Source organism: Eublepharis macularius, chromosome 11 (genome assembly GCF_028583425.1).
Source record: "Eublepharis macularius isolate TG4126 chromosome 11, MPM_Emac_v1.0, whole genome shotgun sequence".
Classification (NCBI taxonomy): Eukaryota; Metazoa; Chordata; class Lepidosauria; order Squamata; family Eublepharidae; genus Eublepharis; species Eublepharis macularius.
The window spans coordinates 62,442,293-62,693,074 of record NC_072800.1 but is presented as its reverse complement, the minus strand read 5'-3'; the positions used below and the strand labels follow the sequence as shown (position 1 = coordinate 62,693,074).

General features: G+C 41.5%; 6 protein-coding genes across 12 annotated transcripts; 2 read left to right on the top strand and 4 right to left on the bottom strand.

Moving 5' to 3' along the window:
- Window positions 1–12,664: 12,664 nt before the first annotated feature.
- Window positions 12,665–19,889, bottom strand: LRRD1 (leucine rich repeats and death domain containing 1). The gene is made up of 5 exons (XM_054990949.1): window positions 17,874–19,889; window positions 14,433–14,631; window positions 13,434–13,595; window positions 12,991–13,111; window positions 12,665–12,845 (listed from the first exon to the last, which is right to left on the bottom strand). Exons 1-5 carry the CDS (start codon window positions 19,887–19,889, stop codon window positions 12,665–12,667), a joined length of 2,679 nt encoding a protein of 892 aa, XP_054846924.1.
- A 19,182-nt stretch (window positions 19,890–39,071) lies between these two features.
- On the bottom strand, window positions 39,072–81,172 carry KRIT1 (KRIT1 ankyrin repeat containing). Of its 3 annotated transcripts, XM_054992100.1 has the most exons (17): window positions 81,085–81,172; window positions 66,601–66,717; window positions 65,154–65,313; window positions 64,147–64,239; window positions 61,487–61,616; window positions 59,993–60,236; window positions 59,778–59,893; window positions 59,265–59,408; window positions 56,684–56,840; window positions 56,205–56,312; window positions 54,777–54,933; window positions 52,304–52,455; window positions 51,152–51,318; window positions 44,120–44,207; window positions 43,044–43,250; window positions 41,961–42,077; window positions 39,072–39,946 (listed from the first exon to the last, which is right to left on the bottom strand). In XM_054992100.1, exons 2-17 carry the CDS (start codon window positions 66,700–66,702, stop codon window positions 39,878–39,880), a joined length of 2,211 nt encoding a protein of 736 aa, XP_054848075.1. In that variant the 5' UTR covers window positions 66,703–66,717; window positions 81,085–81,172; the 3' UTR covers window positions 39,072–39,877. The 3 variants fall into 3 exon arrangements, with proteins under 3 accessions (XP_054848075.1, XP_054848076.1, XP_054848077.1); XM_054992101.1 differs by lacking the exon at window positions 41,961–42,077; XM_054992102.1 differs by lacking the exons at window positions 39,072–39,946; window positions 41,961–42,077; window positions 43,044–43,250 and adding an exon at window positions 49,099–49,215.
- Window positions 81,173–81,268: 96 nt separating this feature from the next.
- Window positions 81,269–175,940, top strand: ANKIB1 (ankyrin repeat and IBR domain containing 1). Of its 4 annotated transcripts, none has more exons than XM_054991501.1 (20): window positions 81,269–81,702; window positions 107,503–107,763; window positions 117,492–117,792; window positions 126,620–126,802; window positions 130,240–130,357; window positions 138,213–138,421; window positions 142,759–142,847; window positions 143,941–144,085; window positions 144,992–145,158; window positions 149,056–149,144; window positions 150,364–150,494; window positions 151,764–151,898; window positions 156,629–156,715; window positions 156,804–156,870; window positions 159,508–159,653; window positions 161,100–161,278; window positions 162,448–162,499; window positions 167,934–168,027; window positions 171,082–171,215; window positions 172,239–175,940. In XM_054991501.1, exons 2-20 carry the CDS (start codon window positions 107,576–107,578, stop codon window positions 172,989–172,991), a joined length of 3,267 nt encoding a protein of 1,088 aa, XP_054847476.1. In that variant the 5' UTR covers window positions 81,269–81,702; window positions 107,503–107,575; the 3' UTR covers window positions 172,992–175,940. The 4 variants fall into 4 exon arrangements, with proteins under 4 accessions (XP_054847476.1, XP_054847475.1, XP_054847474.1 ...); XM_054991500.1 differs by having other exon boundaries at window positions 171,079–171,215; XM_054991499.1 differs by having other exon boundaries at window positions 167,916–168,027.
- Window positions 175,941–177,851: 1,911 nt separating this feature from the next.
- Window positions 177,852–201,421, bottom strand: LOC129337343 (protein lifeguard 1-like). The gene is made up of 9 exons (XM_054990948.1): window positions 201,091–201,421; window positions 191,487–191,565; window positions 185,075–185,128; window positions 184,723–184,813; window positions 182,538–182,575; window positions 182,365–182,452; window positions 180,461–180,550; window positions 178,560–178,607; window positions 177,852–178,001 (listed from the first exon to the last, which is right to left on the bottom strand). The coding sequence occupies exons 1-9, from the start codon at window positions 201,419–201,421 to the stop codon at window positions 177,852–177,854; spliced, it is 969 nt and encodes a 322-aa protein (XP_054846923.1).
- Window positions 201,422–214,278: 12,857 nt separating this feature from the next.
- GATAD1 (GATA zinc finger domain containing 1) lies at window positions 214,279–221,277 on the top strand. 2 transcript variants are annotated; one of them, XM_054992016.1, is made up of 5 exons: window positions 214,279–214,618; window positions 216,452–216,577; window positions 217,562–217,621; window positions 218,356–218,539; window positions 219,230–221,277. In XM_054992016.1, the coding sequence occupies exons 1-5, from the start codon at window positions 214,412–214,414 to the stop codon at window positions 219,418–219,420; spliced, it is 768 nt and encodes a 255-aa protein (XP_054847991.1). In that variant the 5' UTR covers window positions 214,279–214,411; the 3' UTR covers window positions 219,421–221,277. The 2 variants fall into 2 exon arrangements, with proteins under 2 accessions (XP_054847991.1, XP_054847992.1); XM_054992017.1 differs by lacking the exon at window positions 217,562–217,621.
- Window positions 221,278–222,812: 1,535 nt separating this feature from the next.
- LOC129337553 (1-aminocyclopropane-1-carboxylate synthase-like protein 1) lies at window positions 222,813–244,003 on the bottom strand. The gene is made up of 14 exons (XM_054991348.1): window positions 243,727–244,003; window positions 241,884–241,943; window positions 241,259–241,329; window positions 239,329–239,398; window positions 238,443–238,509; window positions 236,885–236,982; window positions 236,625–236,702; window positions 232,627–232,727; window positions 231,137–231,223; window positions 228,644–228,689; window positions 227,247–227,388; window positions 226,221–226,363; window positions 225,644–225,797; window positions 222,813–224,804 (listed from the first exon to the last, which is right to left on the bottom strand). Exons 1-14 carry the CDS (start codon window positions 243,883–243,885, stop codon window positions 224,620–224,622), a joined length of 1,461 nt encoding a protein of 486 aa, XP_054847323.1. The 5' UTR covers window positions 243,886–244,003; the 3' UTR covers window positions 222,813–224,619.
- Between the last annotated feature and the right edge of the window lie 6,779 nt (window positions 244,004–250,782).

Sequence of the window (250,782 nt, the reverse complement as noted above, 5' to 3'; positions counted from 1 at the left end):
ATTTATTCATTTATAGTCTTTCTTACTGGAGGCTTAGACTGGCAAGGTTCCCCTCATGGCCAGTTGTGCACTCTCCGGTTCTGTGGGAAGAGAGGACCAGGCTGAAGTCCAAAAGCACACTTTCCTGAGAGGACACTGCGATAAATGGTGAACCTCTTTCCATATAGATGTGGTAGTTTTCTTGCCTTTGGGAGGTGGGCAGGCAGGTGGGAGACAAGAAGAATACATTGGAATTTGAGTCCAGGGGAACCTTACTGATGTACAAGATTTGTGGGGTATAAACTTTCAAGAGTCAAAGCTCTCTTCTCCAGATACAAAGAACTCATTGTGTCTCTTTCCCTGCTGTCTTAGTTTGTAAAACAAAACTAATGATAGCAATGATTTGATGGCTTTGAATCTGTTACAACTACATTTTTTAAAATTGCAGAAAGCTGGCAAATGAACATTCTCTGGAAAGCTATACCCTGCTGCCTAAATGATGGGAGGAGGGGAGGCTGCTGTCCTAATCATAATTACCTGGAACCAAGCCCCATTGAACGTAAGGCAACTTCTGAGTATATGGGAAACAGCAGCAAAAGTTGGACTTGAGACAAGTCTCTCAATTTAAATTTTATAATACGTTTTAATAGCTCTGGATCTTTTCATTAATCAGAAGTAACTCTCGATAAGAAACGGTTGGCGTTTCCTGATCTAAGTTTGACATTCCACAGTGTCCAGCCAGATGCTTCTGGGAAGCCCAGCAGCAGGAGATGAAGGCAGCAGTGTCCCCCACAGTTGTGTTGCTCCAGCAGCTTGCACTCATATAGCTGTATTGCCACTGAACATTGAGGTGTTATTTAGGCAGCACAACTGGATACCACCTATGGACCTCTATGCTTCCTTGAATCTGTCTAATATTTTAACATCATCTGAAGCAGTGACCATCACATAAAGTTCATAAAAGGTGACCCATATTTTTAGTAGTGAAGTAGAAAAACAATTCTCTTTATTTTCTCCATATTATGCATCAGTTTATAAGCGTCTATAAAATAAGTGTTCATCAATTTATCATTTATAAGCCTCTATAAAATATAATTTGATAAGCCTTCATCATGACTACACAAGTGGACTTTTCAGCCAATGCAGCTTTCTTCACTACTTCCAAACTAAGCAGCATCTGCCAAAATCTTTGATTTGTTAATGATCAGGAAAAACAGGTTTCCTACCTGTAACTGTTGTTCGTCGAGTATCTTCTGTGCAGACACACATTGGGACTGCGCAGGCGCAGGCCAGCTGCAGACAGATTATCCTAGCTTTTTGAATTGTCAAAGGGGACGCTCAGCTCCACCGCGCATGCGCAGTAGCGTTCCCGCCAAAAACGCAGCCGTTAGAGCGAGCGTCCCCGCCATTCCCTCAGTCCAACTGAGCCGCCAGAGAGCAACATATATAGAAAAACAGCACTCACAGCGGGGCAGGAGGGAGGGAATGTGTGTCTGCACAGAAGATACTCGATGAACAACAGTTACAGGTAAGAAACCTGTTTTTCATCGTCGTTCTTCTGTGCAGCCCCACATTGGGAGTATAGCGAGCTACTCACCAATGGGGGCGGGTGTGAGCAATCAGTGGAATAAAGAATGCAGGACTGCCGTGCCAACAGCTGATTCTCGTCTCGCATTCACATCCACAGAGTAGTGTTTGATGCAGATGTCTGGCGTAGACCAAGTTGCCGCCTGGAAGACGTCCTGTAGAGGGACCCCACAGAGAAAGGAGGCAGAAGCGGCTTGAGCCCAAGTGGAATGGGCAGTCAATGAAAAAGGGCACTGCACTCCAGCTTGGCGGTAACAAAGTTTAATTGTAGACACTATCCAACGTGAGATGGACTGGACAGAAGCAGCAAGTCCCTTCTGTAAACCAGAGTAACAAAGGAACAGTGAGGACGACTTTCTAAAACTCTTGGTCCCATGCAAGTAGTACAATAAAGCACGTTTCAAATCTAATGTGTGCAGTGCTTGTTCCCCCGGGGAAGAGGGCGTTGGGAAAAAGGAAGGAAGGAGCACCTTCTGTTGCAAGTGAAACTTAGACACCACCTTAGGTTGGAATTCAATACTGGTGTGGAGTACAACCTTCTCAGGGAAAAATTGCAAAAACTGGGGGTCAATGCGGAAGGCAGAGAGTTCCCCAACCCATCTAGAAGACGTGACCGCAACCAGAAAGGCCACCTTCTGTGTCAGCAAGGGCAAGGGGCAGATCGTCAGGGGCTCAAAGGGCTGGAGCATCAGCTGGGAAAGGACCAAGGGCAAGCTCCATTGAGGAACGGGTGGGGCCCTAGGCGGAAAAGACTTAAATAGACCCTTCAAAAACTGTTTTGAAAACCAGTGGGTGAAAACAGTTTTCCCCTCAATATGCTCGTGGAAAGCAGAGATCACAGCCATATGCACCTTTACGCTGCTAAAGGAAAGGCCTCCAGAATGCAGATCCAGGAGATAGTCCAAAACCAGGGGCAAGGGACAGACAAAGGGGGAAATCCCTTTAGGTGCTAACCAGTGGGAGAAATGAGACCACTTTCGATAGCAGGACACCCTGGTGGACAGCTTCCGGGCATTCAGAATGACCCGGAGGACCCCAGAAGACAAGGCTATTCCAGGGGGTGCAGGAGCCAGACAACCAGCTTCAGAACGTCCACATCGTGGTGCCAGATCCCGTCCCTGACTAATAGGTCCGGAACAGCTGGCAGCAGTAGGCACTGTCCCTGGGAGAGGGAAAGCAACAGGGGAAACCATTCCTGGCGGGGCCAGCATGGGGCCACCAGGATGCAGTGGGTCTTGAAGGTTCGGATCCTGCACAGAACTTTGTGCAGCAGAGGGGTAGGCGGGAAGGCGTAGAAGAACCCTGGGGTCCAGGGAATCTGGAATGCTTTCCCCAGGGAGCGAGGGTCTAACCCGGCCCGGGAACAAAACATCGGAGCTCTCCTGTTGGAGGCTGTTGCAAAGAGATCGACCTGCAGACACCCCCAAAGGTGGAAAATTGGTAGGAGGTAGGCAGGGTTGAGGGACCATTCGTGCTGGGGCAGGAACACCCTGCTGAGCGTATCCGCCGAGGTGTTGAACTCCCCCGCTATGTGTATGGCCCGCGGAAGGACATTGTTGGCTATGGCCCAGTTCCAGAGAGCCGTGGCTTCTGCGCAAAGCTTGAGCGAGACCATTCCTCCCTGCTTGTTCAGGTAGTAGCAGGCTGTCGTGTTGTCCGAAAGGACTTGAACCCGTCTGTTGCGAAGCACATCTGTAAAAGAAGCAAGGGAGTAACGGATCGCTCGAAGTTCTAACACGTTAATATGCATGTTAGCCTCAGCAGGTGACCAAGTGTCCTGGGCCGTCAAGGTGCCACAGCGCCCTCCCCAGCCTAAGGTAGAGGTGTCAGTAGAGACAGTGACATCATCCACAAAAGCACCAAAGGGACAACCCGCAGACAAATTCCGGGGGATTGACCACCAGTCCAGGGACCTAAGGACCAACCTGGGAATAGAGAACCTTTGATGCTGGCTCATCGTCAAAGGGTTGAACCTACGGACAAACCAATTTTGCAAAGGCCTCGTATGCAACCTCGCAAAAAACACCACAGCAGTAGTAGAAGCCATGAGACCAAGTAAGGTCTGGACCATAAGGGCTGTTTGATAGCGGTTAGAAAGAAAAAGGCGCACCAAGGCGACTAACCTGCGCAGCTTATCAGGGGTAAATACGCTTTCCCTGAGGGGGAGTCAAAGTGGACCCCAATGAACCGTATGGCCGTGACAGGAGAAAGATTAAAATTAACCAGGAGGCCCCATCTAGAGAGCACTGACATGGTGAGGGCAAGGTGATCCCTAAGGGAATCTGCAGACGGCCCCACCAGGAGCCAGTCATCCAGATAAGGGTAGATGACACAACCCATTGACCTCAGAAACGCCACCACAGCCGACATACATTTTGTAAACACATGGGGGCCGAAGCCAACCCAAAGGGCAAAACTGTATACTCAAACACCGCATCCCCGCAAAGAAAGCGGAGGTACTTCCTATGCCCCTCATGGATGGATACATGGAAATAGGCATCCTTCAAGTCGATAATGGCGAGCCAGATGCCCACTTCCAGGAGCTCTATCACCTTTGCCAAGGTCAGCATCCAGAACTTCTGGACCTTAATGTAGGCATTGAGACCCCTAAAGTCTAATATGGGCCAAGAGCCTCCATCTTTTTTGTCAACCAGAAAGTATCTGGAGTAGAACCCATAAGGAGACTCTGAGAGATTAACTTTACGAACAGCACCTTTGTTAAGTAACTCAACAACATTATTTTGCAGAACAACATCAGAACAGGGTTTAGATGAACGTGGAGGGAGAGAAAGAGGGGGTGTCTCAACAAACAACAACTTGTAACCATGGGCCACGATTGCAAGGACCCAAGAGTCATCAGTAATATACTGCCAAATGGGCAGAAAAGAACGAAGCCTGTCCAAGAACAGAGGAAGCTGAACAGTGTCCTGAGGAACCCACTGGGCAGCGTCCATGTCCAGTCAGAACAGCGACTTCCATCCCGAAGCTGGGGCCTTCGGCAAAGCAGGCTGATTCTGTTTCCCCCTAGATCGGGAAGACCTCTTAGACGCATGCCCTTGTGGGGCTGAGTAGGACCGCTGACCGTAGGGCTGATGGTAGGGAAATCACCCTTGACGTTGGTGGTATGGTTGGTAAGGAGGCTGGTAAGGCTGGAACCGAGTGGAACGGTACCTCGTGTTGTATTCCTGTATGAGTGGAACCGGCCTATTTTTCTGAGATCCTGGAATCCATTTTAAGTATGGAAAGCACCAAACTATTTTACTTGACATACAGCTATGCTCATTTGGACGAATTCCAATATGACATATTCTGAACGAGAAAGGACGAAGTGTTTGCTTTTGCTGTTTGCATTAGCCAGTGTACAGAAGCAAAAATCGATAGCAGGTCAGTATCTTGTCAGTCGGCCAGAACCTGATCACGCTCAGTGTCACAGAAACCTAGCAGAAAAGGAGGGGCTGACAGACCAAAAACTCAGAGGTTTGCTTTAAACGGATAACTTTTCTCTCTTTTAAGATTCAAAGACGTTAAAACACAGCAATTCATACATCTATTCTTATGTCCAAAGAAGGAAGACACTATGCACACACTAACAATCATGGGAACACAATAAAAGAAAGGAACATGAGGAAAATCCACAGCAAGAGAGATTTTTTTAAAGAGCTTTTGGTTTTAGGAAAAGAATCACTGACTGACCGATTTCAGACTCAGCTCAAATCATTCAGAGACACTTAGAGACACTGTCTTGGCTGTAACATCACGCTGACACTAATTGCATGATTGCATTACTGGAAAACATATACACATGCATGCATATATCCATATATTCACAGCTCAATCAATCTCACTATATCTCTACATGAAATAACTCAGCAATCACCATGCATATATCAATCACATAAGCCTCAATCATAAGGAACCAAAGATATACTGAACCAAACAAAATGGAGTCTAAATGAACTTTGAATGGAGACATGGCAATAAGCTAAGATCTAGAGGATTTTCGCTGATACATGATATTCATATGAGTAATGATAGCAAATACTAAGGGATCAGAGTAACCTGACCGTTTACAGATGTCACGATCTCAGCGCAAAATCTGCAAATGCTGCAATTTTTAGGTGATTTCCAATGCCAGGAATGACTCTGAGGAATCTCATTGGTGAATTTGAATGGGTTGATGTGAGCCAAAACAGTATAAAAATGAGCAAGAAAACCATGGAGTCTAAGAAGCTAGGAGGAGAGAAAGGAAGGAACACCTCCTTGCTGGCTCTCTCCTTTTCCTTGCAGGTCAGGTAAGGTGCTCACCCATTCTTTCCATCAACGAGAATCTCTGGGACATCTCCAGGATTGGTAAGATGATTCACTATGTCTTGTCCTTGCTGTATTGATGATCAAGCTATTGCAATGCTAAGACCATGCTGTATCATGATACTTAGAGTCTATGTAACCTATGCAGAATGATTCAAATAAAACTTACTGAAATTTATGTCCAGGTCTGTGTTGTATCCTTGCTCTCTTCTCATTTGGGAAACTCTGATTCGGTTGGAGACATGTTAAAGACCCCCCCCCCCTCTCGCATAGTAAACTGTTGGCTATAGGAGCAAAGCTAACAGAATTGGTGGAGAAAGCGTGCATGTCTTTGAACTGACGGAGAAACCCAGGGGAAAAGAGAGCAAACAATTGTGTAACGGTAGAAATTTAACCATTAGAGCAACATGGGGAATAAGACATCCGTTGAACCAGAGTCACAGAAAGCTAAAGTGTCTATCTGGAGAAGGAAGAAAGACAGAAATGTAAAAGATCCGCTGCAGAAATGGGTAGAGAGAAAAGGGAAAGTTGACATTCTGAAACCCGAAATGTTCCAGGGAGATAATCCTTTGGATGCTGCAAGCTTAACCTTTAAGGAACTGAAAAGCTTGACCAAAAGCAAAAAGCAGTTAGATAAATTTGGAGTATGGACACTGTGGTTAACTCTTCAAGAGCAAAACAATAAACTTCAAGAGTGTAAAGCTAAAATAAATGATCAAGAGAATCAAATTGAGGATTTGAAAGACAAACAGGATTTAAGCAAAGCCCAATATCTTGATAGAGTGGCTCAAAATTTACAGAACTCCGCAGCCTTAAGGCAAAAGGAGACAGACTGCCAAATCTGGAGGGAAGCGGCAGAACAAGCAGGAAAAAGAGTATCTGCCTTAACGAATAAAATAGCAGAAACTCAAGCGGCAATTCGTGTGATCACAGGATACAAGCCACCTATGGAAGGACAGGAGCATAAGAAATGTCGGGAACATATGCAGAAACTGAAAAACGCTTTAGCAGCAAAAAGGGGATTGATTTCTGCAGTTGTAGAAGGGTTTGATTCATTCCCTGAATGTGACCCGAATCGTGTAGATTGTGAGGAAGAAGTCTGGGAAGTAGTTCAAAGTATTTGTGATGAAAACACACAAGCAATGCTAGAAGAGATGGGAGAAGATTGTGATGCTGAAGTTCCATACCCAGTAGAGCCTGTAATCAGAAGATCAGTCCGCACACGGCGGAATGGTGGCCAAGCCACATTTGATCAAATAGACGAGGTAGCCCCAATGAAATTTAATGAATTACAAGCAGCAGCAAAGAAGTTTGGCCCTTTAAATGCTGAAACAGTTTTGCCATGGCTTTTTGAGGCCAATCGTCACCCAGAGTTTGCCCTAGAGGACATAAAACAAATTGCTAGACAGTCCTCAGACCCGGAGACTTGGGCAACTATTGATCTTCATGCAACTAATGGAGTTCAAAGTTTTGGAGGATTTCTTGCCAGCTGTGTAAAAGCATTAATGCCTGGCAGAAGCATTTCAAAGGCATATTACCAGGAGGAACAAAAACCAGATGAATCACCCGAGATATACATTCAACGTAAGGAAATTTTGGGAATTGCTAGCGACCTCGTCCGCTTACCCCAAGGTCAAGCTGACTTTAATACGGTCGAATTCAAACGGGAATTGGTAGATGGCTTGAATGTTCAAACAAAAATGATTTTAGGACCAATTGTTGTTGGACCCATGACTTATCCAGAGCTCCTGGAAAGAATCAAAAATGCAGGAAACTTGTTTAGGGAAAGCAGAAAGGCAGAAAACAAAAAGGGAAAAGACAAACATGGGGTCTTGCATAATGTAACTTTCTCTAACAATGGACCTTGGAACCGTGCACCAGACGCACAACAACGTAATTTCAGGACTAGTTCACCTCGAAACAATTACACAAATACATCAGGAAGTAACTTCAGACCTAACACCGCATGGGTTAGTCCTAGAGGGGGAAGAAATACACCACCTAGGAGATACCAAGAGGATTCAGGGGTGCAGAATTGGGAATGCCCTCCAAGACCACCTAGACGGGATTGGAATGAAGGAATTAGATCTGGGATATGGGAAAAATTGATGGAAGCTGGAGAACCGAGAGAGAAATGGGACAGGAAACCCACTACTGAATTGATTAAAGGTTTGGCTGAAATAATAAAACAGCAAGAGGATGCAGCTCGTGCATTGGCACAGAACCAGGCAGCACCGCAAGCATGTGCGAGAGTTCTGAAAGGTAAGAGTGCTCTTTCTTCTATGCCCAAGGATTCTATCCCTTCTACCTCTAAGCAGCAATAGGGGGGCCCTCTCCAGGAGTACCCCAAACGAATTGTAGATTTGACATATGATCGTTGGGGAAGACCCATTTTGGAGGCAAGACTGGGGAAGGGGGAGAAACAGCCTCTTTCTATCCTACTGGATACGGGAGCGTCGGTCAACATTTTAAGCCCTGAACATGTACCTGAAAGTTTGTCAGCAAAAGAAGTAAACCAAATACAGCTGACTGGATTTGCAGGACATGATTCTTCTGCTAAAATAATGAATCTTTGTCCCATTCAGATAGGATCTTTGCAAACTGAGATAGAATTTTGTGTGGCCAACAATCAGGAATGTGGAATCATTGGGAACCCATTTTTAAAAGAACACCAGTTGGTGGTAGATTTGTCCAATGATTGCCTGTGGCAGATGCCTGATGGGGGAGACGTCTCTCTTCCTGTTTATTCAGTACAGAAAACAAGTGCTTTAAAAGAACCTCAGGAAGTAAAACCTCAAGGGAAAGAGGAATGGATAAAAGAATTCCCTCAGCTGGGAATCAAAAACAGAAATGAGTGTGGGAAAATAGATGCAAAGGTGTTAATAGTGGGAAAGGACCGAAGCCACAGAGGCAATACCCTTTTCCCAAAGAGGCAGAGGAGCCAGTTGCAGAGATTATAGAATCTCTAGTAAATCAAGGAGTTCTAGTTCAAATGAAGAGCATTAACAATTCACCCATTTGGCCAGTAAAGAAAAAGGATGGAACTTACAGGCTAGTAGTAGATTTTCGTGCTCTGAACAATGTCACGCCAGCTACAGTTCCAGTAGTGGCCAATTACCCAGAGGTAATTGCAGCCATAACAGGAGGAGCAAAGCTAACACTCGGAATGTAAGGTTGCTGGGACGCAATCACTCCCAGGGACTTAGCAGTTTGATGATTTTTCCTCATCTGGGAAAGGGAGTCATCCGTTTTCTCAGAAAACAGGAGGGTACCTTCGAAGGGGAAGTCCTCGATTTTCGCTCGTTTATCAAGGGGTAGAGCAGTGGAACGCAACCAAGCGTGCCGTCTGAGAACCACGGAAGAGGCCATGGAACGGACAGAGCAATCAGCAGCATCCTTCCCAGCGGTCATCTGCTGCTTGGCCAGCTTAAAGGCTTCCGCTTGTAACACTTTGACCAGAGGGCGACAGTCCTTGGGCAAATCAGGAAGGTAGGAAGACAGCCGCTTCCATAGGAACAGATTATACAAGCCCATGATAGCTTGAAAATGAGCTATGCGGAAGTTAAGGGATGCCGAAGAGTAGACCTTGCGGCCGAAGGTATCAAGCTTGCAGCCTTCTCGATCGGCCGAAACTGACAGGGAACCGCCTCGGAACCGAGAGTGTACTTCCTCGGCCACCAGAGAGGAAGGCTTGGGGTGGCTGAAGAGGAAGGGACAGTCGTCTTGTTTGAGCCGGTAGTATCGGTCAACCTTCCGTGCAGTTGCCGGAACCGAAGACGGGGTTTGCCACAAGGAATGCACGTTATCCATCAAATCCTCCACTGGAGGAAACACCACCGAGGCTGGGGAGCTGGAATACAGGGCCTCCAAGATCTTACTCTTCAGCTTGTTAGTGGAAGTCGAGATGTTGATCTCCAAGGCATTCGCCATGCGGACCATCTGCTCCGCAAACATTCTATAGTCCTCATTAGGGGAAGAGGAGCGAGTTTCCCCCAAGGATTCCTCCAGGGACGGATCAGAGGCTAAATCAGAAGAAAAATCCGACAGAGATGCGAGACCTTCCTCGTCATCGGAACCGAAAACTCCAGAGGCGGAGGCAACGGATCCGAGGTAGGCGGCATGGTCAGAACCGATGAATAGGTCGGATGCGTGGCCGGGGGATGAGACAACCCCCGCGAGGTGGAAAGATACGGAGGCACCATCAAAGGGTAGGCAGGCATGGCCAGATGAGTCAGAACCAAAGAGCTCGGAGGAGTGCCGCGCTGAAGGAGGGCTGCTGACGACTGTACCCAAGAGATGAAGTCTTGCCATGTCGCCAGGTTCCCGACGCCAGGAACAGGTTGCCATGGCGGAAGAGGAGCGGGAGGCGCCTGCGAAGGCCACTGCATCGGTGCGGAACGGTGAGGATCCTTGGACGGAACCGAAGGCTGAGACGGAACAAGCAACTCAGGCGGAGCGGAAGCGGAAGGCAAGGAATGCTCAAAAGCCATGTACAGTTGCGAGAGGCTAGGCATGGCCACATACTCATCCATGCCGACAGGGGGTGGAGTGCGGGGAGGAGACGGAGTACAGAGGAATTCTTCAGCCTCCTCTTCAATGACAACAGGCGCGGGGGATGAACAACCCCGGCTAAGAGTGGCCGTAGAGGCAGCATGTTTCCGATGCTTCGACTTAGATTTGGCCTTTTTAGGCGGGGGCTCCAAAGCAGCCCTAGCAGCCTCCGATGGCTTCGCCAGAATCACAGGCTCACCCGATGCGGGCTCAGAACCCGAGGGATCTCTCGGAACGGAAAGGTCAGCCGGATTCGGCCGGACTGGATCCGAGGATTGCCGAACGGCCAGAGACGGGCTTGAAGGAACAACTGAGCGAGACTTCTTACTAGCCTGTCCCACCGACGGCTTGGGAGGGAGGAGATTCGACTCCCACAGGGAAGCCCTCAATCTGGCCTTTCTATCATTTCTCGCCTTCGGCATGAAGGATTGGCAGATGGCACAGCGCTCAACAACATGGCCTTCACCCAGACAGAACAGGCAAAGCTCATGACCGTCCGACTGGGTCATTTTCGTACCGCAGCGCTGGCATTTCTTAAAGAGCAATGATTGGGACATTGCGAGGCCAGATATAGTCTTTTAGATGTTAAGGAGAAAATATCCTGAGCAGTGAACGAACAATGAAAGTACTAGAATAACTAGGAGCAGAACCTCTCTCGACGGCGGCGAAAAAGGAACTGAGGGAATGGCGGGGACGCTCGCTCTAACGGCTGCGTTTTTGGCGGGAACACTACCGCGCATGCGCCGTGGAGCTGAACGTCCCCTTTGACAACTCTAAAAGCTAGGATAATCTCTCCACGGCTGGCCTGCACCTGCGCAGTCCCAATGTGGGGCTGCACAGAAGAACGACGACGAACCATCCCTGTTCTGTTGGTCAGCCTTTGAGGATCCTGTTTTCAATATATTGAATTATCAATGTGGACAAAACAGTGGGTACTTAAATCCAGAGACTGGAGCCATAGAAAGACAAGACAGCTCTTTCTACAAATCTGAAAAACCGCCAGACTTGCAGAAGAGTCTGAAATCTTTTTTTAAAAAAACCCACAGAATACTTTGGAGGAGAGGTTAAAAAACTCAAAATAATAGAAGCAGCAACTGTACCTTTAAGAAATAGTTGCCCTCTACAGTGGCCATTGCTAGGCAACCACATAGGGTTGCCAGCTCCAAGTTGGGAAATTCCTGGAGATCTAGGGGATGAAACCTGGAGAAAGTGGGGTTTAGGGAAGGAAAGGACCTTGGCATGGCATAATTCCATAGAGTCCACCCCCCAAAGTAGCCATTTTTTTCCAGGGGAACTGTTCTCTGTTGCCTGGAGACCAGTTGTAATTCCAGGAGATCTCCAGCCACTACCTGGAGGCTGGCAACCCAGAACCACACCAGTATTGCCAGTTGAAGCCTTGGTTCCTGTCAGTAAAAGGCAGAGAGAGGGGCAAGGCACTTTCCAGGGCTGTTTTGGCCTTTAAGGGAGGACTCATTAGGAGTTAGACCCAGCAGCAACCATCAGGCGAATTGATTGATACTACATGAGTTCTGACTTGGTACCACATGAGAAAGTAATTTCTTGTCAGTTCATGGCTCCAGTTTCCAGATTTTAAGTATCCACAGATCTGGCCACATTGAGATTAGATATATTGATACCTAACTAAAACTCTGACTTATTCCTGTTTATCTTGGCACAGAATTGTCCTTCCTGACGAGGGTTTGAAGAACCTGTGTAGGCCAACTGCTCAAGCAGGTTATCTATTTAATCTGTCTAGTTCAGTGTGTATGGCGATGCCTGTTGCCAATATAGATTTCTTTCCATAGCCACTCTCCAGCCAGGTCAAAATCGGCTTGAGACTGATTTACAACAGGAAGGAAAGAACTAAGAATTCACACAATTGATATTTCCCTTCAAACTGTATCTTCAGCAGCAACTGGACTCATAAATACACTTGAGAGCATAAGGGGTTTATCAAAAGACAACAAGGCTGTAAGCAATATCCTTCAGAATCCTCTTGCAATGTACACAAATAACCAGCTTTCCCACTGTAGTCATGTATTCTAATCAGGTAAAAACATTCCATGTACCATCATTCAGTCTCAAAATCAGAGACAAATTAACATTTTAAGAAACATTCAGATTTCAGTAGCTTTTATTGAAGGCAATAGCACTTCATTAAACTCAGAAAATTATGCATTCTTTTTCTCAATTTATGGAACAAATCCATTGAACTGAAAGTGCAAGTTTTATTCACTCTTCAGAACTTCACTAGTCTGGAACAAAGTTTTAAAGCTTTCACTTTGCTGGTCAGATAATACAAGCCTGTCATGGTTAGTACTCTGATTAGCTGGTCTGTCATGACAGTGGGGGGCAAAGCTTCATTTGCAGTTTTCCAGTGGTCCAGTGCCTGTGTGACTTTCTCTTCTATTGTAAGAGTCCTAATGGAAAAACAGAGAAAATATTTGACCAAAGCAATGGGTTTAGATTGATTTTGTTCCAAACTAAAGGCGGTATATCAAAGGAAACCACAAAATATTAAAAATGCAGCTAAATGAAAATTTCAAAATACCTTGTGTCACTAACCTGTTGTTTTCAATAGATTTGTATACAGCATTATTAAGTTGCAGTTTTTGGCAAAAAAATTCAAAATTTTCAAAGGCTATATTGCTAGCAATTGTCTTCAATACACTCTGTAGGATCTTCTCTAGAGGAAACACATTGCAAATGTTACAGGACAAGTAATTTTCAGTAACAAAATCTGTGAAGTGTTTTCAGCTTTAAACATAATTCTAAGCATTTGTAGCTCTTTAAAGCTTGGAGGAATATTAGTAACCTGGTAAGAGATGACTGATACATGGATTTGTGAGAATATGCTGATGTATCACAGAACAAGGTTAGATAGCTGAGGAAGTGCTGCCATGTCTAAGATTTTCCAGATCTCAGGTAGGACAAGCAGAAAATTATATATTAAAAATAGGAGTGTCAGAATAAATGAAAGTAGCAAATGAAATTTACTCTAAACTTACCATCTCTTTCGTCCACACTTTCTAAGTAGCGTGTAATAGTGAGCATTTGTTTTCCTTTACAGACTTCAAGTGGAGGTCTGACCAGAGCATTTCCATCAAAATTTATATCTTTCAGTGACAGAAGAAAGTGCAGATCACTTGGCAGAGATAGCATCTGATTGTCTGCCAAAATAAGTACAAATAATTGTATTACCATATCTCTTTGTTCACAAATAAGCAATTGAACCCTCCTGCAAAAGAAATATGCTGTATGGATAACCTCTTTGGTTGTTTTGCAATGTGCATTGCAACCTTCCTGATATCTAATAGCTAAGGGCTGGCTACCTCCAGATAGCATATGGTGTACGGAAAAGTAGGTTGGAGGGTAGGAAAGCAGAGGTGGAGCCATCAAGAGGGAGAAGGGAGCAGGAGAGAGGTAAGAAATGCAGAGCTCCAGTGGAATAGTATATTCCCTTCTAGTGAATCTTCCTCCTCTTTAAATATACTGATTGGTAGCCTACCTTAGATTGGAGGGAGTTGCTCCACCCTAAGAACTCTACTCCACTTTAAATGGCTGTTCTGTCGAAAGAAGTCTTCAAACTTTGCTCAGTGGGGTGGTAAGATATAGGCCAATATCTTTTAACTGTATCAGTGGAAAAAATGGATAGAACCACATGGCATTGCCCTGGTCTCATCAAATCTCGGAAGCTAAGCAGGGTTGGTACTTGGATGGAAGGCCATCAATGAAGACTCTGCAGAAACAGGCAATGGCAAACCACCACTGCATCTCACTTGGTTTGAAAGCCCTCTTGTTGGGGTCGCCACAAGTCAGTCGTGACTTGACAGCATATACATAAAAAGAGAGTTTAGTCCAGAAACAATTTTTCTTAATGTGTTTTTTTTACTGGAAAGTAACCCTATCTGTGTTTTCCATTAGTATATACTATCAATGCATTACTAACTATAGTATAGTAATATGTAATACATATTGACACAAGCATTGGACCTTTAAATCCTTACCTCTCAGATTCAGGTTCTGTAAATTATGGAGTGAAGAAAAACTCTTGGGAAGCTTTATTAAACGATTGTCATTTGCTATTAAAGTGACCAAAGTTTTAATCTCCCCTAATCCCTCTGGCAATTCCTGTAGTTCATTATGAGATACATCAAGTTCTTTCAGGGAACTCAGCTCAGATATATTTTCTGAAAGTTGGTTTAACTGAGGATAAAAAGTACAAAATTATTACAGTACTTATACAGATGTCTCTCAAGACTTAACCAGCAGTGGATCCTGAACCTACGGTATTTGTAACTGATCCAAGAAAGCATACATGTCTGCTGTTTCTGGATTGAAAGGGAAGGAAAAATGCTTTTTAATTACTTACTTCCTCTTTACAGAGGAATAATACTTTGTATTTCTTTGCCAACTGAAATTTTAAGTTAATCTTCTGCAACCCTTTTCTTGAAATATCATTGTCTGTTTCTGTTAGCAGTTGACCCAGACCCTCATGCTAACAGGGAAGCTTATGAATATGACTGGATCATAAGTAGAGATGGGCACAAACAGAAAAAAACAAACGAACATGATGTTTGTTGTTCATTGCCATCCACAAACATGGCCCTGTTCAAGAACATGTTTGTGGTTGGCTGTTTGTAGGGGCCAGCAGGCTCTCCTCCAGCCATCATCCAAGTTTAGTCAAGATCCCTACTGTACCACTCTCAGAAATCCTACCTGAGCAGGCAGCAGGAAAGGTACCAATAGTAAATAATCGCTTGGCCCCAGAGCCTGGCAACAACCCTGGAACCTGAAGGGGTAGATCCCTATCCCACCACACACAAAGAAAATTCAAGCTCCAATGCACTCTCCCTGTCTCTCTATCAAAATGCCAACAGCAGCTGTCTCTCCCTCTCTACTGTCTGCAAAAACTATCCAGAGCTGGGAGTCCCCCCTCCCTCATGGTCTTTGCTCTCTTGTAACAAATTTGGAGCTCCACACTTGGAATGAAGACCTGCCTATCAAGCTAAATTGGGCTTAGATTGGGGTTTCCAGGGCAACAGCAGGAGTTCAGACAATCCCTGCCTATGTTGCCAAGGGAATTAATTGCAGGTGCCAGACTCTCTGGCTTGACGAACAGCAACAAACCAAGCTTGCAACAACCACCTGTTCATTTAGAATGGGGCCTCACAAACAGCTTGTTCTCGAACAGCAGATTGGGCTGTTTGTGGCTTTTTTTTGTTCGTATTGCTGTTCGTGTCCATCTCTAATCATAAGCCGCTCTCCTCATGTGTTTTAAAACACACAGAAAAGCTGCCTGGTGAGACAGGAACCATTTGCCAACTCCCGGCTAGAAGTTGGAAAATTATTGGCATGTGAGTCATAGACAAGACTGACTATCAGCCCCACATCCCAGAGATGTGCAAAGATCTTAAGCCAAAAAGTTTTCCAGGAATTCCTAAATTATTCACATCCACTCTCCCAATCTGGGCTATTCAAGGATCTGATATGCCCCACCTGTCCAGCCATTGTGGGTCATCAATCCTTTTTCTCACCTTTAGTTCCTCCCAGGAAGGCGCTAGCCAGTCTTTCCCAATTTTATTGTTTCACCTCTGGACCAAGCATCAAGGTATTGTTTTGGGGCAGAGACACCCAGTTCTGCCTCAGGGTACATTACACGTTGGTCAGAACTGTGTGTGCATGTTCTTGGATCCTGCACCCACACTCAGACACGTGTCTGAACCTCACTCTTCCTGCTGCAAAGAGCTGGTCACTCAAGCTGCTATTTCATGGACATCCTCTATCTTCTAGACTGGTAAATATCACCTGACCCTGCACTCCTCTCCATTTTCCTCCCTGTGTTCTAGTTAGCTCTGTGTGTATGTTCTGTGTGATTTCCTGTGTGTTTGCTTTTGCTACCACTTCAATAAAAACCATTCTTGTTGAACATCCACCTGTTTTTATTAAGAGTTCTCTAGAGGAACGATCCTCATATACACTGGTGGAGAAATCTCACTTCGTTTTCCCCTCTCACTGCTTCTCCTTGTACACTAATTCCCCCAACTCACAATTTACCTATTTGGTAACAGATTTCATATGTTTTGCTCTGCCTTGACTTCCTTACAGAAGCACTGTTTTTGGAAGCATCCACATAACTTTGTCCTTTTAAAATCCTGTTTCTGTGTTTTCCCAGTGCCTGTTTTGGTATGATTTTTCTTGGAAGATCACAGTTTCAGACACTGTGTGAAGGAGATGGTGTGCATTTTTGCAGGCTGCACATTTGTAAATGTTTTAAATGTGTTTGTGTGGTTTGATTTATACCTGCTTTTCTAAGTCACCTTGACCTCTCATTTATTATTATTAATATTATTATTTATGTATAGACCACCTTTCTCAGTTAGACCCAAGGCAGATTACACAGTGTAAATAAAATAATATAAGCAACAGTTAAGATGTTCACTGAGGAGAATATAATAATGAACAACCATTAGGACATTCAGTGAGCAGATACAACAGGGAATGGTCGCAGAAAATTCGAAATAAGCATAAAGCCAAGGACAGAAATTGTATCTTTCTGAAACAAAGTGTAACTAGTTAACATGGCATGTTTAGCAATGTGGAAACTCTCTAGTAATAGCATATCTGCATCAGCAGACAGTACCCAATAGCATAGTCTATCATCCCTGTCCCTACCAAAGCATCTGAGTGATTTCTTACACTGCTTTATAATCTGGGTAAAAAGCCCTCCTAAATAATTCAGTTTTGCATAGTTTGCAGAAAGACAGGAGGGTGCGGCTTTCCTGACCTCCTCAGGCAGGCCAGTCGATAAGGCAGGGGCCACCACGGAGAAAGCACATGTGAGGGCAACTGTTGATTTTGCCCTACTGCAGGCTGGTATCTGAAGAATGCCCTGTTCAGATGAGTGAAGCTGCCACAGCAGAACATAGGGGGAGAAGCTGTTTCACATTTGACAATAGGAAAGGTATGGTAATGGCATTTTAACCACTTAAATTACTTTTCTGCTTTTTAAAATGCAAACTTGGTTATAAAGACAATTTTGTTTTGAACTAAAATATTTTTATAAACTAGCTTGATACCTGTGCTTTGCTACGGTATTTAACTACTTTAAATCCAGTTATAATACTTATGGGTATGTAACATTTTTTGGTTTGTGTTTTTATTTAGTGCCCAAGCTGGCAGTCAGTGGGGTGCAAGTAGGCAGTAGCCTGTCAGCCACATGCAGAAGCTGTATCCCTTTGGGAAAACACATTTTACCCCTTAGGGGGTAAATTTCTTAAAAACACTTCTTAGTGAGCTTCTACATCACAAAAGGAACATTCTCCCCAAATTTCATGTTTCTAGGTCCAGGGGTTTGGGCTGGGCATTGATGAGTCAGTCAGGATGTTTGTCTTTAGATGTGAAGGTATATGGAGGATAATTGTATAAATCTAAAAGTAGCATCTTACCTTTAATCCGTTGTTTTGGCACAATGTTAGCTTTTCTAATGATGGAAGTTGGCATATTTCAGTTGGAAATGATACAAGGTAATTGTTTGACAAGTTTAAATCTTTTAGTTCTTGCAGTTGACAAACTTCTGAAGGTATGGACTCTATTTTATTATCTGAAAGATCGAGAGTCTTAAGCCGGATAAGAGTACATAACTCGCTGGGAAACAAAACAAATTTGTTATGGTGTAAGAGCAGAACTCGAAGAGACTTCATATTTTTCACATTTGTTGGGATACTCCTTATTGCATTGTTACTTAGGTCTAAGTAGCTTAGGTTGGTAAGAGTACACAGGTGTATGGAGAATGAGGGCAATTTGTTCTTACTGATATTTAGATACTGCAGGATTTTAATGAACTTAATTTCAGTAGTTATTTCATAAATATAATTTCCACTCAGATTTAAATGTCTAAGAAGAGTCAATGCACACAGTCCAACTGGAAATAAAACTAGTTTGTTGTAACTCATGTCAACTTTAGTAATTTCTGTACAACTTTTTATTTCAACTGGAATGTACAGTAATGTATTTCCTGATACTTCTAATATTGAGAGAAATTTAAAGAATGCTATTTGTTCATCTAAATAGATAAGTTTATTTCTGCTTATGCAAATTTCCCGGAGATATCTTAGCTTATGCAAATCACTGGGTAGTTCTTTTAGCTGATTGTCATTAAGGATCAGACGTTCCATCTTGGCACAACTGCAAAGATTATCTGGAATACTTTGGAATAAATTTTTGGCAAGATTGAGATTGCAGAGGTTTTGTAAGTTCTCTACTTTATCTGAAAGACTTTCCAACTGGTTATCTTTTAAGCTCAGCTTTTCTAAATTTATCAGTTGAAAAAGCTGGACAGGCAAAAATATAAGCTTATTGTGCTTTAGTGAAAGTTCTTTTAATGTTTTAAGCTCCTTAATCTCCTTTGGTAAACTTTTGATCTGATTTTTTGACAAACTGAGTTTACTCAGATTTGGAAGATAACACAGAACCTTTGGGAATATTGAAATACAACTGGATTCCAAGCAAAGCACATTCAGATTTTTCATGCTAATAATATTGTCTGGCAAAGTTAATTTGTTCCCACTGATATCTAAGATTTCCAGTTCTACAAGTCTTCCCAATGAAGAAGGAAACTCTTCAATATTATTATGACTGATCAAAAGACACCTAAGATTTTTCAGCCTTGAAAATTCGTTGGGTAGACGTGATATCTGGTTATGACTGATGTTTAGTGTTCTTAAATCTTCAAGTAGGGAAATTTGAGGAGGTAATGATGTTAATTGATTTCCTTCCATAGATAGTATGTCAAGATTTGTCAACATACCTATAGCTTTTGGAATGATTTTTATTTCATTGTGGTTTAAATGCAAATATTTTAACCCTTTAATATCAAAAATTCCTTTAGGAATTTCCCTCAGTCCTTTAGCATTTAACTGAACTGTGAAGTCATCCAGCATCATTTCAGAAAGCATATCCATTGATATTTTTTCAGCTGATCTAGCATTCTCAATAGATTGTAGTAAGCTTTTCCTGGCTCTCCCTTCTAAAAAATCTGAAGGGATTTCACTTAATCCTTCAGCATACATATAAGCCATGAGATCAATATCCTTTGTTTCAGGCATAAAAATAACTGGAATCTTTTGTGACATTTCAGGTTTCTCTGGAGAGTGCAAAGTATCCTTTTCTGAATCTCTTTGAGAAACTTCATGAGTCACTTCCGATAGTTCTGGAAGATTCTTCAGGAATTCACCTGGCTTTTGTTCCTGCAATCTGCTGGTTAATGAAGTTTCTGCCATTCCAGAACTTGTATCTGATTGTAATATATCTGGTTTTGTATCCATCTCAAGAACTTCTGAGGCTTTCCCCATTTCGTTAGCATTAGAACCAGCTCCATGACTTGCAGTAATCCTGCGCGAGATTTCCTCCTCTCCCTTTGAATTTAAATTGGAGTTCAGTTCCTCTTCTTTTTCAATAGACATATTTTCCAAAATAATTTTTCAGTTATTAGGCTTACAGGTACTACTGTGCACTTTTCAGTATTTTCTCAAAAAATTTAAAACAAAAATCAAACAACAAAAATAGCATGAAATATGTATGTAGTGGATTTAGTTATTAATAAACTAAACTCAATATTAGTTATAGTAGTATAAACTACAACATTTACAACACAAGTTAATCACAACAGGTTTTTTAAACAACTGATATTTAAAAACCTAGTGTATTAGCATCTTTTTAAAATGTTGACTGAATTTCTTTGTAGTTATCAGTAAATTGATTCAGATGCCTGATTAAGGATCCCAAAGGGCAAAATATTTGTCTGAAAAGATTATATTCTGCCCTGCTTAAAGATCTTACTCCATTTTTACTTGTCTGCAACGTATTTCCATCACATCACTCTCATTTCTCAGAATTTCTAACTGCCACAGCATTTCAAGTGAAAGTTCCAGTGTGGTGCAATCCTGATTGGTTGATTAGATGTGAGTCACCATTTTTTCCCCTCTCCTGAAAAGTACCTTAGAGAGTTCTGCTTTGGTTAAATGTAGCAGCTTTTAGAGCATATTGTGAGCATATTTTTATCAGGTATTATGCTCAATATTTTCTCTGCTTTTCTAATGATTGACTGGTATGCATACAATGTACACATATAAATTAGTAGGCCCATCAACTTGTTGGTTATCCAAGTATTCTAAATGACTAAAATTTTATTTCTCATAAGAAAATGACAGCCTTACAAATTGTCTTCAGAGTGCACTACAGTCTTTCTGGGCCTGCAACAACCTTGTGATTATAAAGAACTGTTGTACTCATTGTTTTAAGATATGGGAAAAGCCTGGTGAAGGCTTCATGCTTAATAACAGCTAGTGCAAAGTTCAGGATTCCCCCCCTTCCCAACCTTGGCTAAGATCTTTACCATACAGTAAAACCATTATTTTGTTTGCTGAGCTAATCTTGGCCTCTTGAGGGCATTTATAGAGAGAATGCAACAAAAAGTTGGGCACAGAATAGTACAGAAATAGTCTTACCCAGGAGTTGTTTGGTACAGATACATCCTGAAGAATCAGGTTTGATTCCCCACTCCTCCACTTGAAGCCAGCTGGGTGACCTTGGGCCAGTCACAACTCTTTTAGAGCTCTCTCAACCCCAACCACCTTACAGGGTGATTGTTGTGGGGATAATAATATCATACTATTCAAAAAGGCTTTTTACTCAAATGAGAGGGCTGCATTGGGGTCTCAGGTGCTTCGTTAACAAGTTGGGGATCATAGACTTCATCACCATTTTTGCCTCATATATTATCTTCTTCACCATTATGCCTCATATACATAGGATGGTTGTATCCTATGTACAACCATCACTCCATGCTGTCTAATGTTAGTCCTAGAATTGATTGTTTTGCTTCAGTATCTCTATTATGTCTTAGATCCTTGCTAATGCTATGTCTTTAAACTTTTATATGTTTACTTTGTCCGGGGTCAGCAGCCCAGCCCCTGGACTTGCTGACAGCCAGTGGCAGGGGGCAGCCAGGAGACAGCAGTTCAACCGCTCTGTCTGGCAAACAGAGCCAGAACCTGCCTACTCCAGGGGGAAGGGGCGAAAGGCCAAAGCCTCAGAAGGCTGGAGGGATTAGTGGTAGGAGGGAAACACCTGAGAGAAGGCACAGCTGGGCCAAGTCAGGAGAGGGAACAAGCCTAGAAGGAGGGTGGGGTGGAGAAAGGAAGCCCTATATAAGGTGGCTAGGAAGAGCTCTGAGGTGGTTGGTGTGAGTAAGGAGTGATGGTGCGGAGTGAGAGCGGAGCGGTGCGAGAGTGGAGGCTTAGAGGAGAGTTCTGGGAGGAGGAGATGATGGAGGATGCAGAGGGTAAGCAGGCCAGGTTGAGCAGGCCAGCGAGTGGACTGAGAGGGAGTCTGGGTGATGTATACCGCCCCTCCTTCCACAGAGCAGGGTCCTGCAGTATCCCTGGCGCCCCTCTGACATCAGGGCCGGCCCAGCTGGGGCCCCGCCCAGCGGCGGCAGTGACAAGCCCTGACATACTTTATGGTATTGTATTGAAATGTACTTACTTGATACTGATTGTATTAACCTCATACTGTGTAATCTGCCTTGAGTCTCAGTGAGAAAGGTGGACTATAAATGGTGTAAATAAAAATAAATAAATATTATTTATTTATTTATTTAATTACATTTGTAGGCTGCCCTCCCCATCAGACGGGGATTACAAAGTATTAATACTTTGTAAACTGCTCTGAACATGGCATTAAGTTGTTCTGACGGGCAATATATAAATCGAATGTTATTATTAACCATGTTTAACACAAACTATGAGTGTCTAACCAGTTTCAAACCAGGTTTAGGTAGCATCTGAACAGAGCCATACTGTATGGATCCTCAAACACACAGATTAGGGCTATAAACAAACAAAACATATTTCTACAAATCTTAGAAAAGCCTCAGGTTTGCAGAAAAAATCTGAAATCTTAAAAAAAATTAAAGCCCCACAAAATAATAAAAGCCACACCTGTAGCTTTAAAAATGAATGCTGAGATCTCAGTGGCCATTTTTGGGGTTGCTAGGCAAGCACAACAATATTGCCAGTCTTCAAGCCTTGGTTTCTGTCAGTAAAGGTCAGGGAGAGGGGAGCAGGGCTCTTTGGGGGGCTGTTTGGCCTCTCAGCCCCTCCCATGCTTTCCTTCGTGGACCAAGCAAAGGGGTACACTCCTGGCAGTTCAAGGCATCCCATACTTGTCTCATTATCTCATAGAGAACCATTCTATTAGTACTTGTAGGATTCAGGACCCATGTCTGGGTTCAGGCAGGGGTGGAGCTATCAGTTACCTATATAAGCTTTGGCTAATCTCTAGCTTTTTCTTATCCAACAGCTGTCTAACCTACTTTTTGCTAGTCGCAGACAATTTCCTGCAGCAAGATTTCTGCTATCCAACTCCTACACCAAAAGTCTACTTCACCCTGGTCTGATTTTGGCTCTGTGTCCTTTTCTCTGATTGCATAATGGATCAAGCATGCACCTACTTCATACATGCTCATACGGAGTCTGTAGCACTACAGAGTTTCACAATTTTATACACAGGGCTTTTTTTCAGGGGGAACACAGTGGAATGGAGTTCCAGCACCTCTTGAAAATACTCGACAATAGTGCTTGAAAATAATATGTCAAAGAAACCCATGCTTTTCTTCCTCATTTCCCTCTTGAGAGTTCCGCCACCTCTTTTCCCAGAAAAAAACCCTGTTTATACATATAATAAAAACAAATAGTAGTTAACAAGAAGTGTTATTTTTGCTTCAGATAAAAGGGCAATACCATTCACAACCATTTGCAACTAGAAGAGCAATAAGAATAAAGTATATTTAAGTTAAATTTATCAGACTGCTTTTTGCTTTGTACCTCTACATCCTGACTCCAGCTGGCCCATCTTTGCAACACCTCTCCCATCTTCTGACCTGGATACAAGGACTTTCTATGTGTATCTGATGAAGTGAGCTTTGATGCAGGAAGGCATATACCCTGGAATTGACAATGGATCCCGCCCCTGCCCCCGCGGGCCGCTGAATACAAATGTTGTTATTTATAGCCCTCCTTTTCACTGAGATTCAAGTCAGATTACATTGTGAAAATCAACAGGATAAATAGCTGGGACATTCAAATAGATGATACAATAGGTTAAGGATAGAAGAAATTTAAATAGTAGAAAATCTGATACATAGAGTTCTTATTACAGACCAAGTTAAATAGTGAATTTTCTTTATACATTATACCATTGAACAATGAATGTTGATTATACGTTTTTGTTTATACCTTTAACTTAACTATAACAGCTATTGGGAGGGGCCATGACTAAGTCATAGAGCATCTGTTTGGCATGCAGAAAGTACCTGGTTCAATCCCTGCATCGCCAATTAAAGGAGAAGGTAGAAAGTAATGTCTAAGTACTAAGCCCCTGGAGATCCACTGCCAATCTAGTACAAGAAGTGCCAACTATTGAAGATTGGATTTACAAATTGCTGTATATGGCTGAAATGGATAAGATGACAAGAAAACAGAGAGATCTGGACTCAGGGCAGTTCAACACAGACTGGGAGAAGCTGAAACAACACCTGGAGAAGAAATGGGAGGTGGGAGGAAAACTGTGGCAGTTTGAGAACTACTGAAGCACTGAAGTAGAGGGGGGAGACTTTACCGGGGGGAGAAGAGATAAATGTGAATTAAAAAGCAGTCAGATTAATAGATCGATATATATATAGATATATATAGGTTAACAAACAGAACATAGATAGAAAATAATTAACTATAAGGATTAAATATAAGGATTGATTAACTAACAATATTTTCTTTCTTTTTGGTAAGTTTTATACCAAACTGAATGTCTGAAGATATAGATGAGTCAAATTGATTGACTACGTGATGAGAGATATATAGAATTATTATAAAAAGATAGAATGAGTAATATATAGAGAATAAGTCAAATTGTTTGATATAAATGAATGTATGATCTATATGGTTTATGATATATAGAAATATTTGAAATTGAAAAATGGGATAAATTGTTTATCCAAGATGGAAACAAAGACTTACAGTTTGGGCATACAATGTTAAAAATAGTTAAGGATGTACTGCTTAGAATAATGGAGAATATATATTTGTTTTAGATAGAGGAAGCTAATAAAAATAAGGGAAAGGGGACAAAGGGTTGGAAAGCTGTTGGAAGTCAACAAAAAGGGGGGGGAAGGGAGGGGGTTAGAGATGAAAAAATTGGGGAAAATTGAATGTAAATGTAAAAATAATGGATTCTAACCCAATAAAAAATTTTTCCAAAAAAAAAAAAAAAAGAGATCCACTGCCAATCTGAGTTGACAATACTGACCTTGACAGATTAATGATCTGATTCAGTATAAGGCAGTATCATGTTTTCATGTGTACTTCTCCAAACAACCTGCATGGAATAGTCAGATTTGCTTACATGGAATGTTTTAAAAGCAGTTTAGCAGCTACCCAGAAAAAGGGTGACTAAATCCAGCTTCTTACCTCATTTCCCAAACGCTAGCATTTTAACTTTTAAAAGACTTCACATGTACAGCCCAAATTTGAAGAGTGGATGGGGAGGGGATTGGAACCGTGCACACCAGACCTGCTTGCACACAGGGTTTATTTTCCAGTAATTATGCACTCAGCATGTTCAAATTTCCAGTAATTCTCAAATTATAATACATTGTAGTTGCTATTGTAGGGGAACTCTTCACAATTTCAGTACTGGTAGCAGTGGAGACCAGTGACTAACCTCATCTGGTTTCATTGAGCAGGATGGAAGAACTGATGGCTCGCAAATCAAGCAGTACAGTCTTCATGTCTGCTGTGAGCCATTGGTTGTCAGCAACCATGTCACACCTCAAACAGGATGTGGTCAATGTCATTTGACTGAAAGTTATTTGATGAAGCTGCCGAAGCATTTCCTCTAGTTCAGTGGCTGATCTAGGCAAGCTTGTCAGCCGCTCATCTCCACTTTGGCAACAAGCAAGGACTTGGGCTTTGAAGAATGAAGGGCTCCATTCAACCTCTAACACTGCATACAGTTTCCCTTCTCTGGAAACAAGTCACACTGCAAATGTTCTTGGAGGGACACCTTATGATGCTTAGGACTATAAACAGGGCTTTTTTCTGGGGACAGAGGGGAGGGAACTCTCACCCAGGGCAACTCCCAGGAGGAGGTGGCACCTGTCACTACATGCATGCACGCACAGCACGCACCCTCCCAGTACTGTGCGATGACACTTTTGGGAAGTGATGTTATCACGCAGGTCATGGCTGCCCCGAGAGCGCTCCTGTGCTCCACTGGGGGGTCCCAATTTGGACGGATCTGGCTGCTGTGGCATGGTGAGCACTCCCCTGCTCAGCAGCGGCCTGATCTGGGCCGTTTGGGGCCCAAATTGGGCTGCAATGCCCACTGCTGTGCAGGAGAGCACTCCCCTGCCTGGCAGTGGCCTGATCCTGGCTGTTTCAGGCCCAATCCTGGATGTTTAGGGCCCAAATTGGGCTGAAATGGGCTCTCAATGGCCAGGATCAGGCCGAGTGCTCCCCCGCCCAGCAGTGACCCGATCCTAGCCGTTTCAGGACCAAACTGGGCCAAAACAAGCCCAATTCAGCCTGGATCAGGCCGCTGCCAAGCGAGGGAGTGCTCCCTCGCTCAGCAGTAGCCCGTTACAGGCCGTTCCCCACCCTCCTTCCACTTCCCCCCACCCTCAGGAGCAGGCTTACCTTTGCACCAGGGGAACTGATCTCACTCTGAAGATCACGGGGCAGAGCCACCACACACAGAGCTGAACTACATAAGACGAGATACACTAGTCTCTGCAAGTGTCCAGAGTTCTGTCTGTCCTTACCTTCCCGTGTATCTTTCGGCCCCCAGCAAACTCGTGTTCTTGCCTCCACTTCTTGCATGGGTTTGCAAATAAGCGCCGCACGTGTAGTTGACCGAACTAGTGTCCACTGCTGAAACCATAGAGTCGTCATAGAGGAGAGGCGAATGCGCTGTGATTTTCCACTGACATCCGGTTGTTGATCCCGCTACCAGTAGAGGTCACTCTTGTCAGCGTTTAGCTTGAGCACGGTATCATGATGGACAATTGTCAATCAACTCTCTTCAGCACACCTATTGACCCTTCTTTTAGGAAGAAGTCTACCACAGCTGGTGATTTCAGCAAATCACCGCCACAGAGTTCACATGGTTTCCGCTTCCATAACTCCTTCAGGTTGCAACCGACGCGTTCGGCAGTTATCTTGGCGCGCTCTGATTCAAATTGGTAATGTGTTGCTGGGATGTTTCTGCACTGGGTGGGTGGGAGGTGCAACAATTACGGTGGGATACTTCGTGGTGTCATGTAGGCATCCAGGGTAGGGGGTAGGTCATTCTGAAAGCCCGGGTGGCAGAGAGGCACCGGAGTTGGGAATCCAAAATCTTCTGCTGCTTCAATCACGGTAACAATTCATGTCTTTTCAACGGTAGTTGGTTAACAAGTGTGATGGAGCGCATATCATTTTTTTCTGTCTTGGCTCTATTTCCCTAATGACTTGGAAGTGTTAAAATAGAAGATACAGTCACACCTTCTCCGACGATGGTTGCTTCGTGTGGGTGCTCAGGCTGATGGACCATCGTTAATTTCACCACTGTCTAAAGTGTGGGGCCGCAGTGGGTCCGTCAAATCCTGCGTCTGACTTACCAAACAAGGAATAGACTATTTCCTGGGTCACAACTTTTTAAAAATTTTTGGGACAGATGCCCTTTCAATGGCAAGGCCATTTCTCAGGGCAAAATTCAAGGTACATGTGTTAGATGCTCCATTCAAAGCAAATTTCAATCTGTGAACATGATGTGCCATGCCAGTAATAACACTTGGATGCAAAGAAAATGGAGGAAAAGGGGTGTGGCACCTCGGCCGCCGCTATGGCTAATTTTTTTGTGTACTAAACCGGCTCAGAGATTGCTGGGGGGAATTAGGATTGATGATTTTCATTGAACATGGTTTACCATACCATTATTTTCAGGCAACGGATCCATCCACGTTTAGCCACACCTTGGGAACAAGACAAATGACTGTCCCAAAGCAATTTCATTGGTGAGGGTGACCTTGTCGATGAAGCTGGTTATGATCTAGCAGAGGATTAATTGAGAAATCACTTGATGTTTTGTGCATGTTTTCCACCACCCACAGTTACACAAATCACTATGGCTACCACTGCAAGAGAGCCCCCCCCCCATGGCCAAGAAGGCACGAGGGATTGGTAAAACACCAATGGTTGGCCCTGCTGGTTGCCAGCCACAGCGTTGTGGAGGTGAGAATGATTCAGAAGACACTAGTGATATGGTGAGAAAAAAAATTAGGTCATCGTCTGAATGACTGCTCCATGGCAATATGCAATGCTGAAGTATGCATCCAGTAAAAAGAGTTTAAACTGGTGTTGGGGTTTCTATATTTTTGAAAGGTTGGAGCAAATCTTGCTAATGAGGATTGGAGGTTCAGTGCACCTAAATGTTGGGAGTTACACTCTTGAAAGTGTTATGACATTACTGATGTCTCGAAATGAAAGCACGACAACAGAACAAATATTCCTGCCTGTTGTTAGAAAGAGTCCAAAAAGAATGTAAATTACATATTTTTTTAATGTTACAGATGATGTGGCACAGGCAACTGAAAACCGAAAACCAGAAAAATATTGGGAGAATAGAAACATTTTTTATGACTGCATAGCTGACATAGAGGAACATAACATGAAAAAGGAAGAGGAACTTGGTCTTAGGGCCAAAGGTGAGTGGTGGCTGCAGGACTGTCAATGACGTGGCACTGTTGTGGATTGAAATTATACAGGAACTGCAGTGATTGCTGCAGAGAGCAAATCACCAACTTGCTCTAGAGATAACGCTGAAATACGTTGGCAAGACGGGGTTCATCCAAGGTTTTTGGGGACTTGAAGACAACAGCAGGACTGATTTTTTGATTGAGAGAGGATTCTTCCAGATTTCAATATTTTTTTTCTTTTAAAACGAAGTCACAGACGAGGAGAGAAAATCCCTGGCACGGGATAGAGTTGTGGGGTTTTGGACAAAACAAAGACGTGCCTGAGGTGAGTATTCAAAAAAATCTTGACTTGGGGGGTCTCAGATTTGAGGAATGCGTGTTCGAAGACCAAGCGGCAAACAGCATAAGTTCATTGCTGTTGCTGAATGGATAGAATTTGAATTATGCAGTGTGGAACACATCCGTTCCCTACTTTAAGGGATCGTTAAGCAAGTTCAAAAAGCAGATGGGTACGCCAACTCTGATTCCATGTACCTTTTTTTTTTTTAAAGCATTGACTTACATTGTGGACTTACTTTGCTTGCATGACTTTTTCTAGGGGAGACGGGGATGTGTGACTTTTTCTAGGGGAGACAGGCGGAGAAGGGGAATAAGACATCATAATTGCCAATTGCACGAGTAGAAATTCTCTGTTGTCACCATAGAAATAAACTGTAAAGTGCAGACTGTAATGTTCTTCTAAGGTTGAAATTTAAACATGACATTAAAAGGATCCCCAGCCAGTTGTCCAAGAAGGAAACACAATCTCAAATCATCACCTAGAAATCATATTTGTCTAGTGGATAGGCCTTTGTAGCTACAGGTTGCCAAGCTAAATGGCCTACTGCTTTTGTCTTTCAGAGGAAGAACTTTACTTGACCGGTACTTTGTCTGGGGTGATGGATTCCAGGACTGTGCAACGATAGGTGTTTAAATGAACGCAAAGTGGTTACACATTGTTGAGCCACCGTTCATGCATTGATTGTTCCCGCTGCACACTCCAATCTGAACAGTTGACGGAAGGTACAGTGTGTGCTACCTTTGCAACGATTTTGCATTGCTCTGTCTCCTATCCTGATCGTGGTTTTGCTTTCTACGGAATGGAACACAGTTTGGACAGCCCAGCAGTTCATCTTAAAAGGATGCTCCCTTGATTCCACCAATGCTTGCTCTGATGAAGGCTTCCAATTGGGAACTTTGAGAGAGGAGATGTCTGTTGTCTCACTTGGCATTTTTTTTAAAGAAAACAAGTTACTGTGGTGTGCTGTATAGGGATGATTTGAATTGGGAATCACAGGGTGATTTGTTTCTTTTCTGTTAATGTTTGAAAAATTAAAGTTTTTTTTGAAGATTCATTGTGTTGGTTATTCGAAGTATCATGTTACGGTCAGGGAATCTCCAGATAAAGATGTCTCCATAACATGTTTTTTTTGGTGACTTGGGGGGGGGGGAATCGCATTTTTTGCCAAAGTGCACAGTGAGTAACATGTGCTGTGGGGCGGGGGAGGGAATCACAGATGTGGGAAATCGGGACCATAGCAGAGGCTTGGGGGAACATTGCCCATGATGGGAACCACACATGCATTTTTTCTTGCATGGACTCCATTGAAATACATCACAGGACGGAGTCTTCCATTTCATGGAAAGAATGCTGTTGCTACTCTGGGGTACAGTTTTTCCATTTGGGTGCCTGTCATTTCAGTTCTACATAGATTATGATACTAGCAGGGGACAGTATTCCAAAGTGGGGGTTGACAATCAAAACCATCACTTATTTGTCTGGCCCCAGAGACAGTGTTTGGATTTGCATTACACAAATACTATGATAAAAATTAATTTGAGGGAATGATTTTCAATGGAAACAGTGCAAGTTAGTAAGCATTTGTTCATTCCATTAACACCCCTAACTCTTCCAGACACTTTTGGTCACTGTGGTGAGACCACAATAGGTACATCCACACAGTGGCACTCAACGGCGTCGCATTATCAGAGGGGCAATGGCCAAGGTTCTGCTTCCCTCCCATATTAGGTGGCATCCACAGCTGGAGAATGACATGGGGTTGAGTCATGGTTTGGTTGTTTGGTCAGTCATGTGAATGGTCTTTAGTGATAGCCGCAGAACAAACAGGGGTGTGCACTTCCCGCAATGACCAGAAACAAAAAGAAGGGGAAGGCGTTGTTGTGCTGCCGGACCGCTCCCATTGAGGCTGTGAATTTGTGTGTCTGTTTGGTTTAAGACTTCAATCTTTTTTTCCTGTGTGTGGCACCTGGTTACCGCCCTGAGGAAGCAATGACCTGTGAAACGGGAATATGAAATATGCAAGCATGAGCCCGTTGGCCCTTTCATAGGAGTTTTTGGTGTCTAGCTACTCAGTGTATTGCCCACATATGGACATTGTTTGTACACACGAACTGATTACCAACTCTTTTTCTTTATGAGTATATACTACATTTGTGGTCTGAACCAGCTTACTTTGACTTTACATTGAAATTGGTCCTGGCACTTTGTAAATTACTTCCATGTACTGACTGTATTGTGCTTTGCCATTAATTTGTCGGGATATATTCGGCTCTTGGTCTCTAACCCTTGAATTTTTGTATATATGACTCACTGAATTTTTGTATATATATGACTTGTATATATGACTCATATCTTTGATTTATTTTCACATATCCTGTTTATTCAATTGTATTGTCATTACTATAAGTATATATATCATATTTTCATAATTCTTTTGGTGCTGTGGTCTTCAGTGATGACAGTGTTTACGCACAGTTTGTGATCTGCCCGGAGTCCTGGCACAAAACATATAATGCTACCATCCCTCTCCATGAACAGCTGGGCTTGTCAGGACACTGTAAATTGTAGGAACAGTTCTGTGGAGTGCTGCTGTGATGTGTTCCCAACTGATTACCAACCTTTTCAGATGAACGTTGGGTACTGATGCCCATCATGACTGCGCAAGGCCACGTTATAGCCCGCCGATCAGTGACACCTAATGAGCCTAATTTTTTGATAACTCGTTCCGCTCCAACCTTGCAATTACAGGAATATCCTAGTTCCAGTTACCACAGTAAGACAAACATTCATTTTCACTCGGAAACAACATTGGCACTTCAGAAATGTCCCGTCTTAAAATTCACAGCTTAATGCTCATTTGTCAGGTGAATGTTTGAGTGCTTGGGGTGATGATTGCCATGAAACTTCAACAAACCCGGTCAGTGTGAGAATCCCATAGACAGTTTCAGTGCACTGCCCACACAGGCGCTTCCATTGCACACTCTCCTTCAACTGGCAGGACAGCAGGAGTTGGGGAGGGTTGCCCCCATGGGCCAGGCCTTCCCTCCCTGGCTGCAAACAGTTTGAGGACAGGAAGGGCATCACATCAGGCCAATTCTGCCCATCATCGGTGGCTGAGGATGCATGATGTAGAAGAATACTTCCCAAAACTAGCCTCCTGCCTGCTTCTGCCTTGGCAGGTGGGCATGCCACCCCCCCCTTGCACACTGTGTGGCGATGAGAGGGGAGGCAGCAACCTCTCCTGCAGCCAGCAGTGGTTTTGCAGGTGGGTGGACTTGCCCCTCCACACAGCGCCGATCCCGGTGCCGAGGGGAAGGGGAGGTTGATGCCTCTCCTGCTGCTTGGCCATCTGTACTGGGTAGAGACGCTGGAGAGGCCTGCCCCTCGTTAACCCAGCTGTTCAATGTGAGGAGGGGAAGGGAAGGAGGGAGGGGCTTCCCTCAGGTACCCAAATTATGCAGGCGCTATTCGGAAATGCACCAAGAGAATACAGTTGTGGGATAGTGATGTTATTATTTGAGGAGATACTTGAGATTACCGAGAGAAATGTGGCTACACAGCACAGCATCAGATGAGATAATATCAAGGGAGACTGCAACCGGCACCCACTCCCCCCGCTGCCTCCACTCACCCACAGTGACGTCCCTGACACCTGCGGCCGAGTGCAAGCAGCGGGGATCACAGGCTTCAGCCTGCAACTTTTCCCCCCTGGGTGCTCTCCCCGCCACCTCTATTCCACCGCATGTGTCAGGGACGTCCCTGACACCTGCGGGTGAGTGGAGGCGGTGGGGAGAGCAGGCTTCAGCCTGCAACCGCCCCCCTGCTCTCCTGGCTGCCTCCATTCGCCCGCAGGTGTCAGGGACGTCCCTGATACCTACAGGCAAGTGGAGGCAGCGGGGAGAGTGGGCTTCAGCCTGCAACTGCCCCCCGCTCTCCCCGCTGCCTCCATTCACCCGCGTCAGGGACATCCCTGACACATGTTGGTGAGTGGAGGCGCCGGGGATCACAGGCTTCAGCTTGCAACCGCCCCCCCCCCCCCGCTGCCTCTATTCGCCTGCAGGTCTCAGGGACGTCCCTGATACTTGTGGGTGAGTGGAGGCGGCAGGGATCGCAGACTTCAGCCCACATCTGCCTCCCCTCTCTGAGCACTCTCCATGCCACATCCTTTGCCTGCAGGGCTACTCCTCCCTGTTAGCGGTGGGAGAAGGAAGGCGGCTCCACAGTGGTGATCACAGTCTTCAGTCTGCACCTCAGGAGGAAATGCAGTGGCAGAGGGCTCCAGGCTGCCGCCCCTGCGGCAGCAAGCCCGCCGCCCAGCTGATGTCTCTCCCGATCTCCCTCCAACCAGGTAAGTGGGTGGTGGGGAGGTGTTGCCCCGGGGGGGGATGGTGGGGTACCTTGGTGGTGTGGGGAGGGGGTGATGGAATGTCCCATACTTCTGTATGCTCCAAATATTTACGGAGCGCACAGAAGAGAGTGAAATGGCATTAATGCAAAGCAGCTTGCCACTTCTGAATTTTTCTATTTCCCGAATATTTTCTGGCTGCACACCCTCAATACCAGTTCTACACTTGTTTTCATTCAGAAAAAAATGACATGTCTTAGTTATCAGTGTTCGCAGATTCCTCCTGCAGCAATATTCATGGCAGATTGGCATTGTGACAACGATGGAAGTACAATGAGCGCTCGTGGATGACATCGGCCATGATGTGCAGATCAAACAGATCAAAATCGGTTTTTGAAAGGACAAGCCATGTTGTGGAAACCCAATGCAGAGAGGACAATTCAGGCAGTGATAGTTTGGGGGCTGCATCCACAGAGGACGGTTAACCAACTCTGGACACACAGGACAAACAAGGACACCTTCTCTGTCCCCCCACCCCCAAAATTTATTTTATCACGAATTTAACATGTCGACCCACCCAACCAAACACTGCAAGGTTTTTTTTCAATCTCCTTCTTTAGCCAGAACTTTTAACTTTTCCTCTACGGGAAAACCGGCAACTGCATGATAATAAGGCACCAACAGGAATGTGTTGCATCAACATCCCGAGTTCACGTGCTGTCATTGACTTGGACAGACATGGGCAGAAGCGCTATCCAGTCTTCACCGGATCTGCATTTCTCATCATGCCATTTAGGTTGAGAAATATTGGCAGTACGCAGAACGTATTTTGAGGGCGCAAGCGGTCAAGATAGCATCAGAAAGGGGGATAAGGGGCCACTCCTCACCATGGTCCAACAGCGACACTGGGGGCAGGATTTCTGGAACGTGGTCACCTCGAGCAATGCAGATGTTACGGAAAATGCAGCAAGTTGTGATAACTGAAGTCATCAATCGCTCCCCCACTGGAAGTGCTCTTTGCAAATAAAGCCATCTGGCCTTCAGAATTCCAAATGCATGCTCCACACAAATCCTGGCACTACTCAGCCGGTGTTTGTAGTGTTCCTGTGCCATTGTCCGTGCGGCAGGATATGGCTTCATTAGCCATGGCCGAAGTGGGAAGGCAGGATCACCAATGACAGGGTCGAAAGTCTCCCCACAAATGGTGCCTGGAAGTCTCGGCAGTCTTGTCCCCTCCTCCATTCACTAAAACAATGGAGAGTTTCAAAGCACCCTAGCATCATGTAACTTTCCTGGAAATCCGATGAAGATGTCCAGAAACCTAGCTCTGCAATCCACAACCGCTTGAAGAATCATTGAACAGAATCCTTTTCGATTAATGTAACTCTCCCCCGAGAAGGGTGGAGCTCTAATTGCAATGTGGGTGCCGTCGACGGCACCCCAGGCATTCGGGAACCCGTTTTCTGCAAAACCCTGAAGGATGGCATCAATGTCATCCACCACAATCCATCTTTCAGTCAGTTTTGCAGCTATCAGCTTGCAAACCTTGTCAAATGCAGCACATATTGTTAAGGTTCCACGACCAAAGGCAGGGATGGAACCAGCATTGGAAACTCCCATCGACAATTTCCAAATTGTTATTGCAACAAGCTTCTCTGGCGGGATCGGTTCGCGCATTATTGTGCTCTGACGCACAAGGCTCTCTCGCAGCTCGCTAACTATGTATTCAAATGTTCCTCTGTGCATTCTGAACTGCTGAATCCACTGTGAGTTGTCATATTGATTTTGCAACCAACAAGGCCACCAATGTGGGGAGGGCCTGGATAGGATCCATGCCGTTCTTTTCTGGATTTCTACAGTATAAACCCAGTGTGCCATGTTCCCTATGGTGGACAGCGATGCAAGAGCACGTTGATATCTACGTTTCAGCCTGCCATCCAGAGGCCCCCTCTTTCCTGATCCATCCCTGCCTCCACACAGATCTTGCAGCAGAACACGGGACGCCACCATCATTTAGGCACAATGCACCAAATACCGCAACTGATTGCAGTCCGAGTGCAGCTGACATAGTTGAAGAATAAACAACCTCTCTGAAAGGCACAGTGAGTGCGCAAGCAAAGGCCAATCGCTGACATGGCTCATCCTCAGGCTACCAAGAATCGAGAAAACAATTGCAGTTTAAATGTGAAACGTTTACGAGCTAGAACCAGCATTGAGAAAAGTTGTCCACTGAAGGAGCAGTTGATGGTTAAGTCAATTTTCAGTTTTGCGCACATGCAAATGTTGCAGGAGAACACTGGGGAGGAATTCTTCGAGGAGCCCTCTGGAAATCAGCTGCCTGTATCTGCGGCCTCCACGATTTCACAAGGAGTGAAGTCGACAGATAACACTGGTGAGTAGATCGCAATGTTTTTTTCTGTTGGGGGCATATTGCGACAGACAGCTGTTAATCTCACCGCAGAACCATTTCTGAGTAAACCGCATGTCCTTCTGACCCCTCACTTATTTCCCAGAGTTGTGAACACCGCTCCTCCAAGAACACGTTGCTACAGTCCCACCGAACGCATGGCCAACCTTCGTCTACACTGCAGGGAATGGCAACGCAATGAGGCTTTGGTAACCCTTGATGGCACACGAGTTGCCATTGAAAAAATAGCCTCTGACATCGACAGAAGTAACGAACGCGAGGAGCATGTCTGGAGGGTGCAGGAGGCTCTAATGACGAGAGCAGTTGAAACAGCTGAGAGGCAGGAAAATTGCGCTGAATCCGAATTGCGGGGCATGGTTTGTACACTTTGAGAGTCTCAGGATCTCTTCGCTGGGCAGTTTGAGCGATACAACGCGCTGCTTGAGAGGTTGGTGTCATCTGTTGGGCCACCATCCATTCCTTTCCAAGCACCGGGAAGTTTGGTGCCACGTCCCCTGGGTCTGCCCACACAGTCCACCACCTCTGCTGAAAACCAACCTGCCCATTAAGGTCCCACCGGGGAAGTTTTATCCAAGCATTTTTGCACACGCTGTGCCCCTGAAAAGCTTCCACGCGATTTTCTGTTTCAAAAACGTCAGCGTTCTTTTCCCGCACATTACAGGCAATGATGAGAAGTAGAAAGGCATATCATCAACTTCCTTTTATTTTTACTTGAATTGTTGAAGATGGTTATATAGCTGTTAGTTTGTTAGTTCATCAGATCGGATGGTCTTTAGTGGAGCGTCTAATGCATCAGAACACTTTCTCTTCCAGAGTGTACTTTTTGAGAAAAAAACCCCAAAGTTAAAGTGCCCAATACCCCATTTATTGCTTGGTTGACAATTGATTTTTTGTGCTCAAAATCTTTGCTGTTGTATTCAGAAGACAAATTTCTGGACACCTTAATTTGCAAACGAGTAGTTACAGGGGGCATCGAGTGCTATCCTCAGTAGGGTACCTTTCACAGTTCCCCATTCTCCCTCAAACTTTTGCACGAGATCACCACAGTTTCAAGGCGTCTCTTAACGGAGTTGTCGTTTTCAATTTTCAAGAAAAATGTAATCCTGTTGATGAGACAGCTTTTCGAAAAGGAGTTCTAGGAGTTCAGTCCCCTTTGGCAGTTCTGTATAAGCAGCTCATGCCAATGAGATTTCCGTTGTCTGCTTTTTCAAATTAAAAGTTACAATAGGTATCCACATTGTGTGGCTTTATTTCATTATATGATCAACAAGCTTGCTCACCAGATTAAAAGTCAGGCTTGCAAGGTGGTATACCATGATTTTTTTTTTACTGGTTAACAAGGTTACCTCTGTCTAGGCATGTTGATATCCAGAAACAAGCAATCACATTCCCCATTTCTGGTAAGATAAACCATATCCAAACACCTTGAGCCAACGATTATCAGAAAGTCAAATGTACAGGAGGAGTCGTTCCTATTGCACAACAGAAACTAGCCCAAAAACTCGCACATACCATGGTTTCTCTGCAGTTGTTGAAGAGGCAAATTATTTTCCCTTTTCTCTCTATTTTTGCTCTCAAACACCAAGCGCATCTAGTATGCAAACGCCTTTTTAAGTTTTGGCGCTATGATGTAGAGGTGAAAGAATCAATTTGATTTTAATTGAAATATCGAAGCTGGGGTGACATTTTTCGCCCTCTATAGTTGAGCGTTCTGCGTTGCAGAAGCCAATTTTATATCAAAATGAGAGCAAAAATTTCATCAGGTCATACTATGCCAATTTTTATTCCTGCTCTCAACGTAATGGGAAGGAAAGAGTGCACATAACTGAGCAGCGCAAGAGAAGATTTGAGCTAAACATCAGGGGTATCACCCGACTCATTCTATTCCCGAGATATGAAGCCAAAATCGCTCCCCTGGATCATAAGTCATAATAATGCAGAGCTTAGGTCAGACACAGAGTCCCCGTTGTTCTCCCCTGCCTTCTTTAAGACAGACAGGCTATCGGCAAGAACATCAGTAAAGATTGTGTGACCTCATGACGGAAGTCATAGCAATTTTTTTGGGGTGCTGGTGGAAAGTTGGTTCCTCTCGATGGTGCCTTTTTTTCATCTCCGATACTGGAAAAAAAATTAAAAATCTTTCAGGTGGTGGCAAGTCCTTCAATGACGGAGTAATGGGAAGATTTCTCATCCTCCTCATCCGTGTGTCTTCCCAATGACACAGTAATGCATGCATGCATGACCTCCTGTTTTCAAATGTGCAGTCTTTGGCTCCCTGCAAATCAAAACGCTCTTGCAGTGGTTTTGTGCTCCATTTCTCCAGCTGTCTCATCACAGGCACAATGGTAGACTGATTCCCAAAGAGACAATGACCCAAAAATGGTCGCTTGCATAACACATATCTGGAAGATCATTCGCAACGATCCCTTTAAAAGCTTTGCCCGCATGCATGCTGGAGAACCATGTTGACATTATGACAAATGATGTGAATGCAATGCTGATCCATTCATGTCATGTTTGTAGTGAAGTACGGTGGTTTGCTTTGAAGTACGATTTGTGATATGCATCACAAACACTTTTCACTTTCTGAAAGGTAATGGAAGTAGCAAGTGCACGTTTGGCTGATTGTCACAAGAAAAGTAACTGACACCTCCAAATCACATGCAAGTTTGAAAAAGGACAATGACTGATGACTCGCATAATTAATTGTTACCGTCCCTGTTACCAGCGTGCGAACAGAGGTGGCGGGGAGAGCGCCCAGAGAGGGGGGGCAGTTGCAGGCTGAAGCCTGCGATTCCCATCTCCTCCACTCACCCGCAGATGTCAGGGACGTCCCTGACACCTGCAGGCGAATGGAGGCAGCGTGGAGAGCAGGGAGAGGTTGCAGGCTGAAGCCTCCTCACCTGTAGGTGTCAGGGACGTCCCTGACACCTGCAGGCGAATAAAGGCGGCGGGGAGAGCAGGGAGGGCAGTTGCAAGCTGAAGCCTGCTGCCATATAATGTTTTAGTATCGGGGGGAGGGGGGTTCAGGGTGCATATGCTCTGTAAGACAAGTGCTGCAAATTTATCGCTGAACCTTGCCCTCCACAAGAGTATTTGAGCTTTTATTTTTTTTAAAAAGGGAGGGGCTGCAACACCCTCATGAATGAAAATTGGAATGTTGGAAGTGTTTCTGTATTCCTCAAGGGGAAAGACTATTTTGTAAGGAATTGTTTAACAAGTCCTGTTAAAAAGGTACAAGTAAGTATGTGCATTCTAGATTCAACAATAAAGGTTTACTGAGTATGAAAGTTTTATTTTAAAAAATTGTTTAAAAAGTCATCGTAAGCACTTGCACAAATGAGGTATTCGAAAAAATACTAACACAAACAAAAATAAATTAGAACCAAAACGGTTTCATAAGTAAAAAAAATGCAATATGCCAAGTTAACTGAACATTAAACATGCAAGGCAACTTTTTCCATACAGTATTCCAAACGAATATATAACAAGACTTTTATTTTCAAACTGAGTTATAGAGCAAGAGATGACAAACCCTAATTAAAACATTATCTGGGATCCAACAAGCTGTATTTTAGGTCGCCAGCCTTTCCGGTGCTGTGAAAGACTACAGCAAGAAGAGGTTCCAGTATCTCCAAAAAGCCCCAATGCATGTCTGCTTCTAGCTAGTTTAACTGTGGCCAATAAATGGCACTTGCTCCTATGTCGCCTACTAAAAATTACACACTTTTTATAGACAGAGTCTATAAATAACTTGATTTTATTCCAGTTTTGTACGTTTGCGTACACACATACACAAACCCTTATTACACAAAATAATTGTGCTGGCTCTCTTTGAGTGTTGGGTGAGGCAGTGTCATCCAGTGTCGTTCAATCAAGAGTCAGGGTCTTAAAAGTCAGGCAAAGCAGGGCTGTTCAGTCCAAGTGGCTTAGCAGCTATCCTACAGGTTGCATCCACGCCTAATAGCCTCTCTTGGTTGGTTTTATAGCTGCATGCCTAAGGGCCATGCTTGCAGTCAGCTGCTGTGGAGGAACCGTGCAACTACTCATCTCCATCATCAGCAAGCAGCTGGCGTCAGGGCCAGGAGACTTTGCCGTCTTGCCTGCAGCTCTGTTCTCAGCCTCCACCTGAGGTGCTCTAAGGGTATAAGGGATACTGGAGGGCTGGGAATGGCCGATTGAGGTTCATCGGCTGAACTAGTGCTGGAAGCTCTCGGTGGCTCTGCACCAGCTGTTGGCTGTGAATCCTGACAAGCCTGAAGCTCATTTTCCAGCTGATCAGCTTCTGTTAACTCAGGGCTGGCTACACATGGCTCCTCTTCCGAGGAATCCTTCCTATTGCTGAGCCCTGGCAGGCTCATGACAATAATATTCTCAAATAAAACATCAAAAAAGGATTTAACAAGGTAACTGCTATTTACATGTTTAACAAACAATGCAACTTCTGAAGTTCAATAAACTTAACATATTACACTCTTTACAACTCATCTACACATAAGGCATTTATTTATAATACAGGTATTATTGATGACATAGCCATTCTTATATTCAGTCATTTCTTTCACCAGAAATCAACTGGCTGCTTAATTTCATCAGCAGTTTCACGACGAGGCCTGCCTAAACACAAAATACAATTAAAAAGTCAGGATTTTCCAAACCCAAATAGCTGCCTGATTTAAACCCAAAGTAAACATACAAACATTTATCTTTATTCCAAACATTTAAAGCTGCAATCCTGAAAACAGCTGTCAGAGCTATCAGGACAGGAGTTTTTGACTGCATAAAAATTTGTCTTTTACATATATTGGTAAGAATTATTGGCAACTTAATCTTAGTTATTATATAAGTTTAATGTTAAAATGATAAAAACACCTCAACACATAACATCTAATATAATCCTTTATCTCACATTGTCCACAAACAATGTGGGAACATCTCCAAATGGAGCTGATGGACTCTTAGATATGGGCTCAGAGGTAATGCCAAATCATGGCTTGCTCCAGCACCGTGGGTTGTGTTCCAGATGTACATTCAGATAATGGTTTATATATTTTGAATTCTTGCCTGCTACAAAGCATCACTACATGTGTAGGATGTATTAATTTCTATTGAAGCTGAGCCCAAAGACTTGCCTCTTTGGAGATCTTCAGATTACACTTCTGGCACATTCCATCTAAAGTCGTATTTTACAGAGTTCTCCCTGCCATCCCACACACGCTGTATCATCTTGATAACTACATCCACATAGCAAATGCTGGTGGATCCAGATAAAATTGACAATTTTCACTAATTCCCCTTTTCTGTTGCAGAGTTCTCCCTCATGTAATTTCTCAGGGTCTCTGATTCACCAGGAGTAGCATTTTGTGGACATCAGTGAGGAGAAGGAGGAAAGTTCTGTCTACGGATGGAAAATTTTACAGTGCAATCCTAAGCAGAGTAAGTGCACTGGAATCAATAAGTTAGACTGGAGTGACTCTGCTTAGGACTACACTGTTATTTTGGACCTAACCCTAATTGTTTGTACATGATAGACATATATACACGGGTGGAATACCAATCAGATCTCAAGACGGTAATTTTCTTTAACTTAGAAGTAACAGGAGGAAATAATGATGGCCAGAAATGAGACAAGACTGAAACCAGGCTGCAAGGGAGGGGGGCAGCAGTGCTAGGACCCACAAGAGTGCTTTCATTTTTCACTCACTCTAGATTCCTGATTTTGAGGTATGGAGTTGTCCAAGGCCAAGGCAGTGGCTGAACCATGGTTTATTAGTTAGGATAAAATGCTAAACCAGAATCTAACTATGGTTTCTAAACCGGCTCGAACCATGGCTTCAAACTGTAAAACCACTCACAAACAACAGGCTTGTAGGTTCAGAGGTTCTTAATTTTATTTTACTTCATTTACACTCTGCCTTTCTCCCAAAAGAGAACCCAAAGTGGCTTACATAATTCTCCTTTCCTTCAATTTTTCCTCAAAACAAACCCTGTGAGAGATAGGTTACACTGAAAAGATTTTGTGACTGGTCGGGTGACCAAGTGAGCTTCCATGGCAGAGTGGGGAATCAAACCAAAGTTGACTAGATCCTACTCCATCTCTCTAGCCACTGCGCTACACTGGCTTAACATCTTAAATGTGTGAGACATGGAATGCAGATTGGTGGCCTCACACTGGTTGTTAATAGATTATGCTTCAATAAATGCTTATATTTGTTTCTAAGTCTGCAGGACCAAGAAAACCATCCTGGAAATAAGTATTCAACATTAACACAACAAGTGCAACATTATTGCCTTATCTCTTTTCTGAAACCTAAACAGCAATTTCTATTTGCCTTAAAAGTGGTTGTACGTATGTAGCCCTAGTGGTGGTAGAGAGTGCCGTCAAGTCATGGCTGATTTATGGCGACCCTGGTGGGGGTTTTATGGCAAGAGACTAACAGAGGTGGTTTGCCATTGCCTGCCTCTGCAGCTCTGGTCTTTACTGGTGATCTCCCATCCAATTACTAACCAAAGCCAACCCTGCTTAGCTTCCAAGATCTGTCAAGACTGAGCTTGCCTGGGCTATCCAGGTCAGGACATACAGGCCCCAGTATTTTATTTATTTGAACACAACATCCAGTAGCTTGCTTACCTGCTTTGTATGCACTATAAAGCTCATTTTGTTTTCCAGGCTATGAATCTGAAAACAGGTATCTGCATCTCCCAACTGCCACATAAAACAACCATATTTTAAACTTATAAGCAAAGCCTGTAATACAAAAGAAACAAACTGAAAGACCAGAATAAACTTTAAGTTTTTCAGCAGACAGTCTCTCCTCAGTACAAATCTTCCTTCCCCTTAGTTTATCTAAAATGGATGTCTAACACACATTTCTTGTCCTGTAACTAAAATGAAAAAGACAGTTTGATAATTTGTAATGAGAAATTTTCATGATAAAAAGATACCTCCATGAATATCTCACTGACAAAAATAGCTCACTGACAGAAATGTGCTACAGATTCTATGCTACTTATATTATACCCACTTTTAACAAAGTACTCTCCACAGAAAATATTTCTTCTTTGTGGACTCCAGGTATCACACTAATGGGAATTCCAACCCAAACAAAGAATAATTTTAAAAAAAGAGCCCTATCCAGAGGTACACTTGCAGCTTAGTGAAGCTATAATGCAGCATTTCCCTGTCAACAACCGCACTGTATACTTTCCTCAGGTAAAGGATAAGGAACTGCAAGTTCAGGAACTTGACTCCAATATATGTCCACTGTTCTCATTTTCCAAGTCATTTTCTCTATCAATACTTTGTACTGTAAGAGCCCTGTGGTGCAGAGTGGTAAGCTGCAGTACTGCACCCGAGTTCGATCCTGGCAGAAACCAGGTTCAAATACCTGGCTCAAGGTTGACTCAGCCTTCCATCCTTCTGAGGTCAGTAAAGTGTAGATGACCGGGGAAGGCAATGGCAAACCACCTCGTAAAAAGTCTGCCAAGAAAACATTGTGATGCAACGTCTCCCCATGGGTCAGTAATGACTCAGTGCTTGCACAGGGGACTACCACTTTGTACTGTAACATAGGGAAACTAAAAAGCAATTTGGGATTTTCTGAAATCAGCCTTTTAAAATAGTTATGTGCAGCAAGCATATGTCTTTGTTTCATATTGCATCGTCACAGGCAGTGTTTGCTACTTAAAATAGATATAAGGCCAGTGAACATACCTTGGTTTCCATATTGAGAAGATGCAGTCCTCTGACATTTACGCCTACATACACTCTGATGACTTTATGATTACTTGAGCTTGCTTTTGTGAACACTTGTCCAGTGAAAAAGGCAGCTCCATAGGTAGGGATCTCCCAACAGTTCTGCAAAAACATGCGCTGCAGGTGATGCATTTCTTTACTCACACCCTCACTAGTACTGAGACTCTGAAAATACAAGGCAACATGTCCACAAAAAGACAAGGTTTTAACTTTCGGTTTGATTCAGTTTCTTTAAACAACATAAAATGAGAGAAGTACTTTTTTAAAGGAAGCTACAGTACTATGTGCTCACTAGGGCTACACGTAGCAACTGTAAGGAATTCAGAAGTGGAGTAATTGATCACAAAGCTAAATTTTATTAATCATAAATAATGGGCTAAAACTACATACAAAGCAAAAGAGCCGGAGGAGTTAGCCGTGTTAGTCTGTAGTAGCAAAATTGAAAAGAGTCCAGTAGCACCTTTAAGACTAACCAACTTTACTGTAGCATAAGCTTTCGAGAATCACAGTTCTCTTTGTCAGATGCATCAGAAAGCAAAAGAGGTTTAACATCTTAATTCATTTATAGTATTTAATTTCATTTAAAATAGATTGGATACTGGCACCAAAGACAATGGCTGGAACCAGAACAGCATCTCTGTGAGTGCCAGGACTTCTGCCCACAGAGCATGATTCCCCCTCCTCCACGGTAGCCCCAAAATTCTGTACCTGTGAGATCCCTACTCCCCCAGGAACCACATAGTAGAGGGCATTTCAGACTGTTGGAGGAGGGGGGAGGAAATCACATTCTGCAGGCAGAAGCCCTTGTGCCCCTGCAGATATGCTAATCTGGATCTGACCAGTGCTGTTTCAAGCCAAAATAAACTTACCATCTCACATCTTTAAAAAATAAAACAAGTCAACATCAATGGCTAAACAATCAGTACTGGGTGCTATTCTGTCTCTGTTATATTACTGTCAATGTAACATTTCCAGAAAATAACAGGACATTTTTAAGGACAGGGTTTCCACAAATAGTGGATGGGTGTTCTCACCTTGTACTCATGAAGTATTCTGTTTGTCCAGTGTGGTGCCTTACTTTTTAATTTTGTGACTGGTACTATAGATTTTAAGTTTTCTTCACTGGAAATAAAACCACAAATATTGAATTTTTTACAATACTTTGATAGTTAATAAAACAAAACATTTTTGCCCTGATAACAGATCCTGCTGTACAGCAGAAAACCGCACACCTATTCCTGCATGAGATTATCTATCATTTTGTGCAAGTAGCCCTTATATTCTTTAGATTGTGAAGGCCTATGGCCACATACAATAAATTCGCATCCTACTGAATCCCTTATATTCAGCGTTGATTGCTGGAGAATAAAAGAATGCCTAAAATCAGAGACAGCTCCAATAAACTATTTGGTTCATGCTGTTCCTCAACTGCTAAATTACATCGTTTCCTTCAATGAGACCCAGTTTGGTGTAGTGGTTAAGAGCATAGGACTCTAATCTGGAAAACTGGGATAGATTCCTCACTCCTCCACTTGAAGCCAGCTTCTAGGAGCTCTCTCAGCCCCACCCACCTTACAGGGCATTTTGTTGTGGGGATAATGATAGCATACTTTGTAAACTGCTCTGAGTGGGTGTTAAGTTGTCCTGAAGGGCGGTATATGAACTGAATGTTAATATTATTATAATGCAGCATCCTTATCTTATATGTACACCTACCTCATCTTTACCACAAAGCACAGCAAACATCCAAAATAAAACACTGCAATAAAAAACTTAATTACTGTTACAGCGGATTAAAACCAGCCAGCTTTGTACATACTGAGCTCAATACTGAAGCTGCCTGCGCTCTGCTGACCAGGGAGGCTACTCCATCGCGGGCTGAGCTTTTCCACCTGCTCAGCCTCGCCCCCTGAGTGCTCTGGCCTTAAAGGAGCTGCTGCCGGGGACTGCTGCTGCTGAAGCTGCCTGTGCTCTGCTGACCAGGGAGGCTACTCCATCGAGGGCTGAGCTTTTCCACCTGCTCAGCCCTGCCCCCTGAGTGCTCTGGCCTTAAAGGAGCTGCTGCCGGGGACTGCTGCTGCTGAAGAACTGGTGCTGTTTATTGCTGCTTAGGATGTTTGTATGCTGTGATAAGGGGATGGATATGAGGAAGGCATCTGAGATAGGGCCAGGGATACCAGTCCTCTGGGGATGGGGGAGGTATGGCGGTGGGGCCTGGTTTAAAGGGAGAAGGTCACGGAGATGTGGAAAGGCTCGGTGCCCTTCTAACCTACGCCCCATCCCGAGGCACGCCGGTGTTGGAGCTAGGAAAAATCCTCCTTTGACACTGATGTTGTGCAATGCCAGGTCCATAAATAATAAGACCAGTATGCTGCATGATACTTTTATGGCAGCTAATATGGACCTGGTATGCGTGACCGAGACTTGGGTGAGGGAAGGAGAAACAGTTGCTCTTGGTGAGCTGACCCCCCCAGGTTATGTGGTCCTTCATCAGTCACGAACTGAGGGTCGGGGGGAGGGGTGGCAATCCTTGTCCGGGAGGGTTTCTCCTTCAAGCTGCTTCCCGCCCCGAAGATCTCTGGCATTGATTGTGTGGGCCTAGTGTGGAATGCCGAGGAGAGTTTGGCTGTCTGCTTGGTGTACCGACTGCCCAGCGCACCAGCAGACGCCTTACCGCGCCTGCTAGAGGTGGTTGCTGGGTGGGCCTTGGAGTACCCCAGGTTGATGGTGCTGGGGGATTTCAATGCCCATGTAGATGATGCCACCTCGATACAGGCCACGGACCTGGTGTTAGCCATGGCAACACTGGGACTCTCCCAGTTTGTATCGGCACCCACACATGAAGCAGGCCACACGCTAGATCTGATCTTCGGGATGGGATTGGATGTGGTTCTGGATAAAGTAGAGTTGGTGCCATGGTCAGACCACGCGGTTGTGAAGGCCCGGCTGGGTGTGCCACCCCCCTCCTGCAAGGGCGGTGAGCAAATTTATGCTCGCCCGCGGAGACTTATGGACCCAATTGGGTTCCAGAATGCTCTGCGGGAACCAATGCTCCACGGTGGTTCATTAGATGAGCTAGTGGAGGGCTGGCAAGTCCGGCTCTCTGAGGCCATCGATGAAATCGCCCCCCGTCGTCCTCTTTGCTGCCGGAATCGCCGGGCTCCTTGGTATACAGAGGAGCTGCGGCAACAGAAACGGGAGCTAAGACGACTTGAACGCGTGTGGCGGCGATCTCGTGACGAGGAAGCAAGAACATCTTATAGGCTGTTTATGAAGTCCTATGAGATGGCAGTGAAAGCTGTGAAGAAAGAGTATTATGCAGCTTCCATCGCATCAGCTAGCTCTCGCCCAGCTAAATTATTTAATGTGGTCCGTTCATTGGTCTCCCAATCAGGTGGAGACCATCAAAAGTTGAATTTGGAGATAAGCTGTGAGGCTTTTGCGAGCTTTTTTACTGATAAGATCTTGCTTCTCCGCCGCGACTTACCAGCCACAGTTGATACAGTAAATGAACTAGAGGCCCCTTGGCCGTCTTCGGGACCCATATTAGATCATTTCAGCCCTCTTTTCGGGGAAGAGGTGGACAGGATTCTGCATGTGGTACGGCCTACCACGTGCCCCTTGGACCCGTGCCCGTCATGGCTGGTGAAAGCCAGTGTTGACGGGCTTCGGGATTCCTTGGAGGCAATTATAAACCTGTCCTTGAGCTCTGGGGGTTTTCCCAAGGCGCTGAAGGAAGCTGTGGTACGGCCTCTTCTGAAGAAATCATCATTAGATCCTGCTGACCTGCTCAATTACCGACCAGTTTCCAACCTTCCATTTTTGGGGAAGGTGATTGAGCGGGCGGCAGAGAAGCAACTGCAGAATTTCCTGAAGGAGACCTCAGCCCTAGACCCCTTCCAGTCTGGTTTCCGCCCGGGACATGGGGTCGAGACATTGTTGGTCGCCCTCACAGACGATCTCCGCAGACATCTGGATCAGGGCGGATCAGCACTGCTGATTTTGCTGGATCTGTCAGCAGCGTTTGATACAGTCGATCATGAGCTTTTGACCCACCGCCTTGCCGATGTGGGGATTCAGGGGACAGCACTGCAGTGGCTGGTCTCCTTTCTCCATGATCGGGGACAGAGGGTGGCGCTCGGGGAGAGGGTGTCATCTCGTAGGCCACTGGTTTGTGGTGTGCCACAGGGAGCGATACTCTCTCCATTATTATTTAATATCTATATGCGCCCCCTCGCCCAGCTGGTGCGGAGTTTCGGGCTTGGGTGTCACCAATATGTGGATGACACCCAACTTTATCTGTTGTTGGACGGGCAGCCTGGATCGGCCCCTGATGCCCTGGAGCGTGCTTTTGAGGCTGTGGCTGGTTGGTTGAGACAAAGTCGGCTGAAATTGAATCCCACGAAGACGGAGGTCCTGTATGTGGGTCGTGGGGAGATGGCTTTGGGACCTCGGTTTCCTACACTTGATGGGGCAGCACTTACACTGGCCCCGAGGGTTAGGAGCCTGGGGGTGATTCTGGATTCCTCCTTGAAGATGGAGGACCAGATCACTGCAGTTGCCAGGTCTTCCTTTTATTATCTTCGGCAGGCCAGGCAGCTTGCCCCTTATTTGTCTCCCCGTGACATGACTACAGTGGTCCAAGCAATGGTCACCTCTAGGTTGGATTACTGTAACGCGCTCTACGCTGGGCTTCCCATAGGCCTGATCCGGCGGTTACAGCTGGTACAGAATGCAGCAGCGCGGGTCATTGCTGGAGCACCGGTGTGGGAGCATATTACACCGGTGCTACGCCAGCTGCATTGGCTGCCAGTGGAGTACCGAATCAGGTTGAAGGTTTTGGTGTTAACCTACAAAGCCCTACGCGGACTGGGACCGACGTATCTGAGGGACCGTCTCTCACCATATGAGCCCCGGAGGACTCTCCGCTCTGGCGGAAAACATCTTTTAAGTGTCCCTGGCCCTAGGGAGGCCCGCCTGGCGTCGACCAGGGCCAGGGCCTTTTCAGTCCTGGCCCCGACCTGGTGGAATGCTCTGTCTTGCGAGACAAGGGCCCGGCAAGATTTGCTTGCATTTCGCCGGGCCTGTAAGACAGAGCTATTCCGCCAGGCATATGGCTAACGCCGGGCAGTGCCCGCCCCCCCCGTGAAGGGGGGGTTAAACCATCACCCCTATGCAAACACAGAGGCATGTATGAACCACTATGCAGCATGAATTGTTATATTTAATGTTTTTAAATGTTTTTAAATGTATTATTTAATGTTTTTAAATGTTTTTAAACATGTTTGTATTTGTTATCCGCCCTGAGCCTGCGAAAGCAGGGAGGGCGGAATATAAATATAATAAATTAAATTAAATTAAATTAAATTAGAAGGATGGCTGAAGCATAGACTTTTGCTACATGTAAACAACTGCTATTGTAAGATTTCATTCAAAACATTTATACTCCAACTTGCAGTTTTAAGAACCTTCAAGGCAGCAAACAAATATGAAATTACTAGACTCAAAATAACAGTAATAACATAACAATAAAACAGAACAACATAGTGACAAAGAAATCAGTTGGTAGAAGACCAGGAAAATAAGGTTGTCTTCACTTGGCACAGGAAGAACCACAAGTAAGTTCCAAACCTGCCTGTGCTAGAGGATATACTACAGCCATGGCACCACCCATGAAAAGTTCTTGTCCTTGTGTTGCCAGTCTAGTAAGGTCTAAAAAGAAGAGTTTTTGAAGATCATCTCGGTGACTGGGCAAATTCATATGGGAACAGAGAAACATTCAGATACTCTAGTTGCAAACTACAGTATATAGAACTTTCAAGATCAGAACCAGAGCTCTAATTATGCCCAGAAGCCAGAGAAGATCTTTAAATACTGACAAGACATGTTTTGATCAGAATAGTCAGCTAGATTTCCTGAAGTCTGAAGTACAGCGGACTACTGATGGAACAGAATAACTACTACAAAAATATAACATAGTACATATTACAGCTGCAATCTTAAAATCACTTACAATCAACAGGACTTGTTTCCATGTAAATGTATTCAGAAGTCCAGAGTTTTAAAAAAAGTTTTTCTGTTCCTAGCACCAAGTCCCTGCTTTTTATTCCCCTCCATCTGGGAAAGTGATCTACAAACAGACAAAACAAAGCGTGGCACGCACAGGAAGCACATCCAAACCAGCCAGCCAATAATCCCTATTTCCTAATGAGTAGCTGGTGACAAATACAGCATGTGAAAGATGAGTTAGAACTTTAATTTGTGGATAAAATTCTGCCTGTCTCTTGATAGAAATTAAACAAGGAAAACATATGGTGATAATGTAAGTTAACAGCACGACCTGTCAAGTAGTATCTAGACCTGTAATGATATGTTCAGTTAAATGCAAATTTTATTAAATGTCAGGTGAATGTCCCAATTGTTTTACTTTTGTTCATTACGCAGATGATCATTAAGTCCTTTGATAACAATTGTTACATGAACATTTTTTGCCTCCATCCAACAGCAAAAAATATAACCTAAAACAACTAAGGGCAAAGAAGAGCAGAAAGGATAAGGTACTACATAGTGAAACTTACAAAATAAATATTATTATTAAGTGAATGTCATTACAAGTGTGAAGACATATTTATCAATATACAAAAAATTACTTGATAGAAAACAGAAACAGGAAAAAACCAAACCTAAGTCTCCCTTCATTTTTTTCTAGTTTCCCACAGACTATATGTGTAAGTAAGTAATCTGTGTTCAAACGCTGGTTGTATGATTATGCTAGAGACGTGGTGTAGTAGTGGTGTATTATGCCTGGGGAGACCAGATTGGAAAGCCCTATTCAGCATGAAATTCACTGGGTGACCTTAAGCTATTTGCTCTCTCTCAGCCTAACTTTCCTCACAGGGTTGTTGTGAGGCTTAAATGGAAGATAAGAGAACTATGTATTGGATCCTGAACTCATTAGAGACAGGCTGGGATAAAAGTGCAACAAAGCAAACAAATACATACTTTTACGCATTTAATACATTTTTAGCCCACATTTTTCCTGTAAAGGACTCAAGGCAACCAGCATCACCGCCATCTTGACTGGGTTGATCTCCCTCAGCCCCTTGACCACAGCTGATGGAGACTGGCCTAAAAGTAGCAATGGATGCTTCTGGAGGCTTAGCTAAATGACACCTTACTCCAAAACTTTGAATGATCTCATGCAATGGTCTTGCGGTATTATAAAGCATGGATGATAAAACTAAATCCTATAGAAAACCACAGATTAAAATCCCTTGCCACTGATTGCGAATCTCTGATCACAACCTTCTGAACCTAGTCTCTTAAGAAAGATTTAAACTATTCAAGTACTTTCCTCTTGCTCTCCTCAGGCCAAGCTCTGTAATAAAACTGAGTGATCGACCATGTCAAAGGCAGCTGGGAGATTCAGCAAAATTAGTATCAATCTGCATGTGCAGTTTGTTCCAAAATAGGCTTCAAGTGGGACTAAAAAGGCTTAAGGAGAAAATAAAAATGTTCCTACTATGTGAATTCTCACAGTGCAATCCTAAGCAAAGTTACTCCAGTCTAAGCTCATTCATTTTAATAGGCGTAGACTGGAGGAGCTGTGCTTAGGATTGCACTATTAATTGCACCTGGCTCAAGGCCCTCTTCATTTCAATTAAATTATTTTCTTGAAGAGGTTCTTATTATAACAACAACCACAACATTTGATTTATGTACCGCCCTTCAGGACCACTTAACACCCACTCAGAGCGGTTTACAAAGTATGTTATTATTATCCCCATAACAAACACCCTGTGAGGGGGATGGGGCTGAGAGAGCTCCTAGAAGCTGTGACTGACCCAAGGTCACTCAGCTGGCTTCAAGTGGAGGAGTGGGGAATCAAACCCGGCTCTCCAGATTAGAGTCCCACGCTCTTATCCGCTACACCAAACTGGCTCGTGTGGGTCCTGAGTTACCAATTGAAGACAGACGTTCTAGAGTAAGCCATCTACTCATTTAGAATCTTTTCATTTCTCCTGAATAATTTAATTTTGAAAGAAAATAACAGAAAATTCACTCACTTGAGGAAACCTTGTTTGTGTTTTTTACTTTCATAATTTCCATAGACTATCTGCAGCAGCAGACTTGCAAGAGTTATCAGCTTGGCATCAGGGGAGGTGTAGAAGCCTTTGAGCAAATTGTACCTTGCCTCATCAAATAGGATAAGAATAGCCAGTGGATCCTCAATCTACAGCATAATAAACAAGCAAGCCAATCAACAAACAAATTTAGCAAATATAATTGCAGAATCACTAATTAAATAAGCATCAAAGCTGAATTTCTCATCTACTGAAGTTTACTTTGTTAAGCAAAACTAATGCATGTATGAAGTTATATTCCAAGCGCCAGTCAAAGGCTTTGGGTAGAAAACGACAATTCAGAACTAAATATGTCTAATTTTAATTAAAAATTTAAACAATATAAGTAATAAAATCCTGCCCTCCCCTAGTTCAATTATCTCATATTACAATGAATGTTAACCTTTCCAATTTATCCAAGGGCCATACATGACAACTGTTTTCAGTAAATATCCAAGGCTCATACTTCTGTTTAGTTTCTCATGGTGAAAAAAGTTTTATATTATCATTAAGGCTTTCATTGCTTAAATCAAACATTACAGTTTACCAAAACTGCATGGGTATATAAACTTGGTCCCTTTTGCATCAAATTTGATGGAAAAGATGCTTAAAGACTGGTTTCCTTTTCAGTTTACAAATCAACCAGAAAATTTGCTTTTCATTGTGTTACTAGTACTACTGTAACCTTCTTTTAGTAAGAGGAACTATAATTTGGTAATAATCAGGTAAAAAACAGTGTCAGTGCATCTTTTACATTTGGTTCTTGCATCACACCGAGTCCTAAAACTTGTATTTTTAAATCCAAAGTGGCTCTGGTATATTACTGTATTACAGAATAAATATTCTACATCTTATGTTATGGTAATTTAAAAGTATATCCCAAGTATTGGGAATGGCCATTCTTTGCCTGAGACTGGCCACTGCCAGTCAGAACCAATACCGAGCCAAAAGGACCAATGGTTCCATATGCTCATCATGTGTTCCTATAGCATTTCTGCTTTATAAGACAGTTGCTCTCTTTCTGGAAAGATCACTCGATTAGAAAGACGGTGGATTTGAACCTGTATTTGATATAGTAGAACATGTAATGACAACCTTCTTTTCAACCACCAGAGGAAGTCTCACATCCCTCCTCAAGAAAAGCTGTGGAGTTTCCCTTTGAGGATCCAAGTTTGTCAGTTCAGTGAGTATTTCAGGCCAGTCCCGGACATGCTGCAGAGGTTTGTGATATGGCTTCAACTGGAGACCTGTACAACAAACGCAAACAATGTAAGTACGTGTGAATACTGTACTTTAGAAAGTTTAACTTGAACGTTTTTTTAAAAAATTAAACATTTTATATATATGAACTTAATGACAATTAATTCAATCTCTATTGCATTTTCAACCATTCTGCCAGCATTCTCATGTACTATTGAATAGGATGACATCTTAATTGAAAATGCAGTCATTTTTACTGTATAAAATCACTGTCTTTAAACACACTCTTAACAGTCTATAAAATAATAGGATTCTTTTTAAAAAAGCAATGCAATGCTTATTAGGACCCTGATAACCTACGAAAGTTCTAAACTACTTCAGAAAAACCATTAATAATATAGTAAACAACAAACATCTTACGGTATTTTATAGTTTAACAAGTTTTTAATGTAGCATAAGCTTTCATGGAGCCTTCTTCGCCTGTTCACAGAAGCTAAAGCACAAATGTCTACCTCTGCTCCCCCTGGGTTGGAGTCTGGGGGTATTGCCCCCACCGGGGGCACTGCCTCCAGCCTCAGTGGGCCAAATGAGCCTCAGAATTGAGAGAAGGGGATTTTGGACCCACCCTGATCCCTCTCTCCCCTAGCAATAGGCCTCTGCCCTTCCTACCCAGTTCTGTCCCTCTTGGCTATTTGGCTCCACCAACCACCTCCTCCTTGGGGTGGACATCACCAATGGGGGCCAACTCCAACTCTTCCCTGTCCTGGGAGAGCCCTCTAGCATAACAGGGAAGGGCCCACAGTCCAGGTCCAAATGGCTTCCACAAGTTCTTGGCTCTGGCTAGCCCTATTGTTCTCGCCTGCAACTTCCCCAGGCCCTGACCACTCAAGGCTGAAACTGTCCCAGCCTTAGCTCTGAGAAGTGCTGGGCCAGCCCTGCCTGGCCATCACCATGTCTTAGAGTTCAGCAGCAGATAGGGCTTATGGATTGGCGTCAGCAATTTCCCCCCTCCTCTTGAAGCCAAGGGGGCTTCCTGCAGTGACCAGCGTCCAAGCTACTCCAAGACCTTTGCCTCTGTCATTGATTGCTGCCCCTGAGTGCTAGCTGTAGGGCCCGTCAATTTTCCCAGGGCTCACTCAGGGATGGGGTATTCCATGGAGCCACCACCCCTATCAGGCCAGCCTCTTGGTCTGCAGTCCTGTTTTGGGGCTAGCCATCCCACGGAGTTGCTGCTATTGGCGCCTCACTCATCATCAGGAAGGGTGTGCTCTGGCAGGGAAATAAGTACAGGGGTGGGAGTCTTGAGCCTATCCACAGAATAAAACTGGGTTTGAATATGTTCAAAAACTATTTAGAGCTAAATCATAAACACTTTGCTTTGGAGAAAGCGGCAGTGATTTCCAATACTTCTTTCTCCGCAGAAGTTGCTACTATCTACATTATAAAAAGGTGATTCCAGTTCAGGTTTTAGTAAGTGCATGAATCAACAAGCATTTACACCCACATCTTTTTCTTTTACCATTAACATATCAAGGCTTTTAGCACTGGCCAACTCACAAAAGAGGCTGTTAGAGTTTCTTAAATGTTACAGTTCCTCCTCTTGATGAAGTATTTACTTACTTATTTGGATATTTATACCTGACTTTTCTCCGCAATGGGACCTAATGTTCCCCCCTTCCTCCATTTTATCTTCACAACAACCTGTGAAGTAGGTGAGGCTGAGTGAGTGACTGGCCCAAGATCACCATGGCAAAGTGGAGATTCAAACCTCCTTTTCCCAGATCCTAGTCCAACACGATAACCACTACACCACACTGGCTCTCATAAACAAATGTGAATGCCAGAAATGCAGAAGTCTGCATTAAGTGCTTTCACCCATTCTAGCACTGCTCTGACATGTGTAATACTCAAGTGTGGTGTAGCAGGTAGAACGTTGGACTAGGCCCAAACAAACCCTGGTTCAAATCCCCATTCACCATGAAACTCACCAAGTGACTCTGGGCCAGCTGTTCTCTTTCAGCCTAACTTACCGTTAAAAGGATTGTTGCAAGAATAAAAACTATGGGTTGAACCCAGATGTTTTCCACTCATGCGAGGCACTTCTGTCAGAGAAACAGAATATTCTCGCCCTATCCCCACTGCAGCTCACTCTTCCCTCAATGCTGCTCCCGGGGGAACAGGGAATCTGGCACCCTGATGAACAGCAGAAGAGGCACGTTGGGAGTCTGGACTGGTAGAAATTTTATCCGACCTCTTCTATTAGCAGAAAATTTAGACTGGATGCAACCCATAGAGGAGATAATACTGCACATCACTTTGAACTTGGAAAAGAGGGGAGGATAAAAGTGTCATAAAAATTATTACTTACTAAGGTTTTCAGAACAGATCCAAATAGTGAAGTATTGCTGTGTTTCTTGAGAAAGATGCATTCCTTCCATTATCTGTTGCACAGTTGTGTTGTTTCCATGTTTCAGTTCAACAGAACGGTATGATCCATCCATTCGATAAATTCGTACCTTTTCATACTATAGGACATATTGAAAACAGAGGTGCACAAATTTTGGGTGGCTACAAAAACCAGCCAACTTTTATTTATTTATTTAAAAGATGTCTACCCTGCACTTCCCATAATTTGTCTGTGTTGGGCTAACAACATAAAATGAAATAATAAATAATGCAAGTTAAAGACAAGAGCCAATAACAGAGGTGACAAACAAGTTTCAAGGGAGAAGGGATTTCACAGGTACAGCACCACCATAACACTGCCCCCATCTCACATTAGTGGGGAGGGGCCAACGGTGCTTAACTCGAACACTAAACAGTATGGGAGGTGGTCCTTCAGGTACCCTAGTCCCAAGCCATTAGGGGCTTAAAGGAAGGTACTAGTACCCTGAATTGTGCCTAGTAACAGACAGTCAATACCAATCTTTTAGCACAGGGGTGACACAATCCCTGTATCCCATCTCTGACAGCAGCCTGTCCACCACACTTAAAACTAACTTAAGTTTCTGGACAGTCAAAGCAGCCTCCCACCTTTGGAGAGGCATAAGATCCTGCCTCTTACAACGCAATCCCATGAATACTTTCCTGAGAGAAAGACCCAAAGAATATACCCAAGCAGGATTCCCATTAGACCTGCTTAGGATGGCACTGTTAGATAGCCACGCTAAGCAGAATCTACTCAGATTCAATAAGGCTTGCTCTCAGGAAAGTGTTCTTATAATTGCACTGCTAGTGTCTTTAAAGAGCAGCACAATGTGAGGAATAATCCATACTCTCCTCCTGAAACAAGGCAAGAAAATTAGCTGTTGCGTGCATGATGACAAAATTGGTGGATTGCCAAAGGCAACATTTTAAAATTCTACCTTGGTTATACTTTCATGGGATTTTCATTCCAATTTAATGGTACCAGGATCTGAAGAAACTCTAACTAGAAAAGATGTTTTTCACCTATTGATGCCTCATGCATGAAAGGGTGGTTCAAGAAAGTCCCACATAAATAAACATAACACACTGAACTAGAATTTATATACAGTTTCCAAGTGTACTACCAGATATTAACTTAGTTACTCGTTACATAAAATAACTCTCGAGAGGCCAAATGAGTGTTTAAAATAGAAATGATAAAATCCTAACTAATGTTACTAAGACATTTATGTCTTAAGTTTTTCACTCACAGAACCAGGTACTTGAATTCTGGTCACCACACAAAAGACTAGCGCTTCTTTTTTGCTTTCCAATTTAAAAACCCCCTGTAAACAAATGATCAATAAATGTTTAAAAGATTAATGCATACTGGTTTATTTATGGCCTCTTTCAGCAAATTAGCTGTTTTTTCCCATTCATTTTGTTTGTGCTCTTCACAGACATTCAATGGTGTTCTTCCTTGTTGATCTGTAATATGCTATAAACAGAAATAGGAAGCATTACAAACACATCTTTCTGAAGACAGGAACTCCTAATAAGCATTGGAGAACCTACCACTCTTTCCCTGAAGTAGCAGCCTCCACGCACTGGCACAGTCCTGCTTGTGCTCTGTGCTTCCCAATTCCAACACGTAGAATTGATCAGCTCTGATATGTGCAAGTGTATCATGTGTAACCCACATGTTTAGAATGCTGACCAGATTCCAGATGTTGCTGGTCCAAAACAGCAACTGTAGGTCTCAGTCAGTGACCTATTGACTTACTGTTCCATGTCTTTTCACTGTTTTAAACTTTATAACTGGCAAAGCAGTGTTCAAAGGCAACACGAGGAATGAGAAATGAATCTTACTCTGTCAACTTCTGGATGATTGAGGAGTATCTGAACAATATCAGCATGCCCTCCCCCAGCAGCAAAGTGAAGAGGAGAGCTAAGCTGTCCATTCAGCAAGTTGGGGTTGCATTTCCCTCTCTCTAACAGCATCCGTGTGGCTTCAACTTTTCCATACCTACACAAAGAGTAAACAGAAACGGCATGAAAACTCAAAAATAAAGAGAAGGTTTCATATGTGATGCAAAGAACAGATATTCCTTGTAATTTTAATTCATGTGATGTGACACAGTTAAGTACCTGCCTAGAATAATTTCATGCACTTCACGGGCTTTGCAATTTAGTGAAGAGATTTTGTGGCTCACTGCTCTACAGATGAAGGGGGGAAAACAACCATTTATTAATTATTTATTTATTATTTCGATTTATAAACCGCCCATCCTCAGGGGCTCTGGGCGGTGAACAACAGTTAAAAATCAATAAAAACAAGAAAACAATAATTCTAAAATCAACATACAATAAACAATAATAAAATAAATTAACTAAATACATTAAGGTGCAATGGTGGGGAGAACCCCCCATCCCAAAGGTGGGAGGCCAACATGGCACCGCCCCCTTCAACCACCGAACGCCTGGCGGAACAGCTCTGTCTTACAGGCCCAGCGGAACGATAACATGTCCCACTGGGCCCAAGTCTCCATTGACAGAGCGTTCCACCAGGCTGGGGCCAGGACTGAAAAGGCCCTGGCCCTGGTTAAAGTGAGGCGGGCTTCCTTAGGGCCGGGGACCACCAGTAAACATTTATCTGCTGATCGAAGCGGTCTCCGAGGAACATACAGGGAGAAGCAGTCCCGAAGATATGCCGGTCCCAACCCGCTCAGGGCTTTAAAGGTAAGAACCAACACTTTGAACCTGATTCGGAATTCAACCGGAAGCCAGTGCAGCTGGCGCAGGACAGGTGTGATATGTGACTGGTAGGATATACCAGTCAGGACACGCGCCACCGCATTCTGAACCGGTTGTAGTTTCTGGATCAGGCCCAGGGGTAGCCCAGCGTAGAGTGAGTTACAGTAATCTAGCCTGGATCACTGTAGCCAGATCCTGGGGTGTCAGGTAAGGGGCAAGTTGCCTGATCTGACGGAGATGGAAAAATGCAGAATTGGCAACCGCCGTGACCTGGGCCTCCATCGACAGGGAGGCATCCAGGAGCAAGCCCAGACTCTTCACCACTGGCAAAGTGCAGGGAGCTGGATTCCAACATCTGGCAGCCCCCATCCCAGCTGCAGGACCTCCGTCTTCACCGGGTTCAGCCTGCTCTGTTTCAACCATGCCATCACAGCCTCCAGAGCTCTGGCCAGATTGTCTGGGGCCGTGTCTGGCCGTCCATCCATCAACAGAAAAAGCTGGGTGTCATCCGCGTACTGATGATAGCCCAGCCCAAACGTCCACACCAACTGGGCGAGGGGGCGCATGTAGATGTTAAATAACATTGGGGAGAGTATCGCCCCTTGTGGAACCCCGCACACCAAAGGGTGACGGGGCGATAGATCTCCCCCAAGCACCACCCTCTGTCCCCAACCCTGGAGAAAGGAGACCGGTCACTGTAAGGCTGTCCCCCTAATCCCCACGTCGGTGAGGCGGCTGGCAAACAAGTAATAGTCGACCGTGGCAAACGCTGCTGTGAGATCGAGTAACACACGCGGCACTGACCCGCCTCGATCCAGATGCCTGCGAAGGTCATCTGTGAGGGCAACCAAGGCCATCTCCGTCCCATGGCCAGGACGGAAGCCGGACTGGAATGGGCACAGGACTACAGCATCATTCTTATTCAATTCCTTTTTTCAATAGTTATGAACACCAGAGAATTTCCCCCCCAATACTTTCCACAAAACAGTCAACTATCACTTCCCAGGTTATTATCCGGAGAAGAAGTAATAGCTTTTATAACAGAAACCACCATTAGATCAGGCTACTTGTCACCACAATGTTTGTAAAGATTCCATAAACTCTGAATTTTGAGATGGGTTTCTGCTAGCAGAGCCCCCTTTCACAACTAAAATGTAGTAACAATTATAAATTACTGAAATGCCGTCATTATGATGCAGCATGTGCTCCTGTGCAGGAAGGATTTGTATCTTGTGCAGACCTCACCCCCTGACGCAGTTGTGATATATCACACTGGGGCCCTGTCAGTAGAGGCCGGGACACACATTGTCAGGAGAGGAGGATGCATTCTGCCCCCACTGCAAGATACTCCTCAGATTCAGCGTTTAATTATTTGACATAGAAGTAAATGGCAGCCATTTGTTTGTATGGAAAAAAGGAAAAAGTGGAAGCTAAGACTGCTTCAGGTAATACCAGTCCCTGAAAAGGACTTCTTGTTTACCTTCTTCCAACTATGCTCTGAAGTCTAACCAGTATACTTTGTCCTGTAAATCTTACTGGAATTAATCTGGCTGGAATTAAGCTAGCCGGCTACTGCAGAGCCACAATCCCTGATCTGCACATACTATTCCGATTCTTGACTGTGAATGTGATGGAGCCTTGAGAGCAGATAGATGTTATTACGTTTTTCATTTGGAAAGAGTATTCTGATTATTACCAGCATGCATAATGGATTGGTGCCCAATGATCATTGTCCAACTGGTTAACGGGAAGATTTTCATCTAGAAGTTGGCTCAACAACTCAGTGTCTCCTTCACAAGCACTACGGTGAAGAGGAAAGTCATCAACCCACTGCCGTTCCCTAGAAGAAAAAAATTGAAAAGATGTAGCCTGTTGGTCAATTATATGACTGTGATATTTGAAGCAACTGAAGGTGCTGCTCCACTAATGAGATTTTACTAACACACACAAGGTAGTAGTGGAGTCAGATTTCTTCCCATTAATGCACTTTAACAAATAGTATTTTAAGATGACATTGCACATCACAGACCTATTGGTAGGATATTTCACTTTAAGAACCAACACATATTGAGGGAGAACTTAAAAAAGAACTTGAACTATAATCACAGCCATTTTCCTCATCTAAAACAAATAAGAGAGCCCGGTCCTCAGAGACTAATTGGAACAAGGTCTTTTTATAAACACAAAGTGAATAAAAGTAAAACAGTACTTGTCCTCCATGACACTACTCATGCTGCGTTGCCACTTTTCACGCTTGGGAATCTGTATTTTTGAATAGTCTGGAGCCCCGAGTCCAAAGTAGGGATTTATAACGACTTTATCAACCTGGAAACACCATATAATAAAAAAAAATAGACACTAAGGAATATTCAAATTGAACAGGGATACAAAAACTTTCGTGAAGTTGTAATTCTGTAGTCCTACCCGATTGGTATACTGAAGATCTGACCCAAACAAAGGGTTGTAGATACACATGTCTGCTTTCTCAAGTGCCAGCATTTTACTCTTGATTTCTAATGCAGTATATCCCATGTGAAGTGAACTCTCTGTTTGCCCAGGTTCACCAGCATATGCAGGGTTTGTGACATTTGTTTTAATTCGCTCTAGGGGAGACGGTCTGAATAAAGCTGGAATAGAATGTGATTGTGAGTGCCGTTCCTCTAGCCATCTGCAAAACAGAATAGATACGCCCCGTTAGCAATGATTCATATGACTGTGGAATAATCTGCACTAATTATTTACTTGAGTAAATTGTATTATACTAATCTTTCAGAATGCTACATGCCCAAATGCTTAGCACTACAGTTCAATACACTCTGGCCCTGATCCGGACAGTTATCACTAAACCTACAATCCTACGAGTAACTTATTTGTGAATAAGACTGACTGACCTGAATGGCTTTGCTCACATTTGAGCCCCTCTTCATCTGTTGTGGAGTGAGTAGTGAGTAGCACTTCTCTGCTGCTAGATACTTTTTGGTTGATTGAAAGAGAGAAGCACCTGGCACCAGAGGATTGTGCCTTTACACCATAGATCCTGTTAGCATTGCTCAAGATCAATCCATACAAATTTGGCCAGACAGTGGTTTTGGCAATAGGTGTGCAGTTTAGCATCCAGGTTGAACAGAATGAGAGATTCTGGGTGCAATCTTAAGGAGATTTCAATGGGCTTAGACTCGAGTAACTGTTCTTAGGATTGCACTAGTTATCAGCTAAGTAACATGCAAAAATGGCTAATCTACTGGGAGACTCATGCCCAGGAGCTGTCAAACCAATCTAAACAGTTGTGCTGGATGCATTTTAACTGATGGAGAAAACAACAACAACAAAACAACCCTTTTTGGGACTCTCACAACCATCTCACAGTGCTATAAAATAGGTTCTGATTCGTGTTTTATGAATCAGCATACTGAGTCCATACTGGTGCTTTGGTTAATATTATCAGTGACTTATTTAAAATTTAAAAGTTCTCCAGAAAAATAACTTACAATATAATAATTTTGAGAGACAGGTATGGAATTTTTTTGGATGCCTGTAAATTCAGGAAAATAAAAAAAAACCCTGTAATAACAGAAAGCTTTCTAGCTCCACATAGATTAATGAATATATTGTGGCATAAGTTTCCATATGCAAGCGTGCACAGAAATGGGCTATCTGCCATAACAACTGTGCTAAGTCTTTAAGGTGCTACAGGATTGTTCATTGTTTTAGTAAACTTATGCAGAGTTACTCGACTTTAAGACCAGTGAAGTAAATGGGCTTAGACTGGAGTAACTTTGTTTAGGATTGTGCAGTAACAAAGAAAATTATAAATCACATGGAGTTATATTTTAACTTGAAAAAATAAAATATTATCTAATTATTTACTGTTAGCTCATGTTTTTCAAATGTAATAAGTTACACTAAAACATTTCTTACTTATCCAAGTAAATTAGCATTCTAGCTGTAAGTGTAGCAAAGTGAGTGCTTGATTCACTGCAGACTCTCATAATATCTTGTAAGCAGTAGAAAATTGGGCATCCAGGACTGTATGTGTATTTTGTGTTATCTATGAAGGAAACAAGAAATTAAAATGTGATTTTAATATCTATAAGCATCTTTTTACTACATGATAGAATATTAACCATATAATATTTCATTTTTATATTCTAGTCCTATCTCTTCTAAGTACATTTCCCCCAAAGTTTTCCTTTAAGGTTACCCATTGACTGTACAGATCTCTCCTTTTCCCACAATGCAACGCACAATACTTTGCACCTGGCAAATTTTCCTTCCAAAGGCTGTATTTATTGTAACTACAATGCTGCATGAAATACAGTTGTGCAAATGTATCAGATATAGCTTGCAATTTAATCCATGACAAGGGACCCAACTCTCCTTTAAGACATTGGCAAGTGTGCTATTATTTAAGCCATCTCCCCAAGTACATGGAGGTTGACTGGAGTTGGCTGCCCATCATCAGATACAACTGGGTGTCATCCGCATATTGATGACACCCAAGTCCAAAACTTTGCACCAACTGGGCAAGGGGGCGCATATAGATGTTAAACAATAACGGGGACAGTACTGCCCCCTGCGGGACACTGCACACCAAAGGGTGGCGGGATGACAATTTCTCCCCTAGCACCACCCTCTGTCCCCAACTGTGGAGAAAAGAGACAACCCACTGCAAGGCAGTCCCTCATAGGCCCACATTGGCGAGGCAGTGGGTCAAAAGATCATGATCGACTGTATAGAACGCTGCTGAAAGGTCATCAGCAGCGCCGAACCACCTCGATCCAGATGCCTATGAAGATCATCTATGATGGCAATCAGCAACATCTCCATCCCATGTCCCAGGCAGAACCTGGACTGGAAGAGATCTAGGGCTGAGGTACCCTCCAGGAAACCCTGCAGCTGTTCCACCACTGCCCACTAGGTCACTTTGCCCAGAAATGGGAGGTTCAAAACTGGGCAGTAACTGACTGGGTCAGTGGGGTCTAAAGATGGTTCCTTTAAGAGAGGCCTCACCACAGCTTCTTTTAATGCAAGAACTCCTTGCATATAGAAAAACTAGATGTTAGACTAGATGTGTTGGATCTCAGTGAGAAAGGAGGACTATAAATAATGTAAATAAATGAAGAAAATTAATTCTAGCCTAGTATTTACCTTGAAATGTTATGTTTTCTGTGTAATAAGAATCTTTTAGAGGAGGAGCATTTCATCACATGAACCTCCACTGCATTTTCAAAGAGTACAATCAAGGCGTAAGTTTACTGAGGTACCTTGGTACCCCTGAAAATGCCTTTCCGTTTTTAGAAAATGGAAGGGATAAGATGGAGGTTTTGCCCAGCAGGGCTTCTGATAAGCTGGGCAGATTTTTATAAAACATTGCTTTGGCAGAAGCTGCTGCCACAACAAAAAGATCTTCACTGTGTAACAGAAGGTAAGCTGTAGGTATACAAGAAAACATTTTCCAACTGTAGGTTCATTTTCAAAAGGCATCATGTTATATACAAAGCTTCTGCATGAAATGTCCAAAAGTTACTTTTAGAATTATGTATAACTTCACTCCCTGACATTTTGTGCTTTGCTCCACCTCCTGTGGTAGCCATTTTGTAGTTGCACCTACCGCTCTGTTATCAGAATTCCATAGGTGCCCTCAGGCTCAAAACATTTGGGGATCCCTACCCTAGACATTGCACCTTCAATCTCACCATGTTCAACCCTGCTCTACCATTGACCTTTTCATCTCACAGATCCCCAGCCCTTATTCTACATATCTGCTCTTCTTATTTTGTAGAAAGTGTAATGATTTTTCCATGTTCAGTATTTCAAGCTCGTGTTTCATGCTTCAGTATTTCAAGCTTCCTATCTTCCATGCGAAGGAACATTTAATCACATTATACATCAGTTCTACCAGTCCTTGGGACCCCTTCTCCATCTGTGATGCTTTACTGCAGGGGTAGCAACCCTTGGCGTGTGTGTCAGACACCAGCATGATAGGCCATTTTGCTCAGCATGCAGCGCCAGTTCTCCATACAAGAAACTAAGGTGAACCCTTAAGGCTCTGGCCACACTGCCAGGGCCAGTAGCACAGGAAAAGGCAATTGGAATGGTCTATGTAGGTTAACTCCTCCTGGGACCCCTGCAGCTGCCATCCAAATCCAAGGCAAGTCTAGAGTACTAGGAATGCCATTGGGGCTTGGTTGCTCCCATTGTGCCTGGCCAAGCAAATCTTTGTCTCTCTTCTCCACCCACTTTCATTTGCCAGCATACCAGCATCTTCACAGGCAGACATTGTGTTGTTTCAGCACTCAGGTCATAAATGTTGCTAACCCTTCTGCATCTTCATCTTTTTACTCAGGCTCTTCTCTATTTTTTCAATCAATCTTTTTTTTTCCATTGCAACTTAAATTTAAGCTGTCACACTGTTTTCATCCTTCTTCTCTCCACCTCTCGAGAGGCTTCATTTATAAAACCATGGCCCCCATAGAACTGCCTGGATGTGGAATCAGGACTGCAGGATTCATGCACGTTTTAAGGGAAACTATACCCACTTCTTCGAAATACATAAAGTGTCAACATTTTAATGTTACCTTTTACAACAGTTGGAACAACAAAAAGTGATGCATCTTTGCCTGTCTTGTCTCCATCAAGAGGAAACTTCTTCATTAACATAACTCTTTTTCCTGGATATAATAATAACCAAAAGTGTAAACAATTAAGTAGATGAAGCATCCCTCTTAAAATCTGTTTCTGTTGTGAACACATAACATACTGAAAACTGTGGATGCTAATGCTCAAGTTTTAAGTTTTCTGAGCATGAGTTGTTAGGTAAGCATGGAGCATCAAGAGGCGGACTTCTTGCCTGACACCTCCTACTACCACCACAGGGCACCTGCGGACCTATTCTTTGCATTTTTTGCCTTGAGCATTGGATCAGAGGAAGGAAACATGGCAGAAGCATCAGGTTCCATTTCCATTGCTCTGCTTCTGGTTTGGCCACAGAAGCAGCAACAGAGGAACTTAGTCAGCCAGTGGCCTGCCACACCAACACCCTCTTCACCTTCTGGAATCAAGCAAATATATTTCTGTTCTAGCAAGTAATTGGTGGGTCAGGGATTGTTTTACTCAGCAAGGTGTTTCATGTTGCTAGTGCTATGTAACTCTTATTTTAACTTCATTTATACTCCTCCTTGCTCCCCAGTAGGGACCCAAAGCGGCACATATTGTTCTCCTCTCCTCCGTTTTATCCTCACAACAAGTCTGTAAGGTAGGTGAGGCTGAGAGTGTGTGACTGGTCCAAAGGTCGCCCAGCAATGAATGGCAGAGTTTGAACCTGGGTCTCTCAGATCCTAAATCAGCATACTAACCACTGCACCAGACTGGCTCTCAGTAGTTTGTTATTTTAAATTGATACTATGTGCTTTACTGTGATAAAGCCTTAGTTACTGTGATAAAGCCTTAGATACTGTGATAAAGGCCTTAGTTACCCTAAGGCCATTGGCTAGGAAATGGGATATAAACATGGAAAATAAATAAATCATTTAACCTTGCTTCAGAAATGGGATTCTGCTTTACAAACAGGAAAAGCCATTATTACCTTTGATACCTTGATTTCCTGGTGAAATCGGTTTGGTGGTTTCTAGTATATAATCCAAGATGCTTTGTGTTACATCACTACCTCCCTGAAGTTTAGTTTCCAACAACATTTTTCTCCTTTTTTTCTTATGTCCTTCGATAGGAACTTCAAGCAACAAGATCTTGTAACAAGCAAATTGAATACTGGTTAAACATGACAGACTGGGTGTATGTTCAAAGAAGAATAACATTGCAGTCCTTACACTTGGAGCATGCACAAGTGTAAGGTACTTAGAGAGACCAGCATTATAAAACTTGACTTTAGTTTGCAAGCAATGTTACACTGGAGTCAAAGGAATTATTGTCAGTCAGCAACCTCACAATATGGTGGCAATATAAGGGTGGGGTCTGTGATGGTGGGGGAGGGAAAGGAATAGGAAACTGCTGCTCTCTCTTCCAAATACAAAGTGCCCTTAAGTAGTCGAACTGTGTGGCTGCATACAAGCCAGTTATTTTATACTTCAATTTTATATGGCTATAAAAGAAACTTTAAACGCATTTTTTCCTATGTTTATACCCTCCCTACTGGCAACATTGTGACTGCTATTCACACTATGATAGAGCTGCCAGCCTGTACGGCTCTATGAATGACATGTCCTCACTATGTTTTGATAAGCCTTTGTTGCTAACAACTTGCTTCTAAAGACCTGGGAGCACACAAAGATAAAGAAGAATCCTACCAATATTGCCTTCTCGTATATCCTGTTATAGGATGACTTTGAAGGGTGTTTTGTAAATGCATCTGTTTTCTGCTTGCTTAACTAAGAGCTTACTGTGTTGGCAATTATCAATGCAAGGCTCATTTTTAATGTTTTAAGTCTTGCCTGTGAGATAAGCAGCTCTGAGGTCCAGTAGCTTTACAACTCCTGAAAATTATTTAATAATAATTTGCTTGAAGGATTCAGAAGACAGAATGAAACCCTTGACAAGTAGGGGTAAGGCTCTTGAAGAACTAATTTGTCTACAGAAGTGGTATCTCTGTAGGGTACCTCCTGAGTTCCCATTCACACTTGGTTATACCGTGAGTGTATCTATGACCAGAATGCCAGTTTTCACTGAAGCTGCACCTCTGCTGCCTTCAGTTATAGTACAAAAAGGAGAGAATCATGGTAAAAGAACCACAAGTACAAAGAACACAACCATGATTAACTTACTGTGTATACAAAAATCCCATATATTCATAAATGTACTATAAGAGAGTCACTATGTATATAATTGCTCTTTATGAATATATGGGATTTTTGTATACATAGTGATTTATATAGGATATTGTGACACATTATTTATAGAAGATAAAAGTTCTGAAATGATTATTTTCACATGCAGTAAGTTTATCATGGTTATGTTCTTTGAGCTTGTGGTGCCTACAATTATAGACCATTACTCTACTTAATTCAATCTTGACCTACCTCATATGATTTAGCCCGATATTCACGAGAATTCAGACTTGCAGTATTTTTGGGGCGAATGACAGCCACATAAGCTTCAGTTGTAATCTCTGGGTTTCCCATGCTTTGCTGTTACTCCTTTGTTAAGGAAAAGAATAAAAATTAAATAAAAATTAAATTTTAATATTACTAATTATGTTTTCATTCTCTAAGAACTATAATTTTCTTTTCCTCTCTTTTTAAATTCCCTATATTTCGAAACCAAATTTGGTTTTTGAACATTCATTTTTTTAAAAAAAAAAGGAAGCATGATTATCCTTATATCAAGAAAAAAGATCAAAACAGCCTAAAAGATGTGATACTAATAATGTATGATACACTTTATCACTTGTCAGGAACTACATATATAAAAAGAGGCTGCCTGTGAGCTTCCTGAGGCTCAGCCTGTATTTATGTAGTTATGCTTGCTGTATACAATAGTTAACAGAAACTGATTGCATAGTGCTGTGATGATAAAACTATCAGCTTTGACAATGCAACAGCATAACTAGAGTTACTCTAGTTCAACCCACTGATTTCACATCATCTAAATGGGAAGAATGGTATTGAACCCACACCCTCTTTCTTGCCAGGATGTAGAGCTTGGATTCATTTAAACAAGTACTCTGTCACCAAAGCTTACAGCATTGATAATCTGATGGAAGGGAAAGCACAGGTAAACTGTGAATGCAGATCTCTAAACTAGGACCACTATACAGAAGGTATCTTTCATTGTCAAAGTTAAGATTTATATTCATATAATGCCTTTAGGATCAAGATTTATGTTTCTAAAATGAAAAATAACTATTGCCATGAAAAACAAATTAACTAACAAAATTAAAACATTTTAAGACAAGATACAGTATGGCACCATTAAATACTTTTACTGCATTAGACTTTATGCAATTGTAAAAGCTAGAATGGATATACTATTTAAACCATTCATATACCAAAAGATCACTCTCTTTCATTCCTAACAGTCATTTCTCATCAGCACTGCAGGTAAGAAATTGTAAAAATGAAACTGTTACAGACAGCTCAGCCCATACCAAACTTAACCTGAAACTATTAAAGTTAAGCAGAATTGAGTTTTAATCCTATATTAAATATATATATATATGTAGTGAAGAATCTACATCTTTCCAAGATGGGGCTGCAGTGTAAGGACAGTGGCTACATTACTGTATTAGAGGGAGGAGCCACAGCTCAGTGGAAGAACCTGTGCCGTGCATGCAGAAGGTCCCAGGTTCAATCCCACACATCTCCAGTAAAAAGGAACAAGTAATAGGAGATGTGAAAGACTTCTGCTGAGACCTTGGAGAACAGACAATACTGATGTTGATGGACCAACAGTCTGATTCCATCTAAGGCAGCGCATTCATGTGTGGCAAAAAGCATTACCTTAGACCACCCGACCACCCACTGCAATTTTAGAGGAGGGGGCTGTAGCTCAGTGGCAGAGCATTTGCTTCGCACGCAGAAGGTCCCAGGTTCAATCCCCAGCACCTCCAGTTAAAAAGACCAGGTAGTACATGATGTGAAAGATCTCTGAATGAAACCCTGGAGAGCTGCTGCCGGTCCGAGTAGACAATACCGACCTTGATAGACCAATGGTCTAATTCAGTATTAGGCAGCTTCATATCCATTCATATGTTTGTACATAGAAAAACCAAATGCAAATGATGCAGTTTATACATATATAAGAATCAAGATGACTTCCAAACTTGTACCAGTTTAAAGAAAAAAAAACTCATCTCCTTGCAGATACAAAACAGGGATGTACTAAAACGAATGACAGGATTGCCCATTGGAAATAATGGGAAAGGCTTGAATGCCCATTGGAAATAATGGGAAACTGGAATGCCCATTGACTTACATGGGCTCCATTGAAACACATTAGAGCAAAAAAAAGAGGTGCAACGAAAACATGGAATGGATTTTGAAGGAAACTGTCTGGGCCCAGATAGCCTGTTCTGGGACTGGATTGACAGGCCCCATGCTGGAATGACGTCCCCTGGGTGTGCCAGAAGGGCTCGGGGACTGGAATGACAGGCCCCTGACTGGAATGATGGGCCCTGGGTGTGCCAGAAGGGCTCAGGGACTGGAATGAGAGGCCCCATGATGGAATGACGGCCCCTGGGTGTGCCAGAAGGGCTTGGGGACTGGAATGACAGGCCCCATGCTGGAATGACGGCCCCTGGGTGTGCAAGAAGGGCTCAGGGACTGGAATGACAGGCCCCATGCTGAAATGACGGCCCCTGGGTGTGTCAGAAGGGCTTGGAGACTGGAATGACAGGCCCTTGACTGGAATGACGGCCCCTGGGTGGGACAGAAGGGCTCTGGGACTGGAATGACAGGCCCCATGCTGGAATGACGGCCCCTGGGTGTGCCAGAAGGGCTTGGGGACTAGAATGACAGGCCCTTGACTGGAATGACGGCCCCTGGGTGTGACATAAGGGGTCTGGGACTGGAATGACAGGCCCCTGAGTGGAATGACGGCCCCTGGGTGTGACAGAAGGGCTCTGGGACTGGAATGACAGGCCCCTGACTGGAATGATGGGCCCTGGGTGTGCCAGAAGGGCTCAGGGACTGGAATGACAGGCCCCATGCTGGAATGATGGCCCTGGGTGTGCAAGAAGGGCTCAGGGACTGGAATGACAGGCCCCATGCTGGAATGACGGCCCCTGGGTGTGTCAGAAGGGCTTGGAGACTGAAATGACAGGACCTTGACTGGAATGACGGCCCCTGGTTGTGACAGAAGGGCTCTGGGACTGGAATGACAGACCCCATGCTGGAATAACGGCCCCTGGGTATGCCAGAAGGGCTCAGGGACTGGAATGACAGGCCCCTGACTGGAATGACGGCCCCTGGGTGTGATAGAAGGGCTCTGGGACTGGAATGACAGGCCCCATGCTGGAGTGACGGCCCCTGGGTGTGCCAGAAGGGCTTGGGGACTGGAATGACAGGCCCTTGACTGGAATGACGGCCCCTGGGTGGGACAGAAAGGCTCTGGGACTGGAATGACAGGCCCCATGCTGGAATGAGGGCCCCTGGGTGTGCCAGAAGGGCTTGGGGACTGGAATGACAGGCCCTTGACTGGAATGACGGCCCCTGGGTGTGACAGAAGGGCTCTGGGACTGGAATGACAGGCCCCTGACTGGAATGATGGGCCCTGGGTGTGCCAGAAGGGCTCAGGGACTGGAATGACAGGCCCCATGCTGGAATGATGGCCCCTGGGTGTGCAAAAAGGGCTCAGGGACTGGAATGACAGGCGCCATGCTGGAATGATGGCCCTCGGTGTCCAAGAAGGGCTCAGGGACTGGAATGACAGGCCCCATGCTGGAATGACGGCCCCTGGGTGTGTCAGAAGGGCTTGGGGACTGGAATGACAGGCCCTTGACTGGAATGACGGCCCCTGGGTGGGACAGAAGGGCTCTGGGACTGGAATGACAGGCCCCATGCTGGAATGATGGCCCCTGGGTGTGCCAGAAGGGCTCAGGGACTGGAATGACAAGCCCATGACTGGAATGACGGCCCCTGGGTGTGATAGAAGGGCTCTGGGACTGGAATGACAGGCCCCATGCTGGAATGACGGCCCCTGGGTGTGCCAGAAGAGCTTGGGGACTGGAATGACAGGCCCTTGACTGGAATGACGGCCCCTGGGTGGGACAGAAGGGCTCTGGGACTGGAATGACAGGCCCCATGCTGGAATGAGGGCCCCTGGGTGGGACAGAAGGGCTTGGGGACTGGAATGACAGGCCCTTGACTGGAATGACGGCCCCTGGGTGGGACAGAAGGGCTCTGGGACTGGAATGACAGGCCCCATGCTGGAATGACGGCCCCTGGGTGGGACAGAAGGGCTCTGGGACTGGAATGACGGCCGCTGGGTGTGCCAGAAGGTCTCTGGGACTGGAATGACAGGCCCCTGACTGGAATGATGGGCCCTGGGTGTGCCAGAAGGGCTCAGGGACTGGAATGAAAGGCCCCATGATGGAATGACGGCCCCTGGGTGTGCCAGAAGGGCTTGGGGACTGGAATGGCAGGCCCCATGCTGGAATGACGGCCCCTGGGTGTGCAAGAAGGGCTCAGGGACTGGAATGACAGGCCCCATGCTGAAATGACGGCCCCTGGGTGTGTCAGAAGGGCTTGGGGACTGGAATGACAGGCCCTTGACTGGAATGACGGCCCCTGGGTGGGACAGAAGGGCTCTGGGACTGGAATGACAGGCCCCATGCTGGAGTGACGGCCCCTGGGTGTGCCAGAAGGGCTTGGGGATTAGAATGACAGGCCCTTGACTGGAATGACGGCCCCTGGGTGTGACATAAGGGCTCTGGGACTGGAATGACAGGCCCCTGACTGGAATGACGGCCCCTGGGTGTGACAGAAGGGCTCTGGGACTGGAATGACAGGCCCCTGACTGGAATGATGGGCCCTGGGTGTGCCAGAAGGGCCCAGGGACTGGAATGACAGGCCCCATGCTGGAATGATGGCCCTGGGTGTGCAAAAAGGGCTCAGGGACTGGAATGACAGGCCCCATGCTGGAATGACGGCCCCTGGGTGTGTCAGAAGGGCTTGGAGACTGGAATGACAGGACCTTGACTGGAATGACGGCCCCTGGTTGTGACAGAAGGGCTCTGGGACTGGAATGACAGACGCCATGCTGGAATGACGGCCCCTGGGTGTGCCAGAAGGGCTCAGGGACTGGAATGACAGGCCCCTGACTGGAATGACGGCCCCTGGGTGTGATAGAAGGGCTCTGGGACTGGAATGACAGGCCCCATGCTGGAATGACGGCCCCTGGGTGTGCCAGAAGGGCTTGGGGACTGGAATGACAGGCCCCATGCTGGAATGACGGCCCCTGGGTGTGCCAGAAGGGCTTGGGGACTGGAATGACAGGCCCTTGACTGGAATGACGGCCCCTGGGTGGGACAGAAGGGCTCTGGGACTGGAATGACAGGCCCCTGACTGGAATGATGGGCCCTGGGTGTGCCAGAAGGGCTCAGGGACTGGAATGACAGGCCCCATGCTGGAATGACGGCCCCTGGGTGTGCAAAAAGGGCTCAGGGACTGGAATGACAGGCCCCATGCTGGAATGACGGCCCCTGGGTGTGTCAGAAGGGCTTGGAGACTGGAATGACAGGACCTTGACTGGAATGACGGCCCCTGGTTGTGACAGAAGGGCTCTGGGACTGGAATGACAGACGCCATGCTGGAATGACGGCCCCTGGGTGTGCCAGAAGGGCTCAGGGACTGGAATGACAGGCCCCTGACTGGAATGACGGCCCCTGGGTGTGATAGAAGGGCTCTGGGACTGGAATGACAGGCCCCATGCTGGAATGACGGCCCCTGGGTGTGCCAGAAGGGCTTGGGGACTGGAATGACAGGCCCTTGACTGGAATGACGGCCCCTGGGTCTGACAGAAGGGCTCTGGGACTGGAATGACAGGCCCCTGACTGGAATGATGGGCCCTGGGTGTGCCAGAAGGGCTCAGGGACTGGAATGACAGGCCCCATGCTGGAATGACGGCCCCTGGGTGTGCAAAAAGGGCTCAGGGACTGGAATGACAGGCGCCATGCTGGAATGACGGCCCCTGGGTGTGCAAGAAGGGCTCTGGGACTGGAATGACAGGCCCCATGCTGGAATGACGGCCCCTGGGTGTGTCAGAAGGGCTTGGGGACTGGAATGACAGGCCCTTGACTGGAATGACGGCCCCTGGGTGGGACAGAAGGGCTCTGGGACTGGAATGACAGGCCCCATGCTGGAATGATGGCCCCTGGGTGTGCCAGAAGGGCTCTGGGACTGGAATGACAGGCCCCATGCTGGAATGACGGCCCCTGGGTGTGCCAGAAGGGCTTGGGGACTGGAATGACAGGCCCCATGCTGGAGTGAGGGCCCCTGGGTGTGCCAGAAGGGCTTGGGGACTGGAATGACAGGCCCTTGACTGGAATGACGGCCCCTGGGTGTGCCAGAAGGGCTCTGGGACTGGAATGACAGTCCCCATGCTGGAATGACGGCCCCTGGGTGGGACAGAAGGTCTCTGGGACTGGAATGACGGCCGCTGGGTGGGACAGAAGGTCTCTGGGACTGGAATGACAGGCCCCATGCTGGAATGACGGCCCCTGGGTGTGCCAGAAGGGCTCAGAGACTGGAATGACAGGCCCCATGCTGGAATGACGGCCCCTGGGTGTGTCAGAAGGGCTTGGGGACGGGAATGACAGGCCCTTGACTGGAATGACGGGCCCTTGGTGTGACAGAAGGGCTCTGGGACTGGAATGACAGGCCCCATGCTGGAATGACAGCCCCTGGGTGTGCCAGAAGGGCTTGGGGACTGGAATGACAGGCCCTTGACTGGAATGACGGCCCCTAGGTGTGCCAGAAGGGCTCTGGGACTGGAATTACAGGCCCCATGCTGGAATGACGGCTCCTGGGTGTGACAGAAGGATTCTGGGACTGGAAAGACAGGCCCCTGACTGGAATGATGGGCCCTGGGTGTGCCAGAAGGGCTCAGGGACTGGAATGACAGGCCCCATGCTGGAATGACGGCCCCTGGGTGTGCCAGAAGGTCTCAGGGACTGGAATGACAGGCCCCATGCTGGAATGACGGCCCCTGGGTGTGTCAGAAGGGCTTGGGGACTGGAATGACAGGCCCTTGACTGGAATGACGGCCCCTGGGTGGGACAGAAGGGCTCTGGGACTGGAATGACAGGCCCCATGCTGGAATGATGGCCCTTGGGTCTGCCAGAAGGGCTTGGGGACTGGAATGACGGCCCCTGGGTGTGACAGAAGGTCTCTGCGACTGGAATGACAGGCCCCATGCTGGAATTATGGCCCCTGGGTGTGCCAGAAGGGCTTGGGGACTGGAATGACAGGCCCTTGACTGGAATGACGGCCCCTGGGTGTGACAGAAGGGCTCTGGGACTGGAATGACAGGCCCCTGACTGGAATGACGGCCCCTGGGTGGGACAGAAGGGCTCTGGGACTGGACTGACAGGCCCCATGCTGGAATGACGGCCTCTGGGTGTGCCAGAAGGGCTTGGGGACTGGAATGACACGCCCTTGACTGGAATGACGGCCCCTGGGTGGGACAGAAAGGCTCTGGGACTGGAATGACAGGCCCCATGCTGGAATGAGGGCCCCTGGGTGTGCCAGAAGGGCTTGGGGACTGGAATGACAGGCCCTTGACTGGAATGACGGCTCCTGCGTGTGCCAGAAGGGCTCTGGGACTGGAATGACAGGCCCCATGCTGGAATGACGGCCCCTGGGTGTGACAGAGGGGCTCAGGGACTGAATTGACAAGCCCCATGCTTCAATGACGGCCTCTGGGTGTCCCCGAAGGGCTCAGCGACTGGAATGACAAGCCCCTGACTGGAATGACGGCTCCTGGATGTGCCAGAAGGGCTTGGGAACTGAAATGACAGGCCCTTGACTGGAATGATGGCCCCTGGGTGTGACAGAAGGGCTTGGGGACTGGATTGACCAGCCCCATGCTGGAATGACAGCCCCTGGGTGTGCCTGACTTGATCGACGGCCCCTGGGTGTGATAAACTATGTCTTGGCTCCTTGCTAATGCTATTTCTTTAATCTTGAAAATATTTGCCATATGGTACTCTATCGTATCCGTTCAAGCTTTACTGTATAAACTCAACATTACCTCCACTGACCTATCAAAATCTGCACAAAAAAGATAACTCATGCAGCCCCTACTCCTCATAAAGGAACTAATATTCCAGAAAGAAACAACTGAGCAACAAAATGGAAAGCATTCCAGAGTCACGAAATTGTTTTTTTCCCCATTTTCTTGCAAGCCATATAAGTGGGGAAGGGGGGAAACAATCCAAACTTTTTTAAAAAAACAGTTTAATATGTCACTAGCACTTTGTGCTACCCAGCAGTATTGAGGTTCGCGGGTGTGGGGGGGGGGGACATTTTCTCTTGCTCCCAATAAAGACAGGCCCTTGATTTTGCACTTTTGTTCAACAGGCCCAAATGAGGTCACTTTCCACAGGGTCTCTCAGAGGCTGTACATATATCATACTTTTTGATTTAGCATTTGGTATGAAAATTGCTTTCTTATTAATTTGAGTTCAATAGTTTTTGTGGGGTCCAAAGGGGAAGGGAATATAACATATTGTTATCAATATTATATTGCCTTTTCAATGGGTGGTGGGTATGGGGTGAAGTTTTGTTATTTTATACTAGAAACACAGCCCGTTGTGCAAATAAATACAATGGGCTCTAGAAAGCTGGGGCTGGGGAGGGCTGGTGGGAAGTTGTGGTTAGAAAGGGCTGGCAGGTGGGGGGGCAAGGTGAGTCTGGGGAGAGGTGAGAAGCAGGAGGGGTCTGGGGAGGGATGGCAGGTACGGAGGCAATGGGGTTTGGGGGAGGGCTGAGAGCCAGGTGGGGTGTGGAGAGGAAAGGCAGGTAGGGAGGCAATGAGGTTTTGGGGAGGGCTGAGAGCCAGGTGAGGTGTGGAAAGGAAAGGCAGGGAGGGAGGCAATGGGGGTTTGGATCAGAGAGCGGAGCACCGTGGCTCCAGAGGCCTTGCAGGGCGGCAGCACTCCGCTCACGCCGCCTTTCCCCAGGCCCAAGGAGAGTGGAGCACTGCTGCCCTGCGAGGCCCCAGGAGCCGTGTTCACTGCTCTCCTCGAACCTGGGGCAAGACGCCGCAAGAGGAGCACCACCGCCATGCAAGGCCCTGGGTCTTTGCAGAGTGGCGTGCCCGGCTCCGACAGGGCTGACATGGCAGCGGGTGCTTTGCCCTCGTCCCGTCCCTGCCGAAAGCAGCGTGGCGCAGTTCTGGCAGGCGTCAGAGGGCGGCAGGCTTCTCTTCTGCCGCGGCTCCCCTGAGGCTTTCTGACACGCCGCCCTTGCTGCCCTTCCCGCGCCACCGCGGGAAGGGCTGAGAGGGGCACCGCTGTGGTGCAAGGGCTGAGAGGAGCGCTGCTGCCGTGCAAAGCCCCGGATCTTTGCAGAGTGGCACGCCTGGCTCCAGGCAGGGCTGACGCGGCAGCGAGCACTTCGCCCTCGCCCTGTCACCCCATCCCTTCTGAAAGCAGCACGGCTTGGCTCCAGCATGGGTCAGAGGGTGGCGGGCTTCTCTCCCGCCACGGCTCCCCCAGTGCTTGCCAGCGCACCGCCCTTCCCGTGCCACTGCCACCACCCTCCAAACAGGCTGTGAAGCCTGCGGCATCGAGCGGCACCCTCCAGAAGCGGCCTGCCTGGTGCGCTTTTATGCTGGTGCACCCTGCGCAATCGCACCATCCTCAATGTGAGTCATCGGAAACCCGCTAAGGGAATTATAAAGTAGGACTAGCAACAAAGCCCGTTGTGGGGAAAAAAACCAACAGGCTCTAGAAAGGGCAGGGCAGGCGGGGCAGGCATTTCCGCTTCCATCGCAACATGATCTGGTCAAGGGGAGGGCAGGGCAGCCGGGCCTGGCATTGCCCCCTCTGCCGCACCCCAATATGGGCAGGGGGAAGACAGGGTGGCTGGGCCTGGTATTGCTCCCTCCCCAGTGCTGACCAATCATGTTGGGAAAGGGCTGGGAGGCGGGACCGTCCATGCTGCCACTTCCTCACCCCAACTGGGCTGCAAAGGGTTTGGTAGGTGGACCCTTCCCTCCACCAGCCAATCCCAGGCCTGATTTGGACACTGCAGAGCCAGGAGCATCGCTGGGGGGGCGGGGGTGAGAAGGGCCCTGGAGTGCTCCTGTGCACTGCAGCCACCCGATTCTGCCCAAAATTGGGCCACTGCGGAGACCAGGAGTGCTTCTGGGCAGGCAGAAAGGGCCCAGGAGCACTCCTGAGCCCTGCAGCTGGCTTATTTAGCCCTGATTCGAGCTGAATCAGGCAGCTGTGGAAACTGGGAGTTCTGTGTTGGGGGCAGAAATGGCCCTGGAGTACTCCGGTGCTCCACAGTGCATCGAATTGGGACTGCTTTGGTCTGAAATTGCCCTACTGTGGTGCATAGGAGCATGCAGAACCATCAGAGAGTGTGCCCAGGGAGCGGCATTCCCCGTGCTTCCCCCACCCCAATTGGCCTGGCCCTGCAAGTGTATGGCAGATAGACCTGAGCTGTATGGGTCTGGAGGGCAGGTCAACTCACTGTACAAAGCTATGGCAAGTAGACGTGGCCTTGAGACATGCAGGGTCCAAGTAGCCATGGCAAATAGATCCGGCCTTCGGAAGTCTGATCAGATCTACCCGCTTTGCAATGCCATGGCGAATAGACCTGTCCTTCAGACATGTAGAAGCCAGGTCTGCCCCCCCCCCCCGGGCTGTTCAATGCCATAGGAATTAGACCTGGCCTTCAGATGAGTAGAGGTCAGGTCTACCCACCAAACAAAGCCATGGTAAGTAGACCCAACCTTCGGATATGTGTGTTGGCCAGGTCTACCTCCCTGGCAAACCTGTAGCAGGTTGATCTGGCCTCTGTGGGCCAGAGGCCAGGTCCACTTACTATGCAATATCATAGCAAGTAGACCTTGGTTCTGCACATCTGGCATGCAAGCTGCATTACCAACTGCACACACAACCTCTCCATGCAGCAGATTGAGGCTTGGAGGTGGGAAATGGAGGTGGAGCTGTGGAGATAGAGGGCAAGCAACACTCTCCACACCTGTGCGCTCTTCCCCACAGCAGGCCGAGGCTTGGGCAGGATCCTTGGGAGGTGGAGCGCAGTCAAGCCAGGCATGCCCCAGGCCTCCTTGACCCAATCGTGTCTGGTGAGGGTGGAGCCGACAGCTCTGCAATGCCATGGAGAGGAGACGTGGCCTTCGGACATGCAGGGGCCAGGTGTTCTCCCCTTGTTATGCCATGGCAAGTAGACCTGACCATCAGAAGAGTGGAGGTCAGGTCTACTTACCAAAATCTTGATGAGTAGAGCTGGCCTTCAGAGGTGAACAAAGGCCAGGTCTATCTGCTCTGCAAAGCAAGAACAGGTAGATCTGCTCTGCCACTTTGGAGGCCAGGTCTACTCCATGTGCAAGGCCAAGGGAAGTAGACCTGGGCTCTCCATCATTCAATCCACATTACCTGCTGCCTTCTCCTCCACTGCTAGGGGGAACCTTGGGAGGAGGATCACAGGGAAGCGAGGCTTGCCCCATAACTTCCGGCCCATAACCGCACTGAGCAGATTTTGAAAAATATTCCTTGGGCATCAGCTGACAACTCATTACAGGGATCTTCACTGTGTGACCAAAGGAACACTGCACCCAGTCTTTGCTTGCTCACTCACCTGCTGCAGCAGTCATTTAGTGTCTGCACCCACCATGGTGTGTCAGAATCACAAACATGCCAGCAGGCTCCAAAGGGTCGCAAGTTTGGGGACCCATTTTTTTACTGTTGGATTTGTAATCTGTTATCACTGCAACCTGACCAAAAGTGGATTAGAACAAACTCAGTAAATAGATAAAACAGCAAAAGCATGCAGCAAAATAAGACCATGAGCTTGTCAACTGTTAAGCTAAGGTATGAAATGGGTTTTTTCACAGAGAGACTATGGAGGCGTTTCATCAAATTGCCAGTGGTCGACAGAATGAGCAAAATTGAGCAAGGAATTTGAGTGGGGTGTGACACTTGAGGGGGACATGGAAGTCTGGATGGCTGTAGAAAACGCTGTGGGAGCAGGAAGGGAGAGAACAGAAGGGTTTATTCCTGAAAATAGAAGAGGTGGCTGATATAGACTTCATGAAATTGTGATAAAACTGACCAGGCAAGAGGAAGGATAAAGATATAGGAGGATCTGAAACGATGATAGCTAAACAAATCCCTGGAATATAAATTGAAATGTTAAGTGTTTGATTCCGGTCTTGGTGACTTCAGTTGCAGACAACTATATCTATAAGAGACCATTGTTCCAGTCATGGGCATGTCATTCCAGACACAGAAAAATTCTACAATTTTTAGAGATTATTAGTCCATACAGGGATGACTCAATTAGCTCCCACAAAGCTTCCACCACACCAGGGGCTTTCAGAGCATTGATGGGACTGAAATTCAACTGCAAGACCACATCTCTCACACCCATAGACCACTATTCCAGTCGGGGTCTGTCATTCCAGTACCAGAGCCCTTCTGCCACACCCAGGGGCCGTCATTCCACTCATGGACCTGTCATTCCAGTCCCAGAGCCTTTCTGCCACACCCAGGGGCCACCATTCCAGCATGGGGCCTGTCATTCCAGTCCGCAAGCCCTTCTGGCACACCCTGGGGCCGTCATTCCAGCATAGGGCCTGTCAATCCAGTCCCGGGGCCCTTATGGCACACCCAGGGGCCATCATTCCAGTCAGGGTTCTGTCATTCCAGTCCCCAAGCCCTTCTGGCACATCTAGCGGCCGTCATTCCAGTCAGGGGCCTGTCATTCCAATCCAAGATCCCTTCTGGCACACCCAGGGGCCGTCATTCCAGCATGGGGCCTGTCATTCCAGTCCCAGAGCCCTTCTATCACACCCAGGGGCCGTCATTCCAGTCAAGGGCCTGTCATTCCAGTCCCCAAGCCCTTCTGGCACACCCAGGGCCCGTCATTCCAGCATGGGGCCTGTCATTCCAGTCCCTGAGCCCTTCTTGCACACGCAGGGGCCGTCATTCCAGCATGGCGCCTGTCATTCCAGTCCCCGAGCCCTTCTGACACACCCAGGGGCCGTCATTCCAGCATGGGGCCTGTCATTCCAGTCCCAGAGCCTTTCTGTCATACCCAGGGGCCGTCATTCCAGTCAAGGGCCTGTCATTCCAGTCCCCAAGCCCTTCTGGCACACCCAGGGGCCGTCATTCCAGCATGGGGCCTGTCATTCCAGTCCCAGAGCCCTTCTGTCACACCCAGGGGCCGTCATTCCAGTCAGGGGCCTGTCATTCCAGTCCCCAAGCCCTTCTGACACACCCAGGGGCCGTCATTCCAGCATGGGGCCTGTCATTCCAGTCCCTGAGCCCTTCTTGCACACGCAGGGGCCGTCATTCCAGCATGGCGCCTGTCATTCCAGTCCCTGAGCCCTTCTGTCCCACCCAGGGGCCGTCATTCCAGTCAAGGGCCTGTTATTCCAGTCCCCAAGCCCGCCTGGCACACCCAGGGCCCATCATTCCAGCATGGGGCCTGTCATTCCAGTCCCAGAGCCCTTCTGTCCCACCCAGGGGCTGTCCTTCCAGTCAAGGGCCTGTCATTCCAGTCCCCAAACCCTTCTGGCACACCCAGGGGCCGTCATTCCAGCATGGGGCCTGTCATTCCAGTCCCAGAGCCCTTCTGTCCCACCCAGGGGCCGTCATTCCAGTCTAGGGCCTGTCATTCCAGTCCCCAAGCCCTTCTGGCACACCCAGGGGCCGTCATTCCAGCATGGGGCCTGTCATTCCAGTCCCTGAGCCCTTCTGGCACACCCAGGGCCCATCATTCCAGTCAGGGGCCTGTCATTCCAGTCCCAGAGCCCTTCTGGCACACCCAGGGGCCGTCATTCCAGTCAAGGGCCTGTCATTCCAGTCCCTGAGCCCTTCTGGCACACCCAGGCCCCATCATTTCAGGCAGGGACATGTCATTCCAGTCCCCGAGCCCTTCTGGCACAACCAGGGGACGTCATTCCAGCATGGGGCCTGTCAATCCAGTCCCAGAACAGGCCATCTGGGCCCAGACACTTTCCTTCAAAATCCATTCCATGTTTTCATTGCACCTCTTTTTTTGCTCCAATGTGTTTCAATGGAGCCCATGCAAGTCAATGGGCATTCCAGTTTCCCATTATTTCCAATGGGCATTCAAGCCTCTCCCATTATTTCCAATGGGCAATCCTGTCATTCGTTTTAGTACATCCCTACAAAACAAGCGTGTCAGGGAGGATACAATCTAACCTCCTCTGACTACGGTGTTTTTACACACATTGAGGGATGTGTGTGTGTGGTGAAGGCATCCCACATATGCGACTGCAGTAAATATACAAAATGTTCTTTTTAAGACCAATTACATTAAATGAGATTTACTTACAAGGAAATTGTGCATTCGACTGCAGCTTGAGCCTATGCATGCTTACTCAGAAATAAACCCCCACTCACTGCGTTGAGTGGAGGCTCACTTCTAGGTTTATAGACCATCTGAATTCAGTGGGTGAGATCCAAGTCCAATAATACCTTAAAGACCAACTAGATTAACAAGGTATGAGCTTTTGAGAGTCCACCGTCTCTTCTCGAACACTCACACACCTTTGGGAATCCAGTTGGTCCTCAAGGTGCTATTAGACACGGATCTCTGGCTGCGGCCCAACGCGGCTACTCATCTGAAACTGAAATCAATGGTATTTACTCCCAAGGAAACTCTGCATACAACTAAGGTTGAGCCTATGCAAGTTTGCTCAAAAATAAGCCCCACTCGCTGTGTTGAACGGGGCTGGCGTCCAGGTCTGCGTGCTTAAATTGAAGCAAGTAAAATTAACACAGGCAGGCACATGAAGGGACAGGAGACGGACCCTCCTTCCCACCCTATCACGTTTCTTACCTGACAACCCCGAAGAACCTCTTTCCCTTCCGCCTCGGAGGGCTGCATGGTCTCTCCCCACCCGGGTTTCTCTTCTCGCGGCCGGCTCCGCCCCGCTCCTAGCCTCCCACCGCACCCCGGGCGAGCAGATCCGCTTCCCGTGCGGCTCCGGCGACGGATGAGTTTCCGGGTCGGAGGCCTGATGGCTTGTTGCCGCCGTTGTGTTGTTGGCGGCGGCGGGAGCAACGGCAGGTTCCTTTGCGAGATGCTGCCTCAGCTTCGCCCGAGGCCGTGACTTCGTCGCCCCTAAGGGGGAAAGGCGGGAAAGCAGAGAAGGAAGAGGCGCTGAGAGGAGGAGGAGGAGGAGGAGGAGAAGGAGCCGGCCAGGCCCGCGCGGAAAGAGCGCCTGGAAGCGCCGGGAGGCGAACAAAGGGGCAGCGAGCGGGGACAGCGGAGCCCGGCCGGAGCTCTTCGAACGCCTCTTTCCCGGCTAGGTTCGACCGGGCGCCTCCCCGCCTCTGTGAGGAAAGGCGGCAGCGATTCAGGCGAGGGGCAGCGCGCACCCCAGAGCGGCCGCTGGGTGGATGGATGGAGGCGCCGGCACCGGGAGAAGTCGGGGAGCGAGCCTGTGAGGGACCGGTGAGTGCTCCCGGCCCAGGCCGCCGAGTCGAGGTCTCGGTCTCGGGATAAGAAAGCAGCAGCTCGCCACCGTTCTGGGAGTCGCTCAGGCAGCCTCGCGGCTTCTCGCCTCTCCTCAGGTCTGGGCAGCAGGCAGGCGAGAAGTCCGTGGACTTCGAAGGGCGGGGAAACGGGGCCGGGGGCTCTTCCAGAGGTCGTGCCAAGGCTAGGCAAGGGATTGGCAGCCTCGTAGGTAAGAACATGTGTGCCTGACCTGGCACTCGGCTGCTCCAGTGCCACCCTGATGGGTGCAGCATCGTTGCTCCTGCACCTTGCCTTGGACTGAGATGGGGTGTCAGGGAAGGTGGTTTGGGGACAGCGCATCTTCCGCGGGCTGCCTGCCTGCTTGGAAGGTGGGCTGCTGTAGCAACTGTCTTGAAGGAAGCTTGGTGGCCGATTCAGAGGGTGGATGTGGCTTCTCCTATGGTGCTTCTGCAGCCCTCTTGGGTGGAAGAGGTGCGGAGGGAGTGCTCCACCTCCTGCCTCTCTGCTGGGTGTGACACAGGCTGAAGAAGCAGCAACTTTGAACCTGGATGGATGGCAGAGGGGAGGAAGTATGGTTCTCCTCCAGTATAGCTATAGAAGCAACTGTCTTGTATCCAGCAGGATGGCAAGGGAGGAGGCACCTACCCCCTGTGTCTGCTGTTCCTTTGGGTTGAAGGTGGCTGCTTCTGCAGCCTGCCTTGCATCTGGCCACAGGGCAGAGATGTGGGTATATGTGCCCATATGTGCCTGTTCCTGCCCCACCCCCAGGCTGTTATGTTGGCATAAGGGACTTTTCACTGGACATTATTGGCAGTGTAGAGTTCTATGACTGATAGGTGGGTACTTCTCCCTCACCCTGTTTTAGATTATGTAAATCTGTGGGTGAATTTTGGGTTTTCTGATGTGCATTGAGGATTTTCCATGAAGAAAAAAGTTAAGGCAGAAGGCAAGGGTGTGGTCATGAGTAGTAATGTAAACAAAATGACACTAAATTAATCTGGGTCAATTACCACCCTTGACTCCTAGTCAATATTCAGTAATTCCACAAATTATATAAATTGGTCATGTCTTTCCTATACTGTACCACTTAAGGTTGCAGGAACAGGCTTTATGTATAAATGTTCTCCCATGGAGAAAAATTCCTTGCACATAAAAATGTAGTGTGCTGGACTAAAGTATTCAGGTTAGCCCACTTTCTGATGAGTATTTTTTTCTCCTGCATATGCAGGTTGTTGGTCTTTGTGGAGATGTATTTGAACAAGTAACATTCCTAATCACAGTTCAAAGCAGTACAGGGCAGGAATTTCTGCTAATAGTATAAATCGGGCACAGTGCAGGTGGCAGTAAAGGTCACTTGAGAACAGAAGGCTCATTTTCACACTTGGTTTACTGAAATATTTTATCCTGTTTTTCACCCATTACCAAAAGAGTCAGAAGACAGTTTATAAATCGGCAAACCACCTAGGAAAGCAGTTAAAACAAAAATACAAAAAACCAGTATACAGATAATCACAAAACTAATTCCTGCTGCCGTTAATCAAGAACTTTTGTAAGTGTTGCCTTACAGGCTTTCCTAAAGGCAGGGAGAATAGTAATAATCCTGGCTTCCCAGGGGAAGCCTGTTCCACATATCTGAAGCAACTGTGGAAAAAGCCCATGAGCGGGCTGTGGTTATGCTCCCCACCCCGAGAGGCATACTACTTGATTGGCATATTGGTTCATACAGGGCAGTGACCCCCATTGTGGTGTCTGTAGGTATCATGGCATCTGTCAGTGTGTTTCCTGTGTGTTTCCACTTCTTCAATTAATTAAAATGGAAGATGCCTCACACTGTGCCCAAGAGGCATCATGTATGTGTCTGCAGGGTGAATCCATTTGGAAATAGTTGGCTCCATCATAGGCGGATGCTTGATTTGGAACCTCTCACTGCTTTGTGATTGGATGCATCCCGCATCACAGTCATATTGTGTGTGGGCCCACGCCAATGGCTGCCATTTTATTGTAATGCCTACATTCCTGTTTTCAAAATTTCAAAAGTGCCTATAAATTAAGTTCACAAAACCAGTTCTATAGACTATGGCAGCAGGAACTTTTAGGGGAAAGGGGCTCAATTAAAGATTTGAACTGTATATTGTTATGAGGCAGTTTATATTATAGTAAAACCTCCTAATTTCCAAAGTACACACCTTGATCTAAAAGGCAGCAGCATTGAGCTGAAATTATCTGCAGTATTTCAACTAAAGAAATCCCTGATCCTGTTCAGTGTACATAAAGGATTACAAGATAAGCTCTGGAATGTAGTGTTTACTAGTGTAAGGCATTATGTGAAAGCACAATTCTGGTTCAGAATAATTCAAGATGGAAAAAAGGAGGTACTAAATACTAGAGGTCAGAAAGGAATATGCTTATAATGCAAATTAGCACCATGATATATTTACAAACTTATAAAATCATCATACTTTAATGATATACAATGAGAAATTGACAAGCTACAAAGACATACACCAACAAAATTATTGCAATATAACATATACCATGAAGAATTGACAAGCTACAAAGGACATACAACAGAACTTCAAAAGATAAATGTCCTGGCTTCGATCATCATCGGTCATGAGCAACCTTATACTTGTAGGAAGCCAGATACTCAAAAAACAATTCATACTATGTGGTTTCAAGAACAACGATGTAGCTCATATCCAAAAGACAACTTGTGAATATTATATGCACAGAATAATTCAAGACTGGTAAAGTGAAGTACTAAGGAACAAAACTTTTTCCCCTTAAGAATTAAGTCAGTTGTAAATTTGTAATTGAAGTCTAACAGTATTGTCAGTGATAATGACTTCTGTTTAACTTTGGTAGTTTACTTACATTACAGCAAGTTTCGGGTTCTTGTAAGGACTTCTTCCTTTTCCCACTCCTTGTATCTGACAAAGGGAGCTCTGACTCTTGAAAGCACATACCCTGGAAATCTAGTTGGTCTTTAAGGTGTTACTGGACCAGAATCTTGCTCTTCTACTACAGCCCAACATGGCTACGCACCTGGAACTAGTTAAATTAAGTTGGGCTTGAGGGTTGGTACTCAGTCTTTCTGGAAAACATTAGCTGAAATAGCTATTAATGGAAACATGGTAATATTCCATGTCATATGTCAATAAGACTAGGTCACTATGTACGATCTATTCATTGCTGCTTAAGAATAAAAAGAACAGCATACAAACAAGATTCTTTTGGAATCCTAATCTAACCACCTACATGTTATAGGGTGTCACTGTGAGCAAACTAAATGAATTTTAGATATATTTTGAAACGTGTCAAATATTTTGCACTTAGCTGCAAACTGTAAATTAGTTAAAATACATAAAGTGAAAAGGTGATTCTAAATCACTTCTCAGTTGTTATGGTTTGTTCAAAGACACTAACAGTGTAACCCAAAGCACAGCTACCCTCTTCTAAGTCCATTGATGTCAATGGGCTTTAGAAGGGTGCAGCTCTGCTTATAGTTGCCCTATAAATGTTACAGGTGGGGAAGTGCACTTCAAGGTTCTAGACAGATGTAATACTATCTCCTAACTACATTTGGGAGATGGAGAGCAATCTGCAGCCTCTTCTTCCTTGTGCAGTCACTTTCCCCTATTTCCTATGGTAAAAGTTTAGTTAGAAGGTTAGTGTAGCAGAGAAGGAAGATGTAATTGCAGTTATAGCCATCAAAGACTTGCTTTAATAAAATAAAATAAAAATTTCAGAATGTTACCATTTGCCTTTACTTAAGAGAAAGTGAGGTCTCTCTCTCTCTCAGCCAAATATAGGAGTGATGAAAAATTGAAGGCAATTGCATGGAACTGCAGAGGTCTAAACAAGCCTGGCTCCTCTAAGGCTAGAGGGGTAGATATTGATTTCTAAAAATGTACCATTTCACCATCTAGACACCAAAGTGGATCTAAGAGGACGTTTTATCTTTGTTAGGGGCGAACTGGATGGTTCCCCCCTGACATTAGCTTCCTTGTATGCTCCAAATTCAGACCAACTCAATTTCATAAAAAATGCTCCTGAACAACTGATGGCATTTCAACAAGGGGATGTCCTTATAGGATGTGACTTAAATTATGTAATAAACTCGGCTCTGGACAAAACCCAAAAGAACCCCCTCCATTTTAAACGAAAAAGAGATAAACCCATCAAAATTACAGGAGATCTTGGATTCATTTGGTCTAGAGGATATCTGGCGATTTTATAACCAAGGATCCAGAGATTATACCTATTTTTCTTCAGTTCATACTGTACACACATTGATTTTTTATTAGCATCTAAGTCAATGCTATCACAAATTCAGTCTCCAGATATAGGTAACAGAATTATATCAGATCATGCTTGGGTGTCCTGTTTAATTACTAAGAGAATTACTGATAGAAAAGGTCGAAATTGGTGTCTAAACAAGTTACTTTTACTCAATGAAAACCCCTGTTCAGAGCTTTCTAAAGAAACCTAAACTTGATTTAAACTCACAGTGTGGTGTAAGTCAAGACAGTGTGTGGGATGTCTTCAAAGTGGTGCTACGAGGCAAAATTATATCTGTTCAGAGATTTCTGTTATATCTATTCAGAGATTTCCCTTAATATCAGGTTTACCTTAAGATCAGGTTTAACTATAAATCATTTAAAAACAGAAATTTATCCAATTTATCTTCAAGCAGAACCCCAAAAAACAATCAAAGAGGGTTTTCAGTTTAAATGGGTAACAACAAATACCTGGAGGCATCTGGGAGTAAATATCCCCATCGATCTAAAGGACCTATTTGATTATCATTATAAAACTCTTAGCAGAAAAATAAATACCACGTTAAATGATTGGGAAAAAATCAATCTGTCATGGATGGAAAAAATAGAGCTTATTAAATCTGTTATTTTCCCACAATTTTTATTTTTATTTCAAAGTCTTCCTGTATTGGTCCATCAAAGTAAACTAAAAATTTGGCAACCTAGAATTAATAACTTTGTTTGGGCCATTAAAAAAAACCAAGAATAAGTTTTCCACTGTTAACTCACCCCTCCAAGTTAGGAGGGGTAGGGCTTTCTAATTTAAACTCTTACTATGTTGCAGCCTAAATAAAAAATATATTGAATTATATGGCCCAAAACAGACAGGGCTTGGATTCAAATAGAACAAACCTATACCCTTTATTATTTACATGAATTAATTTGGGATAAACCAAAAGAAAGACCTCAGAAAGCTCTATCCAACCCCTTTTATTAACAGCATTACCAGGGCCAGGGCCTTTTCGGTCCTGGCTCCAACCTGGTGGAATGCTCTGTCTGAAGAGACTAGGGCCCAGCCGGTTATCCTTCCACCGGGCCTGCAAGATGGAGCTGTTCCGCCAGGCGTATGGTTAACGCTGGTTAGGCCTCCCCACTGGCTGACTAGAGGAAAACATGCCCCCCTACCCACCCAGCCTGTTAAATACTTTGGAAATGGTTGGGTGGTGCTGTATGTTTTAAATATTTATGTGGTTTTAAAGCTATATGTATTTTAAATTACTATACCGATTGTAATCTGCCCTGAGCCTGCTGATGCGGGGAGGGTGGAATATAAATTGAATTAAATAAATAAATAAATAAATAAATAAATAAAAATAAATTTATGGGACAAATATAGGAAAATTTTGGCACCTAATACCTCCCCAGTGTCAGCCTTCCTGGGACAAAGCTGGTTTGCACCTGGAAGGGAACTGAAATCTTTTAAGGAATGGAGGGAAAGGGGTCTTTAGACTGTGTGACATTAGTCAAAAAGGATAGATTTGGTCAAAAACACAATTAGAAACAAAATATAACTTTAAAATACCATGGCTCCCATGTCACCAACTACGCCATTTGTTTGTAAAAACAGGATTGGCCACATTATTGGATAGAGAGCTTACCCCATTTGAATCTCTGCTAAAAAATAATCCTTCTGGCACCAAAGGTAAAATCACTGTTCTTTATAAATTACTAAACAATAAACTGGTCACTAATGAAAACGCAACAGAAGGCATGGCAAAGGGACTGTGGCATAACAATAAATGAAAATCAATGAAATTCAATATGGTCCTCAAATCTCCATTCTTCTAAAGCTACAAGTTACAAGCGTTTAAATTGAATTCAAGAAGGGATTTAACTCCATTGAAATTATTTTATTACAAATCGAACAATGACCCTAAGTGTTGGAAGGGATGTGGGCTGGTGGGAACATTTGTACATTGTTGGTGGTCTTGTCAAAAAATCCAGATCTTTTGGGATAAGGTGCTTGATACAGTGGAAAAAATTACAGGATATCAAATCCCAAAATGCCCGGAAACTGTATTACTCAATTGGTGGAATAGTTCATCCATGCCAGCCATTAGGAGAGACCTTATCTCATTGTTGCTGGTTGCAGCCAAATTTATGTTAGCCCAATACTGGAAGACTGAAAAAATAGCCTCAATAAAACAATGGCTACATAAGGTTTGGGATTTAGTTGTAATGGATAAAATTTCATCACAAATAGCAATAATGGATAACCCAGCATACCAATCAAGCTATTTGGAAAAATTGTTTCCTTTTTTTTATTATACTTCAAATTATGCTTCAATGAAATATAGTGATTTTGTATTTTATTAATGATCATGTATTGTTTAGTACTCTTCACTAATGTTGTAAATAAGGTTACTGTTAGTGTTAACTGGCTTTATGATTATGTTATGTAAGGTTATTATATTGGAAAATTAAAATAAAGTTTTTTAAAAACCCAAAATAAAAAAGCAGCACCTGTAGCTTTAAGAAACAAATGCCCTCCATGGCCATTGCAGTCAACCACACAGAATCACCAACCTTCAAGTCTTGGTTTCTGACAGTAAAAGGCATAGAGAGGGGAACAGGGCCTTTTCCAGGGCTGTTTTGGCATTTGAGAGAGGACTCACTGGGACCAAGCCTGGCAGCTTGAAACCATACGAGTGGCATGACTCGCGTAAGCCTGGTTGCTTGCTGCTATTCAACAGCAGTCACTCCGTGAAAGCCAGTATGGTATAGTTTTAGACTAGGATCTTGAATCCCTATTCTGCTGTGGAAACGTACTGGGTGACCTTTGTCTAGTTACACATTCTCAGCTGAATCTACCTCACAGGGTTGTTGTGAGAATAAAATAAAGGAGAGGAAGAGGATGTATGCTGCTTTGGGTCCCCATTGTGAAGAAAGGAGGGATATAAACGAAATAATATAGCTGAAGATGGAGGGGACATAAAAAGTAGGTTGGTTGGCAGAGGTAACAGGAAAAGGGGAAGGGGCTTTCAGGGAAGGGCAAGAGGAAATAGCGAGGGTGGGAAATAAGATGTTCCTGCAAGTCCTTGTGGTCCACTGCTTGTACCTACATATATATGTACTGTGGCGAAAATGTGATTGGAATGTCTTCTGACTTTACATCTCACAATTTTTCATGTGTGGCACCAGCATCTCTTCTCTCCCCCTGCCCCCCACCATAGTATGTGACAAACTGGACACAATCAGACTTTCAAAACACTATTGATGTGAATTAATTTTATGTACAAGATGAAAAAATGAGTGTGAGCATCCTAGCAAAGCATTTAATAGAACATATGTGCACAAATTAAATGTAGCTTCAATCACATTTCTCACACATGTATCAGTTCTGAGTCCTGCAAAGCTTGCTCACTGTTTTGTTGTTAGCTTCCACTGTCCCTTCATTCTGTGTCCTTGATTACTGTGGTGCTTTGTCCCTTTTCTTTCCTATGCACAAGGAGCTCTGAGACAGGTAGTTCTTGAGAGAACATGTCATATAGGAAAGCACAAATCTGTGTCTTAAACTACAGGACCTAGTTTAATTGCGCAAGTGCGCACACATACTGTTCTAGGCCAGGGCCTGGATTGGGCCACAACACACTTCAGAATATTGCTTGTTTTATTCTAACACTGTTTCTCACTAGCGTCAGTAAATCTGACATGATCCAGACACCCCATATAAGTATGTGTAATAGACAGGGAAAGATATTGCCATTAATCTCCTCAACATGATATATTTTTCCTCATTGTAGTGGGGTTGCTGTGAGTTGGCCAGATTCCAGTAAAGTGTATCCTTTCCTTACCCTTACTCCCAATGCCTGGGCCCTGCTCAGGATAATGTACCAGTTGTTTGGCAGGTATTTGAATAACTATACATGAAGGCACTTAAGCATTCCTTCCCACATCACTCATACAGGTATGAAAACAGGTATTTGAAGAAGTGAGCTGTGGCTCATGAAAGCTCATACCCTACCACAAATTTTGTTAGTCTTATAGGTGCTACTGGCCTCTTGCTGTTTTCTACTGTTACAGACTAACATGGCCACCCATCTTGAGGTATAACAATCGTGTGTGTGCTTCTAACTTAAAATGTGGTACCCCTGTAACTAGAAAGACCATAATTCAGTATGAAAATGAGATACGTCACAACATGGATATGAAATTTACCTCTTAATAGAAGTTAGCGCTCCAAAACAGCATGCAGAGAGGGGGATAAACAGGGTGGTATAGGAATTATTTTGCCTCTTTGTCTACTCAAATAATGCTTTATGTTGTCTTTACATATTTGAATCAGAGTTAATTTTGAAGGATGGAACACTTCCAATAGCAACCAGCTATATGTATTGAAGCTTGCAGAACACATGCTTCATTTTATTTCTCTAACTCTATATAAAAGAAGCTTAGATTTCTGATTTGCTCAAAGCTGTATCAAAATTGGTAAGGTATTTTTCCTATCAGCAACAAATTTGATTCATGTCTGTTGATACCTCCAGGGCTACAGCTTTCTGAAAATGGGACAGTTTTACCTCTTGTTTACAGCATGAAGCCCAGCCAAACTTTTTGCCAGTCTCATGGTGGGCCCTAGCATACTCCAGCTATTAAAACTGATTTCCAGGCTACAGAGATCAGTTCCCCTAGATTTAATGGCAGCATTGGAAGACAGACTCTATGGTATACCTAGAAGCTAGGAGAAATGGAACTCCTAGAGAGGTTAAGAGTGCAGATGCTCCATGTCTTTTTTTCCTATGGTATATCGTAGGAAACTCTAAAGACTAAAGACCAGTTGGGAATTGAGATAGGAGTGGAACTGCTGTTGGCTGGCATCCTGTCTTCAGAATGGATTTTCCTCAACACTAATAACATGAAGAGAATTTTAAAGGGTTTTTATGATTAGTGGAACTGTACAGCAGTCAGTTATAACAGCACAAATCTTTAGGCTCCATGGATTAGTATGACACACAGAACACATGCATACAGAACCTACAAGTGATGTAAAATAGGAGAAAAGGGTGGTGGCAAGAGGTGAAATCAGGCAGAAAATGTATATTTAAATGCTGAATTTTGGTTGAAGGAAGTGTCCTCCCAGAAAAAAGAGAAGCTGGAGGAGCTGACCTTTCACTTGGACATGACATTATGGATGTGATGTCACAAAATGTGATATCACATCCCTGTTGAGCTCTCTTTCCAAGCACTGCCTCCAAATCTCCAGGAATTTCCCAAGCTGGGGTTGGCAACTGTAGACTACTGTGGGGTAGTTTGTGGGTTTTCCCTCATACATCGAACCAGTTTAGGAGTGGAGTAGGAAATCTTTGCAGGGTGTCAGCTGCAGTGGTTTAGCGTGGGGAGGGCAGAGGAGCAGTTGCCCTGGGCACATAATTTTTAGGGGGCACCGTGCGGAGGAGAGCCTGTGCTGCATCCACGGGAGGCCACCCTGGCCACCTGCTGTGCTGACAGGGTGGCTGGTTCTCTGGGTACCAAGCTGGCCCTCCTGCAGTGGCTGCTGGCTGAGGAGTGCACCAAGCTGGGCAGTGGCAGCACGAGCAGCTATGCCATAGGGCTGCCACGTAAGGGGCAGGGAGGCAAACGGGCCTGAATCGGGAGCGCTCCTGGAGGGCAGGGCATAATTATTAGGGGCAGGGTGCTGTGCTGAGGAGAGCCTGCGCGTTGTCTGTGGGAGGCCACCTGCGCCACCCTGGCCGCCTCCCGCACCAATAGGACGGGCGGCTCGCTGCACGCCAAACTGGCAATCCTGCAGCAGTTGCTGGCCAAGGAGCATGCCAAACTGGCGGCGGCAGCACGGGCAGCTGCGGCAGAAGGCTGCCAGGTAAGGGACAGGGAGGTGAGTGGCCTGAATCGTGGGAGCGCTCCTGGGGTGGCCACAGCCTGCATAATGACATCACTTCCTGGAAGCGACATCATCGCGCAGTTCCAGGAGCTCGCATGCCTGTGGAGCCAGGGGCCCAAATCCTGCCAGGAGTTGCCCCCGGTGCTGGCAACTCACTATGCCACTGTAATTACAAGTTAAGCACCTAATGTGTGTAATCTAATCAGTGAATGTCCAAAATATGGCCACTAGGGGAAATTCCTCATGCATCTGAAGAATGGCATCAGGGAGAAAGACCAATGAAAGAAGACAGGCACTTAAAGGTCACTGTCAGCATTCACTAGTGTAATGCCATAATCGCAATGTTGCCTGGATCTTTTACAGTTTCTCAGAATAATTTCTAATGAGTAGGAAACTCTTGATTTTGGACGCTTACTATATGTAATCATACTTGGAGCTCATTTACAGTGAAATCAATGGGTTTAGACTGGAGTAACTCTGTTTAGGATTAAAGGATTAAATCTTCATGAGGGTGCCAGAAAGCAAGCCAAAACACAGACACACACCTCAAACAAGATTTTGGAGAGTGGGATAAAATAAACCAAATGCAGTGGTGCATGTTCAAACTTGCACACTCAAAGCAGGTCTAGGGAGATGGACTTGCAGCAACAGTCAGAACATAACCTGCATGCACCAGAATCAAGACCAAGTTTTAGCTTCATAATTTTAGCAGTCTTAGGCTAGGTGTAGAGCCAGTTTGGTGTAGTGGCTAAGAGCAATGGGACTCTAATCTGGAGGGTTGGATTTGATTCCCCACTCCTCCTCTTGAAGCCAGCTGGGTGACCTTGGGTCAGTCCCAGCTCTTCCAGAGCTCTCTCAGCCCCACCCACCTCACAGGGTGATTGTTGTGGAGATAATAACAACATACATTGTAAACTTCTCTGAGTGGGTGTTGTCCTGAAAGGTATATATAAATTTAATATTATTATTATTAAGAATTTATTTATAATTATAGTAATGACAAATGTTGCCACTTTTATAGAGTAACACAGAGATTATACTACCAAAATTAACAACTAGGTTATGTTTTTGACTTCAGTTATGATACTGTCTACATTTTCATAAAAAGAAAGGGGAAAATTGATTATGTGTATCTGAGTAGAAGTTCCTTTCTTTTCAGTGAAGGAACATGATGCTTTGAAAGATGACTTCTTGGTAAACATTTATATGCTTCCTTCTTCAGCCTGAAGGCTCTTGCAGCAACAAACCAAACATCTGATTCAACGATACAATAAATAAAATGATGTAAATAAATGTCAACACTACCATTCCAAGCATAGAATCAACAATATTATCATAAGCAGCAAAAACCATTCTAAAGAGGCATTTGAAAAAGCAAACTAAAAGTGGTTATGACAAGATTTCAAACAAATCCATGAAAACTATATTTTAAAAAGCAGAGAAATAAAGCATATGAACCACTAGAGCAGCATTAAAACTCAAACATTAATCAAGTAAGCACTAGAACACAGCAGGGCAAAATAAAATACAATAGCCATTTATTTATTTAATTTAGACCCCACCTTTTTTCCCCAGTGGAAACCCAAGTTGGCTTAAGCAAAAAAAAATCAGTAGAAAGCCTGGTCAAACAAATACATCTTTAGTTGGAGACCCAAAGACCTAATATATTAAAAGTGGGGAGAGTGTTCCATCTGGGATGTTAAAACTGAAAAGGCCATTTTTCTCATTACAGTCCACCTCACTTCTGTTACAAATGGCAGAAGAAGCAGGGCCCGTAATAGAGCCCTAGCCATTTTGCTTCAACCTTGCTCTTATATTACAGACCAGCACGGGCTACCCACCTGCAACTAAGAATTCATGTTCCCTCAATTCCAGTAATACTGCTGTAATTTTAAAAAATTATTACCTATGTATTTTACATTTGTCTCATAGCCTTAAAATTTACTCAACAGTATTATTACAATTTTCAACTAATAATGGAATGATTATTTTTGTTTGTGTTTTACAGCTATAGCAATAAAATTTACTCCTAATAATACTATTTCAGTTTTACATCTTTAAAACTTACTACTGATGATAAATATAATAACAACATACCTATAAACATATAAATACCCTTCTTAGAAGAAGTGGGAAGCTTGTTTCTATCATGGTAGAACTGCAGCTACATTCTTTGATAGAGTGATGGCGTGCTGTAAGATAAAAAAAAGTTGAGAACTACTGGCTTATGTCATTCATTGGACAACACAGAGTATTTTATTAAAAGCAGCTGTTCTGATAGTAAAATACCAAAATCAATTGCTCTATGTCACCACTTTTCTTGAGTTCCCCAAAGACACTGCCTGGCAACTGCAGGAGATGCTACTTAATATTAATGCAAGCAGGAGAAATGTAGCTATCCTGTAGTTGCTTAATAGCACTAAAATGGTTTTCTACCTTTCCTGGGCTCAGCAGAATTGCTAGTAGTTAGTATTGGTTGTTTGAAAAAAAGATTTTGATATTTTCTAATTATCAGTTGACTTTAATTATTCTCTTTGTATGCTAATAGTTACAATTTGTATTACACAATGCAATAGTAATATATTTTGGCTGAAACAGAATATGTGCTGCCTCACAGATATAGAGTATGCATTCATCATTTTGCACTTGAATGTGATTATGGAAAATGTTCATTCACAATAATATTTGTATAGTTTATTTGTAGTACTAGCAAGTAATGTTGATGTGATTGCATTTATTAATTTTCTTAGATACTGATCTCTGTAAGAGCATGAATCCTAAGTGTGCTCAGATCATTTTACAACCACAGTTCCTTTGTTTCTTTTAATTATTAGACAGTTGGCACTTCCATTTGATGTGCCGAAGGCACAGCAAGGGTTTTACCTATTCAGTCTTTTATACTAAGCCCACACCTAGATACAATAAACCCATTTGGGGGCTTCCCCTTCAGGACAGCTTAATGGCCACTCAAAGCAGTTTACAAAGTGTGTTGTTATCCTCACAACTAGCACCCTGTGAGGTGAGTGGGGCTGAGAGAGCTTTGAGGGAGCTGTGACTGACCCAAGGTCACCCTGCTGGCTTCAATCTGAGGTGTGGGGAATCAAACCCAGTTCTCCAGATTAGGGTCCTGCCACTCTTAACCCCAACACCAAACTGGTTCTCCTGATGAATATTAACAGTGGCTATATAAAGTACTTAGGTATTAATATAGGTTCTGATAATGTTAAACTTGTTGAAACTAATTTTAAAGAAGTAATGATAGAAATTAGAAGTAAATTAAATTGTGGTTGTTGGGGGTTTTCCGGGCTGTATTGCCGTGGCCGTGGTAAATTAAATTCTTTGGAAATCTTTAAATTATCCCTGCTGGGCAGAGAAAATATAATCAAAATGATGGTAATCTCCAAATTAATTTGTTTTTTAATGAATATTCTGCAAATTATTGAGTTCAGTTTTTTAAAAATGACAAATCTTAATTAATCAAGTTATATGATATAAAAAGAAAGCAAGGGTTTAAGCTAATCTAACACAGTCTAAATGGAGAGCAGGTGGTTTTGGGACTTCAGATTTTTAACTAGTTATAACCAGGGTTAAATTAGGGTTAACGAGTATTTAAAATGGGTAGAAGGCTCAGTGGTAGAGCATCTGCTTTGCATTCAGAAGGTCCCATGTTAAATCCCTTGCATTTCCAGTGAAAAGGACCAAGAAATTTATGTGAAAGATTTCTGCCTCAGATCCTGGAGGGCTGGCGGTCACAGTTGACGATACTGACTTTGAAAGAATAAGGGTCTGACTTAGGCAGTCAAATTTTAGAGTGTGGTTACTCTTACTACACTTTTTAATAATGCATAGGTTCCATTATCATATATAGTTTTCCTCCAGAAATATTGTGATTGGCATAAGAGGATTTGACTGTAAAATAGTTGTTTTGAAAAGATCTATCAGTCACACTCCAGCTGCTTTGAGCAACTCTGAGGTGGAAAAGTGGCTAATAAATGTTTTAAATAAATAAATGTTTTATTTCACCCATCCATCCTTCAAACATCTTAGGGCAGCATAAAAGATTCTCTCCCACTTTATCCTCTTCACAAAGCTGTTGTGACAATAAAATGTTGATAATCTTTTGGAAAAGCTTTGTACCTGAACGCAAGGGCACGTCATGTTTGGGTTTAATCATGCTTTGCTTGCATACTAAAACATGTGGTTTTTAAATATAAGTATTTCAGCCTGGTATGGGGCATGTTGTGTATTGTATGGGGCTTAAAGGTATCATATATACAGAGAATGTTGTCGCTATTGAGCGACTGCCACTATGCACTTTGAAGATTGAGAAAAATGTTTTATTGCTTTATTTATTGAGATATTACATCCATCAGAACTGGTATTTTGGTAATTGCTTTGAGAAAGGGGAATCCGGAACGGGAACCTCTTGCTGGCGAACCCGTCAGCAGTTACACTAATAGTATTGGAAATATTCATTGGCATTGTAACAAGACAACATTCTCTGTACAAACATATGTTATGGACAAAATATGACTTACTATGAATGATATACCCGAGTGGTTGGACTAATAAATTTACATCCTTTATATTTATATTTATGATATAGCTTGGAGTAATAATATGCTTAATTGAATGGTCATTACAGTCTTTTCATTGATAATAATAGTCAATACAGCACATGTGCTGCATAGTTAGTTGGGCGCGGTTATATACTTTGTTTGGCCCATCAGATGTGTGCCTGATACCGAAAGGCTTAGAGATTTCATTAAAAGCAAGCAAGAATTCTCAAGATTGCAACAAGAGCCAGTGGAGCTTCAGAGGCTACATGATTCTCAGAGTTAACATAGTTATTTGGTAAGAGGTATATCTAATCTAAATAATTTCAGTTTTATAGTGGGATTAGCAAGTGGGTGGTATTGAATTCTAGTGCCAATTTCTTTATGAGGTATGACCATGTCAGCCTTCATCCTACCACCAGCTGTTTGTCCAACTGCGCTACCAGATCTTATCACATCTTCTCTAGGAGAGGCCCTCTTTTGCCAACCTCCCTGATCAGCATTGCCTATGATTCTTCTAATTGGTTACTTTTGATTCTGGTTGAAATATATACTTTCTGGTCTCACACAGGTCTTTGTCTGAGCCAACCGTCTTATCTAGTTGTGTATGCCCAGATTTTGTGGTCAGCTTGTTTCCTGAGACAGTGGCCAGCACCTATCTTCAGATATGTCAGCTACCTAATCTTCTATATATGGGAATGCACAGAGACTTGAGAGGAAGAAAAAAAGCACAGGTTGCTTGCCTGCAGTCAATGTTCTTTGAGTGATACAACCTCCTCTTCTTCGTGGCTGGACTTTCTCTTTCCACAGTTGGACAAGCTACCTACAGTGGTCTGAAGAAACTGAGTAGGCATGTACAGAGGCCCAACACATACATACATGCCCTGAGGGGATGCCTGAGGGCATGTATAGAGGCCTAAAACTCTCCCATGGAGGACAGGATTTGAATGTCAATTTCTGGGCTAGACCGCTAGAACTTTATAGAGTTCCTTCTGTGCTGGCGTCTGTGCAAATGCTTTCTTGGAGAACACCAGTTACAGGGAAGCAACTTGTTTTTTTAGGGGTTCTGAATTTTATCTGTAGTACAGATGACCCTGTGAAAATATGCAAAAATATGCGAGTCTTGGGCAGTCCCCTTTCTGGGAGCTTGTGTGCATAAACTGGAGTGTGAGAAGCCAATGCACCCACACTCCCACCCTTCATTTTGGCTAACAAGTGCCTAATGTGGATGTGCTGAAGGCATGAGGAATGTTTCCCTATTAGTTTTCCCAAGTTTCACAGAGTACTTCTGTTGTCAAGTTTCATCTACGAATCATGATTTATCTGGGCTGTCTCTAACGTGATTCTTAAGGAGGACCATAAACTTCTCTGGGGGATATCTGCTTTAGGGGCATCAACACTTTTTGGGAGAAGTGGACAGTATTTGGTATTTTAGGCAACCCTGTCTTCCCACTTGCAATAGCTTCTAACTGGGGGTGTGCCAAAAAAAAAATCGGATTTCCCACTTTAGGAAACCCGAAGCAGAAAAAGGAATCGGGAATTCCTTGTTTGACCCACTTCGGTTTGCTCCGTAAATATTCGGAGCACACTGACAAACTACCCCCCCCACTTATTTCACCTGATGGGAGGGGAAGGAAGGAACCCCCTCCTTCCCCTTCCATTGGGTGAAATAAGCCAGGGGGGAGTTCAAACCCCACTGAGCAGATCAGCTGCTTGGCGGGGTTTGCGGTCGGCCCTTTAAACCCCCCATGACCCAGGTGAAGTGCGGAAGCACCCTTTCCAGCTGGCTGGAGGAAGGGGGGGAGAGTTTGAAGGGAAGCGGTGCAGGGAACCTTCTTCCCTTCAAACTCTGCCCCTTTCCAGGTGGCTGGAGGAAGTGGGGGGCAGGGTTTGAAGGGAAGAAGGTTCCCTGTGCTGCTTGCAAGTGGCACGGGGAACCTTCTTCCCTTCAAGCTCTCCCCCTTTCCAGCTGGCTGGAGGAAGTGGGGGGCAGAGTTTGAAGGGAAAAAGGTTCCCTGTGCCACTTGCAAACGGCACAGGGAACCTCTTCCCTTCGAACTCTCCCCTTTTCCAGCTGGCTCGAGGAAGCGGGGAGGGTTTGAAGGAAAGAAGGTTCCCCGCGCTGCTTGCAAACGGCACAGGGAACCTTCTTCCCTTCAAACTCTCCCCCTTTCCAGCTGGCTGGAGGAATGAGGGGAGGGTTTGAAGGGAAGAAGGTTCCCTGCCCCTCCCCGGCAGGCTGCACTCAGCTGCTTATCATGAAACCCCCGACAGATGGGCGGTTTAAATATCCCTCTCCCTCCTGCTGTGCAGGGGCATGGAGAGGGACATTTCAGCCTCTTGACCCGAAGCTTCCCGAAGCTACACAAATAGCTTTGGGAATCTTTGATTCAGGGTTCCCAAAATGGTCCCAGTATGCTGGGGCCGTTTCGGAAATCCCAAATCTTTGTGAATCAGGTCCGATTTGGGTATTTTTCCCAAACTGGAAACCCGATACTCACACCCCTACTTCTAACAGTTGGCAGAAGAGATTTCCTTTAGACTGCTTATCCTACTCTAAGAATAAAATTTCAGATTGTAAATTTCTCCCCCTTAAAAAGTGGCATACATCAAAGAGGAATCAAACTTAACATTTAGGAGTTGGCTTACGGCCATTCGACACAACATCTTTTAAATTATGCCTGAGATGTGTGTGGAGTCTTTTTTTTGTCCCTTCCCTTTTTACCTGATCTGGCCCTGATCTGAGGATACAAATCCAGTGATTAGAGCCATGAATGGACAAGATAGATCTTCCTATCCACCTGAAAAATGCTTCAGGTTTGTAAAAAAATCTGAATTCTAAAAAAAAAATGGGGGCTAATCTCCCCCAATTTATAAAAGAAGCACCTGTAGCTTTAATCAGATGTCGTCAGTGGCAGTTACTAGGCAACCATAACAATTTAACCAATATTCCAGGTTTGGTTTTTGTCAGGGGCAGGGGGAGGGCCTTTTCCAAGGCTGTTTTGGCATTTGAGGGAGGTCTCATTGGGGATAGGTCCAGAAGCAACCACTAGATGACTTGATTCTATATGACATGACTTATCCAGGCCTGGCTACTTGCTATTGTTCAACAGCAGTTCCCTCCTCCAAGCCAGTGTAGTGGTTGGAGTTTCAGAGTAGAATGTAGGAGACCCAGGTTCAAATCACCACTCTCCTGTGGAAGCTCACTGGGTGACTTTGATTCAGTCATATGCTCTCAGCCTAACCTACCTATCAGGGTTGTTGTGAGGATAAAGTGGAGACAAGGAGAATGATGTAAACTGCTTTACAGAGAGAGGCAATATATAAATGAAGTAAACTAAGAGATATAGGTGAAGACAGGGGCAGACAAAAGATGTTTAGTGGTTTTGAAGGAGGGAAGGATATAGGGAAAGCTGAGCATATGGAGGCTGCCAGAAGGAGGGGAAAAAGAAATATTGTACAGAAGGAGATACAAAGGAAAGTGAAGTACCCCCCATAAGTTCTTTCAGGTTCCCGTCACGCAGCTGAGCCAAAGGGGTGAGGCCGCAGGGCAGGAGGGGGAAAGGTGGGGGGCAAACAAAGGTGGATGGGAAGGAGAGAAGGAAGCTGGAAAAGGAGGAGATGCTATGGGGGCAGGAAAAGCAAAGAGAACATGGTGGGGAACAGAAAAATGAGATGCTCCCCACAAGACTTTGTGGGGCCCCACTTGTAAATGTATATAAATAAAGTTGCCTTGTCTGGTGTGCTCTTTATATGTCCTGATTGTTTACTTAAAACTTGGGGGAAGGTATTTGATAATATTGTCTGCTTGGTTGGCAGTAAAGGTTAAGAACCACTGTTCTAATCCATACATAAATCCAGATGTTTAATATGCAGGAAACAGTATCCCTGAAACTTCATTCCATCGGTTGCATTTCCTTTAAGTTTCTGTGCTATTTCACAGTATTCAGTGTTTTGTAGGCTATCTTCTGAGTAAAATATGATTCTGCTTTAAGTACATAATTATTGTCTTGCTTCATGAATGAGGTACACTGTGCAACTGTGACATCTAAGGTATTTGAAATATTTTAACACGCCTACTCTGTAGTTAATTAAAGATAGTTCACACAGCATATAAAAGTTGCCAGTTTTCCTTTTAAAGTGGAAAAGTAATACATTGTATCTCAAGAATTTTAGTGTATGGGTGGGATATTACTATAATTGCCACAGTTTTTCAAGCCTGAGATGTCAATTTTTGCCATTATTGTTTGAATAATTCTTTAAAATCTTCTGAAAGTCACTGAGACTCCAGAAGTGTTTGGAAACAAAGTTTCAAACACTTACAATTGTTTTGTGTCATAAATCTGCCTTGTGTCAGTTCTAGGGATGGCAGCCAATGACAGATAGATCCCCAACCCCTCACAGCAAGTACTCCAGGGTCTTGGTTGAAAAGGTTTTGTTCTAGAGATCCAATGAGTTCACAGGTACTTCCAAAGATGACTAGGAATTGGCAGGAATGAGAATACAAGCTAACGCACTTTGATATAAGGATTAGGATGTCCCCTCCCCTGGGGCAGTTAGCATGAAAGTCCCAATTCTCATGAGAAACACAATAGCTTTGTCTGGCTAGAGAAAGAGCCAGAAGATTACAAGGAATTCAACTCCCTCTATCTCTTGCGGAGAGTTACATTTTAGTCTAAGGTCAGTAGCAGGCTGCAGAGATAACAGTCTCAACATTAGTACTTTCGTTTTTAGGCAAGCTCGAGATGGCATGAATGACTACAGTACATGAGCATATAGTTACACAGTATGATCAAACCAATACAGGGAACAGAGAACATATGAATGGCATGGATAAATGGTATGCAGACATGACACCTTTATTTTTATTTTATTTATTTATTTATTGGATTTTTAGCCCGCCCTCCCCACGAGCAGGCTCAGGGCGGGTCACAATCATAAATAAGATACAATAGGTAAAACCAATACAATAACATTTCATGGATATCCAGATTCCAAATGGGACACCTTTCCCCCTTTCCCTGCCCACCATACGCAAGGGAAGAAAAGGGTGGAGGGCAGGGAAAGGGGGAAGGGTGTCCTATTTGGAATGTGGATATCCATGATATGTTATTTTATTGGTTTTACTTATTGAATCTTATTTATGATTGTGACCCGTCCTGAGCCTGCTTGCAAGCTCACTCCAGATACACAAGGGTGGCTAAGGTTCAAACAATAGGGGGAAGAGGCAACCCTACATGCTCAGAAGTACTCTGGTAATTTCAGAACATAGAAAGAATGGTTTTAGAATTAAAAATTCAGAACTAGAGGAGTTATTAATTGGGGGATAATAGTAAAGCAATATCTAAAATGTATAAGTTGTTATTGAAGTGGTTTACAGAAGATGAAACAGTCAAGGTGCAAATGGTAAAGTGGGCCATAAATTGTAATAAGGAAATAGCGATGGAAGCATGGGAACAATTATGGAAAAATACCTTAAAAATATCAACTTGTACCAGCATTAAAGAGAACGGTTATAAAATGCTGTATAGATGGTACTTAACACTGAAAAAATTAGCCATAGCTAACAAACAGTCATCGAATAAATGTTGGAAATGTAAGGAGCATGAAGGTTCTCTATTTCATATGTGGTGGACTTGCCAAAAGGCTAGAGATTACTGATCTAGAACATGTGCTGAAATGTCTTTGATATTACAATATAATGTTGCTAAAAATCCAGAAATGTTATTGCTATCTTTACATTTAGAAGAGGTCAATAGAAATGATAACATATTGTTATATTATATGATAGTAGCAGCAAGAATTTTATATGCTCAATATTGGAAAAAAGAAGAAGTACCGAATATTGAAGAATGGACAAGGAAGCTGTTGTACATGGCAGAAATGGACAAATTAACTAGAAATATGAAAGAGCAAGATCCGGAAACTTTCTTGGAAGATTGGAAGAAGTTCAAGAAATATTTGGAAAAGAAATGCAATGTTAAAGGACAACTGTGGTATTTGGAGTGATTTTAAATTTTATTAAATAAGACTTTAACGAAGGGAATATATATTAAGACCTTTACCATGGTTAATATAATATAATTGCAATATAGTATAATAATAATCTCTATGACTAAACGGGGGGTTCGAGTGTTGTTGGAAGTCAACAGAGAATAGGGGGAGGGGAGGGGGTGGGTTCATATATTTAGAAAGGTTTAATTTGGATAAGATGTATGTATTAACCAACTATTTTATATCACCTCATCCAATAAAATCTATTTTTAAAAAAAAGTACTCTGGTAATTTAAAGAGTTTTATTATAGTTGTATATTGTTGATTGTGTGTGTTTGGGGTGTTGTTCAGGGTCTGCAGTAGTCATGTGGCTCTTTTATTTGATAGAAAGTGCTAGTGTGGCTCTCTGTAATCTGCGGAGTGTATACCACTGGTCTAACATCTCCCTGGCCTGTTGAAATGTGTGCTTTATATAATAAACAAGTGGGGGACCCACAAGGACTTGTAGGAGGTATTATGGCTGGAAAAGGGAGCTTTTGAGTCCCTCCCAGCCCTTTGGTTCCTTTGGTAGCTGCCACCACCCAAACTGTAACAAGTTTGACCCTTCACCAGCCATTTCGGATGCTGGTGAGCTTCTGTGGGTGTGCAGAGTTTTAGCAAATGGCTAAACAGTAGGCTCATGGGTGAAGCTTGGACACAGCTTGATTTAACCAAAGCAAGATCTTCACTGAGCTACAGCAGAATATAAAATACAGATAGCAGACACTGATATGTAGGAAGGAACAGTGAACAAGGCTTAACAGCTAATAAAAGAAAAAAGGAAGCAAAAAGTTTAGTATCTAACTATCTTTTGAGTGTTACCATATAGTACCTGAAATATCCCCTGCAGAGATGGGTAGGGGGCAGGGAATAGAGGCCAGCCTGCCCTCCTGTCTCCATCCCAATGAACCACACCACAAAAGGCATTGAAGCCTTTTTAAACCCTCTCTACTGGGGTGGAGAGATTTCCCTCAGTCCTAGGGAGTTAAAACCAGCCTCACCCAAACTCCATGGCCCAATTAGACCTTGTCAGATAGGCACACTTAGCTGGTTTTATGATGGCATCCAGAAGGTTAGAACAACATCCATTTATCCCTCACAGAATGTCAGTTTGTCAGAGCAAACAATGCAATGCCCTGCCATGTTTATTGCTGTCTCTTTCCTGAGAAAAGATGCCTTCCCAGACTGGAGAAGCACAGGTCAGTTTGATATCCAGACAGCCTGCAGATATATGTCCTCATTATGACACAGGGCATCTCATTTTCATCTCAGTTTTTGAGAAATGAGAAAATGAGATGTCTGCCACAAATTTTTGTGGGTCCCTCACTTGCTTATATACAGGAAGTTGTTTATTTGATACTAATAGATGATGAGTATTTTTGCAGACTGTCTAAACTGATAATAGTGAATTTGTCACAGCAACCATGTCTCAAGAAGCAAAGTTATAATTTTGAATCTCATGTTGGAGACTTAAGTATGAGTTGCCATGAGTAAATTATACAGGCTATTTGGAGCCAAATCAATTAAGACTTGGATGGAAGTAAAAACTTTGCACTTGGGAAAATGTCACCCATCTCCCATGCAAGATAAGAAGCATTACCCTCATTCTGATTTATCCATGATTTCAAGTTGTCATATAGCTTCTAATGCTGTGAGATTGTCAGGAACTAGGGTTGCCAGATCCCCCTATCCCTCCGGCAGGAGATGTGGGACCCAGCTCCTACCTTGTACTTCTTCCTTTTGCGTGTGCGCACAGCACACTTGTGCTCCCAGCTTGTGCAATGACGTCACTTCCGGGAAGTGACATCATTTTGTGGGTCATGGGCTGCCCTGGGAGTGCTTCCATGCTCCCCCGGGGGCTGAATTGGGCTGCTGCAGACTGGAGCAGAGCTCCCTCGCTGTGCAGTGACCTGATTTGGCCCGAATCCAGGCTGAATCAGGCCAAATAAGGCCCGAATTGGTCTGAATCCACCCACTGTGAAGCGCGGGAGTGCTCCTGTGCCTCACAGCAGCCCAAATCGGGCTGAATTTGGCTCAAATTGAGCCACTGCAGCTGCTGGAGTGCACCATGCCACCCGGGCGGCACACCCCAGGAGGTGCATTCCCCCCCCCACTGGCCAGGTAAGTGGGGGCGGGGGGTGGAGGGTGGGAGCGGGGGACTGGCATCCCTATCAAGAATTCTATAGAGAATTTTAGACTGAGGACAATACTTTTGGCCTTTAACTGTGGTTTGGTTTTATGTTGGCTGTAGAGAGCATTTTGAAGCTCACGAAAGCTTGGGCTGGAAATGTTTGATCATGAAAATTTGGCACAGCACAGTATATTACTTTTTCTGCAATGTCATGCTTCTATGAATGAAATAGAAATTACTGAAAACATTGTTTCTCAAGTGATTGCATGAAGGATCCCTCACTCTGGTTGAAATACATTATTTACATTAATTATGCAGCTGGAAGAGCAGCTGTATTAATGAAGCCAGCTGGTTTTTCTAGTGTCCTGTCATTATGCAGCCTGAGGATTCTATTGTTTATAATGCCAACATAGCCTATCAGCATCAGATTTGGCACAGAGGAGCTACCTGGTGAGGGGTATATTTGGATCATTTTTTTAAAGATGTGATGATAAATTATAGCAGTTTTAAAATGTTTCCTTTGAATCGCAAGTCATTGTTTACAGTGGTTGTTCTTTCCCTCATTTTCTCCTTTAGCTGATTTAGATTATAATCAGAATTTAGTGACATTGTAGTGTTCTATCTGTCTTTGGTTTGATGAAAGTCAGTTCTGTATATTTAAGATTATGAGGTTCAGAATTTCATTTTAAGTGGGAAACTATTGTATATTAAATTGTGCAACTGTTTTTGAAGTTAGAAATAGGAGGGGGTGTTTGACTGGCAGATTGAATTTTATAGGGTGGAGCTTTGTCCTAAAAGAAAGATGGCATGTCCAGACTGGGTATCCTTTCAGAAACTAATAGGTGAGGAAAGAGGGGAAGTAAATTATGTTTGAAGGGGAAAGGAAGGATGGATGAATGGATGTGAGGGTGCTGTTCTGGGAATATTTGAGAGAGGGAATGTTGCTGCCTGTGTCTGTGTGTTTGGGAAGGTTACTGTATGCAGTGAGAGAGAGAGAGAGGCCAACTCAAGGTGTTGCTATGTGAAAGAAACAGAAATCACATCCATCAAGTTATCTTTGCCTTTGTCTATCTGTAAACTATTTAAACATTTTACATGGTTAATTTTTGACTGTATATGGCATAGCACACTTTCTGAAGTGATCTCCTTCATGTCCATTTTGAGCTCTCCACTGCAATTCACTTGATTTGCATTCTGTGGCCACAGTGGACTGCATTCCAGGATTGCCATAACCTGTTCTCTAGCTTTAATCCTGTCCCCTGCTGTATGGACAAAATGGTGATACAAACAATGTACTACAGTGATTGGGGGGGGGGGGTCATTATATTTACATAAGCCATTTTGGGGAGGGCAGAAAATTAACTCCGTTGTGGCTCTTTTTTAAATTGTTAAAAGCTCAGTATTCTTTGCCTTAAGTCAATAAGTTAAATTGATAATGATCCTCAGGGTATTAGAGGATTTCCCTGACTGGTGTGGATCTTTGCCATGTTCTTCTCTCCCCAGTGCTCTCTTCTGAACTCAGAAAAGTTGATTCCCAAGGTTGTAATACCCACACTGACTAGTAATTATATGGGTCAGGGTGCTGCATAATTACTCCCCTTCTGTCAGCAGAGCTTTGCTTGCAGAAGAGGAATTAGGTGGTCGGTTGTATCTCATTCCTTTTCCATAGTGCAGTCTTGCAACTTGGAATCAACTTTCCTGAGTTGTAAAGGGACTGCTGACAGGGCGGGGGGGGGGGGGAGGAATATGGCAAAGATCTGTGCTTCTTCCACCAATGAATCACTGTGTCTACCCACAGGTACAACTGTATCTTCACAGAGATTCAGAAGTGTCCTCACTGTTGTTTATCTAAATGATAGTGCTCTGCAGCTTAAGACAAACTTCATAATAGGTTGCTTCTCTTATTAAAGATTGACATACCCTTGATCTCTGCCTCAGTATTGCCCCTACTCTGCAAAGAAGGTGGATATGGGCTGAAAACATGGAAGCTGTATTCAGAAACTAGGAGGTGAACATTTCAGTCTTTCAGGATCCTCAAAGTGACTATAATTCAACAGTTTTAACTCTCTGTGACTCCACACCCCACATGTGCGAACAGGTTCTAAATAGTGAATGGTTCTCTGTATTTTTTAATTAAATTTGAATTTGACATAATTGCATTTCACTCTGTGCTTCTTGTATTCTGTGATCTCTTGACCATGCTGTCTATCATTCCTCCCCCCACCCCAAAGAACTTCCTGCATAAAATGACTGAATAGTGGAGATTCACTCATAGCTCACTCATTAACTCACGAAGAAGTGGGTTCGAGTTCATGAAACTTATGCTGTAATAAAATTTTGTTTAATGTGCTGTTTATTTTGGAAAGCTAAATTGTAAGCGAGCACAGTATGTAAGATTGCAAAATGTATTTACTGCTTACTTAGTGTGGAAGTTAGGGGAGAGGTGTTTCAATTTATAATTTCAGTGGGGTTTGCTGCATGATTTAAATTGTTAAGCTTCTTTAGAATAGACAGTGTTGTGTCTTGTGTGAAAAATTGTGTGAACTATTCTTAGTCCTCTAATTATAGTTCCAGTGTTTCTGAACATTCTTTTGTTTTGCTGGATTTCAAATTTATTGTAAAAATTCCACAGGTTGAGTTTTGTCTACCATTCTTGTATGAGGAAGTATTTTATTTTTATGTTTTTTCAAATGGTTAGAGTCCAAAGTGTGTGTTTGGAAACATTTTTACTATGTGTATGTAAGAAAGATGTTATAGTTTAACAGAGCAAAAGTTAAACTTTGTAGAGCTAGCTAACTGCAGGAATTCCTTCCCGTTCCTAAATGGTTCACGGTAAAGCATTTTAAATTTTGGTTTGCCTAAAACATTCAGTATAGAATATGTTTGCATTTTTTTCCCCAGGACATAAAACATGTTGTTGAAATATACAGCAAGTAGTTAGAGACTGAAGAAACCTCAACTTATTGAAGACAACATGGGAAATACAACTACCAAATTTCGCAAAGCACTTATAAATGGAGATGAAAATTTAGCCTGTCAAATATATGAGAGTAATCCTCAACTAAAAGAATCTCTGGATCCTAATATTTCTTATGGAGAGCCCTATCAGCATAACACTCCATTACACTATGCTGCTAGGCATGGAATGAACCGAATTTTAGGGTGAGTATTGCCACTGTTATTCATAATGTTCTTAATTATGGCAGCAGTCTTAATGTTGAAGACCCTTTGCTGCATCAGTATTTATTTATTTATTTTGGATACACATTCCAATACTTCTACATTATGGCAGATATCTGAAGTACAGGGCAACTAGTTTATTTAACCAAGAGATTTGGGGGTAGTATTTCAAATAGCAGCTTTCTCTGTGCTACTGGAAAATCAGTTTTCAAACTAGGGGCATTTTAAAAATTAGTTTCTGATACAGAATGAGGATCTGCTGTTCAAAGTAAAAAGATGAAATCCTACAATTGAAATAGTACTATAAACTGTGCATTCTCTTCAACCTTGAATGTCGGTAAGGTGGGAAACAAATCCTAGGAAGTACCTTACGAAATTAACTCTGGGAGGAATAGTGTTCCTCTAGGATTCTGTCTTTGCCTTTTCTTTCACAACAACCATGAATTGTAGGTTGTATATTTTCATTTTTAAGAACAAATCTAACTAATTGCTCAAGGCCACAGAGTGAATTAATTCACATGCTCCCTAAAAAATAACCAACTCTTCATTGACTTATGGCATATGTTGCACAAAAGCTGTTTTCATTTTGGTATTCCTTGTATGCTGTATATTTTAGATATCCTAGTGAAATGCTTAGAAGCAGTTTTAGCCCAATTTTTATGTTTGGAATGTTGTAGCAATATTAAGAGATTTATACAAATTAAGAATGTAGTATATAAAAGTTTACAAAGACAGATGTTTGCAGGATTTCTACCGGAGGACTTCTTTTAGAAATTAGAATGCATTACAGTGATCAAATCTGGATGTGATTAGAGTGTAGGTCATCATGGCCAGGTCATGCTTTTTGAGGAATGGCAATAGCTGACATATCAGCCAAAGCTGATAAAAAGCTCTACATACCATGGATCCAAACATAGGCCAGGATCCAGTAGCATCCACAAGATATGAACCTGCTCCATCAGGGAGAGTGCAACCTCTTCTAGTACAAGCTGACTTGGTCCTGGAGCAGCTTTGTCAGTGGCTCTTCAGCTGGGTTGAACTTCAGTTTACTGTCCCTCATCCAGTTCATTACTTTCTCCAGGCAACTATTCAGCATTTGGTCAAACCCACGCAACTGAGCTGGCCAAGAAAACAGATTTTCACCTGCAGTGCTGCTCTTGCCTTTAATATTGCATATTGGCAGAACATCCAACTTTCGAGGAGCTTTGTTGACATTTCATTGTTGTAGTGGTATGTGTTGTATCATTTTAAATATAGTTTTATGGAAATACAGGAAAAGTGCTGCTTGCCGAACAGCCTCCAGCTGGATCTGAATACAGCTAGTATTTATCTGACTGGAACAAATAAATAGTCTATATATAAGAAATATATAACCAATAGTCTATATCATAATCTTCTCTCGCAACTGCAACATTTGAAAATTTGACTTTAGGGGTTAATAGAACGGACTGAACTAGTTTGGATGAAACCCTTTTTGGTTTGATAGGAAGTTGCAAGCAATACTGAAGGCTGAGTGGTACTTTTAAGATATTAGCTGAAGGGTCCGCTATTTGATTATCTGAAGTCGAATAGCTCTCTTTATGGCTCTCTTTATTACTTTTGTTTCCCCCAACCTCAACTGTTGTTTAGAAGTTGTTAGAAGTTATTAGTTGCTCATCCCTATTTATTTGATCCAGCTGTGATAATTTAGTTTTAAGTAACCCTAGTTTCAATATCAGGGAATATTGCTCCTCCTGTAAATGTACATTGGTAGATCCTATTGAGTCACCATCTATGTCAACTAAATCTAAGGTTGTGGATAATCCCGTAAGATTGGAACTATTAACTTATGGAAAATAGTAGAATCCAGTAGCACTTTTAAGACGAACCAACTTTACTGTAGCACAAGCTATCGAGAAACACAGTTCTCTTCATCAGATGCAGATTATCTTTTATCGAACATTGGACTGAACTTTCCTGCTGAGAGTGTTTTTCTGAAGCCCGTTTAGTTTAGGGATAATTCTAATCAAGAGGACTTTTTTGATTATCTTTAAAAACATGCCTAGGGAAAACTCCATACTTGGCAAGAAGCCCTTTAGCATCTAAGATTTGTCTAGGAAAACTGGCAGAATGAAAAGTAAGAATAATCCTTTCATGCTTTGGGGAGCCAGGCAAGGAATGAGTTGAAACAATCTCAATTAATCTTATTGATAGGCCTAATAAATAGCTTAGATGGTTCCTAACTCTCCACTTGCTTCTCCAAGAAAGATATTGATTATTGTATGGAAAAATATATACTAAAATTTTATTAGGTTCCAAGGAGAGATCCATTGTAGACTGGAAAAAAATTATAAATTTGCCAGTTTCTAAATTAGGTGTAGTTATTTTAAAACACAGTTTCATAGCTGTCCTTGGATATACTGATTGTAAAGCATTTAGGTTCTTACTCATTGTCTTTAATGTGCTAAAAATATTTTGAAGAGTTTTTGCTAACTTTGTATAGGAAGCTAATATATTATAATTAGCTGACACATAGTTTTCATTTAACCGAGATGTGTTATTTAAGCAAAGACTAGCTTGTGTTCCTTGGGATTTAGTATTAGAGCTCAAAGGAGAATTCCTTGCTAAGAACGTGGATGTATGAGTGTCAGGTAAGTCAGTTTGTGTTGCTTGTGGTTTAAACTTGGGGGTTCCTCCATTATATTTTCAGTATAATTAATAAAAACATCTAAGGTTTTCTTCCCTTGTTGTAGATCAAGATTTATCATTTCTTGATTAGAAGTTTCACTCATGGTTTCAATGACAGGGATATTGTCAGACAGGCCAGCCAGTCTGCCTGCCATCCCTGTGTATTTATATCTACTGGGGGGATGGGTAGTAGTTTCTTCCTTCACTGTATCTTGGCTATGCTTTGCTTAGGCTGAGTGGTGTTATCAGTGCAGCTGGAACGTCTGGGAACCAACCGTGGGAAACTATGCATCTCTTTCAGAATTTTCACTGACTTCAACTGACTCTTGTTTGAACTGGGGGGAGGGGACTGGAGGTATAACCTCTCAGGGAAGACTTTGTTATGGCATTCCAGGCAATTACTATGTACAGGTACACTTCTAGGGAACAATACCTATTAAAGACCTTTAACTCATACAACTGTGTTTGATGAAATGGTGAGTCTGAGGGAATCCCCTAGCCAGGCATGACAGATATCAGAATTCAATATATTGAATTTATTAGAGTGGGGAGGAAACACAGGTTCAAGTCTTCTTTGCTTTGGTGTTACTATCTCAGTTGGAGGCTTCCTGCTTGGTCTTTTACAGACCATTCTAGCTTATTTCAAGTTAAAATTTAATGAATTGCCACCAACCTAAAATACCAATTATGGATTATATACAGGGCTTTTTTTCAGGGAGAATGCAGTGGAACAGACTTCCAGCACCTCTTGAAAATACTCTGCAATAGTGCTTGAAAATAATATTATTTCAAAGAATCCCATGTGTTTCTTCCTCATTTCCCTCTTGAGAGTTCGCCACCTCTTTTCCCATAAAAAATCTTATATGTATATATATAAGATTAAGATTAGTATAAAAGCTCAACCAGCTATATTCACTCTCCACCAGGGAGGACAATAAAACTCAATAAGATGATAAAAAATAAAACTTACTGCTCAAAGAGCTTTTAAGCTTAACTCCTAAAGTTCTTCTGGTGTCAAATACAGAGGCTCTGTTTTTCCTCCCTCCTGCAGAGACTAACACCCTTTCTGCATATTTATTTTATTTGTCACTTATAGTTCACCTTTCTCACCGATGTTGTTAAGCTCTGAGATTGTTAATTAAAGCTGTGACCACACAACTACAAAAAGATGTAACAAAAATAAATTTGTATTAGGATGGTCCATATTTTACCTACAACTAACTTAGAACTTAAAGGGAAATATCGGAGGATCAATCAGATGGATATATTCCCACCAGCTAGTTTTATCAGCCTCATTGTTGAGACAAAGATAGTAGATTGCCAAGCTAAAGGAGTATCCTCATTAGAGGGTTTAAATAAAACTTCAACTGGAATACTTTCTTGCTATCTCCTCATTAACTCTTTTCTAGTAAAAATACTAAAACCAATAAAAAAGAAAACAAAATTAACACTGCAGAGCAAACCATAGCCTCTATGCCTCACCCAGTCAACTGGAACCCAAATACTCTATATAAGAATGATAGTAATGAACTAGGCATTTTTTCTGGGAAAAGAGGTGGTGGAACTCAGTGGGTTGCCCTCAGAGAAAATGGTCACATGGTTGGTGGCCCCACCCCCTGATCTCCAGACAGAGGGGAGTTTAGCGCGGAGGGCAATCTAAACTCCCCTCTGTCTGGAAATCAGGGGCGGGGCTACCAGCCATGTGACCATTTTCAAGAGGTTCCGGAACTCCGTTCCACCGCGTTCCAGCTGAAAAAAAGCCCTGGTAATGAAATAACAATTAAAATAAAATTTAGTGTGGTTTGACTTAAGACCTTTGGCCAAATGAGTCTACCATTAAAGGAAAGAAAAAAATATTATATAAGGAATGTAAAATACTCCAATAACTTAGATATAATAAACATTACATTAATCCTGAAATTTTAATGAGTAATTTATGTTACATGTTGATTTCTTATAAAACAGCCAATAACATTGACATTTGAACAGGTTCATATTAATATTTCATAACTAAGATGATGTGTGAGGATAGCTTGCTTTGATGTTCAGTTTCAACACAGTCCATAAAAAGTAGACCATGTGCTCATAATAACCAGTTTTTGATTGCATTTTCTTCATGCCATCCTGGTCTCTGAGGCATGAAATAACCAAAAGCTTTGTTTCTAAGCTTTAAAAATAATTTCATGTACCATAAATAGCCTTAAAATGGAAGCATCTTTTCTGCTAATATCATACTCCTAGCAAAGCTAAAGCAAATTTACTTTTAAAAGGAAATGAGATAAAAATGTGCCAATATGATATTGCCCAAACATATAATCTATCATCACATATCTATTTATGATTTTGACTGTCCAATACTTGTCAATAATTAGTAGATTTTAGTTAGCTTGTGGAACCTGTACATTTACTGAATTTACATTCCCTATTGTACTGCATTTGTAGATTAATTTAAATTCTGATTTATAATTTAGTTGTGCTGTGCCTGTTATATTTTCTGAATATATCCTATTAGCTCTAATTAAATTAAAATGTAGTGATGTGTTTTGGAAAAAAAATGAAGCCAAATAGAAATAATAAAAATGCATAAAAAGGAATTAGGTTCAGAATAAAAAGAATGGTGTGAATTCAAAGTAATAAATATTTTCTACTTAAACTTTAAATTGCAGCATGGGGCATACTTTTGATTTTGTTGACACGCTTATTTTTTCCCTCTTTCTCCATTCTTTTTGTTTTATTCCACCTATTTTACCTTCCATCTTTCTTTTTTTCTAAATTTAAAAAAAGTTTGTACATCACTAATTGAAGACCAAGGCATAACTGTAAAGAGGTTAGTAATCAATATTAAAGCATCCCAATAAAAAGAGGCAAGAAATGGGATATTTGAGTTAAAGGAATTGAAAGTGTTATCTTACCTTTCAGCTTTTCAGTTTGATCAGTATTATCTAACTTTTACATAATAACTGAGAATATAGATCAATTAGCTATTTATTTGTGTTTAGCAAAATGAAAGCCCAATCCTGCTACTGTGGTGGAGGCAGCTAACTGCCTGCACAAATGCCATTGGAGCATTCCCTAAGGGGGAAAGCACATAGGCTGGGGACTGGGCAAATGCCCTCACAGCAAGACTGCATAGGTCGCACCCTCACTGGTGTCTCCAGCCACTGTGCTGTTGCACTCACAAGATATCATAGGGGCATTCTGGTGCAGATGTGACAGACGGGGAAAACGCTGACAACAGGAGGCTGATCCTGGGGACACATGGGGAGAGAAGTGTGGCAGTGAGCCGTTCCACTGGTGTATTTTATTTTTGCCCTCACTCCCATGTCATGCAATATGAAAATGAATTGTGGCTGTTTTAAGAACTGAATGGATATTTTTAAATGTCTGTATATTTAATAAAATATTTGATTTCTATAGGAATAGTACTTTGATAATGTGAATATATTTTTAGCCAGCTGAAATGTCCCCTTTAGCACTTGCATAACAAGTATAGCAAAATGTGCACATCTGGAATATTTTAAGAGCTTGAATAATTAGCTCTGCTTTTCATATGTAAGAGTTCTGTGAGCATTTAGAGAAGCTATAGTATCAGGTATAGATTGAACCTTCTAGAAAAACTGAAACTCTCATTAAGTTGAGGGGGAAAAGATCTAGCAATTCTTGCTAAAATTTCAAAGGACAAAGGAGATGTTGAGTAAGATTTCAAGTGAGTGAGAAGCAGGCATTCAGTCCCTACGTAGCTCCTTGCCCCACCCCATGACTAGCAGAAACAAGCAATTATGTCAGATTTTAAAGTTCCTTTGTTATAAGCCATATTCTATTTTGCTTTAATGTTGTCTGTTGCACACAATTTCTATTTATTTCAATTTGCTACCAGGATATACCAAACTATTAATATTATCTCAGGTATTTTATGAATAAACTTCATATACTTATAACTATTGGTACACATCATAGTCTAAAGCAAAAGTTCAATTCAACCTGATTTAATGAGTTATAAACTACAATTAGATTGGTGGTTGTGGGGGTGGTAGTGGTGTTAGAGGAGGAGATTGCCATCAAGTCATAGCTGACTTATGGCAACCCCTGGTGGGGTTTTCATGGCAAGAGACTAATACAGGTGGTTTGACATTGCCTGCCTCTGCAACCCTGGGCTTCGTTGGACTATTACTAACCAATTACTAACCAAAGTCGAGCCTGCTTAGTATCTTATGTGATATATTATCAAATAATTAATAAAAGACTGCAGTCCAGCAAATGTAATGTGCTTTAATATCATAAAGTAGAGACTACATTGACCAGGATTTCTCTTAACACTTTATCAGATAGGCTGCATGGAAGCAATAAGAATTTTCTGGCAACAAAACTCTTTGTTCATTAATGAAAGTTGCAGTATTTGGAATTTGATTTATTGCAAGCTTTAACATACATTATGGATATATAAACATACACAAAAAGGTGTGAAAATGTGCTTCCTGATAGAACCTGAGGAATTTTTGTGCTTTGACATAATTTAACACAGTGTTCTTCAAATTTCTGTTTAGTGTGTGATGGACTGCACTTTTTAAAAGCTTAGAAATGCTGTACAAACAACTGAAGGACTGTGAACAGTTAATTCTTCACAGAAACAAAGAGCCTTGAATGACAGGCTACTTCAAGGGATCTGACTGGGCAGCATAAGCTAAACAGAGAAAGACTTCTGAACTGAATGCTGGGGAAAGGGGAGTCTGACTTCAGCCCTAGCTGAGAGGAGTCCAAGTACTGGTAGTTTTTGAGATTCAGCCCTGACTGGGAGCAGTTTAACACAGACAGGAGAACTGGGGGGAAATTGGCAAGGAAGTTTGAGAAATAGGCAAAGACTCCCATTTGGGTGAAGGGAAGGGTTAGAACTTATAGTGAGAAGAAAATTTCCCTACCCAGTTAAAGAGAGGGAGTTATCTCTTAAGAGTAGAGATGAGCACGAACTGAAATATGAATCAAAATTTGTCACGAACCTGGCCAGTTCATGGTTCACAAACCAGCAGTTCGTCGGAGCCTGTTTCTGACAAACCGGGACGAACTTTAGGCTGGTTTGTTTGGTTCGTTTTTGGTTTGTCACTGCAGACAGCGTGGCGCCAATCAGTCAGTTTCCTAGGCAACCGGAGGTGAGCTTTCTGCAGTAGAGGTGTGCACCCAGCCTTTTCAGCTGATAGGAGGGGGATTCCCCCATGAGGTGAAAAAAGCGCTGCCTTTGAAAGGAGCAACAGTTCTCTTGCATGCAAGAAAAGTGTTGCTGCTTTCAAATGTCAGCTAGAACTTTAAAGTGTTTCAGTATCTGTTCTGCTTCCCATGTTTGCAGAAGTTTGTTTATTCCCTGCTGGCTTTAAAAGCCAGGAAAGGGCTAAATGGCTGGTTTTCCCTTCCTCCTTTGGGGTATGCACATACACTCTCTTTTTTTCCCCTCAAAGGCAAGAAAGTGTAGCGACGTTGTAACATTGTTGCATTGCACATTGTAACATTACTGCACTTACCTCCTGGCTTTAAAAACCAGGGAAGGATTAAATAACGGCTTTTCCCTCCCTCCAAGGCATGTTTCAGGCTTTGCAAATAGAAAAATAACCAAGTGTTTTGCACAGTCCTTTGGAAACAAAGTGGCAGGGAAGCAGCAGCAGATTGTGAAACTGTACGAACCTCAAACCTCCTGGTTTGGTTTTTTTTTGGTTCGTGCCCATGTCTACTTAAGAGTGCATGTACTGATTTTACCTCAAAGTTATCTATATGGAGTTAGCTCAGAACTTTTCAACCCTTGATTTTACCTGACCTTTCCCCTCTATGTTAAATAAAATATTTTGTTATTTTTGAATTTAAAAACATCTCTAGTGCCATTTATGTTAAGTCGAAAGAGGGGGGGCATACAGTTTTTTGCTTGCTTGTGTAAATACTTTGCAGAGTCACATCAAAGGATACATTTTATCAAAAGCAATTTTTGTTCTAGAAAGCATCATAGTTCTGTTCAGGTATTTCTGAAAATGGTTAATATTAAAGGTTATTTAAATACAAAGGTGTGTGCTGAGCTGTGATTTTGAGATGGTACAATCATGATGATCATTCATAAGTAGAAGCATATGGAAGTCCTTTTTTTAATGTGGCCCTGTTTGGTTTATTTTATTTTCACTTGTGCTATTCCAAGAAATCAGATCACATATCCATGCTATATGAAAAGATTTTTTTTCCCTTGCATGTGAGGAATGTCACATTCTAATTAAACTAAAGCAATTATACAAGGAAATTTCTACCCTCCTACAAATCCAGTCATTTGTATAAATCCATAATCTCTCACACCATGTAAACTCATAAGAGATTATGGACTAACACAAATGACTAGATTTGTAGTTGCATTCGTTCCATAGCATATCCTAAGAACATAAGAAGAGGAATGATGGATAAGACCCGAAGTTCTTCTCTAGCATGCTATTTTTGCTGTGCCCTGCAGGAAATCCCCGGGTATTACAAGAAGGTAATAACTTTCCCACTGTCACCCGCACCTCAAGCAACTGGGACATACTTGAATCTGCATGCTGAAGCTGAGCTCAGTTGCATTGTGCCTGCCTGAGCTAAATCTTCTCTGGCTAGTGGTCTCTTCAGCATGTTTGTAGGATGTTTGTTTCCTTTCTTTCCTTTTTGATATTTACAGGGCAGTTTCCATTTTTTAAAAGATCACTAGTCTTTGCCTTTTTCAGAGCTGGGATGCACCTTTAGCTCCAACCTGCAATACGAAGATCACTTTCAAATCTGGTTCTTGAGGAGAAGCTTCTTTTTATCTTGCTTTTCTGAGACAAATCACAATACTCGGGAACCTTTCAAGTATTTCCAGAGGAATTCATGTAGAAAAGTCTAAGAGCTTTCTTTAATGTGATGTTTTAAGAGAACTTACATCACTCTTTACATATTGTGCCACCACTTTCAACAAGTAATGGCATATAGACAAATATAATCAACATTAGTTTATATTTCATATATTAAATTGCTATGTATTATTTACTGCTTATACTTTTTCCATATAGGACATTTCTTTTTGTTAGAGATGGAAACCCAAATAAACGGAATGTGCACAATGAGACATCTATGCACTTGCTTTGTATGGGACCTCAAATTATGATCTCTGATGGAGCTCTTCAACCCCGCTTGACTCGGCCCTTTGAGGATGATTTCAGAAGAGCAGATTGTTTGCAGATGATCTTGAAATGGAAAGGAGCAAAGCTTGACCAAGGAGAATATGAAAGAGCAGCTATTGATGCTGTTGATAACAAAAAAAATACACCTTTGCACTATGCTGCTGCCTCAGGGATGAAGACCTGTGTAGAGGTAAAAAGATAATAAAAATGTGTATAGAACTAACTACAGAATATCTGTCTTAAAAAATGACAGATATGGTGGTAAAGAAGACCCATTCCAGCTGATAATGTTACTAATAGAAAGGCATTTAATATTGTATTTGAGAAGCCGAAGATGGAACAAGCAGCCACCATGTTATGTTTATACATGTGCAAATATCCACACATCAGAGACTGTTGAAGGGGGCTGTATGTATTTTACTGCCTTTAAAATTTATAAAGTAAAAACTGTTAAATCTGAGAGTTCCTGGTAAAGAAAATGGTAGTGTTTTTGAAATTTATTGTATGGTATCTTCCAGTTAATCTAGTCTTCCTAATGGGGAAAGCCACAAAAATAATCCCAAAATGTTTTATTAAATACCAATAGAGTTTTTTTCTGTTTGACTATTCTGCTATAACTCTGCCCTGAAAGGTACCTACCTCCTTTTGAGCACTGTGAACACATGGTTCTTGACAGCTTAACCGCTGATTTGCATGCTGAAACTAGGTTAATGAACAGGTGCATTCAGGAAGCTATCTTATCTGCAGTTCAATCAACTTATTTATTTATTTATTTATTTTTAAAATTTTTATTGGATGGGTTCACAAACATACACAGAAATCATTAACATTATCTACCCCATATCAATTTCCCCATCCTTCCCCCCCTTCTAGTGACTCCCAGCAGTTTTCCATACCCAACTTAATCTAAAAAGTATATCATATAGATTCTTAAAGTCTATACTGTATATCTGTATTATGCATACTAATCAAATCTCTTTACTCATCTTAACTATCTACACTTACTATATTGCTTATCTTAATTAAAAATATAAAAGTTATATAAGTATATAATAAGTACTACTAAATATACTAACTAAAAAAAGATACATATATATGTGTAACATACTATTCCTTAAATACCTATTACTATAACTCTATAACTCCATACTAATCCAATAAAATACAATAAAATATACCCCTTTTTGATCTTAAGTAAATTTCTATCTCCCCTTTAATTCTCCAAAGACCACAGTTTCCCTTTCATGTCCCACTTTTTCTCCACATATTTCTTGAATTTTTCCCAGCTTAATGTATATTCCAATTCTTCTTGTTCTTTCAATTTCCTTGTTAATTTGTCCATTTCTGCCATATTCAAAACTTTCAAAATCCAATCTTCCATAGATGGTATCTCCTGAGTCTTCCACAACTGTGCATAACACATTCTGGCTGCCGTGATCATATAAAACACCATAACTCTGTCCATTTTATCAAAATCTTCTAGGTTCATACATAATAACAGCAATTCCGGGGTTTTATTTATATTCCTTTGTAAAATATCTGACATAACTTTTACTATATCCCCCCAGAACTGCTTAGCCTTATCACAAGTCCACCACATATGATAGAATGAACCTTCATGCTGCTTACATTTCCAACATTTATCAGACATCTAGCTATTACCATTGGCTAACTTCTTCAATGTTAAATACCATCTATACAACATTTTATATACATTTTCCTGCACAGTGGTACACGCTGAAATTTTAACTACATTTTTCCACACCTTTTCCCAAGCTTCCATTGAAATTTCCCTATTACAATTTATTGCCCATTTGACCATCTGAACTTTAACAACCTCCTCCTCCGTAAACCATTTCAGTAATATCTTATATATTTTAGAAATTATTTTCTTCCCCCCCCTGAAGCAAGCAGTTCTCAATCTCAGAATTTTGTAATCTAAAACCATTTTTCCTTTTGTCTTTCTCATATAAGTCTTTTATCTGCATATATTGAAACCATCCATATTGGAATGGCAATTCATCATTACCTTTAAGCAAATAATTGTTCTGCTTTATCTCAAGAATCTCTTTATATGTCAACCAGTCTTCCCCTGCATATTCTGTTCTTGGATTTACTACTTCTGCAGGGATAATCCACATTGGTATAGACTCTTCCATATATTTCTTATATTTGTTCCCATATATTTCTTATATTTGTTCCATACAGCAAACAAACTTCTTCTTACGTAATGATGTAAAAACATAGAGTCTGCTTTTACTTTGTCATACCATAGATATGCATGCCATCCGAATAATTTATTGTATCCTTTCAGTGCTAATAATTTCAAATGCTTCCATGACAACCATTCCCTTAACCAGTCCAAACATACCGCATCATGATATAATTTAAAATTTGGTAATTGTAGACCTCCTCTTTCTTTTGCATCATAAAGTACTTTAATTTTAACTCTGGGTTTTTTCCAGCCCAAACAAAATTTAAAATCATTCTCTGCCACTTTTCAAATTGTTTACTATCCTTAACAACAGGTATTGTCTGTAATAAAAACATCATTCTTGGAAGAACATTCATCTTAATTACTGCAATGCAACCTAACCATGACAAGTTCATTTTGTTCCATCTGGTTATATCTTTATCTATTTGTTGCCATAACTTGTCATAATTATTCTTATACAAATCAATATTTTTCACAGTAACTTCCACTCCCAAGTATTTGACTTTGTTCACTACTTCACATTCCACCTTATCCATCAACTCCTTTTGTTGTTGTTTAGTCATATTTTTACACAGTATTTTGGACTTCACCTTATTTATTACAAATCCCGCTAGATCTCCAAAGTCTTTCATTTTCTTCATCAATTTTGGCATGCACTCTATTGGATCCTCCACTATCACCATTATATCATCAGCAAAAGCTCTCACTTTATATTCAAATCCTTTTGTCCTCAGTCCTCTTATTGAATTATCCTCTCTTATTTGCCTAAGTAAGATCTCCAATACCATTACAAACAGAAGTGGGGAAAGCGGACACCCTTGTCTTGTTCCTTTCCTTATTTCCAACTTTTTCGTCACATCTGAGTTGACCACTATATTTGCAGATTGGTTTTTATATATTGCCTTTTTTGCTTGTATAAACTTCTCTCCCATCTGCATCTTTTCCATTGTTGCAAACATAAAATCCCAGTTCAAATTGTCAAACGCTTTCTCCGCATCCACAAAGAAAAAACCAACCTGCTTCCCTGGATTTTTATCATAATACTCAATGGCATTCAGCAACACTCGTAGGTTATTTTTTATTTGCCTTTCCGGTAAAAAAACAGCTTGGTCTTCATCTATGAATTCCACTAACCAAGCCTTAAGTCTTTCCGCTAATATCTTTGCAAATATTTTATAGTCATTATTGGTTAAAGATATTGGTCTGTAATTCTTAACGTTACTTAAGTCTAATGTCTCCTTCAGTATCAATGTAATATTAGCCTCATTCCATGTATCTGGCATCTCAACCCCTTCCAATATCTCATTCATTACTTTTTGCATCATTTGTTTCAGATCCTCCGCCATCACTTTATAAAATTTTGCTGTAATTCCATCTGGTCCTGGAGCTTTGCCAACTGTAGTAGCTTGTATTGCTTGTAGCACTTCCATTATTGTTATCTCAGCACTAAGCTTCTCTTTCAGCTTCTCCGGCACCTTTGGTAAATCAAACATATCAAAGTAGTCTCTTATCTTTTCATAATCCACTATTTTTTTCTGATATAGCTTGGCATAGTATTTATAGAATGCTCTCTCAATCAACCCTTGATCATATAATTCCTTCCCCTCTTTTATAATTCTGCTTATTGTTCTTTTCTCTCTCTTTTTCTTTAATTGCCACGCCAAATATCTCCCTGGTTTATTAGATCCTTCAAATGATTTTTGCTTCATTTTCTTCAACTCCCACTCCACTTCTTTATTTTCCATAGCCCTAATTTGTTCTTGCAGTAACTTTATTTCATACAACAATTTCTTTTTACCTGGCCTCTTTTTCAGTTGTTGTTCTACTTGAATAATTTTTTCCTGAATCTCTTTTAATTTCTCTTCTTTTTTCCTCTTCTCTCTACCATTTAAGTCCATCAACACACCTCTAATTACAGCTTTATAAGTGTCCCAGACCATGTGCATTGACACCCCTTTATCCACATTACACTGAATAAAAAACTTTGTTTCTTTTCTAAGCACCTCAACACATTCTGGGTCACTCAAAAGATCCTCATTAATTCTCCATCTCCGTTTCTTATGTCTCATTCCAAATCTCCACATCACAGGATTATGATCCGAGCTAACTTTCGGTAATATATCAGTCTCTTTTGTAAACACTACCAGTTCTTTAGACACCCAGATCATATCTATTCTGGAAAAAGATTGATGACTAGTTGAAAAAAACGTATACTGCTTCGCTTTAGGATTATATTTTCTCCAAATATCTTCTAAATTTTCTTGTTCCTGAATTTCAAAAAAGGACTTTGGTAATTTCCCCGTCCTTACTTTACTTGTTGATGAACTTTTATCCAATTGCAAATCTGACACTCCATTAAAATCTCCAGCTATAATTACCTGATCATAAGTCCATTGCTCCATTTGTTCTCATAAATCTTTAAAGAATATATCCTTGGAGCCATTTGGCGCATATAGTCCAAGTACCAAAGTTTTTTTTGCATTACATGAAAATTCCACAGCCAGATATCTTCCATTTTTATCCGACACTATTAATTTAGGTTGCAATTCTTCTTTTATATGTATAACAATTCCCCTCTTTTTTTGCTTTGTTGCCGAAACAAATTGCTTTCCTAACTTTTTGTTAATTAAATATTTAACATCTTGATCCCTGATATGAGTCTCTTGTAAACAAATCAAATTCTTTCTTTAGATAACCAATGTAACACAGCTTTTCGTTTAGAGGGTGAATTAAGTCCATTAACATTGCATGAAATTAATTTGTACTCCATAATTATAATCTGGATGAGCTAGGAAAGTCTTTTCCATTCGCCATCAGAAATACATCCATTGCATATTTCGATTTAATCACTTGTCTCCCTGATTGGAATTCAAAAGTCACTCCTTCTGGCAGCTCCCATCTATATCTAATTTCAGCTGCCCTCAGCTTCTGTGTCAAATCTCTATACTTTTTCCGATCCTGGAGCACTTTATGTGGTACTTCTTTCATTATTCGAATCCGAGTCCCGGCTATTTCCAGTGGAGTTTCAAAGTGTCTTCTAATAATTTCCTCCTTCATTCTCCTAGTGGTCAATTGGACAATAATATCTCTTGGTAGGTTCTTTTGTTCTGCATATTTTGAGTTGACTCTATACACGATATCCAAATGAGTCATCATTTCCTCCTCTGTTTGTCCCAAAAATTTTGCCAATATTTCAGCTACTTGTTTAAGGGCAGATCCATCCATTTTTTCCGGGACCGCCCTCATACGAATTTGTCTGTCCATTGTTTTGCGTTCCATCATCACCATTCTTTCGCCCATAGCCACAGTATCTGTCTGTATAGCCTCTGTTTTTTTCTCCCCATCCTGCACCATCTGTTGCATTTCTTGCACCTTTTGTTGGGTACTCTGTAAATCTGTTTTTATTGCCTCCATCTCTTTTTTAACTTCCGTGATCTCCGACTTAATCGCTTCTTTCATTTCCGTCATTAAGTTTTGCTGTAATTGTTGTATCATCTCCCAAATCTCTTTATTTCCCTCTGTTATTTTCTTATCCAAATTCTCAATGGCAACCTGCCAGTCCTTTTCTTTTTTGGAGGCCATCGGACTTGCCTTGGGTCCCCACGAATCAGCTCGCTTTCTTAACTCCGTCTTCTTTTTAATTCAAGTCTCTATTTTTATATATCAAAATTTTTAAACTTTTGCCCTCAGTTAAAATGGCGATTGAGGCTTCCTTTACCCTTAAAATGTCGGGCGATGTTTCTCTATGATATAAAATGTCAGGCGATCTTTCTCTATGGTAATACTGTCACATCGATGGTTTTCCCTTACTTTCAATGGTGAATCCTTTGCTTCCGTTTCCTTTCCCTTACTTCCAATGGTGGGTACTTCACTTCCTCTTCCAACTTTATTTTTCTTCCGGTTTTTCCTGGTCTTCCTGACCTCCCTCGCCGCGCTCTCTCTATCTCCTCTCCTCTACTTCCTGTCTCGTGTCCTGCCTTCCGATTCCCACGATCCGCCCACCGCGCCGCTATCTCCCCAACCACAGGTATGCAAAACAATATTCTTCTTAGCTCTTTTTAACTTTTTCTCACTGTCACAACTCAAATTAAACTGCTCAGTCTTTTAGTATACTTCTTCAGCTTGGTAACTCAGTCTTTCGTTCTTTTAAAAATTCGGTCTTTATTCAGTAAAACAGTTCGTTGGGGGAGATAGTAATCTTAACTTAGCATAAACTTCTTGGGATGTACTCACTGCTTCAAACGTCCAATTCTTTCCAATTCCGTTCCCGAGGCTTGGGGAACAACGAGCCTATGTCAATTTAATGACTCCCAAAGCTGCTGCAGAGATTTTGGCCGCCCTTCTCCGAGGAGGATCTCAAGGCTTGGGAGGAAAGCCCTTAATTCAGAGCCTCCCACCCACCGAGACCCTTCACTCTCAGGGCTACAAGCGTTCCTGCCGGATTTCTAGCTGAAATCCGGAGGCTGTGGGCGATCTGGGTGCCCCACCAGCCCGAAAAACAGTACCTCGGTTGATCCGGAGTTCCGAATCACGTCGGTCTCGCCATTACCCCAACTGAAAGTCCTCAATCGACTTAATTAAATATTTGATCCGAAATGTTCTGTTACGTTCCTTTCAAGTGGCAACGCCATTCTATTAGCCATGTTTTAATTTTACTGGAAAATTACAAATTGATAGGCTCAGTTTTATATAGCTGAATAGCTGTTGCAATACCATCAGCTGCCTCTGATTCTTGCAGTGCAAATTCTCTCTTACCTTCTTGCTAGATCTTAATTGCAGGAAAGGATATGCAGGGAGCCTGATTTCTTTATTTGTAGCAATGCAAAGGAAGGGGTACTCACTGGCAGAAGCTGTTGTACTGGTGCTAACTTGATATAACACTTGATTCATCATACCATGATTTGAAGGATGAGGAATGTACTGCTGACTGATATGCTCCCTCTTTCCCCCTTCTCTTTCTCCTTGATGGAATTCCCTCCCTTGTTTTTTCAGTAGTTGGCTGCCACATGTGAACTGAGCAAACTAGTTTGCCTTTGTGTGTAAAGGCAAATTATGGCTTGCTAAGAAAGAGAAAATGCAGCTTGAGTATGGCTATGGTTATGCCATGAAGTATGCACTACATCCATAAGGTTTGGGATTGGTGCAGCTTAATAGCATCTCTTTGAGCCAAAACACACGTTAAGAAATACCTAGGTTCAGCACGTGTTCTCTTACCTCAAGGTTTGCCGGGATCTGTAGGCGTCCTGGAAGCTTAAAGTAGGCGTCCTGGAAGCTTAAAGATCTGTAGGCGTCCTGGAAGCTTAAAGTCCTGGAAGCTTAAAGGATCTGTAGGCGTCCTGGAAGCTTAAATGCGTCCTGGAAGCTTAAAGCTTAAAATACAGGCGCCTGTATTTCCCTTCCCCTTTTTGCTGCTCTGTAAATGCTAAACTTTAAGCTTCCAGGACGCCTACAGATCCCGGCAAACCTTGAGGTAAGAGAACACGTGCTGAACCTAGGTATTTCTTAACGTGTGTTTTGGCTCTTTGATCCAAGAAGTACCGATGCCAGAATAGCAGTGCATGGGGAAAGGCTGTTGATTAAATTGGTTTAAACCAGGCTTTTACGTCCTAGTTAAATCTTTAACCATTCTTAATGGATCACTGTTTACATTGGTCCACCAATTGAATGTGCCTATTTTATTGGATTTCTGAGAGACATTTGAATCAGATAGCTTTGACTTACTTCAGTGGAAAGATTTTGCAACCCTAGAATTAGTTCTTTGTGTATGTATGTGTATCTATGCACTTAAACCAGAACTTTCAAAGATAACATTTTTCTTTCTTGTTTTCCTTGCTGTTGTCTTGATTTTTAACCATGATAGCCACGGTGGTTCACATTTTAAAGATGGGATCAAATCAATGTTACTGTTTTTCAGAACAAAGAAATGTTTGAAATGGCCTCCTCTAAAACTGAAGAGTCACCAGTGTGGTGCTTGCTGTTGTGTTTCCTGGTGTACACTTGCTTCTTGAATCTTAAGGGAAAAGCATTTAAAGGAACTTGAATGAAATGGGGAAAGGGGAGCATTGGGTCCCTTCCTGCTAGCTGACTCATAAAATGCTGAGGTTATCCACAACAAGTGCATCACATATACTTTCAGCTTGGGCACAGTCACAGACTTCCTGATGTCTCTTACTTTGGCAAACTTGGAGGGAACTAGTCCATCCCTTAAAAGCTGCAAAATTGCAGTAAAACTGAAAAGCAAAGAGTTGACCCTGTTCCTCATGGCAGCTGTTTTGTGCAGTGCCAAATACTTTCTCTCAAAATGTCACAATTTTGAGGACCCCTGTCTTAGAGGCTCTCAGTGCCATCTTAAGCAGAGTTAAGCCCTTTTAGGTCCCTTAAAGTTAATGAGCTTAGAAGGGTGTAACACTGTTTAGGATGGCACTGTTAGTTACCTAATTCTAAACTTCAGTGTTGCGTGTAAGAATTGTCTCTCAGATGTTTTCATGCTTAAGCCCAAGGTCATTATTTGTTATTTCAACAACTTTTCTCTGTGAATGATGCAGAAACAAACTTTTCGTTGGATTTTTGGTATTACTTGTTTATCTTTTCCAGTGTTTAATCAATCTCTGAGTGAGACCAATTTGTTCAAGTATCTTCATTTTCTTCCTTGCACGTTTGAGTAATCTTCCTCAGGTCTCTGAATGGCTTCCATCTTGGTTAGCATTCTTGTAGTTAGTGACAGATGTGGATTAAAGCTGGATTTCCAAGGATGTATGTAGATAATTCCAGTATGTAAAATATCTTTCTCTTTAATATCCAGCTTCTAGTGAAACATGGTGGAGACTTGTTTGCTGAAAATGAAAATAAAGATACTCCCTGTGATTGTGCAGAGAAGCAGCACCACAAAGAACTGGCACTCAATCTAGAATCCCAGATGGTGTTCTCACGAGATCCTGAAGCTGAAAGCATTGAAGCAGAATATGCTGCTTTAGACAAAAGAGAGGTGAAATACAAGTTGTATCAAACTCCTCTGAATTGAGTTATGCCTACCTAGTCTGTTTGCCACAAAGAGTGTACTATGAATGTGTTTACACTTAAGCTCTTGGTCCGTATCTGTTGCAGAGGAAGAGCATTGTCAGATATCTTTAAGATTTCAAACACCTCTAGAATGCACACTTAATTGATAACAGGAACTAAATTTTCATGTAGACCTAGTGTTATTACATCCAGTGACTTCGGAAATAATAAATTGCAGAAAGTAGCAGCTCATAAATCTCGCTGCTTTAACTGTTTCAATTCCAGATAAGCCACTGATTTTGCACTATGAGTTTTGGAACTATGAAATGATGGGTTCAATAATCTGTAGAAAATGACATGATGCTGTAAGTAATATTTTACCTAACATTACAAGTATATAAAAGTTCTTTCAGAGAACTTAATTTTATGTAAAAAAACAAAATGTGACAAATCTTGCCCTTATTATGAACCTCCCTTTTGTTATGTTTAAATTCATGAACATATTAAAATATATTAATATTTTATAGCACTCTAGGCAGAATGAGATTTAACATTCTGTCCTTTGATCCAGGCTGTCTATTGCAGTCATTAAAATGGTCTGGGGTTAAATTATGCCTGGCTATAAATCCAATGGCAGGATCCAGGCAGGATGGAGGGGGTGCTTAGCTGTTTCTTGGCCTCCTTATAACAGCTTGAGCAGAGGCAGTGGTAAACTTGAGGAAGGTGGACACTCACCTGGAGTTCGGACCAAGCGTGATGCAGAATTTCTCAGCTGCCTCCTGCCCTCCCTTCGGTGGCTTTGAGTTAATTTGTGAAAGCGAGTTCATGGAGAAAAAGAGCACATCATTGCACAAAGCCTCCTCCTAATCCTTAAATGTGTTTAACACAAGCCCAGTCTTGCTCCTGTACCAATTCTGGGTAGTAATTAGCAGGTCAGTGCTCTCAGCTGTGCATCTTGTAATAGCTGCTAAGACTGAGCTATTTAACAGATCTTTTTTATAGAGTTAGATGTGTGTATAGCAGTTATATATAGTTAAGAAAATGTATAGCAGTTATATATAGTTAAGAAAATGACTGAAAAATGTTTTAGCTGTTGTGATAACATTAGAAAAGCCTATATTTCTGATTCCAGAAAAAGGTTATTTTTTCCACTGCAGCTTCTAAACTAAGGCTTCAAGGGCAGGGGTGGGTGGGGGAATCAGCTATCAAGTGACATCTTGCTATAATCATATTTCCAGGTTTTCTACATCCATGATATGCTGTTTCCCAAACTGTTTCACTCCAATCTTTCTGGAAATAACACAGTCCAAGCATCTTAACACTCTGTCTAGAAGGAATGGTGTCCACTTTCCTGCCTTGCAAATGTCCTGTCCACATTGGCATCATTTTCTCATGGTCAGCATTAAGTTCCTGCCACACCACTGGAGGGCTTTCTGGGTTTTTTTTTTACACTGGTAACTGCTAGAGTCCTATAACAATCACATCTTTTCTATTTCAAATTTTCATATCACTGATATAGTTCTATAGTGCATGCATGAAGAAAAGTGGGGGGGGAGTCTCCACAGCAGTCATTATGACCTTGTCCCTCATAACCAGTGTGGAGTTGCTGCAGAGCCCATGTGAATAGAATAGGGCAGGGGTGGGCAATTGTTTTGGCTCAGGGGCCACTTTGTGGGAGCGGAGGTTAGTGGAGGGCCGCACCTTTTAAAATGATTGCATTCATTAGTTTACTTTGCATTTCAGAAAAGGTATAAATTGTATCATAAAAATCTATAAATATAAATTAAACAAAATAGTGGTAGTTTTATTCAATTTATTTATTGTGCTAATTTCATATCATCTATAGCTGCAAGCACATTTAATTTTAGAATCAGTTTAATGAGACAAATGTACCCTATCACACTTTTCTACTGTCTTGGCGGGCCACAAAAAACTCTGTAGCGGGCCGAATGAAAGGGAAGTGTATAGATGGCTCCTGCTTGTGGAAGTTCTGTCACCAATATGCAGGCTTCTGCATTTGTGGCAGTGATGAAACAGAAGATCTTCATTGTGTAGAAGCAGCTTATAACAAGCATGACTTGATCCCCTGACAGCCCAGTGAATCTACCCTTAACAGGGAACAGTTCAGCAGTCTAAAGTCTGGCTCCAAAGTTCTGTCTGTGATACAATAAAGTGTTAAAAACAAATTTTAATTTGGAACAGTGTTATTCTAACTAAATTAATGAAAGACAAAGAAAGCTAACTGTAACCTAATTAATATAAAATTCAATTATATCAAGCTACTGTATTTTGTTCTATATTTGATAATTTCACCTTCGTTGCTGGTTTTCTGGTTCACTACTTTGGTCCTTAAATAGAAAATACTAATCTATTGAAATAAAAGGCACCTTCTTGGGACTATTTTTTAGAATATTGATTTATTCTTGAGACTATTTTTGGACTATTGATCTGAATAACCTAAAAGTTTCAAAATGTTACAAAATATTACATTATCAAGACAGAGAAACCACTGAAATAAGAAAAAATTGCCTTTAGGGTGGAGAATATTAAGCGATCATTATTGCTGCAAATTGTGTTCTATGATTAAAAGGTACTTTGATTTAACTGTTGTACCACTACAAGGTGATTTTAAATACAGTGCACATTACATATATGCCGAGATCCAGGGGAGTTAGACGGGTTAGTCTGTAGTGGAAAAATAGTGAAGAGTCCAGTAGCACCTTAAAGACTAACCAACTTTATTGTAGCATAAGAGAACTGATTCTCAAAAGCTTATGCTACAATAAAGTTGGTTAGTCTTTAAGGTGCTACTGGACTCTATTATTTTACATATATGCAGCACAGACATGAAACTGAAGCTTCTTTCACACATGTTGGATAATGCACTTTCCTTGTGCACTTTCAGTGCACTTTAGCAATCGTTTGCAACTGGATTTTCCGGTGCGAGTGAGTTTTCATATGATCACATTAGCAGCAGCTCCACAAATGTTCTCTTCAGGATTTGTTCTCTCCCCCTTTTAATTAACTTCTTTATGTTATATTTAGTTTTAACTTTGTTCTTATTTTATTTCATATGGGTATTGTTTTCCTCCCCCCCCCCCCGCCAATACAGATATGGTACAGAGGTCCATTTTTAAACTGCCATACTTGCGGGAGCAAGCTCACCATTTCTGACAGTCATTTTGTGTCTCGTTTTTCAAGAGATATAGCCAGTCTTGTTATCTTAAAATTTAGCAAGTAGGCTCACTGAAATTCGATTTTTCACATTCAGACTTTCCTGTAAAACAGGATGTGGCGCTCTTCATCTGATGTCAGTAAAATCAGTGGCCCACAGTTATCGGAAAGAAGTCTACCACTTTCTAAATGAGAGATATTTCTAGTATATGTTACCTAGTTAATTTGACTTATTGTTTCCTTTTGTAGCCATATGAAGGGCTAAGACCTCAGGACCTGCGGAGGCTCAAAGATATGCTGATTGTTGAATCTGCAGACATGCTTCAAGCCCCGCTGTTTACTGCCGAAGCTTTGCTCCGAGCACATGGTAATTGGGATCTATGTAGCATTCAAATGATTTTAGTAACAAACATTAACAAAATATGTGGCATTAATAGATTTTTCTAACTGTACCTTCCTAAAACAGAAATAACAATTTATTGTAAATGTAAATTGTTAAACTATAATATTTTGTCTTACATTTACTGTTATTTCACATAGTCCTTATATTGAAAAGAATGGTATCCTTTGCCATTCTAATGATCTGCATGAAAGGATAAGAAAATTCAGCTTAGAATCTCAGCCCTGAAAATTAGTCAGAAGGAATTTCCCACAAGTTATAGTTGGCCTCTTGCTTATACTATCTGGATGATCTAGCTATATACTATTCCTTGGATTTTAGAAGTAACTACTACTATGGGAAGCCTTAATGTGGGAGTGAAGGCATGGAGTAAATATAAGGTGGTGTATTGAAGAGCTTCATGAGGCATGAAAATGAACGATCAGCTTAGGGGGCCTATCAGAGTATGAGTCCTCTCCTAATTGCATTCCTGATATACTCCATATAATTTTTTACCATCTTCAGAGCTAGTGAGTAATGCCCTTAGTAGAACAAAAGGGCTGACCTAATAATGGCTGCTACTGTCTTCTATTTTTGTGGGGAGAGTCGTTAAGTGGAATATGTGAGAGGCAGAGACTTAAAGTGAGGCAATGGGATCAGTGTCTCTGGTGCAATAGTATCACTTCCACCACAACCCAGAAGTGATGTCATTGCCCCAAGGTATGATGATGTCACTTCTGGGTTGTGCAGGGACTGATGTTATCACACCAAGGACACTGATTGCATATGCTCCATTTCACCTGTCATTTTCCGCCCACCACCCAGCTAAGCAGCAGCAGGTAAAGGCAACAGTTCTCCTGCCACCAGCAGGCAGCTAGCAACCCTAATAGTGGAATTTACATTTATAAATGTCAAGGCTTGCCCCAGCACATCCTGCACCTGGGAAGAAAACTTCTCAGAAGACAAGGAGCTCCCTATGCTCCCTGCTGTGCCAGAGGCTTCATGCAGTCCAGAAGTTCCAGGTGTAGACCAACTTCCTCCTGTCCATCAGCAGGCTTTCATTCAAGGTGCCTTGGAACCAGCAGACTAGGAAAGCCCTGGATGGACCTGTCTACCTTCTGCACCTCAAGAGACTCCCTCAGAAACAGAGAAGAGAAAAGACCAAAGCTGAAGCCTATGGAAAAGGTGGAAGAGTACACACTTGGTAGTTCAAAGCATTCCCAACTCCAGTCTTTCTCAGGAAGAATATACAACTCTGTAGGTCTTGGCAGGATCAAGGCCCTAGCACTAGCTCTTTTAGGATCAGGACCCTAGCCCTGCCTGCAGGAGAGGGTGGGGCTCTCGGTTCTCTATATAGTCCTACTGTTGCATCCCAACCATTGCTGTTTCAAAACCTCTATTCAGCCACTTTGTGCAGGATAGTAGCTTATTACAAAGGAAGTTCCAGCTCTCTAGGCCCAGCCTGTCTCCTGGGGAGCCTTCAGCTCCTGTCGACCACTGGATCCTTCCCTTTCTTACCTGCTTGACTGCCTACCTGTTTTCTTGCAGCACTTGAACCTTGCTGCCCAGCATGCCAGGTACAGAAAAAGATTCAGATACAAAGGAGAAATTTGTATAATATGTGGTTGTGGCCTTTATTCAGAAATGAACACCAGTGATTTTTCTTGCTGAAGAATTATGAGTCTGGTCCTTTTGCCTCTATACCTGGGGACCGCCCCCCTCCCAATTTACATTCAGTACCCTGAACTAGATGATCTTTTGATCATGTGATATATCATTTTAAAGAATTAATTTAATAACTTTTAAAAACGTATTATTAGCCTAAAAAGTAAATTCAGTTCATTAATCTTGTATATGCCACCTTCTCTGGGTAGTGATTAAACAAAGTGAATCAGTAAAAAGAGTTGTACAGTTGGAACTCGCCTTATAGCCAATTCCGTTCTACACACGCACGGATGTACAAAATATAGGAAACCCAAAGCTAGAGTGTCCTGAGAAACTGCTGTTCAGCTTCTGCTTAATAAACTGCAGTATTAAAGAATCTCTGTTCCCCCTCATGATAATTGGTTCTAGCGTCAAACTGCCCTTACCACTCGGATTTCTATTAAATCTGCCTTCCTGTAACTTAAACCTATTAGGGCTAGTCTTGTCCTGGATTAGCAGCAAAGAACAATTCTTTGCCTTCTTTTATGTGATGACCTTTCAGGTATCTAACAAGTGCTACCATATGCCCTCTCAGTCTCATTCAAGCTAAACATACCCTGTTCCTTCAACCTTTTTTCATAGGACTTGTTTTTCAGGCACCTGGCCATCTTGGTTGCTTTCCTCTGAACCAGTTCCAGTTTGTCTATGTTCTTATTAATGTGTGGTGGCCACAGTATTCAAGATGTGGTTTGATTAGTGCAGATTAGAGTGGAACAAAGTTTGTATTGCGTTCTCATGAATAACTGCAAATTTGAATTCCATGCCCACACATTGTAACTAGACATGGGCACGAACGGGGGAAAAAACCCAAACAAGCTGTTCGTTGTTCGTTGCCATCCATGAACAATGAACAGTAACAAACATGATCCTGTTCACAAACATGTTCGTTGTTCGTGGCCCCTTAAAGATCCCTTTAAACTATCAGCTGGCAGGGGAAATAGCCTCCTGCTGCCTGCCAGCTGATAATTTAAAGAGCCCTTTCCTGCCAAGTGCAAGGGGCAAGGCCCTTTAAACACCCCACAAATTGACCTTCCCAATGTCCAATGCCCACCAAATTTGCAGGGGACATAGTCCTCACTGTCCTCTGAAGACCGCCCAAGTTTCAGAGAGATTGCTCCCTGGAAAGGGTATGATCCATGTGTCTCCCCCCCACCTTGGCTGTCATTTTCTCTTCACAGTGGCAAAAACAAGACTGCCTGTTGAAAGGCAGCTACTTTGAAGGGTTACAAACTGACCTTCCCAGTGTCCAATACACAACATATTTGCAGGGGACATAGTCCTTACTGTCCTCCAAAGACCTCCCCAAGTTTCAGAGAGATTGCACCCTGGGAAAGGCATGATCCATGGGTCCTTCCCTTTGTTGTCATTTTCTGTTCACAGTGGCAAAAACGGAACTCTCTGAGCCAAGCTACAAGTGACAAATTACACTTGCCTGGCAAGTGAACAGACTCATGTGTATTCATCCCTGTTCACTTGCCCTCCACTTGATCAAGTGGAGCGCAAGTGGAGGGCAAGTGAACAGGGAGGAATACATGTGAGTCCGTTCACTTGCCAGGCAAGTGTAATTCGTCACTTGTAGCTTGGCTCTCTGCTGAAAGTACTTTGAAGGGTTAAAGCCAGAAGGAAAGCCAGAAGGAGTTCAGACAGTGTTCTCGAGGCTTGCAACGACCACTTGTTTGTTTAGAATGGAGCCTCGTGAACGGCTTGTTCGCGAACAGATGAACGGGCTGTTCATGGTTTTTTTCCATTTGTAATGCTGTTCGTGCCCATGTCTACTTGTGACCGGTAACTGAGACTTGAACTAGTCTGAGGCTTGACACCAGTGAATACTGCCAAGACAGGGTGGGGAGGTCGCATGCACACAACTTGTAAAACATGAGAGAGTAGATGGTTTCTACCTTTCCATGTGTTCTCTTAAAAGGTTAATTATATAGCTACGCAAAGTTGGAACTGTATGTGATCTAATTTGGTTGCACCTGTACAGTTTATTTTTAGAGAATTAGCTTAGCTGAAGCTGCCCCATTTGCTACAGACGAGAACAGTGGAATCCAGTAAGCAGGAAATCTTGTATGTATATAAAGAACGTAATTTTCTTCAGAACTTCCAGCAATCTCTCTGTGTTAACAGGTTTCAATGATTATTGACTAGAACATGACATAAGCCTGGATTCTACAGGTAGAATAGTGCTCATAGAGGGAAACTTTGCAACTTCTGTCATGTTGCCTGCCCCCTCCCTGAAATTTAGAATTCAGTGACCCAACCCAGGAATAGGATATGTGTCTACAGTGCAATGGGGGAGAGTGCAACAATCGCACACATCCTTTTCATAAAGGTAGTTAGGATCTTAGCTGTGGAATACTGGGCTGGGAATAAGATTAAGAAGTGTTTCTTGTTCTCATCCTACTTAATAAAATGATTATGAATAGCTTCAGTGATGAAACTCTTGAATTTTACTTATTTTCCTTTGAGAAAACTACACACGTTGCTGTGACGCAGACAAAAAGGTTGTGGTTAGAGATGGACCTCAAGGTCAGAACTAAAGGTTCTGGGATGCAAACTTTTCTAGTTCAAAAATACTGATGCTTAGTATGAGCTCAGCCCAACAACTCCAGAAGTTCAGACTTGATTCATAATTAACTCAGCACTCTTTTCCTCAAACACTCACCAAGGGCATTGGAAATATAAAGGCCTGCTCCTGCAGCCTTCATTAAGTTATATTGTGGTTACTTAGAGATCCTCTTACTTAGAGATTACTTAGAGAGCCAGTTCGGTGTAGTGGTTAGGACGGCGGGACTCTAATCTGGAGAACCGAGTTTGATTCCCCGTTCCTCTGCTTGAAGCCAGCTGTATTACCTTAGGTCAGTCACAGCTTCTAGGAACTGTCTCAGCCCCACCCACTTCACAGGGTGTTTGTTGTAAAGATAATAATGACATACATTGTAAACCACTCTGAGTGGTCGTTAAGTTGTCCTGAAGGACAGCATATAAATCGAATGTTGTTGTTGTCCTAGTATTGTAGTTTCCCAGGCTTCTCCATCTGCAGTACAATAGTTTCTGTTAATTCTGGGGCTGCTACTTCAGCAGCATTCCAGGGCCTAATCAAGATTGCACCAGCAACTCTTTTTGCTGCTGCTGCAAGGCAAGTTGTGGGCAGAAAATGGTAGTGGGTTGAGGGGGAGGGCTTGAATGGAGATTAGGGGAGGGAAGGTCTTCAGGCCTCATTGTGTTCCTGATCAGGATTGAGATAATCAAGAATGGCCTAAAACTACTTTGGGCTTGATTTAGTCATTTATTATTACAGCAAAAGCCAGTAAAACAAAACAAATCTGCGATAAAAATAAGTTATTACATCAGGGCATAGCAATAAGATCAGAGCATTAGTGCTGGTAGAATTGATGAAATAAAAACAATGAAGATAAAAGAGAATTAAGAAAAAATGGCAAAAGCAATTATACCACTTTTTCAGCTAAAAGGAGTCTGCGTTTCCTAATGGCTAAAGAACAGAATCTGGCCATAGCATAAGTCACTGATCTCTGAGTGTCTTCTAAAAGGAAGTTGTGCAAGATTTCTGGTCTAAAGTCGAGATAGGACTGCAAGGGGTTAAATTTAGACAAGAGAGGCAATATAAGACAATGGGCTTGATTTAGATGAAGCCCAAATTAATTCATTTTATGTGAACCAGCTCTGAATCAATCTTGGGGAAGCTGGCCCATTATAAATAGTGGTAGCGAAAGTGGGCAAGCAGTTTTGATGGGCTATATGTTGTCCATCAAAATATACTGGAAATATATCTTTCACAGTTTATACTTCCTGTTAACCCAGAATGCACATTTCCACATTTAAATATCCTTCCCGCTTCTCCCAAATAGTAAAATTGTAATTACTTTAAAATCCAATTCATATTAGCAGAGTTGTGAGATCTGGGCCCAAATAAGTCAAAACATTAAGGTTCACATGTCCATAGGGTTACCAGTCCCCTGGTGGGAGTGGGGGATCCCACCCCCTCTTACAACTTCACCCCCTGCCACCACTTACCTGGCTGGCAGAGGGGAAAGGCATGGGAACGGGCCTCCCGGGTGCAGTCCTGGAGCGGCACAATAACATCACTTCCCGGGAGTGATATCATCACATTGCCCATATTGCGCTTCTGCATTTCACAGCAGACTAATTTGGGCCCCAAACAGCAATTAGGCAATGACATCACCTGGAAGTGATATCATTACACAGGGAGAGCATGCATGAGGGACACAGAAAATAAGTGCAGGATATCCACCCTCCCGCTGGTAATTCTACATGCCAGACAAGGTATAAATATTAGGATATCCCAGAAAACATTATTAAAAGGCAGTAGGTACCATGCCTATTAATTAAGTACAGTCAAAAATGTTGTTTGATCATTATTGAGACAATTCCTTTTTATATGAAGTCTGTTCTGTAGTACAGGTTACAGAGTTAAGTTGCTTCTCTGCATCTCTTATGGCAGATACAGACACAATTTGGCAGCATTCCCATGACAAGACATAAATATGAGACTGGATTTATACCAAAGCAAGAAATACATATGTTGCCACAAGTGCAGGTTAGCATATAGCATATCCCTTCACACAAACAGATTGCCACAAATGGATGCTGCTTATCCCAGATTCATTTGTACTGATCCCATATAAGGCTATGTAGGCAAAGCATTTTTAGGATTTGTGGAATCTGCTGAAATACATGAGCAGAGTTCAGCATATTTCCTAATTTGTGGAATTGAGGACTGATAGACTTATTTTTGTCCTATACTTCATGTATACATTTAAAGAAGAAAGTAATCTTTTGAGATGCATTATTTTCTGTCTGAACTCCAACTGGAAAACGAAAAGGGTTTAATCTCTGTCCACTGTTTCCCTTTTATGCAAATAAAATGGAGTTCCAAAAGAAAGCTCTTTTGATGTATTGTCGAAGGCTTTCACGGCCGGAGAACGATGGTTGTTGGGGGTTTTCCGGGCTGTATTGCCGTGGTCTTGGCATTGTAGTTCCTGACGTTTCGCCAGCAGCTGTGGCTGGCATCTTCAGAGGTGTAGCACCAAAAGACAGAGATCTCTCAGTGAGAGATCTCTGTCTTTTGGTGCTACACCTCTGAAGATGCCAGCCACAGCTGCTGGCGAAACGTCAGGAACTACAATGCCAAGACCACGGCAATACAGCCCGGAAAACCCCCAACAACCAAAAGCTCTTTTGATTTAGAAATAATAGTCTAGCATCATTAGGACAGGTGTTACTGCATCTACATGCACCAAGAAAAACAACAACCCTGTTATACTGAATTTTGTGTGGAAATAAGGAGCATGTGACACATCAGATGATAATTAAAACTGTAATTAGCCTAATATGTACATTTATCCCATTCAGAAGATATTTCTAAAATGCATTGCATATTAACAGGACTGTTAGAAGGAATCATACATATATTTAATAAAGCAATGTTTCCCAACCAGGGCTCCATAGGACATCATCAGGTGTTCCATGAAAAATCATGAAATGAATAAATAAATTAAAATTTTGAAAAACAATGAAAAATTCCAAATACCATAAGAAATATCATGGTTATTCAGGTTATAACAACAACAACATTTAATTTATATACCACCCTTCAGAACAACTTAATGCCCACTTAAAGCAGTTTACAAAGTATATTATTATCCCCACAACAATCACCCTGTGAAGTGGGTGGGGCTGAGAGAGCTCCAAAGAGCTGTGACTGACCCAAGGTCACCCAGCTGCCTTCAAGCAGAGGAGTGGGGAATCAAACCCAGTTCTCCAGATTAGAGTCCTGCCACTCTTAACCACTACACCATATCATGATATATCATATCATGTCTGTCTGTTTATCTATATCAGGTCTTTACAAATAATTTTTTAACAATAATTTAGCAGTAATTGATTTCGTGCTCCCTATTATCAACTTTTCCAGGCCTGTAAACATTTTCATAGGTGGGAGTTTCTCAGGGTTTAAAAACTTAATTTAGGGATTCCACCATGGAAAAAAGGCTGAGAAGCACTGCTGTAGAGTATAAATACATGTTTATGATAACTGCAAATTGCAAATCTCCATCTCCTTTCCTACGCTTTTAACTATTTTCTAATTTTATTTGAGACTGGGACAGAGAGAAGTTACTTGAAGCATGGATGTCTAATCCAGAGAATTGCTGCCAACGTTCAGGTGTTCAAATGCCAACTCCACCTCCAAGTGGATATAATGCTTGGGACACACTTCCTTCACCAAGAACTCCTCGGACCACTCGCTCTTCTATCACCTCACCAGATGAAATCAGCCTATCACCAGGAGACATTGAGACAACTATGGTATGCTTAATCCTCATGATGGTTTCATACCTATGACAAAAGTCCACATAAGTGTAACTAAGAAGGTATTGTGTTTCAGGGTTGCAAAAAACATCTTATTGAATGTTGTCTCTCTGATTTTTGCCATTCTGTTTTCCTGCACGTGCTGGACAAACAAATGGTGTAACACTGTTTCTGTAAATAATCAGAGAATCAAGAACTGATTATGCTTGATGCACTACCTCACTTGTTTTTATTAATTTAGATTTCTGCTACAAGGAGAGAAGAAAGTTTTTACCTGCTGATCCACATTCTTCAAATAGTCAGGATGGAGGGCATTCTGTCCATTATGCAGCAACGTGGCACTCCGTTCTATGGCAGGAGATTCCATGCTTCTTTGCCTGTAATGAAAGTGCAACTGTCAGCCTGCAGATTCTCCATGTGTTCGATGTATTGTCGAAGGCTTTCACGGCCGGAGAACGATGGTTGTTGGGGGTTTTCCGGGCTGTATTGCCGTGGTCTTGGCATTGTAGTTCCTGACGTTTCGCCAGCAGCTGTGGCTGGCATCTTCAGAGGTGTAGCACCAAAAGACAGAGATCTCTCAGTGTCACAGTGTGGAAAAGATGTAGGTCATTTGTATCTACTCAGGAGGGGTGGGGTTGAGCTGAGTCATTCTGTAAGAGTTTCCCAGGGTGTGGAATGCTAATGGCGGGAGGCTTCACTGTAACCTGAGGAGGTTCTTTTGCATATGGATTGGTGCTTGATGTGCTAATCTTCTCTGCAGGGCTATTGTCGGGTGTGGAGTGTTTTGTTGGCCTGGTGTTTTTCAGAACTGGAGCCCATGCTCTGTTCATTCTTAAGGTTTCTTCTTTCCTGTTGAAGTTTTGCTTATGCTTGTGAATTTCAATGGCTTCCCTGTGCAATCTGACAAAGTAGTTGGAAGTGTTGTCCAGTATTTTGGTGTCCTGGAATAAGATACTGTGCCCTGTTTGAGTTAGGCTATGTTCAGCCACTGCTGATTTTTCAGGCTGTCCAAGTCTGCAGTGTCTTTCATGTTCTTTTATTCTTGTCTGGATGCTACGCTTTGTGGTCCCGATGTAAACTTGTCCACAGCTGCAGGGTATACGGTATACTCCTGCAGAGGTGAGGGGGTCTCTGCTGTCTTTTGCTGATCGTAGCATCTGTTGTATTTTTCGGGTGGGTCTGAATACTGCTTGAAGGTTATGCTTTTCCATAAGCTTTCCCATCTGATCAGTAATTCCTTTGATATATGGCAAAAACACTTTTCCTGTAGGTGACTGTTTTTCCTTGGTTGTTTGATTCATCCTGGGTTTGATTGCTCTTCGGATTTCATTTCTGGAGTAGCCATTTGCCTGAAGTGCGTGGTTTAGATGATTAATTTCCTCATTGAGAAAGCGCGGCTCACATATCCGTCTTGCACGATCCACTAATGTTTTCATTATGCCTCTTTTCTGTCGGGGGTGGTGATTGGAGTTTTTGTGTAAGTACCGATCAGTGTGAGTTGGTTTCCTGTAGACCTTGTGACCTAACTGAAAGTTTGCTTTGCGGATGACCAAGGTATCCAGGAATGAGAGTTTTCCCTCACTTTCTTTCTCCATTGTGAATTGTATGTTCAGGTGGATGTTGTTGAGATGATTCAAAAACTCCCTCAATTCTTCCTCCCCATGGCTCCAAATGATGAATGTATCATCCACAAACCGGAACCATATACTGGGTTTGTGGGGTGCTGATTCTAGAGCTGTTTTTTCAAAATGTTCCATGTAGAAGTTTGCTATAACTGGGCTGAGTGGGCTCCCCATGGCCACCCCATCCATCTGTTCATAGAATTCGTTGTCCCATTGGAAGTAACTGGTTGTCAGACAATGATGGAATAAGGCTGTTACATCCTCTGGGAAAATCTGATTAATCAGTGCAATAGTGTCTTTTACTGTCTGTTTTACTGTTTACTTCTTTTCCACACTGTGACACTGAGAGATCTCTGTCTTTTGGTGCTACACCTCTGAAGATGCCAGCCACAGCTGCTGGCGAAACGTCAGGAACTACAATGCCAAGACCACGGCAATACAGCCCGGAAAACCCCCAACAACCATCTCCATGTGTTGGTTGCCTTTTTAGCATTTATGATATTCCCTCATCCATAAACCACAGAAATGGCACCAGAGGCATTTTTAAAATTCCAAAAATAACTAAGTTTATTTACATTAGAGGGGAAGGGTCAGGTGAAGTCAGGGGTTGAAAATTTCTGAGGTAAAATTGAAAACTTGCACAGACTTCCATTCTTACGCTGTTCACTGTTACTTAAGGCTTATGTTTTGAGGCTTTGGTTCCCTTCTTTTTCCCCAAGCAAGTATATTTTCAGTATTCTCTTTCTCTCCTGGTGTTAGGAAGGCTGGTACCCACTTTCTAGTACCCCAAGCGCCCTTTCTTCACACACCAGTGCTTTCCTTCCATACCTGACCAGGGATCTCTCCACATTCTAGAGCGACCTCCCTGTTGACTGGATAGGGAAAATCTCCTCTCCTTAAACGATCTACCCCTTTCTTTGGCCCGTTTGGGAATCTGCACCTGCTTCTGGGATTCCACAAACTATGCAAAACTGAATTATTCAGAAGGGCATTCTTACACAGGTAATAAGGCTATACTATAATACAATGATTCAGGAACATGCTTTGAACAAAGGACTGTGGACTACACCACTGTGTTATGTACTATCTGCTGCTATGTGTATTAATGCTGCTGTGTAATTTGTTCACCATTTACGATGGCATGTTAATACTCATTCTTTGCTTCATCTTTGTCTCAGATTTCTGCTTAGTCTTAGATTTCTGCAATCCTAATCCTATTATATTGCTTACTAGATGTCTCATCTTGCAGATTGTATTGCTTTACACTGTAATCCACCTTGAATCTCAATGAGAAAAGTGGACTGTACATTATATTATAAATAAACAGGCACAGAAATTATGTACTATATTCGCAGATTTAAAGCAGATTTATTAGCTGATATTTACTTTTCCTGTATCTGTTTCCTTAATCATATTTACGTTATCTTTACTGTCTAATTTCTCCCTATTTAGGAAACGATATTTTCTTTGTCTAAGTTTTAAAGGTCAATCCACTAATGTTCCAATAAATTACAAGGAATTTAACTATGTGGAATATTTTGCACCAGTCCATAAGATCAGCATAACATTCAAATGGGGGAAAAAATCTTTTTACTGCTAGTAAAACTCTTACAAAAACAATTTCTATTTAATAAATTGCTTCTATAACATTATAGGATTTGATGAGTGGCAAAAGCATTTATTTGAAAATACAGAGTTTGTAACAGTTTCCTTGTGATTTGCTTTGTTGTCCAAGTGAAATCCATTTTTCCCCTCTGATTTTAAATTGGTAATAAAAATAACAGATCCCAAGTATTTTATCATTTTTTTTAGTGTTTTATTTTATGACATGCTTGTATTACTAATATTAATGTATGCCACAGTATTAGTAATAGCCAGTTGAAAAAAATCAGCAGTGGTAGTGAATAATACCTTTCATACAGACCTGGCCTGACCGGTGTGTAAAAGAATGGTTCCTGTGTATTGCTGCACCATTCTGACACATGAGTACTAGTTAAATGATTTCTGACCAGTGTTTAATATGAGAACTAGTCAGCTACAGTGAAGGGAATGGGCAATGGAATGGTTTACTAGAAACTTTTTCTAAGAGCAGAACCACAAGTGACAAAAGGCACAGATTGGACACTTGTCTGCTTCCCTCAAGTTTTGATGGGAAATGTAGGCAGCTTGGCGGAATGTTGGACAAGTGACAGTTAAAAAGTCCATTGGACAGCAGTCAGAGAGCGAAGCTGCGAGACCAGGATGCCTACATTTCCCATCAAAACTTGAGGGAAGCAGACAAGTGTCCAATCTGTGCCTTTTGTCACTTGTGGTTCTGCTCTCAGATAATGCATTCTCATAAGAGTTCAGTCTCTCTTCTTCAAGAGCATTGCAGTACATGCTGGTATTGAGGCAGTCTACTGCACTTCTCTATTTGTTGAACTTTCTCCAGACCTATCCATTTTCTCTCTCACTCTCTTAATAGGGTAAGAGAAGCCATTTGTATGTAAGATAATATGTGTATTTGTGGAAATACACATGGAACCTGTTAGAAATAAGAACATGCCACATGGAGTCTTTTGGAATCTATTAGAAATAAGAAAAGTTTGACTCAAGAATACAACATGGTAGAAACTGCCTATCTCATGTGTCAAAGGAGAATTAGTTGTACCTCAGGAATTCCTTTCATTTCATGAGATTATTAATTTTTCTTACATATTTTCTTTCCCACAGTGTGAAATCTGTTTGTGTAATATTTCTATATTTGAAGACCCAGTGGATATGCCTTGTGGACATGAATTTTGTAGAGCATGTTGGGAAGCGTAAGTATACATTTAAAAGGCTTTTAAACAAACAAATCCCATTATGAGAAAGTGATCCTAGTCAATCAGTTATTAATTATTTAGATTGATTTGTTGGCTTGTTCCTGGAGAGACTTAAGAGTCTATTATAAAGGCAATCTTATTTCCATTTTAACAAGAGCCATCCTAAGCAGTGTTACACCCTTGTAAGCCCACTGATTTAAATGGAGTTGGAAGGTGTAATTCTGCTTAGGATCTCAGTGTACATGTTGTCCTCACAGAAGTCCCAAAATGGAAAAACAAAATTTTATCCTGTTCTCCTATGAACTACTAAAGGGGCAAAATTAGACAATGGTTTACAGTATTAGCTGAGTTCATAGGGTGAGTAGAGAATATAGGAAACAGTATTTGTTCTCCTATGGTTCTGCTTCAGTAACAAGAGAGTGGTCAGGAGCCCACTGCATCTTATAAAAGCCAAGGAGAAAATACAGAAATCTTGCTCCTACTACGAGATAGTCGCTAAGCATTGTCTGGTTTCTGGCTTTGCCCACACTGGCACGGTTGTGTCATCTGGATAGGCAGGATTCCTGTCAAAGAGATGGAACTTCTGCAGTGAACTGCTTCCACAGCCATCCTTTTTCTGCAGAAACACCACCTGCATGGGCACAGCTTCAGCTATCATCTTACGGTCTCTGCTATAGTATTATTATCTTGCCAGCTCACCCTGCAGTGCTAAAATGTAGTTGCTACCACAACTGTCCACAAGTGAACCACACTGTGTAAAGGTACCAAGGTGCTTAAACAAACCGTTAAAAATGTTCCATTTATTCTCTGGATAGATTAAAGATGGTTCATAGAAATGCTTGATGATCAAACACGTGCCCACATACTTGGTAATTGGCTGTCTTCAAGCCTGGTGGGATGTTGTGTAGAGATACATGCTGAGAGCATTGCCCTTCTTGTGGACACTCTGTGCTTTAAAGTTTTGCGGCGCGTTGTAAGGTACCTATAATTTCGCCAACTTGTGGGGTTCATACAGTAATATGTTAATTTGTTTCTCCATAATTTTATGGAGTTAATGTTTCCCTTTCCACCACCAATGCACATTTAACAGGTTTTTGAATATGAAAATTCAAGAAGGTGAAGCCCACAATATTTTTTGTCCAGCATATGATTGCTTCCAGCTTGTTCCAGTGGAGATCATAGAAAGTGTGGTTTCCAAGGAGATGGATAAACGGTACCTACAATTTGACATTAAGGTAAACTGTCAGATTGTCAGCATGTAGCTCAAGCATCTGTGTGTTGATTATTTGAACTCTTGTAAAGGCCCTTTTAAAAAGACTGACATCTGTCTGTCTGAATTCAATTAATAGTGGCTACTGTACTAGAAGACCAATAGTACTTTATCATGGCCATCGTTTAATACTGAATTGTATTGTTAACCAAATGTACCTGTCATTAAATCAGTCCCCCAAGCCTTATTATTAACTCTGTTTCTTGTTGTAGTTATTTTTTTATCCTGATCTAAAGGTTCCATTCCATGCAGGAAAAATCCAGTGCTTTCATAGGGCTAGTTCAAGCCCATTATGTGAGCTAAAGCAGCAATTTGAATTGTTGTGTATTCTCAGATTCCATATAGAGATTCATTTGTGGTGTCTTCAGCTCCACCTCCTTCAATGACATTCTGTTTTAACATTATATATAGTTATAAATCTAATTACCTGATCAGTATTTCACTCCAGTTGAGGACTAGTTGTATTAATCTTTATATCTTCCTTAATTTACCAATCATCCTTTGTTGTAATTTTCCTTGGGGGAATTAGACTGTAGCAGTGAACCAGTGCTGCCTTCAAATAAACCTTAACAAACGTCAATAGAGAGCCAGAAGCATTTGAGTTTCTCACCTTTGTAACCTTTGTATAAAATAGCATGTATATTCCAAATATTTTATGTATGATTTAGTTTCAAACAGTCCTGTGTCTGAGTGTTACACATTGCTATAGCAAATAAATAAATACAGTTGATGTGAAAATAACTAAACTGTTATTTTAGGTCCCCACATGCTTTATGCTACCAAGTTTACATCTTCACATTAAACTTCATGTTGAAGAAAGGGGTCTTATCCAAAATAGCAACTAATTTACAATTTCCTTTCCTCCCATAAGGCTTTTGTTGAAAATAATCCTTCTATTAAATGGTGTCCTACACCAGCCTGTGAAAGAGCCGTCAGGCTAACAAGACAAGGGTCAACTACAACAGGTTCAGAAGCACTTAGTTTCCCCTTGCTAAGAGCTCCTGCTGTGGATTGTGGAAAAGGGCATCTCTTCTGCTGGTAAGTACACCTTATTTCTACTTACCTTTTAGAAAATTGCTCGTCTTTGAAAACCCTCATAATTAATATACTGGACACACTGGTACAAGTATTAACAGTATTTATTTTTGTGTGAACTGACTTGGTAAAAAATTTAATGTTTGGTTTATGTATAAATTCTTATCTGAGAGTATGAAATCTTATTATGAATTCTGAATTTCTTTATTCATATTTTGCCAGCTGTTCAAATGCTTGATATTGCATTCCTTGAGGCAGATTGCAAAACCTGAGGAATAATGATGGCCCAATTGCTGTTATTTGTTTCAGTACTTCCTAGGTTTGATTATTTTATGCAATCATAAAAAGTGCAACAAATCATATACCATATACAGAATTTTCTAAAACGTTTGACATTCTAGCTATAAACTTCATTGCAATATGACAATGGTTTTGGAACAGAACATACAAATTAATTTTGCATCTGATACTATTTAATATTTTCATTATAAGTTGCTATAATTTTCCTCCCAAAAGGAGGCAGACTTGAATTCAGGAAATCTGGCATATTTAGTAATGATAGGAAAGAAACTAGTGTCAATTTTTGAATAAGCATTTCTTGCCTGTGATGTCATTGTATTGGATATCTACTAGATTGGACTCTGGGTATATGTAGGGTTCTGTATCTTCTGAAACAATCTTCTTTCTGTTCATGTTTGTTACAGTATCTGGGTTGAATTCAAAAGTGCCATTCCACTGGCATAAAAGCAGTTACACCAGCAAAATGGTGCTTCCATTGGCAGAGGAGGGAAGGCTGATTTTTTCCAATTCCTCATCCAACTACAGACTTCCATTCCATGTTGTTCCTAAAAGTCCCTTGACACACACCCTAGCGGAATTGGGGGGGGGGCTCAATGGGCTTCTGATGGAGAGAGTATGCAGGGAAGTTGTATTCTGCAAGCACGGCTTAGAACCCAACCCTTTATAGTCATAAACTTTGAGGACATACATGTGAAACTGACGTGAGGGAGGGGCTGTGGCTGAGTGGCAGATCATCTACCATTTAGAAGGTCCCTGGTCCCATCTCCAGTGAAGGGCCAAATAGTAGGTGATATGAAAAACCTCTATCTGAGACCCTGGAGAGCTGCTACCGGTCTGAGTAAAAATACTGACCTTTATAGACCAAGGGTCTGATTCAATATGAGACAACTTCATGTGTGTTCATGTGGCTTTCAAACTAACGCAAATTCAGAATGAGCAAGGAGCATTCTATACCCGCCCTCCATGCTCGCTGTATTAAAATGTTATAGTTTGCTTTTATATTTTCCTATGTTTTTTTTAATGTGAAGAAGATAAAACTGTTGTTTTATGTTATAGAAAAAAACCCTATCATTTGATCCAGAGACAGTACCTTGCATTCCTGCTTAATACCACAGGTTCTTACATGAACTTAAATTGCTGAAATGGTTCTAATTTTAGTTGTTTTGCTTTTGATACGTTGGATGTGTGGCAGATGTCTAAGGCTATTCTGCTGTATTTCCCGTAAAAAGAGTGAGTCGTGACCAATCTGGAAATTATATTGACACATCTACACCCAGGCACCATCTGGATACAGCGGATTGTCTGTTCCAGGAATTATATTGCTTCTCTATGTGAACAACTTTCAAGTTTTTCCAAGCAAATTTATTTTGAATCCTGATAAGGGTATATTATTCAGTTAAAAACAAAAGGGAATACTCTGAATGATTACCTGCAATTGTTCAGTTGCATCCATCAAAAGAATGTTTTCTAAGTGGAATTTACTATAGCTATTAAAAGTAAGAACAGATGTTTTCTATTTTTTATAAGGCACTTAGGAACTGGGGCTTTAGAATGTTAGAGTAGTATGAATGGCAAAGTCCTTTCAAATACTGTATTTGATTGCCTATCCTGAAAATTGACAGCTAGTGTGATGTAGTTGTTAGTATCAGACTAGGATTGAGGAAACAGATTTAAGTCTCTGCTCAGTCATGAACCTCACTGGATGACCTTGGTCCAGTTGCTCTGTTAGCCTGATGTACTTCACAGAGTTGTGAGAAGAAGCATGCATTCTGCAAACTACTTGGAGAAAGAGTAAGATAAAAGTGTAATAGCCACACCTCTCCATTCTCAGATTGGCTCTTCAACTATAATTTCTACAATCATTTTTGAAGATCCTTATAGGGCTTCTTTGGTTGAGTCCTTGTTGCTGTTCATGTTTGTCCTCCTGTGCCAGAACACACCATGTGAGATAATGACTCTTCTCCTAAAAGTAATATTGACCAGAGGAGGAGTGATATGGCAGTGAATCTGGAGCTTTCTCATACAGGATCTTACGCAACTGGATCAATTACTTTCTCAGAACTTTCTGGAAAAGATAAACATAGATAATAATGTCTAGTCTTACCATGTGTGATCAGAACACACATGCCTTAGGCATATGCCTGTGTGCATAGGCTTGTTTTCTTGTTTAGTTCTCACCTACCTGGTTCGTTCTAAAAGCAACATGCCTAATTGGGGCAAAGGTAAATGCAAGCAGCTGTTAAAGGATGTTTGGCAAAATGACAAAGCTCCTTATGCAGGTTTGGAAGAAGTGCTGAGACCTTACACATCATGACTTTGGAGATAGTTTACTAAGGAGAATAATTAGCACACTCAACTTGTGCCAGTAATAAATATTAGGCATGTAACAGTAGTAGCAAATAGTACAATGCTCATGTTAAGGTGTACATAGTCCAAACACCTACACTCATATTATGCAATGTGTATCACTCAAGAAAGAAATGGCAAGAATCCCAAAGAGGTAGAGCAGAGAGGTGAAGCAGGGGCTTATAGCTACCCATGTATACAGATCTGAAGCTGGGATCCAAATCCTCAAGCAAGGGTCTCAAACATCTGGAAAAGCCATTAATCCAAAAGATAAATTTAGGAAGAAAGAGCAGTGGAAAAAAGAAGGCATCTATTTTGTGTCAGAATCCAGGAAGCATTTATAGCTGTACTTGGGTGAAACCAGCAGTGTGATACCCTCTGGTGAAGATTCTGGCCTCAGTGGGGCTTAAATGAAATGAAAACAAAGTATTTTTCTCCCTTGGCTTGGAGAAAGGGGAGGGTGGTCCCAGTGAGCTAATAAGTATGCTCTGTGATTGTTCAGTAGTTAAAAGGAGATCATTCTTAAGTTCTGTGGATGTTTCAGAATAAGGAGGGAGGTCATGGACAAGGTGTTTGAGTGGCAATCCTTGTTGTGTCATAGAGCTTGGATTTTTGGAGGAAAATCAACTATTGAGTCAGCAAGAACCTTTTAGCTGAGAATGTCAATGTAAGCTTCGGTTTTTGAAAATTATCTCTGGCACTGCATTAACGCAGCAGGATCCTTTGTGTTGAAACATACCTTGATTAACATACCTGTCGGGTCCTTGATTAATGATTTAGGAACTTGGAGAGAAAGAAATTTCTCCATTTACTGGGGCTAACCTTGTTTCCAACGAGTATGGTGAGATTGTGCAGAATAATGCCTGATCCTCTTTCTTCTCCTGGCTCTCAGCCTCTATATTGTAGATGGCTCTGAGTCTTGTGGTGGAGAAGAGCTGATCTCAGTGGCCAAGATGCAAGACAGAAGTTCCAGCAAAATGGAAACTTTATTTCAGTAATCTGTGATATGGGAACTGTAGTTGCATTGACTAAGACTTGAGAATCCTGACATGTTAGTTGATTTGCATTTTTTTTTTGCATTATGCATGTTCATAAAGTAAGTTTCATTTTTTAAAAGTTCAGTTATATTTATAGAATTTTATCTTCCTGGCCTAATTAAAATGTATAGTCTCTCTGAGGTGGAAGAGACAGAATTCAGTTGTCATCTTTTTCAAATCCTCATAATCAATTTATTAACCTAGCTTAATTTTTTAGGGAATGCCTTGGTGACGCACATGAACCTTGTGACTGTGAAACATGGAAGAACTGGCTGCAGAAGATAACAGAAATGAAACCTGAAGAGCGTAAGAATGGCTAGTGTGGTCTCTTTGGGTTTTAGTTTATAGAATGTGCAGTATGATATTCTATGATGGAATTACTGTAGACGAGTTAGTAGGAATGCCTGAGGCATGTTTCCCAGAATAGAGAGTTTGATCTCCTAAGGGAGTGTGGACAAATAGAGAGATGTGTGCAGAAAGAAGAAACTGCAGTGTCTCAAAACTGTAGATGAAGTAGTATTAATAATGTACAGGTAAGAGGTAGAGAGTTTAAACTGAAACTGGCTGGTTGGGACCAGTTCTCTGCAATGAGTGGTTGTGGTTGTCTGTTGGTGAAGCTGAAACTCTGAATGGAGTGCTTGCGACAAAATCTGTGTTGATATTGCAATCCTATGCTGACTCACACCCTTCTAAGCCCCTTGACTTCAATGGTTGTAGAAGTCTGTAATTCTGTTTAGAATTGCACTGCCACTAATTTGGGAAGCCTAGTAAGTATCACTTAAGTTAAAAACCCATTATAATTTTTTGATGACAAAATGAGCAGGCAAAAATTGTTTAGGTTAGAATGAAAAGCCAAAATTTAATGCTTTAAAAATATGAATAGGATAACCATGAGAACAATTCTAAGCAGTTCTGTTCAGAAGAAAATCCCACTTTTTTCAGTGGAAGATATTCCCAGAACAAAGTGTTCTTTGGTTTGCTGACAAAGTATTTTAGTTAATTTGAAGAACAAGTTACATCAGAAAAAAAATATGGGGAGTTTAAAATGCAGTTTTGCTTTTCTGTCTGCATGTTAACTGCTCCATTGATTCATACAGAATATTGTTTTTTATGGGAGTTTGTAGAAGCTGAACATGAGCAGCAATTTGGTGGAATCATTTATGGACGTAAATAGCCAGTTTAAATAGCTATATATAAACTGATATATTGCAAGTTCAGGCAAAGATATATTGCAAGTTCAGGCAAATGGGATTGGCTGTGCACCTGACCTTTGGACAATGTGTTCTCTTATAATTCATATCCTTCTGTTTGTTTTTTGCTTTGTTGTTGATTTTTGTAGTATTTGTCACATACTAGCTTATGAAAATTTTTAAATCCTCTCTTACCTAAAAGAAGGGCACAGAATGAGTTAAAACATATTTTTTAAAAGCCTTTTTGGAAGAATTTAGGAAATGTGGTAATGACTTTTGCTTTTAACAGACTGTTTTACACAAAGCTTTTAACTTTCTTATTTTCTCCTTCAAAGTTGTGGGAGTTAGTGAAGCTTATGAAGATGCTGCCAACTGCTTATGGTTACTCACCAATTCTAAACCATGCGCCAATTGCAAATCTCCAATTCAGAAGAATGAAGGCTGCAACCATATGCAGTGTGCAAAGGTAACAACAACCACTGAGAAAAATCTTACAGCTTTTATAAAGTACATGCAGGGAATGAACAAGGACTCACCACTGAGAGATCTCATCCTTCCCTGGCTGAACCTTCTTCCCACATTATCTCTACTTTCACTCTTTCCCTCCAACATACAGCGTCTGCAGCTTCTCCCCTTACCCTGTTTCTTTACTTCTCTACCTGTTCGCTCACTCCTGCCATTTTATCTCCACCAGTCCTTCCTTACCTCTCCTTTGCAGCTTCTTCCCTTTCCATGCTTCCATCCTCCTTTTGCTTAATTTTTATTTCCTCTCTCCCTTCACTTGAGCTTTGGTCTCCTCCCTTCCTAGTATTCCTTCTTGTTTTTCCTGTATGCTCAATCCTCTCCTGAATTCACCTGAAGTGTCAAAAGTGCAACAATCATTTTTTATTACCTTGGCAATCACAGACTTCAGTGGTAATATTGTCTGCTCTTTTCTAAGCACATCAGAATGGCTGCCAAGATTTTGAGAGTTAATCTTGTGAGAACTTGACGTTTTAAAATTTGTTTTATTTATTATTTATTTATTTTTTAATGTAAGATTTTTGTGGAAACCTAACAATTCCCCCATCTGCCCTTTCTGTACATAACACCAGTGTGATTTTTAATCTGCATTCTTGAGCCAGATTCAGAATTATAGATACATAGATATTTTAAAAGTTTGCTTTGCGTATTTTAAAATAAAGGTTTAATATTACTCACTGTGGAATCACTCTTTGATTGCTGATCAGCATGAGAATCTGCTTTTTACTTGCATTGTTTCTGTGCTTAATATGTAACATCCAAAGCATTCCCATTCTGTATTAATGAGAAGTATGTTAGTCTGTCTCCCTGTAATTCTAAGCATAAAATGTTTCTTAGGTAAGATACCAGAAAATGTTTTGCTTAAATGAAGTCACCATGTAGCTCTTAAATGAAGGACTACACAAGTTGAAATTATACTTTGATAGATACATCACTGAACAAATTGTGTGGATAAACTGTTTCAACAAGGTATTTTTATGTGTATGGATTTAGAAGAAACACTACTTATCTCATTCTGTAGTTGCTAAATTTTCTTTTATAACTAAGTTTCAAACCATTGTTTAATATAGATGTTAAAATAATTCATAACAGTGATACTGAAAGGCTGTGGATTTTGGTTAGGTTGTGAAGATAGTGCATTGTATTTCTCTTCTGTTAATATGCTAAATCTTTTATTGCAACGGATTATGAATCTCTGTTATATCTTTTCAAGTGTAAATATGACTTCTGTTGGATTTGCTTGGAAGAATGGAAGAAACACAGTTCTTCCACTGGAGGTTATTACAGATGCACACGCTACGAAGTCATTCAGCATGTAGAGGAACAGTCCAAGGAAATGACAGCAGAGGTAAGAGGCTGAATTATACTGAGAAGATACATGAAGGTACTTCTAGCTACCTTTCTTTAATCTATCAGCAATATAGAAATAGGCTCTTACCTCAGGTTTTACTCTGTACTTTAGAAGAATTTTGAATGCTTCAAAAGTGCAGCATGGTAAGACACATACCTAGTATCCCTTCCCTATATTCTCTATGTCACCAGTAGAATTTGGGAGGGACAAAGAGGATGAGTGGCTACAAATATGAATCCTGAATGTGCTTAGAAAGCACATGATACATCAGCTTGGTCTGGTCAGTGCCTTGCCTGGTTGAGAGATTGATTGGTACAACACTGTCTTGAGTTACATTTATTTTTTTAATGCAGGAGGACCTGCAAGGTGACATAATAATTTGGAATATTTCCTTGGGAAAACTTCAGAAAGCAGCATTTTCTGCTTAGTTACCAAGCAGCTGACTGTAACCAACTTGTATCCAAGTGTGAGAGTGGACCCTGAGGTATTGTCACAGACAATTCCCACAGGAGTTGAATTGACTGATTTATGAAGTGTCCTGGCTGACTGTGGGTCAAGGCAAATCATTTCCAATTCCACTTCCTCTTGTTTGATTTTTATTAATTTTGCTAACAGTGAAACTGGGTAGGAGGCCACATAAAGTTAGTCCTAGAGGCCACATATTTCTCTTCTGCAGTGAAAGTGGGAAACGAACCTCTTCAGTTTGCTGTTCTCCAGAGATATGAAAAGATCTAGAAGATGTCCAGAGCTAAGGGACAGAGTCTGAAATAGTTATGGAATGAGTGACTGCTCTTCTTGGTCCATTCTGCTCTAACTGAAACATTTAGTGTATGTTCAAAGAGCCACGGATGTGTTCTCTCAGAAAGGAGAGGTGTTTTTCTGTCCCAATGAACATGGTTGCAGACTCCCATTGTATTGTTTTGGACCTAGTTCCTCCTTGCCTGTTCACATATGATTTGGCTGATATTATCTGTTCTGATGCAGATGTCTAGGTGATGAATGTTGTTTTGGAAATGTTCAAGAGCCAGGCAGGTGGCTCTGAGCTCTTGTATGTGCCATACAGAACAGTGTGTTCCCCAAATGGAGAGGGTGGTATCTGTGGTGATCTAGAGTTGGTGCCACTTAAAATGATGATCTACTGTCAACCAATTCAGATTTTGACTCTGGAGCTGACTCACCTGTACATTCAGAAGTTTCTTAAGGGCAATGGGCTTCTGATAGGGCAGGAGGGCCCATTGCAGGGTCCACTAGTGGGCTTTCACCCAGAGAACCATATCTGTTGCAGAAATCATTGAACATGTAGACCAGCCAGGAACATTGGAGCCACTGTCTTGCATGAATGGACCAATCTTACTGCCTCAATTACCTTTTTTCTTCTCCCAGCGGGAGAAAATATGTTCTGCTGTTGGAATCTATGATTGCCCCCAAGTGCGGGATGGATTGTGCAGGACTGAATTGCTTCTTTTGGATGGTGATATGTGAGCCCTAGGTCTGGTAAGAGACCTGGTATGGAGATTGGCAAAGTGGAGGTGTAGAGGAATGCCCCCGACTTGAAGAGCTGCTACTCTGGCAACAGTCAGCTTGTTGAAGAAGTGTAGAGCTGAAACCAAGCCTAGAATTGCAAGTTTTGAATCTCAGAGATGAATCTGAACAAGTGTCTGTGAGGTGGGAAAAAATGGCACATGAAGGTAGACTTCCATCAGGTTTATGAATGACCTGTCTGAAGGGCTCCCATAGTAGTCTTCAGAGTCCTCATTTTGAACTTTCTTTGTCTTGTGAACCTTCTGAGAACTTGAGGACTAGGACAGCCTTCTAGTGATGGCAGAGGCTCTATCATATCAACGTCCAAAAAGTGGCTTATGGCTTCCACTGTCTCTTGATGGGGCATTGTGAAATGGAAGACATCAGGAATCTGTTGCATGGATGGTAAAGAACTCTATGATATATATCTTATTGAGATGTATCTTACCCATAAATCAGAGGCAGTCTTCAGCTGTGCCTGTTGGAAATTCTGGTGACATAAATTCTGCCTAGCATAAGATGCCTTGTTAATGTTATTTGCCATTCTCAGTGACTTTCCTAAGGGGACTTACCTGAGGTACTGTAGTTGGACCTGTAGTTAATTCTGGATCTTGCACAGGAGGATTTCATATGATTTCCTTGGAATCTTGGGAGGTTATACTCAGTACAAAAGGACTGGAAACTATAGCCTTTCTGACATACTTGTTGTCCCATCTGTTAGAGAAAGAGATTGATTACCTTTCTTTTATTTTTGTGTCAATCAGAATATTGTGCTTTTCTCTGAACATTTTTCTCCCTAAGGAAGGGCCAAGAATCCAGGGTGGGTTTGAACAACAATTCCCCTGTCTCTTGAACCAAAGATTCTGGCACACAACCCCAGCTGTTGCTATTGCCCTCATGGGCAGATGGCATCGCAACACTTCTTCTGTTGTTGGCATCCTTTAATTATCCTTCCCCCTTTTTGGTAAGAGCCACCTTGGGAGGCAGTACTCTGACTGGAGCATCTACAGGAAACTTGAGCCAAGTTGGTAGCTTTGGGGAATTCAGCTCCCCTCCCGCCATGGCCATCATGGAAGTGCTGACTAATGGGATCCAACTACTCTTCCTTTATATCTTCAACAAAGAAATCTTGGAAGGGGAACACTGAGTCCAGATCTTTATATCTGGAAAATATTTCAGTGGACTCTTTCTTATCTTCTTGCAGTTCCTGGGGCTGCTCTGCTTTAGTAGCAGAATGTTATAAAATCTTTACTGCTCTATAAAGTCTTCAAAAAAAAGGTAATGAAATTGCTGGTCCTGCTGGGTTAGGTCACTCTTTGAAACCTCCCCTCCTTCCTTATCTAATACCATATCAGAATCCTCCAACTCAATTATGAAGGTCTCTTCATTAGACCTGTGTGCAGAGAAACCATTATATCTGCTTGATGAGGTAGAATGCTGGGTCAGGAAGAGCACTGGGGGATCAGATCCCAAGTGTATGAGTGCCTGAGAAGCTCTTCGCACCATCTGACATTTAACTGAAGGATGGGCACAGTTTGGGCAGGCTGGCTCTACCTCTTCCTAGTTTGCTGGGTACCCTGCTCTTTTTTTGTCCATTTCCTTGGCCACAAAATGTTCCAGCCAGGCCTGCAAGCCAGGTAGTACAAAGATTGTCTCTTCCCCCAGCCACTGAACCGTTATATCACTCACCTGTCTGCAAGCATTGTGGAGGTCTTTTCTTGCCATCCATGGATTCACTGGCACACACCAAGTTTTTGGCACTAATATATGACTGCTTTGCTTGATCCTCAGAGCCAGAGATGATGTAGCTTTCATTCCCCCCGGAGGTCTGCTGCCTTAGTGGGGCATGTAGTTAGGTAGGACTCTCCTGCTTCACAGCTGGGGACTCACCACACTGAGTTCTTTTTCCAGGGCTGCAGTAGTATTAGATGCCTCTGCTATAATTTGGCTATAGACATCACCATGACTGAGGCAAGTGGCAGGGTGGGGGGAAGATAACAATGGAGAGAGAAAAAGTGCAAGAGGAGACTGAAGGATTCACATGATGAAGTAGTAAGAAGAAATAATAGCAACCTCTGAGATAAAGATCCATGATCTGTGATGTCACAGAGGAGGCATGAACAAAACTGAAGGGGGGGGGACGTTCCCTCCCCATCAGATAACAGGAAAGTAGAGATGGACACGAACTGAAATACGAACCAAAGTTCATGACAAACCAGAGCCCATTTCTGATGAACCACCATGAACTTTAGGCTGGTTCGTCTGGTTCGGTTTTTTTGGTTCGTCACTGCAGACAGCTTGGTGCCCATCAATCAGTTTCCTAGGCAACAGGGGGTGGACTTCCTGCAGACCTTCTGCTGACCTGGAAATGACCTTCAGCTGACCCGAGAGTGACAATTTGCTGACCTGGATGTGATGTTTTCAAGAACCAAACGAACCGGTTCGTGAACTGGGGCAGGTTCGTGAAAGTTCATGGTTGGTGAAATGTGACAAACCACAAACCGCATGGTTCATTTTTTTTCTGGTTCGTGCCCATCTCTACAGGAAAGTCTATTTTCTGCTTCCAAGGATCACAGGAAAGGGACTTACCCAACTATGACAGAATGTCTTCCTCTCCTCAAATGATAATGTTATGATGGAGTGCCTGTGATCCACAAAGGCCTATGGGCAATATTATGGTTAACAGCAAGGGGAAGGAGATGCTCATGGAGAGGCAACAGAAAATGACTTTGTGAAAAGAATCCCCCCCCCCTCCTTCCAGGAATAGAAAATAGATCTGAAAACTGGGATTATGTGTTTGCTGTAAACCACCTGTTTGAATTTGGACAGTTTCATTGTTTTGGTCCTTCAGTGTTAGTGACTGTATTGATTATTCTAGTTTCTCATCACAACTGATCAGTTGTTCTGGTTTCTCACTGCAGTTGAACAGAGATTTACTGTCCTCTTGTGCGTTCCTCTGGTTCATAGTTGCTATAAATGCACTATCAAGACCCTATCTTTAACTTTGGAATTGTAGAAGCTATATTTTGGGCTAGCTGGGTTCTTTATACAGTGTTTGTCACCCTGCTCTTTTTAAATAAAATTCTATTATCAGTTAAAATGATTACCTGCATATTTGCTTGTTTATAAGCATTAAATTAAAATGAACCCAGCAAGTTATTAATGGTTTCTCCCCCTCCCCCCCACTTATGTCTTGTAATTCCCAGGCTGAAAAGAAACACAAAAGATTTCAAGAACTTGATAGATTTATGCACTATTATACAAGGTTTAAGAACCATGAGCTCAGCTATCAGGTACTTTTACAGCAATTGTATAAAATTATGTTACAGTTTCATTAGTTCAGAAATTCACATTGTCTTTGTCTTTTCCTGTTGTTTTTAGTTAGAACAACGTCTTCTAAAAACAGCCAAAGAAAAGATGGAGCAGCTGAGTAGAGCCCTCAGTGGAAGTAGGAGTTTCAGTATTTTCTGTGACATATTACTAGTGCTCACTGTTATATACTTGTTTCAGAGCTTTTCACAAATCAGTTATTTCTGGTATCTGTTTTTGTAAATACAAGACTGGATATTTTGATGACCTGGTTTGAATCTCTTTGCTTAACTTGAATTCATACAGCATTATGTTGCAAATATGTCTTTGGCTTTGTATTTTCTATTGTTTAAGAGAGAGTGATATTTTGTACAAATATACTAAACCAGCTAAAATCTTCCCATACTCCATATGTCATAAATTCCCCTCTGACATCCCAGATAAGCTATTGTCAAATTGCTCCTTATTTTCCCTCATCTTTCCTTGAGGTTGTACTCCATAGGCCCAAGAAAATTTAGCTCAGGGATGGACTAAGAGGCCAAGATTGCCCTGGAAAAGGGCCATGCCCACTCCTGTGGCCATGCCTTCCTCAATTGCACCACACCTGGGCCAGCACAGGGAGAAGCTGGGCACTGCTATGCTTGTGCTCCTCCCTGCATGCCAAAGCCAGGTGCCACTGCGCTTGTGCTCTTCTTCACTAGCTGAACTCACCCAGGCCAGCGAGTGCCACTGTGCCCATGCTTCTCCTCACTGGCTTGGGCACAGTGGGGCTATCAAGAAAATATATGGGTCCTGCTAGCAGAGGAGGAACCTGGGTGCTGCTGTGCCCTAACTTCTTTTTGATGGTCTGGGCACAGTGGGGCTGGTGAGGAGTATAGATACTGTTGCCATCTGGGCACAACTGGACCTATGCTCCTCGCTGGCCTGGCCATTGGTCTGAACAAGAACACAGTGGGGAAGGGGTGGGCTTAGGGCAATGTCCTACCAAGATTTTCTTCAGTAAAATAAATGGCTAGTCTGCTCCTGCTTTAGTTGCACACAAGGCACCACTTCCATCCTCTGGCAGCTCTTGTACAGTTTACTCCTGCTTTGCTTTTCAGGTCTTTTCCATCACTCAGTCTATTATTAGTTCAGGTGCTAAGTTATATGATACCACATTCTCCAACAATTATCCACTTTCTGGTGCAAAAACTGCTACAGCTCCATAGAACATGAGCACCATCCAGGAAGTTAGATGGCATCCTAGTCCTACTTCAGCACAAACAATTTTGGATCAGCTGCTCCCCTTTCGGCCTCTAAATGTAATGCGGATTTCTCTGAGGGCACCATCATGAGGGTGAACTTCAGAGGAACAACATTGCCTAGAGAATTTGGACATATGCCGCATTTCCTTATCTTTACTAAATAGTAGCTTCACCAGTACTACATAGCGTACTGCTTTTAGTTTAATTTCAGCATCTTGAAAATGGCACAAGGAGTACATTACCAAAAAGCAAAATTTACCTATTCTTGTTGAGTAGGCCATAAATGCTATCTGACTGAAACTCTTCATTAAACTCAAATGCAAGTGATCTTCCTTCTTTATACACTTCTGGGTGCTTTTTTAGCATCCAGGAAAGTCTTTTTGTATAATATGTTTATGTATATGCCAAGTAGTTAAAAGAATAAAGGATACAAGCATATGGCCAAAATTGCCCTGGAAAAGGGGCATGCCTTTTGGGGGTGGAGAACTCCAATCACCCTACTGATAGTCATTTCTTCTGTGCCCTGACGCCTCCCTGCTATGCTGCTGCTGCCATCTCTTTTTTCCACTCTGCCTTCTCCATCTCTTACTGCTCTTCTCTAATCATTTTGCTCTTGCCTCTTCATCATCCTTACTCCACTTGCCTCTCTGTTGCTGTCACCTCCCACTACTGCTGCTTCCTTTTTTATCCCACTGCTGTCTTGCTAACCACCACCACCACCCGCCGCCGCCGCACACAACCCTCCAGACATTGCCAGGTCTTTCTCCTTCCTCCAACCCTCCTGCCACCACTTCTTTCCTCCCCTCAGCAGATGCTTTTAAAAAATACACATTGTAATGAAGCTGTTGTAATGAAGGCTATGAACTTGCATGATCTCAATTAGCATGTTTTCATTTGAGTTGTGGTGTCTGTACACTCACAGACAGTTGAGGTCTATTTAAAAATACCGAGTTTTAATTTTTCTGAAGTTTTCCAGATTTGTAGACCTCCACCACATCTCTCTCTCTCTCTCTCTCTCTCTCTCTCTCTCTCTCTCTCTCTCTCTCTCTCTCTCTCTCTCTCTCTCTGTGTGTGTGTGTGTGTGTGTGTGTGTGTTTGATCTGCACTCTGGCACCATGTTCAGAATTGACTGTAAAGATATTATTAACTCACTAAAATATGGAATCATTGTTTATGCACAGTAATCCAATTACAAATTGTCATCTATGCATGAAACTGTACAAACACTTTTTAAAAGGCAATCTCTTCCACAAGGAAGTGGTCAAGAAAGGCATGTTTAATTTCTGCCTTTGTTGGAAGAACAAATTCAGATTGTCTGTAGCAGTGTGACTTTGAAATGTGAATTCAATATAACAATGGAACTATTTAAAGAGCTTTTTCCCTATTTGAAGTCTAAATTGCAGTTTATTTGAGAGGACTAATTTTACACACGCACGCAATACTCTGTATTTAGTATCATCTGTTGATGAAGCAGTCATCACATCAGCAGGTGGGAAAGAACTCTATTTGTAATGCCTAGACTTCTCTTGTAGCTGAAGGACGTTGTCCAGATACCACATTCATTGAAGATGCAGTACAAGAACTCCTGAAAACCCGGCGCATCCTGAAGTGTTCTTACCCATATGGATTCTTTCTAGAACCTAAAAGCACAAAAAAGGAAATATTTGAACTTATGCAGGTAAAGGATACGTGTGTGGCTGCTTTTTCTGCTTATTTTTTTAACCATAATAATTTTATGTATTGAATTGAATGATCCCTTTTCTATGAACTGTGCTTCTCAAAAACTGCCTTTAGACTTGTATTTGTAGGACACAGTTCAGCCATTTAAATCCCATTATCTTTCGTGAAATGATGCCTTACCTCACAGATAACTCCTGTAAAAGTTCTAGCTTTAGAAGAATAATGTTTAATTTCCACTCTACTAATACCAAAAGGCCAAAGGCTGTAATTCATGTTTTTCTAATTCTTTCTCAGTCTGGTTAGGAAGATGCTAGTTGATATGTTAATGGAGAGTAACCAGTGGAACAAAGCACCAGGAGCGTCATTAAGCACTGGGCTCATAGGAGTCTCCTACAGCCAAGAGAATAATAACTTTCCACCATAGGAGGGGAGAGACCTGATGGTGTGTAAAGGAAAGAACTCTGTTAGAAACTTGGCCTGTAAATGTCTGGAGAGCATCCTTGGAGATTCTGAGGGCGGCAGGGAGGGCTTATTTTTGGTGCTGCTAAGGCAGCTAATAGACTAATGGCCTCACTGGTGGGAGGGGTGTGTGTGGAGGCAAAAATGTGACAGAAAGAGAACCTGACAGAAAGAGAACCACCACAAGAAAATAGAAACTGAATTCTAGTAACTTTAAGATTATTCTGTCATTATAGAGAGTTGAATCTACTATACAGAGATGCTGTTGTATTTCTGAAGATCAGTGCAGAGATAATGTAAGGGGTTATAGGTCAGGGCATGGATCTCCAATAGCTCAGTTCAGAGCACACTTGGATTTTTGTTAACGGTGGTAAAATGTTGGGAATGTGTATTACGGAATCCTTCCCCTACCTACCACTCCACTGAGGAAAGTTTGAAGCCTTCCTCCAACTTCTGTTGTAGGAAACCTCCTTAGGTGGGAGGATGGCTCCTTGGAGGATGGTCAGATCCGATCCAATACGGATGAAAATTTGAGATGATGGTAGAGGGGCAAGGAGCATGTGATATTATGGCTGCCTCCCTGTTCCTTAATTGTAGTACAGGAGCAGTATTATGTTATGGCTACACTGACCCTGTGAATCCGTGGAAAGTCCTTTGAGCACATTCACTATATATGATAAGGATGATTAAATGAAACATGTTAAAATGTTCCTAAAATAACTTAATTTTTATCATAGCCACCCAATGGATATCTGATAAACATGTGTTGTATTTCTTTTCAAAAACTCTTAGGTGTTAGTTTGTCATGCCAGAGCAAGGCAATACAAAGCTGGCTAGAACTTATGAAGCAGTCGTGCGTCTCTGTCTGCATTCATCATTGCTATCTGACAGAAGGCTACGTTTGGTGGACCGTGTTGGCAGGTGGCAGAAATTGTTCTTGTTTTGCCTATAAGGATTTGACACAGGCTTTTTTTAAAAATTATAGACAGACCTTGAAATGGTCACAGAGGATCTTGCTCAGAAAGTAAACAGGCCTTACCTCCGTACTCCTCGTCATAAAATTATTCGGGCAGCCTGCCTTGTACAGCAGAAGAGACAAGAGTTCTTGGCATCTGTGGCCCGTGGCGTTGCTCCTGCAGATTCTCCTGAAGCTCCAAGGCGCAGGTAACCTAATCATAATACAAATGCATATGCCCAAAGAAGCTCACTTCATAGCTACAACTTTGGTAAACCTCCCTTATAAATTCTCATTAGCTAGAGCAGGTAGACATCTAATAGCTTTGCACTGCAGAGCTCTAAAATTTTAGACATAATTTAGTATTTGTTGAACTACTTCAGGAATGCAAATGCTTCAGCAATTCATTTTACTTTCTTAAAACAACACTTTTTTGTATCCTGTTAAAATTATACTAAAATATGTGAGGTCACTGATCATAAACCTAGATGTCCTCTAAAAACTATAATAGAATATAAGGCCAATTGAAATGAATTGCCTGTCTTTTTGTGGAGCTCAGGCAGAATAGCTCAAGTGAACTCGTGACCTTCTGTTGGTGCTATTTCTTGCTGCCAGTCTTTTGGTCCAGTATACAGCATAATACATTTTTATCCAGCACGTGAATATCCAAAATGCTCAGTTAATGAACATTGCCCAGGGCCAAGCTCCTACCTGCCCCCCCCATCATACCCCTGCATCTCTGGGCACATGTGTGTCCTCTCCTGCCTTGCCATCCAACCAGCTTGATGCCTCTGGCTCTTATTGGGCTACTGACAGCCAATGTTGCCAGCTCATGGCCTCCCAAGTGCCTCTTTTCTCCTCGGCCTGCCTTAAGCAGTCAGGGGCCAGCTCCGTTGGAGGACTCCCAGACAACTAGCACACTTGTCTGCCAGGTGTGTAGAATGACGCTGTGGCTCAAGGTGAAGGGTCATGCCAGTCACCATGATGTTTCCCAGTGGGATGGAGATTGGTGAATGCGAGATCCTCTGTGTAGTGGGTGGGGCAGAGCAATAGCCAGCATACTTTAGTACCCAGCAGCCCCCGTTTCCTGGGAGTCCTTGTTAACAAAGCATTTACTGTACTATGTAATGGATTAGTATAATCAGCATTAATTTGATCTATCAGACTGTCAGTTGTACTGATAATTTTGATATATCAATGAAGTGTTCATGAAAAGTTAGTAATTCTGGAATTTTGATTAATTTTGTAGTTCCCTTTGTGCTTAAGTAGTAAGATTATCAAATTAATAACTAACATTTAAGTGTCTAATTGTTCTCATTTTATTGGCTGGTATTCTTTTTATTCTATTCTTCAGTATCAAAATCTGTTTAATTTATAGCTTTGCTGGCGGAACATGGGATTGGGAATATTTAGGATTTGCATCCCCTGAGGTAATTTTTTGTAAATTTTAATTATATAAATTTGTGTATGATGGAAATTTATGTGTTTTAACTTCGCATGAATAGCTTCCTAGTGTTGTTGCATACTACTAAGAATTGTCAAGTCTGGATGAGCTTTGCATTTTTGCTGCTTAACAATAGAAGGAAATATATTTTATTTTATACTCTATTATACTCTGTCTCTAGTTTTGGGGGGGGGGGCGGTGGTAAGAGATGGATCTCTGCCTCCAGTGGGCTCAGACTCTGTCATTCTTGTCCTTCAGCTTGCTTTATCTGTGGTTGGACAAACACTGTCACAGCTAAAGCAGCATTTTGGGTGTCAAAAGTGGGGGAGAAATGTTCCATCTCTTCAAAAAGAAGCTCCCTGCCTTGCTGCTTGTTATCAAGGAAGGAAAACTGCTCACAGGGTGTCATAGGCGTGGGATCCTTGCCAGCCCTTAAGCTGTTGTTGCTGCTCCTCCTCTTGACCTAGCTTCTGGATCAAAGCCCACAATCAGCTGTGAGCTTTTACATTGATGTGATGTAGGGACTATATTCTTGCTTCTTTCCTTGTTACGTCTCTTTTAGCTATACTTTCTCCCCCATTTGTATGTGTCTTACATTTCAATGAAATGCAAATGTAACTGCTTGTGGGAATATACTTGTAGCAATGTATTAGTCATGATCCACAGCAGCATCTCGCAGATTTATTCCTGCCTAGTGTGATTTTCTATTGGCTGTATGACATGCAGTGGAGAACTCAGTGTAGCAGCTAGTCAGACATACTGTGCCATCGTGAAGAAACTATAACCAGATGGCAAAGGTTGATTTTGTATGTCTTCCCCTACCCCCCCTTCTTTGTGTTTCTAATTTTATAGACTTTGACTGACATGAGACAGTTTTCCACAACTGGTTTGTGATTTTGAAATTTTGTTTTTTTTTTGCCTTGAACTTGCTATTGGGAACTGATGTTTATTGTTGTGTCTTCTGTGTAGTCCCACATAGAAACTGGCACATGTGCAAGCCAGCCTTAGGCTCCTCACAGTGCAAGGCATTCTTTCACCCTTTTCACACATTTTCCTACGCAATATGCTTATGAAAGGGAGGGAAGTGCCTCCCTCAGTTCTTTTTTTATTGTCGCTGAAGAAAAATGCCTTTCTCTTTGCTTGTCAGTTCCTGATTTAATTATGAAGAAGATTTTGTGGCTCTTCACCTCCGTAAACCCACCTCGCACTCCAGTGGGCTATTCTCTGCACCTCATGGCTTCAAGGCCTTATTTAAGAAGTTTTCCTGTTGTGGAACCAAGATGTCCTAGTCAGACTTGCATGACTTGCCTCATTTGCCTTGGTGTTTATGCCAAAGGCTAATTATGAGAGGGCATCTCAACTTAACATCACTTTATGAGAAACTGCACTGAAAGGCACAGCTCTGTCCACAACCCCAGCTGAAAAGAAGGGATTTGAAGGGCTCAAGCAATATAGACAAAAGTCTATATTGGCCCAACCTAAATCCTTCCTCAAAGGATTAGCTAGCCTTTATCCACCCTCTATTCACCCAACTCCGCAATGGAGCCTTTTGTTAGACCTCTCACAGCTAATGTCCAAATCATTTGATAGCTGATGGCCACCTCTTCTCTGTAACTTCTTTCAGCAAAAATGGGTCTTCATAGTGGGTATCTCCTCAGCCAAGGGTAAGCGAGACTCAGTCAAACTCTCTTTTTCATGAATTTCATAACAAGAATCCCGTACTTCATCCCAGGTTCCTTTCCTTCATCCTTCCACCTCAACCAAGACATGTACTCTAGGTATTTTTCCCCACATCAGAAGTTAATACAAAAACGGTGTTACACACTCTGGACATAAAATGTGCTCTTTCCTTTTTATTTGCATAGGATGTGCCAGTTTAGAAAGGACAAGAACCAATTCATAGCTTTTGAGGGACCCGATAAGGATTATAATATCTCATCTCAATTTTAAGATGGATTGCATTACTTACTTGTGAGTGCTTCAGAGAAGCCGGCATTTCCCACCCCTCCAGGTCACAGCTAACTCTACTAGATCTCAATCCTCTTTGTCTCCCTTCAGATGCAGAATCCCTCTTGTAGACATTTGTAAATCCTCCACTTGGTCCACTCTCTTGATCTTTCTTGAGCAATACACAATCAACATGGACTCCAGAGGTGATTTAGCAGTAGGCAAAACAGTCCTGGATTGTCTTTTCCATTAAGAGCTTTGCAAAGAGCACCTCCTTGGCTAAGTTAGCTCACTAATCTCTCATGTAGGGCTGCACAGAAGACATGATGATGAAAACATGGTTGCATTTGTCTTTAACTGTTGTTCATTGAGTGCTCTTCTGTACAGACACACATCCCTCCCTCCTTCCCTGATGTGAGCTCTCTGGTCTTGTTTTAGTTGTGCATTCTCCTGTGGGGGGCTCTGTGAACTGAGGGAGGCGCTCTCCTCCCTTTTATGGGCATACTGGCCAGGAAACACACAAAAGGGCAGGAGAGCACCTTATCAGAAGCTTCAGAACATCTCTGGCTGTCCTGCGCAGTTCCTATGTGAGCCTGTACAGAAGAACACTCGATAAACAACAGTTATAGTAAGTGCAACTATGTTTTATTTAATGGCTGCCATTTATAGGCAGGGGTTGACTGCACTGTTCCAGGATAACATAGCATTCTAGAGATAAGGGTTAAATAAAGGCTAGGAAACTTGAGAGGCAAGCTCCACTCATTATCTGGGACAATCTAGTTACCCATCCTAAGGAAAAAGACAAAAAGAAAGCAAATGCACAATTGACATACTAAACCATGGCCACACAATATAAAACAAGGATTTCTTCAAGTATATAAATGGGATTAGGAGCCTTGTGGTATGATAAGAAAGGGGCCTTGTGGTTTGATAAGAAAGACAGATACTACTTCAGTTTTTCTTCCTGGAGTTTATTTTTATGTTAATTAAACATACTGAATTATTCCCCATACTTTGAAATTTGCTTTGCTGTATATTTCCTTTTCTATTGTTGCTGGGTAGTGCTATGCTTTCAGGAATATAGTTTGCATCTTACAGGCAAATTGGCTTGCTTGCTTTTGCCCAGTTCTCCTTACAGTGCCTTGTTCCTGATAATTGAATGTTTTATTATAAACATTTTAATTATTGTAAAGGGATGAGCAACATATGCTTATATGCAAATAATGGGAGGGTTGTGTTGCTATGTTTGTTCTTTAGGAGGTAAGCCATTTTGATTTGGTTCTTTTCCCATTTTGAATGTTATATAGTATTAGTATTAGATATAGTATTAGATAATGACATGACTGCCTTGTGCAACGTGGGTCAGACTCTGCTATTGAGACAGTCCTATTCAGTATCATCGACTAGGTTGAGAGGTTTAGGGGCAAAGTATGAAGTGTTAATTTTAGCTGGATTTTTGGTGCCTTCTCCATTACCCTTGTAGAAATGTGGCAGCCATATATTCAAAGATTGGATTGAATCCTAAAACCTGTAAGCCCTATTCAGAAAAGGTATCTATCTGGCATCTCCTCCTCACACACATATACAGGCCCAAAAAACTTCTCTTGAAAACTGGGGGACCTTTGGAAATAGTGTAGGCTATATTGCTAGTTGGGATAAATCTGCAGCTATTTTGGACCCACTACCTCTTTTGTGGATAGAACTGCCTTAGGATTTAGTTGTTCTATTTGCAGTCTCTCTTCCTTAATAAATTCAAAAATAAAACATGGCATTTCCACAGAAGCAACGCTCTGAACTGATATTTTCAGTGAGCTTCTATAGCAACCATATGATTTATTTTGTTCCAGTCAGTTACATGTGGAGGAGGGGGTTCCTTTGGTCTGGTACATATCACACTATCTATTGACAGCTGCCCAGCTGGAAGATATGGTACACCTTTTCACTGGGACTGTGAACCCAACCTCTTGTAACCAAAACAAGAATTGTGTCCAAATGAGAATTCATTCAACTGCTGTTACATCCTGCAGATTTTGAATGGGGTGCTCTCAGTCCAATTTAGTCCACTTAAATGACCAAACTAAAGATATTGTGCACATTACAAGATAGATAAGCTGAAAGTACAGACAGTTTATCAGTGTAATCACTGTCAAGACAGTGATTACACTATGTGAGTTAACTGAGACTTAAAATGTGGTACTTGCCAGATACTTTGCAAATACTTTGAACAAAACTATCAATATTTGCATAGAAAAATGTCAGTTTTTGAATTGGGGTAGTATTATTTGTTGCATATTTTAAAGACACGTACCAGGCAGTTTTGTTTCACACTATTTTTACAGTGTAAAGGTTCCTGAGTACCAGATGACATTATTGAGTGAAAAAATGATCCAAACAAAATAGAATTGGAGGGGGTGGTATTTTTAAAAAGGTAATATGTTTCAGTCAATATGCAAAACATTTATATTGGTGTTAAAACTATAGCTAGATAAAAGAGCTTTTCAGTGGTGCAGATACAGAGAAGATCCAAGTACAAGAGGCCAAAATTGCCATTATGATGAAATTAAAGCCCTTTTTCTTTATGTATGTTGTTTTTCAAATAATGTGTTGTGTACTCTTCAAAAGGCTAGTAATTATGTGAGAACATGGATCTGATAAGCCCTAATGCTGCATTATACAGACATGTGGTCTTTTTAAAATAATTGTTTCAGATAGAACAGTGGCTTTAATGTCACGTTTGAGTACTGCTGCTCTGAACTTCTGAGAAACCAAATTACTTTTTCTTATTATTATAAGTTTTATTGCAAGTATTTAGATTCATTTTCTGCAAGAATACAGAACATTGTCAGATCAAATGAAAACTTATTTTTGTGATGTTATGCAATCCGATACATCAAAAGATTAAATGATACAATCATACATAATTTTTCTACTATAGAGGAACACTTTATATCACTGAATGCATCCGTTACCTTTTTAAACAATGCCAAGACCAAATACATGATGTATCTGTGTTTTTGCCTTGAGGACCTTCAAGGTGTCTTAGAATATTTCCACTAAGACAAATGTAAAAACAATAAGTTATCAGTATAGTGTCTGAGCGATATTTTTTCCAGTATTCATAACAACATGTTCTAAATACGGTAAGTGGGCATTGACATTATAGTAATAAAATAGATTGCAAAAAGTCAAAGAACAGTAGCTTTGTAGAAAGCCTTGTTAAGTTCGCTAAGCAGTTAATTTAGTAATTTTGTGTGGTTGGAGCTATCTTGTACATTTATGGGGTTTTTAAATGCTTGCATGGTGTAGACTGCTGTTTATTTTTTGTTAATGAAAATAGGTGATTTTATAATGCATAAAATCACAAGCAATCTTATTTTTTCTTTAAATGTGCTGTTGTGATGCCCAGAATTACTACTGCATGCTCCCCTGTATTTTGTAACCTTTGGTTTATGCAGGAATATGCTGAATTTCAGTATCGGAGGAGGCACAGACAACGCCGACGTGGAGATATGCATAGTCTGCTTAGCAATGCTCCGGACCCAGATGACCCTAGTGAGAGCACATTAGGTAAAATCTTGCACAGGTCTTTCCCCTCCTTAAAGTGGCTAGCAATATTTCTTGATGCATAATCAGTCAAGACAGAAGCTTCTACTAGCAAATGATTCCTTAATATTTGATTAGCAAGGGGGAAACTCCATGAAGTTGCAAATGGCCAAGTGTAATCAAATAGATTGGCAGTGTAATCCTAAGAAGTTACACTCTTCTAGGTCCATTTAAATCAATGGATGTAAAAGGATATAACCCTTCTGAGGATTGCGCTGTCAGAGATGAAAATAAATTACTTCTGGAATAATTTCTTTCAGAAGTTGACTATGGAACTCAGAAGAATAACTGAGTTTACCCAACAGTCAGCCACGCTACCAGCCTGCCCTTTCTTTCTTACCAATAAAAGTTAGGTTTAGTTAGGCTGTGACCATAATGGGAGAAGTTCCATTCCTCTTCCTGTATGGAAGAGGTATATTTACCTCCTTAGAGGTTTCTCCCGGTGGTTGGTCAAACAGAGCTGAAAGCAAAAGGTGATGAAAGTGCCTGGATTCATGAAATCTATGTGAAGTAACAGCCATGCAGGTTAGTTTTAGAATCCAAGTTTTCAGGGGACAAATTAACTCCTGCTAACTTATCTAACATATCTGCATATCTAACATATCAGCTTCTAACTGGGATTAACCATGAGGGAGTGGGTATGACGCAAAGTATGGAGCAAAGTGTGTATGTGAGTCTGGCAACAAGCAAGGTTTGTATACATCCCAGTTACAAGTGACGTCTGAATGCCGCCTAGCCTGTTGCGAAACTCCATAGCAATATTTAGAATAATAGAACAATAAAGTAAGTCAACATAAGAATAACAAAATAATTATTAAGACAAAGTCTGTCAACTGCCAACTAGTTTAAAAGTTCCTTTTTCAGAACACGCAGTGCTGCTCTGTCTCAAAGGCCTAGTGCACACAGAACCACCTTAATAAGGGAATCTGAAAAAACGTATTTTGTATGGTATCAGTTTGGCATAGTGGTTAAGAGCGCACGATTCTAATCTGGAGAACTGGGTTCGATTCCCCACTCCGCTTGAAGCCAGCTGGGTGACCTTGGGTGAGTCACAGCTTCTAGAAGCTCTCTTAGCCCCACTCACCTCAAAGGGTGTTTGTTTGTTGTGGAGATAATAATAACATACTTTGTAAACTGCTCTAAGTGGGTGTTAAGTTGTCCTGAAGGGAGGTATATAAATCGAATGTTGTTATTATTATATATCACCTTAGAACACATAATCATTATATTTCTTATGCTACTTACAAATATGTGTTCCCCTCAAGAATCGGTCTGTAATGTTTGTTCTATAATTTCAATGCCAAAATGTTTGTGAGAATTCACATTTTGGACTACAGTAGGTGTAGGTGACACCATTACACACAATCCAGTAAGTGTGAAAGTTACCAAGAATTATGTACTACCATGAAATTCATCCTTAAATTAATTTTAATGTATTACACTGTAGACAAATATATATTTACATTCAGACTAATCACAACAAGCATGCATACTGTTATGGATCGGGGTGGGGGGGTCCTTCTTCCTGATCTTTGGTACTTTGGTAATGTGCCACTACCCCTGTTAGAAACCAGGCTTTTCTCTTCCAGCCACTGGGGAGAGCTGGTTAGCCTCTGAGCGTATACCATTATTCTGAACTTGTGAATAAACTCAAGTTCAACAAACTCATGTTGTAATCTGCCCTCGAAGCTTCTTTGTTTGAGGACAGCCACTTTTAGGTCTGCAATGGGATGTCTTGGAAAATTAAAATGATCTCCCACTAGTTTTTGAGCGTTGTGATTCTTAATGTTAGATTTATGTCCGTTTATACTTTTGTGTAGCGACTGACCTGTTTGTCCAATGTAGAGTAAAAGGGCATTGCTGACACTTGATAGCATATATACCATTGGAAGATGAACAAGTGAATGAACTTGAGAAGGCATAACTGATGTTGTTAAGTCCAGTGATTGTGTTATTGGAGTAAATATGGGGGCAGAGTTGGTATCTTGGTTTATTGCAGGCCCTGGTCCCAGAGTCCATATCTGTGTTAGGAAGTACGTTGTTGTGAATCAGAAATTGTTTAAGGTTGGGGGACTGTGTTTCAGTAAGAAAAGGTTTGCCTCCCAATGCTTGTGAGAGAATAGTATCATTGTCCAGCATAGGTTGCAAGTCATTAATGATGTGTTGAACATTTGAGCTAAGAGCTGTATGTGACCACCAGTAGTGTTCTGTTGTAGTTTTGTTTAGGCCTATCTTGTAGCAGGTTATCCCTTGATATCATTCTGGTTTGTCCACCGGTTTACTTATATCAAGTGAATATTGTAATTCCAAAAATATCTGTTGTAGATTCTACAGGTGAGAATCTCTGTCAGAGGGATTGGAACAGATGAGGCTGTAACATAAAGTTTGGCTTTATGTAGACAAAGAATTGTTTGGCGTGTTTAAAATGGTGACTGGAGGCATATAGATACGTTTGCCAATCAATAGGTTTCCTGTATAATGTGGTTCTTAAGCTTCTATCATGTATTTATACGGTGGTGTCTAGAAAATGTACTTCCTCTGTGGATTGATTCATGGTCAGGTTGATGGTGGGATGAAACTGCTGAAAGCGGCAATAGGACATCCCGGCTTGCCAGGCTTGCGTATTTGGGGCAGAGGATAGAAAGTGCCTGATTGAGGTTCCTGTGATGTGTCCATATAGATTTGTTTCTGTATCTGTGTGGGTAATTCCTTTAGAATCCGGTTTAGTTCTCTTTGGTATTCCTGAGTGAAGTCTGAGCCTAGCTGTTTGTAGAAAGTAGTACAGTTGTCTTTCGGCCTCTGGAACATAGTCAGATTTGTCTATGATAACAACTGCTCATCCTTGGTCAGTCTGAAGTCTTCCTCCTGCCAAAAAAGCCTTACTCCAACATAAATGGTTCTTTTTCCAGCCAAAGAATCACTTAAATTGAAAGAGGAAGACTTCAAACTTTGCTGAGCGGAGTGGTAAGATACTATGGACTGAACAGTGTGAAAACAATCTTTTTCTTCCTTAAGCAGATACACAGGAAGCTGGCAGTAACAGAAGACATGGTAATTCCATGGTGAGTTCCGCTTCCATGAGTATCCTTCACAGCTCATCACTTCATGACTATACTCCTGTCAGTCGCTCTGAGAACCAAGATTCCCTGCAGGTATATTCCTCTACCCTGTGCCATTTCTTTATAGTATGTATCTCTGCCTTCTGTTTATGCCATCCACTTTAATAAGCTGGTTGTCGTAAACAGATATTTTGATGGACAGGACTGGCTCTAGCTCCACCTCTCCTGAGACACAGCCAGTGGAAGCGGGTGGAATACTGCGCCAATCCAAGTTAGAGTCCGTTGGAGGGAAAAGAAGGCTGTTGAAAGACTAAGAGGGGAGAGGGGCTTGAGACGCTGCTCAAAGAGGCAGCAGAAAAATAGTTAGCTGTTAATCTGTTCTTTTACTTTAAAAACTTTCCTGTTTGACCTCAGTATGTTATTAGTTTAAAATCCATTCATGCCTATGTTCCTTCTTATAAATAAAGTTTATTGTTGTTTGGTTTAACCCTGGCTGGCCTGAAGCTGTTAGCTGAGAGGGAAATTAGACAGACACACACAAATGCTCTGGTCACGTGAAAAGGGCCTATTGTATTAAATGTTGGAAGTGTGTATTGAAGGAAAGTAACCTATGAGCTCCCTTTTTCACAGTAGCCCTGGGCTGGGTGAGGGGAGGCACACAGTGAACTGGCTTCCTGTCTGGTGGAGCCTCTGGAAGAGGAAAGAAGGGATCCTGTGTGGATTTGGGTCAGGGCTTTCTGCCTGCTGTAGTGGAAGCAGGAGAGGTGGCTTGTGGCGGGGGGGGGGGGGACTCCTTGCCTGGGAAGCCCCAAACCTAGGAAGGGAGGGTTGGGGTGGGTGGCAAGGAGGGTGAAAGGTTTGTGAGAGGTAGTCACCATACATGTAAAATCTCATTTATTTTTGGGGACGTTTTACAAGTTAGCATGCTTTGGATATCACCACCAATAGAGTATAAGCCAAAAGTAAGCAATGTAAATGAAGTGTTTTCCTGACTTAATACATTTAATATGAACTTGGATTAAAAATGAATTTTAGAAATAATCTGAGTAAAATTGCTATAATATTTACATGAACATTCTTAATTTTGAAAGTTTGTTTTTTTTAAATCTTTCTTAGGCTTTGAGTTCCTTGGATGAAGATGACCCCAATATCCTGCTCGCTATTCAGTTATCATTGCAAGAATCTGGATTGGTTATTGATGAGGAGACTAGAGACTTTCTGACTAATGAAGCTTCTTTAGGAGCAATAGGTACTTCTTTGCCTTCAAGGTTAGACTCTGGTCCCATAAATATAGATAGCCCAAGGGCTGCTTTAAGTAGCTCAGAATTGTTAGAACTTGGTGACAGTCTGATGAAACTAAGCACAGACAGTGATCCTTTTTCGGCCGACCACCTTAGTTCTCATACCTTCAGCGATGCAAGAAGTGGATTATATTCAACCTCCAGTGAAGCTGATTCAAGTACCCAAGACCCCAATATAAATGAAAACCTCCTTGGAAACATTATGGCCTGGTTCCATGACATGAATCCTCAGAGTATTGCACTCATTCCTTCAGCAAGTACAGAAACAGATGATGATTCACAGCAACCTAGTACTGAAGAAGGGTTAGTAGAGCAGCCACATGTTCCCAGTGTAAGACAGGACCCGGTGGAAGAGCATGCACTTTTTGAGGATGCACTCAAAAATGAAGGCAGATGCACCCAAACAGAAGAGAGCACTGCTTCTGGGGATGTTCTTCCAGCTGAAGCAGTACCACAAAGTGGGGACTGTACGGGGAAGCCTGCTGGCCAAGTTGATGCTTCAGGAGATGCTTCAGATCAGACATCCCAAACCTCAACTGAGTGGTCTGAGCATGTACATTTGGTGTGACCACATTAAAAAAAAAGGTTTAAAAACGTAGAAATTGATTATGGAGCCAAAAAGGCTAGGCAGTTGCCAGAAGTACACAGTGTGGAGTTAGCATTCTGGACACTGGCCCACGTAAGCATAGGTCGGTTGTTTACTGGTAATGTAGAGGTGGAATACATAGGAGTTCCCTTTAAGTTCTTTATGAAGATTATATAAATCTTTCAGGGAATTTCCATTGCATTTAACAGCAAGTATCTTGTTTGCTTTGAAGAGAGAGGAATAAATAGTTTGTACTCTACATTCCTAATACAATGCAGCATCTATTTAGCCTTAGGTGGGTGATCCTTAACTTGAAAGTATGGCTTTCTAAAAAGTAAAGGCTTACTAAAATTCATTTGGGTTACTGATCCTAAGAAACATTTTTCTCCTTCTCCCTCCTTTATTCTAATTGTCTTTTAACAAAACAGTGTTTAGCGGTATATTTTTCTTTAGACCTTGCTTTTTACATAACCTTTGCCCAAGTAATCTTTAACTAGCAGTGTAAACCGAGGTGTATGATACCTCTCTTTAATGCTGCTTTACAAACCGAGAAGTGGGATTTTTTTCTAATTAAAATCAAAGATTTTTCATGTCTATTTACAGTACAGATGTGCCAAACTGTGAATAGCAAATCAATTTCAACAGAAAGTATGCAGTATTTCTCTCTTAAAGCTGACCCATAATGCTTAGTGATGGAAAAACCACTGGAAAGCATTGCTTTTCCAAATTTAACTGGCATTTATTGCCATAATGACTGCATTAATATATCCTGTACCTTAAGTTAATTAAGCCTAATTCTGCTGTTGAGAACAGTTATTCTAAACATTGAAATACAGTTGATTAGCAGCAGTTATGCTGTGTTGAAAGACACTTTAATGGAAGTGCAATCATAGTTCATTGTTTCCCATAATTAACAATGCATTCTATGCACTATTGGTGCAGTTGCATTTAATGGTAACATTTTATAAAATATGAAGTTTCCTTAAGTTAGAAGCAGCCCCATAATAAAGGTTTAATAATACATATTACATGCAACATATTACTGTGCCTTTGCCTAATCCAAATAGATATTTGCCACAGTTAAAGGAGTAATTAAGTTCAGTTATGTCTTTTGGAGTTACTATGCTAAGAATGGCAAAGACCTCCATTAAAAATACAATAAACCACTCATGGCCTTGCCTTTTCAGTAAATTTTTACATAGGGTATGATCCTCCGCTCTGTAGGCGCGGCAAGGAGGGAATACCCTGTAGGACTCACAAACCCTATTTTCCCCCTCTTTCATCCCTTGACATGTATGCTAGAGCAGTCGAAGTAATGGAAAGTCTATGCATGCCTCCCATAACTTCATCCAATCCTCCATTCCACTGATAGTGAATTCTTAAGCATAGTTATACCTTTCTAAAGTCAGTAGGCTTAGAAAGGTATGAATCTGTTCAGGAGTGCCCTGTCCATGAAACTCCTAACTTGTGTAACTTGTTTGAGTGGAGTGGGAGGAGTGGATGGAGGAGTCCAACATACGGCGCCCATTCCTACTACTGCTGGCATGCTGCCTGTGCATCTGCACCACTGAGTGGGTCAAAACAGGGCTTTTTTGAAGGATCCCTCCATGTGCCTGCACAGAGTAGCTTATACTCTAAGTGTTCAAAATTTTTATATAAATAACAAACACTACTGTGTATTCTTTCAGTTGCACAATATTTGTTTGGTGTGTGGTTGCTGTTTAATGTAAAAGGAAGAGAAAAAAAAGACCTTCCCTAGTGGTGTCCTACTGTGAAGAAAATTCTTGTTAAATTGGCTTAAAAGCATCAAAACCTCATTGTAAGTTACAGTGATATAGTTTGTAATTTTAACTAGAATAAATTGTTTAAATTACTGTTTTGCTTGCATATAATTAAAGCCTAGGACGACACAAGCAAAATAAGTGAAATGCTCCATTTTTATGTTTGAATTGATATGAGAGATCTGCTGATGTCTGATATAAAGGTTTCTTGTTACTGAGTGTGTATAGTAAAGTATTATGACAGCAAATAAGGTTGTGTGTATATTGATTACTGTGAGTTACAAGAAAAAGTGTTTTAACTCTTTTTCATTTAAAGATTACTGTTGGAATCTTGCACTCCCTGTAACTCATAATACTAAATAACTACATATTAATTATTTACTCCAAAATTCAAAAACAAATCTGTTTCTTCTGGAAGTTGATTTAGAAGGAATAGTCTGCTGCTCTGTTACTGTATTCCGTAGATCCATTACATTTTCTGGCTTCGCTTCTAACTGCCCTATCCTGAAAGTATTGATGTTGAACCCCTTTCCAACACTGGAAAATTATCTATTTAAACAGTTATCTGGTATAAAATCCTGATCCTAAAATAGATCTTCACAATTCTGTCCTCATGAATTGGTCTTATACTTACATTAATTTTGAGATGCGCATACAGCTTCTTTAAGTTATAATTCCCAAATAGGATGGTCCTCACACAGATTTTGTGTATTGCATTAAGGTGTCCTGCAAAGCTAAGATATGTATGAGTGCTCTCTGTGACGATAGTGAAGTTTGTAGGTTCTGGTTTTTCTGTAACTTGGTTTAGATTGTGCAGTATATTCCATTGTTTCTGTGTTAACTTTATTCCAAGCATGAAATTTAGCATATTAAATTTGTATTTTCTTGGTACTTATTTAAAACTTAAGACCACCCCAGTAATTGACTTTAGAATTCAGAAAGAAAGTTTGGCGAGCCTATTTTGTAAACCAATTAATTTTATAATGTAAAAAATACTCTAATCTTGAAAATGCTATTTGCACTTTCATAGTCTATACTTGATACATTCCCACTTTATATACAGTAGGATATTACAACCATGTAGATGTTTGGCCAAATGAATGCTGTTAATAATATGTAAAATTCTTTGATTAAACATTTATTACTTAAACTAATTTTATTCTGACTCATTATTTTTATGTCTTTTTAGCAAACACTAGATTGGATCTAAAACACTGAGCAGAAGGAAATAAATAATTAGTGCTGTTATGCAAATGTCTACCAAAGCTCTTGCAGAAGAACTTTTTTAAAGATTTAGTTTCTCTTTTCTTATGCACTATGATAGTGCTTGCTATAAAATTGCCCTATCAACCCAAAATACCTGCCACATCCAGGAAGGGTACAACCCACTATTACGTATCTAAAACATCCTGCAACATTCTGAGTACACAGATATTGCAAAAGTAATTGATGACAGTATTTATCATAATAGCTGAACTATGACAAAAAGTCATATTTTTAACTATTTTTGGATCTCCATTTAAACCCCAATAATTTGAATGGATGGATTGAAGAACAAAGTAGATAAGAGAAAGGCCAGGGATCCCATTTAATCTGTGGAGTTTATTCCTACCCTCACAACACTGCTCCAACCATTTCAATCCTATTTTTATGATGAATTAGGCAAGTTCACAATCCATAGTCATTACCTGATGACATGATGCATGTGTAAAATAATTATCATAGAGTAATACTGAAGACAAAAAAACCCTGTCTGTCGAACACCACACTTTGCAATTTATACGTTGAATTACTGATTGATGAGACGTCTGTCTGATCTCCTTAGAAGCCAAGAGATGAATTAGGACTGTGTGTTTTAGTTAGGCTCTTAGAATATTGTCCATCCGTTGTTCAGAATGGGGAACAAGAGAGTGGATTTAGTCCATGCTATTCCTGCTTCAAACAGCTGATCAGGAATACTTGTGCAAATCCTTGTGACAAGAGAATATGCACACATATGTGAAATTTGTTTCTATGTGTCAGCTACCCATGCACTTGCTCATATTTACCATACTTAATGAAGAACCGACAGCTGCACTCATGGGTGCACGAAAGTGCGTGGAACCAGGTGAGGCACTTGCTCAGCAGACCTGATTGGCCACTGAAGATTTGATTGGCTGTGAAGATTAAAATGTTGTTTTAATGGCAGGTGCCCCCCACAGTGTTGGCTGTATTCTCTCTCATACCACTTTCCTAGTGTCTTTTTTCATTTATCCCTTTTCTCCACTGCAACTGGACTGTCTCTGTGTATGGCTCCATCCCCTGCAGAAGCCACTTTTTTTTGTTGGATCTGCCAGCCATTTTGTAATTGTGCCCACCATCCTCTGACAGAATTCCACAGATGCCCAAAGGCTCAAAGAGGTTGGGGACCTCTATATCTGAACTGTGGTTACATCCAGCTGTACGTGAGCTATAATTGAATCCTATCTGCAGCTTCCACCAGTATTGGCAAGAAGTGCCCAAGCAGAATTTCACCTGAGGCCCCCTATTCCTCCAGCTTTCAACAGCTATTGATGGGGAATAAGGCAGCTTGGAGGAAGATAATTTTCTAAAGACTGGATCTGGTTCACCTGAACAACATTTTTATTATTTTTTAATTGTCAGTTCTGACAAAAATAAGATAAAAATAAGTGGTCTTCAAGGACCAAAGAGCTGTTCTATGCCACCAAATAATCTGCTTAAAATCACTGAAAAAGTACATTTGAAACTGAACAGTTTATTCACTAAAATTTTGAAGCTATCGACAGAACATTTATTCAAATCACACTGGATTTTTATCTTCCAAACACTACTACATAAACTAATATATTCCAATTCAAAGTGTACATGTAAGACATTTAATAGAATCACATTACAAACATGCTTAAGTTAGTGCTATCTAAATCTTACATAGCTACACTGGACTGACCATATTTGTTCCTGCAAGGTATTTCATGATGCTTCCAGACTTTTTCTATCAATCTTCTTTGGGCTTACTCTTGGGCTGCTGCTGCAAAATGTCAACCTACATGAATCACTCTTCTTACTTCATAAAGCCAACAAATTGCAGTATGAACAAACACATATTGATGATGTCAATGTAGACATTCAGTACTGCAAAAATATACTCATCAGGATTCAGTCTGTAGTGGTGTGTCCTTCCCAGCATTAGTTGTGTATCCACCACTAGATACTTTAAAAAGAACCACAAAACAAAACACAAGTTTTAGAGTATGCTACCAGTTTTATAAATTTCTACTCGTGAATGTTACTTTGTGTTTTTAAAAAGCCACTTTTTATTTTAACAGTTACAGTTTGTCACAATATATGGGAAATGGAGAGTTTATGAATGCTCAAAAATAGTCTGGTAAAAACAACAGCACCGGGATCTACCCAGAAATGCTTCAGATTTTCTTTTTTAAAAAACACCTCTGGGCACTGGGCTTTGAACTGAATAACATACTGGCACAAGAGGAACTGACTTCATTCTACAAACCCAGCATATTCCTTTTTGGTCATAAATGTTTAAGATTTGTCCAATTCAGTAAATACTGTTAAATGTTTTATATACTCAGTTTTTCCATGGCCCTCCTCAGAATTCAGAGGAAAATAACCATAATCGCTAATTTAGTTACTGCTTTTTCTTTCTACCTAATGCTCTGTATGCAAATCAATTTATAGATATATCAAATATTCCAATAAATTCAGTCTTCTATTTTTTTAAGGTTAACAAAACAAAGAAAAGACTTACTATGGCAAAAAGGAGCGTTCCAACTGCAGCATATACTACTGTTATCAACTGCAAAGGCAGAGTACAATTAATGAGGAGCAAATATGTGCGGGGGCGGGGGGAGAACGGTTTATGCATTTTAGGATCCACACAGTCCTCAAACAACAGGAAGATGTTAATAATCTGTTATTAAGACAAAGGACTTTCATTAACCCCATATTCGATAGTATCAAAGCCTTTTTTGGTCACCAATAGTTGCACGCTTTCAAAGTCACTAGTAGCACAAAGAAACCCTTTTCAAAACACTATAAATATGTTCTCAATAACCACAGTGTGCCAGATACTATACCTAAAAGTACCAGTTTCCCCATAGGTTAAAAGAAACACTGTTTGCTTGCTTGCTTGCTTGCTGTCATTTATAGTCCGCCTTTCTCATTGAGATTCAAGGCAGATTACATAGTGTGAGATTAGTACAATCAGTAGCAAGGACAAGGGCAAGCATTTCCATACAGTGTCAAGAGCATTTCCATAAACAATGTCATAGGATAAATGAATACAAGTTTACAAAAACATAGCATTAGCAAGGATCCAATATGGGGTTGAAGAATTGCTGAAACAGAACATAATCAATTCTAGGACTGACATTAAACATGTATGTTATTTATAGTCTACCTTTTTCACTGAAACTCAAGGTAGATTATACAGTGATGGTTGATATGATCAATGGCTGGGACATTCAATAAACAATGCAATAGGGTATGGGTTGCAGAAATTTGAAAACAAGCTTTACTCATCCTGCCATTCTACTACCATCTAATTTCCCTGCTAAGCTTCATCTGGAGCATATTGCTGTCTGTGCTTTCTTACTTGCAACTCCACGGCTGAATTATAATCTGTCTTCTACCCGTTGTGCAATACTTGCCATCACCAAAATCACTTAAAATATTTTCATTATCGTAATGAAAGTCCAAAAGTCTGCTTTCATTGTCATCTTCAGTTTATATTTGATGTGTATCTCTACCTTTGATATACCTAGATCAAGATGGGCAGCCATGTTAGTCTGTTTGTAGCAGCAGAAAAGAGCAAGAATCCAGTAGCACCTATACAGCTGATGACCCTTGACTTCCTTCATGATATAGGCCTTGGTCTTCAGCAGGCTTTCTTCCTACCTGTCTAATTTTTCATTTAACATTTCCACAGGGAGAATCATAGAATCATAGAGTTGGAAGGGGCCTTACAGATCATCTAGTCCAACCCGCTGCCCAATGGAGGAACAGCCTAAAGCATTCCTGACAAGTATTCATCTAGCCGCTCCTTGAATACTGCCAAAGAGGGGGACCCACCACGTCCCTAGGCAGCCAATTCCACCTCTGGATTACTCATAACATAAAGAAGTTTTTCCTAATGTCCAGCAGGTACCTTCTCTCCTGTTTCAGTTCTCATAAGATGAACCTTGCTGAATCAGACCAAAGGCACACCTGGTCTAGTATCCTGTTTCCTACTACTGCCAGTGCCCCAAGAACTTTTACAAGTAGCGCACAAAGTTCAAAGTCAGCCCCTCTTACCCATCCCCCACAGCAGCTGGTATTTCTTAACATGGAGACTTCATGTAGCCATCTGGGCTAACAGATATTGATAGCCCTATCCTCCTTTAAAAGCCATTCAAAGCCATCTAAGTTAATAATCATCACTATATCTTGTGAGTTCCATGGGTTAATTATGCATTGTGTGTCCTAGGGGTTTTTTTCCTCTGTGTTGAAACTACTGCTTATCAGCCTCAATTACTACTCACAATTACCAGTATTATGGGAGAGGAAGAAAGGACTGTGTCTGGAAAGACCAGGATAAAACAAAGTTGGAAGGGATGAAGGTCATAAAATGCAGAGGGGGGAATCCATCACAAATAAAAGTGCTTTACTTGCCATTGATTTCAGGCTGACAGAAAGTATTCCAAAAGCAAGGAACACAAAAATCAAAGCCAGCAGAACTCCTGATGTGATGGTGAGGTCCCACTAAAGACAGAAACAAGATAGGAATTAATAGTTCTTACCAAACATATTATAAGATGTCTATGGACCTCTACACTGTGAACCTCTGGAAGGTAAAATCCTCCATCTTTCTTAAAAAGTAAGTCCCTAAAATATTTTCATTCTTTGTACACTCCATAGCGGGGGAGAGACACAGAAAAGTCCCTTGCATTGAGGAAAAGCTCCAGAGGAAAGTGCCGCTGCCACTACAACAGATCCATGGCATCCAATGCAATCAGGTATTCCTGCCAAAGTAATTGCATATATTAATAAATTTTTCTTTTCCCACCTTTACAACATACACTCCAAAGAGGAACTCTACAAGGAACTCTAATGTTTGTGGATCATAGCATCTTTTAAAACTCCTTCAGTATCCAAAATCCACTGTACCCTAAAGACAGGGCCTAACTTCAAAATTTCAATTTACCACATATGGAAAATCTTGCAAGAAAGCAGTTCTTACGGCACACGCAAGTAGGATAAAAATGGTTACTAAAATAGACTCCAGAACTGATATCAGCAAGCTGCTTCAAGAGTTGTTAACATACAAATTAACCTTGCCCGCTGTGGACTAGTGAACACATACATTTCTACAATCCAGCAATATACAGCACTATCAAATGGATCATCTTTGATTTCATGCACTTCTGGCTTAGATGTCCATAGAGATATGTGAACTATAGCTAGGCTTTTAGTTAAGACTTTAACAATGCAATCCTAAGCAGAGTTACACCCTTCTAAAAGTGGCTAGAGTAAGGCATACAAACACTAGGGCAATAGCATTAAGTTGCTGTCACAACTGAAATTCCAGCACAATTACTTCAAGCTGAGGACTCAGAAATATGTTTCAGTGAACTATATATGACACACATTGGATACTAATTGTTAGTATATACTGATGATCTTTCCTAGTGCCTTCTTTGGTTCAGTTCAGTTTCAGGTTAGACTACTGTAATACACTTACATAGGTCTCCCCCCAAAGTCAACTTAGGAGACTCCAGTTGGTGCAGAACACTGTCGCTCAGTTGTTATTAGGAGCTAGGCAGAGCACACATATTATTCCCATTCTGCAGTCACTCCATTGGCTGCCCATCAGTTACTGAGCTCAGTTCAAGGTATTGGCTATCACAAATAAAACCTTTCATGGTCTTGGTCCTTCATATCTGCAGGACTGCTTTGGTCTTTATGCTCCGCCATTACAGCTTTGCTCATCTGAGCAAGGCCTTCTGCAGGAGCCACCCTACAAATACGCAAAATCAGCAACTGCCAATACATGTGTATATTCTGTTATGCCCCCACCTTATGGAATGGGCCTCCTGATGAGTTAGGATGGCTCCCATTTTCCTGCCTTTCTGCAATCTATACAAAATGCAGTTATTCAGGAAGGCTTTTTCATACAAGTAATAGGGCTGTTCTGTAACTTAATTGTTTAGAAAGATGCTTTGGTAAAGGAATAGGGACTGTGAACTATACTACTATGTAAAGTATGTACTGTCTGTTGATGTAACTATGCTCCTACTATGTAATATCTGCATAGTTTAACATGTCATGTTTAAATGCTTATGATTGCTTCAGACTTGTTTTCAGATTTCTGCAATTCATATCTTACTGCATTATTGGATATTCCATCCACTTGATCATATTGACTTACATGGTGTAATCTATCTTGAATATTAGCAGGAAAGGCAGATTATAAATAATGTAAATAAATATAACAGAATTGTGCCTAATCTTTTAATTGTCCCAATGGTACATTTTTCAAATGCTAGTGTAGCACCCTTATATCAGTACATACTTACCTTCGTCTGAAGAGCAAAGAGAGAAAGTCCCAATGTCACAAATGCTGTACCAGCAACAGCCCACATTATCCCATCAGCGTCAAAGAAGCTAAAAGCCAAGAACACGTAGCATGTTTCTGTGAAATGCATAATCACATCCGTATAATCACTTCAAATTTTGTTCGCCAACTTACCTTGCAATTGATCCAAGTAACATACCCTCAAGTATTGTCTATAAAATAATATAGAAATAATTACATATAAATGGAAATTCATAGTATGGGAACAGGTTTTTGCTGAGTAATGGCATCTCTCATTCACCTTTCTGCATGCACATGAACACAACAAATCATTCCACTGTTTCACATGTACCAATCATTTTGATTACTCCTCTTTGGAAACACCAGGATGAAGAAGCCATTATGAGGCTTAAATTTTGGAACACATTATGTTGTTTATCTTCTATGCTACTACTAATTTTCTAATAGTTTTAATTGAGATTTTATGGCTATTTTACTGTTGTTAGTTGTCGTAAATAGTTTTGAAGGTGTTTGTCGTAGAAGAATTTGGCAAATAAGAAGTGCTACATGTTTCAACCCAGAAAGCATTTTCAAGTGTTCAGAGCACATACACATTAGCATGTAAATCTGTTGCTCCATTAATAATTGTCCTCGCCTCCATATTACCGGGGAAAGGGGGGTTGAGAGAAAGATGCTTGTCATCTGCCACTTAGCAAGCTTATAGCCAGTTTGAGTCTTTATCCAGAGGCTTGCTGATTCAAAGACATTATGGTAAAGTAGTTCTGTAGTCCTCTGACAACCTGCAAAGCTTCCTTGCCCTCCCATCTCCAAAACAGAAAAGCCTATAGGCTCAAAGGGAGAGCACTGGGTATGGATCTGAAGTCAGAACTGTCATAATATTTGCTGCAACAAATTGTATAAAATAATGTTATAGAAGATGAATCAGTGGTGCAAAGAAACCATGTGCAATTCTTGTTCACAGAGTGGCTGCTGTTTTAATTCTCTGCACAGAGTAAACCTACCCACACACTACTCTGTTACTTCCAGAATCAGTATTGGATAATTGTACTCCAGTCCTGTGCTACCATCAACTTCAGCAAACCCTGGAAGAAAGATGGACTATTCACAATTGTTATGAGCCTGAGCCTAGTGAGGTTAGGGCAGCCAGCCTCCAGATGGTGGCTGGAGATCACCTGGAATTACAACTTATCTCCAGCCAACAGAGATCAGTTCCCCTGGAGAAAATGTCTGCTCTGGAGGGTGGACTGTATGGCATTATACCCTGTTGAGGCTCCTCCCCTCACCAAACTCTGCCTTCTCCACGCTCCATCCCCAAAATCTCCAGGAATTTCCCAACCTGGAGCTGGCAACCCTAAGTGAGGCTTAGTGGCTCTGGGGAAGCCTGCACTAAAGTGACTGCAGAGTACATTTCCCAGGTTCCCTTTGACCCCTGTGATTGGGTAAGAAGGGATTCTGAGGGGAAATTGCACCAATAGGGAAGTAGGGGGATGGTATCTGCGAGAAGGGATAAAAGGCCTCACAACAGTGGGAGGGTGTTCACTCCTAGAGAGCAGAGCTGAGGACAGGCTGCTGCAGACGGAGTGTTCCCTTATCCAGAAGTAGGGTTGCCAGCCTCCAGGTAGTGGCTGGAGATCTCCCGGAATTACAGCTGGTCTCCAGGCCGCAGAGATCAGTTCACCTGGAGAAAATGGCTGCTTTGGGTGGTCAAGTCTATGGAATTATGCCATGCCAAGGTCCTTTCCCTCCCCAAACCCCACTTTCTCCAGGTTTCTCTAAGTTTCACCCCCCAGATCTCCAGGAATTTCCCAACTTGGAGCTCGCAACCCTATCCAGAAGGGGTGAGACAGCTGGAAGCCAGTTAATAACAGTCTAGTTAGACAAGTTAGGGTGTTATAGTTTTCTTTGTTCACCAACCTTTACTATTCTCTTTACTTTACAAAGTTTTGAACACCAGTTGCTAATAAATCTTTTTAATAAAGTTCTTTATTATTCTGCCTGGGTCCTCACACCTCATTCAGTCACATAACAAATCAATCCTACTGGGAAAAAGTGAACAGAAGGGGTCGGTTGGGCCCTTCCGAGGAAGCTTGTACCAGAGTGGTGGCAGCCTACAGATAGCTTTCCTAGGCCTCAGCCTGCTTGTAACAACAACAAATGCGGCACAGCTGTTCATTAGGTAAGAGATGGGGTACACAGTCCATTTGTGCTCCCCTTCAATCTGAAGTAGGCAATACTGCACATTGGAGTCACTTCCCAGCCGACTTCCTGTCACATATAATAAACCCACTTCAACTAATTTAGTGTCCTATATGGAAAATAAACTTCAAAAAATACTTACAAAGATTAACAGCAAAATATAATTCAGTGGGACTTTTCTGCGGGCATGATCACAGCAGGCAAGGGTAATAGCCAGAATCAAAATTGCAGGTCTAAAAAGACAAAGAACTTTGCAAATTTGCTGGGTGAAATGCCAGATAAAGTTTCAGTGAATTTTACATCTGTACTCCAAACCACATCTACTTAAAAGTATATTGAAGTACCTCAAAATATATTGGTGGTGATAGTACACAGATATTTAATAATAAACATTAAATAATATTGTATTAACGTTAATAAAATTCATAAGATTCAGTAAGGTAACTGTAATTCAGTAATGTAATTTAATCAGCACCTATATATGGTATACTTACAAGAGGGCATAACAAAACCATGGACGCCTTCGTACCCAAATTTTAAGAAATCTCCTGGCCAAAAACAAGAACAACCAGATTCAGAAAGAGAATATTCCCTCAGCATAGAGAACAGGTCATTTTATTTTATCTATTTATTTTATGTCTATCTTTTCTCTGTTGCAGAGAATGAATTAGGAAAACATTTAAAATAAAAAGAACAACAGAAGAGAATAAAAACAAAACCAATCAGTGGAAGCACTATTCAATGGCATTATAATTTAAAAACCCTTCTGAAAATATTAATCCTCCTGCTAGAGATATCCTGTTATGCTTTCCTTAATTCTACACTGCATCTAAAAAACTGGGATCTGGCTCACAAAAACATATGCCGTGGAAATTTGCAAAGAAACCATATAAAATGCTGTGTAAAGTTTAGCAACTATGTATGAAATGTGTGAATATATCTAATTATCAATGTGGGCAAACTTGTGGATATTTAAATCCGGAAATAAGCAGTGAACAGACAAGATAAACCAGAAAACCCCCCAAGGAGACTTCTGGAAGCAAAAGCAAACAAAACACAGCTAAATCCCCATCTGTGAAAGCTTTCTTCCCTCCTGGTGAGTCTAACATTAAGTAGGGCCCTGGGAAACAAAGGGAAGACAAACTGGCGGCCGGGCAGACAGAAAGCTCTGATCAGCACTCAGCCTTAACAAAACAAGATCTAGCTAAGTTTATGACTAATCTAGAAATAAAAATAACTCATAAACCTGCTCAACTAACCGAGCCACTATCTCAGCAGCTAAAAGAAATAAGAGAGGCGTTAACAGAACTTACTAAAGCGGTGGACACTGTACAGGAATTGGCAATTACTATGCAGGAAGAAATTTTAAAAACCTGCAAGCCTCAGAAGAAATCATGCAGAGTAAAATAATAGATCTTGAATTAAAATTAAGGCAAAATAACTTGAAATTTCGAGGGATTGAAGAATCCGGGGAAGGAAACAGATCTCTTGACATTTATTTCTATGTGGCTAGCGACAGTCCTTGACCTGGAAGAAGGAGTGGCATCAGTAATAATAAGATCTTTTCGTCAGGGCCCCCCATCAAAATCCACGAGCAAACTTAAATTTCCACAAGACATAAATGTTCGATTTCTTTATTCAACAACAAAGGACAAAATCTTCAACACAGCACAATGCAAAGGTGGGCTTGAAATGTATCAGAAAAAAAATAGATGTCATTCAAGATCTTCCACCAGAGATCCTGCAAAAATGTAGAAAATTAAAAACAATCATCAAAGCATTGACTGAGGCAAACATAAGATATAAGAGCCACACCACCAAGCTAATAGTTCATCACAATGGAATCCTTCACCAAGCCAACGATGAAGAATCGGGAAAAAATCTACTAAAACAGCTGAACATACAAACCACCAGTGAAATGAGAAACATGCTCCTTCCATTGCCACTTTCAACACAAGGACTGCGTTCTTTCAAACAAATATCATCCTCAACTCACCGAGCAAGAACTTGAACTTTAAATCTGACACTGAAAATTCAGACAAGTCTAATAACATTAACAACTCAAACTCAATATGTTAAAAGTTCTGTAATGGAAATGGGTGTGGAAGTGGGGGAATATACGCTCTTTTCCCCTCCTATAAGACAATTACTCTGCGGACAGAGACAAGGCTTTTGCCTAAGAGCCAAGCTACAAGTGACGCCTTACACAGGTTGGACACTTGTCAGCTTCCCTCAAGTTTTGATGGGAAATGTAGGCATCCTGGTTTTACAGCTTGGCTCTCCATTACAGCTGCAAGACCAGGATGCCTACATTTCCCATCAAAATTTGAGGGATGCTGACAAGTGTCCAACCTGTGTCAGGCGTCACTTGTAGCTTGGCTCTAAGTCTCGCTGAACTACTGTTCAGACCTCTGCACTACAGCAACACCTCCATAAGAGGTATAGTTATATAGTTTTTGTTGGTTGGGAGGAGACGGGATTTCTTTTTTGTTTTATTAGTATTTTAGAGTTTGTATTTAAGATGTTGATTCCAAACACAAATTATTTACCATTATATCATACTCTGAATCTATCAAAATTATACAGGTATGAAAGCAATACAGTACAAAATTTTAGATGACCTCAATTAAATGCATGACTTGGAATTGCAGGGGTTTAATCTTTCCCACTAATCTAAGGAGAATTTCAAATTTACCTTCAAAAGAACTCCCTAATTTTTTATTTTTGCAAGAGACCCATTATTGAATGGCAGTAACGCAGGTATTAAAATCCAATTGGTTTACCCAACACTTTCCAGCCCCCGGCACATCAAAAGCCAGGGGTGTTGCAATTTTAGTTTCTAAAAACAGCCCCTGCCAGAGACTGGAAACTCAAATTGATCCAAAAGGGTGTTTTATTTTTGTTTCAGGGGAATTAGATGGTTCTCCCTTAACACTTCCTTCTATATATGCCCCAAATTCGAATCAATTGTCTTTTATAGATGAAACATTATCAAAGCTAGCCCCTTTTCAGAAGGGTGAAGTAGTTATAGAATGCAATTTGAATTATATTGTTAACCCACACATGGATAAAACATAAAAACCCCACAAAGATACAAACCTCAAACAAGCCAAACTTAAGCAAGATCAATATAATCTCACTGATGTATGGCAAGTTCTCAACCCGGGAGTAAAAGAATACACATACTATTCCAATGTGCATGATGACATATATACTTGAATAGATTTTATTTTGGCCTCTAAAACACTGATCACACAAATACAAAACTTGGAAGTTGGCAATAGAATTATTTTAGATCACTCATGGATAACGTGTTACTTGGAAAACAGAATTTTAGACGGTAAAGGCCCAAACTGGAATCTCAATAAATTATTATTGTTAAATGATAGCATATGTCAAGAAATATCTACAGAAATTGATTGCTATTTTGAATTCAATGCAAACTATAGAGTAACATTTGATGTCATTTGGGATGCTTTCAAGGGAAAACTAATTTCCGCTGCTACTGCATATAAGAAATCTAAACAAAAAACGATCTTGGAATTAAAACAAAAATTAGCCTATTAGAAACAAACACATGAAATATAGAGGCAAAAGACCCTCATTAAATTGAACCTAGAACACAAAAAAATGGATATGCTTGAATCTTCTAAAATACAAAAATGTTTAGCTTATGTAAAATAGAATTCTTATTAAAAAATCCTAAAAGTCTACGATGGTTTAATTGTAGGATCTCAAGAAAAAAAATTGTCTTATTTAATATATTTATTGAAAACTTCTCAGGCCAAATCATTAATTAAACCAAAGACATAGTTCAATCATTTTGTGATTTCTACCAAAAATTGTATACTTCAGAAAACCCCTCAAAATCTCAAATTCTTGATTATTTAAGTCCCATTAAATTTAATACTAAGATTACTCCTGAACACGAAAAATATATGGACAAACCCATAACTCCATTAAAGCTTTTTTATTGTAAAGTAAGCAACAATTTTAGATGCTGGAAGCTCTGTGGACAAACAGGCACATTTTTACAGTGTTAGTGGACATGCTCTAAGATTCAAACATATTGGGAAAAGGTTATTATTACCACCGTTATAGAAAAAATAATAGGTCACACAATACAATGCAAACCAGAAAAAATACTGTTGAATTTATGGTATGGAACTAAGGTACCCACTTATAGAACAGATCTTGTCTCATTAATGATAACAGCTGCCAAGATAACCATAGCTCAAAAATGGAAAAGCAATAGTATACCTTAGATTATGGATGTTGTCTAAGGTCTGGGATCTTTTAATTTCTGACAAAATAACAGACCAAAAAGCCTCATCAGAGAACCCCTGTTACCAATAGTTTTTTATGGAGATATGGCTTCCTTTTCTAAACTCTATCACTGAACACCCTATTAAGGATTATACTGTACCTAACAAATATGTTGACGTATGTCTTTACTAATTATTAGTGAACTGTAAATATGTTTATTATCTAATCTGTATATAAGGTTTTCTTGTTTGGAATCTTGTTATTGTTGTAGTACCATTGTTTTATTATTGTTAAAAAAATAGAAATAAAAAGTTATAAAAAAACAGGATTGCAAAAAAATCTGAAATCTAAATCAATGGGAGAGTTAACTCCTCTATAGTTTATTAAACAAATGATTGCCCTCAGTGGCTGTTGCTAGGCAACTACACAGCCTTTTAGCCTTGATTTCTGTCAGTGAAAGGCAGAGGGACCGAGACAGTGCCCTTTCTAGGTCTGGTTTGGCTTTTGAGGGAAGACTCATTGGGGCCAGTTTTGCAGTAATACAGATTAAAGCACATTATACAAAGCAATATAAAGCAATACCTATGTATTTTAAGTGAACTTCTGCACTTTGCATGAACTGTCTTGTATTTTTTTCTCACATGTTGTATAGCCAACCCAGGTGTACTTTTATCTTTGAAAGTACACAAACAAGAAGAGCACTGCGTAGTACCAGCAACAGCAAGAGAAAAACCTACTGCGGTAAGGTCAATATCAAAGGTACCAAAAAACACTGTGGCAGTTATGATACAAAATCTTTATAACTCTCCAACATGTTAAATCAAATTAGTATCCTGAGAATAATTAAAACACCCTTGACTGACTTTGAACTTCCACTAGGTACTAAAACTCTTAAATGAAAGGGCTTGATCTCAAGAATATATAACATTTTAATAGCTCCATTACAAACCAAAACTCTAAAATGCCAAACAAATTGGTATTTAGATTGCAAATCAGAATTCACAATAGAACAATGGAGGGAATTAACGAATAATCACATCTAAAATTCAATCATATAAAATATTACACAGGTGGCACTTAACACCGAAAAAACTTTCAATGACTACTTCTGCAAATTCACCACTGTGTTGGAAGGGCTGTGGTAATATAGGGACATTTGCACATTGCTGGTGGGAATGCCCTCGAATTGAAACTTTTTGGTTAGATGTTTTGAAACATAAAAAAGAAATAACAGGCTACAAAATTCCCTTTGATCCAGAAATTTTATTTTTAGACAAATGGAATACAATTGAGATTCTCCAAATTAGAAGGGATTTGATTAATACCTTATTGGTAGCTGCTAAAAGCCTAATTGCTACAAATTGGAAAACACAAAAAATACCTTCAATTGATAATTGGTTGGGAAAAATTTGGGACTACTGTATACAAGCAAAAATATATGATAGGATATATCAAGCAGAACATTTTCTGAAAGAAACTGATTTCATAGCAAAATGGTATCCATTTTTTGAATATATAATCGAAAAGAACCAACTACCCCCCAAAAATGTATAATTTATTACTGGACCAATGAAGTCTGAAACAATCTTGTTATAAGAAATAGAGTTAATTGCAATTGGATATGTCGACTACAATATGACTTGGTTGTGTAAAAAGAATAAGTATGGAATTCACAAACTTTAACTGTATATTTTTTGTTATCTGTTAATTATGTATAATAATTTTGAAACCAATAAATTTTTTTTTAAGAAAAAGAAATGGGGCAGTCTTCCTGACTTCATTAGGTAGACCATTCCACAAGGTGGGAGCCACAGGGATGCTCTGGGACGAGCAGCTGTTGTTCTTAATCAGCTACAGGGTGACACCTTTAGAAGGTTTTGCTCAGATGGGTACAGGGCATACTGGGAGAGGTGGTCCTTTAGATATGTGGGTTCTAGGACATGGGGTAGACCCATGTAGAGTGCATTACAACAGTCTAGACTTTATATTATGATGGCATAGATCCATATGATAGATAGATAGATAGATAGATAGATAGATAGATAGATAGATAGATAGATAGATAGATAGATAGATAGATAGATAGATAGATAGATAGTTTATTTTTCATGGTCAATGACCAGGAATTAACAAAGACACCAATAGAAGGATAGATCCATAAGGCCAATCAAGTGCAAAAACCACTTTATGTGGCTATATGTTTGCTGGTGCTACATCAGTGTCTCACAGCAGTTTCTCACAGTCAGTGTATAAAACTTGAATGGCAACACATATTCCTAAATATTTTGTGACATGATCCTGGGTTCCCTGACTGGTGCAGCTCCCCAGGAAATGTCTAAGTGTTTAGCTTTTATATAATAATTGAAGAAAAAAATGTGGTACAACACAGGGGCAAGTGTAACAAACCCAACTGCTGTGCATGTAAACCAGTTCTCTATGAAGCAACTTTATCAACCTTTTTCATACTAAGATCTACAATCAGAAATAAATCATAGTAAGCAGGTCTTTGATTACTGATAGCCTAATTACACACATGATTCACTGCATCATTGGAAACAGGACATTTTATGAATAAAATACATAATATAAAATGTAATGTTCCAATTGGAATAACTTAAAACTGTGGTAATTTATACGTACCAGTAGACGAACAAGCAAATTATACCAACAGTGAATCCCAGCTGAATTGTCAGTATGAGATATATTTTCCTGATGAAAGCTAGGGAAATAGTACAGGATTCAAATTACACATTACTACAAAACCTAAATTAATCAAACTGTTTTGCATTTAAAACTACTGACAGAACTATATAGGAACCAGCCTCATGGCTCTATGAGTTAACCCTTTATCTAACCATCTGGGCCTGGGGCCTGTGTGGATGGGCAAATCTGTAAAAGTCAGCCAGATTCAAGTATAATTTATGGTTTTGAAAACCTACAAGAACCCTCAGAAAAAAGACTTTGGGGGGTCATGTGGGTGTAACCACCTGCCCCCCCCCCAAGTTGACAGCCATGGTGCAGTTGTAGCAATCCAACATAACATAGAAACAAATATTGGCAGGAAAAAGTGGCAGGAAATGACAAGAGGGGAGTTGATACTGTGGTGGCAGGAAACAGAAGAACCCATGCAGGAAGGAAGTGGGAAGGAGATCCTGTGGGGAGGCAGGGAAGGAAAAGAAGAGCCCATGGGGGAGAACAAAACATGAGATAGTGGGTGAAAGGAGAGTCTGTGGAGGAAAGGAAGGCAAAGGAAGGAGGATAACATGTAGCTGTAGGAAGCCAGACCCAGCGGCAAGAGGGAAAATGGAAGTTTCCCATCCCCAAGAGTTCCCATGTGTTCACCAATGGTTAGCTATTCATTACACCTAATTCTCAATGTGTATGTCTTTTATTGACACACATGCACTACCCAAGCACACATATATAAAATAACTATTAATATTAAATATGTAATGATTATCTTTTTTCCGTCAGCCAAGTACCTCTGAACATGTTCTAAATACCTCTGAACATGTAGGGTAATCTCTCCCCCCACCAGCATTTGGCAACCTTTGTGCATCTGGAGTAATGGGGAGGACTTCCCCCTCTTCCTTCTCTCCTCAGCATGGGTCACAGAAGCTCTAGCAAGAAAGTGAAATTGCCAAGGTACACAGAGGAGTGCAAGTTGGTTGTGGAGAAAGGGAGTAAAATTGCTACCACTCACTCTAGCCAGCTTGCTCTTTTTCTGGATGGCTGCCAAGATACTGGTAGCTTTACTCTCTCTTCTCTGTGGCCAACATGCTTTCCTCACAACCACCTCCTGGGTGCTGGGATGAGAATGCAGAGGCTGTAGAGAAGGGTACAGGGTTATCGGAAAAGTTGGGCCCTTTACATCCATCCCTGGCCCACAGCTCAGGGAGGCTTACAGCTCCAGTCTCCCTGAAAACAGCTGTTTCAAGGTGCAAATCACCTGCCCACCACAAACTCTACTGCACAATGGCCTTGCACACATTCCTGGAACAAGTGGCAGGCGCCACATTGGGGAATGGTGCTCAGAGAGACACAAGTGGCATGTCCTGAGCCACTGAGTGAGATTCACCAGATCATCATAACTAAAGATGGGCCCTTGGGCAGAAGAAGGAGTGGCGCAAAGCAGATTAGGATGACTCAGTTCTCAGTGGCTCGCTCTATATTCAATATAAGACAACTTGACAGGATATAAATACATCTAATTCTTAGTGTGGCCAAATGTGTGGTTCACGAACCAGCAATTCGTCAGAGCCTGTTTCTGATGAACCACCACGAAATTTTTAGTCAGTTCATTTGGTTGGTTTTTTTGTTTGTCACTGCAGACAGCCTGGTGACTTTCTGCAGACCCGGAAGTGACCTTCTACTACCCAAATGAACTGGTTCGCAAACTGGGGCAAGCTTGTAAAAGCATGGTTCATGGTTTGTGAAATGCGATGAAACATGAACCGCACAGTTCATTTTGAACTACTCTGACCGTGAAAAAGTTTTTCCTAATATCCAGTCGGTACCTTTGTGCATGTAGTTTAAGCCCATTGCTTTGCGTCCTACCCTCTGCTGCCAACTGGAACAGCTCCCTGCCCTCCTCCAAATGACAGCCTTTCAAATATTTAAAGAGAGCAATCATGTCCCCCCTCAACCTCCTCTTCTCCAAACTAAACATTCCCAAGGCCCTCAGCCTTTCCTCGTAGGGCTCAGTCTCCAGACCCCTGATCATCCTCATCGCTCTCCTCTGCACCCTCTCGATTTTGTCCACATCCTTTTTGAAGTGAGGCCTCCAGAACTGCACACAATACTCCAGGTGTGGCCTGACCAAGGCAGTATAGAGAGGGGCTATGACCTCCTGCGATTTCGACGCTATGGCCCCTTTGATACAACCCAGGATTGAATTAGCCTTTTTTGCCACCGCATCACACTGACTGCTCATATTCAGTTTACAGTCCACTCTTACCCCAAGATCCCTTTCACATATACTACTGCCCAGAAGTGTATCCCCCATCCAGTATTTGTGCTTCTCATTTTTGTGGCCTAGATGTAATACTGTGCACTTGTCTTTGTTGAATTGCATCCTATTCACAGCTGCCCACTTCAGCTGTATTCAGGTCTTGTTGAATTTTAATTCTATCTTCTTGGGTGTTTGCTACCCCTCCCAATTTGGTATCATCAGCAAATTTAATGAGTAGCCCTTCCACTCCTTCATCCAGATCATTGATAAAAATATTGAAAAGTACCGGGCCCAAAACCTGGTACTGCCTAGGGAGGTGGTGAGCTCCCCCTCACTGGCAGTTTTCAAGAAGAGGCTGGATGAATACTTGTCAGAGATGCTTTAGGCTGATCCTGCACTGGGCAGGGGGTTGGACTAGATGGTCTGTATGGCCCCTTCCATGATTCTATGATTCTATGATTCTATTATTTTTTCCCTGGTTTGTGCCCATCTCTAGTGTGGACACTTAAGTCTGAAGACTGGACCCATGGACAAACAGGTCTGATTTTTCTACAAACCTGAAAAACTGTAGGTTCACAGAAAAATCTGCAGTTATACCCCTTCCTGTACAGGCTTATTAACTTTCAGGTTGCCCAGAATCACTTCTGATTGGCCCAGGAACTGCACTGCCAAGTCCTCTGGGGTTACAGGAAGTGGCATGCCACAGTTTACCCATCTGAGGTCAGAGATGGATTTAATAATGAAGGGAGAAAACAGCAAGACACCTTCATTTTCATGTACTCAATGACCTCATAAAGTTCTCTGTCGCTCCTACTCATCATAATCCAGAACTCTTGAGTTTCTTTTGACAGCTGGGCTCAACCAGTCTCATCACTGGGCAGGATCTGGAGCTTGTGCTGATAATACTGTGAATCCCAGTTGGTAAGCCTGTTAATTTTTAATTATCATGTGGGGGATCTGAAATGGGAGATTGAGATCTGGAATGAGCCTCCTTAAACCACTCATTTTGGCAGCAAGCTGACAGATAAAACATCAGGGAGGCTTTGCTCTCTTGGTTCCACTGCTGGTCAGTAGAGATCCCAGGAAGGCACCTGAACATATCTCAGAAGTTTCCAGCAAAAGCTTTTTCATATAGATCAGTTTTAAATTTTGCTTGTGTGGATCTTTTAAATCCTTTCTTCTTAGTTGCTTTGAGAATCACTTATTAAAAAGGGAACGATCAATAAATAGATCAGCACACTGGAAACCAATACAAAAGGTCAGATGTGCAATTTTAAAAGGCAGAGAAGAAGCGAATGTTGATGACCGATTCTTGGAGATGGCAAGAAAGGGGGAAAAGGAAAGGTCTGAAGGGGTTATTGTTCGAATATTTTCTGCATTCCATATTCTGAGTGTTGTTTCCTTCCCTTTTCGGTATGAGATCTCTCAACAGAAAATATATAAAGAAGAGATCAAAGATACCAATTCTATAAAACACGAGCCACCCGGTTGCAGCTAATCATACCCCAAGGGAGCTCACCAAGTGGTAGCTCAGCATCTTTCACAGTCTCCAAGGGAGCTCACTTGGTGGCAGGTAAGTTTCTCACTCCCACTGAAAGGAAGTCCACCTGGTGACAGGTAGGTTTCTGTCTCTCCCTCCCCCAAAAGGGAGCCTGCCCAGTGGCAACTCAGTTTTGCTCTTTCCCCTTCAAATAGAGCTATCTTGGTGGCAGGTTGGTTTCTCTCCCCCTTCCAAAGGGAGCTCACCTAGTGACAGGTAGGTTTGTCCCTTGATCTCCCTCTCAAAAAGGGAGCTTGCCTGTTGGCAGCTCTTTCCCCCTCAAAAGGAGCTCACCTGGTAGCAGGTAGGTTTTTTTTCCCCTCCCAAAGGGAGCTAACCTGGTGGCAGATAGGTTTCTCTCTCGTTCTCCTCCACCAAAAGGGAGCTTGCCCAGTGGCAGCTCAGTTTCTTCCCCCAACCCCAAGGGAGGTTGCCTGGAGGTGTCCATGCTCTCTATTTTCCCACCATGCAGGTTAACTGGACTCTTCTAGCTTAATCTCTCTTGTTCATTGCAAGGTTTTCCATACTTAGTAGTTTTTCTTTTCCAGGTTAGAGAAGGGAATGAACAACTGCTCTGAGCAAATGCTGGTTGCTGATTGACAGGACTAGGAAGGAATTTTATTTAACATGGTTAAATAAAAATTATTTGCCTTCCACTCTATATGTGGTGGTGGAGAGTGCCCTCAAGTCATAGCTGAGTTATGGCAACCCCTGGAGGGGTTTTCATGGCAAGATACTAATGGAGGTGGTTTGCCATTGCCTGCCTCTGCAACCCTGATCTTTGTTGGAGTCTCCTATCCAATTAATAACCAAGGCCAACTCTGCTTAGCTTCTGATAGCTGATGAGATCAGGCTAACCTGGGCTATCCAGGGCAGAGCTTTATTCCATATATATGTGACTTATTTCAATGACAATAGAATATTGGTATTGGAGGGGGGCATTTTAAATTGCTTTTTTGTGAACTTGGAAGAAGAAAAGCTATAGATGTGGGGGAGGTAGGGTGGCTGGTAGGTGGGAAGAAGAGAAAAAAACAGGAAAAGAGGAGAATCTATAGGGCCTTTAGAGAAGGGAAAAGGAACTAGCAAGGGAAGGGAAAATAAGATGCCCCTCACAAGTCCTTGCAGGTCCTTGGCTTGTCAATATATCTAATACTCAACAATGACCTATCTGTGTAAACACTCACACAGAGAGAGCCTGTGGCCATGGATAGCCACGATGGATCTTTCTAGAAACTGGAAAAAGTCCAAGTTTGCAGAAAAACTTCTAAAATGATAGAAGCAGCACCTTTAAGAAACTAATGCCCTTAGCAGCCATTGCTAAGCAACCACAGTGATATTGCCAGTCTTCAAGCCTTGGTCTTGATCAGTAAATGTGCAGGGAAGGGAGTTTGGCATTCCAGGACTATTTTGGCCTTTGAGGTAGGACTTATCAGGGCCAAAGCCAGAAGCAACAACAGGGCAACTTATTACACTACGACCTGCATGATTCACTGAGGTCCAGCTACTTGCTACTGTTCAACAGCAGCCACCTCACAATAGTCAGTGTGGTGTAGTACTTTCAGATTAGGATTCTGGCGATCCAGATTTGAATTCCAACACTGTGGTGGAAGCTCACTGGGTAACTTTGGGCCAGTCAAACACTATCTGCTTAACCTACCTCTTATTGTGAAGATAAAATAGAGAAGTGAATGATGTAAGCTCCTTTGGGTCCCCATTGCAGAGAAAGGTAAGTAAATAAATAATAATAAATATAGCTGATGAAGAGAGCACATAAAAGGAATGTGGGTGGGTGGGTGGAAGAAGAGAAGGGAGCAGGGAACATTCAAGATATGGGGGATGCCGGGAGGAAGGAAAGAGCAAATAATGTGGGGAGGGGGATACAGGGAAAAGTGAAGTGCCCCCACAAATTCTTGCAGGTCCCCCCCCCACACACACACCATGGCCCAGTTCAGCCACCACCATGCAATTGGGCTTAACCCAATTAAGAGTTTTCCCAGGGTCAGGATGCCAAGGGGATTGAATGAGGAAAAGATGAAGGGGGGCAGATAAAGGTAGGTTGGCTGGTGAGTGGAAAGGAGAGCAGAGAACAGGAAAAAGAGAGAGGCTATGGGGGCTATCAGGAAAAGTAAAGAAGAAATATTGAGAGAGGGTAAAATGAGATGCCCCTTACAAATCCTTACAGATCTCCTCCCCCTCTTGTAAAACCTATTTCATAGATAAATAATTAGTATCACCAGGATGGACAGACTTAGATTCTCTCCTCAGGGTCTCTGAATAACTCTTAACTTCGTCAAGTGCAAGTGAATGGATGCCAGCTATCCCCATGGGTGAAGATTAAAGTGCTGTAGGTGAGTACAACATTGTGGTGGGGGGGAAATCTGTTAATCATCCCTGACAATATATTATCTAGCCACAACTGCCCCTTAGAAGCTGGGCAGGATAAAAAGTGAATGTGCATTTGAAGAAATGCTTACTGCATGGCTCTGGTGGAAGGGGAAGGGTCCTGCCATGCGCTGGGCTGTCACCATGCCAGGTGAAATTTGTTTGCGCTGGGTAGCAGCAAGGCTGTGCTGGCAAGACTAGTTAACGAAGCTTTTCCTGTATATTGTAAAAGCAGTGGACTTGCAAGGACTCCCAGGAAAGGGGAAATCCCATCTCCCCCATCCCCACCCATGATCTCCTGTTCCCCACTTCCCTCTCCTTGCCGGCTTCCACTTTTCCCACTCTTCTTCCTGCTTCCAATTTGATCCAGCTGTTGCTGTTGTCCCCATTTTCTAGGCCCTGCTTTCCCTCTCCTAATGGCCTCTGTTTTTGCTTCCTTCCCTTCCAGCCTTTCTGGCTTCTACTCCATTTCCTCCATATGTCTCTACTGTCTGTCTCCTCAACTCCTCTTCACCTCAAAAGGGGATTATATGAAACAGTCACAAAAGACAGTCACAAACTACCTCACTAGCAGTGTAATTGTAAACAGAATTATATCCTTCTCTATCAATTTAAATCAACTGACATAGAAGTGAGGCCACCTTCCCCCCAGTTTTTAAAAATCTCTTCACCATGTAGGGAAGTGTGTACCTTCTATCATTCTTCTTTTGCCTCAGCAGCAGATGGAAGTGATAAATAAATCGTTATGTAGGCCCCAGAAATCTAATTAAAGGATTCCATGTTTGGGCCATTAGCAGAGTCTATCGTGTGGCATAGAAAGTGTGATTATAGGTGGTTGTGTGAGCTCGTTCTGCTGGCTGGTGTGTGTGCAGGAGAGAAAATAATAAAAGCATACACTTGGTTCATATTTAGAAAAGAAATATGAGTTCTTTATTGCAGGAATTCCATAGTCTGATAGGAAAGGAGGAGAGACAGATCCTAACTACCTCTCTAGACTAAGGATGGGTATGGATTGCAGGGCAAGGCCTGCATCCATGCTGCTAAGATGGAGGGAGGAGGAGAGAAGTGTTGCCTGGAACAATGCCAGGAAGAGAAGGAGCGAGAGGGAGGAAGTCAGGAGGAGGAAATCCTGAGAATAGCAATCTGCATATTAAAGGCAGTCAGAGCAGTAAACAATAGTAAATGTTAAACAGAGTGCCCTGACCTCGCTATTTTTCTAACTCTCTGGTTTGTCCCCCTCTGAAACCTGAGGAGAGGGACAGCGCTGGATCCTCCTCTTCCAACAGGAAGGAGCAGTGTATGTGTGACTGCGTTCAGTGACTGGTAGGTGCAACCTCATTTTCATCATCATGTCCTCTGTGCAGTACCACATTGAGAGATAAGCAAGCTGATTTAGTGGGGATGGTGGGTATGAAGCTCTCAGCTGAATAAACTGATTTTCCAACATCAGCATCCCTTTAACATACACAAAGTTGCATGCGATGAATGCTGAAGCAGGCAGCTATGTTTATTTTTCATCCTAAAATGATGCCTGTTTGGTTAACAACCCAAGTAAAGGAAGCCATAAAAGTAAAAATGCTTCATTTCAAAAGTGAGTGGTTTGCCCAAATGGTGTGAACAGAAAGGAGTACGAGTTCTGACAGAACAAATATAAGTTGAAAAATAAAGCAAGCAGAAAGAGAATTTGAGGAGCATATTGCTAGTAAGACAAACAAGTATTTCTTCAAATACACTAGGAGCAGGAAATCACCCAGGGAAATGGTTGGACTGTTGGATACAAATGAAACGAAAGAATTGCTTAAGGAAAATATAGAAACAGAATGACTTGTTTTCATCTGTTTTCACAGTAGAAAATGTGAAGCATGTACCCAAATCACAGCTGCTGTTTTTGATGAGCCATCAAACCTCAAAAATGCACTTTTTCCAAAAGGTTTCCACAATTTTGACCACTAGTGTACAGTAGAGTTGAAGAAATGCTGAAACAGAAGCAATTTTAGGGCTGACCTAGGAGGACATATTTAAAGCAACAGATAGTACGTAAGGCAACACAGCAGTACGTAAGGCAACATAGTGGTGAAATCTATGGGTGAAGTCTATGGTCCTTAATTAATCAAAAAAGCCTTTTTGAATAATTCAGTTTTACATTGTTTGTGGAAAGCTAGGAAAGTGGGGTCTCTCCTGGCCCCCTCAGGCAGGCTGTTCCACAGGGCCCGACTGTTATCAGGAGTGAGCAGAAGCATGAACATCATCCCCATTCTGCAGTCACTCCATTGGCTACCTATCAGTTACTGTGCTCAGTTCAAGGTATTGGTTATCACATACAAAGCTCTTCACTGCCTTGGCCTGGCATATCTACAGGACTGCCTCCCTCCATATGTTCCTCCACGGCAACTTTGCTCATCTGAACAGGGTCTCCTACAGATGCCACCCTGCACATAGACGAAATCAACAACAGCCGGTACACGGGCTTTCTTTGTGATATCTGGACTACCCCTCCACTATAGTTGTGCGCACGCTCTCAGATCCAGCATCCACCCTAAGACCTCCATCTGAGCTCTTCTGCATTGACACGCTGGTTGCTCAATGCTGTCTCTCCTGGACGCCCTGGATGGTAACTGTCACTCAATCCTTCAAACTCTATCCAGTTTTCACTACTGCTTTCTAGTTAGTTCTGTGTGTGCGCGCGCTATGTGTTTTTTTGTGCAACTCAGCTTTGATGTTTTTCAATAAAAACTCCTTTGGGTTGAACATCTGTCTGTTTATGGACAGTTACCATCCAGGGCGTCCAGGAGAGACAGCATTGAGCAACCAGCGTATCAATGCAGAAGAGCTCAGATGGAGGTCTTAGGGTGGATGCTGGATCTGAGAGCATGCACACAAGATCTTGCTAAGTTACACACCCCTTGTTGCCTCTCCTTGCATGCTAATTCCCCCAACTCACAAGGAGACCTCCTCATTGAGTAACAATCTCTCTGTATTGGGTGAGTGGGTAACATTGTGGCAAATGAAGATAGGTAAGTGTAAGAAGATACACACTGAGGGTGAGCACTCTGTGTTTGTAAAGACTCAAGAAACTCCCTGAAGCTAACCTGGGCTTATGCACTTTCCAGTATGGGGCTGGATAGAGGACACAACAATGAACCACAGTTAAAACTGTGTTTTTTAAAAAACCCTCAAACCATGGCTTCTAATCCTGGTTTGACTATACCTAACCATAGTTGATGGTATGACCCTCATTCAGAAAATCTTGCTAATCATAGTAAGTTTAATTAAACTATGGACTCACATGACATCTGAACCAATCCAAACTTCCAGATCTTCCCTGGACACTTTCACCACATACTTCTTGAAAAAAAATTGTTACCACTTACCTCTGCGGACATTTTTTTCTGAAAAGGGTCCTTCATCTTCACCAAGAGTTGCTAACTGTTCGGTTCTTTTACGTGACCATCTTCCCGGGTGCCTAGTCCGTGAACGTTTTACTTTTAGCTCATTTTCTGAATGCTCTCTGTGGACCTGGGGAGGCTGTTCTTCAGTATTTTCCTGATTATTTCTAGGTAAGACATCTTCTTGTGGATGTTTCTTCTCTGAATTCTCAGCTGGTAGGGAATCTGACAGAGAATCTCCACCAGGGTGTTGGTATTTGATGTACAGCACTGGCCCTATACTTCCATGAAATCTTGGTAGTAGATCACTTTCCATCTTGGAGAAGTATATCCTAGTTACACCTTCACAATAATAACAAGAGACCATTAGATGGTCACTGACACTGTCATCCTGAGGAGAGTTACACCCTTCTAAGCAAACTCCACCAAAATTGCACAGAACCTAGTCCTTTCTAAAGACCCTCCAAGTTTCAAGAAGATTGGATACATGAGTTTAATAGTATAGGCCACTAAACAAGATGCCTCCAGCCACTCTCCATTCTTTCCTATTGGGGAAAAGTTCAAAGACCTTGTTGAGAACTTCGGCATGGAGCAAAGACTTGTGGTAGCTGGCCCTGCAGCCCTCCATCTGACCCTGCCTGACACTGGTCATCTCACCCCTACAGAAGGTCGTTGAGCAGTCAGTGAGCGGTACACATGCTGTGACTGTGGGCAGGTCCAGATGTCCAATGTGAAGTGCACACCTCCCCATCCCAACAGTGCAGCCTCAGGGATAAACTGTGACTTTTTTTTTAGGCGGGTCCAGTCAGACAACAGCTGCTAGAAAGCCTGCAGACAGTCCCTAAAGGAGGCAAATGATACTCACTGGAGCCATTTAGGGCAGGAAAACAGTGGGGGAGAAGGCTGAAGCCCATTCTTCTCATGTGCCATGGCTCCCAAGATTCTTGGGAAAGCTGACTCGTCTCGTTCCTCTGTTCTCAGGGGAACCCAGACCGGACTCAGGGAGGGGGAACACATCTTGTCTGGCCCTCAACTTCTGATGCACAGTGCTCCAGGTCAGCATTCTCTACCCACTCTTTACATGCTGTTTAAGTATACTTCCTTCCAAGGTGAATCCACACACCCACAATTATACCTTCTTCCCAGTGTGACAGTACTTACCCATTTTTTCCCTTAGACCATAAGCCCCATGTATAATGGGCATGTTATCGCTTTCCATTAATAGATCTTCATCTGAAGTTTTCAGATTCATGTAAACAAAGAGAATAAAAATTTACCGGACTAAAAATATGTTCCCTCTTGTAACTAAATGCAACAACTACATGCTACACCGTTATGGTTTCAAATAAAATGTTCTGGAATTTTCTGGCCATACTAGAAACATTAATTCATACTGTGAGGCCTAGCCCAGCAGCCATCCCTCCACTTTACCCCCATTGCCAGGCTGACTTACTTGACAGCTGCACAGCCCAAGGAAAAAGAAACGGCTGGAGAAGGTGTAGCTGAGTTGGCTAAGAGAGGGACTGGTATAGGCACCTTTGCCCTTGCTAGCTCAGATTCAGCCCAGGCCACAAGGCAGGCCACAAGCCAGACCATACCCACCTCCCAGCTGGACAGTGAGTCTAAGCAGTGGCACCTGAGCACCCAACATTATGACATCATAATGGGTGCCTCCACAGAGACCAGAGAGGGTAGGGCTAGGAGGACCAGCTCTTGCACCATAATTGGCATGGCCATGGCTGTTAGGGAGAAGGACAGAGAAGACAGTATGGGAGGAGCAAGAGGTTGGGGCTCAAAGACAGGGCCAGCCTGTCCAGGGTTTGGAGGGAGTGCCTCTCCTGGGACACAGACAAGAGACTGTGAGAGAGAGAGAGAGAGAGAGAGATCGAGGGGGGGGACACATAACAGGAGGCAGGAAATCCGGAGCGGCTTTTTACAAGAGAGAGAATTCCTCCCACCACTCTCCCCCCCCCAGGAGCATCACATTACAGATTCTCTCTCTCTCTTGCAAAAAAAGTCCTGGATTTCCTGCCTCCTGTTACGTCTCCCCCACAAGCTCTTGAAGGAAAACCCAAGCTGAGGCTTTTTGCAAGAGAGAGAGATTCCCCAACAGAGAACTGCATCAAGTGGCTGTTCTTTGTAAGACTACACTACCCAGGGAACCTTGTGGGACCCAACACACACCTAGGCGTCTCGTGTATTTTCCCTCTTAGAGAAGAACCCTAAGGCAATTTTATTCAGAATCCTAATTAAACCTATTCAAATGAGGCTTACTCCCATTCTTTTCTTAGAATGATACTGTAGTATACCTAAATCTGGGAGTAATTTTTATAACCACAACTGATTCTGTTCAGTGTTATCCAGCAAAGATTTCCCAAGTAATAAGGATCTACTCCATTCTTGCCCACAGGAAGCTATAGGGGAAATCTCAACGGCTTGCTGTGACTTATTTGCTAAGCATTTTGCAGATAAAATCACTAACATCCAATTCAATTTAGATGGCACATTTAATACAGCCAGTTTGCCAGAGGTCACTAAAGAGATGGCATTTACCATTTTGATGGACACGTTTCATTGAAAAGTTTGTGAAACTTGGGGATGCGAAAAAAAAATCCTTGGAGAGGAGAGGCTGACAGCCAGCATGCTCAACCCATCAGGACACTGTGTCAGAGAGTACACAGATGTTTTATTGTTTTAACAATAGGGTAGGAGATATATCACAAATATGTATACTCTTCCAAATAAATAATCAAGTTATGAATTTGCCAGATTGGCTGTTAAAGTCAAATCAAAACCAGCACTAAAATGTCTATTTCACTTCAAAGACAAATAAAAATAAAACTGATTAATATTTGTTTCACTTTCAGCAAACACAAAGAACAATGTCTAATTTCTTTTCTGGAGCTGAATTGAAGTCTTTTAGACTCAATCAAGACAAAAAGAGAACTAGCTTAACAAATGTTCACACTGCCAAGCTTCTTTCTATTTCTGGAGAATCAGTCACCATAATTAGTAGAGTACATGGAATATAATAAGTTGCCCTTGTCCCTACACTTATTGGTAAAATAATACTTTAATGAAAGAATTGAAAGAAGAGGGTTTTTTTTAACTGGGCAATTGGGCTGTGCTGTAAGGAAGTGGTTTAGAGAAAGACTTTGGTAAAGGGACTGTTATGCCAATATAGATTAAGATCATATGCCAATAATCAATACTGAACAATACTAGGCCTAGCTTCTATACTCTCTAGATGAACTTTTAAACTTTGCATGAATTTTCAGTGTATTTTTTCTATGTATAAGGTAATTCAGCCGGTGTGCTTTCATCCTTTGACAATTAATTAAAATAGTGGACTCTACCGAGATTGATGTTCCTCTATCAGAGATTCAACCAATGGTTTTTTTTTGAAAAATTTTTTATTGGGTTAGAACATTTTTATTTTTACATTACAATCAATTTTCCCCTAATTTTTCGTTTCTAACCCCCTCCCTTTCCCCCCCTTTTGTTGACTTCCAACAGCTTTCCCACCCTCTATCCCTTTTCCCTTACTTCTATTAAATTCCTCTGTCTAAAACAGATATACATTCTCCATTATATTAAGCAGTGCATCATTAACTCCTTTAATTATTATACACCCAAACTATACGTCTTTAGATAAACAATTTATCCCATTTTCCAGTTTTGAATAATTCTATATAAACCTATAAAAATATATAAACCATAAAAATTTCCCACATTTAAATCAAACAATTTGATTTATTCTCTATATATTACTCATTTCAACTTTTTATGGTAATTCTATATAACTCCTCAGATACTCAATCAATTTAACTCTTCTATACATTCAGTTTGGTGCATATAAATCTTGTCAAAGAAAGAAAATACTGTTAGTTAGTCAATCCTCATGTTTAAACCTTATCATTAATTATTCTCTATCAGTTGACCTATACATATCTATATATATCTCAATCAATTAATCTAACTGCTTATAAATTCACATTTCTCTTCCTCCCCCGGTAAAGTCACCCCTCTCTTTTATACTTTTATTATATTTCAGTAGTTCTCAAACTGCCACAGTTTTCCTCCCACCTCCCATTTCTTCTCCAGGTATTGTTTCAGCTTCTCCCAGTCTGTGTTGAACTGCCCTGAGTCCAGATCTCTCAGTTTTCTTGTCATCTTGTCCATTTCAGCCATATACAGCAATTTGTAGATCCAATCTTCAATAGTTGGTACTTCTTGTACTTTCCATTTCTGCGCATACAAAAGTCTAGCTGCTGCAGTCATATAAAAAATCAACGTCCTATGATGGGCTGGAATTCCCTCCATTCCCAAGTTTAGCAGCAGGAGTTCTGGGTTCTTATTTATTTGAAACTGTAAAATTTCACTCATTTCTCTTATTATTTCCCCCCAGAACTGCCTAGCTACCTCACACGACCACCACATATGATAGAGGGAGCCCTCATGTTTCTTACATTTCCAGCATTTATTAGAAGTATTCAAATTCCCTAGCGCAATCTTCTTTGGTGTCATGTACCAACGATAGATCATTTTGAAAATGTTCTCTTTAATATTGATACATGTCATTGTCTTCATTGTAGTTTTCCACAAGTATTCCCATGCCTCCATTGTTATTTCTTTATTGAAATTTATAGCCCATTTCACCATCTGTGTTTTAACTATCTCATCCTCAGTATACCATTTCAGCAATACTTGGTATACCTTGGATATTCTTTTCTTGTCTTCTTTAAGAAGGGTCTGCTCTAGTTCCGAGTTCTCTGTTCGTATGCCCCCTTTTGCAAAGTCTGAGTTATATAAGTCTCTAATCTGTCTATACTGAAACCAATCATAGTTAGGTGATAGTTCCTCTTGTGTCTTTATTCTAAGTTTAGATACTTCAATCTTAGTTATTTCTTTGTACGTTAAACATTGTTGTTCATTATCCACAGCTCTCGGATCTATCACCTCATATGGAACCACCCACAAGGGGGTTCCTTCTTGTAGGTAAGTTCTATACTTCTTCCAGATTGTAAATAGACTTCTCCTTACAAAATGATGCAGGAACATCGAGTTGACCTTTACTTTGTCATGCCATAGGTATGCGTGCCATCCAAAAATTTTTTTATATCCCTCTAGGGCTAATAGTTTCTTATTCTTTAATGTCATCCACTCTTTTAGCCAAACTAGGCAGATTGCATCATGGTAAAGTCTCAGATTGGGCAGTTGCATTCCGCCTCTCTCCTTTGCATCTTGTAAAACTTTTACTTTCACTCGAGGCTTAGAGATTCAACCAATGGTGATCGTCCAACTTAACTTTTCCTGACACTTGTTAGAGATTTGTAGTTTTGTTGTGCAGTTCAGATTATGACATAATTTTTTAACTAATTGGAAGGCTGTACTATGAAATTATGAATATTCAGTGAAGTGTCAAACCAATCAATATTTGTTTGTGCTATCATGTGAATAGACCCTAAATATTTACATATGATTAGGTATATCATTGCAAACACAGAAAGAATAAGCAGGGTACTGATGGAAGACATCTCGGGAGAATCTAGGTGAGAAACTATTTCTACCTATGTATTTCATGGAAACTTTGAGCAATGTTGAACTTAGGATTTATTGAGAAATGTTAGTGAACTTATTTCTTATTGCCTTTCTATGTTCTGTTGTTATAGGATTCATATTAATAGCCATTTATATTTTGATTGCTTGCTTCATTAAAAACTAGGGTGTATTTTCAATAAAGTGAAATAAACTCTAGATTGGTGTCTGTGTGTTTGATAAGGAGTTGCAAAGCAATATTGAACCCTATATAAATAAATGTACTGATAAACAGCTGGTTCAAAGAACTTATCTGTTTGACAGGTCTAAAGACTAACTGCTTTCTGCTTCCCCGGAGAGAGATCCATCTTTCTCTTGGCAAGTTGAAACTTGGTTTTAGACACGGGATCTGACTCGTTACAGGACAGGGACTATAGTCTATACTACTGCGTACTGTCTGTTGATGTATGCTCTTACTGGGTAGTTTCTGTTGTTTAATATGTCATACTTATTTCTTTTCAACAATGTTTCATCTCTGCATTTCTGTATTCAAATGTATGCTTCTTTTCTAATTTCTGCAATGCATACTCTATTGTATTGTTTAGTGAATATTCCAGCTGGTGATCATATTGACACGTCTCGGTGAGAAAGGTGGAATATAAATAAACAAATAATAAGTAGTTCTGAATTAGATTTGTCTCAATCTGATATAATGGAACTAGCAAGTAATGCAAGTGATATTACAAAGAGAGACAGTGGAATGAAGGTGCTCCAGTGACCTCTGTGGAGGAGATTTAAATTCTGTTAACACAGATGAGTGGCACTTTCTCTTCCCGCACCACCATTAAAAGTATAGATACCGATTACCTACCCGCGATGTAAACTGTTACCCTGTGTTGACCTTCAACAAGGACACTATGGCAACATGATGCACAGAAGCTTCAAGTTGCAGAATTCTAAAAATGACAGTTGGTAAAAGGAACCAGAGAAGAGATGGGAGAAAAAGGTACTGTCAAGTAAAAAGGATTGCTACTAATCGCTACATACCATGATCATGACCCTATAATTAATTCAGAATACTAGCGTACCAATCATATTTCCATACTAATATCTCTCTCTCTCTCTCTCTCTCTCTCACACACACACACACACACACTCACTCACTCACTCACTCACTCACTCACTCACTCACTCACTCACTCACTCACTCACATACACATTTTGGTTACACCAAACTAGGCCTGCACAACCTGTCAAGCCAACAGCAATCTACCAGCAGTATACAATGGCCTAATGTTTTGCTCCCTGCTCAGGACTTCAGCAACAGACAGCTCACTACCAACACATGGCTGATGGACCAGTGAGTCATGATTTGTGCAAAACTGTGCCATACAGAAGCCAGAAACTGTCTTATGAAAGTGACAATGTAACTGTGCTTGCAGAGAACATGTTACCCACATGTTACTCATACAACATCTCTCACTACACCTTGGGTCCTTGATATTTGCAATGGAAGATGGGGGTAGGGGAAGTAGAAGAGAGAGGCAGCCAACTACTTCTAGAAGAACAACATTCAAGTGGGACTTGGAGAACTCACTCAGTTTTCCCTGACCTAATGGTGGCAGCAGCTGGATCATACACCAATAGTTGGTCATACATAAGAGTGCATGAATGTATCGAAAGGACAGTAAACGTATACATCTGGACCTATATATGACAGAGTAATTAAGGAAGGTTGACTAATCTATACTTACTGATCTTGAACATGTGTGCTTCAAGACTAGCTGACAGACAGGGATAAGGGGAAAGAGGTTAAGAGATTTGAAAAAAAATGTTGGTGAAACAGAATTTAAAGTTAAGATATAGCTTCTTACCTCCCTAGAAAACATTATTTATTTATATTCCTCCTTTCTTCCACAAATCTGGCATACATGGACCCCCTATCACCTTTTGTATGCATATAATATTCTCCAGTCCAAAATTCCAATTGCTTAAAAGCTGTAATTTCAAAGCCGTAGTCAATCAATTTCCATAGAAAAGATGACATGACTTTGAGTCACTGAGGGAACTGTGGATATATATGTAAGTTAAAACAGAAATTATATGGCGTTCATCTGCAGCAAGAATGCTCTACTACTGCTATTCGGAGGAAAAGTATAGAGAAGTCAACTGCTAGTTTTCCTAGTGGAATCACATAACAAGGGTACATATTTTTACTACTGAATTGAAAAGTCTTTGAAGTCAGAAAACATACATATCCTAAACAGAATTACACTCTTGTAAGCCCACTGACTTCAACAGGCTTGACATAGAAGGGTATAGCACTGCTTAGGATTGCGCTGTCAATCTTTTATGTATCCATGCATGCTGTATACCTCAGCTACACAGGGAAGGTTTTTAATCTAAACATGCTGTTAAAGTTGATGAATATAGTATTTCCATCACATCCTTTCCAATAATTCTGCACCTATTCTAGTCCACAAATATGGTTACCAGATGGCCAACAGAGACTGTAAATCTTTCAAGCGATCACTTTCACACAGAAGCCCAGCACAATGTGAGAGACCCCTTCCCCAACTTCTCAAGTTCTTTGAGGTGTGCAGAGAATTCATGGGAAGAGGTTGTTTTACTTTGCAAAGGTGGCCTTTGGAGACTCTCAGAAGCAGCCAGAATTTCCCTTGTAGCTTCTGAATATCTCCCAAACCAGGCACAAAGTGAAAAAAAAGTCCCAGTTTCCCCCTCCCCCTGAACCATCTGCATTTGCCTGGAGACATAGGGGACAGGTGGGATCAGTGGTAAACTGAACTTAGCCCAAATAGCTAAAACGGTTTAATGGTATAAAAATGCAGCTGTAAACTGGAGGGTCACTGTTATGATCTTCACTTTCTTTGGGGTAGATTTTTCTTTTAATCTTCCCCTTACACCCTCTGGGTAGTTTGCTGCCACCAGGAATGTATTATTCCAAAATATTTTATTCAAATTTCCCTTTTGGTAACGTGTTTATGCGTCAGGCTCCTTCGTGGTTCTATGTGGCCCTGAGGATAGGAATGGGAGATAACAATGACTGCTACTCTGGGATATAACAAAAAAAATAAAAGTTTATTTTTTAAGAAGCGTATTGGTTACATAAAAGTAGTTCTTAGTTCTTCTAGTTGCTTCATCCAAACTCATTCACACAGATTTCTTGTAAGGCTTCACACACAGTTTGCCTGCTTCAAATAGAATGAATATATAGTCTCACAGACACACTCAGTTCAAGCTTCCACTCAGGTTGCCTTTCCCTCACGAATACATGAACACCCTCAGGCTGCACACAGCTCGCCTCTCTTGCCCTAACGGAATCTTTTTCTCTCCCTCAGTAACTGAAAACTGCCTTTACTCCGCCCACTCTCTGTCATCAACCAATCATACCACTCACTCATCTCTCTCTTTCACCCCCCACTCTTCACCTATCTCACCAAACATTTAAAGACACATGCACCCATTTACTTGGAATCATTACAGTCACACTATAGATTTGCTTTGAAACCATTCCAAATTTTAGCAGATCAGCCTTTTTCTGCAACTGTGCATATCACATGCTTATCACCTTACGGCATCAAAGGCCATTTTTTTGTATGAGACTATATTAATTTGATGTCTTGCCTCATAGCAAGCAAAATGGAGCTCTTCATAGGAAGGTAAACTAAAAAAGGAGAAAGCCATTTCTGTGGCTTGAAATAGCTCTATTGGTATTCCATCTATTCCAGGTACTTTGTTTCTCTCAATTGCTTTGAGTGCAGCTTTTACTTCACTTTCTAGGATTTCTGGTTCTTCATCAAAAGATTCTTCGTCAAAAATATCTGTCATTCTTCCGTCTCTTTTGTATAGTTCTTCAGTGTACTGTTTCCATCTTTCCTTTATTTTGTCCTGATCAGATACTGTATTTCCATGTTGATCTCTCAGGATCCCAAGCCGTGGCTTGAATTTCCCTTTGATTTCTCTGATCTTTTGGAACAAGTCTCTTGTTCTTCCTTTTTTGTTGTTCTCTTCTATTTCTTTGCACTGGTTATTATAATAGATTTCTTTGTCTCTGTGTGCAAGTTGCTGAAAAGCTGCATTTAGAGTTTTGATCCTGTTCTGTGGCCTTTTGCTTTTGCTTCTCATCTATCTTTAGCTATTTTAAGAGTTTCCTCAGTCATCCATATAGGCTTTTCCTTTCTTTTGGCTACAGGAATAGTCTTTGCACATTCTTCCTTGATAATATCTCTGGTTTCAGCCCGAAATTCTTCTGGCTCATGACGATCAATTAAACAGTATTGCAAATCTGTTCCTTACCTGGTCTTTAAATTCTTCCGGAATATTATTTAGATTGTATTTTGGCACTGATTCTTTTAGTGTTTCTCTTCAGCTTCTCCATCTTCTGCTACCAATTATGTAATCTATTTGGTTCCTGTATTGGTCACCCAGTGATTTCCATGTATGCAATCATCTTTTGGGTTGCCTGAAGCATGTATTAGCACTTAACAGGTTGTTGGCTTCACAAAATTCTATGAGCCGCTCTCCTGCTTCATTTTGTGACCCTAATCCAAATTTTCCAACTATGTTTGATTTTGCTTTATCACCTACTTTTGCTTTCCAGTCACCTATGATTATCAGCATATCTTGTTTAGGTGTATGGTCAATTTCTTCTTGGACACTTGCGTAAAAGTTTTCTATTTCTTCCTCCTCAGCAACCGTAGTTAGAGCATAAACTTGAATGATGGTTATGTTAACAGGCTTTCCCTGAAGTCTGATTGATATTACTCGGTCAGACTTTGCATTGTAGGTCTTAACTGCTTGTGCTATGTCTCGCCTCACTGTTAGAGCAACACCATTTCTTTTGAGTTCATTTCCTCAGTAAAACATTGTGTGATTTTCTGGCTGAAAATGTCCTGAGTTGGTCCACATTAGTTCATTCACACCCAGAACTTCAATTATTCATGTAAAAGTCAAGATGATTTGCTTAAAGTGCGTTCATATACATTAATTTTTCATGTTTTTATTTGAAGTATTTAATTATTTGATATTTATTCTTTTTTGGATTAATTTATAGCTTATGAAAAATATGGGATTGACAACCTTGGATGTTGAAGTCCTTTACTTGCCACAAGAACAGGTACTATTCTCTAAAGTGCTACACAGATTTCAGCATAGTCATTTACACTGTTCCTGAAAATATTTATTTGTAAATATGTCCATTAATAATATGAGAGTGTTTGGAATTACAGATTTAGAGCATGCTCCTAACAATGTGCTGAAGTCACTCTTGCTAAGTTTTTTGGGTAAGATTGTAGGTGCTGAGACATGAAGCCAAGAATATTTATTACTAAAGAAGAAATGATCCTACAAGGATGGTCCCCAAGTTAAAATTAAATACATCCTTAATCTCTTCAAGTACTAATTTTGATACATGCCATTTTTAGAACAATTATTCATATTTAAATCTGAAAATTCAATTGCCAATGCCACGCCAACTGGGCCACAGAGTAGTACTCATCTAGCATAATAATTGATGTATCAAATAATAAAATATTCCAGTCATGAAAGCAATGAAACCAGGCCAGCCAAAAACAATGTAGGGATTTACTTAGAGAAAAATAAGATTTTCTAAATCAAAAGTCCACCTAACAAAAACTGAGCATGCTCTGGGAGGCACAGAATATTGAGAGTAGTTGAAAGTAAGATAAGGAAAAGACAACAGCAGATGGGCAAAATGCCTACTCAACCCTATGACAATGTATAGAATGCTGGATGGAAGGCGTGCGGTTTGTACTGGTATATGTAACATTTCCAGTCAATTATCCCTCCACACTGCAGTTTGTTTCCTCTAATAGCAAACTTTATTACTGAATACCTGTCAATAAGGCAGTGAAACAGGGCACTCACAACCAAAATTGTACTTGCTGCATACACTGAGGACTCCCCAGATAAGCAAAAAAAACAATACTTGGTAAATTATACAACCCCCCCCCCAACAAAAACCTACCTGATGAGGACTGAGCATGCTATAGATGGCACATCTTTTTTTTGTAATGCTTCAACCAGTTCGCTCGAATAGCAAACCTGATTGTCAAGTTCCTATCACACCAAAAAAGGCTCAAGAGATAAATGAGCTATGCAAAAAAAAAATTAGTTTGTAAATGAAAACGATGCCCTCGCTCATTTAAACATCATGATGAGGATTAAGCATGTTTATTGTCCCCAAGAGTCAATTAAAGGAGAGAAAACAGAACGAGATGGGGGGAATCAGTCTGCTTAAGCCCCTAAAACAGAGGCCCCCAAATCCTGTTGAGTCTGTAGGCACTTTTGGAATTTTTAGAATGGGGGAAATGGGCACCATCATGAAATGGTTGCCAATAAGGAAATAATAAAATTGGCTGTCATCAGGTGTGGGAGGCCATTAAAAATGTTGAGAGGTTGCAAGCCAAGCATCCTCCTATGATTTGTAGCAGCTGTTTCTGAATGGGTGCTCCCTGCACACACAAAGATGATGCCTCCTGTGTTCTTTTGAAGCATCCCCACTACAATGAGTTGGACAAATGTCAGGAATGGGTGCTAGGAAACCCACTTGGAAATCATAGCCTTAAGAGCCTATAGTTTAGGGTTGCCAACCTCCAGGTGGGATCTGGAGATTTTCTGGAATTATAACTGATCTTCAGACTACGTAGATCAGTACCCCTAGAGAAAACTGCATACAGAAAAATACTTTGCAAGTTTTTTAAAAAAATCCCCACCCCGATTTCTAATTTCAGTTTAACTTCCTTTAGACCTTTATTTTTTTTAAAAAAAAAATATTATAACAATAATATTACATAAAAAAGTATGACAATACTCAAAACCTTTAAAACTATAAAACAGGAAGTCTGTAACTTCATGCGATAAATCACAATATCTCTAATGTTATAAAGGGGGGGGTTAAAGGAAAAAGAGAAATTTATTCTTACGAAAGTAAATCTTATCTATAGAATCAGAGAAGACCAATCTGTCCCCTCTGAAAATGGCTAAATCTCTCTCGTTCAGTCCCTAAGAGCATAACTCCTATATACGTACACCTTTATTTGGACTTTAGTCCGACTGAACAAAGTGGGATGGATGCAGTTCTGAGTAAACATATACCAGATCCAACTGGGCCACAAAATTAATACACACATGTAAATGCGTTTCGCCCCCCCCCATCTCCATTTTCAATTGCTGTTCCCTAGGAAAAGCGTCTGTCCATACCTGAGCAACGCATTTTTATGTGGTGCATTTACCCCCGAAACATTAGGCAAGATATAGTGCGCTTGACTACCGCTGGGCTTCAGCGGGCGCCTGCGGATAACGCTGGGGTCATGAACTGTTAGCGCAACACAAGGGGCAATATGTGCGTGCAAACACTTGGCCAGCAGAGACGGCCTAAACCAAGGCCTTTGGGCGGCCTGGGGCAGAAAATTACTGCCTTCGTAAGGGACCCCTGAGAGCAAGCCGGGCTCCCCGGGCCAGCTCTCGCTGGAAGGCCGTCGCTCTTGGGGCTCAGGGTCTTCTTAGCGGCCCTTACAGGCGTCCGCCTCATGCAACCCACGGGACGACCAGCAGAGGGCGGCGACTGTCGCGCTTTCCCTCTCGGGGCTCGGCTCGTTCCCGCTTAGCGAGGAGCAGAAGTTGCCGTTCTCTGCTGCGTGTCTTCGGGAGCGCTTCCACAGGCAACATCCGTCGTGGCGGCCGCAAGACTCTTCAGCCCGGAAGCGAGCGAGCGTGAGGCGGCGAGATGCCGCTGGGCCTGAAGCCGACATGCAGCGTGTGTCGCACCACCTCCTCTTCCATGTGGAAGAAGGGAGGCCAGGGCGAGATCCTCTGCAACAACTGCACGGGCCGCCCGGGGCCGCCCGGGGCCGGGGGAAGCGCCTACGCCACCACCTCGGCTGCAGCGCAGCACAGCAACGGGGGCGGCGGGGGCGGCGGCGGAGGGAAGCAGGTAAGTAAGGCCTCCCTCCAGCTACCGCCAACCCTCCGTGAGGCTGGAGCGGCCGGACGCTCCCCTCTCAGAGTTGGGTCGGCCGCGCCTCTTTTGTGCTTCGAGGTGACTGCCAGCTGTGAAGGCTCGCCCATTACCGAGTTGGTCAGTTCACTTATGCTGCGTTCGTGTGCTGTGTAATGTTGCTTCTGCTGGCACAAGCTTTGCATACAAATAGCGGAAGAAAAAGGGGGGGGGAATAATCTTTTCCCCCTCAGGGCACACATCCAGCTATTATAGCCTAAGTGGATAGCCGTGTTGGTCTGCAGTAGAATAGCAGGATTTCAGTCTAGTGGCAGGCAAGAGTTTCAGGGTGAAGAAGAAAAATCAAAAAGAGTCCAGTAGCACCTTTAAGACTAACCAATTTTATTTTAGCATAAGCTTTCGAGAATCAAGTTCTCTTCGTCAGATGCCTGATACATCAAAAAGAGTCCAGACTAACATGGCTAACTCCTCTGCATCTATGACCATGGAAAGCACTGATACATCAGGCATCTGACGAAGAGAACTTGATTCTCGAAAGCGTATGCTAAAATAAAATTGGTTAGTCTTAAAGGTGCTACTGGACTCTTTTTGATTTTGCTACCACAGACTAACACGGCTAACTTCTCTGCAGGGTGAAGAAGAAGAGAGATTTGACTCTCGAAAGCTTACACCCGGAAAATCTTGTTGGTCGCTAAGGTGCCACTGGACTCAAATCCTGCTGGCCTAATTTTATCTTGTTTACTCAGAAGACAAGCCCTCGCCAAACTTGGTTGGGCTTCCTCTCAAATAAGTATGTATCAGGTTATAGTTGTATGATGCAATCCTAAATACGTTGAGAAGTAAAATCCCCTGGGTTTAGTGTTGCTTCTTATTAAGCGAATCTGACTTTGTCCCTTAACAGTTTTCACTGCCCTTGTATTATTTCCAGAGGAGTTAGCTGTGTTAGTCTGTAGTAGCAAAATCGAAAAGAGTCCAGTAGCACCTTTAAGACTAACCAACTTTACTGTAGCATAAGCTGTCGAGAATCACAGTTCTCTTTGTCAGATGTGTCTGACGAAGAGAACTTCGCATCTGATGAAGAGAACTGTGGTTCTCCACAGCTTATGCTACAGTAAAGTTGGCTAGTCTTAAAGGTGCTACTGGACTCTTTTCGATCTTGTATTATTTGTAATTGCACTGGTGAAAGGAATATCGGTTTGTGGCAGCTGAGGTGTACTTAAAGCTGCAGTCCAGTGCATACATTTTTGGCAGATAGCATTGTTACACCATGAGACTGACTTAGTAGCTGTGAATAGGAGCAGGTTACCTAAGCCTAAATTAACTTCTGCTGTAACTTGAATCTTATCTCACTACAGATGCTAATTTCTGCTCTGATCAAGCTGCATTGTACCTTTTCATCCTCACTTCCTTCCTTGCATCACCCCAGCCACCTCTTGACTAGGATAGAAAGATTCAGGGATCTCCACTTCTCCCTGTATCTGAAGAAGGAAGCCATGGCTTTTGAAAGCTTATACACTAAAAATCTTAATTGGTCTTGAAGGTGCCACTGGACTCAAATTCTGCCATTCTGCTGTAGACCAACACAGCTTCTTACCTGAAACTTGAATCTAGATATTTCTGAAAGTTATTGGAACCCCTTAGTACCCCAAATTACTCACTGAAATCACTGAGGGTTTAAAAAAATCTTAATAAATGAATTTAGGATATGGGTGAACTTAAAGATTCCCCTTCTGACATCGTTATTGTTTTACATACGTTTGACTGTGTATATGCTCATGTGTAATCAACACTTATTTTTGTCTACCATAGAGTAAACAAGAAATTCACAGGAGATCTGCTCGATTAAGGAACACAAAATACAAGTCCGCTCCTGCAGCTGAAAAGAAAGTTTCCACTAAAGGAAAAGGGAGAAGGCATATTTTTAAGTTAAAAAATGTAAGATTATTTTTTAGTATTTTTAAAATAAATTTGTTTTTATATATACAATAAAAACATATCCTGCTACAATTTTACATAGCACAGTTGAGAGGACCATAAACAACTATCATAATATTACATTACTCAGTGAGTCAGATTATAAATAATCAGTACCACTAGATTATAGTTGTAGTACAAAACTAAAAATAGGACGTCATAACAGTTTTATATTTAACTTGCTAGTGAAAACACAAAAAACTTAGTGATGAAATAGGAAGCTATATTGTGATCCTTTAAAATATTCTTATATTTTGAATTGTTGTGTTAAAACAATATTTTTCAGTGGTTCATTTTTTTTCTGAAGGAGCCCATTGGATGCAATCATATCTTCATTATGGACCTATGTTATCTAAATTCAGCTTCTGCAATCCTTACAAAGCTGCCTAAATACTACATGTATTGTCATACTATTTCACTTTTGAAAACAGGCTACTACCAAGTATTAGTATTTAATAATGTATTTAGTTTACATTATTATGCATTGCCAAATAAGGGTTGCTTTGTATGTTACAGGTTCAGAGTATGCTAACATGTTTAAAGCAGCTACATAGATGGCTTCTTAATACAGTGCACATTCTTATACTGAAATAGAAACGTCTAGCAACTTGAAACGGACAATATATTGTTGTAATCACACTCAGATATTTTCTTTAAATGAGTTTTTTGTTTCTAATTTAGCATAGGTTTTCAAAGTAAATAGTACATAAAATTTTGCAAAGTTTACTAGTTAAAAGCACTCCATGCAAAAGTTTAGACTAATTTTTATTATAACTTTTTGATACCAGAGATAGTCATGTGATATTGTCTTTCTGATTTTTATATCCAGTAGTCTAGTAGTTCTCTGTAATTTTTTTCTTCACCAAAAATGCATAGTATTTCTGACATTAAGAAGCTCACAAACAAATTCTGTGTACATAAATCATTGTATCCTTTTTTTAAAAGCCCATCAAAGCTCCAGAGTCTGTAGCCACTATAATTACGGCAGAATCTATATTTTACAAGGTATGGCTTTTAAATTTTAAAAATCTCACAAAGAGTACCAGCTTTGTTACTTAAACCTGATATGGAGTATTTTTGAATATGTGGATTTTTAAAAAAATTCATATGACAAGATGGTTAAACTCAATAGAATTGCAAACAAATCTTAAGATCTAAGGAAAGTGTTGACCAAAATGTTTAGGCAAGTATGTTTCTGAAAATTGATGAATTTCTGGAATTAGGCTATATGAAAATGTGTTTGAAAAGTCATAGAAAACAGCATCTGAGAAGGAAATTGGAGAGCATATGCACCCCTTTCGTGAGAAGTACTTTCCACTTGCACAGGGAGCTCATTGGATCCAAGCCTATGAGTGTTGTTTTACAGTTCCTGCTTAATTAATGGTTATTAGATCAGATACTGGTGCATGGCTTTTAAAATGTATTATCTGAGTTTTAAAACTACTTGACACCACCAATATTGGTAGCTGTCTAGACTGAATTCAGATGCCTTTAAGAGAAAAGGAAAATGAAGAGAAAAGTCTTCCTCTTCTGTTTATTGGGAGAAGATACCAAAGATGCCCTTAAACAAGAAAACATGATCTGAGAGGGAAAGTACATGAAGAGGGCAAAATTGTAGACCAGCAGGGGCTGGGAAGGGATTAATTGAACGTAGACTTAAAAATGACTGTTGAAGTCTTAGTTTAGTTGTTTTTTTTTAAAAAAAACCAAAAACCTCTAACTATCTATATCTTTTCTAGGGAGTTTACTATCAGATTGGCGATGTTGTTTCAGTGATTGATGAGCAGGATGGTAAAACATACTATGCTCAAATTAGAGGGTTTATTCAAGACCAATACTGTGAAAAAAGTGCAGCTTTAACATGGCTCATTCCTACTACAGTTAGCCCCAAAGACTGTTTTGACCCTGCAACTTACATAATAGGTAAGTTTCAAGGCCTAAAATGCTATGTTCAAGTAATTCTGAGACACCATTGTGTAAAGTGTAGCTCTGTAGTTTCAGGCTTGGTTTTCTTAAGGTTGGATAATTAGTTACACTAAGATGCCATTTAAGTCTGTCCTTGATTGCTTTTCTAGATTGGATTGTATCAATGTAAAGAAAAATAAACCATAGATCAAAGTTACATATTTGAAAGCAGTCGGTACTCTCATTCATTGTGCTAAAAAGTCTGTCTTAAGGGTGCTCTGATTTTATCTCCCATTGACCATGTTTTGTGGAAAAGGGCTGCAATATGGGCACACAGAGCAGGTGAGGGAGGGTAATACATGTCTGTTGCAGATGGGCAAATATCTGCCTTCTCCCCTTACTCCACCATTACGAAGTAATTCTAGGGATCATGGTTATACCAACAATTCATTTGCTGCCAGCCTCTTTCAGAGGTGCTACCAAGCAGCCAACTTATATGACTTTTCACATCCTTTCTAACATGGGCAAAGGCAAATAATGCAGGAGCAGTACCATCTTATGCAGCCTGCGGCTTAAATGGTGGATAGAAGGTACCTGTGTTTCCTGTAACAAATGTTGTAGAATTCAGTGGGAATTGTGATGTGGATGTACCTGGTACTATTAGAGAGATAAAGAGTGAATTGCTTTCCCTTTTTTCCCCCACTTAAGGACCAGAAGAAGATCTCCCAAGGAAAATCGAATACTTAGATTTTGTTTGCCATGCACCATCAGAGTATTTCAAATCTCGGTCATCACCCTTTCCTACCATTCCTACAAGGCCAGAAAAAGGTTATATCTGGACTCATGTTGGACCTACTCCAGCAATCTCAATCAAAGAAACTGTGGCCAGTAGCTTATAGTATGTCTAGTTTGAGATACTTCTTTTATATATGTGTATAACATTTATTTTAAATTCTTGTGTATTAAGTTATTCAGCAAGTCCTAGCAGTCTTTATTTTTTAAAAAATTGGATGCCTTTGTTGAGTATTCACCTTCCCTAAAACTTGCTTTTCTCTTCTGTCAGAAGTAACTTACTCTTTGTTATGAGGTCTACGCCTTGTATTTGTCTAATTTGTGTTGTGTAAAAATATACCAAACTTAATTTATGAAATTTTACTGCTTTCCCCAGATACCATGTCTGTGTGCAGAAAAACAACCAATTTAACACTTGAGATGTTGGTATGAGTGTGGGAGAATGAGTGTAGGGGTCTAGCTGAAAAACGTCGTTCTACTCCAAAAATGACAATGCCTTTGATGATGGTCTTAGAGATGGGTTGAAAACAGGGTAGTTGTGAGGCTAGTAAGTACCTGACTAGGAGATCTAGGAAAAGCCTTTGTATGCTACTAAGTTTAATAAAGGAAGAAAAGTAGTATATATATTTAGAATCAGTTTTTTTAAAGGCAGCATGTCAGCTAAGCAGGCCTGTAAATAACCACTTAGTCGGTAGTGACTAAGGTATGCAAGATAGGGAAGCCTTTGGAAACTTTTTTATGCTGTTGGATGCTCCAAAATGTTTAATGGTAGTGTATGTGGCCAAAGAAGTTAGTAAAATATTTGATGGCCACTAGGTTTTGTCAAAAATTTATAATTTGTTATACAAGTATCTATAAACTATAAAAGTTCACTCAGCACTGTCACAAAATGTTGACATATTTGTCACACTCACAGTAACCTCTTATCCCACATATATTTGCTAAAAATTCCATGAACAGAAATTTATACATGAAAGCACATAAGATACTTCTGCCACTTCTTGAATGCTTTAGGGAATCTCATAGCTGGGAAGTTTTATGCATAAATGTTAATTAATAGGAACTTTTAAAATGTTAATGGAAAATAGTTTTCATTTTATCTTTATTTCAACTGATATTCTATGTAGAAGATAATAAAAATAACATGGTCACTACAAAGTAGAGGGAAGAGTTTTTTAGGCTTATTTTCCTTTAAACTATTTGTGGGGGTTTTGGTTGTTTGTCAAATAAGTAATTATGTATGCTGATCACTGTTTACTTAGAACTAAATACTAGACTGCCAAAAAAATCCTCCAAAACAGACTAAAACCCTAGATGATAAGAGGGTTCTAAATGCTGTATATCCCCAAATTTTTAAACAGATTTGAAAAGCTACTTTTATGTAATCAATAAAGAGCAAAAAACATTCTTGTAAAAAGAACAGCTGAAAGGTTATTATAAAATTGGGTTAATTACATAATGTTCTAATTTAAGAGTGCTTGCATATGGCAGAGCAATATACTGAATTATCTCAAGTTATGAAATTAAAATAAAAACTACTGGACCTGATTCTTTTTATGGTATTTTAAGAGGTTAAGGTACGTTTTGGCAAAACAACTGTAGTAATTAACCAAAATCATCTTAAAGACGGATGTATTTCCATGTTCATGGGCTGGAGAGAGAACAGTTACTACAATTAAACATGTCCAAGTGAAACCTGTGGTACAATTCTGTTACCCAGTTTCTAGGATAGTTTGAGTGGGTTGAACTCTGACAACTCTGCTCAATCCCACTTGATTGCTGTCTTCACTGTAGCCTGTTTGTGGCTTTTCTGCACATGGATCACACAATTCCCCAGCATAGCCTTTTGTGGGTCAAAGGGCCCCGTTTTCTTTACCAGTAGAAAAGTTTGCAAGATCCAGTCCTACACTTTTACTTGCTAGTTTAGCAAAGGGCTTGAACAATAAAATTAATGATTTTATTGATACTAGCTTAACTTGTTTTTATTCTGAAACTGTACTTTTAAAAATAATTGCATGAAAATTCATTGTTTGCTTGCTGCTAGTTTTTGAAAGGTCGGATAGAAGTTAAGGCATGTAATTATGGTTATGACAATGTATTCTACAACTGTTAGATGATTCATACCAGATTCAAGAGGAGCAGGCAGGGATGCACAGACCCATGGAACTTTTTGCTGCTTTATTGTAAAACAAACCCAAAATATGCTTAATATTGGAGATGTCAATTACAAAGAGCCTTGTGGCGCAGAGTGGTAAGCAGTACTGCAGCCCAAGCTCTACTCATGACCTGAGTTTGATCCTGGCAGAAGCCCGGTTCAAATACCGGCTCAAGGTTGACGCAGCCTTCCATTCTTCTGAGGTCAGTAAAACAAGTACCCAGTTTCCTGGAAGTGTAGATGACTGGGGAAAGAAATGGCAAATCACCCTGTAACAAAAATCTGCCAAGAAAAAATCGTGATGTGACACCCGCCCCCCCCAAATGGACCAGTAATGACTGTGCGTGTACAAAGGAGTACATTTACCTTACCAATTACAAAGCCTGTTTTCCAGATCCTCAACATTACTAGCTTTTAAACAAGTTCCAATTCATATTTTTCTTAAGCTGCATCAGAACTAGACACAATACTCCAGCTGTGCAAGTATGCACCCTTTCATTATTGTCGAGTCCCCCACACACAGCACCTGTTGGGGTGATTCCTTATACTCAAGTGTTTGCATGATATGTAAAAGATGTATTATAGACACTTGGGACATGTCTCAACTTGGATTGGGTCAGGATATGTATTCTGAAACTGACTGAAAATGTAGGGTGTTAGGAATGTTAGGGGGTACACAATTGATGTATGGGGATGGACAGCTGCCCAAGGAAAGACACGGATATGGGTAGAAGATTAACAGGAGGCAGGTTTCTGTCACAGATGCTCAGCTGCAAGGAACACAGCTTGAGTAACAATTATTTGCAAGATAGGGCACCATGAACTAGACCATGGACAGGGGAAACAGACTTGTAGTTTGCCTTCAAGGATGAGACACACAGTTAAATCCAGGGTAATATAACTAGAATAAACACTAGATGAACAAACATTCTGTTTAGGTATAGATCCACAGATTGGATCAACCAGCATAGTAAAACCGTAAGAATAAAGATAACTAGGGGGGATGAGTGAGGCAGGAAGGTGTCCCTTTGTTCCATGCTGCCAGGTGTCTCAGAATTTATGCCCTCAGCATACTGTGCTTTCCCCCCTAGTCCTTTTCTGCTTTAATGTGTGTTCATGGGACAAGACAGCACAGAACTCAGAACACATTTTATCTTGTTCCATTATATATGTATCTGTAAGGGTGGTGTGGGACCATCCTTAAGTGTTACGGTTTCTATGTGGCAGTATATATTCAGGGAACTGCATTCATCAATGCTGTGGCATTGCAATACAGATGCTGTGACTTCACAATCTCTCATGCCCCATTCCTTCCAGAGCCAATAACCCCACAAAACAACTATATGCTTATAAAAAAGAATTTAGTGTTCAGTTATACATCTTATCAAAGAATGACAATTTTGCAAGCACTGCATCAACAGAACAATGTACAAACAGCCTGTTTTAAAGAACCAAGAGTAAAAACTAGAAATTTGAACACTTTCTTAGAAAGCATTTACTGTTGGGCACACATTCAGATAGCTTAATGTTTTAACAATGTTCTAAAGGATTCTGAGTAACATTTTGCTAGCCCAAATTTAGAAGAAATTCAGCAGCCAATAAGTAGTCAGTTCAATATTTTCTAGCAAGTTACTTATACATAGTATATATTGCTTTGCTCTTGGTGGGCCAAAATAACTTCAGCAAGCTGTCCACATTCAAAGCACTAATTCTGTATCTGTGTTATCAATGTATTTAAATACTAAGCATAAACAAGTGACAAGCTAAGGACATGCTTTGGGGTCAAACTAGGTGTTATAATGGCATCAACTAATTCCCATTAGAGGAAAACAAGGATGGTCACCGAGGATGTGTAAAGTGTGCATCCTGCTAGTTAAACTAATCAGCAGTGAGCCATGCTAAGGGCAATGAAGCCACAGTGAGTCATTAACCAGAAATGGAACACAGGCCTGCTCCTCTCTGAAGCCCGTCTTAGGCTGATTAAACAGGAGGGCTGTTCTCCACAAGGACGTTGCAGCTTCCTCCCTAAATTTGGCCTTAATGAACGACCTAGTTCAAGACAATGAGCAATGGCCTGACCCAGCTAGTTCCTCCCCTTACTGATTGTACAGGGAGGTTTCTGTCCTCCCCTTAGTCTTATTCATCTAGCCTTAGCTCTGTTTTTCTCCAATCCAAACTTCCTCCAGGAAGCATTTTTAACTTTTATGCAAACCAGGAAAACTCCCCTTTTTAGTATCAACCTCTTCTTCACTTGGGTGATTCTCCAGAAATAGGTTTTCTGATAACCTTTAATGCAGGAACTAGCAGGTACACAACCTTATCATAGACCCATCACCCTCCCATTAACAGCCATCTGTTACTTCCAGTCTTTTGTTTGCTTATCATTGTTGCATCTTAGGACCACCAGATCACGAACACCTGTACTATAAACATAGCCCTCAAATCCCCAATACATGTAAGCAGTTTTTCTCACTACTGCTCTGGGTGGTGCAGGTTCTTTGGAGACATGAGCTGGTCTCTGTCTCTACATTCCACTCTTCTGCTCTTCACATCAGGACTCTAGAGAATTTCCACACACTACAGGACAGGTTGTACGCTCATTTCCCACCTTTTCCCCCTTATAGCCAGGAAGCTGTCAGGGAAAGTTTTTGGCTTGCTGCTTTGCAATCTCTCGTTTCTTGTAATAGTTGATTTGGCTCAGTTGTCTCAGTATTCATTTTAAGAGTGCTTATTCCCTCCTGTTATACTGAGCACCCTGCTGGATCTGGACCTTGTTATACACAGGTTAAGGATCCCAAAGTAGTATCCCATTGTACATGTCTGTTCTGGGCCAGCAAGGAGGTAGCTTTGCTTTTTCCATGTGTATAGCAATTTGGGTACAACTTTAAATCACTCCCTCCACGCTCTGTGAATTCAGGACATGATTTTGCCACCACCATGTCTTAAATTGGCCTTTAGTGCTCTAAGAAAAAACAAACCTCAGCAGAATACCTACCAGGTTCCAAAGAGTGTAGAAAACTCTCAGTTCAAATATTCCTATAGCAAGTTGGTAACTACAAGTTACAATGAAAAGCATGCCTGTGAAACTACAATTACATGAACAGCAGGAAGTTACACAATAAAACAGAACAAAATGTCTGCATCCAAGTTCTTAAAAAACAGCTATTTTTTTCATATGTGAACATCCTTCTGAAACATCATCCATTGAAGTGGTCATATAGTTAGTACAAGGTTCATCGTCTGACTCAGGATATTCATTTTTTACACAAGATGAACAGATAGGAATGGATTTATCTGTGTTGTCATGCAGCAGGAAGTCCTGAAGTCTCTGAATACCTATAATAAGGAACATAAGATAATAGTGTTTAATTTTCCCTAAAGAACCTCAACAAAAACAAGTACTGTGGCATCTTATCAATCAACACATTTATTGTGGCATAAGCTTTTGGAGTTGAAGGCCACTTTTGTCAATTGGATGCAGGCTTTGGCTCTTAAACGTACAGTAAGTTGGTTACTGCCAAAACAAAATTTCACGGCACCTAAAAGGCTACTGGAGGTACCTTCTGGAATTATCTCAGAACAAAAAGTTGCGTTTTACAGTAAAATCCTGGTTGGACCACGAGCCAGGGGCCTGAGACAAGCAAGCAATCGGGCTTAATGAAAAAACAGTTATACAGACGAGTTTTCACGTATTTACATGCCAGTTGCAATTTTGCCCTCCTGAAGTCCTTAGGCACATACGTAGAAGATTCAGCTTTAGTCCTCCCAATTAAAACTTTTTTAAAAAAGGAATGTTTCCTTGCATATGTATAGGCCCAGTTGCTTTATTGTAGTGTGGAGCCCAGATAAAGGTTCATAAGAAAAGTACAATCAAGCACTGATTTTCTCAACCCACCACAAACTAGCCACCCATAAACTATCCACTTCTCTTTTCTCCAAACAAAAAAACCCAAATACACCATAATAGGGTTCACTGTACGAAAAAATGTACATGTGTGTAGAGTTACTTCAGTTTAAGTCCATTGATTTCTTACTGATTTCTAATTTCAGTTTAACTTCCTTTAGACCCAACTCAGAACATATTGAAAGATCTCCTAACAGCCTAAAGTCTGCGGCTGTATCAGGACTTTGAGGGGGGGGGCGGATTTAAAGGAAAAAGAGAAATTTATTCTTACACAAGTAAATCTTATCTATAGAATCAGAGAAGACCAGTCTAAACCATCCAGGTTCATAACAGTAAAAGGCTTTCCCAGGACTAATAAGCAGCTTTTCTTGAAGAAGCTTCCACCATAAATCCATTTCAGCTTCAAAAGTCTGTGACTTCAAGAACTAAGAAGAAAAGATGCATATATATTAAGGAAATGCCATATAAAACATCAATTACCAAAGAAATGGACATCAGAACCTACCAGCACATGTACTTCCAATATCCACTGAACATTAACTTATTTCCCACCTACTATCTGATGCAGTTTAGTGGATAAGAGTGTGAGCCAGGAAGACCTGTTCTAGTTAATTCTCAGCAAAAAAAACCCTCAGAAGCCTGCTTCAAGGAAGCCACTATTCACCCAGCCTCACTGTAAGGATTATTTAGATAATGCACGTAAATCACTTTGAGTACTTGATATGTACCAGATAAATGCCAAATATTATTAAAACTCCGCACAGTTCCCTCATAAGCTTAACCATCCCCCTACAGTACTTATTTTCTTCAGCCAACCCTTCCTTATCTCTTCAGATTTCTTCACATACTTTTCTGAAGTCAGCCCAGATGTATAATCCTCCTGAGCTTTTAAAAACAGGTATTCCTATCTCAGCAAGACCATCCACAAGAGTGTTCTGAGCTTCCTTAAGCCTTCTTCTGTTCGTCGGGAAAAATACATTATCCAGCCATTCTGTGAAAATATGAACACAAACGTAAGCATACCATTTGTCTTCTCTTTTTTAAAAATAGTATTTGGCTATAGCTGTAAGAGCTCAAACCATTGGTTATGTAACCCAGTAGTTTATCCTATGCAGCGATCAACCAGTTGTCCCTGGAAAGCTTAACAGCGAGGCCAAAGCCTGTTCCTGTTGGACTTTGGAGGGTTACTGCCTCTGAACATGAAGGCTCTGTTAAGTCATCATGGCTGATAGCTGTTGATGAACCTATCTTTTTATCCATTGACTTCAATGAAATGTGAATTGCATCAAATGTTTTGTATTTCTCATGTTACAGCAGGGTATTAATGGATGATTAACTTCAAATGGAAGTTAATCACTCCAAAGGCGCTGGGTATGGTCATGCTCAAAGCAGGAAATGGCAGGATTTCCCTGATCTACAATAGATATGCATCTGACGGTTGGAGCTTGGGAACTCATCACAAGTCAACACATGGACAAACTCAGTTTCTTACTAGGCTAACTCCTTCCTTCTTGCAGGATATCTTGATTGGAAACTTTTCTGGTTAACCCAAAAATGTGGGTTAACTATAACTACTTTCTCAGATACTGAAGGCTTAATCCAAGTGTGTGTGTGTGTGTGTGTGTGTGGGGTCTCTCTAGTTAACCCATGCACCTACATTTGTACATCACAGCTAACCAAGTTAGTTTCTAACTAGGATAGGGTCATGCAAAAAGGCGAAGGGAAGCAAAGGAGTGAGGCCTGCACACAAACCCGGAAAAAGGTTCATATATTCAGCTTAGCTTGTTGTAATGCATGAATGCAGTCATGGACTTTGACATACAAACATGAGAATTAGATATAAACAGTGTCATGTTTTTCTTAAATTTACTAACCTCTATCACTAAGAAACTGGCTGAGAACATATTGCACTGGTCCGGGACATCCATGGAAAACTGCCAGTTTATTAATGGCTTTCCTGACTTCATTATTTCTGGTATATAATATGCCAACTCTGACACCACACATTCCAAAATCCTTTGGGGGAGGGGAGAAAGGAACAAAATAAGAATTATTAATTATTTATGTTTGTATCCAAGTTACTCACAACAAAATTATTATTCACAACAAAGGGAAGGAAACAAAAGCAATTTCTAACATATTTCTGATTCTTAAAAATGGAAATTGAATTTCTTAAAACAGCTTAATGCTTTACGAAACAATGCATGTCAGTTCATTTTTGAAACAGAAGTTAACATGAAAAGTCTTTCCTCAAAACGTTTCAGTAAGTTAGTGCATATTGGACTGAAAATTTTCACTTAGAGACTTCTGCTTTTCCCCTAAACCTAGTTTCAGATTGACAGTAAAATACAGAGCTTTGGTATACACCTACACAGGGACCCAATAAAATAAACCCTTCCTATCCCCCCTCTATGTTTTGTATAGCAAAACAGATGCTTTGTGCACAGCTTCAGTATGCTGCTGGATACTACAGGTAAGCAACTTACAATGTGGATGCAGCTTCCACATAGAGGAGCTACTCCAGTTTGCTGTCCAAGACGGAAACAAGTTATTTTGCAGCATCCACATAACATCGTCCCTGAATCATCCATTTCCTGTGTTTTTCACATTTTTTCTGAAATCTCTTCCAATCCTGTTTTAGTATCATCTTTTTAGAAAGATCACAGCCAAAGCATGTTTGTATGCGGTGTGGATGGGAAGGTGCACATTTTTGCAGGTCCCACCTCAACACAATTGGTTAATAAGCCAATTTCAAAGCACTGTTTCAGACAATGGTTTAAAAGACCTAACCAACCACAGTAATTGGATACAAACCACTGCTCTTTCAGGAAATAAAGATGATGAAAGACAGCTTTATGACCGAAGAAGTCGCACTGAGTTGCTATGCAACACGGTTTTCAAAACTATGTTCAAAATTAGACGGCATTTCACAGAACTGTGTCTAGGAACTGTGTCTAGCGGTGTTTTTACTACCTTCTTTAAAGATACTTTCTCCTCTGACATATTAAATCAGTTTAACTGTAACATGCACTTTCATCAAGCACCTGAAAAACAGAACAGACTATGCTATCCCACCAGTGGCTTGGCTTGTGATATATTTGCTACAGGGGCTAAGTTTTCCAACCCATAATCACACTACTAGTTTTACGCTGTCAGATGAATCTCCTACAGATAAAAGCAGTAAATGGGGTGGATGGGTGGATATAACATTATATCAATTTTAAACATCAAGTATATTTTAAAACAATGTTTATAAATATTCCAAGCCTACCTTGCTAAATCCCCACATAAAATGTGTCCGGTCAGGATCTGGTAAACTTAAGAAAAGAGGGGGTTTTTTTTTCAGAGCATAAGTTTTGTAAGAATAAGTATTAGTCTTTAGACATAAGAAAAGTAGTTTATAGGAGGAATTCTACCTTAATTTAGCAAGATCTGCTGTAAGCATTGAAGTCCAATGTACATACAAATCATGTACAACAAATTGTACTATCCACTGAAACAATTGTATGGGTATACATGGCTTACATGGACTATTCACTACACAAAAGGATCTAGATCAAAGGAGTTAATGCTGCAGTTATAGTAGAAACAGATGTTCTAATTATAACAATATTGGCACAAAATCTTTCTTATGTATAAATACTGAAGAAGTTTGAAAATTGTTACTAACATTAACAATTTTGAGAAGCAGAGCCCCTATGTATCTGTCTGTCCTCCTTTGCACCACCCCCATCAGCACTGCAACAACTGGCATTGTCCTCCGCCCCTACACCAGCACCTCTGTTGGTACCACAGCAGCAGGCACCTCCACAGAGCTCCAGGCTGCTCTCCTCCTTGGAATGGCAGCTGCTGACACCTGTGCCCAGCTCTGGACAACCATGCCTAGCTGTGTAGCCAACCCACCTTCCTCGGGCAGTAGCACAGGCAGCTCAACCTCAGCCAGGCCCATGCGTCTTTGGCAGCATGAGCAGAGTGAGCATGGGCTGAAGAAACTACTAGAGAAGCTTCAACAGCAGCAGAGGTGAGCCAGAGAGAAGGCAGAGCAAGTTCCAGGGATTGGGCAGCCAATCAGAACCCTGGAACTTCCGGGCAGGGGGGGAGAGGAGCCAAATCAGCTTAAAAAGGGAACACTGATTAAGAGATGGGCATGAACCGGGAAAATTCTGAACCATGCAGTTTGTGGTTCATCATGTTTCATAAACCACGAACTTTCACAAACTTGCCCCAGTTTGTGAACAGGTTCGTGAAAGCATCATTTGCGGGGCAGCAGAAGGTCTGCAGAGAGCCCATCCCCCCATTGCCTAGGAAACTGATTGATTGGCGCCAGGCTGCCTGCAGTGATGAACTGAAATATGAATCAAACGAACCAACTAAAATTCATCACGGTTTGTGAGAAATGAGCTCCCATGAACTGGCCCGGTTTGTAATGAACTTCAGTTCGCATCTTGGTTCATGCCCACCTCTAGCATTGATACATTTTCCTTTGGACAGAGATATTGCAGCTTTGGATAAATGCATTTCTTTTTGGCTTTTTAGTTAGGATTTTGGTGTCATGGTAAGGTAGGAACTTGTTTAAGGAAGTAAGTAAACAAGTGTCCTGTAAAGGACCCATCCAAAATTGAACTTTTTTGGTACTGAACCCAGGTTCTTTGAAAGTTTAAAAAAGCAACCAAGTAGCTGAGTAGAAGCCTGTCATCTGTGTTAAAGGGGTTATGAACCTTCAGTGCTGAGGAGTCTCTTCAGCATCTGTGTTTTTGACTTAGGCTCAGGTTCAACCAGTTAACTTCCAGTGGGGAAAAAGCATAATTCAGAGGAGTGGAATGCGGGCCAGTTATACATTTGTTCTTATTATTAATTCCACATTAAATCTGTAACTTTCTACAAGTTATTTCCTACAAATACGTCTTTGGTTATTGTTCTGTTCCATCTGTGTGCAGTCAATACAGCTGTAGGAAAGGGGTTTCTAATCACCTCACTATCTGGTATCACATTATTAGGGTCACACAAATAAAAGCCCTTTATAAAAGCCCTTTATAAACACAAATAAAGCCACATGCTTCCATCCAGCCAATAAAAGCTTGTCTGCCCTGCCCCCTTTTATTGATAGTGTGGTGGCTGGGGTTTAAACAGAGGGAAAGGAGAATCCAGGAGATGAAAGAAATAGGACAACATTCAGTTCAGAGCCTGTTATCTCAGAAATCATCCCTTCAGCTCTCCCCTCCCCCCATCATATCAGTGCTGTGCCACAAATAAAATCAGTAGGTATAGCAGCAATGACCACGTACTAGCCTTGCTAGCAGTCACAATGTTAGTATGTGGTCATTGCTGCTATACCTACTTTGTAAAGACCACTCTTACTCTCTTTTTTACAATAAAATCAGTGGCAGCCAAAGTCATGCAGTCACAATATGTAAAAAAGTTGGTGACAACCAGCTGCTAATCATCACAAGAAACAGAATTACAGCCACTGTACTTAGCATATGTTTTCGGAAATGTGAAGTAGTCCATTTTGAAGGACTGGAAATAAATGAATTAAAGTTTTCAATTCCCAATAATCTAATGTTTCTGTATCTGCAGTAATTGTATCTGCAGTAATTGTTCTGAAATATGCTTTATAGAGACAGCTAAAGGATATACTATTTTTGCCTAAAGTAAAAAAACAAAAAACAAAAACACACAAAAACAGGAAGATTTGTCAGATTTTCCATCTATAAAGCCCAAAAGATACACATTTGTTTTTATACGATCAGAAATCTTCACTTACCTATCTAAACTAAGGATGCTTGTGAAGGTGGTATCACCATATACAGACAGCATGTAAATCTCATCCATTATTACATGTAATTTATATCTATATACAGAAGAAACATAAAAATATATTTCAATGCATGTAATTAAAATTGTATTATTATTGCAATTGCTGCTTGGCAAATGGTGTGTAAGCCTACATATTTTCTTGTATGCTCATCCAAGTTGGCTCTGTGTGTGTGTGTATACACACACACATACATATATACACACACACACCTCTTAATAAACTGGTTTTTCATTCAAGTTATTCTTCCCAGCAAAAGCTTGCTATACACCTATAGTTCTCAGTTAAGCCATTATGTTTTTTATTTCCCTATTCTAGCATTACTGTAACCAAGTTAAAACCAAATACTTGTAAGTACCTTGTGCAAGCCAGATAGTCCTTGAAAACTCACCATGCACTTCTCTTACAACATTCTCAGCATGTAAGCCATGAAATACACAACAAACTGTGCTCTTATAAAATAATTTGCGCAGGCATTCCAAAGTGTGTATGAAAGACAAAGATGTCAAAAGGTTTTTTTTTTTTTAAATGAAAAGCTTCAAACTACACGAAATACCGCAGGCAGACTACAGTCTCAAGTCTACAGAGTCACCTTGGGGTGGGAAGCAGAAGGTTAATTTCCTGAGGTTTCACAAAAATGATGAGAATTTTTTATGTTACCATTATAACTAGGAGTCTGAATTTTAAAACACATCTATTATGATTTTTTAAAAAATATTCTATTTCCATTAGATCAGTAATTAAACACAGATCCAAACGCTTGAATTCTTGCTTAAACAAAACATGTGAAATCAAAGATGTTTTCTCTGACTAAGCAAGAATTCATAAAAAAATAAAATTGGATTTTAGAATGTGACCCTTATAGATATAATAAAAAAATATAAAAGTTCTGACTGAGGAAGATTTATTCAGCTATCATTTACTATACAATCCTAGGCAGATCTACTCCAGATCATAGAGTTGAAACTCGAGTAACTCTGCACAGAATTGCACTGTTAGACACCTACAGGTTGGCTGGCAAAAATAAGATCTCCTAATCAGAAGCCTCATTTTATAGTATACGTCATAAACTGGTAGCAAAGCTGTATTTTCAAATCAAAACATCTATCCATTTGGTAATCACCAATTTTCATTTTTTTGACATACGATTCCCAACATTAAATTATCAAGATATCCAGGTTTACACATTCAAGAACTTCCTTTTATTTAGCATCACACAAAATAGTGATTGTAGGTTTTACAAAACAAAATGCCAATTTAAGAACTCTAATAGTTGTTCCTACTAATGACCATGCAAAGTTTAATTACAACTGAAATATTTTAAGCATTAATTCTTGGAGGATCATATGCCAAATGAAATAAGGAGATTATCAAAATAAGTTTTATAATTAACATCATGGTAAATTACAAGCCCAAACAAATAGCGCTAGGAATCAAACCTGTGCGCAAACTCTAGACATTCTTTCAGTAACTGTGCTGGGTAAATGTCCCCTAATGGATTGTGAGGGTTGATCAGGATTAATGCTCTGACTCGGATGCCCTGAAAAAAGAAAAACTGATAGTCGGAGACCCCAACACGATGCCACATAGGACCACGAGCCTGCAAAGTTGCCATGTTATTTAAAATGCCAAGTATTAAAGTCAGTTGATTGCATAGTAACCCAAGACTCTGTAAACCAAAAATACATTCTAATACCACAATATTTTACTAGTTTAGATGTTTTTGTTTAGCAACAAATATCATTTGAGGAAGTGTGAGTACCTATTTTAATATCATTCTATTTTAATATTCTTTAAAAGGCAGTTTTAAAATGCAATAAACAGTACTCTGTTACAACGATCCAAATTATAATATAATGATTCCACTATTCATAGAATGAATGTCTACAGGCAATCAAAGAAAAATTAGACTGTCATGATTATCTGACCCATTTCAGTTTTGTTAACTGAAAATAAAAGCAACAGTAACATATATGCATTTTGTATACATTAAAACAAACCTATTATTACATGAATTTAAATAGAATATTCTATTTTTTTAAAAATCTTAATGCTTACATAGAAGCTGATACAGCTTAAGGGTTGGATCCCATCATAACTTCTACTGGGGGGTGAGTTCCATCAGTTCCCTCCTTTACTGCTGATCTGTGCCTCATCCCCTTCTTAGGGGGTCTCTTACATCCCTAGAACAGTATTTTCAAAAGTATTTTGGGCCGCAATGAGATAAGGGAGGTAATTTCCATCACCAAAAATTACTGGGGGATCCAACCCTTAGTCACAACTAACTCCCCACTTCTACTGCAAAGGCTTTGCAGCCACTGGATTTTTCCTGTACTGATGACATAGGAACTTGACTGCATGGTAAATAGTCAGCAGCTGGGATTTCTTTATCGTTCTATGTATAATCCCCATATCTTCACCTCTCTGTCATCAGAGTTTCTTTTCTCCTTGAAGACCTAAGCCTATTAAATTTTCAATTACTTTGAATAAAAAATACTATGCACAAGAAACTGTCCAAAAATGCAAGTTCCCAATAGATATACTTTATTCATATTGCTAAATTTCTATTTTGTGTTTAAAGAATTTGAAAAGCTTTTGGGGCCAATTCCTAAAGCTCCTATGAATTACAAAAATCTTCTAACGGATGAGATGTTTGTACAGGGAAGAGAATGAGCCCAATATAAATAGTATATAAAAAGCATAGGGATATCCAGTGCCTTTCTTCCCCAGGAAACAGAGACATTGTTAAAGTTTACTAGGAATTTTTGGAAATTGTCCATTTAAAACAGTCATAGAAATGCAAAGCACATCGTTCAAGTATGAAATTAGATTTTGAGTATTTTATGATGTTTTCATATAATCAAGTTTAACCTGCAAAAAACTAAGAAAAAATGAGAACGGATTGATATATCTCCTTGCTATTTCCTTTAAAAAGATTTTACCATTTATACTAACAATATGTTCTTTTAACTGTAAAAACTCTTTAATTAACTTAACCACTTCTTAATTTCAACAGCAATTCCTTTTAAAAATCTATCATTAGTGGAGTCAACTATAAAAATGTTGCAAAAGGGATTTAATTATTACACTGAACACTAGTCTGAGCATATCTTCTATGAATACTGCATTTTCATATTTGCTTAGTTTTTTATGGTGCATTATTTTTTATTTCTCTTTTAATATTGCTTGCTTAGAATGTATTCTTTAACAGGTAAGGTCAGACTGGTCTATGTATTGTCGAAGGCTTTCATGGCCGGAGAACGATGGTTGTTGTGGGGTTTCCAGGCTGTATTGCCGTGGTCTTGGCATTGTAGTTCCTGACGTTTCGCATGCAGCTGTGGCTGGCATCTTCAGAGGTGTAGCACCAAAAGACAGAGATCTCTCGGTGTCACAGTGTGGAAAAGATGTTGGCAGGTCATTTATATCTACTCAGGAGGGGTGGGGTTGAGCTGAGTCATCCTGTAAGAGTTTCCCAGGGTGTGGAATGCTAATGGAGGGAGGCTTCACTGTATCCTGAGGAGGTTCTTTTGCATATGGATTGGTACTTGATGTGCTAATCTTCCCTGCAGGGCTATTGTCGGGTGTAGAGTGTTTTGTTAGCCTGGTGTTTTTCAGAACTGGAAACCATGTTCTGTTCATTCTTAAGGTTTCTTCTTTCCTGCTGAAGTTTTGCTTATGCTTGTGAATTTCAATGGCTTCCCTGTGCAGTCTGACAAAGTAGTTGGAAGTGTTGTCCAGTATTTTGGTGTCCTGGAATAAGATACTGTGCCCTGTTTGAGTTAGGCTATGTTCAGCCACTGCTGATTTTTCAGGTTGTCCAAGTCTGCAGTGTCTTTCATGTTTTTTTATTCTTGTCTGGATGCTACGCTTTGTGGTCCCGATGTAAACTTGTCCACAGCTGCAGGGTATACGGTATACTCCTGCACAGGGAATACAGTCCGGAAAACCCACAACAACCATCAGACTGGTCTGTCTTACAATATTACAGATATGATATATTCAACTATCAGTAGCACTGTAGTCACATAAGTTTACTCAAAAAATTATGAACACCAAATTATGAGCTCTACGCAGGGCTTCCCTTGGCCTTGATCTGGAAACTGCAGCTGGTTCAGAATGCAGCTGCATGGGTGGTTTCCAGAGCTCCAGTCATGGCACATATAACACCCATCCTCCGTCAGCTGCACTGGTTACCGGTTGAGTACCGGGTCCGGTTCAAGGTTCTGGTGCTGACCTATAAAGCCCTATGCGGACTGGGCCCAGCATACCTTCGGGACCGCCTCTCCCCATATGTTCCCCGGAGGTCACTTCAATCAGCCAATAAGCAGTTGCTGATGGTCCCTGGCCCCAGAGAGGTCTGCCTGGCCTCTACTAGAGCCAGGGCCTTTTCGGTCCTGGCTCCGACCTGGTGGAACTCTCTGTGTGAGGAAACTAGGCCCCGGGAGGATTTGTTATCTTTCTGCCGGTCCTGCAAGACAGAGATGTTCTGCCAGGCATTTGGTGGGGGCTAGGCTGTCTCTCGCCGGCCATGCCACTGAAGACCATCCACCACCTATGCAGGAGCTCATAAGTGTGACGCAGGGCATGATGCAAGAGCCAAGCCCTGAGTCTAAAATGCTGTATTTTAATATTTATATCCGCCAATTTTAATTGTATACAGAATAATGTTTTAATGTTTTTATACTGTTTTATTGCTTTTAATCTTTATGTAAAAATCATATGTTGTTACACTGTCCTGAGCCGGTCTGATGGGGAGGGCTGTCTAGAAGTGTAATAAAATAAAATAAATAAAATAAAGTAAGGCCGGAAAAATAAGATAATTTTTATAGCAAGCATTACTACCCTTCATTTAAATAGGTTTACAGACCTTACAATGCAACCCTATACAGAGTTATTCCAGTTGAAGTCCACTGACCAATGGGCTTGGAATATCTCTGCATATTATTGCAATACTAATAATCTATTATCCGGAAACTTGTCCACTTTCATTGCAAAGTTGACTTGGGTTAGACCCAGTCAAATGCCAGCAGAAGGATCTGATGGATGTGGTTTTCCTTACACTTTTCTCTCTCTGCAGCAATCCTTATTGAGCCTATAAACATTATTTCTGGAATATCAGGAGTTGCAAGGACAGACAGCTGTGCAGGTCAGAGGAGAAGAGGTGAATTGCTTTCTCCTCCTCCTCTTCCTTTCTACAGAGCTGATGTTAAGAGCAGGGAGATATTCCAGTTCCTTCTCACTGCAGCCCCCTACCTCAACCTAAGTGACTGCTCATGTGATTCCCACAACTCTAGAAATAATATTTCCAGGGGTTGAAAGGGACTGGGGGGAGGAGAATGTAGGTGAAATTCTTGTTTTTTTCCAAAGGTTGACCAGTTACAATGCATAGTATCTATCAAATTTACACCAACTTTAGTTCAGTTTAAAGTATTCTTACCTGCTCCATGGCTTGATGAAGTGCAGTTTCTAATTTTTCAATTGTTAACTGAAATGGACGACTTTCTTTATTAGTCACCTGCATGAGAATATTTTAAAAATCAAAGACAGGAATCCTCAGTAAAATATTCCACGGAAAAATGAACCATTTTGGGGGAATTCTTAGAAGTAGTTATTGTGGTTAGAGGAAAAACAGCAAAATCTACAAGTGAATAGCAAATAAACGAAACGAGGAGAGTATTCAATAAAATGACATTTTACCTCACTGAACAAAGGCACATGAACAGGTTGCATTCCACCATACAGCCAAGTTTTGGAATTTATGCCACCATAATATGGAGCAGGAATTAGATATCCATCTGCAACAAAAATGCACAAACAAGATTTCTTTTAAACATAAAATGTTAAAGCTGTAAAATCAGTGCTATATCCCTTATTCTGGTTCATCTTCATGTATCAGATTATTACTTGCAAAATGTCTTTATGTGTGTTCAAGATGCCTGAATGAACGGAGTCAGAAGAGCCCTAATTATGCTATGAGAGCCAGTTTGGTGTAGTGGTTAAGAGCACGGGACTCTAAACTCTCTCAGCCTCACCCACCTCACAGGGTATTTTTTGTAAGGATAATAATAGCATACTTTTTAAACTGCTCTGAGTGGGTGTTAAGTTGCCCCGAAGGGCAGTATAGAAATTGATTGTTATCATCATCATCATCATGGTTTCTAAATCAAACAGCATTATTAGTATTCATCACTCCTCCCCCCCAAATTGATACACAGCAATTTCTTTTAGTGTTTTTCCTACTGTATCTCAATTTATGAATACAGATTCCACTACAACCTGTTGCAAGCTGGATGAGTGGGTTATTGAGGAGGGGAGGGACATAGAACTTTTTAGGTTGTAAGAATTTCACTTAAAATTTATCTAAATTTGTAAATGTTCTTAATGCATGTTTTCAATAAGACAAAGTGATAAAATAAATTATCCTCTATGTGATTTAGCTATTGTCACCAGATGTAAGGATCTGCCAAGCAACTCTCCAAAGACTTCACTGTAGACAGTAAAATAACTTTATTGAAAAGCTGCTAGTATCAGGAGCTTACTCCATCTTTGCCAGGATTAACGTTCACATGCAAGCATCAAGCATATATAGACTTTCAAATCGCAGACAAATCCTAGAATCCCCCCCCCCCCCAGTCTAACGGTTAGCTAGGCTCAGCGGGAAAACAGCAGAAGATGAGTGGGATTTTCAAGGTCATGGTGTCTGGGACCTACTGGGTGCAGTTCAGAGGATCATACAGAGTAACAGCAGCAACAAATGCCTCCCTTGCATAGTTTCACACTGCGGGTCTTAAGGCAAGATAATTAACAGTTGCAGTCCTGTCAAAGAATAGCTGCAGCATTTAACCATAACATCAAGCATTAGACTACCAGCATAACAGCAGGGTGTTGCTAGGTTATGACAAGCCCTTGACACCAGACAAGCCCACTGAAAAAAAGGCACTGCATTTTCTTGCATCTGATGAAGCGATTGCATCTGACGAGGACTGCATCTAATGAAGAAAGCTGTGGTTCTTGAAAGCTTATGCTACAATAAAGTTGGTTAGTCTTAAAGGTGCTACTGGACTCTTTACTATTTTGCTACTACAGACTAACATGGCTAACTCCTCTGGATGCATTTTCTTGAACATACTAAATTGCCAGAACAACTCATATCTATGGGTAGAACAGTACAATTCTAAGCAGAGTTACATACTTCCAAGTCCATTAATTACAATGGATGTAACTCTGAGTAGTACTGGACCGCTAGTTGTCTTACCTCCAGGATCACACAATACTGTTGACAGAGCGGCAAAGACAGAACAACAGCCATTCATCACAGTAATCTAGAAGAAAAATATCAAATTACAGTTTGCAAAATTGCCAAACCATTGAAGCACTGACTTTTTAAAAATCTAAAACAGGTCTGTGCTATATCCAGGTGTCAGTGTTTTGAACCACTTTTTAAAAGGGGCTGTTGTACCATCAAATTCAATAAACCTTCAAATGCAATGAAACTCCCTGCTGTGCATATGGATTCTACTGGTTGGAATGCTGTCAAGTCTTGTATTTAGAATCCTTAGCTATTACGTAAGTGAAATTATGAAAGTCTGTATCTTTTAGACTAACAGAAAAATCCCTAAGGACATACGATTTACTCAGATTTTCTGAGGTTACTTTCAAGTGGTAATTTATTTTTACTTGGTGTGTCACAGACAAAGATGCCAGCGTCAATATAGCATCTTCTGTGAACGACACTGTACATAGCCAACTCATTTTAATACTGAGATAATCCAATGGCTAAAATTAGCAATTTACTGTTTCTTATAAGTTTATAAAAAGAACAGAGAAAAATCACAACAGTATTTCCAATTGGCTGTTTTAATTACTCCCATCAAAAGAACTGATCATACTTAGCTGAGGCAGAAATTACCAATCTTTATAGCTGACACAGTTCACTAAAACAACAAAAATACTTAAGAACCATATGCAAGGAAAATGGGACATGTGTAATATATAATTTCCCTTGGATATTTGCTCCCTTCTCATTCAAAAAACTCCTCAGGGATAAAAATCCAAGCAACCTTTGCGAAAGCATCAATTAAGATCTTAAAGACCTAAAAATGGTCACAGTGTTAAGTAGAAAGAATACTTTGGCTCCTTACATGTTCTGGGTCCAGTGCTGATGGAGCTTTTGCATATTTAGTAAGAAACTTCGCAATTTCTTCTCTGAAGCTGTAGTGTAAAATTAACAGTACCACATAATTGGCATTAAACAGTTCCTTAATTACGATCAAAGACTTTAACAACATAAAGGAGACTGTGATTCTCTAGAGGGGGAGGAATCAGTCTTTGCTGGACTGATTCCAAAATTAAGAAATTAGTGCTTCAGTTCACATTCAGTAAAGAGAGAGAAATAGACAAATACTGCATTGCACATATGCTCCTGAATCAGCACAGGGCCAAAACTGGAAGAAAAAAATTTCATAGATTGGGTCTGGGTTTCCCAACCCAAATTTCAGAACTTCAGCCACAAGTCACACTGTTGAGAACTCGTTTTCCAAAGCACATGGGGTCCCTGATTTAAATCCAGGCTTGCACTGTTTTCTTGATTTAAAATGATTCTGACTGGACACTTCTTATTCTACGTTTCAGGTAAGGAAAACGGTGCATGGGGGCTGAGGTCCCTCCCATATCATGGTCCCAATCCAAATCATGGACCCTCTTTGCTTGAGAAATGAGTTCTGGCAGTAACAAATAATATGTGGCAGATGGTCTGAAGGTCTGTTCAGGGAATTTATTTATTTAATTCATTTGTATCCTGCTTTTATCCACAACAGGGACCGAGCAGCTTATGTCATTCTCCCCTCCTCCATTTTATCCTCACAATAACTCTCTAAGGTAAGTCATGTTGTGTGTGTGTGGCAGTCACCCAAGAAGATTCCATGGCAGTGTGGATTCAAGCCTAGTCTCCCAAATCCTTGTCTGACACTTTAACCACTACAACACATCAGCCCCAACCCCACCCATAAAATAATCTCATCTAATTGAGCCATCAGAATATCCCTTCTGGTTTCCAATGTAATTTATATCTTGTTGCAACCCACCCTGAGCCTGCTTGCAGGGCGGGCGGGCGGGCTAGAAATAAAAAAAATAAATAAAAATAAAAAAATAAATTCCCTGCAGTTACTGTGTGGAACATGAATTGGCTCCATGGTGAACTTGTAAAAAAGGTAATGTTAATTTGGCTCAAAGTTCAGAGGAACTAAAATATTATGGAAGAACCCTGTTTACTGGTAGGGAGAGAAGAGTTCATTTTTAAGCCTACTTTTTCATCCTATTCTTTGGTTTTAGTTCTTCTTTATGGCTTTAATTTTTATATAGTAAAATGTATAAAATTATATAGTTTATGAATGGTGTGAACCACTTTCTAAACTTGAATAAAAAAGTAGGACACAAATCTAATCAATAGATATAACGAACAATAAGTGGTACCATGGTGGCCAAACAGCATCTTATGGCTTTAGAGAGTTCTAACATTAACATCAACTGTGAAAGAGCCGTGCTTCAGTCTTTCTCTAGTGAAGTCAATTGGCATTGTATTAATTCTATAGGAGCAAAACTGCACAGTTTGTACTATTAAGGTATACTTGCGCAGAGGACTATAACACAGACAATCAAGTGGTTGCATCATTTTCCTACCCTGTTAGTGAAGCCTGGCTTTGGAGTAAGCACAGAATTCACAATTCTAGCACAAGTGCATAGAATACAGTTTCTCTGGTATCTGACTGTGGAACACATTCCATGCAATATAATCAAGACTACAAATGAAAATTGTTACAACTTATCTCTCATATTATTGCCTCCAAACAATTGGCTCTGTAAATTACTGAGAAAGAAAGAATGCCCTTCAGAGAATGTCTCCAGCACTTATCTGATAAATGTTCTTTGAAATAGACTGTTCTGAAAAACTGAAAAATATGACAACAGAAACTCTTGAAAACCCCATACCAAACAAATAAAGCTGTTTAACAGCTGCCTAAATTAGTACAAGAAACTGCACCCAAAGAGCACATAATCTGGAATTAAACATACCTTTTAATGCCTTGTACATCAGAGTACTGCAGTAAATGAGGCTCTAGATAGTTTATGTCAGGTCTTGTGAGCTGTTGATACATTTTAAAAGGCAATTAAAGACTTTTCCTTATCTACATGCTCTCATCCATTTATTAAAGAATTATTCATACTGACAAAATGTTCAAGAAAGCCAACTTTCAATACAATCCTAAGCAGAATTACACCCATTTGCTTCAACCAACTTAGAAGGATGTAAATCTGTTTAGGATTGGACTACTAGTGAATCTTCTCTCTCATCCTAGTTGGAGATGAACATGTTCATTCTTGTATCACATGATTCCACTATAGCTACTATGAGGTTGAGAAGGGTGGGGGGAACTAACGCACTCCACTAACAGTTACACTGTACACAGGAATCAACCACTAAATCAGCGGTCCAATATACAGCACGGAATACATTCCTCTGATCCTCCTTGACATGCACTGGATCACTGGTTTAACGCAGCAGGCTAATTGCTTTGTGGCATACTTAATATCACTATACATGGTATTTGATTAATCAACAAAAAAATAACCACTACCAATTCAAATCATGATTCCAAAATCTGTAACCTGTGCTACTTGTGCATGTAGCCAAACTTACCCTTCCTTGTATTAAATCATAGCAAAGCTTGTTCTCACTTGTTCCAAAATTCAAAATGCCCTGGAAAAAAAAATAAAGCATTTAATAGCTACCACCACTGATGCTATTCTGCATCAATACAAAAATCTTGCTGTGCACTTCCCTGGCTAGAAAGCTAATGAATAAGGTGATATGGAAATACAGTATGTTCCCACTATATAAGCAAAGAAGCAACACTATACAGTCGTGAGGGGCAAAACTAAAATATTGTAGTCATAGAGATGTGTCAAAACAGCTGCATTTACCAACTATCGATCTGTATTTGCATTTTAAAATCTGTATTTCCTATTAGACTTTTCTTCCCATTTTCTTTAGGCAGCTTATTAATGTTCAGTTATGTAAGAGTACAGGTTTATACTGGCACTCAGTTTTTCTGCAGTCTAGACTAACAGAAAGAAGCTGTACAAGCAGCTTTCTAACAAGGGGATTTCAGGTCAGGCAACAACGTCACCATCCCACTTGTGGAAACCAGACTGAACTACCTCCTTTTCGACTCAAGGTGGCATCTTAGCACTGAAACTCTTGCTGAAAAGGACAGTATAAGCACTGCAATCATTCTTCACCTCCCAGCTTATTTATCTAGAACAGGAGTCCCCAACATGGTGGCCCTGGGTGCCATAGCACCTGCTGACGCTTTTCCTGGTGCTTGCAACGTGTTTTTAGAAAATGGAGAGGGGCAGGTAGAGCTTTTGCCCAGCAGAGGTTCTAACTGGCCGTTGGAGATCTGACTGGCAGTGTATATTTTTAAAACGTGGCTTCAGCAGCAGATGCTACCACAGCACACCAATCATCACTAAAGGTATGCAAGAAAATATTTTAAAACAACATGTTCATTTAAAAAGGCATCCTGTTAAACACAGCTGCTGCTTGTAATGTTGAAGTTGCTGTTAAGAGTTACAGATGACTTCACTCTGCCATTATGGCCTTGGCTCCATCTCTTGTGGCAGCCATCTTGCAGTAAGCTTCACCTCCTCTGCCAGCCATTTTGTAGCTGTACCCATCACCCTGTGCCAGAATTCCAAAGGTGCCTGCAGGCTGAAAAAAGTTAGGGACCCCTGACCTAGCAGCATCTTTTGCTCCTGACAGCTGTAGCAAAGCTCCAACCTAGATATTGAACTTCATATCCTCTTTCAATCACCCCCATTTCCCAAACCATTTTAGCTCACAGGGCTGTTCCTCTTATTTCCCCTGCCCACCAAATCCCCTCCCATAGCCCTTCCTCAACCTTTTTTCTGTAACATTAACATACCCCATTCCCTAAACTTCTCTACACCTTTCTACTCATTAGCACCATTTTTTCATATCATCCCTTTCCTCCATTCTTCCTCACAGAGACATAAAAGCAGTTCCCTTCCCACCATTCCCCACCTTTCTGCATGATTCAGTTTTCTCACATCTCTGCCATCATTTTATTCCTCAGTCCGGGTCTTTCCTACAACTCTCCAATTAGACCACGCAATGCCACGCAGCGCTCCATCCCCATAGACCTGCACACCCACACGACCTAATTCCTTACCTTCTCCCGAGCGCCCGGCGCCTCCCAGATCACTATTCACAAGCCTCCCTTTCCATATTCCCCACATAAATTTGCTAACCCCCCCCCCACTAACGCCCATTTCCCCACAAATAACGCTCACAGCCAATCACCGTGGGGTCTCAATCTAACTCGCCCCACATCATCCCTCTCTGCGGGTGAACCGAAGTCCTCCTCCTAGCCGGCATGGAGAGAGAAGGGGGATGAGGAGAGTGCCTCTGGCGCCCCCAAGTAAGCACCAGAAGGGCCTGGGGACACTTTGTCCCTCACCTGCGGGTTCTGCTCGGCGTCGAAGGGGTCCCTGATATACATGTCGAAACCCTTCTCCAGCATCCCATTATCGCCACCGGCTATGAGGGCTCCCCGAGCGGAAAGCCCAGGGCAAGGTGCCTCTTCTTTCCGCTCGTCTTTGCAGCAGTCGGTCATCATCACGCTGCGTGAGAAGACGCGGGGGACAGCGGGCACCGCCCCGACCTCTCGGTACAAAAGGAGGAAGGCGCGACTGACCGAAAAGCCGCACGAGTGCTGAAAGCCTCTTCCCCGCAGGCCCGTGTGAGCGGAAGGATATTACGAGAGCCGCCTTTTGATCCCGCCCTGCCGGCTGTTTCCCGCCCAGAGGGTGTGAGTGATGGAGGGAGCCTGCCTCTCTCCACCTTTCCTCCTCAGTCAGGGGCGGGGTCGGCTTTGTCCTGCTTGCCCACCCTGAAAACAAGTTGTGGACGCGGTATACTATGAGTAACTTGGAAAAAACACCAGCCCATTAAGTTGTTTATTGGCAGGTGCAAATACAAAGCGGCTTTAAAAAAAAAAAGCCCTTCCCAGGCATATCAGGGTAAGGCATGCTGAAATATGGGGGAGAAGGAGCCCTCCCCCGGATATCGTTTAACTGCCTATAAAGGCAATATGTAACCAAATAATCTTTAAAAGCCTTGTACGTATTTGCACAATTTTTGGTTAAGGTCAGTCCTGTTGAGTGCTAGGGCAAGGGTACAATCTAAATATTCCCAGTAGGGAGAAAATCCCATTGAACCCAGATTTTCTTCCCAGTAAACGTGGTTAGGATTGGGCTGTGGATAATGTATTTTTGGCAAGGAATTCTCAGTGGTTTACTCTCTTGTACGACAAAAATTGTACCAGAAAGTCATATAATAGGAATCCTGACCTCTTCACACCAACCTGACTCTTTTGAGACGGAGAACTGTTATTTTCGTTTTTCCAAAACTGAAGCTTTTACGCAATAAACAATTCACATTGCAGCATATTTTCGATCTTCCGAATAATGGAAGATATTGTACAAAGAGACAGTATTGTGCAAAGGAAGGCAACCCCAGATAGCAGTATTCTAGATAACAAACTTTGATACTGAGAACTAAGTATTCTAGGACTGCCACCTTGAGACACAATAATGTAGTCCTTTTTTAAAAAAAAACACTCTCTTTCAACAGATGGGAAACCACATGTCCATGATGAACAGTGTGAAATTGCTGTAACGTAGAACTTTTCAGTGTTTTGCACAGCATTACAATACATACAAGGAATGGTAAGTTATGTAACAGCAAGAAGAAAACACAGTAAAGCAGAAGCACAGTAAACTTAACTAACATGATACATAATTAGGATACTTTCTTTACTACAGATAGCCCGGGGAATAGTAACAACTGTATCTTTCCAAGCAGTAACAGTTGGCAAAATATATGTGACAAGTGATGAGCAGGTTCTGTGCATCTGCTGTGTTTCCTCCATGTGACCATGTCTACCCGTGTCCAGTATGCAATAGTCAAGAAACTTTATATCATTTCCAGCTGGATCAAGCTGGTCTGTTTTTTTTAAAAACCCAAGTCTGTTTTGGGAGGTCAGCCAAGGACAGCGCTGCTCTATGTAAGTAGAGATCTGTGTATGTGAAAACAGAGTTATCTAATAGCAAGCTAATACTGTGGGCAGCACTTGCATAATATTCTAGGGAAAGTGTAGAGCACTCCAGGAAAATCACTGGAGTGATCAAAGAATCCAAAACCTTAGAAGAAAATATAATGGATATTATATCAATTCATTTAAACACCTATTATTTTTCATCTACCATATGGAAGTACTAACACACTTTGTTTTGTTCTTTGGAATGGCTGTTCTATAATCAAAACAGTAGTTCACTTTAGCTTCTTGTATGCTTATAAACAGTGTAATAAAATGTGTACAAACTATGCAGAGATGCAACCACACTTGCCTTTGAGCTATGAAAGAAGACAAAATACTATCATCAACTTTTTAAAACAAATTTTATTTTTTAAAAAAGATATAACGGTAGAAAGTGCATAAGAACTTATACAAGCACTACATTTAAATTTAAATTAGATGAATAGAAAGATATATTCAGAGTAAATAACAACACAACTGAATTATATAATAGCTCTCATTCCCTCTCCTTAGTTGCGTATAGCCAAACATCAATAATTTTGATCAATCATTTCGTCTGTGTTTTATCTTTGTATCACATTACCTTAATATATCTTAGTGTTAACTTAAATAATCAAAGACATCTTTCCATTTTTTCCAGAATTCCGCTATTGGTCTATTGTGCACATAAGAAGTTGGCCATTGATGTATACTCGTAAATCTTGTCTATCCACTCTGATATGTCAGGGCATAATTCTGTTTTCCATTTTGCTGCATATAGTATTCTTGCAGCTGTCACCATGTACCGGAAAAGGTCTCCCTGTTCTTTTGTTACATTATTTGGTAAAATGTTTAATTGCATACTCTTCAGATTTAGCTCAAACCTGAGCTTAAGAATCTTCTGCATCTCTTCATGTATCTTTATACAGTATCTTCGTGCTTTCTTTCATGTCCACCACATATGATAAAATGTTGCATCCTTGCATTGACATTTCTAGCACTGTCCACTATAGTCCTTACTAATTCTTGCGATGACTTTGAGGGTAGTATACCATCTAAAAAACATTTTATACCAGTTGTCTCTTAACAACTGACAATCTGTAAATTTAATATTTTTAGTCCATAGATTCGTTGGTTCATAGGGATAGTTTCTCCATCCATTTTAACATACAGATTTTAACTTGTTCCATTTCTGTGTGGTGTTGCAATAAAATTTTGTGAATTTTCACTAATAAGGTCACCACTTATTAATAATTCAAATTCTGTTTTTTCTCTTAAATTGCTGCCTTTTTAATAAGTTTGTTCTTTGAACCTTGATACTATTTGGTGACATATCAACCATGGAATATGTTTCTCTTGATCTTGGATTTCTTACTATGTTTTCACATTTCCTTGCTTGTCTGTCTACCAGATTTGTAACTGTGCTGATTGATTCTATTTCTGGTGGCAGCATCACAATGAACATTTATGGGTGACATCAGTGGCAAAATTGGTGGGCTCAGTCTATTTCTGCATTTAAACCATGTTTTAAGTAGTCCATCTCTTAATATATGGGCTGTTTCCACATGTCCAAATATTCCGCTGATTTTGCACTATGATTCTGTTAGCTGCGATCCTGCTAGCGCGATGCATTGCCTTGACTTGTTCCGCTTCATTGTGCTTCCAAAAGGGGGAGGAGGGACCCACTCCTTCCCCTCCCATGGCTGGAATGAGGGGTGCAGGGTGTCCATTTTTATAAAAGTTGAGCATCACTGTTGCAAGGAGATCACAAAGGCTTGCAGGATTCCTGGTCTTGGGCGGGAAAATCTTTTCCTAGGGTTCATTAAACGAACAAGGAGGGGTTGAGTGGGCGGTCTCTGGAGAAGCATTAACAAATGTTAACAAGCGTTCTCATGCAGGCGAAGAAAGCGCTAAAGAAGCATCACAAAGTGGAATAAAAGGAAAATTGCTTGTTAGAGGACAACGCAACGATTACGGGAGGATAACAGGTATTCACAGGTAGATGTGAAAGTATAGTGGAAGAACTACGATATGATGCGTTAGTATGGTGCTACAATTGGATGTGTGGAAACAGCCATGGATTCCGTCTTGCTTTTGAATAGATTTCAGTGATTTCTTAAGACATAAGTAATTATAAATGCCCTTTTAAGCATCCGTTATTTCCAATTTGATGTGTCTTCTACTCAGATTTATAATCCAGTCTGTTATCCAAACCAATACTGCTGCATGGCAATACAGTTTGATATTCGGTACTGTCAGTCCTCCTCGTTTTCTGTCACCCTGTAATACTTTAGATCTTATCCTTGGTTTCTTCTCTTTCTATATAAAGTAATTTATTACTTTCTGCCACTCGTTTAAAATCTTTTGATCTATATGAATTGGAACCATTTGGAAGAAAAAATTCAATTTTGGTAATATATTCATTTTAAAAGCAGAAATTCTTCCAAGCTATGAAATATCAGATTTTCCCCATCTTTGCAGATCTTCAGTGATATCTGTCCACACTTTTATAATTGTGTTTATAAAGATTCTCATTTCATGCTGATACGTTTATCCCTAGGTATTTTACAGGCTTTGTAGGAATAGCACAGCTCTTTATTTTTTCATTCCTCTGTCATTGTCAAAAGTAACATTATCTTTGTTTTCTTTTTGTTCAACTTGTATCCAGAGATTTGATTGGATTTGTCACTGATATCACCACATCATCTGCATAGCTTTTTATTTTATATCTCTTTGCCCTCCTTTATTCCATCAATTCTGCTGTCTTGCCTAATTCTTACTGCCAGGATTTCCAAGTCAGTAATGAACAATAATGGTGATATTGGGCACCTCTGTCGTGTTCCTGTTGTTATTTCAATTTTCTCCTTAAACAAACCATTAATTAGGATTATGGCTTGCTGATTAGTGTAGATACTTTGCATCCAATTCAAGAACTCAGTCCCACTGTTCATTCTTTGCAGTGCTTTCGTAAGAAATTTCTAAGACACATTATCAAACACTTTTTCAGCATCTAGAAACATAAATGCAGTTTTTTCCCTTTCCTTCTTGAATGTTCACTTGCATTCAGGAGATATCTGATGTTGTCTTTCATGCATCTCTTCACGACAAAGCCTGTTTGATCTTTATGAATTACTTCTGAGATACATCATCTTCTTTCTACCAATATTGTTGTAAATATCTTATAATCCACGTTCAGCAGGGAGATGGGTCGGTATGATTGTAGTATTAATGGATCATTTCCCTCTTTATGTATTAAGGATATGTTTGCTTCTTGACATGTCCGTGGTAGTATCTTCCTGTCTTGTATCTCCTTGATCACATTTTGTAGGGGTATAACTTAATATATCAAAACATTTGTAATAGGCAGCTGTCAGCCCATCCAGACCTGGAGTCTTCACTGCCTTTAGTTTTTTTTATTGCAAAGTTAATCTCTTGTATTGTTATTACTTGATTTAGAATATTTCTGTGCTCGGTCGTAATCTCTTTGATTGGTGTCTCTTACAGATAATTCTCCATCTCTTCTTCTTTTATGGCTCCTTCTTTGTAATCCTAGTTGGACACTTTAACCACTTTCTGAAGTTACCATTTATTGGAACATGGAAGCAGGCATCCTTTAAATCTGCAGTAGTGAATCAAACTTGGGTAAAACATCTTTTAACCACCTCTTCCCAGGGTTCAACAAAGTTCAGCAGGTAAACAAATCTATGGAAGGCTTGAGCTATAAGATAGTTACAGCATAGTGGCCAAAAGGGATCTCCAGAATGGCTGTAAATAATGGGGGTGTGCACACACCCCAGAAAGAGCAACTAGGGAGTAAAAAATAATTAAAATTCAACTTTCAGTATTACTTCATTCACACACACACCCCAGTTAAAGATTCTGAAACAGTAGCAGCACTGGAAAAAGGAATAGAGGCCCACCAGCTACAGCCAAGCTGAGGAGCAGGAAGAGGGGTTGGGCAGCCCAGCAGTCAGTCCAGTTTCATCGTCGTGTCTTCTGTGCAGTTACACATCCGAACTGCACATGCACAGACCAGCTGCGGACATTTCAAAGCTCCTAGATTTGTCTGGCCCCCTTTTAAAGACATTTAAAGCCTGTGGGCAGTGTCATGTTAATTTACCTTGCATTAAGAAAATATCTTCCCTTGTTCTGCCTTGATATGACTGAATTAAATATACCAGCAACTGTGAACAGACTGCAAGATTCTACTAATGCTTTGAAACGAATAATAATGATGATGATAATGATAATAATAATAATCCGCCAAGGGTGCCACCTTGCAGTGGTGGTGGGGCTTGTATGTTCCAATGAGGCTGAGAGCTATTCTGGTGGTAGAATTGCTACCAGTAGGGTCACCCAAACCAGACTGGTCTCAACTGAGGAGCCAGACTAAGCACACCCAACAACCATCAATCATGATGAGACAAAATAAATAGAAATCTATACTGGATCAGTCGTGGCCCGGGTCAACAAGGACCACGTCAGGTGCTATGGCTCCTGGACACCTGTCGACAAATGGGCTACGGGGCTCAACAGATTCTGTTGAGGAACCAGGACAGACTGCTGAAGTGCTACTGGAACAAAGTAAGTGCAAAACTTGGACAACTGCCAAAAACTGAGAAATAATGAAATGTTATTATAAAGCAAATCCATCTTCCATGGTTTCCAGAAAAGAATGATGCAAATTTGGAAAGAAAATCACCCACAAGGTGGTATAACAGAGCAAAGAATAATGGATCAAAGACAGTTCATTATTCGGAATAAAGTTTTTACAGAACTGGAATTGCAAGAATTAAGAAACTGGCAAAAAAAGAAGCAACAAAAAATAATGACCAAAGAAGGAAAAATATTACGGCTGAACAGACTAAAGCCACATTGGAAGAACATGCTCTACCTGAAATACAAACTATGGATCAGTCTGATAATAATTTAAATGAACAGCAAAGAGTTCTGAAAAAAAATTTTTTGAGTCATGTCAGCCAAGACTCAAGTGAAAACGTTACTGAATGTAGCTAATGACGTCATTGATACAATTCCAACCAACACATTAAAAGAAACAAATCAACTCATGTGATAGTACAGCTGCTATAATAACAGCAGAGCTTGGCTACTAACTGCCAAAAAAGAAAATGCCTGGCATACCAAAATGGAAAATCCGACTGGAAAAGATTAATAAACTACGTGGAGGTATCAGTAACCTGAAATACCTGAAAGATGGAAAATTGAAAAAGGAGAAGATAAAAGATGGACTATGCCGAAGGTATGATTTGGAAAGAAAAACAACAACGGGTAACAGCAACAGCAAAGAAAATAGATATGATGGGCGAATAAAGCAATATAAAGAAAATTTTCAATTTCGAAGCAATCAACGATTATTCTGTAAGTCACTGGGAGAAAATACAGTGCAGAAGAACATCATCCCATGTAAAGAAGATG

Excerpts from the sequence above, each read along its gene's own strand:
- GATAD1 (XM_054992016.1), top strand. The coding sequence starts at position 214,412 with ATGCCGCTGGGCCTGAAGCCGACATGCAGCGTGTGTCGCACCACCTCC. Across the intron at positions 217,622-218,355 it reads CAGAATCTATATTTTACAAG|GGAGTTTACTATCAGATTGG; the intron begins GTATGGCTTTTA and ends TATCTTTTCTAG. Across the intron at positions 218,540-219,229 it reads CCCTGCAACTTACATAATAG|GACCAGAAGAAGATCTCCCA; the intron begins GTAAGTTTCAAG and ends CCCCCACTTAAG.
- LOC129337343 (XM_054990948.1), bottom strand. The coding sequence starts at position 201,421 with ATGGAAAGTGATCTACTACCAAGATTTCATGGAAGTATAGGGCCAGTG. Across the intron at positions 182,576-184,722 it reads ATATTTTGCTGTTAATCTTT|ACAATACTTGAGGGTATGTT; the intron begins GTAAGTATTTTT and ends ATTATTTTATAG. Across the intron at positions 180,551-182,364 it reads TCTTTGCTCTTCAGACGAAG|TGGGACCTCACCATCACATC; the intron begins GTAAGTATGTAC and ends TTCTGTCTTTAG.
- ANKIB1 (XM_054991498.1), top strand. The coding sequence starts at position 107,576 with ATGGGAAATACAACTACCAAATTTCGCAAAGCACTTATAAATGGAGAT. Across the intron at positions 161,279-162,447 it reads CCTGAAGCTCCAAGGCGCAG|CTTTGCTGGCGGAACATGGG; the intron begins GTAACCTAATCA and ends TTTAATTTATAG. Across the intron at positions 168,028-171,078 it reads CCCTAGTGAGAGCACATTAG|CAGATACACAGGAAGCTGGC; the intron begins GTAAAATCTTGC and ends TTCTTCCTTAAG.
- LOC129337553 (XM_054991348.1), bottom strand. The coding sequence starts at position 243,885 with ATGATGACCGACTGCTGCAAAGACGAGCGGAAAGAAGAGGCACCTTGC. Across the intron at positions 238,510-239,328 it reads CAGCACTGGACCCAGAACAT|ATTACTGTGATGAATGGCTG; the intron begins GTAAGGAGCCAA and ends TTTTTCTTCTAG. Across the intron at positions 227,389-228,643 it reads TTATGTGGGGATTTAGCAAG|GATTTTGGAATGTGTGGTGT; the intron begins GTAGGCTTGGAA and ends CCTCCCCCAAAG.
- KRIT1 (XM_054992100.1), bottom strand. The coding sequence starts at position 66,702 with ATGGGAAACCCAGAGATTACAACTGAAGCTTATGTGGCTGTCATTCGC. Across the intron at positions 60,237-61,486 it reads ATGCTAATTTACTTGGATAA|ATGGCTAGAGGAACGGCACT; the intron begins GTAAGAAATGTT and ends TCTGTTTTGCAG. Across the intron at positions 56,841-59,264 it reads CCAATCCATTATGCATGCTG|GTATGGAAAAGTTGAAGCCA; the intron begins GTAATAATCAGA and ends CTCTTTGTGTAG.
- LRRD1 (XM_054990949.1), bottom strand. The coding sequence starts at position 19,889 with ATGTCTATTGAAAAAGAAGAGGAACTGAACTCCAATTTAAATTCAAAG. Across the intron at positions 14,632-17,873 it reads GCCAAAACAACGGATTAAAG|TTAAACCAACTTTCAGAAAA; the intron begins GTAAGATGCTAC and ends TTTTATCCTCAG. Across the intron at positions 13,112-13,433 it reads AAGTGTGGACGAAAGAGATG|AGAAGATCCTACAGAGTGTA; the intron begins GTAAGTTTAGAG and ends TGTTTCCTCTAG.